The 288,358-nt window shown below is 38.1% G+C and overlaps 1 protein-coding gene and 1 pseudogene across 5 annotated transcripts; one reads left to right on the forward strand and one right to left on the reverse strand.

The window, feature by feature from the left end:
* Positions 1 to 7,976: 7,976 nt before the first annotated feature.
* On the reverse strand, positions 7,977 to 57,129 carry LOC131827931 (tigger transposable element-derived protein 1-like; annotated as a pseudogene).
* Positions 57,049 to 140,798, forward strand: LNPK (lunapark, ER junction formation factor). 5 transcript variants are annotated; one of them, XM_059166976.1, is made up of 14 exons: positions 57,517 to 57,662; positions 63,931 to 64,019; positions 65,576 to 65,617; positions 66,834 to 67,021; positions 86,847 to 86,905; positions 94,082 to 94,122; positions 100,540 to 100,623; positions 100,705 to 100,756; positions 119,570 to 119,782; positions 128,773 to 128,878; positions 130,393 to 130,463; positions 131,425 to 131,595; positions 133,216 to 133,298; positions 139,781 to 139,898. In XM_059166976.1, the coding sequence occupies exons 2-14, from the start codon at positions 63,993 to 63,995 to the stop codon at positions 139,787 to 139,789; spliced, it is 1,146 nt and encodes a 381-aa protein (XP_059022959.1). In that variant the 5' UTR covers positions 57,517 to 57,662; positions 63,931 to 63,992; the 3' UTR covers positions 139,790 to 139,898. The 5 variants fall into 5 exon arrangements, with proteins under 5 accessions (XP_059022958.1, XP_059022961.1, XP_059022959.1 ...); XM_059166975.1 differs by lacking the exons at positions 57,517 to 57,662; positions 133,216 to 133,298 and adding an exon at positions 57,049 to 57,323 and having other exon boundaries at positions 139,781 to 140,798; XM_059166978.1 differs by lacking the exon at positions 133,216 to 133,298 and having other exon boundaries at positions 57,497 to 57,662; positions 63,931 to 64,022; positions 65,574 to 65,617; positions 139,781 to 140,798.
* The last annotated feature ends 147,560 nt before the right edge of the window (positions 140,799 to 288,358 follow it).

Consider the following 288,358-nt stretch of genomic DNA (forward strand, 5'->3'; position numbering starts at 1 on the left):
GACTGCTGGGGCAACTGGCTGGCTCAGTCAGAGGAGTGTGTGATTCTTGATCTCAGGGTTGTGAGTTCGAACCCCACGTTGGGTATAGAAATTACCTAAACATAAAATCTTTAAAAAGAAAAAAAAAGAAGGCTGCCTTCTTCCAGTGTGGTGATAAAATTGATGGGTGATACAACTTTTATAGCTGGATGGACATTTAAAAAATTTCTCTATGCTTCAGTCCTCCATCCCAGTGGTTCCCAATCTTTGCTTTGTAGTGGAAAATATTGCAAGTTTCAAAAAAGTCCTGAGGACTGAATCTGACTCACAGAGATTCTGATGTAATTGGCCTGGGATGCAGCCTGGGTATCAGGATTTTAAGGATCATACCTTAGGCTGCTAATTCTGGTGTGCAACCAAAATATTCCCTTTTTGTGGATAAGGGAATTGACTTCCAGAGAGGTCATGTGTCTTGTCCACATGACATGGTGGGTGGAAGTGAGTAAAGAACTCGGGTCTCTTGTCATCTGTTATAACATACTGTTCATCATATACGATTAGTAGTATTCATATTTGCCTCAAAGAGAGACCCTCCTCTTCATTGGCGCATTGGGGAATAGCTCCTGGTTCATAGTCACAGTGAAGCCCACTAACCTTCCACTTTTAGGACAAAAGATTGAAAGCAGCTTTCACAGTTCTGAAATATTACCGAATAGTAATATTTTTGTGCAGAAAAACTATCAATTTCCTCATTGTTTTAGTAAAAGGAATAATCTTATAGTTTCTTACTTTTTATAATTCCTCCTGTGGGACTTTCATTTTGAAGGAAAACCAAATGCGGTCTGTAAACTTTTTAGTTCATGACTGAATTGGCTTTTGTCTGTAAAGGGTGTTTACTAGCAACCTAGGATCCAATGTTTAAGGCAGATCGCTGTTACATCTGTCCTAGGTGAGGGGGACCTGTGTTGGACCACCATCCAAATACTTGTCCAAAATTCCTAAAACTTGACTGAGTGGTGTTTTTTACTGATACTCTCTTATTTCCAACTTAGGAACTATCAGGTCAACCCACTTATAGACAGTAGAAGGATTATGTTCCAGTGTCTATTGCTGTGTGGCAGATTATTCTGAAACCTGGGATCCTAAAACATGTCTCTACTTTTAAGGAGCAGGACTCAGTACCCCACGACACAGGAATTGCTCTGCTGGGTATTTATCCCAAAGATACAAACGTCATGATCCAAAGGGACACGTGCACCCCAATGTTTATAGCAGCAATGTCCACAATAGCCAAACAATGGAAAAGAGCTTAGATGTACATCAACAGATGAATGGATAAAGAAGAAGTCACACACACACACACACACACACACACAGTGGAATACTATGCAGCCATCAAAAATGAAATCATGCCATCTGCAATGACCTAGATGGAACTAGAGGGTATTATGCTAAGTGAAATAAGTCAATCAGAGAAAGATAATTATCATAGGATCCCACTGATATGAGGAATTTGAGAAACAAGACAGAGGATCATAGAGAAAGGGAGGGAAAAATGAGACAAGATGAAACCAGAGATGGAGACAAAACACAAGAGACTCTAAATCTCTGGAAAAAACCTGAGGGTTGCTGGAGTGGAGGGGAATGGCAGGGATGGGGTAGCTGGGTGATGGACATTGCGAAGGGTATGTGCTATGGTGAGTGCTGTGAATTTTTTAAGACTGATAAATCACAGACCTGTACCCCTGAAACAAATAACACATTATATGTTAATTAAAAAAAAAAAGGAGCAGGGCTCAGATGGGTGATTCCTCAATTCCCAGTGACACAGCCTGAGGTCACTCGGAGGTAATCAGCTGGAGGTTAGGCTGCTCTGGAGGGCCCAAGACAGCTTCACTCACATGTTTGGCTCCTGCAGGATGGTTGGAAGGTTGGGACCATCTTGGTCTGTTACCAGAGTACCTACATGTGGCCTCTCCAGTGATGGTCTCATAGTATTAGGACTAGGATGATCTTCTTTCTCTTCTGCTTCTCCTCTTCCTCCTCCTTTTTTAAAAAGAATATATGGCATAAGTTGCCATTCTTTCCTTGTGGTGAAATGTACACAACATACAATTTACCATTTTAACCATGTTCAAGCTTCAGTCCAGTGGCATGAAGTCAATTCTCAGTGTAGTACAATCATCTGTCTAATTCCAAAATTTTTTCATTTACCCCAAGCAATGCTTTCAATACCTCTGGGTATATATGTAGGAGTAGAATTACTGGATGGTGTGGTCATTCTTTACTTAGCCTTTTGAGGAGCCAAACTGTGTTCCATAGCGGCTGCACTCATGCGTGAGTGTTCCAATCTGCACAGCTTTAGCAACAGATTTTGTTTTCTGTTTCTTAAAAAAATTTAAAGTCATCCTAATGGGCATGAAATGGTATCTTATGATGGTTTTGATGTGTATTTTCCTAATTACTGGTGATACTGAGTATCTTTTGATGCTTATGGGACATCTGTATGTTTTATTTGTAGAAACGTTTATTCAAATCCTCTGCCCATTTTTGAATTGGGTTATTCTGTTGTTAAGTTGTACATTTGGGAACTTTTACATAACAGCTCATGGGGTTCAGAGAGAAGATTCCAAGAGATCTAGGCAGAAGCTGCAAGGCTCCTTTTGCTTAGCTTCAGAAGTCCCACGACCTCACTTCTGCTGTATTTTATAGGTCATACAGGTTACTGAGGTCAGCCCAGATTCTAGGGCAGGGGTAGAAAAAAATATGAGGTTATCTTTAAACTACCAGAGTACAATATTAAAATTAACTAAAACATGGAACTCTTGGGGAGCTCGGTCAGTTGGGCAACTGATTGTTGACTTCCCTTCAGGCTGTGATCTCAGGGTCTTGAGATAGAGCCCCGTTGGGCGCCATGATCAGCAGGGAGTCTGCTTGAGATTCTCTCTCTTCCCCATCCTCTGCCTCTCCCTCAGCTTGCACACGATTGAGTGTGCTCTGTCTCCCAAAATAAATAAATGCATTTTTTTAAAAAAAGACTTCATTCATTTATTTGTCGGGGGTGGGGGAGAGAGAGAGAGAGGAAGCCAGGCATCCCTAAATAAATACATTAAAAAAAGTAATGAGGGGCGCCTGGGTGGCTCAGTTGGTAAAGTGTCTGCCTTTGGCTCAAGTCATGATTCCAGCATCCTGGGATTGAGCCCACCGTCAGACTCACTGCTTGTGGTGAAGCCTGCTTCTCCTTCTCCCTCTCCTCTGGCTTGTGTTTCCTCTCTTGCTGTCTTTCTCTGTGTCAAATACAAAAATAAAATCTTAAAAAAAAAAGAAAAAGAAAATTAACTAAATTCAATTGTTTGAATAACAGTAGTAATAATAATAATGGCTGCTGTTATAAACTTGGATTCATACAGCTTCTTTTCTTCCAAGGTCTTGAAGGGCTTTCTCCCATGAAATCCTTCACTGTGACAGGGTGCCTGGGTGGTCCAGTTGGTTAAGTGTCCAACTCTTGATCTCGGCTCAGGTCTTGATCTCAGGGTTGTAAGTTTAAGCCCCACATTGGGCACTATAGTGGGCATGGAACTTACTTAAAATTAAAAAAAAAAGTCTTCACTATGGCATTGTCCAATATTTTGTCCAATATTTTAGAAATCTTTAATTATGATATAGAGATGAGTACAGTTACTTGCTTTTTAAAATCCACATAGCTGAGGAACAGCTGGATAGCTCAGTAGGTTAAATATCTGCCTTTGGTTCAGGTCATGATCCCAGGGTTCTGGGGTTGAGCCCCATAGCAGGCTCCCTGCTCAGTGGGGGGTCTGCTTGTCTCTCTCCCTCTGACCCTCCCCCTGCTTGTTCTCTCTCTCTTTCTTTCTCAAAAATAAATAAAATCTAAAAAAAAAAACAAAAAAAAAAACAAACCCTACTTTGCAAGTCTGCTTTATAATAACAGCGTGAGGCAGGCAGGAGTCCTGGGTTTCAAGCTCAGCTTTGCCACTAACATGCTGACTGTCCCTTCTTGGAGGATGAGCTATGGTCCTCTAACTTCTCTTCTAGCTTGAACACAGTAATTGTTTTAAGAAGGAAGATGGATTGATCAAGAATTGGGATGTAAAAATGCCCAAGTAAAGAACAATTTGTTGCCTAGAAATATTCCCACGTGTCATTTATTCACTGGGACAGAGAAATGACTTCAGCTTAATGGTAATTATTATAATAAGATTAAAAAACAGCATCAGTAAACACACACACAGTCATGATGGGAGCTGAAGCAAGGCTGAGACAATGTCTTGGAGCATTGAGGAAGAAGGGAAAAAAGGTAAGAAACAGAAAAATTCGCAGGTCAGGCAGGGAACAAGGAATTCGATTTTTTGTATCAATATCTTAGTCTGAGAGTGGTATATGGGAAGAAGATCTGCAAACAGTGGCTAGATTCATAAAACAAAATATCCAACAAAAGGATGTTGGTAGGGTGAGGAGAGAGAGCCCTGAACATTTGTAGCATGTATCTTTCATATGCCAAGCAAAGGACCAGCTGTTTTCATACTGAGCTTATTTGATTTTCACAGGCAACTGGAAGAGTCAGGATTATTTTCCCTTTTCTCCTGTTTTGGAAATGAGGAAAGTGATGTGCGTGGTCCCACAGTTAGAGGCCTGGGAGCTACCAAAACTCGTTTTTCCGACCTCAAGCTGCCTTCCACAAAGCTGCCTTTCCTTTGGAAAGGATGCTTACTAGACATTATTCCTCTCAACCTTAAAACATAATCACTGCTATGGTTTGCTAAGTGATCCGCTAAGGTCCTCTTTGAAAATGAAGAGAATATATCCTTCCAAGCTTGGTTTGGGGGAATCACTTGCCAGCTGTTTCTGACTATTTGCAAAATTTTCCACCACTATCTGATTCCTTCATGGAGAGAAAAATGACCCTTAATGGAAGAGACAATTTTTGTGATTTAAGTAAGTTAATTCTTTAAAAAGTGTGCAAATTAGGAAGGCATCCCGAGAACATCTGTACTGAGTCTTGAACAGATGAAAGCGTCCTGTTTCTTCCCTATTTGCCCAGGACCCCTGCTTTGTAGTACAGCGGGACCGCAGGCCCAGTACCTTCTTTTTTTTTTTTTTTTTTTTTAAAGATTTTATTTATTTATCAGACAGAGAGAGAGGGAGAGAGCAAGCACAGGCAGACAGAATGGCAGGCAGAGGCAGAGGGAAAAGCAGGCTCCCTGCTGAGCAAGGAGCCCGATGTGGGACTCAATCCCAGGACGCTGGGATCATGACCTGAGCCAAAGGCAGCTGCTTAACCAACTGAGCCACCCAGGCGTCCTGGCCCAGTACCTTCTTTTAGCTCTCTCCTTGGACCAGGGGCTTTTGTCTCTACTCTTTCCATAGCAGAAGAAGTGGCTCTTTGCCTGGGTCCCTCAGTGGGAGGCTTTACTACTCTCTTCCTGCCCCTGAGCTGCTCAAAGCTTTTGCTTTCTATGAAGGAAGGTTTGCGGGAAGTGGGCTGTGTTTCCTACCTCTCTCCCAGGGGTAACTGATCATCACTATAAGCCTGAGCCCCCAAAGGGGACTCTCTCTTATTCCTCTCTCTTCCTCTAATGTTTCATGTGATCATCTGGTGGATAACAGCTCAGGAATAAATGCAATTGTTCCTTGCAGAAGTCTGTGATTCCCATTTTTTCCTAAACAGATACAATAGCCTACATTCAACTACTAAGAATTTGTTAAACGTGTAGCTATTTTCTCCTTATCTACCTTAACGGTGGCCAGTCCTTGCTTGCATGCTATGACTCAAACAATTCATGCATTCCCTTTGTTCTTGGAGGAGTTTGTCACTCTGTGGAATTTATATCATTTAGTTGCCTTGCGGACTCAGGTCTCTAATGGATTCAAGAAAAATTATGACTTTGTAGATTATCTGGCTTTCTTGTTATTAGGATGGGAACAATGTTCTCTCTCTCTTTTTTTGTTTTGTTTTGTTTCTTTTCAGTGTAACAGTATTCATTGTTTTTGCACCACACCCAGTGCTCCATGCAATCCGTGCCCTCTCTAATACCCACCACCTGGTACCCCAACCTCCCACCCCCTGCCCCTTCAAAACCCTCAGATTGTTTTTCAGAGTCCATAGTCTCTCATGGTTCACCTCCCCTTCCAATTTCCCTCAACTCCCTTCTCCTCTCCATCTCCTCATGTCCTCCATGCTATTTGTTATGCTCCACAAATCAGTGAAGCTATATGATAATTGGCTCTCTCTGCTTGACTTATTTCACTCAGCATAATCTCTTCCAGTCCCGTCCATGTTGCTACAAAAGTTGGGTATTCATCCTTTCTGATGGAGGCATAATACTCCATAGTGTATACGGACCACATCTTCCTTATCCATTCGTCCGTTGAAGGGCATCTTGGTTCTTTCCACAGTTTGGCGACCGTGGCCATTGCTGCTATAAACATTGGGGTAATGATGACCCTTCTTTTCACTACATCTGTATCTTTGGGGTAAATACCCAGTAGTGCAATTGCAGGGTCATAGGGAAGCTCTATTTTTAATTTCTTGAGGAATCTCCACACTGTTCTCCAAAGAGGCTGCACCAACTTGCATTCCCACCAACAGTGTAAGAGGGTTCCCCTTTCTCCACATCCCCTCCAACACATGTTGTTTCCTGTCTTGTTAATTTTGGCCATTCTAACTGGTGTAAGGTGGTATCTCAATGTGGTTTTAATTTGAATCTCCCTGATGGCTAGTGATAATGAACATTTTTTTCATGTGTCTGATAGCCATTTGTATGTCTTCATTGAAGAAGTGTCTGTTCATATCTTCTGCCCATTTTTTGATATGATTATCTGTTTTGTGTGTGTTGAGTTTGAGAAGTTCTTTATAGATCCTTTCTAGATCCTAAGCAGAAGTGGAACTCTAGGTGTCACAGGCATACCTTAAAGATATTGCGGGTTCAGTTCCAGACCACTGCCATAGAGGGAATATTGCAATAAAGTGAAATGAACTTTTTAGTTTTGCAGTGTATATGAAAGTTATCTTTCTTTTTTTTTTTTTTAAAGATTTTATTTATTTATTTGTCAGAGAGAGAGAGAGTGAGCACGGGCAAACAGAGTGGCAGGCAGAGTGGTAGGCAGAGGCAGAGGGAGAAGCAGGCTCCCTGCTGAGCAAGGAGCTTGATGTGGGACTCGATCCCAGGACAATGGGATCATGACCTGAGCAGAAGGCAGCCGCTCAACCAACTGAGCCACCCAGGCGTCCCAAAAGTTATCTTTATACCATACTGTAGTCTATTAAGTAGGCAATAGTCTATGTCTAAAAAATAATGTATGTACCTTAAATAAAATGCTTTTTACTTTTTAAAAAGACTTTATTTATTTTTTTATTTGTCAGAGAGATCACTAAACACATGAGTGAGGTGGGGATGTGGGGGGTGAGGCTACGAGAAGCAGAGTGTGGGGGAGGGGGAGGGAGAAGCAGACTCCCTGCTGAGTATGGAACTGGGCTCAGGGTTCAAATCTTACAACCCTGAGATCATGACCTGAGCTGTAATGAAGAGTCAGACACTTAACCAACTGAGCCACCCAGGCATCTCAATCAAAAACATTTTATATTAAAAAGTGCTAACAAGGGCACCTGGGTGGCACAGTTGGTTAAGTGTATGACTCTTCATTTCAGCTCAGGTCATGATCTCAGGATCGTGAAATTGAACCCTGAGTCCGGGCTGCCCTCAGTGGGGAGTCTGTTTCTCTCTCTCTCTCCCTTCCCTGCCCTCTGCTCCCCCCCACCATCTCCCTCCCCCACTGACACACATGCTCTCTCTCATAAAAATAAATACATCTTTAAAAAAATACTGTCCAGTGAACTTTCAGTGAACTGTAATGTTTTCACAGGTGGGGTAGTCTTGTCTCACTGTTGATGGCTGCAACCTGATCAGGGTGGTGGCCGCTGAAATCAGCCTGATAAGGGGGTGGCTGTGACAATAACAAAGAATAAGACCCAGTGAGGTTTACTCCATCAATTGACACTTCCTTTCATGAATAATTTCTCCATAGACTGCAATGCTATCTGATAGCATTTTTGCCCCTGGTAGAATTTCTTTCAAAATTTCAGTCAATCCTCTCAAATGCCACTGCTGCTTTATCAACTAGTTTAGGTAATCAACAAGTTTAGATAATATTCTAAATCTTTTGTTGTTATTTCCACGGTCTTCACAGCATCTTTACCAGAAGTAGTTTCCATCTCAAGAAACCACTTCCTTTCCTCATCTATAAGAAGCAATTCCCCATCTGTTCATGTTTTATCATGAGATTGTAACGATTCAGTCACATCTGCAGGCTCCCCTTTTTCTTCTTAAGATTTTGTTTTTAAGGAATCTCTACACTCAACATGGTACTTGAGATCAAGTACCATGAACCCTGAGATCAAGAGTCACATGCTCTACTGACTGAGTCAATCGGGTGCCCCAGGCTCTATTTTTTTTTTAAGATTTTATTTATTTATTAATGCATGAGTAGGGAGTTGTGGTAGAGGCAGAGGGAGAAGCAGACTCCCTACTCAGCGGGGAGCTCTACATGGGGCTCAGTCCCAGGACCCTGGGATCATGACCTGAGCCGAAGGCAGAGGCTTAACCCATTGAGCCCCTAGGCTCCACTTCTCATTCTGGTTTTCTTGTTATTTCTACCACATCTGCAGTTACTTCCTCCACTGAAGTCTTGATCTCTTCAAATTTACTCATGAAGGTTGGAATCACTTCTTCCAAACTCCTGTTAATATTGCTATTTTGGCCTCTTCCCATGAATCACAAATGTTCTTAATGGCATCTAGAATGATGAATCTTTTCCAGAAGGTTTTCAATTTACTTTGCCCAGATTCATCAGAGGAATCACTATCTGTGGCAGCTCTAGCCTATGAAATGTATTTCTTAAATAATAAGACTTGAAATTCAAAATGACTCCTTGATCCATGGGCTGCAGAAGGGATGCTGTGTTAGCTGGCATGAAAACATTCATCTCATTATACATCTCCATCAGAGCTCTTGGGTGACCAGGTGCATTGCCAATGTGCAGTCACACTTTGAAAGGAGTCTTTGTCTCTGAGCAGTAGGTCTCAGCAGTGGGCTTAAAATAATCAGTAAACCACATTGATGAAGAGATGTGTTGTCATTCACAGGCTTTGCCGTCCCATTAGAGCACAGGCAGAGTAGATTGAGCATAATTCTTAAGAGCTCTAGGATTTTCAGAATGGTAAATGAGCACTGGCTTCAATTTCAAGTCACCTGCTCCTTTAGCCCCTAACAAGAGAGACAGCCTGTCCTTTGAAGCTTTTAAGCCAGGGGTTGGCTTCTCCTCTCTAGCTATGAAAGTTCTAGATGGGATCTTCTTCCAGCAGAAGACTGTTTCATCTATTTTGGACATCTGCTGTGTAGTGTGGCCACTTTCATGGATGATCTGAGCTGGATCCTTCTGGCGAACTTGCTGCAGCTTCTACATCAGCATTTGCTACTTCCCTTGCATTTTTATGATGTGGAGATGGTTTTTTTTTTTTTCCTTAAACCTCATGAACCAACGCTGCTAGCTTCTAATTCTCCTGCAGCTTCCTCATCTCTCCCAAGCTTCAGAGACTTGAAGAAAGTTAGGACCTTGCTGTGGATTAGGCTTTGACTTAAGGGAAGGTTGTGGCTGGTTTGATCTTTTGTCCAGACCACTTGGACTTTGTCCATATCAGCAATAAAGTTGTTTCTCTTTATCATTCTTGTGTTCACTGGAGAAGCACTTCTAATTTCCTTCAACAACTTGTCCTTTACGTTCATAGCTTGGCTAACCGGTACAAGAGGTTTTCAGCCTATCTTAGCTTTTGGACATGCCTTCCTCTCTAAGCTTAATCATTTCTAGCTTTTGATTTAAAGTGAGAGATGTGTGACTCTTCTTTTCACTCGGACACTTAAAGGCCACTGTAGGGTTATTAATTGGTTTAATTTCAGTATTGTTGTGACTCAGGAAATAAGAAGGCCTGAGGAGAGGGAGAGAGAGTGAGGAATGGTGGGCTGGTGAAGCAGTTAAATACACAAAACATTTATTGATTTGGTTCGCTGTCTTCTACGGGTGTGGCTTGTGGCACCCCAAAGCATTTGCAATAGTAACATCAAGGATCCCTGATCACAGGTCACTATAATCAATATAATAATAATGAAAAAGTTAAAAATATTGTGAGAATTACCAAAATGGAACACAAAGACATGAAGTGAGCAAATGCTGTTGGAAAAATGACCCTGACAGACTTGTGCAACCTAAGGGGGTGCCAAACTTCAATTTGTAAAAAATACAATATCTGCTCAATGCAATAAAGCAAAGCATAATAAAATGAGCTATGATTATAGTTAAAAAACTCTGTCTTATGGAAATTTTCAGACATTCAGAAGTATTTCTTTGTATTCTAGTGTGAGTTTTTTTTTTTTTTAAATTTGGTATGCAGTCCTAGAAGATTCAATGGGTCAAAGGTTATGCATATTTTGGTAGATAATGTCAAATTGTCATTCAAAAAATCTGTATCAATTATATTCTCACCAAATACTGTGTGAGTGGTCCCAAAACCTTAAACTAACTTGAAATTTTGAGGTACTTACTTTAAAGAGAATGACAAAGCAATTAAGTTTCTAGTGTGATCCATGGAAAGACATTCTCACTGTGAAATTCTATTTGCCAATTCAAGAGAACATTTCATAAAAAGAATTAAGCATGGGTCTTTAGTTCTTTCAGTCCAGTATTTACAGCTGAGGCAATTTGCTATTTAAATGCAATTCACCAAAATTTAGTGCTTAACCACATGAACAACACTTCTGGTTTCTATTAGCTCCCTATCCTTGTACATCAGTGGCTTTAGTAATGGCTCTGATGATTTATGTCATAAGCAAAGAATGTGCTTAATTTTTGGTATTAAAGGAAATGTGGCTAAATGACTTTATATGGCTTCTAGTTAGACAAAACTAAAAAATAAAAGAAAGAAAGAAAAAAGGAAGGAAGAAATCAAACATTTGCTTAAATTCCCATACTTCTGATTATTTTAAATTCTATCATCTCATTTTTTTTTCATTCAAAAATATTTGTATTTAGGGGCTCCTGGGTGGCTCAGTCATTAAGTGTCTGCCTTTGGCTCTGGTCATGATTCCAGGGTTCTGGGATCGTGCCTCACATCGGTCTCCCTCCTCGACCGGAAGTCTGCTTCTTCCTCTCCCATTCCCCCTGCCTCTGTTCCCTCTCTCGCTGTGTCTCTGTCAAATAAATAAATAAAATCTTTTTTTTTAAAAGATTTTATTTATTGTTTATTTGACAGACAGAGATCACAATTAGGCAGAGAGAGGTGGAAGCAGGCTCCCTGCTGAGCAGAGAGCCTGATGTGGCACTAGATCCCAGGATCCTGAAATCGACCTAAGCTGAAGGCAGAGGCTTAAATCCACTGAGCCACCCGGTGCCCCAATAAATAAAATCTTTAAAAAATATTTATATTTAGTTTCTATATGTGTATTCTATATACTAACAGGATTAAAAAATTAGAGGTTCCTTTTTCTAAGAACTTCCATACATATAAAAGTATATATTTAAAAGAATCTTTCCATCTCTTCTTCCATCCATCTTTTTGGTCACTTATTCATTCAATAAGAATTTTTCTTTAGTATCTACTCTGTTGCAGGAATGTATGCATTTGGAACTCAAAGTTAATAAAAAGTGGTCCCTCTCTTTAAGGAAGGAGAGCCTAGTAAGAGAAATAGATAATGTTTATGTTCTATGAGACAATTAGAGAAAGCTTTCCAAGGAAGGTGGCATTAGAGATGACTGAAGGATATGTGGGATTTCAATAGATGGTGTAAGAGGAAGTTCATTCCAGGTCTAGGAAGTATGAAATATGCTGGGCGAAGGCATGTCCATGCAAAAGTGCCTTAGAGAACAGGTTGAGAGGGAGGTTGAGTGATACAGCAGATGCTGAAGTTAAAACTGGACAAAGTTGGCTATGATCAGGAAGAAGAAAGGGTAAATTCTTTTGAGTAAAAATGGTTAGAGACCTAGTGGAGAAGGAGGGGGTACTTAAACACAATTTTGAAGGATGGGTAGGATTTGATAGGTAGGCCGATTGTAGGTGTGAAAAGCACCAGAGGCAGAGAAAACAGTGTAAGCATAGATGTGTGTCGTTAAGGGGGAAGGAATGGATCTGTGCTGGAAGTAAGAAGTATCTAACATTGTATCACCTTCTTTCCAGCATTAGGGTTTTCATGTAGGCTATTTTCTGTGTCAAGAATTCCCTTTGCCTGTAGCAGAATGCTTTTGGTAGCCATTAACAAAAACCTAAATTGGATGGACCAGGCATTGGTTTATTCCGTAATTTAACATTCCACCAAGGCTTCATTTCACTGTGATTATCCTGGTTCTTCCCTCTCTTGTATATTGGCTTTATTTTCAAGCTGGCTTTTGTCCAGGTAGAGAGATGGAAGCTGCTAAGCAAAGAGGCTTTCCCTGATCTCCCAAACTATAAATTAGAGTCTTTCTCTTCTAGCTCAAGGTACCTACAGTTTTCTTTCGTAACACTTATTACCTTTAAATTATACACTTATTTGTGTGATTATTTGTTAAAGGCCTGACTCCTCCACTAGGGTCTAAGCTAGGTGAGAGCAGGGACCATGAAGTTTTCTCTTGCATGGGTCCCTAGCTGGCATATAATAGTCACTGTAAAAATGTGTGCAATGAATGGATGGATTCATCCCAACTCCTCTTCAGGAAGGAGAAATCTTACTTTGATCGGTTTCAAAATTGCTATTGTATCAGGGGAGAGGGAACATAAACGTGAATACTAAGCTCAGAGCTGTGCTGCGGTGTGACCCCAAACTGACCAGTGCCATTTGCCACAGACACTCCAGAATTACATGAATCAAAAGAGTAACTGCTACTGTAAATGACACTGTCAATGCTAGTTTCATGTAAAAAGTCTTGTCATTTGCAAAAACATTCATTCTCACCTTTTCAAATTATCAAGGTATATCAAAGTATATCTCAAGGTATCTATCAAGAACACATTTTCAATGCACTTACACAGACCGAGACTATCTTGTTTTTCTTATAATACATTTTCCGTATCAGAAACACACGATCGTGGAACTGAAGCTATAAAGAGGTCTCTATACAGCAGTAGAACTGCTGTCATACAAAATATACATTTTGATCCCTGGCTGTTTCAAAATTTATTTTCATATTAATTTTGGTGTAGTTTTCGATTAGAGGGCTTTAAGAAAAATCAAGCTTAACACTTTGAAATCTTCATATCATGAAATGTGCGTCTACCCTATCTCATCAAACCTCAGCATTCTGGTTGGAGATGTTTGGAAAATCCACCTAGAGAGCATTAATTAAATTTGGTTAAATTATTTGGATAGTCTTAAGGTAATTACTTTCTATGCTTTCAGCAGGAAACAATTCTCATTGCTGGATTGGCCTTGAAGTGTTTTAGTGACTACATTAACTGGTTATTGATTTTATCACTTAAAAAAAAAAGATTTATTTATTTATTTATTTGAGAGAGAGAGAGGGAGCAGGGGAGCAGAGGAGGAGGAAGAAGGGGGAGGGGAAAGAATCTTGAGCAGACTCCTCACTGAGTATGGAGCGTGAAATAGGGCTCAATCTCACGACCCTGAGACCATGACCAGAGCTGAAATCAAGAGCTGGATGCCCAACCGACTAAGCCACTGAGATGCTCCCAACACTTTTTTTTTTTTAAGATTTTATTTTTAAGTAATCTCTGCACCTAATGTGGGACTCAAACTTACAACCTCAAGATCAGAAGTCTCATGCTTCACTGATTGAGCCAGCCAGGTGCCCCTGATTTTATTACTCTTTAACATAAATATATTTTTGCATTGTTGTGCAGAAATAACCAAAGTATCATATGTTTAGTCTCCTACTAGAATATGTGAAGAACTTTAATCTGATTTGATTTCATTTTATAGTCTTTTATCCAGTATTACATTTTATACAGTATTACAAATTTACAGAGCCCAAAATTTTCAATTCAGTAGTAGTGATATGAAAATTAAAGGTTTAAGTCATATTTCTTCAGTAGGGAATCTAAAATTGGCATTTGGTAGGGTGGAGGTGAGTTAATGTATTTAATATAATAACTTCATTTTATTAGGCAATCTCTGGGGGTAAGCATTCACTTGGGAAAATCAATTCACAGAACACTTTCTTTTTCTTTTTCTTTTTTTAATTTCTTTTTTAAAGGTTTTATTTATTTATTTGTCAGAAAGTGAGATCACAAGTAGGCAGAAAGGCAGGCAGAGAGAGAGGAGGAAGCAGGCTCCCTGCTGAGCAGAGAGCCCGATGCAGGCTCGATCCCAGGACCCTGGGATCATGACCTGAGCCAAAGGCAGAGCCTTTATTTAACCCACTGAGCGACCGAGGCACCCACACAGGACACTTTCTTTTTCTGCCTTTCACCCACTGTTTGTCCTTATTGATTATTTTCCTTTATTTATTTAATTTAATTAATTAACACATAATGTATTACTTGTTTCAGAGGTATAGGCCTGTGAGTCATCAGTCTTATATAACACCCGGTGCTCATTATATCACAATCCCTCCTTAAGGTCCATCATCCAGTTACCCCATCCCCCACTCCCTGCCCCTCCAGCAACCCTCAGTTTGTTCCCTATGCTTAAGAGTCTCTTATGGTTTGTCTCCCTCTCTGGTTCATCTTGTTTCATTTTTCCCTCCCTTCCCCTATGATCCTCTGTCTTGTTTCTCAAATTCCTCATATCAGTGAGATCATATAATAATTGTCTTCCTCTGATTGACTTATTTTGCTTAGCATAATATCCTCTAGTTCCAAGCACGTCGTTGTATGGCAAGATTCTTATTGATAATTTGTATATTATAAATAGTACTGATTAAAATTTATAAGAATCTCATTATATGAAAAAATAAAGACAATATATACAATTAAAGAAATAAAAATCTTGGTCCTTCCTTCACAACAAGGCATATTTTCTAGAATTGCAAGATACAGGCAAAGCAGTGAGAAATATTTTTGTATAGCCAGAGGATCTGTTGGCATTTTATAATGGGTTGCTTTCATACCCCAGCTTATTTTGTTCTGCTCATGATAACTCCACAGACATGTTTGAAATCATTACACCCTGCCCAAAACAAAAATAAGAAATAAGTTTTTCATTAAAATGTTTCATTTTTAGAGAAGCTTCTGACTGTTTCCCAAATCTAGGTTGGGTTTTTAATATCCCATTAAGAGAGGCAGCTTAGCCTGGTGAGATAAAAACAGACATTAGGACAATCTGTGTCCCACTGTTATTTCGACAATAACTTTGGATAACTGCCCAAGATTTTTGTGCCACAGTTCTCCATCCATAAAATGCTTTGTTGTAGGTATTCAGTATTTGTTAAATGAATGAATGAAATAATAATAACCAACATTTACTTGGTGCTACCCACACGCTAGGTGCTTGACTCACATTATGGCACTAAAGCTCTATGAAGTGGATACGGTCATTAACTCTAGTTTATGGAGCAGAAAGTTAAGCTTAATTAACTTGCTCAGAATCATACAGCTGGAAATGTGTGAAATTTGAACCCAGACTACCTAAACTCAGTGCCTGTGTTCTTAAACATGTTACAACTGAGTCTTCCCCCTTGGCTCCAGGAGGAGAAAGTCAGCTGAAGGCAGCGAACAACACTGCAGCTATCCTCTGCCTGGTGATCTTGTGTCTGTGCTTTGTCTCGCTACACCATGTGAGGAAGGAATTCAGCAGGGCTGGGATCTCTCACTGTGTGGTGTCAGTGACTTTGGGCACAGGAAAACCCTTTTACCATTTGTGCCTTGAAGATTGTGCAACTAGGGTCCCTCTAAATCAGAGACAGAGTAATTGACCTCAAAATATGTCCTGCCCTTTGACCCCTTTGGGGGTAAGTCAGGGGCATCGAGCTAAGTATCACTGCCTTCTCCTCCAAAAATCTAAAAAGAACACCCTTGGAAAGAAATCTGATATCTGGTAGAACAAATAGCCAATAGATGCTTTAGACACAGATGGTAGTGGTGGAGGTTTGGAAGAGGAGTCCCCACCCCAGTTTATTGAAGCTTCAGAGTATCCTAATTCATATTTAGAAAGTGTACACATGGACAGTGAGGTTGAATTGATATGACTGTAAAAACCTTCATTTCATTTTGAAAACAGTCAGTGCCACACAGTGACCTGCCTATGTAAAGCTTGAGATGAGATTCTGTGTTCTTCCTGATGGTTTAGAAACACATTCCATATTTGGGAAACCTACTGAAATCTGATTTATATAGTGAACACATTCTAGGGCATAAACTGAATATTTTATAAAGCTGAAGTTAAGAGACAGGGACTCTAGTGACATCGTGGGTGTCAAGGATGTGCTAAGGCAGAGCGAACCCCGTGGGTCTTCAACAAAACTGGGGACGGCTGCATCCATGAAAGGTCAAGGGGGAGCTCACAACCTATTAGATCAGGCATGAGCGACCCATATCAGAATGAAACAGGTTTATGGCTTCCCTAATCTACTTTAAAAACATCTTTTTTTTTAAAAAAATGCAAGTTGGCTGAGAGGAAGAGAGCGGGGAGGCTACTCCAATCAACACGGAGAAATGATTAGGCCTGGAGCAGAGGTGAGAGCTGGGAAGAAAACAAACAAACAAAAATATGTGATTTCTGAGTGTTTTTTTTTTTTTAAACCAGAATCACATATCTGGAAGAGATTCACGCTTCATAAACTCCCAAAAGCACTTATCAAAACACAGAAGACATTTTAAGTGTTCCTTCTGCAAAAAACAAACAAACAAACAAACAAACAAAAAAACCCCTAAACAAACAACTTACACCCTTCCCAGCAGCTAGTAAGAGGGCCATACAAGCCTTCAGGCAGCAAAATACTCTGCTAATTCTGGAAGCCTACCATATGTCACTGTAACACGATGGAATGCTTTTTTAATGGCTCCCTTAACATACCTTGTGGTGTCTGAGTATTGGATGACACGGTGTCTTTCTGGTTTAATTGTGCATTTCCTTGCTTCCTTTGGTTTCTGTCTGTCAAGACAAATATTTCAATGTTGACGCATATAAATATTAAAAAATTGAAGTTAATAATGGAATAATATAGTATGCTTGAAACATTTTAAAAACTCAATGCAGGGGCGCCTGGGTGGCTCAGTGGGTTAAGCCGCTGCCTTCGGCTCAGGTCATGATCTCAGGGTCCTGGGATCGAGTCCCACATCGGGCTCTCTGCTCAGCAGGGAGCCTGCTTCCCCCTCTCTCTCTCTGCCTGCCTCTCCATCTACTTGTGATTTCTCTCTGTCAAATAAATTAAAAAAAAAAAAAGATTTTAATAAAAAAAAAAAAAACTCAATGCAAAGCCTACGTAAAACACTTTTTCTAAATTTTCAGTAGGAACCTCTACAACAGTGTTCTGTGTTAATAATTTACTTTCCAAATTAGATTCAGGGAGAGACATTTTAAGGCAGTTATTCAAACCAGGTACAATGCATAATTATTAAAATGGGTGTAAAAAGGGGAGGTAACTAGCTCTGAAGAAATTACGTAAAAAAAAAAAAACCAGTAAATGGTATTAAATTGTTAACTTATAAAACTGAGTGCCATAAATGCCCAATGTGCATTTATGATATCTTGACACAATTACTTGCGTTTACTTCAAGTATTTTTCCTTGTAGAAAATATCTTCATAGCTGTGCTTTAGTCACTTGAAACGTATTTGTATGCTTTTAAGATATTGTGTTTTTGGAATCAAAATCTATTAAGAAACATCTGACTGTCTGATAATATGAGTTATATTAATTAGGAACAACAAAAGAATAAAGTGGCTCAGTATACTAAGACAATATTAGTAATAATGCAGTCAAGAATGAGGAGAGACTGAGGTCTTAGTCATAGCTCCGTATAGGTAAAGATCGTCTTACCGTCTTGCTTCACGTTCTCTTAGTTCCATGTGAAATTTAAAGGAACTACTCTTTTTAAAGAAGTTGAGGAGAGTGAAATATTATGATTAATTTAATATTCTGGGTAACAGAACAATTGTCACACCTACAAAACCTTTCATTCTGAATCATACATTTCAAGGAAATCGGATACTATAAGGTGACTTTGATATCAAGATTAAGTCTAACAGTTGTATTGCTTTGTGCTTCCAAAGTAACTTGCGTCCTGTAGTGTCTTCGGTCCATTTACAGAAACATAAGTAATTTCTGTCTATGACGACAAAGAATTCTGGTTATTTGGGTCTGGCTGGGTAGGATCTCCCAGTATTTTCTTCAGTTCTCCTTCGACTTTATATAAATAGCACTCTTAGTGAAATGGTTTTCATAACTTTTCCTAATGGTCTTTTTAAAGCACAATGGAGACTTTTACGTTACATATTTTTTTCAAAACTCAAAGTCACAAACGACTTGCAGGAACTTATGTTCTATTTCTTAATTTACGTCTGATTTCATATGCTACATTATTAACTGGTAGTATAATATAAAATGCAATGTAGAATATAATATATACTACATTATTAAGTCAGAAGTAAATTCGATCTATCCATCGCCTGTTGTCTATACATCAGGTAAAATCACTGTAATATTAAATTTATCATCTGCGCTCCAAGTTTAATTTGGAGATCAGTGTGGGGAGCATATTCTTTTGAGCCTTAAAAATTTTGAAACTCTGTAGTACATGTCTTACTCTTCCCAAAAAACAAAAGTGAAATAGTTAACATTTTCCAAGGCTAAGATGGGAGGCAAGAACATTCTGTTCTTTTACCCCAGGTAAGATGATTTATTTTTTAAAAGTATCTTGCAGAGTCAGAATTACAGTTTTACTCAATTCTCTCATTCTCTCTCATTGTCTTTTTTTTTTTTTTTTTAAGATTTTATTTACTTATTTGACCGAGAGAGAGGTCACAAGTAGGCAGAGAGATAGGAGGCAGCAGGCTCCCCATGGAGCAGAGAGCTTCGGCAGAGGCTCCAACCTACTGAGCCATCCAGGCGCCCCTCTCTCATTGTCTTTTTATGGTAATACTGTTTGACTTCCAGCTATGATGGTACAGTTGTGTCTTAAAAAAATGAAAGTCATAAAAATCATCTACCTTATAAGAACATTATGACTAAAATGAGAGACTCCCTAAAAAGTCCTTTAATGTTTTGGGAAAACATGGATCATGTGAGAAAATGTATTATTATGTTGAGTTTAGGAAAATGTACTTACAGTCTAATTTCCCAGTGGTTCTTTAAAGGGGGTTGACATTTGCCATGTTAGAGCATGTACAAAACAGGTACACAGCTATGGGGAAGTTTATTTTCCCAACTGACCTAATCACACTCGATAGATCCACTTATATTGTATTTACAGGAAGACACAGGACATCAATATTATTTATTTATTTATTTTTAAACTCAGAAGCGTTTAGGTAGGAGAGTTAGGCAGGTAGGTAGGTAGGTAGATAGGTAGAGAGTTAGGTAGAACCCAATAGGTAGAACCCAGTAATCTGGCATTTCTGTGGAATTATGAAGGCAAATTAATATTAAATATTAGAGTTTTGTGCCAAAAGTTGAGATATTTGGAAACCAAGGACATGCCATCAGTGCATTGAACTGATTACCAAGCAGTCTGACTGATGACAGTCACATCATTCTCATTGATAATGTATCCCAATTTATAAGTGATTTTCTTTTTTTTTTTTTTTTTTATATAAGTGATTTTCAATGAAGATATTTTATGTTCTCCACTGGGATAGCATTTAAGGTAACTCCTTATCCTCCTAGAGCCTTTCTGGCTTCCAAATGTTTACTTGAGTCTCTATCACAGCAATAGTTCCTTTTTCTTGAGTGCTTACCATGTGCAAAACCTTTTATATGAGTCATTCCAATGAAACCTCAGAAAAATCCTTCTAACGTAGGCATTATTACTACTTGTACTTGACCAATAATAAAACTGAGGCTCAGAGAAGTTAAGAAACTCACACAAGCATCTGTTCCTAACATCAGAAATAGAATTAATTCCGGTCTGTAGAACTGTAAACTCTAAGCTCTTTCTACTACACCAGCATCAGACTCCAGATCTGAAATTCGTCAGCAGTGAGGCAGTATTTCTTAAAGACAAAACATCTCTAAATGCTTTGACAAATTGTCCTTAATTCATCACATTAACTAATGGGCCACTTATTTCTTTTGAGGGTTTGTTTTGTTCCTGCACATGATTTCAGTTTTATTATTGATCATTCTTTTTCTATTTTTATAGATTGGATTCTAATTTGCACTGTGAAGTTCCAGATCTTTAAAAGTCACTTACACAGTTAAGAATTTCACATTTCTAGTTTCTGCAGACTTTTGTGGAAGTCTGCACACCATCATGCAAGATCCCCAATTTTATTTTTATACCTTTCTGTAGGCAAAGAACTGAATGCCAGGAAATGCTTCTGTCTAGAAGATACCACTCATTTATTTTTTTATTTTTAATTTCTTAGATTTTGTTTTAGTTTATCTTATTTTTTAAAGTAATCTCTACACCCAATGTGGGGCTCGAACTTACAACCTCGAATTCAAGAATCACTTGCTCCGCTGACTGAACCTGCCAGACACCCTGATACACTCATTTGAGAAGACGTGTAATCTTGGGTTTGACAAGAAATGATCAGCAATGCAGAGAAACTGCTTCTGATGAAAAAAGGAAATAAAGACAATAAAAAAACCAGCCATGATAATTTGCTTTATTTTACATGCCATGGGCACTTCCCCTTATAATTTCTACTGCATTGTTTTGTACTTATTGATCTGTTTTGTCACTGTTCCATAGTTTCACGCTCCTCTTTCATCATTCAACTACTTTATGACTTCACCAGAACAGGACTCCACCTTCTGGTTTTTTGCTTTTATCTTTTTTTAAGATATGTTCTTGAAGATCTCAGTATTATCTTTTTTTAAGATATGTTCTTGAAGATCTCAGTATTATGAATAAATCAGCATTCAATAAATACCTACTGAAAGCAAGCTGAAATAATCATTTCATTGGGAAGGGAAGAATCAACACCATCAACTAAGAGACAAGCTTTATTTATTTGTTGGTTTTTAAAGATTTTATTTTTTAAGTAATTTCTACACCCAATGTGGGGCTTGAACTCACAACCCTGAGATTGAGAGTGGCATGTTCTACTGACTGAGCCAGGCAGGGGCTCCAAGTTTTATTTTTGAGTCAGAGGAACAAGACGGAATTAAATACCTTTTTATAATTCTAAAATCACTGTGTACCTTAAAATATGTGCCTCCCATGAGCAAACAGTGAAGGATTAAGCTCTCAACAAAATTAGCTTTTCATGGAAAAATCGCAAGGAAGAAAAATGTTTCTTAAATTTTATAAAGACAATATCTCAGGCGGTGGGTGGTGAGTATCTCACGGCTCTCAGCTGCAGGTTTTTAAAATGGAAATGGAAAGAGCAAAAGTCTTTTGGCACAAGAGCATCTCACTTTTCCTGAGAAGCTGCTATGATTTTGGATTGTGGTCATGTTACCCAGGCTCCTCGTCCTTCATTAACAACCCAAGAACATTAATTTACTATGTAGTTCGTCCTGCATTACATTTATTTGTAATTATTTGCCAGTTGGTATGGCCTCATATTGTCTGGATCTGGACAATCTGGATAAGCCTTGTCCAGGAGAGGAACCTAAGGCAAAAGAAAGAGTGGTGCACCCAGAGCTTTTTTTCTACTCCCATCCGATCTTTTCCCTTCTTCAGCCCTGTTTCAGGGTACAAAAAAACCTCAAATGCAGCATAGCAATACATCTTACCTCTGAAGACTCCAGAAAAGATTCATGGGTTCTCTTGGTACATGTTTGATTTACCATTTAGACCTAATTTTTGTTTGCTTGTTTGTCTTGGACAATGACTGAAGCAAGGTCTTGTGGAAAGGACCCAGGATATTCCTGACTCCATAGCTGTCCCTCTCCCACCCCACCAAAGTGCGTGCTGAATTTCTGGAAGCCGGGACAGCAATTAGACCCATAAAAATGAAGTTCGTTAATGAAAACTAATTGAAAATTAATTCACCATGACTCCAGGGAAGAGCTTGCATTTAAAATGTTGTGTTGTTAGCGAGTGAGACTCTAATCATCAGAGCATGGCAAAATACTTCAGAATGACACGTAGGTTAATGAGGTGGTGAAGCGTCAGAACCGTCTTGTAATGTTAAAATAGCCACCATACTTAAAAGGGCGGCCCCGCCCCTCCCTTCTGGCTTCCCTTTCCGCCTCATTCCGCCTCCTTGTCTCATTGTCACTAGGCTGAGCACAGGCCACATTGCTATCCACCCCCCCTCCCCCAAATCTTCCCTAGAGAAGAAATTCCACAATAACCTCCAAGTTTTGACTACTAAATAAGAATTTTGCACATGCTGATGTATCTGATCTCTAAAATTTAAGGAGCCCGCTTTTTCATTTTTTAAATGTTGATGACGGAAAAAATCAAACATCTACCAAAGAGAGAGAACGCTGTAATGAAATCCTCTCACCCAACTGCAGCAGTTACCTACCAGAAACCTGTTTTAAACGGTATTTTAGTAAACTCGAAAGAGCAAATATTTAGACAGAGTATTTTCTTTCTCGCAGAATATTGTGTCAGAATGGCCTTGCTTTTCTTCTTTCTTTCTCATTCGTCCAAAAAATGTTTATTAAAGGTATTGTATGTGCCAGATGAAACTAAGAGAGATGGGACATTTATTCTTTAAAAATTCTACCTTCGGGAGCCTGCGTGGCTCAGTCGTTAAGCATCTGTCTTGGGCTCAGGTCCCCATATCGGGCTCCCTGCTCAGCGGGAAGCCTGCTTCTCCCTCTCCCGCTCCCCCTGCTGTGTTCCCTCTCTCGCTGTCCCTTCTCTGTCAAATAAATAAATAAAATATTTTTAGAAAGTTCTACCTGCATCTCTTCTGAGAAGTCATCTAGAATCCTCTTGAAGCAGAGGAGGTAGATTCTGATTTTATGTTTATACTTACGGATTTTTCTTTCTCTGTTAGGTCTCCACTATAAATGACATTTTACTGTATCTTTTGGTCACTTCAAGTGGGATTGTTCTCCACAAAAACGTCTATCTTCATTTTACTTTTAACACAATTCATAGTTATGCTGGTATTAAAAATATTGGTAAAGTGGTATGTGAGGGGCGTCTGCCTGGCTCAGTCAGCAGAGCGTGCAACTCTTAATCTTGGGGTTGTAAGTTCAAGCCCCATGTTTAAGTAGAGATTACTTAAAAAAAAAAATCCTAAAAAAAAAAGTGGTTTGTGACAGAATCTGACGAATCACTGTCTTTCCTTTCTATAGTATTATTATTTTAGACAGGAAGGAATTAAGGGAAGAATTTCGAAGATGAATTCTTTTTCTTCATTCGGTTGTTCCCAGGATCCATTTGTATTTCCTTTATTGTCAGTCCTTTGAGCAAATCTCTCTCAACTTGTCCAAAATTTGTTATTCAAGTATTATAGCTTCAATCTCAATCCAAAGAAGATAATAAATACAATCTCTTTGTTATATCTTACAGAAAGTTATTAAGAAATCTATTCAAAACTATTGAACTATTCTGGAAATCTGTAGTACAGTCTTTCAAGGCATGCAATTTAGCCATAATTTCACTGTAGAGCAAGGTCCTCTTGAAATGCCATTTTTCTCCCACATAGTCCTGTGTATACGAGTTTAATTTCTCACATTTCACAAGTCATTTCAGAACAATTCTGCTGCAGTATCTTCTTTAAAATATATTTTTAAACAGATTTTCTTCCATATCATATTATTCTGATTTTTCAGAATATATTTTTAGCATATATTTATGCTATTGCCATACCGTTATGTTTTGAAATAGGAAATTTTAACATGGAAAAAAGGAAATCTGACAGAGTAAAAAGTTAAACAGCTTATGAAAATGCCAAGGACTGCTCCAGGTGGCGTAAGAGATTGGTGTTGGGCTCTAACTGTGATTTTGTTATTTATTTCATTGCTAAGAAAAATGCTTGTGTAATTCAATTTTTAAAAGAAAACTTGATATAATATTAGCACCCACAACCTTATTAGTAGTAGAGCCAATTTCAGTAGGGACATGGGAACAGGCAAAAGACTCATGAATTATCTTAATTTTGAATATGTCTATTACATTGATCTGCTATTTTTGGTCAGAGATTTTCCTCCTCTGACTCAGTTTCTTTTGCTTTTACAGTTATTAATTTGAAGAAATAGCACAGTCTATTTGGGGTTCCTTCTTTCCCCCGCTCTGGGACATACCAGTAAACTACACTTTGTAAGAAACAATGTGATGATAATGTGGTAATATGATGATCGCAGGATATCAGGACTTGGCGAATAGGAAAGAAGATAGACTTTAGCTGCAGAGATCAATTAGGAGAAGGGAGCCCAAGATTGGACACAAGAAGCAGCACATAAAGTTGTCTTCTTTTTCACAAAAATATGAGCTTATGGGCCGCACAAGTTCCAAATGAAATATACAGACACATTTCCTGAATTTCTGTACTGGTCTTTATTTTGAAAAGTCATACCCATTTTCTGTGTGTCAAGTTTCTTGGCAGTGATTGAGAGGTATTTTGGCACATGAGCAATGTATTTGAATGACAGTATCAATGAAAATATGGCTGTTTTCCTTTATTAACAACCAGTCAATTAAGTACCTCTAATTTTCCCAAGATAACTAACAATGGAACTTATAGCTGAGACTTGTAAAAATTTTTTAACTGTAAACACACACACACACACCACAACAACAACAACAGCAGCAGCAGAAAAAAAGAATCCTTGCCTTGAGTTGAGTTTGAGCATTTCAAAGCTAGTATTTGCAAACTCAGAAAAAAGAGCCTTTCATTAATCCACGATTTTGGAAACAGTTAGTCTAACCCACAACCACATACAAATACAAAAATCCTAATGGGACTATTTTCTTACTAAGCCTGTAACAGTTTACATTCACCTAATGGCCTGGGGTTATGAGCAAACTACTCAATTAGAGAATTTAGGCTGGTTGCCCACATATTTTAGAGCAAATTATCCTTTCACAAATGCAGAACCCCCTATATAAAACGCCTAACCAGTATTTCCTGTAAAAAAATACAATTCCCACCTTGAACCTACTAAGAATTTCTCTTTTTGCTAGGGCAAAGATTTTATGGAAATATTTGTTTTTATATCACATACCTTACTGTTGGTCTTCCTGTGGGCTTGTGTTTTGACCTTAAAGCAGCTAAGAAATTATAATCAAGACACCTCTAAATAAGATATTTCTTTTCTGGGTACTTTTGCTGAGTACTTGAGCTAAGAACCTTAAGTTGGAAGGCAAAGCTCCTGCCAATTCTTTGATAACAGATCTTCTGCTTGGGGGGTTAAATGAATTTCATGGTTATCCTTAACACTTACTATTTCTTCTTAGGCCTCTTTCATTTAAAAGGGGGTCGGTGCTTCCAATCTATAAACACCCATTAAAAGTTCTCCACCCTTTTTACTTGGCTGCTGTTCTTAATTGTCTGCAGATGGGTGGGTCACTGCATTTTTATTTCAAAGGTAGAGATTTGCAAAATGTAAACGAGCCTATTAAAAGTTCTAAATCAAAACTCTCCACATCCATTAAAGGGATCCACGTATGAATGGAGATAGAACTTCCGAAAATGTCTTTTTGTAACAAACATTTTCACCCATTTCTAGGTAAAATTGTATATCTCCACCGATGTTTTACACATGTATCCGACATAAATACTGTGTTGTTAGAGAGGTATTTAAAAATTTCAGGCAAAACTTGGAAATAACGTGTTTGTAGAAAATTATTTTTTCTTATATTATCGTTGATAGATAAGAGCTGCCACATAACTTATCCCACGTTATACCTTTTTACTGGGTTGAAAAGAAACAAAAGCACTTTTTATTATTTTAGACAACAAAATTGAAATTCAATACAATAGAGACCTGCGGTACTAACCAACCTATTTTTATTGCACTGAATATAAAATCTTAAAATGTGACAATTTTTGGTTCACCTACTAAATTACTCTTTTTCTATCCTGGTAAAATTCCTATTTAAAAAGTAAACCTCAATTCACAGTTGCTTGTGACTGAGAACTGAAACCTGAGCTAGTTGTTCTTGGCACTGGGGTGTTCTGGCTTATCTTGCCTAAGGGACTGACAGTTTATCTCAGATTCTACGGTTTCTTCCATTCTTCTTTCACTAGCATTTCCCCTAGTCTTGCTTTTCATTAGCCCACCCTGATGGCCAACCACTTCTAATCTATAAATTAAACAGAAGGAAAACACAAAACGGGGCTTCTTTTATCTCTGGAAGTCAACCCTGCTACAAACCCAATTGAGTTTGATTTCTCTGGGTCTAAAATAAAATAACCCAAGTAGCACAACGTATTTGCTAGAGGACCTGCACCAAAACCCAGCCTTAGATAGTCTTTTTCTTCATCTTGCCACAGAGGATGCAGTGGGATTGTTTTGGACTATTTTAGTCACTTTGGTTTTGATCCCCATAATCTGTACCCAGTAGTCAAATTAAGGTTTGACATCTGACAACTATATTTCCTTCATCCTTTCTCTAAATGCAATGAATAATTTATTTAATTTTAGGGGAACGGTGTTCTCTCTAAACTCCAGTTTTAATATACTGATTACAGCGACAATATTTAAAAGGTGGTCCAGTCTTTGAGACCCCATTTTCCTTTTTGGCTTAATTTTTCTTGTGACAAAAGGAAGCAAAAGTTGGGTATCTAAATAGAAACAAACAAAAAGACCCAATTTAGGCGACTCTCCTTTAGCTTGCAAAAATACATTTACAAGCTCTCAACAAAACTTTATTTTTAAAAGCCATTTTAGTATTTGTTATCTTTTTCTGAGTAAAATAAGCTGATGCTTTTACATGTGGATCTTATTATGTGAAAAGCTGTCTAAGCCTGCTATTGAACATAATCATATGAATTACGAACTGTGACTTTATTTCTTTTATAATCTTTGTAGTTCTTGCCATTACTTTTACATGTCTATGTCTGGCATTATGTAGCTTTGAAACTATGCCAAAAATATTTATTGTCGTATATCTGGCATTCTCCTACTACGTGGCTGAGTTTGGTTTCCAAGCTGGGCAAAACTTATTAGCAGATACAGTTCTTGGCATTTGTTCGGAAAAAAAAAAAAATCATAAGTAATTTTAGTACCCTCCTGAAACACAACCTTTTGCACTCTTTGAAACATGTATGGAGTTGAAATTCCAATGCTTGAACTATCTTCTTTTCCAATGTTGAGTAATTTTTCTGTTATGGGTCACATAAAATAGAACAAAAATAACCACAACAAAAGAAACAGAAAAGAATGACTTTGTGGTTACAGGAACCAATTATGATAAAAAACAAAATACATATGAATACTTCTTTTGCTAATTTCCTTGCAGCTTGACTGGTAGAATTCTGTGAGGAAGTGTTAGGAAGATAGTCAGTTCCCATACTTGTTTATTATGCTCAGCACAGCACAGCACTCTTCATGAAGCTTGTCCTCAGTATATTTTTGTGTAGATAGAGTGAACCATTAGCGCTATTAAGGTATTATTATTAAGATGTTGAGGGATATTTCTATTTCTTATAAAGATTATTTATTTTAGAGAGAGAGAAAGAGAACACACTTGAGCAGGAGGAGGGGCGGGGAGGGGGAAGAGGGAGAGAAGCAGACTCCCCACCCAGCCCAGAGCCCAATGTGGGGCTCTATCTGAGGAACTTGAAACCATGACCTGAGATCATGACCTGAGCTGAAACCAAGATTTAGACACTTAACCGACTGAGCTACCCAGGTGCTCCTAAAGGATATTTCTTTCTTTTCTTTCTTTTTTTTTTTTTTAAAGATTTTATTTATTTATTTGACAGACAGAGATCACAAGTAGGCAGAGAGGCAGGCAGAGAGAGAGGAGGAAGCAGGCTCCCCGCTGAGCAGAGAGCTCCATCCCAGGACCCTGAGACCATGACCTAGAGCCAAAGGCAGAGGCTTAACCCACTGAGCCACCCAGGCATCCCTAAAGGATATTTCTAAAAGAAGGTAAAACCAACTTATACAAATCTAAAATGAACCCATATCAAGTATTTTGCTTAATGCATTAATTAATGAGGGAACCAATAGAATGTTATAAGGAGAATTCAAAGAACTATATACACGTGGGCAATATGGAAAGCTATAACATTTATAAACAAAGGCAAGACTGATCTATATAGAGAGCAATAATCAATTGTATTCTACTAGATATACTTTGTTTGCCTTTTATTGGGACAAAAATATGAATTATCCATTTTCTATAACTTATAGAGTAATAAATAATAATACTCGTACCATGTGCTTTTAGTGGTAAAGGTTTTATTATTTTAAATTTAATATAAATTATATTATTATAAGTTGTTCTGTAAATATTCATTAATTTTGATTTTGATTTTGGTACTATAAATCAGAAACCTATTTTTAAAAATTCTATCTTATTGAGTCACTCATAACAAAACCTAGCAATTCTCTAATACACAAATACGTTTAATATTTACATACTTCAATATTATTGTAAAATTACTGTGTTACATAAACTTCTATGTTAATTTATTAATTAGGATCATAAAAGAGAATCGTTGATGGTTACAATTAGTAGAGTCGAAGCTAAATCAGTTGTTCCTTCTGAAGTCCTCTCTCCTATCCCACGGTACCCTTGTCCAAAACAATTATTTGTGATGTATCTGGCCCCCAGAAAGATGTTACTTTTCAGCATTTTAGTTAATTTAGAATCCATGGCCTCTTGTATTCTGAAATACTCTAAGTCTCTGATGGGTTTCCCAGGGCTCAGTATCACTGAGCACATTTGCTGCCTCTTCCCTCCATTCACCTAAGTGTATTCCTTTTATGTTCAAAGATACACTTAGAAGAGTGTTTTTATGAAGATTCCTTTGATAATGTAGAACAAGATATAAATGTGTTCACTTTTTGTTTGTTTGTTGTTGTTGTTGTTGTTGTTTTTTAAGTAGGATCCACAACCAGTGTGGAACCCAACACAGGGCTTGAACTCATGGCCCTGAAATTAAGACCTGAGTTGTTATCAAGATTTGGATGCTGAACAGACTGAGCCACCCAGGTGCCCCCAAATGCATGCACTTTTTGAAGTTTGTAGAAATCCACATCACAAAAGCTATATATGTATACATATATATGAATGTGACCCTAGCAAACAACAAAAATACACATTTTAGTTTGTTTTTTTTTCCATAGTAGTAATGATAGCTATGAGCTAAGTCATTCACACTTGACCAAATACTCCTTTTGATCTTAGGTGTGAAGCCACTAAAAATAATCCAGCACCTTTAACACTTTACCTTGTGTCTTAGATCAGGTTTCCTAGATGCAGGCCATTAGATGAGGATTCCTATGCAAGTGATTTACTAAGAAAGTACTCCTGGGGGAAAGCAGTAAAGGGAAGTGGAAAGCAGCACAGAAAAGATAGTCAAGCAAAAATGAGTCTCAGGCCAACTCCTGTAGAGGGTAGCTTCACCATGTGCCTGCACGGGAACTTTGGGAAGAAGTCATGCCTCAGAATTGTCCTGACTGGAGGGGTCTTTCATACTCCTGCCCCCATCAATCCCCCTTGGGTGAAGTAGAATGGTGGGGGGAGTAAATTCCTAGGCACTTTCCAGTGTTGGCATGGTGAGATCCTGTTCCCCTCGGGCATTTCCCCCCAAACAGCCCATTGTTTGCTGCTGGAAGCAGAAACACACAAAGAGGTAAAAAGGGATCTGAAGGGTGCCTGGGTGGCTCAGTCAGTTAAGCAGCTGCCTTTGGCTCAGGTCATGATCCTGGGGTCCTGGAATCGAGTCCTGCATTAGGCTACCTGCTCAACAGGGATTCTGCTTCTTTGTCTGCCCCTCATCCTGCTTGTGCTCTCTCTTTGAATAAATAAATAAAATCTGAAAAAAAATTAAAGGATCTGAAGATTTTGGGGAGAAACCCTGATAGTGTTTGCTCGTACTGTATCTGTCCCCTAACATCTATTTTCTTCTTCCTGGGTACATGGTTAGGCTACATTTCCCAGTGTCCTTTGTCAAGTGTGGTCCTGCAACTGTGCTCTCATTAACGCACAGAAGAGAAGTGATGGGTGCCACTTCTGGGCCCAAGATAGCTCCATCCATACTATCCTTCCCCTCCCTGTTGGTTGGAACTCAGCGTGACTCAGCTTTTATACTATAAAGATAAGGACATTGACCTAAGGTTTGATGATGCAACGTGATAGAAGGATTGGGGTCTCTCAATGACTTCACGGAGCAGAACTTCTTGATGATCCAAAGCAGTCACACTGGAATGTTAGGTAAGAAGTAAACCTCTTTTTCAAACCCACTTAGTTACTGTTGGGTCTCTAGCACGGCAGTCTGGTCTTTTTCTAATTACTACAAGATACTTTATTCTCATCATAAAGTTGTATTATAGATCCATTTTTTAATTATTCTTGATTTCTTTTATTAGAATGCATATTGTAACATTGTAAGAGAGCAGGAGATATGCTTATCTTTTTCTTGCTGACAAAAAATACTTAATAAATAATTATTTAGGGAATAAATGAAAGTGTGGTTACCTTGTATGTTACCTTGTATTACCTACAATAATTAAAATTTATAAAAGCACAGTTCAATTAAAGAGCTTGCTATAATACTGTTAGGAGTGTTATAGAATAAATGGAAAGGGTTTAATGAAAAGTAATCCAAATGATTAATGAGATAAAATATTGATATATTAAAGATGGATAGAAGATAAATGATATAACCTTGAAAAAACAAAGCTGAAGGGCACCTTGGAAAATGTCTTTTCGAACTGGAAAGGTGATTAGAAAGAGGTTGCCGACCAACTGTTTTCCATGTCTGCAGAGGAAAAACTAGCAGAGAAGAGCTTAAACTGACTTGACAGAAATAGTGATTAAACATTAGAAAAGGCTCCAGAGTAATATTGTAGAATCTCTGTCCCTGGTGAATTTTAAGGACAAACCATCTGTCTTAGACATTTCAGGCAGAGCCTTGCAGGAAGAGAGAGGTCTGGATTAAATGACTCCTTGATCTGGCTCCCTTTCAATTCCAGAAGTCTGTGCCACTCTACAGGGCATCAGGGGATCTGGCAGTGACATCTTTCACTCCAGTGACCGGCCAGACTGATGAATAGGCATTCCCATCTATAACTTGAGAGAGTTATTTCTCCGCATGAAGCTGATGGGGTGGGGTGGGTCATAGGGAGTAGAAAGACTAATTTTCTAAAATAATGATATTAAAAAGTTTATTTTGTACATAGAACTCTAAGATACTAAGTAATTTCCATATAACCAATACAAACTGGAAAAGTCCTAAGATTTTGACACATTTCAAGTGCATGGTTTTATTTAATAAAATTCACTTTTTAAAAAAAAGATTTTATTTATTTATTTGACAGACAGAGATCACAAGTAGGCAGAGAAGCAGGCAGAGAGAGAGAGGGAAGCAGGCTCCCCGCTGAACAGAGAGCCCGATGCGGGGCTCAATCCCAGGACCCTGGGATCATGACCTGAGCTGAAGGCAGAGGCTTTAACCCACTGAGCCACCCAGGTGCCCCAATAAAATTCACTTTTATAGCAATGATGGAAAGGCAATGATTTAATGTTGACTTTGAAATGACACAGAACAGAGAGTAACACTACTGTAATATCCATTTACAGTACTTATTTACATGGGTATTGTAACACTAGCAACAATTCTATTTGTGAATTCTGCATGAAAACTTATACTATATTTATATTACTCATCAATAATCATCTTAGAAAGTCCCTAAAGACAAACTTTCATTAGGAAAAATTTTCTTAGTCTTAGAAGTTTGCATTTTCATTACTGAATAATATGGAAGCTATTGTTTTAAAGGAAAACATTTTTCCAATAAGGTATATATTTTTTGCATTTCGACACTGAATCATAAAAAAGACAATCATAACGAATGATATAGGGGCACCCAGGTGGCTCAGTTGGTTAAGCATCTGTCTTCGGCTCAGGTCATGATACCAGGGACCTGAGATCCAGCCCTGCATCAAACTCTCTGCTCAGCAGGGAGTCTGCTTCTCCCTCTGCCCCTCCCCCCACTCATCCTTGCTTTCTCAGTCTCTGTCTCTCTGAAATGAATAAATAAAATCTTAAAAAAAGATGAGGGGTGCCTTGGTGGCTCAGTCGTTAAGTGTCTGTTTTCAGCTCAGGCTGAGATCCCAGGATACTGGGAGCGAGCCCCATTGGACTCTCTGCTCTGTGGAAGGCCTGCTTTTCCCTCTCCCACTCCCCCTGCTTGTATTCCCTCTTTTGCTGTATCTCTGTCAAATAAATAAATAAAATCTTAATAAATAAATAAATAAATAAGATGAAGGATGTATATATATATTGTGGGTATTTCAAACTTTACTAATAGATAATTCCAGCGAAACTTTCCATGTTTGTTATAAATCCAAACATAAACTTTTTTTTTTTTTTTAGGATTATTTATTTATTTATTTATTTGACAGAGATCACAAGTAGGCAGAGAGGCAGGCAGAGAAAGAGGGGGGAAGCAGCCTCCCTGCTGAGCAGAGAGCTCGATGTGGGGCTTGATCCCAGGAACCTGGGGTCATGACCTGAGCAGAAGGCAGAGGCTCTAACCCACTGAGCCACCCAGGTGCCCCCAAATATAAACTTTTGAATTCTTCCAGAAAAAGTGGAAAACCCTGCTTTTATATTCTAAGATGTTGTAGTGATTGATTGATTGACTTAGTTAGTTAGTTTAGTTAGTTAAATCGTAGACCATAATAAGTTATACCTCAATGGGAGGTTTTTTTCACTGAGGGGGGAAAATCTAATCAAATACTGACTCCTTTTTATGTAATGAATCTTGAAAGTAAATGTTGCTCTTAAACACATGAAGTGATGTTCAACCTACCTTATAATTAGAAAAATGCAAAACTACAATGAGATACCATTTTTAAAAACATCACACTGTCGAAAATAAAAATGTGACCATACATTGTGTTGTCTAGGGTGAGGAATGTGATTTAGTGCACTTTCCATGGAGGATAATGGGAAATAGCTATTGAAAGGATAAGTTACACATATCCTTTACAGATGTATACTGATACACAAAGATACGATGCATACACAAGGTTTTGGACTGCTGTGTTGTTTGTAGTGATACAAGATCAGAAACAACCTAAATGTCCCTTAATTGAAGAAAAGATGAAGAATGATACATTCTTTCAGTTGAATGCAGCCAATAAGACTGCTGAGAATTAATTCTTAAGATATATACAGTATCATGTATAGAATAAACTACTCTGTGTGCAAAAAATAAAAAAGAGAAATAAATATATCCATATATTCATAAAATATATCTGAAAAGCTACCCAAGAACTGCCAACAATGGTTGCCTCCAGGAAGGGGAATTCTGCATCCCAAGGCCAAGGTGAGAGAGAGAGACTTAATTTTTCTCTTTGCGCTTTTGCAACCTTTGAATTTTGTATCATATGCATGTATTATGCATTCAAAAATAAACAAAATGGGGTGCTGGCTGGCTCAGTCAGAGGAGTGTGTGACTTTATCTCAGGGTTGTGAGTTCGAGCCCCATATTGGGTGTAGAGATTACTTAAATAATTAAAACATTAAAAAAATAAACAAAATAATTAAGAAAGGGAAATACTGTGAATAGTATAACAATTCATTTATTCTTAATTTGAGGATTTATTACATTTAATACAAAATTATCTTCTATTTCAAAAATGTAGAATTAAGGCAATTCCAAAAATTTTTAGACTCTGTTCACACTTTTTGTGTGGGTTATAATGATGGATTATAATTAATATTTAAAATATGGAAACACACCTCACAACAATTTAAAAATATGCCCTATGTGCATATGTAAAATATGCCCTATGTATGCCCTTTTCTTCTTTACCCTTAAAGTATGAGGTCCTTGAAGCTAGGGACCCTGTACTCATTCACCTGGAAGAAGCTACTTCTTTAAAAAAATTTTAATTATAAAAGTAATATATATTATACATATTTCAAATTTGGTAGTTGTTTTCAAATTGACCTTAAGCAACTGCCAATTTATACTTCCACTAACAATGTACTAGTACAGATTACAGATCACACCTCAAGTAGAATATTTGAAGTATTTTACTCCACCATCTCAGAGGAATGGTCATAAACAAATTTGACCAAATGATTTAGATGGAAAATAAGAACGACTTATTGATATATAGGTAGAATTCCTAAAGGAAGCATAAAGTCTCCGAAGTGCTCTGAAAAAGCCATTCTGTCAGAGCTTGAGTGAGAAATTTAAATAGCTTCAGTATATGAAAAAAATGGAGTAGCTCATTCTCCAATGATGTCATCTCAACAGAAATTACTGAAAGATTTCCAAAACTGTAAGTTACTTCTCAATAGTATGAACAATATTTCTAAGATATGATGAAGGCACTTTGTTCATATTCACCTATTGTGGAAGGTCAAGCTTTAATGCTATAAAAATTAATATTAGGAGTGTTGAAAGATGGCATCTATAAAGACAACTGAATGTAATGAGAATAAATTTGCTATGAATCATTATAAAGAGAAATAATATTCCAAAGTGTTCCATCAAGTACTTTTTCCTTTCTTTGTTTACTTCAAGTTTTGATCACCAGTGAGCCATGCTGGAGCCTATGGCAAAGGGAAAAAATCAGTAATTCTGATCCTGTCCTTATTTACAATTTTGATATTTTATTCATCATGAATTCATTTGCACTGATTTTTTTTAAATATTGAATTAAATTATTATTTATATTGATTACTGAGTCCTTTGACACCTCTCTAAATTTTGGACGTGAGGCAAATACCTCAGTTACTTCATCGTACTTCCTGTCCTGATGTCCCCCAAATCACAAAGTGTTGTCAGAAGAGAAATAAGTAATTTAAACCTTCTCTTAAGCATCATTTTCCCCATGTTCCCAATATTGTATGAGAAGATATTAAAATAAGAAAGAAATTGGTAGAATTTTCTATCACTTGATAGAATTGATAAAATGCTAATTTAATTTTTTTTACAAAGTCAGCAAGGTATATTTTCTTATTTTAATATATATAATATATATATAATTATTAATATATATAATATATATATATTTTATAGATGAAGGAGAGGCTCAAAGGAGTCAGTAATTTGCTTGTGACACACAAACAACATGTGACCTAGCTAAGACTGAAAACTAGATCTGTCTTTTACCAGAGCCCCATTTCTTTTCAATGCACAAGGTTCTTTCTCAGGGAATTATTGACATTTGAATCAAGCCCTGAAAGAAGGATAGGGATTTGCCAGGAGCAGAAAAAGGGATAAGACAGCACAGGCAGTGGTGGAAATTGTGGTTAATGCCTGGAAGTAATGTCCATGGGCAGATTTACCATGAAGCTGGGGAGGCTGACGTGTCATGACTCCTTGAAAGAAACCGTTACAAAGCTTCTGGACAGGGACTGCAATGATGTGTTCACAAGATCATATGTTGTCTGCTAGATTTGCCCAAGTAAGATATTTAAGGTCAGTCAGCAAAGATTGCCGTATCTTTCTCTTCTGGCTTTCCCTCCAATGCATTTCCCCTTGTATTATGTGGCTTTGGAATTGCTCAGGCATTTTGGGGATGCAGGTCAGGGATAGTTGGAGGTATGATTTTTGGGGTTTAAAGGGATGTATTTACATGATTTATAGCCACTCCTGTGGCTAGACTTCTCAGGATAAGAATAACTTCTAGGCATACTAGAAGTTGCCCATTCTGATGCACTTGGCATGGTGGTATGAAGGTGCAAGGCCAAAGGCTATCACAAAATGAGTGGGATCTGGGTAGGGAATAAATTGTTAGTGCAGCAGACACAAAATTTGCAATATATGGAGCCAGAAGCTAGTCTGCGGAAAATTCTTTCAGTCATCACATGAGTAATGTGGAGGATTGAATTCTCATTAACATCTAGTGAAATTAAAAGTTCTTTCCTATAAAAAATATACTTGATAATGCGGCATATGCAATTATACATAATTCACACTTTTTTGATGGGAACTGTGCAAAATAGTTTACCAAAATTCCTCTGTTTTGGGGGTACATATCTGTACTAAAATAACAAGCATTCTGTGTATTTTCTGCATTCCGATGTATTATAAGTTCTCTTAGCCTAACTGGTTTATCTTAGCCTGACAAAGTCTTGTGTTTTAGGAGTGTAGGCATGCAAAGCTAACATTAATACAGTGAGACAGTCAGAGCACACAAGTGTTCCAGTGACAAAACTCCTGCACTGCACATACTATCAAGAAACCCATGTATGTAATAGGAGTGATAGCCTACACATTTTCCAGTTCATCACAATATAGTAACAAATTTAAAAATGCATTTGTATTGCTCCTTCCCATGTTTTAACTTCAGGGTTTTAACAAGTTTTTTTTTTTAAGAATTTATTAGTTATTCTAACATTCAAATTTATCTGGAAGAAAGTATTTTTTTGGAAGCCAAAGATTTAGATGGAAGTTTCGCAAAAGCCTCAAATCATCTAAAACTATCTTATTACATTGGGATTTATGAAAACGGTCTAAATTGTGCAGGAAAGAAAGCATTCATGAAGGCCAGGAAAATATAGATTATGAAAATTACAACAGAAGAGTTAAAGATTATGAGACTCAGCGCACTTCCAAAGAAGAAATGAAAAAAAAGCAGAAGAAATAGAAAATAGTAAAGCAAAAACAGAATTGTGTAGTCAACGAAGGTTGGCAGCAGCTTCAGACTGATGACTTTATTTACTTGCCCATATTTTGGAAGAAGTTTTCTTTTTTAAAGCTTTTATTTAAGCTCCAGTTAGTTAACATACAGTATAAGATTAGTTTTAGGTTTACAGTACAGTGATTCAACACCTCCACACAACAGCTGGGCCTCATCACAGCCACTGTTCTCCTGCATCCCATCGCATACTTCACCCATCCCCCACCTTCCCTTTGGTAACCGTCAATTTGTTCTGTACAGTTAAGAGTCTGTTTCTTGTTTTGCCTCTTTCTCTCTTTTTTCTCTCTTTTTCTGTTTCTTAAATTCCACATATGAATGAAATCATGTATTTGTCTTTCTCTGACTGACTTATTTTGCTTAGCATAATACTTTTTAGCTCTATCCATGTCATTGCAAATGACAAGATTTCATTCTTTTAAAATGTTATTTATTTTTTAAAGAGAAAGAGAGCATGTGTGTGAGTGTAGGGGTGTGGAGCAGAGGGAGAGGGAGAGAGAGAATTTATTTATTTATTGATTGATAATTACGTTCAATTAGCCAACATATAGTAAGTACATCATTAGTTTTTGACGTAGTGTTCAACGACTCACTAGTTGTGTATAACACTCAGTGCTCATCACAACACGTGCCCTCCTTAACACCCACCACGCGGTTACCCCATCCCCAACCCCTTCCCTTCTGTAACCCTCAGTTTGTTTCCCAGAGTCCAGAGTCTCTCATGTTTTGTCTCCCTCTCTGATTTCTTCTAATAGAGAATTTTCCCTCTCTTTTCCTGTGGTCCTTTGTGCTATTCCTTATGTTCCATATGAGTGAAATCATATGATAATTACCTTTCTCTGCTTGACTTATTTCACTTAGTATTTATCCCAAAGATACAGAGGTAGTGAAAAGAAAGGGCACATGCACCCCAATGTTCATAGCAGCAATGGCCACAATAGCCAAACTGTGGAAGAAGCTGAGATGAATGGATAAAGATGATGTGGTATATATATATATATATATATATATATATATATATATATATAATGGAATATTATTTAGCCATCGGGAAAGATGAATACCCATCATCTGCATCAATATGGATGGAACTAGAGAGAGAATTTTAAGCAGGTTCCACACCAAGCACGGAGCCCGCCCTGGGGCTCCATCCCATGACCCTGAGGATCATTATGTGAGCCCACAGCAAGAGTCAGACGTTTAACCTATTGAGACACCCAGGTGCTCAAGAGTTCATTTTTTTTTTTTTAATGTACATGTATACATTTTCTTTATCCATTCAACAGTCAATGGACACTTGGACCGTTCACATAGTTGGGCTATTATAGATAATGCTGCTGTAAATATGAGGGTGCATGTATCACTTTGAATTAGAACTTTTGTATTCTTTGGATAAATCATAGCAGTCCAATTTCTGGATCATAGGGTAATTCTATTTTTAACTTTTTGAGGACCTCCATACTGTTTTCCAGTGAATAGACATTTTTCTGAAGAAGACATACAAATGGCCAACAGATACATGAAAATATGGTCAACATCAGCCATCATCAAGGAAATACAAATCAGAACTACAATGAGATACCACTTCACACCTGTCAGAATGACCAAGTTCAAAAACGCTAAAAACAATAGTTGTTGGAGATGATGTAGAGAAAGGGAAACCTTCTTGCACTGCTGTTGGAATGCAAACTGGTGCAGCCACTATGGAAAACAGCATGGAGGTTCCTCAAAAAGTTAAAAATAGAGCTATCCTATGATTCATTGACTTTAATAAGGACTGTGGTCTTTCATTATGGCCTGTTACAAAAAGTAATGTCACCCAATACTTTACTTTTTTTTTTTTTAAGATTTTATTTATTCATTTGACAGAGATCACAAGTAGGCAGAGAGACAGGCAGAGAGAGAGGGAGGAAGCAGTTTCCTTGTTGAGCAGAGAGCCCGACGAGGGACTCAATCCCAGGACCAAGAGATCATGACCTGAGCTGAAGGCAGAAGCTTTAACCCACTGAGCCACCCAGGCATCCCCCCAATACTTTAATTAAAGACATTTTCCCTTCAAAATTGTGATTCTAATATTTATATAGAATCAAACAATATAAAACAGGCAAAGGAATGTTTCTCAAAAGGATATTTAAAAATATTTCAAATCGTTATATTCTTGAGAGTCTCTTCTAAGGCAGGAAAAGGTAATACATGTTGTTTTGTTTGTAAATTATTTTCAGCAAGCCAGACTTCGCTTACACTGGATGGGTTTTCAGACGCAATGAATATATTGAAAGTCCTCAAAACCTGTGGTTATTCTAGACAACACAAGATGACTAGAGTTAATAGGAGAATATACATATAATGAAAGTGTTAACAAATAAATAAACCAGACGCCAGATACTCTCCATTGATGTGGAGTCCGTTGATGTGTCCAACACTGATTAGTTTGCCATTATTGTTCTCTACTGCTGTGACTGAAAACTCAGTGTATGGCTTTAAACTTTTTTTTACCAACTGAAAACCTGCCTGTGGCTTATCCAACAATGGGAAATAACTTTTTGACAACAGTAACCTGCAGTTGAAAACACCCATGCCGTGTTGTCCAGCAACAGGGCTGCTGTGAAAGGTGAGGAAAAGGGCTCCTAGCGCTCTTTAAAGATATTAATAAGTGTGCAGGATGTTCACCATGTGTAGCTCATTCCTTTAATCTGTAAAAGAAAAATCTGCCTCCACAGTTGTTAACCACATTGGCATTTACAACAGCTATTTGCCTCTCAGTTTCCTCTCATCAATGAGGTATTTTACATACATATATCAACTTGGATTTAAAAAAAAAAAAAAAGGCTATGTAGGGGTGCCTGGGTGACTCAGTTGGTTAAGCGTCTGCCTTCGGCTTGGGTCATGATCCCTGGGTCCTGGGATGAAGCCCCACATCCAGGGTCCCTGCTCAGTGGTGAGCCTGCTTCTTCCTCTCCCTCTGTCTGCTGCTCTCCCTGCTTGTGCTCTGTCTCTCATTCTGTCAAATAAAATCTTAAAAAAAAAAAAAAGTCTAAGTATAATATAATGAGTGGTCCATTATAAAGCTTTTCAAGCCTTGCAACACAGGCCAAAGACATTTTATGCACTCTAAAACATATTTCTCAAAGATTGGGAAGAAAAACCGCAACAGAAAAAAAAAAAAGCAAAAAACTTACTCAAAAAGTTGAAAAAAATAAAATACCTAATTTTAATCGTAATTCAGAAGGACACTTTGAAATGTTTTCATGAGACATTTAAGAAATTGAGTCACCTGGGGCACCTGAGGGACTCAGTCCATTAAGCATGAGACTCTTGCTTTCAGCTCAGGTCATGATGTCAGGGTTGTGAGATGGAGTCCCACATCTGGCTCTGTGCTCAGTGCACCGTCTGCTTGTCCCTCTCTCTCTCCTCTTCCCCCGTTCATGCTCTTAAAAAAAAAATTCGTCATTTTAATAAAAGTTTATTTATTTTAGAGAGAGAGAGAGGGAGAGAGGGCGCACCTGGGGGAGAGGGCCAGAGGAAGAGAGAATCTTAAAAAGACTCAATGCTGAGTGTGGAGCCTGACAGAGGCTCAATCTCACAACCCTGAGATCATGACCTGAGCTGAAACCAAGAGTCAGTTTCTTAATCGACTGCACCATCCAGACATCCCAGAAGGGCACCGTATTTTCTTATCTTTAAATCTATTCATAAAGAACTAAAAATAATTTCAGATAAAAATTAGTGGAATATAAAATAGATGTAAAAAATGGTACACAATCAATAAAAATTATTCTGACAAATAACAAAAAAGATTTCAAGTCATCACCAAATGCAGGAATTCACTAGAAGGAAGAGATACATTTCAAAGATAAGTATTGAAAAGGCTCTAGGATTGTCTGATAATCCAACTAATGAGAGGAGGGAACTATATGAACATACTGAAAAAGGATTTAAAGTTCTTGATTTGACTCAAAATGGTTACTCTGAAAAAAATAATATAAAACTGGGTGTGATGCATAAACAATGAATCTTGGAACACTGAAAAAATAAAATAAAATAAAATAAAATAAAATGTAAAACTCATGCCATTAGAACAAGGACATCAAGGATGAGTAGTAAGTTTTATTGATTAAAAGAATATTTCAGATTAATTAGTACACAAGGACACTTCAAAGTCCCAGACATCTTATAGCACATTCCAAGAAAGCTAATAAATAGCTTTATTTAGATAGCACTCTCTCTACATTTGACAGCCATTCTAAAAATTTATGATATTAACCCAAAGCTGAAATATTTGCCTGAACTGTCTATAATGCAAAAAAGTTTTTAATCAACCAGAAGACTGAATCATCTTTCTACTTTTTATAGAAAATGATATTACAGGGGCATCTGAGTGGCTCAGTCAGTTAAACATCTGGCTTCAGCTCAGGTCATGATCCCAGTGTCCTGGGATCCAGCCCCATGGCAGGCTCTCTGCTCAGCGGGGAGTCTGCTTCTCCCTATCCCTCTGCCTGCTGCTCCCCCTGCCTGTGCTCCCTGCCTCTTTCTCTGTCAAATAAAATAAATAAAAGCTTTTTTTAAAAAGAAAATGATATTACAAAATCATTGTTACATGGAGAGACAATTAAAAAGTATGCAGGTTCAACTTTTATGGCCAAGATGGAGAAGGACTACTAGACCCTAGCCCTCTGATGATTACAGCTAAAATCTCTCTCTAGACAAAATACAAAACCCAACTATTTGAGGACTTTGAAAAGGAAAGGAAAGCAGACAGATTGGGGAAGAGAGTCAAAACCTGGAGAAGTGAGCTGTACGGGGGTGAGTTTCCCATTTTCCCCCTCTTTTTGCTCATGGTCTTAAGCCAAGGGTGGGCCCCTGGCAGAGCTGGGGCATTTATACAGCTAAACTCAGAGAAATTCTTCTTGTCCAGAAGACCAGGGAAGGGGATCCCTGTGGGCCAGAGAATGTGAGAGTAATACTTTTTCTTTCACATCCTCTTAGAACTAAGGAAAACAGTTTGCTTTCTTTCTTTCTTTCTTTCTTTTTTTTTTTTAAAGATTTTATTTATTCATTTGACGGAGATCACAAGTAGGCAGAGAATCAGGCAGAGAGAGAGGAGGAAGCAGGGTCCCCACTGAGCAGAAAGTCCGATGCTGGGCTCCATCCCAGGGTCCTGGGATCATGACCCGAGCCGAAGGCAGAGGCTTTAACCCACTGAGCCACCCAGGTGCCCCAACAGTTTGCTTTCTAATACTAGTTTATTATAAAGAATACAACTCAAAGCCAGCCCAATGGAGAGATGAGTAGGGAAAAGTATGGGGCAGACGGGATGGCACAGAACCACCATGCCCTCTCCATGCCCTCTCCAGGCTGGCCACACTCCCAGCACCTCCACTGTTCACCAATCTGGAATCTCTCTGAATCCTGCCATTTAGAGGTTTTTCTAGGGAGTTTTAAGTATTATATAAATCTCTATCAGGCTTCCTTCGACCCTCACTTTATAGTACATTCAAAAAGAACTCAGAATAGATCAAAGAACTGAAGGGTTAAAATGACGAAACTCTTAGAAGACCTATGGTCCAAACATAAAACTTTTGTGTGTCAAAGTACAATATCAAAGGAGTGGAAAAATAACCCATAGAATGGGAGAAAGTGTTTGTACATTATATATCTTTTAAGGGTTTAACACATGGAAAATATAAAGAAACTCTAAACTCAAGAAGGAGTACTCTTCAGGTTTAAAGATTTTGTTTATTTATTTGGAAGAGAGAGAGGAGCAATTCAGGAACCCTGGGGTCATGGCATGAGCCAAACGCAGACACTTAACCAACTGAGCCACCCAGGTGTCCCTCCTCAAACTTTTTAAGTTGTTCACAATTCAGCTGCATTCAGATCGGCATAGAATTTTATTTGTGTATTCTATCTGTTATAGGTGGAATAATACAGCTTGAACAAGAGGTTTGGTTTAGTATCTACTGGAAAATTAGCTCTTAAGTTTTATTTTTTTAAAAGATTTTATTTATGTATTTGACAGAGAGAAAGGTCACGAGTAGGCAGAGCGGCAGGCAGAGAGGCAGAGAGAGAGAGAGGCAGGAAGCAGGCTCCCTGTTGAGCAGAGCCCCAGCCTGATGCGGGGCTCCATCCCAGGACCCTGAGATCATGATCTGAGCTGAATGCAGAGGCTTAACCCACTGAAACACCCAGGCGCCCCAGCTCTGGGGGTTTAAGTGGGTAGGAGAAGAATAAATGAAACAAGATGGGATTGGGAGGGAGACAAACCATAAGTGACTCTTAATCTCACCAAACAAACTGAGGGTTGCTGGGGGGAGGGGGTTTGGGAGAAGGGGGTGGGATTATGGACATTGGGGAGGGTATGTGCTTTGGTGAGTGCTGTGAAGTGTGTAAACCTGGTGATTCACAGACCTGTACCCCTGGGGATAAAAATATATGTTTATAAAAAATAAAAAATTAAAACAACAATAACAACAACAAAAAACCGAATTGTATAGTTAGGATCTCCAGTTGTCTAACTTCAGAGATTTGTCAAGGAAATCAGTCCTACGTTCTTTCTCATGTATTGGTTCATGTCTTGCAGCTGCAGATCTTTTCTTCCATCTTCATTTTTTTCCCCTTTCCCCTCTTTCCTCATTTCTTAGAACTTTCTTTTTCATTTATCTCCTCTCTTTTTCATTCTTCCTTCAGCTTTTGCCATCTCCTCCACCACCCCCACCCCCACCCAGCCACCAAATCCCTGGCATTTTCCAATTCTCTCTTTTAATAAGACATTTTTTCTATATCCAGTTTTCCATTGGTGGTCACTTTGTAAATCATCATGACCTAAATCCTGTTAGCTACTGCCTACACATGTTTTACTAAGCTCCTGAGGGCAGAAAATTTGTCTTTCAATATTTTATGCTTTGTAAAACACCATGTACTCCTGTAACTCCTATTAACAATAAATCCCAGTATAAATTAGCAAACGTTACATCTTCTTTGTTTTATGTTTAAGCTTTAAATGCAGAAGAGTGAAGACTCAAGTTTCCCCAGGTACCTGATTTGTCACAGGTATCATTAAGTTTTAGGTAGCATTAGAATGCCACCTTTTGGAATTACTGGGCACCAAGACAAGAATTTATTTTAACTTAGTTTATATATAATTTGTTCCAGAATAAGCAAAAGAATTTTTTTTCCATTTTAAGAAGAAAATGCTGCTCTCTTTTTCAATAACTAGATTGAACTCACATAGCATTGTCTACATGCCAGGATACCTTGGGTTCTAGTTTTAAATCTTTCAGAACAAATGGCTCTAAGATTATGTATTAATGATGAGAGTAGGAATCTTTACTATTCGACTTGATAAGTGTCAATATCAAAATATACAAATATTTTCAGAGTTATTTCACACCAGTCTAGGCTCTATTTCCTCAGTTTTTTATTGGAACGTAGGAACCACACTTAGCACATATTTACTTTAGAAAGTTTGTGATGCACAGGTCCCACCTTGAAGTGAGTAAATGTTGAGGACCTGCACTGTTCATTCTGCGGTACCCCAAGTTCTTGGCTTTTGGTGCTGTGCTTTCCCCGACTTCTTGTCCCACTGCTCCAAGGTATTACTTATCTTGTCTCCCAAGCCCGCCTTCAGGAGGTAGCTTCCAGGACTGCCTCTCTCTTGGGCATTTTTAGTCTGGATTCTAAAAGGCACAACAGGGGCGCCTGGGTGGCTCAGTGGTTTAGGCCTCTGCCTTCGGCTCGGGTCATGATCTCGGGGTCCTGGGATCGAGCCCTGCGTCGGGCTCTCTGCTCGGTGGGGAGCCTGCTTCTTCCTCTCTCTCTGCCTGCCTCTCTGCCTACTTGTGATCTCTGTCTATCAAAGGAATAAATAAAAATCTTTAGAAAAAAAAATAATAAAAGGCACAACAATTGCCAGCCACAGGATTTGAAGAGTGCGACCTTTCTGGTATCATCAAGTCTTACTTGATGAACCACCGAAAATATTTTGCTTAATAAGAAAGGTGTGTATTGGCCACAGTGATTTTTTTTATTATATTGTTAGCCACCATACAGTACTTCATTAGTTTTTAACATAGTGTTCCATGATTCATTGTTTGTGTATAACACCCAGTGCTCATTGCAATACATGCCCTCCTTAATACCCATCGCTGGGCTCACCCATCACCCCCCTCCTTCCTCTCTGACACCCTCATTTTCTTTCCCAGAGTCCATAGCCTCTTATGGTTCATATCCCCCTCTGATTTCCCCTCCTTCAGTTTTCTCTTCCTTCTCCTAATGTCCTCCTTGCTTTTCCTTATGTTCCACATATGAGTGAAACAATATTATTGTCTTTCTCTGCTCGACTTATTTCACTAAACATAATCCCCTCCTGTTACATCCATGTTGATGTAAATGGTGGGTATTCATGCTTTCTGACGGCTGAGTAATATTACATTGTATATATGAACCACATGTTCTTTATCTATTCATCTGTTGAAGGACATCTCGGTTCCTTCCATAGTTTGGCTATCATGGCCATTGCTGCTCTGAACACTGGGGTGCCTGTGGCCCTTTTTTTCACTCCCCCTGTATCTTTGGGGTAAATACCTAGTAGTGCAATTGTTGGGTCCTAGAGTAGCTCTATTTTTAACATCTTGAGGAAACTCCATACTGTTTCCCAGAGTGGCTGTACCAGCTTGCACTCCCAGCAACAGTGTAAGAGGATTCCCCTTTCTCTGCATCCTCACCAGCATTTTTCGTTTTCTGTCTTGTTAATTTCAGCCATTCTAACTGCTGTGAGATGGTATATTATTGTGGTTTTGATTTCCCTGATACCAGGTGATGGGGAGCATTTTTTCTTGTGCCTTTTGGCCATTTGGATGTCTTCTTTGGAAAAATATCTGTCTGTTCATGTCTTCTGCCCATTTATTGACTGGATTATTTGCTTTTTGGGCGTTGAGTTTGAGAAGTTCTTTACAGATCTTGAATACCAGCCCTTTATCTGTACTGTCATTTGCAAATATCTTCTCCCATCTGTGGGTTGCCTTTTAGTTTTGTTGACTGTTTCCTTTGCTGTACAAAAGCTTTTTATCCTGATGAAGTCCCAGAAGTCCATTTTTGCTTGATTCTCTTGCTTCTTTCAAGACATGTCTCCAAAGGCTAATTGAACATAATAATAAAAAATTTAAAAAGAAAGGTATGAATTAGCTTTCTTTTGATGCCATAAAACATTAACACAACTCTAGAATCTAAACATTCATTTATTCTCTCACAGTTCTGTAAGTCAGAAGTCTAGTGACTCAGCTGGCTCTCTGCTTTGTGTTTTACCAGGTTGAAATCAAGGTATCAGCAAGTTGTGTACCTTTCGGGAGACTCAAGGGAGATTTGTTTCTAGGTTCATTTAGGTTGTTGACAGAATTCACTTCCATGCATGCAGTTGTACGACTGAGTTTCAGTTTGCTTGCCAGCTGTCAGCGAGGAGACATTCTCAGATGCTAGAACGTGCCTACATTCCTTGGTTTGTGCTCCCTTTCCTCCATTTTCAAAGTTAACCACAATGGGTCAAGTCCTTCTCTGAATCTCTGACCTCCTCTTCTACGTCATCTATCGACTTAGTTTTCCTCTTCTGCCAAAACTCACTGATTCCAGCTTGAGAAATTTCTCTTTGCAAGGGCTCAAGTGGTTAAATTAGGCCCACCTAGATTATTCAGGATAATTTTTTTTAAGTAATCTCTACACCCAATGTGGGGTTTGAACTTAAGACTCAGAGATCAAGAGTCAGATGCTCTACCAACTGAGGCAGCCAGGTGCCACTATTCAGGATAATTTATAACTTTAATTATATCCATAAATGTCTTTTACAGCAGTACCTGGATTAGTGTTTTACTGACTAACCAGGGGATGGCAATCTTGCAGGGATATCTGGAATTCTGCCTACTATAAAGTATGAGACCTATATGATGAAAATGACAATTTTTTTTGGAGAATGTATAAAGACACCTGAACAAATATAGAGTTATGCAATATTCCAGGAAGGAAAGGCTCACGTGGAAGGATATTATTACTCCTGAAATTAATACACACAACTAAAGAAAGTTTTATAAAAATCTAAATGAGATTGGGGGGTTCTTGATAATCTGATTCCAAAGATAAAAAGAATAAATTTAAAAAAATGACATTTGAAGGGAAAAAATCTATCTCCCAATTCATTTTATGAGGCTAATTAGTGTAACTTTTATGGTCAAACCCAAAGAAGGTCATTACCAGAATGAAAAATTACAGATCAACTTCATTCTTTCTCATCTATTGGTTTGTGTCTCACAGCAACAATTCTTTTTTTAAAATTTTTTATTTCTTTTCAGTGTAACAATATTCATTGTTTTTGCACCATACCCAGTGCTCCATGCAATCCGTGCCCTCTCTAATGCCCACCACCTGGTTCCCCCAACCTCCCACGCCCACCCCTTCAAAACCCTCAGATTGTTTTTCAGAGGCCATAGTCTCTCATTGTTCACCTCCCCTTCCAATTTCCCTCAACTCCCTTCTCCTCTCCATCTCCCCTTGTCCTCCATGCTATTTGTTATGCTCCACAAATAAGTGAAACCATATGATAATTGACTCTCTCTGCTTGACTTATTTCACTCAGCATAATCTCTTCCAGTCCTGTCCATGTTGCTACAAAAGTTGGGTATTCATCCTTTCTGATGGAGGCATAATACTCCATAGTGTATATGGACCACATCTTCCTTATCCATTCGTCCGTTGAAGGGCATCTTAGTTCTTTCCACAGTTTGGCAACCGTGGCCATTGCTGCTATAAACATTGGGGTACAGATGGCCCTTCTTTTCACTACATCTGTATCTTTGGGGTAAATACCCGGTAGTGCAATGGCAGGGTCATAGAGAAGCTCTATTTTTAATTTCTTGAGGAATTTCCACACTGTTTTCCAAATTGGCTGCACCAACTTGCATTCCCACCAACAGTGTAGGAGGATTCCCCTTTCTCCACACCCTCTCCAACACAAGTTGTTTCCTGTCTTGCTAATTTTGGCCATTCTAACTGGTGTAAGGTGGTATCTCAATGTGGTTTTAATTTGAATCTCCCTAATGGCTAATGATGATGAACATTTTTTCATGTGTCTGATAGCCATTGGTATGTCTTCATTGGAGAAGTGTGTGTTCTTATCTTCTCCCATTTTTTGATATGATTGTCTGTTTTGTGTGTGTTGAGTTTGAGGAGTTCTTTTTAGATTCTGGATATCAACCTTTTGTCTGTACTGTCATTTGCAAATATCTTCTCCCATTCTGTGGGTTGCCTCTTTGTTTTGTTGACTGTTTCCTTGGCTGTGCAGAAGCTTTTGATCTTGATGAAATCCAAAAAGTTCATCTTCGCTTTTGTTTGCCTTTGAAGACATATCTTGAAAGAAGTTGCTTGCTGTGACTGATATCGAAGAGGTTACTGCCTATGTTCTCCTCTAGAATTCTGATGGATTCCTGTCTCACGTTGAGGTCTTTTACCCATTTTGCGTTTATCTTTGTGTACGGTGTAAGAGAATGGTTGAGTTTCATTCTTCTGCATATAGCTGTCCAGTTTTTTTTCCACTGTATATTTTTTCCTGTTTTGTCGAAGATTATTTGCCCATAGAGTTGAGGGTCCATATCTGGGCTCTCTACTCTGTTCCTCTGGTCTATGTGTCTGTTTTTATGCCAGTGCCATGCTGTCTTGGTGATCACAGCTTTGTAGTAAAGCTTGAAATCAGGTAACGTGATGCCCCCAGTTTTATTTTTGTTTTTCAACATTTCCTTAGCAATTCAGGGTCTCTTCTGATTCCATACAAATTTTAGGATTATTTGCTCCAGCTCTTTGAAAAATACCAGTGGAATTTTGATCGGAATGGCATTAAAAGTGTAGATTGCTCTAGGCAGTATAGACATTTTAACAATGTTTATTCTTCCAATCCAAGAGCATGGAATGGTCTTCCATCTTTTTGTGTCTTCTTCAATTTCTTTCATGAGTATTCGGTAGTTCGAGTACAGATCCTTTACCTCTTTGGTTAGGTTTATTCCCAGGTATCTTATGGTATCTTTGGTTAGGTTTATTCCCAGGTATCTTGGTGCTATAGTAAATGGAATCGATTCTCTAATTTCCCTTTCTGTATTTTCATTGTTAGTGTATAGGAAAGCCATTGATTTTTGTACATTGACTTTGTATTCTGCCACATTAATGAATTGCTGTATGAGTTCTAGTAGTTTGGGGGTAGAGTCTTTTGGGTTTTCCATATAAAGAATCATGTCATCTGCGAAGAGAGAGAGTTTGACTTCTTCATTGCCAATTTGGATACATTTTATTTTTCTTTGTTGTCTGATTGCTGTTGCTAGGACTTCTAATACTATGTTCAACAAGAGTGGTGAGAGTGGGCATTCTTGTCATGTTCCTCACAGCAACAATTCTTTTGCTCTGTCTTTATCTTCAGTTTTTCCTCTTTCTTCAGTCCTTAGACAAAATATGAGAGTCTCCCAGATCTTAAACAAAATATTAGCACACCAAATCCAGGAATATATAAAAAGGAAAATACACCTCATGGAACAGAGTATCAAGGTCAGAAACAAATCCACACATATATATGATTACTTACTTGGTTTAGGACCAAGATAGCACTGCAGGATAAGATACAGAGGACAGCCTGTCAGTAAGTGGTGCTGGTTTAATTTTCCACATTGAGGTTGTGGGTAGGGGTAGGGAAACAAAAGGTGCTGTCCTTTCACCATTAATAAAAAAGTTAACTGCAGGCCTGCTTAGAACTAAATTTTAAAAGCAAAACAATACAATTTTAGAAGACAACAGAAGAGACTATCTTAATGATCTTAGAGTAGGAGAAGATCTCTTAAACAGGATACAGGCACCATTGCTCAAAGGAAAAGAGTGATAAATTTGATTCCACTAAGAATTTTTCATCAAAAGACATTATTAAGAGAATGAAAAGGTAAGTCAGAATGGGAAAAAAAATATTTGTAACACATGTAATCAACCAAAGACTTATTTCCATATTTTATAATCAATTAATAGAAATCAATAAGACAATCAACCCAATATAAAAATGGGAAAACACCTGAGACATGGGGCAGTGCTTATATAAAAAGAAGCTATTCTTCATTAAAGTAAGGGAAATGCAAACCAGTAGTTCAATAAGTAGGTATTACACATCCATTCGATTAGCAAAAATTAAAATGTTGGGACAATTCAAGTGTTGAGGAGAAGGAGCAAAAGAAATGTTTTAATGTCACTGTTGGTTATATAAACTGGTAAAATTTATTTAGCATAGCCTTTAAAAGCTGCCCTTGAATCAGGAATTCCATACCAGGGTAAAGATTCTATAGAAATCTGTGTTTTTGTGTTCCAGGATAAACACACACACACACACACACACACACCAGCATTGTTCATAATAGCCCAAAGCTGGAAATAGCCTAAACCCATCAAGAGTAGAATAGATGAGTAAATTATGATATTTCCATGTAATATAGTAACCTACAGCAACAAAAATGAATGAACTAATAGATACATGTACATGGGTGAAACTTAAAGACATAACCTTGACCAAAACAATTCAAGACATGAGAAATACTCTTTGATTCTATTTACACAGGAGTTCAAAAACAAGCATAAGCTATATTTTTAAGAATGAGTAATTAGGGGGGCACCTGGGTGGCTCAGTGGGTTAAGCCTCTGCCTTTAGCTCAGGTCATGATCTCAGGGTCCTGGGATAAGGCCCCAAATTGGGCTCTCTGCTCAGCGGGGAGCCTGCTCCCCCCCCCCCCGCCCCCTGCCTGCTTCTCTGCCTACTTGTGATCTCTCTGTCAAATAAATAAATAAATAAATTTTAAAAAATGAGTCATTAGGACGAAAGAATGTGAAGAAAAGCAGAAAGTAAATAGGCTAATAATCATGTGAGTGGTTATCTCTGGGCATTTGGGGGTTATAAGGGAAGAGGTACACTGGGTCCTTACGGGGTATTGGCAGTATTTTGCTTTTTGACCCTGCGGGGTCACATGAGTGTTTGGGTTATAGTTTTCAAGTAGTACACTTCTTTTTTATGAACTTTTCCTTGTTTGCCAAATTTCCATCACAAAAAATATCCAATCTTCTTTCTTCCCCATACTTCCTGATTCTTCTGGTTAGAAGCATCTACAGTGCCTCATAGAGACTTAGAGTTGTTATAGTAAGACTACAGAGAGTACAAACAATTTAGTCTTTAAAAACAGAAACACTTCTGAAGTAGGTTCTCAAGGATAAAAAAAGCTTTGACAAGAGTGAAACATAGCATTTGACCCTATTTTCCTTCTAGTTCTGTCCAGATTAGCTTAAAAAACTCCTGAATTGGGAGGAATATATGCATTGTAACTCTGAAGAAGATTGGGGATGGGGCAAGACAGGGAAGTATGAGGCTTGGTGGGAGTGGTGGAGAGAGCAGTGTGGCACCTGGCTTGCTCAGTTGGTTGAGCATCTGACTCTTGATTTTGACTCAAGTCATGATCTCTGGGTCGTGAGATGGAGACTTGCATCGGGCCCCCTGCTCAGCTCATAGTCTGAGATTCTCTCTCTCCCTCTGCCCTTCTCCCAACTTGCTCTCTCTCAAATAAATAATAACTATAAATTATCATAAATAAATAGGTTTCATTTATTTGAGAGAAAGAGAGAAGGCCTGTGTGGGGGTGAGGGGCAGAGGGAGAGGGACAAGCAGACTCTGCTGACTGGGAGCCTGACGTGGGGGGTTCCATCTCCATCCCAGGACCCTGGGATCATGACTTGAGCCGAAGCCAGATGCTTAATAGACTGAGCCTCCCAAGCACCTCTAAAATTTAAAATAAATAAATAGAGAGAGAGAGAGAGAGACAGCCTCAGAGTTAGTGGAATGCCATTTTTGGTAGACGCGGCCACAGCAGGAAGCCTGGGCTAAGAGCTTTCCTGCTGTGTCTTTCCTGTCTGCATATGTATCACCCAGTGAAGAATCCAGCTTGTCTCTGAACCACCTGGTGGAGATCCTAGGACACCTCTGTCAGAGACAGTGGGTGAGATCTTAGACCTCATGGTACTGTAGTTTATTTTCCCTCTTTCCTTCCTCTCATCCCTTCTACCTCAGGCCCAAGAGTCTTTTTAAATTTAATTTTATTATTATTTTAGATTTTATTTACTTATTTGACAGGAAGACATAGAGAGAGGGAACACAAGCAGGGGGAGAGTGAGAGGGAGAAGCCGAATCGCTGCTCAGCAGGAAGCCTGATGCGGAACTTGATCCTAGGACCCCGGGATCATGACCTGAGCTGAAGGCAGATGCTTAACTGACTGAGTCACCCAGGTGCCCCATGAGTGCCCACTTTATTAAGTGCCTTGATAACTCTTATGTAGGTGACCTCTGGCACTGACTACCATTCCCCAGAAAAACTTCCTGATAAGAAGAGTCACCAGAGACACTTGTTAAAAATCCAAATTTCTGGGCTCCATACCAGACATGTAGAATTAGAATCTCCAGGGAAGGGGCCTGAGAATTTGTTTTTTAAGCCAAGGCCCAGGTGACTCACAGAGAATTCTGGGAAATAGCTTTAAAGACTTCTACCTTTTATTTTGTTTTCCATAGTGTATTTACAAACAAAATATTTATTTATAAATAGTATTTTTTTTTTTTACATTTTGAAAAAATAAGTACCATGTTGAAAAGGAAAGATTCCAAACTGTAAAATATATATATTTTTCCTCTAGCCCAGACTTCTCAGTGCTGGACAATAGATCTATTTACACGTCATCTCTCTCCTTGAAGTCACAAAAACATCTTAAACTCAACAAGTTCAAAATAAGATCACCATCTTCCCTCAAACCCAACTCTCTTCCAGTGTTTCCATATCTCAGTGATAGCATTATTATCAACCCACCACGCCTAGCAGAGATCCCATAATCTCAGACTCCTTCCTCTTCTTTAACCCCCAGTCCATCTGAGTACTAACCAGGCTCAACCCCGCTTAGCTCCTGAGATCAGACGAGATCAGGCGCATTCAGTGTGGTATGGCTGTAGACATCAGGGAGATTCAAATTAAAACCACATTGAGATACCATTTTATACCAATTAGAATGGCTAAAATTAACAAAGGGTAACCCTCTTATACCGTTGGTGGAAATGTAAGTTGGTACAGCCACTTTAGAAAACAGTGTGGAGTTTCCTTAAAAAATTAAAAACAGAGCTACCCTACGACCCAACAATTGCTCTACTGGTATTTACCCCAAAGATAACAGATGTAGTGAAAAGAAGGGCCATATGTACCCCAATGTTCATAGCAGCAATATCCACAATAGCCATACTGTGGAAAGATCCAAGATGCCCTTCAACAGACAAATGGATAAAGAAGAAGTGGTCCATTCACACAATGGACCAGCCATCAGAAAGGATGTATCCAACTTTTGTATCAACATGGATGGGACTGGAGGAGATTATGCTGAGTGAAATAAGTCCAGCAGAGAAAGTAAATTACCATATAGTTTCACTTACTTGTGGAACATAAGGAATAGCATGGAGGACATTAGGAAAATGGAAAGGAAAAGTGAAAGGGGGGAAATCAGAAGGGGAAATGAAACCAGAAAAGACTGTGGACTCTGAGAAACTAAACTGAGGGTTTTAAAGGGGAGGGGATAAGGGGATGGGTTGGCCTGGGTATGGGTATTAAGGAGGGCACATATTGCATGGAGCACTGGGTATTATATGTAAACAATGAATCTGGGAAAAGTACATAAAAAACTAATGACATACTGTATGATGACTAATATAGCATAATAAAAAAATTTAAAATAAAAAAATAATCCCCAGTCCACTTCACTGATGTGGGTAACAAAAGCAGAAAGATTAAATTTCTGTACTACTTACAGCCCACTGACAAGTCCTTGAAACAGGCAGAGTAATCTTCCTCTAAGAGCTCACCTGCCTCAATGTTGACACTTTGCTAAGGGCAAAAGGCAATCTTAGCCTGACCCCGCAGGATCTTATGAGTATATATACTTTTAACATACAGAGATTCCTTTGGAAACATCCTTTATCTCTACCCCTCAACATATATATTAGCAATCATACTCCAAGCATAAGGCCCCACTGATACTCATCTGAAGGGTCTCATGACTGAGTTATAACAGTAATAAATGACCTTTTCCTACCAATAGATAGCCCCCTCAGGGTCCTGGAAACCTTATTTCCAAAATACCTTGACGGCTTGTACTGTCCCTAACTCCCTCCCAACTTGAAAGTTTGTAACCAGCTACCCCTCATGACCTCCCACCAACTCTTGCTGACCATGGGTCCTGTCCCTGTGCTTTAATAAAACCACCTTTTTGCACCAAAGATGTCTCAAGAATTCTTAAAAAAAAAATTTTTGATAGAGACACAGCAAGAACACAAGCAGGGGGACTGGGAGAGGCTGAAGCAGGCTTCCTGCCAAGCAGGGAGCCCAAAGCAGGGCTCAGTCCCAGGAACCTGGGATCACAACCCGAGCTGAAGGCAGACACTGAGCCACCCAGGCGCCCCTCAAGAATTTTCTTGACCATTTGCTCCTAACCCCAGTATTTCCACATCACCCACCATATTTAATTCCATCTTCAAATCTTCTATTTTACTTCCTAAATTGTTCCATTTTCTCTACTTGTCTTTATCTCCTTGTGCCCACCCCAATCCATTTGAAATACCACCAACACTAACTACCACCCATAGACCCTAATTGGCCCTGTTCATATTCCCCCATTGCAGTTGGAATGAGCTTTTCAAAACACAAATCTGTTCAGGTTAATTCCCTTCTCTGTTTCTCAAGAAAAAGACAAACTGTCTCAGTATGGTCGGCAAGATCTGGTATCTAGTTTCATACTGTAACACTCTCTGTGATTCTCTGTGCTAGCAGCATTGGGCTTTCAGTCTCTCAGGCTTGCAGTGTTCTTCCCTGACGAAAGGTCTTTAGACATGATGTTCTCTGTTTCCTTTTCTTCATTTTTTCAGTATCTCATCCTTCAGATCTCCAATCCAGTATGACTTCAAGGAATTTTTCCCTAATGTTTCTGACCAGTTTAATGAATGACCCTCTTATAAGCTCTCATAGCACATATGTCTTGCAATTTTCACTTATTCCTTTAAATAAGTGTGGTTTACTTATTTGTTGAATTAGACCTTTTAACATTCCTTTAACTAGAGTAGTTTGTTTCCTTTCTCATCTTCTCTGGTGTTTTCCTTTTTTAAAAATATTTTATTTATTATTTAACAGACAGAGACACAGCAAGAGTGGGAATACAAGCAGGCGGAATGGGAGAGGGAGAAGCAGGCTTCCCGCTGAGCAGGGAGCCTGATGCAGGGCTAGATCCTGGGACCCTGGGACCACGACCTGAATCCAAGGCAGACGCAGAAGTATAGTGTTACGACTAACGACTGAGCCACTGGGTGACCCTTCTGGTGTTTTCGTGATTTCACTTTCTTAGAATCTATCCCAGGACAGTTTTAGGATTAGTAGGGAATAATTCTTTAATATCTGGACTCAGCTGAAGCACCACCTTCATTGGTTTTCCATATCCTCTCTGGCTGCTGCTGCTTTCTCATTTTTCACTCTCTTGAACATTTGCCTCTATCATAGTACTTATTTACCCTGTATTTTTTGGTTTGTTTTCTTGAAGGTTTCTCTCGCTAGTGTTAGCTGCTTTAGGGCAGCTCTGTTATTTATCTCTGTATCCTTACACTTAACACAGGATTTTGTCCTCAATATTTGGTCTTCCCTCACTGCCTGACAAAGTGTTTAATATAAAGGAGGCAGACATATAGTGTTACTTTCAACAATATACATATTTCTATTCAATTTCCCCATCTGAAAAATGATACCTAAAAGGTTGTTTGATTTAAAGTGCTACTGATTCAATACATCTCACCCTCCCCTTCTCAGGCCTAGTCTCTCCTCTTCTGGAGCAATTAACTAGGAATTTTGTCTCAGGATTAGGTTTTTGGGATATCTGGCACCTGGCTAGTTCTTCTTTGTTTCCCCCACCCTGTTTCTTTCCCCCTTTACAACAGACCATGATGGCTCAGTTAAAACTAGAGAACAAATCACTAGCAAGTAGAAAATATTTCTTCCCTGTTCTCTTAGAAAAGGATACTCCTGAGGTGAGGAGATATATTTGCATTAACTGCACAGGCCTTTTAAAAATATGCTTTGAAATAGCAAAGGATGAAAAATGAATGGTTAAATTTTCATATTGAAATAGATGAAATGTTTTCCTATTTTCTTCTAGATTTGTAAAATACCTGACTCAGAGTGCACAAGCAGTAAACTTTGGCCCCCCCTCTTCCCTTCATCCTTTCAAGCTTACAAAGCTGTAACTAAAGATTTAACAGTGAGGATAAACAACTCCACAGTGAATTATCTGGTAGCTCCCAGTATATTATTCTTACCAATCAGATCCTATGCTCAATTTCTTAAATCTTTAAAAAAAAAAGGGGGGGGTGCCCGGGTGGCTCAGTGGGTTAAAGCCTCTGCCTTCGCCTGGGGTCATGATTTCAGGGTCCTGGGATGGAGCCCCACATGGGGCTCTCTGCTCGGCAGGGAGCCTGCCCCCCCCCCCCACCTCTCTGCCTACTTGTGATCTTTGTCTGTCAAATAAATAAAATCTTAAAAAAACAATCCTATGCTCAATTTCTTACTTCACCTTACCTGGTTGCTTTGCCAAAGTTTACATGTAGTACATGAAAACAATGCCACTCTTCAAAAACTATGGAAAATTTAAAAACATGTAGGTAAATAAACAAAATAGAAAAACCCCATGAAAAATGTTGACACAAAGGGTTAAAACATGTCCCAGAGGTAAACCATGACCAAAGCTTTTGCTTGCTTTTCAACCCTTCTTCACTGTTTACCTTGTATGGTTCAAGATCTTTTGTTATTTAGACTTTTCACTTCCAGGTGACTAGGAAATCGAAGGCTCTCTAGCCAATGTTTCAAATCTGGAGTGAATGCAGCCTGGGTGGTTTATTCGTGGGCCCACGTATCACGACCTCTTGAGTTCAGAGTTTTAAGATAGAAAACTCGGCTTATGTTATCTAAGGGTTTGATATCATCACCATCTGGCATTTGAAGCTTACCACACACGGGTGAGGTAAGCGTCCTGTCATCAAATGACCCTTTTTGACGTCCACGAGTGATGAAAGCCTCAAGCACTTCTGGAGTCTAGGCTGAATTTTCTCCATCGTTTTGTTTGGGAACTGGCCTCTTCTAAGCTGTGTGGTTTTATCAACTTGCTCTGCGGCCGGCTGCATGACCGCGGATCGTGGGATCCTTTAAGGAGGAGTCCTTGCCAGACGCACCCATCTCCACCCTCAACCCCACTCGTCTCTCTCCCCCGGTCTAGGACCACCAGGATCAGTTTCGGGGTTGTCTTTCTCCAGTGAGAGCTGGGAGAACAGGCTTGCAAAGAATAAGAGGAGGCAGAGGAAAAGAAGTAACAGTTGCGGTAAGACTCATAATAAATGGCAGTATACACCCCCGAGACACCGCGATGAGCACCCTACTTAGCCGCGGAAGCCAGAGGGACAAGCGCCCTCCGGCCAACCGCCCGACTAGCCCGCCCCAACTGCCCGCCCCGGTCACCGTCACGTGACCGGGGAGCGGCGCGCGCCGGCCGTGGCGCCGATTGGCCCGCTGCGGGAGCGCGGGGTTTGATGGGAAGGAGTTGGCCGGGCCCATCGCTCTGTCGGTGGCGGCTGCTGCCTGCTTTGGAGGCAGGCTGCGCGGTGGCCGCCGAAGCTGGCAGACGTGGACGCAAGCGCCGGGCTTTGCCCGCTTCTTGCAGGTAAAACGTTCAAAATGAGGGCAGTTGGGAGGGCTTGGCAGGGGGGAAGCGCGCTGGGCTCTTCTCGGGGAGATAGCTCCGGTGTCCCCTGCTTGCCTCTCCCGGGCGCCCCCGCCCCATCCCGAGTGGCCTGAGAGCTCTGCGGCGGCTGCTAGTGCGACTCCCGCCGGGCTGCGCGCTGACCAACGTCGCCTCCTGCTCCCCTTGATTTCCCAGCAAAGTGCCAGGGGTGACACTGGAGTAATAGAGAACCCGTTTGGCCACCACCCGCCCCCACCTCCCGCAACGGGAAGGTAGTTTCCCAGCCTTGTTGTCAGAGAGACCGCGGGGTGAATAGGTTGAGCTGAGCATCGGCTCTTTGGCCCACCTATGTCGAGACGAAGGGTCAGAAGGTTCAACGCTAAGCTGTCGCTTGGAGTATTTTGTCCATCTCTTTTTGTCTGAGTTGTGCGGAGGCGCCACGAATTGGACGGGTCGGGAGAGACGGAAAACTGTCAGTGTCATGCTGCTCGGCCCAGGCATGTGGGCGTGGACTACGTGGTGCTTAGAGAAGCCTGTCTGCGGCCGTTGTCCTTATTTGAGGGAAGGTGGGCGGTGTAAGGGGTGGAGGAAAGGGCGAGGTTGCGTAGGTGTCACAGGCACGTCCCAGGAGAAGAGCAGATCTGAACGACATCAGTCGTTGAATTGATGGCTGGCTCGGTTGGTGGAGTATGGGACTCTTAATGGGGGTGGGGGGGGTGGGGGGTTGTGAGTTCGGGCCGCATTGGATGTAGAGATTACTTAAAAATAAAAATCTTTAAAGAATAGTTTAATTCTTTAATATTGTGTATGACGATTGAGAGAGTTGGTATTAGTGAACTCTGTTTTGCTGATGGTGCCCTCATGGTAGTAAAACCCGTGACTCACGGAGTTTTCCATGTTCCGCTTTTCCCAGTTGGCGTCTGGTTTATGTCAATTGTTTTCTCCTATCTCTTTGGCCTGGGTGTCACCAGGAATATAACTGACCCTGTTCAACAGCAGTGTGTGTGCATGTGAGTAAGCTTGGCTTCAGGCATGTGTTCAAACTGGCAGGGAATGGCAGGGAGCGATAATCTCTTGTTCTCAGCAGCCCCCATAGTTCCATTTCAGGAGGAACTTGATTTTGAACACGTTTTTAAAATCAAGAGTGCATTTAAAATTAGAATGTTAAGTTTCTCTGTCACCTGTTAAGATTAGCTCACCGCTCTTAAAAAATTTACGGTGTTTATATATTTTCAACTTGATAGAGAATCTAAGAAGTTATATGACATGATTTAATATCCAGATCTTTCTACTTAAATAGGCATTTTTGGTAGTGTTTAGTTCAGAATGGACATCAACTTACCATGAAGACCATGGTAAATCAGCGGATAATAAAAGTGCTTTTAGAGGTGTACTTCTTTTCAGTAATTTTATTTTTGATCAATAAATATGGTGATTTAGGATATTTCAGGATTGCTTTTTCAGTTAGAATAATTGAAAGAGTTCTAGAACAAATCACTTTTAATCTTGAATAGTACAATAGAGAGGCACTGTTGATGGTGACTGAGTACTTTGCACTTAGGTTTGGAACTTGATAAACATAAAAGTTAACTTTCTTTGCTGTTTTAATGGAAGAATATGCAGAGTATATATATTTTTTATATACTAGAGCACATGAATACAATTTCCATTAAAATACAAACTAATTTATTTTTCCAATTTTAAAATTATGAAAATAGGTACCTTTTTTTTTTTTTTTTAAGATTTTATTTATTTGACAGAGAGAGAGGGAACGCAGGCAAGGGGAGTGAGAGAGGGAGAAGCAGGCTTCTGGCTGAGCAGGGAGCCAGACCTGGGGCTAGATCCCAGGCCTCTGGGATCATGACCTGAGCTGAAGGCAGACACTTAGACTGAGCCACCCAGGTGTCCCCCAAATAGGTACTTTATAAGAAGATAGAAAGGTTCTGTGTGAGGAGTATTGTCTGTACTACATGTGCTTCCTGATAAATAATGATAATAATGGCTAAGATTTATTATGTGCTCACTACTTGTTGGACACTGTGCCAAGTGATATTTAATTTCACTTTATTCACACAACAGTTCTGTGAAGTGTAGATATTTTCGCCACTATGTAAATGTAGAAACTGAGGTTAGAGAGTTTAATTTACGTCAGATCACATTGTTAGTATGCATCTGAGCCATATTTTGATTCAGACCTTTTTTACTCCATTATTTTATTTCTTATAAAGACTTATTTATTTTAGAGAGAGAGTGGGGTGTGGCGGGGGAGTTGAGGAGCAGAGGGAGAGAGAATCTTAAGCAGACTCTGCACCTTTCACAGAGCCCCACGACCTTGAGATCACAACCCCAGCCAAACCAAGAGTCAGACGCTCAACCAACTGTGCTATCCAGGTTCCCCTCCATTATTTTAATATGATTTGAAGTGAGCTGAAAATTTGAGAACAACATGACCCAAGGTTTTAAATTCTGATGCCCAAACCTGAGTGTGAATATCAGTTAGTAGGACACATTGAAATAATATAGTGGGTATTATTATTTATTGAAAAACACATTGGATGTATCCAGCTTTTAAGGTCATGTCAGATGCCATTGTGATATCAGAGTGAAAAGAGACTACATATTCGTGGAAGAGTTCTTGGGGATAAGCCATTTGAGACTGAGCAATCTGTCCACTCAAGGGCAAACATTGATTTATGCTTCAGAAAGAAATGCTAGTTATTTGCTTCTCATATATCTTGCGTGTGTTGGAAGAGATGGACTAGGAAAAGGCAATGACCACAGCAGTAAAAACAATTTGTTTTGAGAAATTAGTTATATGTTGGGCACTGTTGTAAATACTTTCAAATGCATTATGTCATCATTTCAGCCTTTCAAAATTTAAGAGTGTCCTTAACTATCCCTTTTTTCCTGAGATACTGAGTAACTGAGAGGTTAAGTAACTTATTTGCCCAAGGTTTCATAGTAAGTAATGGGCCATCTAAGATGTTCGTGTGGCAAGGAGGGAAAAAGTGTTTGAAAATAGAAGAGGTATGAAATTAAAGCTATATAGAAAGACTGAGTGTTATGTTTCATATCTGTTGGAAAGTACTACCATTACATGAGTATTATAGCAAATCAGCTTCTTTAATAAATACAGGAATTTGGAATTTTAGGAAAATTGCTGGAACAATGAGGGTTAACTCATTCTTTGATTATGATCCTGAAAGCATGGATAGGCATTTAATGACTATTTACCCTAATGTTGTTTTAGAGGACAAATCTTAAAGCATAATACTCTGCTTCAGGGATCTTAAAGACTAAGCCATAGTTTGAGTCATTAACTTCAAAACAATTCTCCAAGCAAATAATTGATGTCAAGGTTGGTATTAATTGCAATATTATGCAATATTTCATATTACACTTAAAAAGTGATGTGCAGTAAACAAGTAAAGGCAGTACTTGCAGACTTTCAATACCAGTTCTGCCCCTTGCAGGTGCTAGCTGCCAAAATGATTTGGCAAATCATTTAGCTTCTCTTCCATGCAGATTTAAGCATTCAGATTTAATCAAATGAGGAGTTGGGCCACATGATACACTGTACCAACACTGTCTCTTGTGTTTATAACTTACTTTTATAAGTTATAAACTTATAAAAGTTTACCAGTGCCATCTGGTAAACCAGTAGCTCTGTTTACCAGCGATTTGAGAATGTCAGAGGTGCTTTCATGTATTTGATATATAAATATTCCAATCTAATTTATACAAAGCAAACTTTAATTTTGATTTTATGTTATTGAGAATAACTGTTTGCTTCATAAAAAGCCACAACTAAAACCCTGTGTCTGGCTATGCTACTTAGTATTTTTGGAAGCAAATTTCTTCATTTCCCTAGCCTCAGTTTCTGACATTTATAAAATGGGATGATAATGGTATCTAAATAATAAAATTCATGTAAAGCATTTGTTTTAGGGCATACCAGAGATAAAGTATTTATCAAATATTTAACTGGTATCTTTACTGTTGTCATTACTTTTTATAAATGTTGTTTTAAAAAATTATTTATTTATTTATTTATTAGTGAACTATACCCCCAACATGGGGCTTGAACCCATGACCCCAAGATCAAGAGTCCCATGCTCTATTGACTAAACCAGCCAGGCACCCCTGTTATTACCTTTAAATATTAAAAATTCCAATTTTTAATATGTATACACTTAACTCGGAGGCATATAACTGTTACAAACCAAAATGTGTAGGTCAGTTATGTATAAAACACTGTGCTAGTTACCATACAATTAGTTCCCAAACACTATATACTTTTAAAGTACCAAGTTCAATGGTTCATATAAATCGCCTCCAAACCAGTCACCTTTCTTGGTGAGTATTTTTAGCATCTTAAGAAGGTTTTAAGATCTATTTAATGTTTCAACTGAGAGATTTATACTTCTATTCATTAAAGTTTCTGGATTTCCTACCACTGCATTTTAGAAATTTGAATACTGAGTTAATATTGAAGGATTAATAATTCTTAGGTTGCAATTTAAATGTGACTTGTAACATTCGTTTATAAACACCAAAACTTTTTAGGACAGTTCATAGCTATTTCTGGTCCTAGAAATCACTTTGTAAAGTGGAAGTATTTGTAATTAGGATCTTTGTTATTTCTCTAAACAAGAAAGTCCAAGATTGGTATGCCTTATGCTAATTCTAATCTGTAAAGAGTGTTGTGGAGTGAATGTATTTCCTTAGTACTGGCGTCATTTTTTATTACATTAATGGTCTTAAACAACCTGAGAATTATGGCGTAACTTCTTTTGTGTGTGGAATGAAGTAGTTTTATACACTGAGAGTATCTAACTATTTCTGGTAAAAATATGTAAATTTGAAAGTGTACTTTCACTATTTCTATATAAAAGAATAAAAAAGATCCATACTTTTGGGCTGCTAAGTTGATTTAGAATCTAAGATGGCTGATACATTTTCATCCACATGGTAATATTGTAATACATTTCAGAGTCATAGAAAAATGATTATAAGAAGGACATAGATACACAGCTAGCTCACATGAAGGTCAACTGGCTTTAGAGACTTAAACACAATTTTTTTTTTTAAGATTTTATTTATTTATTTGACACAGAGAGAGAGTACAAGTAGGGGGAGTGGCAGGGAGAGTGAGAAGCAGGGTTCCACAGAGCAGGAAGCCCAATGTGGGCCTCAATCCCAGGACTCTGGGATTATGACCTGAGCTGAAGGCAGACACCTAACCAACTGAACCACTCAGCTGCCCCAACTTAGACACAATTTCAAAGAGAAATGTTTGAGTATTGGATCAGTAGTGAACAGACTGGAAGTCTGAAGATAGGGTAGTTTGTGTGGTTTTTGTTTGTCTCTCTCTCTCTCTTTTTTTAATTAGAGAGAGAATGACAGAGGGAGAGGAAGAGACAGAATCCCAGGCAGGCTCCATAACCAGCACAGAGCCCAACTCAGAGCTCCCATCTCACACCCTGAGATCATGCCCCGGCTGAAACTGAGCCCCCCAGGTGTCCCTGAAGATAGTAGCTTTGAATCCTGTTACTTCTGAGCCAATCGCTGAATGTCTTTTCCCTTAATTTTCTTATCTGTAAAATGGTAATAATGAAGGCTATCCTGTGAGAAGTGCTGGTATATTAAGTCTAATTTACAGAAAAGAAAATTAAAACTCAAAAGCATTAAATGATTTGCTCAAGCTCACTAGTAGTCTTGTAACCTTTATTTTCTTAGTCAGAATCCATGGGCTTTCTGTTATTACTTGTAAAATAACATTATTCTAAACATTGTAAGATACCCCTAATTCTGAATAACTAGTTTAGTTGGGAGACAGCTGAATGATGGAAACGTTGTATCTAAGAATGTAGAATGAAAGTAGTATGGTAAAACTTTTCTTACAACATTAGGGGACCTATTTTATTTATTTTTCCCACTCACGAGGGGACTTACTTTAAAGAACAGCAAGTTGCAAAGTGGTATGAATATACACTCCTAAAATGCCTTGCCTTTTAAAAAGCCTTTTCAGCTATATTTTCACTTTTAAATGTGTCCTGGCATGGAAGAAGGGATTTCTTGAAGGGTAGATTTTATCCCAAGACTATCTGAACTAAACTTCCACATAAACGGAGTTCAAAGAAATTAATATTGTATAGTATTTTAGGCAGTATTGCAACATCTAAATTTTAGAGTGGGTATAGTGTGTGTTTAACTTACATTTTTTAAATACTTGCTTTATTTCTAGTTGTGAATTCCTTTGGACAATTGCTGATATTTATCACTGTGCTCATCTTCTACACATAAAAGATGGGTGGATTATTTTCTCGATGGAGGGTAAGTTTTCTTTACATCCAATTCTTAGTCTAATATAAAGTGTCATATAAACCTACTTGTAAAGTCTCCTTTGTGCTATAGCCTTGAGTAGAGCTTGATATTACCCCTAATTCTATTTAATTTTCTTCTCTGATGAATTAGTTGTATATTTGGACTTTAATAGTTCTACTTGCTATATAGGTATCTTAATGACTGTTTAACATGATTATGTCACTTTGACTTGTGGATTATTTTAATTTATTTATGCATTCACATGCAAATGGTTGTATTTTCTCGTTTTCTTTTTATATTGCTTACATTTCAATCTTATTTGAAAAATAGTTGAAATTACTGTTATTGTTGAACTATTTGAAATTATAGTTGTATGCTGTGTAACACTTAATGTTTTTATGGGCTATATCTTTTATTATGTATTTGCTGAAGTCATACTAAGTATACTTTTAGGAATTAAAGCTTAAAGAAAATTTGAAATGCAGTTTGATTTTATTGGTTAAGGCTTTAGAGGAAGTATCTCCTATTTAGTGCTATAAAATATAAAATATATTAATAAATGTTCTTTCTAATATGAGAGAGGATAGTGTAGTCTCAGAGAAATTACTTTGCTTATTTTTAAGTCCTTTTTACCATAAGGAGTCTTGCAATACTTGGTAGACTAATTTTTGGACTGTTATGGAAATGCTTTGTTTTGGATTGATATTCTATTGACTCTCTGCTCCTCCCTTTAAAACTCTATTACAGTTCTGCTTGAGGAGCAAATTTGTTTACCTTCCCTTTGTCTTTGTTAGGTTGAACCATATGAAATCGCCAATATTCAACTGTTTTGACTTACATAAAAAGCAATTTCATATGGTTCAACCTAATGTTAAAAACTCTTATGGGAACTATAATGAATTGATATATCCACTGCCCTCTTATGTTATTGAGTATATAATTGGTATTGTATGAGACATTTTGCATGAGATAATTTGGCTGGTTTTTATTGTGGGTGCATAAAAAATATTTTTAACAAACTGCTATAATGAAGTATTCTTAGATGTCTTTTACAAATCTGATCTTCAGAAAAATACTTTAGGAATTCAGAATGAAGGTAACCTGTTAATTTTGACTTTCAGAATCCTAAGTGAACTTTTAGCAATAGTAGATCAGACCATCTTTAGTCTTGAGCTTTTAAATATATGATTTCTTTTGAATAATCATATCTAAGAATAAATTTTTCTTGGAGGAAAACTTTCTCTATAAAAGCATGTTCTATTGGGATTAGGAATGGTAGAAATTAAAAAAAAAAATAAGAATGGTAGAAATTGAGCTGTTGGAGTTGAAAGCACCTTTAGGACTAAAAACCCAAGTAGGAAAATGCTTACTTCTGTAACCTTATGTAGTTCTGTTTATAATTATAATTTTATTTAAATCTAAATCTCATAAACAAGAATACATATTACTTCAGATTTGAAAAAACTTATTTTTGAATTAAAATGTTCTTTTATGATTTTATAAGTCAAAGTGTTTCTAAGTTTGCAGTAACAAATTTTAATGTCTTATATCTGTTTTTATAACAGACAAAACCTTCAACTGTAGAAGTTCTGGAAAATATAGATAAGGTATGATTTTTGGCTCTGGGGTGTTTTAATTCATCTTGGGTATTGCATAAATATTATTTTAGTATAAGTATATTATTTTGGAGACTGGATCTGGCTTGGGAATTTAGAGATGATATAGAGTAAGCCTGAGAACTTTAATGTTATATTATCTAAAAAAAAAAAAATCAGAAATCTCTCAGGGACTTAAGAAGTCTGTATCACTAGAACCTGTTAGTAAGAAATTAGATTAGATGTATAGAATGGTGTAAAACAATGTTGCAGATGGGATGAAGTAGATTATAAAATAGTCTGCAACAGTTTTATCAGTCCAAAAACTTCATAAACTTCATTATCAAAAGTGCCTATTGCTTAGGAATATCAAGAGTGGTGAATAGATTGAAAGAATCTAGTATGGGTCAGTGTTTTCATTTGTATTAACTCTTTCTTTTTGTAGCCAGATTTTTAAAATTAATTGATTAATTTCTAGCCATTTTTTTTTAGACCTTATACAGCGAGAATTATTATTTAGTTTAAGAAGTACTATTTATTGGTGTCAATTCCATGCTTGATCTTTGCTAATTTGGTAGGTCAAAAATAGTATCTTAATTTTTTTAAAATTTATTTTTAAAGATTTTATTTATTTGTCAAAGAGAGAGAAAATGAGAGAGTGAGCATAAGCAGGGTGGGTGGCAGCCTCCCTGCTGAACAATGATTCTGACATGGGGCTCGATCCCAGGACCCTAGGATTATGACCTGAGCTGAAGGCAGATGCTAACCTACTGAGCCACTCAGGCATCCCTTAATTTTGCATTTGAAATAGTGATTTGTTGGGGCGCCTGAGTGGCTCAGTCCTTAAGCATCTGCCTTCCGCTCAGGTCATGGTCCCAGGGATTGAGCCCCACATCAGGCTCCCTGCTTGGTGGGAAGCCTGCTTCTCCCTCCCCAACTCCCTCTGCTGTGTTCTCTCTCTCTCTGCCAAATAAATAAATAAAATCTTTTAAAAATAAAATAAAATAAAATAGTGACTTGTCAGAGTAAGCATTTTCATATGTTTTTAACTTTATTTCTAATTTTCTTTTTCATATTATGTTCTTTTTAAAAATATTAAGATATATTTCATTGACTTTTCAGAGTTCTTCATATATAATTGATCATTTAAAAATTTTTTGTTACTATTTTGATTTCTTTATGAAATTTGAGATTCAATTCAATAATATAGAACAATTTCTCTTAACAGGAAATTCAAGCATTGGAAGAATTTAGGGAAAAAAATCAGAGATTACAGAAATTATGGGTTGGAAGATTAATTCTCTACTCTTCAATTCTTTATCTGTTTACATGTTTAATTGTATATTTGTGGTATCTTCCTGATGAATTTACAGCAAGACTTGCCATGACACTTCCATTTTTTGCTTTTCCATTGATGTAAGTAAATTGTTCTTTCAGTTGACTTTCCTCTTTTTGACCGGTTAAAATGTATTCAGTATCTCTTTATTGTGAAATAGTAATGTTTCAGATTGAGTAAATTTGCTTTTTTTCCTTTTGCAAAGCATTTCTTTAAAAAAGTAAACCAACTTTGTGTGTTAAACTTTAATTTACAATTCAGCATACCTGAGGAATATGACTCAGTGACGTTAGTAATAATGGCTCTATATGGGAATCTTTTGTAATTCTCTAATAGATGGCCCCCCCCCTCCCCCGGCCAGGGATATAGGGCAAGGAGTGGGCATTTCAGATTGTGGGTAGTTGTAAGTGAGAGAAGGTTTGTAAAACAAAACAAACAAACAAAAAACTGCCCCAGTGATTCTGAATATATTCCAATCATCCATTCTCTTTTCCTCTCTTTTCAGTCACTGCTATAAAGCAACTGACCCTTATAGCAATATTTTATAATATAGCATTTTACCGAAGGTGTGTCATGTTTGAGACTGTGGAGAGACAGATGAATAAGAAATTGGTTCATTCACTCTATAAACATTTATAAGTAGCAGTTTTGTAGGTGTGGGAATATAATGGTTTATGGTATACAAAGATACAAAATCTCTGAATGTAGATCTTAGGCAGCATACATTAAGTAATAAGTATGATGCATATTATGAAAGAGAAGTGTCACATGCTATGGGAACATTTAACAGAGGCTCTAACACTATCTGTGGTGGAGGTGGGGGTCAGGGAAGTCTTTGTATTCATTTTCTATTGTTCCCACAAGTTTAGCAGCTTAGAGCACACCCATCTGTTGTATCACAGCTTGTGTAGATCAGAAGTCCAGGTGGCTTGACTAGGGTCTCTGCTAAAAGTCCTGCAGGCCTAAATCAAGATATTCAGTCAGTTGTACTGGGATCTTACGTGGAATCTTTTAGGGGGAGAATCTTCCAGGTTTAGTCAGGTTGCTTGCTGACTTGTGCTGCATCTCTCTGACTTCCAATTCTGCCCTCAGCCCAGACAAAGCTCTGTTTCAGGGTTTAACTGATTATATTAGACCCATCAGGATAATCCAGGATAATCTCTCTTGCTTAGAATCAGCTGAGTAATACTTAATTATATTTGGGAAGTCCTTTCACAGCAATACCTAGATTACTGTTTGATTGTATAACAGAGGATGGAAATCTTGGGGAGGAAGAGAGATAGCTTTAGATTTATGCCTACCATAGCCTCCCTGAGGAAATGGCCTTTGAGTTTGAGACCCAAAGGATGATTATGTGTTGCAAGGGTGGTGTGACTTGGTGGCTAATCCTTTAGGTGGAAGGAACAGCATATATGAAAGCCATGAGGGGAATAGAGAATGGTAGGTTTAAAGAATTGAAAGAAGGCCAAAGACTGGTTTATAGGGAAAGTCTGGGTGGTTAGGCAACGAGTATTTCTTGTGGGCCTTATAATGCATGGTAAGGATTTTAAGACTTAATCTAAGAGTAATGGGAAGCCATTGAAGTTTTTTTTTTTTTTTTTTTTTTTTTTAGGATTTTATTTATTTGTCAGAGAGAGAGAGGGAAAGAGAGCGAGCACAGGCAGACAGAATGGCAGGCAGAGGCAGAGGGAGAAGCAGGCTCCCTGCCCAATGAGGAGCCCGATGTGGGATTCCATCCCAGGATGCTGGGATCATACCTGAGCTGAAGGCAGCTGCTCAACCAACTGAGCCACCCAGGCGTCCTAACCATTGAAGTTTTTAATGAAGGAATATAATGTGATCATACTGTTATTTTGAAAATATTGAGGCTACACCATGGAGAATAAATTAGAGGGGAATAAGAATGGTTCTAAAGCAGCAAGTTCGGTTATTACAGTTGTCTGGGGAAAAATGAGTGACAGTGATTTGCTATTGAGTGGAGGCAGGAGAGTGGAAGAGAAGCAGATGGGCTGAATGAGACTTGAATGAGTATTGAAGTCTTAGGAGGTACAATTGAGATAGTATGGAGAGGTTCTTGGTGATTCAGTGGGTGTGAGGTGAGGGGGAATAATTGCATCAAGGATAGAATTTAAATGTATGGCTTGGGAAATTTGTTTGATGGTAGTGTCATTTGTCTAAATAGGGAATACCATCTAAATAGGGACTCCTATGATGAAGAACAGGTTTGCTCACTGAGACTAAAATACCTGTTTCTATTTAGACAAGTAGAATGATTAAGTATGAGTATGAAGCTCAGGAGATAAATTTGAATGGGAGATATTAATTTAGGATTTGGCAGCTTATTGTTAAACAGAGCTACCATCTGTTCATTCGGTAAATATTGGGCACCTGCAGTGTGTTCAGTCTTGGGCTAGACCTTCGTGATTGAGAAATTAGTGACAAGATCTCTGCCTTCATGGAGCTTACATTCTATGGGGGACTGAACAGATAAAAAATGAGAGACAAGTAAACAAAGAAGTGCAGTGAAGAAAATAAACAGGGTGATATAGAGAGGAACAGACCCTCTTTTGAGAAGGTGGTATTTGAGTTGAGAACTAATGTATGAGAAAGAACCAGCTTGGAAAGAGTTGGAATTTATGGAAGATTGATTATATATACAGTATATAATAGCATATGAATCCATAGAGAGATGTAAGAACAGATTATCCTCAAAGTATTAATGGAAATTCTCTTTGGGTAGTCATTCTTAGTAGTTGTTTAGTAGTTGTTTCTTTCCATATGGTTTTTTGGTATTGTTTGAATTTTTTACATCAATATGTTCTTCAAATCCTAAAAACAAAAACTAAAACAAAAATCCAAGAGTTGAGGGAAGGTCTTTATAGGAAGAGAAAACGAAAATACAAAGGCTCTGCATGAGGTAGGCGAGAGCATGACTAATCTGAGAGTCAGAAAGATCAGTGTATATGGAATGTGTGATGGAGAGAGAGTGAAAGGAGGTGTGCTTGCAGAATCAGAGTATCTGGATCATGGGAGAGTCATGGCCTAGGAGTTTGTATTTCATTTTGGGTGAAATGGGAAGCTTGAAATGGTTTTGGTGGAAGAATGGCATGATGAGATTTAAGTTAAGAGGATCATGTGTGCTGCCTGTGGAGACCGAGTAGAGGAGGACAGGGGCAGAAACAGGGAGATCAGCTAGGAGGCTGCTACAGGAGTTTAAAGGTAAAGATGGATTTAACATCCCAGTAGCAGTGGAGGTGAAAGAGATGCCAGTATTTCAGAAATACAAGTGAGACAACTTGGTATGAGGAAATGGAAGGTAAGGGAAAAGAAGGAATTGGGTGATATTCAGATTTTTTTGATTTGATATTTGGCAGGTGTCTGATCTTTCTTAGGGACTGCTGTAGTAAAAAAAAATTTCATTTGTTTAATCTTTAGTACAGGGCATATTTTCAAATTGGAACTGGAGATCACAAAATTTTAGCTTTGTATATAGATAAAAGAGCCAAAAATTGAGTGCATGCATATTACCAAATAAAATCTCTGCCGTTTGCTTTCTCTTTTGGAGTTTTTTGGAATGCACCTTATCCCAGGTGTAACAGTAGATTTTATAATGCTGAGCTCCTTTTCCTTGTTCATTTCTAGTGTTTTATAAAAAGAGGGGAGAAAAATTTAGAAAGGGAATAAATGTGATATTTACTTGACTGAAGCATCCTTAAAAACTTAGAAAAAACCTCAGCTGACCTCCATTTCCATATCAAAATTGACTTTTTAAAAAATATTTTATTTATTTGATAGACAGAGATTGTAAGTCGTCAGAGAGGCAGGCAGAGAGAGAGGAGGAAGCAGGTTCCCTGCTGAGCAGAGAGCTTGATGTGGGGCTCCATCCCAGGACCGGGAGACCATAACCTGAGCTGAAGGCAGAGGCTTTAACCCACTGAGTCACCCAGGTGACCCCAAAATTGATTTTTTGATTATGAAATATTTTTATCTAGTTGCAAAAGAATGTCTTACAGGGAACTTTACTGTGCTAATTCTAATGGCTTTTCACAAACTGATCTACTGGATCTGGTATGCTGCAGAAGACTTTTGGGCAAGTAAATCATATACTAATTGTTTTTAAAAGTAGAAAAACACAATTTCTTTCTTTCTTTTTTTTTTTTAAGGTAAGACATTGTTCTTTATTTTTTCTTTCTTTGCAAATATACATATATCAACATTCCCTTAGTAAAGGGAGTTTTTGGACCTAGAGTCCTTCCTACAAATAGCAAATATTTATATACACATACATACACATCAATTTCTTTAAAAATGTTTATTATTTCTTCAGGGGTACCTGGGTGGCTCAGTGGGTTAAGCCTCTCTGCCTTCGGCTCAGGTCATGATCTCGGGGTCCTGGGATCGAGCCCCGCATTGGGCTCTCTGCTCAGTGGGGAGCCTGCTTCCCTTCCTTTCCCTCTGCCTGCCTCTCCGCCTACTTGTGATCTCTCTCTGTCAAGTAAATAAATAAAAATCTTTAAAAAAATGTTTATTATTTCTTCAGTTGGATCTTTCTCCTATTTTGAGTATGAGGCTCTATTAGCCTTACTGTGTCCTCCCTGTTCTGCATCGCCTGCATCTAGTATTTCTTGATTTGTTAAGCTTCAGAGCCATTTCTCACTTTGTCTCATTCACATTTGTGACCTGGTTCTCAACTGCTGCAGCTTCTGTTTCACTGAGCTCTTCACTTTTGGAAGCACAGGCCAGTCCTCAAACAAAGAATAGAATTGTCCTCCTGATTGATGACAATCAAAATAGCATGAAATAAAATACAACAATGAGAAAGTAGATGTTGTGGTATGTAGAAAGAAGACTTACCACAGGACATTTTCTTTTCTGTGATCTGTAGCCTTAGCTTATTCCTGGACTTTTTTCTTTGGAAACAAAAATTTTGTGGTCTAGACTAGGGTTTACTTAAAGAAATGGAAGCGGAAAGAGCAGTAAAATGTAGTGTTTTACTTAACACTGTCAATGCTGATTAATAAAGCTTAGAAATCTACCTGATAACTGCAAAAAGTGACTGTTATTTCTGCATTCCAGATTTCCCAAATGCTTTTACTGGACAGAGAAGTCATAGATTCAGTACTGAGCGTATATTATGTAATCATAACTATCTTCAAGTTATCTTTTGTTATACAATATCAATATTCTGTATAAGGTACTTTGATTTTTACTATATCTTCTTTCCTTCATATGGAGGAACTTGGTATGATTCCAACCTATTATTTTTTTTTGCCTTTCAGATTCAATAATTAACTTATATCTCTGATCAACTATTTTAGTATATTTCAATATATTGAAATATATTTCAACTATTTCAATATATTTCAACTATTACTGAAATAAATTACAATCTAAACGCTGAACCTATTTCATAAGAGTCATTAAGGCTATGGCCCATGGTGAGGGAAGGTTTGGATCATAGTTTAAGTTTTGTATTTCTTGATTATGCTGGCAAGTATGCATTACTGTGGGAATTGGTTCATTTTCTAAGAGTGAACAGCCATTAAGCTTTGTCTCTTAACCTAACTCTACAAGCAGTCTTAGACTTTACTCCTGGATACTTTATTCTTTTTTTTTTTCCCCAATTATAGCAGGTTTTTTAAAAATTTTATTTTTTATTTTTTATTTCTATTCAGTGTAACAGTATTCATTGTTTTTGCACCACACCCAGTGCTCCATGTGATACTTTATTCTTACAGATTGTAACTTCCTAGAAATTTCATTCTCTATAAGATCATTATAGAGGCTTATTGGCATAAAACATTGACCTTCCCAGAGCATTTAACCATATTTTCCTTCTGTTTTGTTTGTTTGTTTTTCTAAATTCCTCTTTAAATGGAGTTAGGGAAAGAAAAAGTTCAACAAAGAAACTGAGGAAGGTTGTCTTATCCCTGTTTTTTATGTTTTCTTTTTGTTTGTTTGTTTTCCTACTTGAATTGAAGGCCATTTGAGGATAGGGCTTTGATCTTACACAGCTTTCAATGTCTCCTTTCTGCCCCCCTCAGAACTAACTGGCAAAATATATTTTCTCAATCCATCTAGAAGAGTTGACAGGTATAATTTGACAAACCTTTTGAGGAAAGTTAAACATTTCTTTCATGGCACTCTAATAAGAATACAAAGTATCTGTCATCAACCAAAGTTGGCTCTTAAAGGAGAAGGTATCTGTGAACATCTCTTTGTTATTTACTCAAAGAGAATATTTACTAAGAGGTTTTGGTAGGTAAGAAATCATTTTGCAAGCCATCACTTTTGCAATGTTGATAGATATTTGAATATTGATGGTTATTCACTTAATAGAATTCTATACTGAAAGAATTATGTACTGAGATATAATTAAGAGACAGATCCTATTCTTAGATGGGAAGATTTAGTATTATTTTGAGATCAGTTCTCCCTAGATTAATCTAAAAGTGTGTGTTCACATTAAAAATACCAACAGTACTTCAAAAATCTGGGCACACTTTTTCCATACTTTTTAAAAAAGATTTACTTAGTATTTGAGAGAGAAGGGGGGAGGGGCAGAGGGAGATGGGAGAGAGAGAGAATCTCAAGCAGACTCCCTGCTGAACATGGAACCCAATGAGGGGCTCAATCTCAGAACACTGAGATCCTGACCTGAGCTGAAATCCAAGAGTTGGACGCTCAACCGAGTAAGCCACCCAGGTGCCCTTCCATACTTTTTAATGAAAAATAAACACATAAAAATTGTTCTGAAAATTCTAAAAAAGGAGAGGAATAAGGAGCAGGGGTCTGCCAGGCATTAAATACATTATAAAACTTCATTAATTAAAAGTTTGCTATAGAATATAAATAGTGTATAAATTAAAAGTTTGGCACAGTGCATAAATAAATAGTGTATGAATTAATTAGAAGTTTTCCATAGACCAAAGAGACACAAGAATCCAGAAATAAAGTCTCAAAGGAATTTTTGTATATAATATGTATATAGTATGGTATGATCTATATGGTTTTTATATATGATAAAATGACATTTCAAATCATTGGGGGAAAATGGTGTTGGGTTATACATATATATGTGTAAATTAAAGTCAATTAAAGAAAAAAAGCTTGATTCCTGCCTTGTTCCTTATAAGGAATAAATTATTGTTACTAGTTTGTCTGAATGTGAAGGTAATTCTTCCTAAAGCTGACAAAGTAGTCAACATAGTTATAAATATTGACACATGTATATCTTTTAATTTTTAGCTTTATATATTGCTAAATCTCCTCTAAAAACAGTAAAATGGATGGGTGTGATGTGGTTGTTGAAAAAATAGCACCTGAGTTTGTCAGAAAGTGCTTCATATTTGAAGGTTGATGAAAAACCTTCATGTTTTGGGTGGAGGTTTATGGAATGTTAATCCTTTAGTAAAAGTGAGGAAGGTGTGATTATGTTGATTGAATTTTAGATTTTCTGCTATATTTTAACATCTACCATTTTTAATTTTAGTACAGTAAAACACTAAATATTAGGGATTTAAAATATTTACTATAATTAAAATGTAATTTTGTTATATTGAGGTTACAAGTATTCCCTGTTAGTATACCTTTGTAATTTTATGGTGTAAGTCACTAGATTATGTATAACAGAAATTCATGCTGTACTAATGTTTCAAATAGTATCAATTTCATTCAGAAAAGAAAACTGGGATGATTTGATGAAATAGGTTAAGGAAGAGTTTTTAGTATATTCTAGAACCGATTGTATATTTGAACTTACTAATTTTCCATACTAATTCTGTATTCAACTACAAGAATCATCTCGTTTTTTAAAATTTTGTTTTGTTTTGTATTTTTTTTTCAAGATTTTAGTTATTTATTTGATAGCAAAATCAGGGTTCCCACTGAGCTGGGAGCCCAATGTGGGGCTGGATCCCAGGACTCTGGGATCATGACCTGAGCCAAAGGCAGGTGCCCAACCAACTGAGCCATCCAGACACCCCCATCTTGTTTCTAATAAGTTTTTCAGTTGATTTTTTTGAGTTTATAGTTACTGGGGCACCCGGGGTGGCTCATTCAGTTAGGTGTCTGCCATTGGTTTAGTTCATGACGTCAGGGTCCTGGGATCAAGCATTGCGTTGGCTCCTTGCCCAGCTAGCTGGGAGTCTGCTTCTCCCTCTCCCTCTGCACATCACTTGTGCTTTCACTCTTGCACTCGCAAATAAATAAATAAATCTTAAAAAAAGTTTGAGTATTCAAACATTTGTTAACAGCAATAATTTTATCACCTTTCATATTTTTTATCTGATTTTTTTTTCTTTTGGCTTATTTTGTTGGCTCGTACCTTCAGGACAATGTTAAGTTATTGAGAAAATAGTGAACATTCTGAATTTGTTCCTTGGGAATGCTTCTGATGTTTCCCATTATCATGGGAATTATTTTGACTCTTGCATTGGAACATTTTATCATGTTAAGGAATTTTCCATTCAGATTTAGTTTTCTTTTACATCAAGAAAGATTGTTGAATTTTGTTAAATGTTATTTCATTGTCTATGGAAATAGTCATTTGATTTTTTTCATCTTATATCCCTTAATATGATAGATTATATTAAGTACTGAATTCAAAGATTGAAATCCTGAATTCCAGGAAAATTTCTACTTTCATAGTTGTAATCATTTTATATAAACATTAAGTTTTTATTTTTTTAATGCTTTAGATTAGTTTAAATAGTACTGGCATCTGTGCTTTGTAAGTTTGGTAGTATTCTGAGCTTGGGGTTTTTTATGGCGTGTAGGTCTTAACAACTTTTTAAATTCAATAGTAGTTAATATTTTTGGTTTTCTGCCTTGTCCAAGGTTTGTTTTGTTAAAAATATATGTAATTACTCATTCTACAGTTTTAAAGATTTATTTCTTGTGAGAGAGAGAGCGCGTGCGGGCACGCATGAGCAGGAGCAGCAGAGGGAGAATCTGAAGTAGATCCCATAACTGAGCCTGAAGCCTGATGTGGGGCTCATCCCACAGTCCTGAGATCATGAGCCTGAGATCACGACTGGAGCAGAAACCAAAAGTTGAATGGTCAACTGACTGTACCATCCGGGCACCCACTCATTCTAGTTTTGAAATGTATTTCTGTAGAGTGTTGTAATAGTAGTAGTCATTACTGTCAGTAATTTAATTTTTTTTTTTTAATAGGGCACCTGGGTGGCTCAGTTGGTTAGCTTCTGACTCTTGATCTTACCTCAGGTCTTGATCTCGGGATCATGAGTTCAAGCCCCGCATTGGCTTCTGTGCTGGGCATGGAGCCTACTTTAAAAAAAAAAAAAAGCTAAAAATTTGTTTTGTGTCTGTGATTATTGCTTCCTTATTGTTTGTTATTATGTATATTTGTACATTTTCCCTTTTGTGATTGTTTTCCTTAGTTGTATTTATATCTTTTTTCTCTCAAAGAACCAGCTTTTAAGAAATTACTTCTTTTTATTCTTTTTTTCCTCTTAGGCTTATTTCATTCCTAAACTTAAATTATGTACATCATACATTTATTTTTTTCTTTCTTATTTACTAACAATAAATAAATTATATGTGTATTTGAGGTCATGATAGTTTCTGATCACTGCTTAATTTTATTCCACATGTTTTGATATGTAGTGATTTACTTTGATTATATTCTAGATATCATGATTTTTAAAATTTAGTATTTAGAATTTAAGCATTTTTTTTAGGTGACAAATGTGTGTTTGTATGTTTGGCTTCTGGTTTAGTTACTGTTTCTAGTTTTGTTGTATTACTTTCAGAGCATATTGTTTAATAATATTTCTACTTCTTTGAATTGAATTTTTTTTGGTCGTGTGCTATTTGGTCAATTGTTGCCATTCACAAACACTTGAAGATACATATTTTTTTCCCCAGGTACATAGAGCTTAATAATACCAATGAACGCTACCTTATTATGTTGTATAGTTCTTTCGTATTCTAGTAATTTATTTCAACCTCTCTCTGTTTCGTTTTGCTTTATGAATTTTCCTTTAAAAGAAACCTTTTTATTTTGAAATAATTATAGATTCACATGAAGTTGCAAAAAAACCCCAAAAAATGTACAAGCATGTCCTTTGCATCCTTCACCCAGCCTGCCCCAGTGGTAAGATCTTATATGAGTAGTAAAATACCACTACTGGGTAACTGACGTTGGTTCAGTTCACAGAGTCTATCAGAGTTTACCAGTTTTACATGTACTTTGTGTGTGTGTGTGTGTTTTATTTCTATGTAATTTTATCACATCTATAACTTCATGTCACTACTCCACAATTCAGATTCAGAACTATTCTAAAACCACAGGACTTGAAGTGCCTGGCTGGCTCAGTTGGTGGAGCATGTGGCTCTTGATCTCAGGGTCATGAGTTCAAGCCCCACGTTGGGTGTAGAGATTACATAAATAAATGAATAACATACAAACATACATGCACACATACCACAGGGCTCCTTTTTGCTATCTCTTTGTAGTCATACCAACCCTCCTCCACCTGCCCCATTCTTAACCCTTCTACCCACAAATCTGTTTTATAATCTTTATAATTTTGTTTTTTCAAGAATTATAAAATGAGGTCACATTGCATATAATCTTTTGAAACTGGCTTTTTTCATTTGGCATATTCTTGAGATCCATTCAAAATGTTAAGTGTATTAATAGGTTCTTTTTATTGTTGAGTAGTATTCTGTGATAATGACATACCATGGTTTGTTTAACTGTATACTTGTTGAAGGACATTTGGATAGTTTCCAGTTTTTGGCTATTACCTAATAAAACTTCTGTGAACATTTGTATATAGGCATTTGAACATAAGTTTTCATTTCTTTGGGGTATATGTCCCAAGTATGTAATTTCTGGGGCGCATGTTAAGTACCTGTTTAGATTTTAAAGAAACTGCAAAACTTTTCTTCAGAGTAGATATACCATTTTACATTTCCACTGGTTGCATATAAATGATCTAGTGTCTCTGCATCTTTGTGAGCATTTAGTATTTCACTATTTACTATTTTGATCATTCTGATAGGTATGTAGTGATATTTCATTGTGGCTTTAATTTATATTTCCCTAAGGGCTAATGATGTTGAACCTCTTTTCATGTATATTTGCCATTTATATCTCCTCTTCAGTTCATGTCTTCTAATTTTCTAATTGGCTTTTAAGTCTTTTTGCTGTTGAGTTTAGAGAGTTCTTGATATATTATAGATACAAGTTATTTCTTGGGTATATAGTTTGCAAATATTTTTTCCCAGTCTGTAGTTTGTCTTTATTCTTTTAATAGGGCTTTTGTGAGCAAAATTTATTAATTTTCCCTTTTATGGGTTGTGCTTTTGTTGTCAAGAACTCTTCCCTAACTATAGGCTCTGAAGATTTTCTTCTTTGTTTTTTTCCCTATGCGTTTTTTCCTAACATTTTACATTTAAATTTGTAAGCCATTTTGAGTTCATTTTTATATAAGGTGTGAGGTTCATGTTGAGATTCTTTTATTTTCTTCTTTCATGGTTGCTCAGTTGCTCCAGCACCGTTTGTTGGAAAGGAAGCGCATCATTTTTTAGCACTATGAAATCACTTTCTTTTTCTAGGTTTAAAGCTTTCTTTTTTCAGCGAGGTGGGGGGAGGATCTTGAATTCAACCTTGTGAGGTATTAAGATACAACCCTTGTTTTGTTGGTATTTGCCTAGTATACTTTTGCCAATGGTTTTATTTTCTTCAACTTTCAAAAACTCTTGAGTTTTAGATGGGGTTTTATTTTTATGATCCAGTCTGAAAGTCTTTTGCTCTGCTGAGTTTAACTCATTTACATTTATTGAGAGCAAAGATGTTGCTCTAGGTTTTGGAACATAATTTTCTATTTTGCCTTTTTTTTAAACTTAAAAATAAATCTCTAACTATGTGGTATGTTTACTTTACTTTTGCCTAGTTATTTGTAGGAGGTTTTTGTGAGTATGGGAGTAGGTCTTTCCACGTTCCAGGCTATCTAGAATTTTCCTTATGATCCAAGATATAATGTGCTAGTTTATTCAGCTTTTATCTTTCCCCAGCCAATAGAGTTAGGCAACTGTATTTTTTTTCTTAATACAAAACTTCTTTTCTCTCCTGCTGCCATAGAAACAGTGTTCTTTGTAAACAGGGTATTTCTGAATGGTTTCTCTTTAAGCTCTGTCTTTTCTGTTTTGCTTCTGAGGACATTCTGTCTACAACACATATGTCTTATCCTTGTTATAAATATGGGCTTTAGACTTTATGCTTTGAGAAGTTTGTCTTGCTACCTCCTTGTGAGATAAGAAGTTTTCCTTCTCTGCTTGCACTCTTGATTTCCATGATCTCCATTACTTTTAGGATACTGTCCACATATTTTGAGAGTTGGGTTTTAGCTATATTGTATTTTACCAGGACAGGAATTTGTTTTTGTTTGATCTCCCTGTTGTTTAGAGTCTCTCTCCTTCCTTCCTTCCTTCCTTTCTTTCTTTCTTTCTTTCTTTCTTTCTTTCTTTCTTTCTTTCTTTCTTTCTTTTTACTAAGGAGATAGAGTCAGCAAGAGAGCACAAGCCAGTGGTAGGGGGAGAGGCAGAGGGAGAAGCAGACTTCCTGCTGAGCAGGGAGCCTGATTCAGGGCTCGATCCCAGGATCATGACCTGAGCTGAAGGCAAATGCTTAACCAACTGAGCAACCCGGGGTCCTCTGTTTAGAGTATTTCTTTCTCTTTTTTTTTCTTTTAAGATTTTATTTTATTTATTTGACAGACAGAGATTACAAGTAGGCAGAGAGGCAGGCAGAGAGAGAGAGAAAGAGAGCAGGCTTCCCTCTGAGCAGAGAGCCCGATGCGGGCTCAATCTCAGGACCCTGGGATCATGACACTGAGCCACCTAGGCGCCCCTAGAGGATTTCTAAGAAGAGAAGAGGGAAGTAGAAATTATACCACTGTCAAAGTAGGAGTCAGTAATAGTATCTTTAATATCTTCACAAAACATGCTGTTCTATTTTCATAAATTATATTTAACTATTAGGAAAGCAAAACCTTTATTGGAATAACTAAGACGGATTTCTGAAGTACCTTTCCCCCCCTAAATTTTGTTTTAAAAATACAAAAGGATTTCTTTTAATTTAGCCTTAAAGATGAATGCACTACATATGTTCTGCTGCTCAAGTCTTGAAAGAAGTGTGTGTTGTTTGATAGCTCATTTTCTCCAGCAGCAATTCTGATAAAAACCAAAAGGAGAACCTGTTGTCTGCAAAAGGGATTACTGCGTTTTATTTTGAAGTAAGGGAGTATATTTCAATTCTTGTAGTTTTCACACTTTGAAAAGTATATATGCTTCTAAAAAATATCAAAGAAAATTTCCTGATTTTCTACGGAATACTAGTCACTTTCTCTGCAATTCCTTCCCATGTTCTCTGTTTTCCTGTACATTTTTTTCCCCGTATATCATCTCTGTGCTGCCACTATTTCAGTGGGTTTGTAGTGGAGAAATAGTATGAGAGTTTCCTGTTGTAGCATCTTTCAGTGTTATGAGCAGTATGTCTAAACTCTTCTCTCCCTTCCCTTGATAAGGACAGTGCTCAGTGCCTTTTTTAATGCTTAGATAGTTGTCTGAGTCATAAAAACGAGTCACCACAACATAAAAAGCATATTTTGATTATCTATTGCTGTAATAAATTGTTCTAGAACTTAGTAACTTAAAACAACAAATGTTTATTATCTCTCACAGTTTCTGAGGGGCAGGAAGGAATGTGGGAGCAACTTAGGTGGTTCTAGCTTAGGGTCTTTATTTATATACAAATTTCAGTTAAGCTGTTGGCTGGAGCTACAGTTACCTGAAGGCTTAACTAAGGCTGGAGAATTTACTTCTAAGCTCATACATGTAGTTTTTGGCAGGCCTCATCTCTTCACTGGCTCTCTGCCACAGACTTCTGTTTTTTGCCACATGGGCCTTTCCATAGAGTTCCCTCATGTCCTCATGGCATACCAGCTGGCTTCTCTTAGAAGAGAAGAGAGAGAGAAAGATGGTGGGTGGAAGAAGAGGCCTAACATGGAAGCTGCAGTCCTTTATAACCTAATCTTGAAGTGACATACTATTACTTCTGCCATATTCTATTGGTTATACAGACCAACACTGGTAAGAGGACTACACAAAGGTGTAAATATCAGGAGACAGGGGTCACTGGTGACTTGCAAGCTAACTCCCAAGAATAGCAATGATGTATTTTAGAGTGAAGAAATAACATGAATTCAGATTCAATGTCTTCCTGCCTGCCTGCCTGCTTTCCTTCCTTCCTTCCTTCCTTCCTTTCTCCCTCCTCTCTAGAGAGGGAGAGAGCACAACTGCGGCAAAGGCAGGACTGGAGAGGCAGAACGAAAGAGAATCTTTTTTTTTTTTTTTTTTAATTTTAAAAATTCTTCATTTAAATTCAATTTAGTTAACATATAGTCTATTTTATTAGTTTCAAGGGTAGAATTTAGTGATTCATCAATTGCATATAATAGCCATTGCTCTTTTACATCAAGTGCCCTACTTAATACCCATCACCCAGTTACCCCATCCCTCCACCAGCCTCCCTTCCAGCAACCCTCAGTTTGTTTCCTAGAGTTAAGAGTCTCTTATGGTTTATCGTCTTCTCTGTTTTCATCTTATTTTATTTTCCCTTCTCTTCCCCTATGTTCATCTGCTTTATTTCTTAAATTGTACATATTAGTGAAGTCATATGGTATTTGTCTTTCTCGGACTGACTGACTTCTGTAAGCATAATACCCTCTAGTTCCATCGATATTGTAGCAAAAGGCAAGGTTTCATTCTTTTTTATGGCTGAGTGATATTGCATTATGTATAAATATATATTTATATGTAAATATATGAGTATTACAAATAAATATAAATCTATATAATATAATGTAATATTGCATTATATAAAAATATATTTCTCTTTCCATAGTTTTGCTCTTGTGGACATTGCTGCTATAAACATTGGGGTGCATGTCCCCTTTCTTATAACTATTTTTGTATCCTTTGGATAGATACCTAGTAGTGCAATTGCTGTTTGGTAGGGTAGATCTATTTTTAATTTTTTGAGAAACCTCCATACTGTTTTTCAGAGTGGCTGTTCTAGTTTGCATTCCTACCAGCAGTGTAAGAGGGTTCCCCTTTCTCCACATCCTTGCCAACATCTGTCATTTTCTGAGTTAATTTTAGCCATTCTAACCAGTGTCAGGTAGTAGCTCATTGTGGTTTTGACTTGTATGTCCCTGATGCTGAGATGTTGAGCATTTTTTCATGTGTCTATTTGTCATTTGTATGTCCTTAAAGAAGTGTCTGTTCATGTCTTCTGCCCATTTCTTTTTTTTTTAATTTATTTTTTATTTTCAGCATAACAGTATTCATTATTTTTGCACCACACCCAGTGCTCCATGCAATCCGTGCCCTCTATAATACCCACCACCTGGTACCCCGACCTCCCATCCCCCACCCCTTCAAAACCCTCAGATTGTTTTTCAGAGTCCATAGTCTCTCATGGTTCACCTCCCCTTCCAATTTCCCCCAACTCCCATCTCTATCTCTCCTTCTGCCCATTTCTTGACTGGGTTTTTTTGTTTGTTTGTTTGTTTTTGGGGTGTTGAGTTTGATAAATTCTTTATGTATTTTGGATACCAGCCCTTTATCTGATAAGACATTTGCAAATATCTTCTCCCATTCTCTTGGTTATCTTTTGGTTTTGTTGACTATTTCCTTTGCTGTGCAAAAGCTTTTTATTTTGTTGAAGTCCCAGTAGTTCTTGTTTGCCTTTGTTTCCGCTTGCCTTTAGAGACCTGTCCAGCAAGAAGTTGCTGTGGCTGAGAACGAAGAGGTTGCTACCTGTGTTCTCTTTTAGGATTTTGGTGGATTTCTGTCTTGTATTTAGGTCTTTCATCCATTTTGAGTTTATTTTTGTGTATGGTTTAAGAAAGTGGTCCAGTTTCATTCTTCTATATGTGGTTCTTCAATTTTCCAAATATCATTTGTTGAAGAGACTGTCCTTTTCGCATTGGATATTCTTACCTGTTTTGCTGAAGATTAGTTGACCATAGAGTTGAAGGTCCATTTCTGGGTTCTCTATTCTGTTCCATTGATCTATATGTCTGTTTTTGTGCCAATACCATAGTGTCTTTACTACAAATTTTTAATAGAGCTTGACATCTGGCACTGTTATGCCACAAGCTTTGGTTTTTCTCTTTCAACATTCCTTTGGCTATTTGAGGTCTTTTCTGGTTCCATACAAATTTTAGAATTATTTGTTCCAGGTCTGTGAAATATGTTAGTGTTATTTTGATAGGGATTGCATTGAATGTGTAGATTGCTTTGGGTAACATAGACATTTTAACAATATTTGTTCTTCCAATCCATGAACATGGAATGTCTTTCCATTTCTTTGTATCTTCCTCAATTTCTTTCATAAGTGTTCTATAGTTTTCAGAACACAGATCCTTTACCTCTTTGGCTAGGTTTATTCCTACGTATCTTACGGTTTTTGATACGATGTAAATGGGATCAATTCCTTGAGTTCTCTTTCTTCTGCTTTATTGCTATGTAGAGAAGTGCAACTGACTTCTGTGGATTGAGTTTATATCCTGCAACTTTGCTGAATTCCTGTATCGGTTCTAATAGTTTCTTGGTGGAGTTTTTTGGGTTTTCTACATAGAATATCATATCATCTGCAAAGAGTGAAAGTTTGCTTTGCCAATTTGGATGCCTTTTATTTCTTTTGGTTGTCTGATTGTTGAGGCTGGGGCTTCCAGTACTATGTTAAACAACAGTGGTGAGAGTGGGCATCCCTGTTGTATTCCTAACCTTAGGGGAAAAGCCCTCAGTTTTCCCTGTTCAGGATGATAATTGCTGGGGTCTTTTGTATATGGCTTTTATGATACTGAGGTATATTACCTCTATCCTTACATGGCAGAGAGTTTTTTTCATCAAGAAAAGATGCTTTTTCTGCATCTATTGAGAAGATCATATGGTTCTTGTCCTTTTATTAATGTAGTGTGCCACGTTGATTGATTTGAGGGTGATTTGAACCACCCCTGCAGCCCAGGAATAAGCTCCACTTGGTTGTGGTATATAATCATTTCAGTATACTGTTGGATCCTATTAGCTAGTATCTTGGTGAGAATTTTTACATCCATGTTCCTCAGGGATATTGGTTGTAATTCTCCTTTTTAGTGGGGTCTTTGTCTGGTTTTGGGATTAAGATAATGCTGGCCTCATAGAACGAGTTTGGAAGTTGTCGTTCTATTTCTATTTTTTGAAACAGTTTCTGAAGAGTAGGTATTAATTCTTCTTTAAATGTTTGGTAGAATTTCCCTGGGAAGCCACTTGGCCCTAGACTCTTGTTTGTTAGGGATTTGTTTGTTTGTTTGTTTTTTTAACTAGTTCAGTTTCCTGCTGGTTATGGATCTTTTCAGGTTTTCTATTTTTTTCTCCTCTCAGTTTTGGTAGTTTATATATTTCTAAGACTTTATCCATTTTTTTCCAAATTTAATTGCTAATTTATTGGCATATGATTGCACCTAATATTCTCTTGTAATTGTATTTCTTCAGTGTTTCTCTTTTCTTTTTGATGAGTCTGGCTTGTAATTTATCGATCTTACTAAATTCTCCAAAGATCCAGCTCTCTAGTTTCACTGATCTGTTCTTTTGTTTTTTATTTTTAAATTTCTGTATCATTGATTTCTGCTGTAATCTTTATTATTTCTCTTCTCCTGCTGGATTTAAGCTTTATTTGCTGCTCTTTTTTGAGTGTAAGGGTAAGTTGTGTATTTGAGATTTGTTTCTTAAGGAAAGCTTGTATTGCTATATACTTCCCTCTTAGGACTACCTTTGCTGCATCCCAGAAGTTTTGAACTGTTGTGTTTCATTTGTTTCCATGAATTTTATAAATTCTTCATTAATTTCCTGGTTGGCCCACTCATTCTTTAGTAGGATTTTATTTAACTTCCCTTTCAAATTTTTTCTTGTGGTTCAAGTTTTATAGCATTGTGGTCTGAAAATATGCATGACATATGATCTCAGTCTTTTTGTACTGGTTGAGACCCGATTTGTGATGTAGTGTGTGGTCTGTTTTGGAGACTGTTGCCTCTGCATTTGAGAAGAATGTGTATTCTGCTGCTTTAGGTTGTAATGTTCTGAATATATCTGTGAAGTCCTTCTGGTCCAGTGTGTCATTCAAAGCCCTTGTTTCCTTATTGATCTTCTGCTTAGATGATCTGTCCATTGCTGTGAGGGGGAAATTTAAAGTTCCCTACTATTATTGTATTATTATCAATGAGTTTCTTTAATTTTGTTATTAATTGCTTTATATTAATTGCATAAATATTTATAATTGTTAGATCTTCTTTTTGGATAGACCCATTTATTATGATATTATAAATATAATAATCTCTTTTGGTTTAAGATAATAGTTTGTGTGATACAAGGATGGCTACTCCAGCTTTCTTTTGATGTCCATTAACATGATAAATGGTTCTCTACACTGTCACTTTCAATCTGGAGGTGTGTGGGTCTAAAATGAGTTTCTTGTAAGCAGTATATTGATGGGTCTTATTTTTTTTTAATCCATTCTGATACCCTCTGTCTTTTGATTAGAGCATTAAGTCCATTTACATTTAGAGTAATTATTGAAAGATATGAATTTAATGCCACCCAGGCACCCCTAAAATGTATTGCTTTTATGAAATTATGAATGATGTTTATATATGTTCCACCATGTTCTTTGGAGAAAGAGGTATTTTGCTATAGTTACATTGAATTTAAGAGATGACCTTTGGGGCGCCTGGGTGGCTCAGTGGGTTAAGCCGCTGCCTTCGGCTCAGGTCATGATCTCAGGATCCTGGGATCGAGTCCCGCATCAGGCTCTCTGCTCAGCGGGGAGCCTGCTTCCTCCTCTCTCTCTCTGCCTGCCTCTCTGCCTACTTATGATCTCTCTCTGTCAAATAAATAAATAAAATCTTTAAAAAAAAAAAAAAAAAAAAAAAAAAAAGAGATGACCTTAACAAATTTGTGATTAGGATCATTCTTTAATTTACTTTTAATATCATTTGATGTTTTACTAATATAAGTCCCAGAGAATTCTTCTCATAAAATATTTAAAAGGTGGCATTTAGCTAAGTTTACTTATCAAGTACTTAGTTGAAGATAGGCTTTTTTTTCTTCTAGATAGCTTATTTTGTTTAGTAGGGAAGATCCTTCCAATGTTAAATAATAAGGAAGTAGTAGCAACTTGCATTTATTTATTTATTTTTTTAAAAGTTTTTTATTCATTTATTTGACAGACAGAGATCACAGGTAGGCAGAGAGGCAGGCAGAGAGAGAGGAGGAAGCAGGCTCCTTGCCAAGCAGAGAGCCGGATGTGGGGCTCAGTCCCTGGACCCTGGGATCATGACCTGAGCTGAAAGCAGAGGCTTTAACCCACTGAGCCACCCAGGTGTCCCGCAACTTACATTTATGCAATGTGCTGGATTTGTAAAATGCTTTTCCCTCAATGCGTGGGAATGGACAGATTTTTGGAGTTGATGCTTACTTAGTTAGAGGGGACTGTCTAATTTGTTTTTTGAGGGAGGGTTTCATAGACTCCTTACAGAGTGATGAACACAGTGGTCTCTCCAGAGAAATAAAGTTATGCACACAATGGCAATTTCATAATTCTGGGGAACCCTCAGAAAGTCTGTGGATTTTAGGTTGAGAACTTTTTTGAATGCAGATGTAGACCTCTGATGTTTCTGAAAGAAAGGAGTACTTTCTGATTTTCAAAATATAAAGGGAAGCACTGTACTGAATTCTAAGTGGAAATGTGTATTTGTTTTCATTTTATATGTCTTCTAATTCACTTATTTTAATAATGGTTTTTGTTTCTGAATTTTGCTTCCTCTGTAGCATCTGGAGCATAAGAACAGTGCTTATTTTCTTCTTTTCCAAGAGAACAGAAAGAAATAGTAAGTTTAATTTCTAAATTCTTATAAATACATTTAAAAAAACACCTTCTGATAGTGCATTGGTTTGTTACTGAATGGTAGGTTGTGAAACGGGATATTGAAATGAAAATCTTGTAAATATTGAAGGGTTGTTTACTATCAAGTATTTTGAATAATCAAGAGGATTCTCTTTTGTTATTTTTGTCTTGTTCCTTTAGATTTTTTTACACAAAATAACTAATTTCATTAATTCATCTCTTAAATTGAGAGAAATTATTTGTTAATCTTTATGCAAAACTTACATTATTATAGAGTAGAATATACTTAGACATCTTTTGATTTGTACTATTAATTGTACCATTCTCTTTAACCTCATAGCTCCTAGGCTTTTGTTTTTATGGAAATATGCAAATTGTGATAATATTTCCTTCTGTATTCTGTGTATGTATATATTTTAAAGATTTTCAGGTCTTAAAAGTATGAGTTATAATTTAACAAAGGTATATAAATTTTATTTAAATGAACTTTATATGTGACTTCTTTATTCTTTTCTTGTTTAACTTTTCACTGTGGAAAATTTCATATACAAAATTACATACACAAAAGCAGGGTGTAAATAGTGTAAGTCCTCATATGCCTATCACACAACATAAACAACCATCAACTCATGGTTAGTCTTATTTAATTTTTAACTCTATCTACTTATCTACCCACTCTATTATTTTGAAGTATATCCTAGTTATATCTATCCATGACAGATGTTTAAAAAAATAAATTATATAGTATATTATCATTAATGTAATACAATACATTATCCTATCTGAAAAGGAATTCTTAATATCATAAAATGTACGTATTTTGTTTGTTTAATTCAAGATCCAAATACGGTTCATACAGATACATGACTTTCAAACTGCCCCCCTGAGTTACGGCTTCTCTCCAACTTGGTTTAGGCTCACTGGGCTAGCCCAGTGACCATTCTTTGCAGATACCCTTGATTCCTTTGCCCCTCTTTTGCATCCTACTTGTCTGGCAAAAACTGTACCTTCTTTAAATACAATTATGTGCTTAATCTGTGACTGGCAAGACTCTATCCTGGTTAAAACTTTCATAAGCTTGATCTGTCCCTGCATCAGAAAAGCTAAATTTATTAGAGGAAAATCATACAGCATACTGACCAGACTTATTTTTTTTTAAAAGGTTATTTATTTATTTATTTGAGAGAGAGAACATGAGTTGGGCTGCCGAAGAGCAATGGGAGAGGGAGAAGCAGAGTCCCTGCTGATCAGGGATCCTGATGTGGGGCTTAATTCCAGGACCCTGGGATCATGACCAGAGCCAAAGGCAGATGCTTAACTGACTGAGCCATCTAGGTGCCCCTGACCAGACTTATTTTAAATCTATATTGTAAATATTAAAGGTATACTCAGTACTGTTGCACAGTCCTTTTTCATAGTTTCTTAGAAAATTTACTTTTTTCTCTTTAAGAGTATTTTTTGAGTTGGTATTTCTCTTCAAATAAATAATACCTGCCTTCCTGCAAATAAACAAAAACCAAACCAAAATAAAACCAACCAATCAACCAACCAAATAAAAATTCAAAATTCATAAAACAAGCAAAACCCCACAAAAATCTACCTGGTCACTCTCATGTGTGAGTCTCACTTTATGGAGAAAATAGATATAAACAGATGAGAACTACCTCCACCACCAAATATATCAAGTTAGCTCCATCTGTTACTCAGTGTGTTGGCATCCTTCTGTGGTAGTCTGGAAGACTGACCTTGATTCCATCTATGGCTAAGCTCTCCATTTATGCTTTGGATTTTGGATATTCTGGCCATTTCAAGAACATTGTTCTTGCAGTTATCTCTTCCTGCCATTATCCTCTTTTGTATTAGCTATTTCTATTTGATTGTCTCTATTGGTATATAATCTCCCTTCCATATAAACAGCTGGGGGGAAATCCCTGTCCTGACTCCATATTCCCTTTAATCTACCATGAGTTTCTCTCTCCCCTTCAAAGTCCTATCATCTCTACCTCCAACATTATTTCAGATCTGACCACTTCTAACCTGTTTTACTATTACTACTGTTCTAATTCAGGTGATCATCATCTCCTACTTATACTAGGAGTGGCTTCCTAAACAGTCTATTTTTGAGGTATATTTAGTCGTGTCTTTTCTGTTTCAGATTCTCTATTGATTTCCTGTGGCAACTAGAGTAAATCTGAATTATTTTATCCTACTTTCTGGCTTATGCCCATTCTCTAACTTCATCTCTTTCTACTCTACATTTTTTGCTTTTGCTCCAGCCACATTGGCTGTCTTTTTGTCCTACAGATAAGTTTTAATTCTCTGAACATCAGTTTCCTAATTTGTAAAGTGGAAACCTATATTATCATCATCATAAACATAAAATGTTTAGGATGGATTATTATGAGTATTAAGTGAAACTGTATGCCAAAATATATAAAAATTGCGAAGTATTAATATATATATGGGCTGATGGTGCTGATTTTTCTTTTCTGTTCCTTATTCTTTTTTATTTTTCTTGTTTTTTAAATTTTTCTTGTCTTATTTAATGGGTTAGGACTCAGTATAATAGTGAATTGAAGTGGGAATAGCAGACTCCTTGTCTAGTTTCCGATACTCAGTGAAAAAGCTTTTACTTTTTATTATTAAGTATTATGTTTGCTGTGGTTTTAAAAAATATTGATGCTAAATATCAATATTTTTCAAATATCAAATATCAAAAAGGAAAATAAACATATGATGTTGTTTCCCGTGATATTTGATAGTATGGTAAATACCAGGAGGACAGGAATAAGTTTAAAACAAATATGCTCTCTGACCTCATAGAACTAACAAAATAGTAGAAAATATAAGAAAACTTATTTTAAAAGAGTGCTTGGAAACACTTTTCTAAGGAAATTAAATGTATGAATATTTTAACTTAGAAATAGGCACATCAGGACATGGTTATTATATAAAGGGGTTGCGTTAAAAATTTACTTCAGGGATCCTTTTATTTTAAAAAAATCTAATTCATTTGAATAGGTATTATATGTACATTTAAAATAGACATCAGAAAAGATTATCTTACTGTCCTACAAATATATTTTTTTAGCATCAAGTCAGCCTGAAGCTATTGATTGTGTCTTTGTTTTTTGTTCTGTTTTAGTTTTATTTCCTTTGTTTTTTGCTTTGGACATAATATAGATTAAGGGTTCGCAAGCTATAGCCTGTGGGCCAAGTCTTGCCCACTACCTTGTACAGGTCATGATTTAAGAATGACTTTTAGGGATGCCTGGGTGGCTCAGTTGGTTAAGTGGCTGCCTTTGGTTCAGGGTCCTGGGATTGAACCCTGCGTCAGGCTTCCTCCTCCCCAATGAGCCTGCTTCTCTCTCTGCCCCTCCCCCTGCTTGTGCGCTTGTGCTCTCTTTCTCTCTCTGTCAAATAAATAAATAAAATCCTAAAGAAAAGAATGATTTTTACATTTTCAAATCATTGAATAAATTCAAAAGAATATTTTGTGACATTACATTTATATGAAATTCAAATTTCTGTTTTTACTGGATCAAAACACTGCCCATTAATTTAAATGTTGTCTGTAGCTGCATTCATCCTACAGTGGCAGAATTAAGTACTTGTAGCAAACTATATGTGGTGCTCTCATCTCAACACTTGAGACTGTTGGAGAATGTACGACAAATGATACAAATTTATAAGTTGACATTTCATGTGCCATGTGCCGTATGTATTGTGACAATTTTTTTTTTTAATTATCAATGCATACTCAACATATAAAAACAACAAAAGAAGAGAAGATTGGACTTTGAATGTTGCATTTTTAGGGCATAGTGGACTGTGCTAAAAGAATACAAATATACATTGACATTACCATTTTACCATGAGTACTTAACTCATGATACTCCCAACTCACAGAAAAGCAATGGTCAGAAAAAGTAAAACATTTAAAATGGAATATCTCATCATAGCTGAATTTCTTCATAAAAATTAAAAGTGAAAATGGAGCTTCAATGCAGTAAGTTTCTGGGTGGCTTATTAGTGAAGCAGGGAAAGCCATTTATTTACCAGTGGTGAATTAATTGAATTCTGTTTGATTGCAGCAGCTGAACAGAATTGTTCAGAGAAGCTATACTTGCTTAGTAAGTAGCCTTTTGGCATGAACAATTTGAAGAACTGAGAATATTGGAAGCAAGATAGTTAATTTTAAAACATGGTAAATGATTCCAAGTGATCTTCCTTGGCTCTGATACTCCTCAATTGTAGTTTATTTGAGGAATCAATTTTGAGCTTGCAGTTACTGAATTAACTTCCACATAAAATCTCTATAAAACAACTCTAGGACAGAATATCTTCAAAGTTGAAAAAACACCAGTTCAGTACAACCTGAAGTGGAATCTGCTAAGGTGTGTTATAAATATTGGTGGTAAAATATTTCCAAAGATACACATGGCCAACAGACACATGAAAAGGTACTCAATATCATCAATCATCAGGGAAGTACCAATCAAAACTACAATGAAATACCATCCCACACCTGTTAGAAAGGCTAAAATCGAAAAGATAAACAAGTTTCAGTGAGAAAGAAACCCTTGTGCACTGTTGGTGCAGAAGTAAATTGGTACAGCCGTTGTGGTACAGACGTTGTGGGGAATAGTTTGGAGGTTTCTCAAAAAATTAAAAAGAGAAATACCATATGATCCAATAATTCAACTAGTGGGTATTTACCCAGAAAAAATGAAAACAAAACAAAACAAAAAAACCAGACTCGAAAAGATGTATGCATCCCTATGTTTATTGCAGCATTGTTTACAATAATCACAGAAGTAACCAAAGTGCCTATCGATAGACAAATGGATAAGGAACATGTTCTGTGTATATAAATATATCATATACTATGGAATATTACGCAGCCATAAAAAAGATGAGACTGCCATTTGAGACAACATGGATAGACCTAGAAGGTATTATGTGAAGTGAAATAAGTCAGACTGAGAAAGACAACATATGATTCTACTCATAAATGGACTCTAAAAAAACAAAAACAAAAACAAAAAACAAAAAGCAGAATCAGACCTGTAAATAACAGAGAATAAACTGATGATTGACAGAGGAGAGGAGAGTGGGAGATTGAGCAAAATGGTAAAGGGGGGAGGGAGATATAGGCCTCAAGTTATGCAGTGAGTAGGTCATGGGAATAAAAGGCACAGCATAAGAAATACAGTCAGTGATACTGTAATAGTGATGTAACAGGACAGATGGTAGCTACACTTGTGAACATCGCATAATGTATAAACTTGTCAAATCACTAAGTTGTATATCTGAAACTCATGTAGCATTGTGTGTCAACTATATTAAAAAAGTGTGGGAAGCAGAAAAAGGCTTATTTGGATTAATGTACAAACTTGTGAAATTGTAAGGTGTTTAAATTTTGTGGTTACTCATTGTGTTATGTGACAGCGGGTACTTTGCCAAGCGTAATTGAACCTACCATGTGTTATTAAATTAGTAGTGTCAATGGGAACTTCATTTACACTCATGAACTTAACCATTGTCAATTATGTGAACTTTCATCAGAAATAGAAGCTGACTATCATAACCTGCCCAGCCCCACAGCAGTTTGATGGCTCAGCAGTGGTAAAGTTTTATTGTGATATTTTGAGCTCAGGGCCTAGAGTGTAATATTTCTGCATGCAACCACTGTGATTGAATGTTGACTGGCTTTGGAAAATTAGCTTTTGCTGCAGAGTTGATAATGGTTCTTAATGAATTCAGCCTAAGATTGCAAGACAAAACAGTCCTTATATGCAAAACCTATACGCTATAAAGTCATTTTGGAAACAAATATCATTGTAATAACACAAAGTAATTTTTTAAAAAGATTGTGAAAAGTTAAAACAAGAAGCACAATCTCCATTCCCCCAGAAATTTGTATCAAGTATATGATCTGAGCTCAAACAATTGTTCTAACAGTGTTTTTCACACTTGATCTTGGCCAAAAAAAAGCAATCCAGCAGTGATGTTCAGACTTCAAGAAGTGCAAATGAAGTTTCCATATTGCAGAATCCACTTAACTGTACAATTGAGGGGCTTCCACTTATTTTCAATTGGAAGTGTTTAATTTCCAATGTAATGATAAGAAAAGGCAAATGTCAATAGAAGAATTAAAGAATTCTATAAATGCTTTCCAAACAATGAATATCCTCAGTTAAAATCATGTGCTTGTCACTTGATTTCAGTATTTAGCTCTACCTATACATGTGAAAAAACATTTTCAAAAGTCAAATGTGTAAAATCTCATGACAGATCAACATTAAGGTATTAATATTTGCAGTCAGTTTTGATGATAGGGAACAGCAACTTTGAACCTCATTTAAGTGAAATGTTATCTATTCACCCAAAAGAAAATAATTTTATTCTTTTCAATGATAGACCTATGTTACAAAAAATTGAACTTAATTATTATTATATTTGAATTTTGTCAGTAAAGATTTATGGAAATTTGTTCATTCTTTTGCTTTAAAAGTACTTATTCAATTTTGCCTTTTGGCCAAAATTCCAGTATTTACTGTCTGGCCCTTTATGGAAAAAATTTTCTGACTTCTCGATTAAGGAATAAATATTTCATTGCTCTTCTCTAACTATAGATGACTACTCTCTTTTCACATGTTAGCAGACTTTTTTTCCTTTTAATAGTTAAGTTGCCTAACACATTAAAAACTAAAATACTGAAAAATTACAGTAAAATCTTTGTATAAGTTTGTCTTTGGATTTTTACATAAATAGTATACTTTGATTTGGGTATTCATATGTTTGCTATCCTTGAACTTTAATGAAGAAATAGTAATTTTATTTTTAAATTTAATTAAAAATTATTAATTACTTAAATTCTATTTGATAAAATGTTTAGATCTTTTTAAATTTTGAAAGGTGTTTTATTCTATGTAAAGTCAATTTTTTGCTACTTAGCTTTGTAATATATAGGCAACAGTATGAAATATATATGTGTGAAGATTGAGATAATTTTTATCTGTACACATCAGTGAGAAATTCTAAAATAAGACAGTTTCCTTGTGGTTGCTTAATATATATCTTTTGGCATACTGTTTTTAAGATATCTAAGTATCTTAATATCTGATTTAGCTTTGATTTAAATCTTGTTTTCTAGATGAAGCATTGGATGATTTAAAATCCCAGAAGAAAAAAATAGTAAGTTAACTTATTTAAAATTAATTTATGTAAAACAAATACATTAAGAACTGAATAAACAATGTTTATCTGTTATACGTTATGACCATCCAAGTAACAAGTATGGATAGCATTTTAATGATGAAGCTAAATTATGAATATTTTTGCTAATTAATTATGATTGACAGGAAAAAGTAGTTATGTGGACTTTTTTTTGAGTCTGGGAATCTATGCAGTTGTAAGCTGAGAAGCAAGTAAATGAATCATTGGAAGGTTAAATGAGGCAGAGGGGTAAAAAGGTGGGTATCCAAATTGATTGTTAGGGTTAAAAAAGGATCAAACATCTACATATGTCACTTCTCAGGTTTTCTGGACAGAATAAGGCTAGGTAAGGCTAGGAGAGAGGGGGATCAAGAAGATTGGTTGTAAAAGTCAAATTTAACATGAAAAGGCTGAAGAAAGGGGGAAAGAAAGAATTGTTTTTCTTTCATTTTCTATCAGCAGCTCTGATCACATGGGTATCTCTTGTGGGGCCAGTTAAATGTTTGGAAAGGGGGCCAAGCATAAGAGAAGAATGGCCCTAGCTATTTATAGGGCATTATCATACCCTCTAATAAGTGAATTGAACTTCGTGTTAGGCTTGAATTTACATATGCCTTTTTATATAATTATTTTTGAAGTATGAAAATGATAATTGGTAACAGTGGCTTGTTTTGTAGAAACTTAATGAAATTTAATCAGATGCATATGATCAGTGTATTTTAGTGTAACATGTAATAAGTAACGATTATGAAACTAATAAACATTATGAAAGTTAAGATTAGTGTAAAAATTGTTCTGTGAGGGCACAGGGCTGGCTGGCTTGGTTGATAGAGCATGCAACTCTTGATCTTGAGGCTGTGAGTTCAACCCCCACATTGGGCCTAGAGCTTACTTAAAAAAAATTGTTTTTGAATTGGTAATAAAAGACACTGGTCTTGAGAGTTTAAGTGCTTGAAAAATAAAAAAAACTTTAATTGTGAAAGGATTTCTTATTTGTTTGAGCTTCTTCAGTGTTCTGTGATTTACCAACATTGCATTGACATTTTTAATGGTCCTGAAACATAGAGATATTCCCTTATACCTTATTATATTTCTTTAATTCCATGCATTATATAACAGCCATAAATTCAAAGTGAGGAAATACTGATAGAAATTGTGATATGATTAGTTTGGTTTGCTTAAAAAGAAGGGCTGATAGAGGTGATCAGAGCTAAACGCTACTTGTATCAAAATGGAGAAATTTTTATTAATATAGAAAATATAAGAAGGAAGACAAAGAAAAAAAAAAAGAAGAAAATTTAAATAAAAAGAAATTTAAGTGAAGAGAATCTGATCCAATATCAGTGCTGTCACATGACCAGAAAGCAGAATCTTGGAAAACAGGTGATTGGGCAAAAAAGAGTAACAGAGCATACTTGGAAAACTGAAAAGACAAATTAAGCTATTTACTTCTTTAATAACCCTCAAAGGAAGGACAGCATAAAGCTGCTTCATCTAGGCCTCACAGTTGGAAAATTCACTTCAGGGCCAAGAGTTGTCTTTATCTGAATGGTTCAAGCGGTGTCAATATTACAGAATAGTTTAATATGCCATATTTCTTGCAGTATGATTTAAGAAAAATAAGTTGGCTGTTCCAACTCATTTTATTAATTAGGGAACAATTTGCATTGACTTGACTATTGTTGGTCATGATGGTTACTACTGGAAACTTCATCCCTGGACTTTATTACTCAAGCCCTTAACAGAGCTACTTTGTTTGAGTTGCTTTACATTTACTTTGTTTAGAACAATAGGTGTTAAGGGTGAGTTAGTAAAGGAGCACAGTGCTTGCTGATCATTTTGCTGGTAATGAGAGGAAAAAGAAGGGGCACTACTTTTGAACAAAAACTAAATGTAATAAAAATTGATCTTGCTCATGAATGTTTAAGTTTAAACTCTACATTAGCTTTGAAAATACTTTTATTATTAAATTGCCTGTAGGAATATAACTATCAGTCCAAAAATATTCAGCTCCTATCCTTCCTCTTTCAATAACAAAATGAAAACCAATTATATTTACTACTTGACATTTTATTAAAGGTGGTTTCTGTAGGGATGCATCTCTTTATTCTGAATAGATTTGTAAAATAATACATAATTCATATAAGTGTAATTTTAAGAAAGAACATGAACTATTAATTGATTAAAAAGTTAAATCACTTAGGAAAATTAATATTTTTTTTTAAAGATTTTTATTTATTTATTTAACAGACAGAGATCACAAGTAGGCAGAGAAGCAGGCAGAGAGAGAGGAGGAAGCAGGCTCCCAGCTGAGCAGAGAGCCTGATGCGGGCCTTGATCCCAGGACCCTGGGATCATGACCTGAGCCAAGGCAGAGGCTTTAACCCACTGAGCCACCCAGGCGCCCAGGAAAATTAGTATCTTGACAATGATTTAAATCTAAGAACTTAATGTAACTATTTACTTATTAAAATAAAACTAAAAATCTCTAATTATCTAAAAAACTCCCTAGTCTAGATGTGTACATTTTGCTACTCAAAAAAAATTCAGCTTTTGAAAAAAAATTAGCTTAATCGATAATCCCTTTGCATCCATGAGCATTCCATCAACACAGTTCAAAATCAAGATCCATCAGAACATGAGTCGAAATTTAAGTGTGTTCATGAAAATACCATACTTTTCCAAGAATAGTATTTCTTTTTTTCCTTTATTTTGAGATTTTATTTATTTATTTCAGAAAGAGAAAGCCTGGGCCTGCTCACAAGGGAGGTGGGGGGTGGGAGATGAGCAGAGGGAGAAGGAGAGGAAAGGGAAGGGGAGAGAATCTCTAAGCAGGCTCCAGAGGCAGGGCTGAATCTCATGACCCTGACATCATGACCTGAGTGAAAACCAAGAGTCGACCTACTGAGCTCAGCTGACTAAGTGAGGTACCCTGGTGCCCCTCAAGAATATTATTTCTATGTGGTAATTCCTTTCTGGCATTTCTCAGGAAATTTGTGTTTTTCTGAATTTTGAGAAAAATCAGTTGAGAAATTAGGAACATAGGGGGAAGTGTTATAATTCTCTGAGTAGTATAGCCTAACAACTAACTACAAATGTTACTGCTTCAAAGAAATCCGCTACTGCCAGTTGAAAGAAAGAGCAAGAAATGCTGACATGCTGAGCTATAGGTTAATATGGACATTTGTGGGAACAGGACAGGAGCATGCAGTAGAGAGGTCTTACAGTCTAATTAATCAGTCAGTCTTGCTTTTGTGGCCATATTTTATGGGTCCCATTTCTTGTCAATGGTGAATTATTCTTACAGGTAAGTAATAATAAGCTTATATACATGATAAATTTTATGTACAATTTATGAATGACATTCTATGAAATAAATTTTAGAAGCAAAAGAAGTACTTAAATTAGCAAGTTCAGCATGTAATTCTGTGTAGGGCTGTTGACCTCACTAGAAGTTTCAAATGCTATATTTATATTACCCAATAATTTTTGCTGCCATTTTCCAGTATTTGAATATTCACTGTAGGCTACAGATCTTTGTAAATACTTTAGTAGAAGAAATGCAGAGAGAAAAGATGTGACTATTATTGTGGAATACTATGTGAAATCAGAAAATGATGTAAAATCTGAACTAGTAAAAACTTTTGTATTGATTTCAGCAGTATAACCAAAATCAGGGTAAGCAGACAGTATTTTCATCATTGTAAAAAAGATGAGTTTATATAATGCAACATGTACCCTAATGCTGTGTGTTGAAGATGGTTTGGGGCACATTCCTAATAATTTGACGAGTACGTAACAAAAGATATTTTTCTATATCTAGAATATTTGGCACAAAGCAAAGATCAAGAATACTGGATAGAGCAATTGATGCTCTGTTTTAAAATTTTATTTCAAGAATGATAATTTACATATTAAATATTTGTAGGATTACCTTTTAAAATTAAAAATTATTTTCTGACATTTGTATTCATGTTCTCTTCTTTTAGTGTTATCTATGATGAAATGTCTGTATCAAGTAGAAATAATTTTTACATGTCATTGAAATACATAATCTTGTCAAAATATTGATTCATAATAAACTATGTTTATTATTTGCTTTTTTAAATAAAAAGCCCTGAAACTTTTAGTATAATTTATCATAGAACAATTTAAAAAATTAAAAAAAATTATGAAAAACACAGTGCAACTTATATTTTAGGGAGTTTTGAGAATCTAATTTTTCATTCCTGAATCCTGGGATGAATATGTTGCGTATTGGAAACACTGCTGTTTTCAGACCCATTCTGTATAATTGGGGTATCACTAACGATTTTGTGTTTTTGTGTTAGGTACTGTTAGAGACTCTTTCTCATATATTATTGTATTTAAAGTGCCTAACGGTGCTATGAAGAAAATATTAGTGTATCTGCCTTACAAAAAGAGAAACTGAGGCCAGTGGAATTGCTCAGTCTTTCTACATAATTAAGAATGGAGGTGTGCTTTGAACCCAGATTTTTTCTGACTTCGGAGTTTAAGGTTTATGTTTTTTGCACTTATCAGAATGTCTCTGTTTAAAACAAGTTATTCACCTAAAATGTTGTATGGATACATGTGTTAATTAAGCAATTATGTGAAAAATTTTTGCTAGAAGTACTAAGGAAAAGGAGAATAGATTTACATCTTTTAGTGCTTTAAAAAATGACTTTATTGAAGATACTTTACATGAACATAGACATAAAAATGAATACTTGCTGAACAGTTTACCAAGTGTTACAGTCATTTGTTGAAGTTGCATTTTGGTTTTGAGTTTCGTGTGTTGTTTTAAAAATCACAGTGTTACCTAATCTTTTTAAGCCTAGCAGTCATCTTCATCTAGATCTGTGTTGTCCACATTAGTGGCCAAAAGCCCCATGTATCTTTTAAATTTACATTGTTTAAAATGGAATAAAACTACAATTCCATTCCTCAGTTGCACAAGCAACATTTGTCACATATGGCTTAGTGGTTACTGCATTGTGAAGATATAAGCCATTTCCATCATTACATAAAGTTCTATTGCCACAGTGTTGGTCTAAAACATTAAAAATTATTGGATTTAATTCATTGATATTCCATGTAGATTCCTTATAGACTATGTAGATTTAGGGATATATGATATGTCCTTTTTTTAAAATCCTGATTACCAGTTTTTCTCAACTCTAAAGTTTTCTTTACATTTCCTTTACATTAGAACATTAAACTTGATTGTTTTGAGAATTTATCATAATTTTGAAATAATTAGGAAAATGTTTTATTTTCACTAAACCAAGGTTAAATTATTCATCTAAGCATGTAGCTTCTTAAATGCTGAATTGAATTTTTAATAAGGAGCCCATTAACTACTGTTGGGTAGCATATTTTTAACTGTATTTTAAACTTGGTAAATGTGCTCCATGTTGTATTCTAAAATAAATGACCTTTTGAATAAATGTGACATTTAATGAATCTAAGTGGCTGTCATTGGTCACTGAGAAGGAAAAGGTCCCATTCCAATTTTTACAAAGCATTTTCTTCTACACATTAGCTATTTGTCATAATACAACTGTCTTATACTAAAATTAAACTTTTTCTGATACTGGGCCATAACTGCTAAAATGATACTTTACTGGTTATTGCTTTTTAAATTAAACCCTGACTGACTTGAGTGTATTGTAAATAAAATGCTGTAATAATGAACTGTTTTAATTACAGCCCCTAGTGTGTGTATAGAACTCAGTAAAATTTTTACTTAAATTCTTACTGTGGTTTTTTTCCCCTGTAAAGTTGTTTGAATCTATGTAAAAAAGGGGGAGTTTCAGCTCTTAAAGTCATTTGAGCAAATTCCATGGCTGTTCTCCCAGTTAGTGAGTTTTCACTGCATTTGCAGCAAGCTAATTGCTTCTGCTAATAAATAATCTAAAATCGATGCTGACAGCAGTTAATTGGCACAGAGATTTTATTTTGTAAAGCTCTTGGCTAACGACCTTCTTTAAATTAATAGCATTAAGTGCTATGAGGAAATAAATCTGAGGAATTGCCTGTCATTTGCTTGTCATGTCTAATAACTTCCAATAATGATGGCTGATAGATTTTTGCACATTCCATTATTGAAGTTGGTGCATGTAATTATTCTCCTCATTATATGTAAACAATTAGCAGTATTTGGTATTTCCTTGCAGTAAAGCTGTTAAATACAAGTAACATATTAGAGGTTAGAAGCCATTTTAAAATGTAGATTTTAATTATTTGACTGTAGGAAGTCTTTGATGCTATCTGAATATATTGTATGCTGTTTATTTTAAGCATTGTACTTGATCACTTTTGGAATAGGACTTATAAAAGTAAGTCATGTATATGTTTTAAAGTGTGACAATTTACGGAAATTTTTGTTTGTAGCTTGAAGAAGTCATGGAAAAAGAAACTTATAAAACTGCTAAATTAATTCTTGAAAGGTTTGATCCAGACTCAAAGAAAGCAAAGGTAAGGTTGTTATATCATTCTAATTTATTGTAAATAGCGCATTGTAGTAGGTCACTGTAATAACATTATTGTAATTGACAGGAGCTTGAGCCGCCATCTGCTGGAGCAGCTGTAACTGCAAGACCTGGACAAGGTAAATAACTTTGTAGAAACTGCTGCTGCTGTTGGAAAGATCCATATTTATCCAAGTGAGTTCAAAAGTGTGATAGAGGTGTGTAGAAACTTATGTAGAATGCTTTTGTGTTAATTTATACTTGGTAATATGGGTTATGACTTGGAGTGGGTGGCAATAAGTTTATTTCATTTTGATCTTTCAGGAATATGTTGAGTAAAGATGTTATCTGTTGAGATAAATATGTAATTGGTTTTAAGCTTTTGAAATTTAAATAATTTCACCAGTATTTTGTAAGGTTTTTTTTCCCCCTTTCAAATGAGAATCTCTTAGCATACCTTATGAAAATCCTTACAGGGGCACCTTAGTGGCTTAGTTGGTTAAACATCTGACTCTTGGTTTTGGCTCAGGTCATGATCTCAGGGTTGTGTATTGAGCCCTGTATCAGGCTCTGCACTCAGCTTGGAGGCTGCTTAAGTTTCTCTCTCCCTATCTTTCTGCCCCTCCCCTCCATGCTCTTGCTTTCTCTTTCTCTCTCAAATAAATACATCTTAAAAAAAAAAATTCTTATATTTTTATGATTTATTTTTGATGAATTTAATGAAGATTTTTGTCAGGCTTGAAGTTTCTTCTAAACACTTTTATTAGGAAGATAGTAAAATAATTTAGAGATTTAGAATTTCTAATAATTTAGAAAGAATTGGAATTACTGCTATATAATAATATTAACTTGATTTTTGAAGCTAATCAGATTATTAGTGAAACCATCATTTTTATATCATTGAATATTATGTAAAAGTTAAAAAGTCATTATTTCAAGTGGCTACATGAAGTAATTCTAAGACTGACGTGAAAAGATATTTTTGAGTTTGCATTGGCTTTCCTCTTTGTTCTTTTCTCTATACTATAATAATATAGTTTATAAGGCTTTTGTTGCAATTTAGAATATATTATTTTTAAAAATGTAAACTTCTGTTCTTATAAATCATCAGAATGGTAGCTTGGTTTATAATGTTAGGATGACATTTAGAACTTGGAAAGTCAATTCTTTTATAAATGTCCACAAAGACCATGGATACTAAATGAGCCATAAGAGTTTTAGTTTTTCTAATTGGCTGAGCTATATGGGAAGAATCCCACCCACTCCAATTTTCTGTAAGTAGGATTTGGTTTATAGAAATTAAAATAAATTAGATACTTACACTGAAACTGCTGCCTTCATAATCCATTTAAATTTTTCTGTAATTTATACCACCTAGTAATTTCAAAAAGAGTGTTTAGTCTATAGGCCAGGTTTCTATAATTTTTTAAAGTATTTTGTATAACTGGCACCAACTTTTAAAAAATACTTTTTAAATAACTTTAGGAAATAGATTTTTTAAATGTGAGTTTTGCAGAAAGCTGTTGCTATTACTTAAAAAAATCTGTTTTCTCTCATTAAAAAAAGACATACGACCTCTTTACTGACATTCATAAGTATTTATTAATATTTAGGCAACATGATTTCCTTGAAGAATTAAATTCATTTTTCCTTAGAAGCTTTTGAAACCCAAATACATTTTTTCCTTCTGATGTCATATTATAGTTATTGAAAAACCATTGCTGGTCTCTCTGCTCTTGATTCTTGTGGCACTGCTTTTGGATATCCTTTTAGGGAGAATTAACCCTTAGCTATAATATAAATGAATTGTTTATTTAAAAGAACATTTTAAATAATCTTAAGTGAAAACACCATGGAGAATACAGAGAAGAATATAATATGGTTTTTGACCTTAAGCTTATAAGCTATTTTTTTTTTTACTTTAAAAAATATTTCTTCTAGAGTGTCCTATTCTAGTATGACTAGTAGTTCTTCCAGGTCTGAAGTAATTAATTGGTGTTCAGAATTTTTTCCTTATTTAAAAAATTTTAAATTCTATCTCAACTCATTCTACTTTTTGAGAATTATAATTGAGTTTTGTTGTTTTAATCTTTTCAGATCTCTTGTAGGTTCCTGTTATTTTGTAGGTGACAGTCATACCTTCTATTTATGTTTAAGTTCTGTGTTCCTGTGAATTTAGCCAAATATTTGTCTGTGCTTGAACCATTATTCACTCATTCATTCTTTTCCTTCCTTCCCCTCTTTCTCCTCTCTCCCTCTTTTACTCCGTTTCTTGTCTTTTACCTGTTTCTGAACTGGAATAAAAAGGGGGGAAAAGTACTAAATGTGAATGTTTGTGTATACATATCCATATAATACAAGAGAGCTAGTAAAATAAATACATATATATGTTTTGTTAGCTGTCTTGCGTGATTGCTGAATGAGAACTGTGATTCATGTGTATAAGGTGTCTTTCATTTTTTATTACTTAGTGCTAATGGTATATATTATACTGAGATTGATTATAATATTTGAGAATAGTATTCTTTGAGTTGCTTAGGTTTAGCACTGAAAGGAGTGTGATATTTACAGACAAAATACTAACCTGCCCATCTCCTCCTTTTTAATAAACTTAATCTTTTAGAATATTTTTAGATTTACAGAAAAATCACAAAGGTAGTACAAAGAAGTCCCATATACCCTTGTACCAAGTTTCCCCATTAACATCTTACATTAAAATAGTACATTTACTAAAATTAATGAACCAATATTGATTCACTATTATTAACTTAAAGTCCATAGTTTCTTCAGATTTCCTTAGTTTTTATCTCATGTCCTTTTTCTGTTTCAGGATCTCATCCAGGATACCACATTACATTTAGTTGACATGGCTTAGGCTTTTTTGGCTGTGCTGGTTTCTCAGACTCTCCTTGTTTTTCATGACCTTGACAGTATAGTCCCGACCCCTTTTTGTAAGGAATTTTTATTAGTGGGTGCTTAATCTTAGGAAATCAGTGTTATCATTTGATATGAAGGAATAAATGAACATAAAAGGTAGATATGTGTGTATATATACATATTTACATTTAATAGAATGATCTGGTACTTCAGTGTTTAGCATTTATTCTAGTTCTTTAGGAGTCATAGACTGAGAGTTGGGAAGGCTTTGTCCTTAGATTAAAAAGTGCCTTTGTCTGTTAAGTGTCCAGTTCCAGATCTCAGCTCAGGTCTTGATCTTAGGGTCATGTATTGGGTCATGTATAGGGTCATGGAGCCCTGTATTGGGCTCCATGCTGAAGTTTGGATTTAGTGAAAAAATGGAATTTGCCAGTATAATTTTCTGAATAGATTTCTGGTGAATAAAGAAATTGAGATATTTAGGATTGGTAAGAAATTACATTTCTTTTCAAAGTTTTAATTGGCCTGCAGGAATAAATTTGACTTCTATGTACTAATCTCTGGTTTTGTTTTGTTTTGTTTTGTTTTCCCAATAAATGTTTACTTGAGTGTGTGCTCTCTGCCAGGCATTGTTTTAGACACTGGGGACATATTAGGGAATAAAACAGACAAAAAACTGTGTGTGTGTGTGTGTGTGTGAGAGAGAGAGAGAGAGAGAAATAGCCATATATATATATGTTTATATATAAAATGTTAGATGGAGGAAAGTAAAGAAATAATGGTGAATAGGGAGTGCCTTGGGTAAGGTGGGTGGGTTGAAGTTTTAAATAAGGGTTGTCAGGGAAGGCCACATAAATAAATTTCATATCTAAAAAAGATATGAAAGGAGTGAGGAAATGATCAGAGATATGAAAAAAGTGAGGGAATGCTCCATGCAGATATCTGAAGGGAGAATATTGTAGACAAAGGAATTTTCAAGTGCATAGGGTAAATAGACAGGAGGCCCAGATTGCTCTGGAAATAAAATGACCAGTATGGCTGCACTGGATTGAATAATGGGGAGACTAGTAGGAGGGGCAGTAAGAGAGGAAAGAAAGGATCATACCATGTAGGGCCTTATGGAGTATAGATCGTTGTAAGAATTTCAGTTTTCAGTTACTTTAAAAAAATTTTTTTTTGTTGTTTTGAGCAGAGGATTGACATGGTCTAAATTATGTTTTAAAGGGAAGGTTATGCTGTTGAGGCTGTAAAGGGAGCAAAGGTAGCAGCTGGGAGACTACTTGGAAAGCTATTGTAGTAATCTAGGAAAGCATTGATGTTGGCTTGGGCCTTGGTTCAGTAATAGTGAAGGTGGTTTTAAGAATTAGTCAGATTGTGCGTATATTTTGAAGTTAGAACCCAAAAGAATTCTTGATAGATTGGATATGGCATGAGAGAAGGAGGAATCAGATAACTTAGAATTTTGACCTGAGTAACTGGGAAGATGGAGTTGTCAATTACCCATATGTTAGAAATTGCAAGAGGAGCACTTTTTGGGGAAGAGAGGAAGTTGGAGGTGATGTGGTGAAGAAAAGGGTTTGATTTGGGACATGTACATTTGAGATGCCAGACATTCAAGTAGATATTTTAAGGAAGCAATTGAATGTAAGTCTGGCAAACAGGAATTATCTGGGTTGGAGATAGAAATCTGGGTATCATCAAAATGTGGGTGATATTAAAACTGTGAGACTGAATGAGATTACCAAGGATGTAAATATGGAGAAAAAAGAGAAAAGAACCAAGGCTGCCCTGGAGCACTCCAACCTTAAGATGTTGGGAGTAATGTGGAAGAACCATAAAGAGAAACTGAGAAGTGGTCAGCAAGAGCAAATCCTAGAGAATGTTGGGTCCTGGATGCTGACTAAAGAGAGTGTTTCAAGGTAGTGATCACCTATGAGAAAAACTGCCAATTAGGTTAAAATCGAGAATTGAACATTGGTTTTTAACAGTGTTGAGGTCCATAGTCACCTTGAAAATAATGATTTTGGAGGAGGAATGAGGGCAAGAGCCTGATTAGAGTGGGCTTAAGAAAATAGGGGAGTAGAGAAGTTGGAGATGGAAGAGGCTCTTCTTTTGCATAAGAGGGAGTAGAAAAATGGATAGCTGGATGGGAAGCATTATGTGTATGTGGGTGAACATATGCTGCATGAAAGAAATAGCATGTTTGTGTGCTGCTAGGAATGGCCTAGAAGACACAGAATAATTGATGATGGAGAGAGTGGACACAGTTGATGGAAAACTGTCCAGGATGAGGCAAGAAGGGATGGGATTTGGTGTACAAGTGTGGGAGTTAGCTTTTTTAAATTTAATTTTTTAAAATTTATTATTATTTTTTTATAAACATATAATGTATTTTATCCCCAGGGGTACAGGTCTGTGAATCGCCAGGTTTATACACTTCACAGCATTCACCATAGCACATACCCTCCCCAATGTCGATAACCCCACCTCCCTCTCCCGACTCCCCTCCCCCCATCAATCCTCAGTTTGTTTTGTGAGATTAAGAGTCACTTATGGTTTGTCTCCCTCCCAATCCCATCTTGTTTCATTGATTCTTCTCCTACCTCCCAACCCCCCTGTGTTGCATCTCCATTTCCTCATATCAGGGAGATCATGTGATAGTTGTCTTTCTCTGGTTGACTTATTTCACTAATCATGATACCCTCTAGTTCCATCCACATCATCGCAAATGGCAAGATTTCATTTCTTTTGATGGCTGCATAGTATTCCATTGTGTATATATACCACATCTTCTTTATCCATTCATCTGTTAATGGACATCTAGATTCTTTTCATAGTTTGGCTATTGTAGACATTACTGCTATAAACATTCGGGTGCACGTGCCCCTCTGATCACTACATTTGTATGTTTAGGGTAGATACCCAGTAGTGCAATTGCTGGTTCATAGGGTAGTTCTATTTTCAACTTTTTGAGGAACCTCCATGCTGTTTTCCAGAGTGGTTGCCCCCTCTTGCATTCCCACCAACAGTGTAGGAGGGTTCTCCTTTCTCCGCATCCTCACCAGCATGTGTCATTTCCTGACTTGTTAATTTTAGCCATTCTGACTGGTGTGAGGTGATACCTCACTGTGGTTTTGATTTGTATTTCCCTGATGCCGAGTGATGTGGAGCACTTTTTCATGTGTCTGTTGACCATCTGGATGTCTTCTTTGCAGAAATGTCTGTTCATGTCTTCTGCCCATTTCTTGATTGGATTATTTGTTCTTTGGGTGTTGAGTTTGCTAAGTTCTTTATAGATTTTGGACACTAGCCCTTTATCTGATACGTTGTTTGCAGATATCTTCTCCCATTCTGTCGGTTGTCTTTTGGTTTTGTTAACTATTTCCTTTGCTGTGCAAAAGCTTTTGATCTTGATGAAATCCCAATAGTTCATTTTTGCCCTTGTTTCCCTTGCCTTTGGCAATGTTCCTAGGAAGATGTTACTGTGGCTGAGGTCAAAGAGGTTGCTGCCTGTGTTCTCCTCAAGGATTTTGGTAGATTCCTTTCTCACATTGAGGTCCTTCATCCATTTTGAGTCTATTTTCATGTGTGGTGTAAGGAAATGGTCCAATTTCATTTTTCTGCATGTGGCCATCCAATTTCCCCAACACCATTTATTGAAGAGGCTGTCTTTTTTTCCACTGGACATTCTTTCCTGCTTTGTCAAAGATAGTTGACCATAGAGTTGAGGGTCTATTTCTGGGCTCTCTATTCTGTTCCACTGATCTATGTGTCTGTTTTTGTGCCAGTACCATGCTGTCTTGATGATGACAGCTTTGTAATAGAGCTTGAAGCCTGGAATTGTGATGCCACCAACTTTGGCTTTCTTTTTCAATATTCCTTTGGCTATTTGAGGTCTTTTCTGGTTCCATATAAATTTTAGGATTATTTGTTCCATTTCTTTGAAAAAAAAATGGGTGGGATTTTGATAGGGATTGCATTAAATGTGTAGATTGCTTTGGGTAGCATAGAGGGAGTTAGCTTTTGATGGGAGCATGCGTAGTTTGTCAGTAGTAAGGAGTGAAGACAAAGGACATGCCTCCCCTCTAAAACCCTCATTTTGTTTTCAGGTAACTGGTGGGAATTGTCTTTTGATTGTATCTGTATTCTTAATGAGAGTGAGAATGGGGAAGATGATATTGGGGGCCTGAAGAGAATATATAAAATAAATCTCTAGTGGAGTGAGAGTAAATGGATTAGAACAATGTAGGAATGCCAGGGGACACTAATATCCACTTAAAGTTAATAGTTGTGAATCTGGGGCATCTGGGTGGCACAGTTTTTTGGTTAAGCATCCGGCTCGGTCTCAGCTTAGGTGTTGATCTCAAGGTCATGAGTTCAAACCCCACAGTGGGCTCCCACTACTTATAAAGAAGGAAAAGAAGGAAAAGGAAGGAAGGAAAAGAAAGGAAAGAAAGAGTAAATTAGGTAACAGTCATGAATTTAAAGCATGCTTGTACATGTTTTCCAGTTGTGTTTAGTTCTGTGGATACATGTGTGAAGTAGGAAGAGAGTCGGTCTTAACCAGGGTTGGGGTTTTACTTAATGGATTAAATAAAGTGATAAAGGGGCAGAGGAGGTGAAATTGTTACAAGGGAGTGACTATAACTGTGTTATGGGATCTAAGATGATCATGAAGGAAATAAGGACATGAGGGGAGGATGATGGACAGTCAAAGGTGTTGGGAATGTTAATAGAGGGGTCTGCAAACTACAAGATATGTTTGATATGGCTCTTGACCTTAGAATTGGTTTTACATTTTTAAAGTGTTCTTTTTAAAAAAAATTAATTTAATTTTTTCAGTGTTCCAATACTCATTGTTTATGCGCCACACCCAGTGCTCCATGCAATACATGCTGTCCTTAATACCCACCACCACTCTCACCCATCCCCCCACCTGCCTCCCCTCTAAAACCCTCATTTTGTTTTTCAGAATCCATAGTCTCTTATGGTTCCTCTCCCCCTCTGTTTTCCCCCAATTCATTTTTTCCTTTCCTTCTCCTAATGTCCTCCATGTCCTCCATGTGTTCCTTATGTTCCACAAGTAAGTGAAACCATATGATAATTGACTTTCTCTGCTTGACTTAATTTCACTCAGCATAATCTCCTCCAGTCCCATCCATGCTGATACAAAAGTTGGGTATTCATCTTTTCTGATGACTGAGTAATATTTCATTGTATATATGGACCACATCTTCTTTATCCATTCATCTTTTGAAGGACATCTAGGCTCTTTCCACAGTTTGGCGACCATGGCCATTGCTGCTATTGGGGTACATATGGCCCTTCTTTTCACTACATCTGTATCTTTGGCATAAATATCCAGTAGTGCAATGGCAGGGTCATAGGTAGCTCTATTTTTAATTTTTTGAGGAATCTCCACACTGTTTCCCAAGAGGCTGCACCAACTTGCATTCCCACCAACAGTGTAAGAGGGTTCCCCTTTCTCCACATCCTCTCCAACATTTCTTGTTTACTCTCTTATTAATCTTTGCCATTCTAACTGGTATAAGATGGTATCTCAGTGTGGTTTTCATTAGAATTTCCCTGATGGCTAATGATGATGAACATTTTTTCATGTGTCTGCTAGCCATTTGTAGGTTTTCATTGGAGAAGTGTCTGTTCATGTCTTCTGTCCATTTTTGACGTGATTATCTGTATTTTGAGTGTTGAGTTTGAGGAGTTCTTTATAGAACTTGGATATCAGCCCTTGTCCGCAGTATCCAAAAAAATAAAAAAAGAAGAAAAAGAATATGCAAGAGTAACTGTATGGTTCACAAAGCCTAAAATATTTACTATCTAACACTTCACAAAAAAAGTTTGCTGACCCCTTTAATAACTAATGGGTCATAGATCCTCTTGGAGTTGAAAGAATAACATGGGAATTAATCTGGAAAAGTGTGGTTTCAGAGAGGGGTGCTTGAACTTGAAAAGGCTGCAGTTATCCCTACTGGCAAGGTTCTAGGATTGGTTATGATTAGAAATCCTTAACAGACTTTCCTATATTTGTTTCAAAAGGAAGCTACATAGGCATTCTTTTTTACCTTTGAACATAACCCTGCATCTCTACTAATGAAATGTTTTTTCTACTAATGAAATTAACAAAAGAAAAGTCAATTGTATTCCCCCACAGCTAAATTTGAAATCAGAGTAAGTATTGTAGAAAAATTTAATGGCTTGAGAAAATGGATTATAATTTCCTTAAGTAGGTTTTTAGAGTTTACTTACTTGTGTTCCATGGCAGATATGGAAGATTAAAGTAGAATCACTAATCTTTATAATCTTGACAGTAAAGGGAGTAATACTTCATATTTTGATGTTTGGGGGGATGTATGTCTGATTAAGAAAATCTGGAAAACACTGGTAAAACAGTAAATTTACTTTTTTTCGGGTTTCTTAAGTATCATATCTATACCATTACGGTTATCTGTTGTATATAAAACACCCCAAAACTTAGTGGCTTAGAACAACCTTAATTTGTTTTGCTCATGAATTTGTAGTGTTGGTAAGGTTTGGCTGAGATTGTTCATCTCTGCCTCATATCTCTTGGAGCTACCTGATTGGGCGCGGAAGATATACTACCAAGATGGCTTATATACGTGGCTGACAAATTGGTGCTGGCACTTAGTTCCTCTCCACATAGACTTCTCTCATGGGGTCACTTGGAGTTGCTCCAACATGGTGGCTGGGTTCTAAGAACAAGCAGCCCAAGAGACAGAAAGTAGTCCAGAAAGCTGGAGCCCCTATATTCTCTTGGTCAAACAGTAACAGAACACAGATTCAAGGGAGGAGACATAGACATCCTCCCTCCTTTATAGGATGGCAAATCAAAGAATTTTGAACCTGTATTTTAAAACTCTACATGTACCTTAGTACAGGTAACAGAGGCATTTAGCTTCCCATCCATATTTCAGTGTTCTTAAATGCCACCATTACCATGAACCCTTCCTGCATCCCATCACTGAATTTAATCTCCCCATTCTTGGACCCTCCATGGTGCTTTGTTGGTTCCTTTTTCTATGGCATTTACCTGGTGTTTCATGATTTTGTGTTATCTTTGCTTGTCACCTCTGTATGCAACTCTGCATTCCATTTGATAGTGCCTTACTCATAGTGGTTGCTTAATAAATGAGTTGAAGGAAATGAAAGAAAAAAAATTTTTTTTTAGAATTAACGAATTTTGTTTAAATGTTGTAAAGTAGTAATTTGCCAAATGGAACCTTGATGAACTGCAAGGTGCAGGTTGTTTAAAGTTGAAAGAGGTAGGAGACAAATTAAAGTGGAAATAGATAGTCAAGGTAATGAAAAAAGTAAGTGTTGAGATAAAGAACTATAAAGCAAAACATAATCTGTTTTTAATAGAAATATAATTGGTATACAACATTAAATTAGTTTTAGGTGTACAACATAGTTATTTGATAATTGTGTGCATTTTAAAAGACTCTCCAAGTCACATGTAGTTACCATCTGTCACCAAAGTTAATGCAATATTGTTGACTATATTCCCTATAGTGTACTTTTTGTCCCAATGATGTCTTTTATAATTGTAAATTTGTGTCTCTTAATCCCCTTCATCTATTTTGTCCCCCCACCATCATTCTCTGATAACCACCAGTTTGTTCTCTGTATTTATGAGTTTGTTTTTCATTTTATTTGTTCATTTGTTTTTGTTTTTTTTTAAAGATTCTACATATAAGTGAAATCATATGGTAACTTGTCTTTTTCTGTCTAACTTATTTCACTTAGTATAATACCATCTAGTCCCATGCATATTGTTGCAAGTGGCAAGATTTCATCCTTTTTGATGGTTGGGTAATATTCTGCTGTATGCATATGTGTGTGTGTGTGTGTGTGTGTGTGTGTGTGTTTGTATGTGTGTATCTGTTTATCTATATCATATCTTCTTGATCATTTGTCTGTTGATGGGTACTTAGGTTACTTGTATATCTTAGCTATTATAAATAATGATACACTGAACATAAGGGTGCATGTAACTTTTCAGAATATTTAGTGTTTTTGTTTTTTTCTGGTAAATACTCAGAAGTGGAAGTTGTATGGTATTTCTACTTTTAATTTTTAATTTTTTTGAGGAAACTCCATATTGTTTTCCACAGTGACTGCACCAATTTACATTCCTACCAATAGTTTACAAGGGTTCCCTTTCTTCCACATCCTTGCCAACACTTGTTATTTCTTGTCTTTTTGATACTAGCCAATCTAACTAGTGTGAGGTGATATCTCATTGTAGTGTTGATACTTATTTCTTTGATGATTAGTGATGTTGAGTTTCTTTTCATGTGTCTGTTAGACATCTGTATGTCTTTGGAAAAATGTCTACTCAAGTCCTCTGCTCATTTTTAAATTGTACTATTTGTTTATAAATAATATAAGCAAAATGTATTCTTAATTTAAAAAGCAGAAGAACGAAATAGTAAACTAAAGGCTAGCAAGTGGTATATATGATTAGCATATTTTTTTGCTTGAAGGTAGCTTATTTGTATGCTCTCAAGTTAGGCTGAAATTCTCAATGTAGCAGGCAACATTTATTCACCTGATTAACAATTTTAATTCTGTTTGCTGTCTTAATTCCCCTCGCATGTGGCATAATATTTATAGGTTCTGAGGATGAGGATGTGGACATGGTTGGGAGGCCATTATTGTGCCTACTACACCATCTAAGTTGGGTGATAGGCAGTTGGAAATTTGATATTAAAATGCAAGCGGAAAGTAAATTTATTTCATAGATGTTTATTAAGCTAATACTCTTGCTAGTTACTTGCCAAATCCTGGGGCTGCAAGGACGTATTTTTTTTTTTTTAAATCTGGGAGCTCTTGGTTCAAAAGAGTGTGCACACCTACATAATCTTAACATACTAAGGACCAAAATGAAGGTAGGTACAAATTTAGTAACAATTTGCTTTGAGAATGCATTGGGAAAGGACTCTTAAGGTCTACTTCACATGCAAAGATAAGAGAAACAAGTTGTTACCTTGAGGGACTGCAAATAGTGCTATATGCCTGAAAAAGGGAGGTGCCTGGTGTTTATGTGAGGGAGGGATAATTATGAAGTATTTTGTATGCAACATTATGGGGTTTGGGACTTTATCTTATATGCAACATGGGAAGCCTCTGCAGGCTTTGCATTTTAGAACATTTTCTTTCTTTATTTTTGTTTTTTTTTGTAATAAGGAGAATGGAAGGCTGAAGACATGGAGATAAGATTAAGATATTATCTAATATAGGAAAGAAAAAAGGTCTGTACTACATAAAGTTGTGGCAAAGGATTTGCAAAAGAAGAGATTTAGAAGATAATTAAGATTTAAGAGTAGTTTGACAAGATTTGATGATACTAGATTTGGATAGTGGGGACTGGGAGGAGGGGACAGATATCACCTAGGTTGGTTTTTTTTTTTTTTTAATTTTTTAAATTTTTTTTTTTTTTTATTTTCAGCATAACAGTATTCATTATTTTTGCACCACACCCAGTGCTCCATGCAATCCGTGCCCTCTCCAATACCCTCCACCTGGTACCCCGACCTCCCACCCCCCACCACTTCAAAACCCTCAGATTGTTTTTCAGAGTCCTTAGTCTCTCATGATTCACCTCCCCTTCCAATTTACCCCAACTCCCGTCTCCTCTCTAACTCCCCATGTCCTCCATGCTGTTTGTTATGCTCCACAAATAAGTGAAACCATACGATAATTGACTCTCTCTGCTTGACTTATTTCACTCAGCATAATCTCTTCCAGTCCCGTCCATGTTGTGAGAAAAGTTGGGTATTCATGCTTTCTGATGGAGGCATAATACTCCATAGTGTATATGGACCACATCTTCCTTATCCATTCGTCCATTGAAGGGCATCTTCGTTCTTTCCACAGTTTGGTGACCGTGGCCATTGCTGCTATAAACATTGGGGTACAGATGGCCCTTCTTTTCACTACATCTGTATCTTTGGGGTAAATACGCAGTAGTGCAATGGCAGGGTCATAGGGAAGTTCTATTTTTAATTTTTTGAGGAATCTCCACACTGTTCTCCAAAGTGGCCACACCAACTTGCATTCCCACCAACAGTGTAAGTGTTCCCCTTTCTCCACGTCCTCTCCAACACATGTTGTTTCCTGTCTTGCTAATTTTGGCCATTCTAACTGGTGTAAGGTGATATTTCAATGTGGTTTTAATTTGAATCTCCCTGAGGACTAGAGATGATGAACATTTTTTCATGTGTCTGATAGCCATTTGTATGTCTTCATAGGAGAAGTGTCTGTTCAAATCTTCTGCCCATTTTTTGATATGATTATCTGTTTTGTGTATGTTGAGTTTGAGGAGTTCTTTATAGATCCTGGATATCAACCTTTTGTCTGTACTGTCATTTGCAAATATCTTCTCCCATTTCGTGGGTTGCCTCTTTGTTTTGTTGACTGTTTCCTTGGCTGTGCAGAAGCTTTTGATTTTGATGAAGTCCCAAAAGTTTATTTTGGCTTTTGTTTCCTTTGCCTTTGGAGACATATCTTGAAAGAAGTTGCTGTGGCTGATATCAAAGAGATTATTGCCTATGTTCTCCTCTAGGATTCTGATGGATTCTTGTCTCACATTGAGGTCTTTTATCCATTTTGAGATCACCTAGGTTTTTGGCAGCTGGATATATGTTAGTGTTTGAATCAAGATAAGAAACATAGAATTGGAGTAGTAGGTTTATTTAGAAGATAATGGATTTGCTTTTGGCTTTGTTGAATCAAGTGACATCCAGGTGGTATGGTTTATAGGTAATTGATTATTTTATATGGAGCTCAGGAAAAAAATTAAGGTTATAGGTACAGAGTAGGAACGATTGGAATAATAGAGGATAGTTCTTTAAACCGTGGGATTGACTGAAATTGCTCAGGGTGAGAAAATAGAGTAAGAAGGCTATGGCAGAACTCCAGGGGACATTAACACTTAAGAGTAGAAGGAGAAAGGAGGAACTCAGGAAAAAGACAGAAGAATGATTAGAGTTAAAATCAGAATTAACTGGTGTCTAGAAAGTTGAAGTGTAGTAGGGATGGCATCTGCTGTCATCGTCTGCAAAGGTTCAGGTTAAGTAGAAGACAAACGAAGTCATCGAATCTGATAGGTTGCAGAGTTGAGGCACTGTTGTAATAAAACCTGGGATTTGTATCCTGCCTCCATCTCTTACTTACTTTGAGACTTTTGGAAAGTTCCTTAGCATCTGAGCTTTGGTTTCTTCTTTTGAAAACTGAGGGTTGGAATTATCTCAAAGAGTTGGTCTAAATATTAGGTGGCATGAGTAAACTCACATTAAGCACCTATTATAGTTCCTGGCAGATAACAGGGATTTGATAAAGAATAGCTGTAACAGTAATGGTAATAAGTTTGTTGGTAACCAAACCAGTGGTGCCTTAAGTGGTAAGTGATAGTGTGGTATCTAAGAAGGAGGACAAAAAACAGATTGTGTTAGGTCCAGGAATGAAATGTTGGGAAGTTTTCTCTCTCTCTCTTTCCTTTCCTTTGCCTCTATGGGAGGGAAGTAGGTATGGAGTCATTTTGTTATTAAAAAGTCATCCACCTATTGAAAAAACAATTTAAGTAGAGAAGTAGGGCAGAGGCTGAATTTAAAGTAGCTTATTATGAGTAGGTTATATAGAAGATGATACAGTCAACATAGACCTTAGAAAAAATTTTGAAAGCAAAAGGAAGAGATGCCAGGTGCATGGTCTTTATTATTTTGATTATTTAAAGGAATCATATAAATTTAAACAATAGAGACCAGAATTTTCATAAATTTCAAAATAGAAACTCTCCTGAAGCTATATCCCCACATCTCACTTAACTACATTTAATAATCACTTACAAAGAGCCAAATTCACCCTAAATTTAAGAATCTCCACTTTTGCAAATGTGAATCATTCAAAGACTTTTTCTTGATGCTTTTTCTTACAAGGCTTAGCACTGGACATAATGTTGAAAAAAACCTTTGACCAGTGCTAGGGAAAATACAAGGATTGTCTTTGTAGTTTTGCCACCGCTCTATAAAGAAATTTGAAACCCAGAGTGGATAGGGAACTATCCACCATAATACTATGGTATTAGCTAGGATGAAAATCCAGGTCTCCTAACTGTAGTGTGGTATTCTTCCTACTATAGCTTAATATCAAAACGAAGCTAAAACCCTCTACAAGTATGTAAACAATCAGTATTTAAAAATCTGATAAATCAAGAGAATTATTTGTGTTATAGAATATTTATTTCAAGAATTATTTGAGAGCAAGCTAGAGTTAAGCTAGATTTAAGTTTTTGCATAAATTGTGAATTTATACATTTAAATACATTCACAAGTTTAGGAAAATATTTAATTTGTACATTAATATTTACATTTTATATAAATTCTAGATTGGTTAGCTTTTGATTTATTGTGATCTCTGTGATCACAGTCTCTATTGTGATCTCAACCTTTAGATGAATACTACTTCTTATAGTTTTTGTTTATTAAGTACTTATGAAGTACCTATGCTTTGGTTAAGCCCTTCGCTTTGCTTACCTCATTTAATCTTTGTAACAACTATTAAGTGGTAAGTATTGCTATTACAAGGAATCTGAACTGAGTTTTGTCAGCAACTTGGAAAAGGCTGCATGTATATCTAATAAAAAGGATAGAGCTGAAATTTAAATCAACACACCTTGATCCCAGAGTCTGCTTTTTTTTTTCTTTGTAGTTTCAAGTTTTTATTTAAATTCCAGTTAACATACAGTGGAATATTAGTTTCAGGTGTAGAATTTGGTGATTCATCACTTACAGTACAACATCCCAGGCTCATCACAAGTGCTCTCCTTAATCCGTATCACCCATTTAACCCATCTCCACCCCCTCCCACCCACCTCTCCTACAGTAACCCTTAGTTCTCTGTAGTTAAGAGTCTGTTTTATGGATTGCCTCTTTTTTCTCCCTTTATGTTCATCTGTTTTGTTTCTTAAATTCCACATGTGAGTCAAATCATATGGTATTTGTCTTTAATTTATTTCAGGCAGAGTCTATGCTTTTTAACAACTATCTTGTTTTATCATTATTTTAACTGACTGAGCCACTTAGGTGCCGTTTTATCATTATTTTACATTTTGTTTTCTTTTGTTTATTGTAATATAGAAGTTTTAAATCTCATTTAGATTCTATTTGCTTGTTTTGAATTTAAAAATACAGACACTAATAAGGATGTTGAAACATCCTCTAGTCAAGAATTGAACTTATGCAACATTCCTTATGATACTTTACCAGATTGATGTGAAATGCTTCGTAAATCTTTTTTGTGGAATGGTATTTTACATTTAAATGCAGGAAACGTTAACTATAACCAATATAATACTTTGTTGAATACCAGGAAATTTTTAGAGTAGTAATATTACAAAGCATTTGTGAATGGCAAATAACTAAAAGTAAATAAATCTTAGATGTTTTAAATTGAGACTACCAGATTCTATTTCATAACACCTTACCAAATATAGATTTGGTGTTGTATTGCTAGCTATTTTCTCTTATTGATATGTAACTCTTTGTTATGTGCTTTTCCTTTGAAAACAATGGAACTATGTTTTCTCTCTTTCCTGACTCTTTTATATCATTTTTCTCCTTTTTCTGTCTAAATTTAGGTTCGGAAATTGTTAAGCCATGTCTCTTTGGTAGAATGCTAGACATGGTGTCCTTTGTTAACCTAGCTAGTTATAAACCTTAACTTTCAGTAGTTCATGAGTGATATGAGTGATGTATGGTAAAAGGGTACTTTAATTAATATTCCCAGGGTAGGTTCACAACCAGAGAAAGCAGTTTCAAGTCTTTGTTCAAGAAGTAAAAGAATAAATTAGTTTTAATATAGTTTGGTACATGTTAAAGTTTTACTTATCTGGATGAAAAATGTCATTTTTTGGGAGTAATCTTACCTGAAAATTGGCTAAAAAGTGATTTATAGTATTTGATACCTCGTTTTTAAAAGATTAATTTAAATGACCCAACCTTAATATAATTTCATTGATCTTAGTATCTTTTGCAACTTTTTTTTTTAAAGTAAGCACCACTGTGGGGCTTCAACTCACAACTCTGAAACTGAGTTGTCTGCTTTACCAACAGAGCCAGCCAGGTGCCCCTCGCTACCTTTTGCAGCATTTCATAGCTTTCCCAATGTGTATCCACCTTTTAAGAGTTCCTTTGAGTAAAGATAATTAAGTAACCAGCTAATTTGCAGGAGCTATTAGGATACAATTAGGTAAAATCTGAAAATTTCTAAATAAACTGCATGAAAAATAGCCAGATATAGAGGTAGTTCCATTTATATAAAGATGATCTGCTTGTAATTTATTATTTTAGTGGCTAGGTTAGCGACTAAATTAAGAGCCAGAGGAAGATTAGTTGGTCTTGGTAATTACAGCCTACTAACTGGTCATTTGAAAATACTTTGCGTGAAAACACCATCATCTGAGATATTATGTATTTGATAAATGTGAACTATCAATACAGACATCATTTAACCCTTGTAACAGTTCTATTAGTTAATATTATTATCCTTAATTTACAGATAGATGTTAATGACGTTAGCCCATCTGAAGTCTTATAATGCTGTAAGCTACAGCCAGATTCTAACCAAACTTTTCTGCCAAGTTGTAGTAAACTAAAGCCTGATGCTAGAGCTGTACTTTTAGTTGCAGTGAACTTTTCATGAAAATCTTTAACTGTCAAATAGAGTCCAAATTTAAAATATTTTGCTTCTGGATGTATGCAGTTTTACCATTCATGCCAATTAAAATTTAACTTGTTTAGTATCAGCCTACTGTTTCAGGATTTGTGATAATTTTAGTTAATATGTAGAATTAAAAAGTAATAAGCAGGGCGCCTGGGTGGCTCAGTGGGTTAAACCGCTGCCTTCGGCTCGGGTCATGATCTCGGGGTCCTGGGATCGAGTCCCGCATCGGGCTCTCTGCTCAGCAGGGAGCCTGCTTCCCTCTCTCTCTTTCTGCCTGCCTCTCCATCTACTTGTGATTTCTCTCTGTCAAATTAAAAAAAAAAAATTAAAAAAACAAAACAAAAAAAAGTAATAAGCACTTCTTGAGATCTTACCATCAACATTCAAATAAGGTATTGGTGGGAAGGGGAAATGATAGAATTGAATTTTGTTTTATGGAGTAGGGGATCATGAAACTTTTTATAAAGGGTCAGACAGTAAATACAGTAAATGACTCTGACAGCCATATGATTTCTTGTAAAGAAATCTTCTTACAGCTCTTCTCCAGCAGCTATAGACAATATATAAACAAAAAAGCATTGTCGTGTTTTAATAAAACTAAAAAAAAGGGGTGGGGGCCTGGATTTGGCACATTTACCAGCCCCTGTTACAGAAAATCTTGTAATTTCTGCAACTAAAAGATAAGATTTATTTATGATGATACTGTTTATGCAGAGTGGAAGTTTTCCTTTACTGAATGTATTGGCAAAAAAAAATTACCAAAAAGACAGTAAGAGTATAAAGGAGATTGGGAATAGTACCTAATAGTAAAGACTACTTTTTCAGCATTTCCATGACTGCTTAAATTAAGTACCTCATAAATTATTTCATAATTCCAGAATATACTTATTCACTCATATCTTAGAGTTAACATTTTTCTTATCTTGAAGAAAGCTGCCATTTTCATCAGAGTTTTCACAAATTCTGATAAACTTACTTTTCTTTATCATAAATTATGAAAGTTTACCATAAAAAGGCATCACACATAATTGGGTGATGATTTTATTTTATTTGAATTTATTTTGAAAAGTGGTATTTGTAGATAGACTTAGATCAAGACTTTTGTTATATGTAGTTGGAAGTGTAGGATCAGAAACAGAGTAATCCATTATAGTCAGTTTTCAATGTCACATCTTACAAACTTTTTATTATCAGAAGTTTTGACCCTACAGATGATTTCTGGTGCTACAGAACTTTATTAAACATGAATCATTTTGTGGTATTGGCCCTTACGGATATGAAATCAAAATGCACTTTTTAATTCTTATTCTCAGAGATTCGTCAGCGGACTGCAGCTCAGAGAAACCTTTCTCCAACACCACCAAGCTCTAGCCAGGGCCCTCCTCCACAAGTTCCAGTATCTCCCGGACCACCAAAGGATAGTTCAGCCCCTGGTGGACCCCCAGAAAGAACTGTTACTCCAGTCCTATCATCAAATGTGTTACCAAGACGTCTTGGATCCCCTGCTACTTCAGTGCCTGGAATGGGTAAACAGAGCACTTAATGTTATTTACAGTTTATATTGTTTTCTCTGGTTACCAATAAAATGGGCCATTTTCAGGCAGTATGGAAATGGCATTTCATTTGGAAATAGCAGAGCAGTTATCTGATTAAGCAGGAGTTCCATATTCAATTAGCCATAACTCTTTACAGCTGGCACCTTGTGATACTGAAACCTATTTCTTGAGCTCATTTAACTGTTATGGCTTCTTTGTTTAAATGGCAATAAAACTTTGTAGTATTCTGTAGTCAACGGTATAGCATATCTTTTTATATTCTGCTTTAGAATGGCTCCAGATTTATATAAAATGGGAATAGAAGAGAACACTTCTGGAATATATTCATGCTTTTTGCTAAGCTCTTCACATATATTTTTAAGCATGACAACATATTCCAGGAAGACTATTTCTGTATTGTGGTATACAATACTATTGTTGTTAATATTGGCTGGTAGATTTTTCTTTTTCTTTTCTTTTCTTTTTTTTTTTTTTAAGATTTTATTTATTTATTTGACAGAGAGTGAGAGAGAGAGAGATCATAAGTAGGCAGACAGGCAGGCAGGCAGAGAGAGAAGGGGAAGCAGGCTCCCCGCTGAGCAGAGAGCCTGATGTGGGCTCAATCCCAGGACCCTGAGATCATGACCTGAGCCGAAGGCAGCGGCTTAACCCACTGGGCCACCCAGGCATCCCTCGATTTTTCTCTTATTAAGCTGTCAGACCTTAGTATTTTCTGACAGCTACTTTAGCATAAAGTTCTATTAAATTAACAACTGCCTTTTCTATTTCATTTCTTTGGATTCTCTTTTTTCAATGTAGATCTCTTTTTTCAAGGTAATCTCTAGGGGAAGATCACATTTTGGGAGTGTAATTGATTATATTACCCTGCCACTTTATTTTGGAGTGTAATGGGACATGGAAGTCTAATACTTCAGCAGATTACATTATTTTGTATAAATTTCCATGTCAGTTCTTGAATATGATAGTAAATTTATATTTACTTATTTTAGGATATTTAATTCTAATTTAAATTACCTTATTATTTCATGACTAATTACTAACATAATTTATAATGATTTTGAGGCTAGTCAGTAGTTGATATCAGGTATTCAGGGCACTTATAATAAAAACAATCTAAATGTTACTGTAAGAGTGTTTTTTTCCCCCTGCTTTTCCTTTAAAGAAAAGGAGCATAAGATTTTAGAAAACTAAAAAACTATTAATTTATAAACAAATTAAATCTGGCTACAAATGAAATGTACATAACTTTTAAAGTAGTTATTGAAAAAAGTGCTTGTAAACTTGGCATATAATGATGTCACTTAAGGCAGCCATATATTTTGTGAAATTGAGAAAAATTAAGTTGATTGAAAATTATTTATCTTTCTCTTGTTATTTGATATACCCATAATTTGTGAAGTTCTTAGTGGTTTAATGGAAGAACTTTTTTTGTGTGAGAATGCGTGAATTATGTACATTTGTGTATCTGAGTTTTAAGGAAATCAAAGTTTAGCAACTTGTATAAAGTAATAAAAACTGTATTGCACATAAAGAATAGGGCTGTAGAGGGAAAAATGGCCTAAATTTCATGATCATGTAAATAAAACATATTTTACTAAAGTTTTTAATTCATTTTCCATGTAAAAGACCTAAGTTGTGCATTGCCAAAAATATGAATGAGTTAAATGATTTCTTATAGAGAAGATTAATAATTCATTTTTTCATTATGCCATATTTGTGGAAGAGAATCAATTTAATGTGTATTACCACAGGGCTCCCATATGTTTGAAAATTAATAACCAGCAGGTACTTGATAATTTGCCAAGCTGTGTAAAAATGACCAGTATTCCTACAATGATTGTTCTTGATGTTTGTATTAATTACTGTTATCTGTAATGGCATAGATAATGAGGATATGTTATTTTAAAAGTTATTAGTATGCACAGCATTTAAGATATTTTTATGAAATCTGTTGTTTTATGTATCCAGATTCCTTTATGGACATTTTCATTTTAAACATTCAGAAGTTAAATATTCCAGCAAAAGTGAAATTGACTTAAATGCTTTCAAAATATCATTTGGCTTACTTATTCAAGTTGAAAATTTGATAATGGGGGATGACACTTAATGTCTGCATTCAAATTTATTTTTTGATTGTAAATGATTGAATGTTGTTAATACAAGTAAACTCACAACTTATCTGATGAAATCTGAAAAATGTTCTTGATTTGTTATACAAAGAACTTATTCTAAAACCTAAATTTCATTTGTTAATTGTTAAAATTTTGACATCATTTGCCCTTTTTTAGATGGCAACAACTTTTAGGTTTGTGATTATTTACAAGGCACATCTCTTTTTATTAGCCTTTAAAATATTAATACAGCATTGCTACTCTGAAACTATTCTTGAGTACTTTAAAGTTTTGTCACAGGTTTTTTGAAAACCTTGTATCCTTATACTGTAAGGCTTAATCCTATAAGGGCTCTTTTTGTTGCAAAGTCTTTCTATGAGGTCTCTGTGTAAACCTTTATTGCTGCCTCTCTTATTGTTTATCCTGCCTTGCTTTATAGAGGCAAACATCACTTACTTATTTTATTCTCTCACTTTCTTCTCAGTGCTGTCTTCTGTGTTGACACTTAGTTCAGAGTATCTCCTACAAACAGTTCTTTCTCAGTTTTCAAAGATTGTGGAGTTACAATTTATAACTCTTTATTTTTGTTAATATTTTTATATGATGTAAATCATTAATTAAAACTAGATTATTCTTCCTCTCTCCATTTGTCTCTTCTGATATTGCCTAGTTTATGACATGAAGACAGTATATCTTTTTAGTTAGATCTTCAGTTTTTCTTAGCAGTGTTTTGTAGTGTGCAGTATATAGATTTTACACATTTTCTTGGTTATATGTGTATATAATTATTTACACTTCTTGAGCCTATTGCAAATGGCTTTGTTTTACTATCTCCAGTTATTCATTGCTAATATACTTAGAAATACAATTGATTTTTGTATATTAGTCTTATATAATCTTTCTAAACTTATTAGTTTTTTATTAGTTTTTTAGTAGATTTTATAGTATTTTCCATAGACTATCACATTGTGAATAAAGATAATTTTTCTAATCTGGGCTCCTTTATTTCTCATTCTTGCTGATTACACAAGCTAGAACCTTTGGTAAAATGTTGAATAGAGGTGGCAAAAATAGGGGAGCCTTTCGGGCTCAGTTGGAGCTTGTCATGCTTCATCTTGGGGTTATGAGTTTAAGCCCAACTTTGGGTGTAGGGATTACTTAAAAATAAAATCTTTAAGGGACGCCTGGGTGGCTCAGTGGGTTAAGGCCTCTGCCTTTGGCTCAGGTCATGGTCCCAGGTCCTGGGATCCAGCCCCGCATCAGGCTCTCTGCTCAGCGGGGAGCCTGCTTCCTCCTCTCTCTGCCTGCCGCTGCCTACTTATGATCTCTGTCTGTCAAATAAATAAAATTTAAAAAATAAATAAAATCTTAAAAAAAAAAAAGAAGAAGTGGAAAAGCAGACCTTCTTCCTTATTGCTGATCTTAGGAGGAAAGTGGTTACCTTTTCACCATTCAGCCTGGTGTTAGCTGTAGGGTTTGTTGTTATTTTGTTTTACATAGATAGCTTTTATCAGGTTGAGGAAGTACCCTTCAATTTCTAATTAGCTGAAAATTTTTTTCAGTAAGGGAGGGTGGATTTTATCAAACATTTTTAATGTATTTATTGAGATGCTCATATAGGGTTTTAGTTTATTTTTTGTTTTAACATCTATTAATATAGTGAAATACATTGATTTAGTCATGACTAAATGACTTAGTCATGGTGTTTTAATTTTTGTATATATTGTTGGGTTTGATTTACTAAAAGTTAGTAAATGTTTACATCAAGTTAAAAATGTTTACATTTTTAATGTATTTATTGAGATGCTCATATAGGGTTTTAGTTTATTTTTTGTTTTAACATCTATTAATATAGTGAAATACATTGATTTAGTCATGACTACATGACTTAGTCATGGTGTTTTAATTTTTGTATATATTGTTGGGTTTGATTTACTAAAAGTTAGTAAATGTTTACATCAAGTTAAAAATGTTTACATCAATATTCCTTAAGGATATTGGTCTGTAGTTTTTTTGTTTTTGTTTTTTTGTTTTTTTTTTTCTCTTGCAGTGTCTTTTTTCTGGTTTGGGTATCAAAGGTATAAGAAGGTAGTCTCTCATCTTCAATTTTACAGAAAGTTTTGTGTAGAATTTATATTATTTTTTCCTTAAATGTTTGGTAGAATTTGCAGGTGGAAGCATCTGGGTCTGGTGTTTTCTTTGTGGAAGGTTGTATTATTTTTTTATTTGTTTTTAACTAAAAATTCAATAGAACAAAATCTACAGACTATTATCTCTTAGGAATATAGATAATAAAAAGTTCTTTATAAATTTTAGCATGTTGAATAATTATTTCTTGTTGAGTAACCTGTGGTAATTTGCTAGTCTTTCAAAGGATTTCTCTATTTCATGCAACTTTTGAGTATATTGGCATAAAATTACTTATAATATACTTGTAAACAATTTAGATTTATGCCATTTCTCTCATTCCTGATATTAGTATTTTTTATCTTCCCTTTTTTTCCTCCTGTTTAATCTGACTAGAGGTTTATCAGTTTTGATATTCTCAAAAGAACCAGATTTTCTCTATTTTTGTATTTTATATTTTATTTTTACTCTTTATTATTCTTTAATCCTGTTTATCTTGGGTTTCATTTGCTCTTCCTTTTTAATTTCTTAAGGTGGAAGCTGAATTCATAAATTTTAGATTTATCCTCTTTTATAGATGTTTTAGTGTTATAAATTTCCCTTTACCTACTGCTTTAGCTGTGTATCATAAGTTTGGTATATTGTTTTTTCATTAAATACTTTCTGACTTCCATTTTAATTTTTCTTTGCATCCTTGGTTATTTAAATGGATGTCAGTTAGTCTCCAAATATTTAGAGATTTTCTTAATGTCTTTCTGTTGCTAATTTCTAATTCAATTCTGTCATGGTCAGAAAACATAACTATGTATTGTTTAAATCTTCTTAAGTGTACTGAGGCTTGTTTTATGTCTCAGAATATCATCCGTCTTGTTAAATGTTTTATATTTACTTGAATATTTATATTCTGTTCCTGTTGGGATAGAGTGGCTATAAATGTCAGGATAAGGTGGTAGCACATAGTGTTGTTCAGGTCTTCTATATCATTACTGATTTCTGTGTTTATTCCTTTAGTTATTAAGAGGAAGCTGTTGAAATCTCCAACTGTACTATTGTGTGTGCATATATATAAATATGTCTGTAGTCTTGTATATATATACACAAGTATATATATATATATAACATATATACAACATATATACACACACAGTGTAGATATGTGTCTATGTTTGTAGTTTCTGTTAATTTTTTGCTTTATGTGTTTTGATGCTCTCCTATGACACATATATATATTTAGAATTATTATGCTCGCTTGATGAATTGACTCCTTTGTCATTATAAAATTATTGTTTTTATCTCTGATAGTATTGTTTGCTCTGAAGTCTGTTAATACAGATACTCCAGATTTCTTTTGATTAGTGTTAGTATATTTATTTATATATAGTTTATATCATTTGTTTATTATTACTTTTAAATAATTTATTTATTTTAGAGGGAGTGGGAGAACACGAGTAGGGGGAGGGACAGAGGGAGAGAGAGTGCCAAGGGGACTCTACACTGAGTGTGGAGCCTACCATGGGTCTCAAGCCCACAACCCTGAGATCGCAATCTGAGCTGAATCCAAGTGTTGGAAGCCCAGTCAGCTGAGCCACCCAGATGCCCCTTTGTCATTTATTTTCAACGTATTTGTGTCTTTGTATTGAATTTTTTTCTTGTAAGCAACATATATCAGATCTTGTTTTTTTATTCTGACAGTTTGTGGCTCAATAATGAGGATGTTCAGACTATGTACGTTTAACAGGATTGGTATATTTGAGTCTGAGTTTAAATCTTGTATTTTATCTTTTTTCATTGCCTAACTAGCTATATTGCTTTTTCATATTAGTGGGTCTTTTGGGGTTTGCAGTGTATTTCTTTAACTTACGACAGTTTATCTTCAAGTAATATAACACCAGCTCACAAACAGTTTGAGAATCTGACAACAGTATATTTACATTTCTCCTCTCTTGGCCTTTGTGCATGTTGCCTTACATTTTACTTCAATATACTTAATAAACCCTACAACAATGATTATTTTTCCTTTAAGCTATCAATTATTTTTTAAGAGTTTTGGATATTTACCCACATGGTAACCATTTCAGTTGTTTCCTTTGTACTACCTCTTTCTGTGTGGTGTCATTTTTCTGTCTTTTAACATTTTTATAGTGCAGTTCTGCTAATGATGAATTCTTTCAGTTTTGTATGCTGAAAAGCCTTCATTTTTCTTTTCTTTTTAAAAAAGATTTTATTTATTTATTTGACCGGCAGAGATCACAAGTAGGCAGGCAGAGAGATAGGCAGAAAGAGGGGGGAAGCAGGCTCCCTGCGGAACAGAGAGCCCTATGCAGGTCTTGATCCCAGGACCCTGAGATCATGACCTGAGCTGAAGGCAGAGGCTTTAACCCATTGAACCACCGAGGCACCCTTGCTTTCATTTTTAAAAGATATTTTTATTAATACAGAACTCTAAGTGATAGTGTTCTTTGCTTCACTCTCTTTTGGTTTGCTTATTTTCTGGTGAGAAATCTGTCATTCTTACCTCTGTTTCTCTGTATAAAATATATCTTTTTCTGACTATGCTATGATTTTCTCTTGATCACTGGTTTTAAGTAATTTGATTGTCTGTGCCTTGGTGCAAAATTATGTTTCTTGTGCTTAGGGTTTGTTGATATTCTTGGATTTGTGGGTTTATAGATTTCATCAAATTTGGAAAATTTTTGTGCATAATTTCCTCAAGTATTGTTTTCTTTTCCCCCTTTATAGACTCCAGTTATATCTATATTAGGCTGCTTATTGTTGTTCCACGGCTTGCTGATAATTTATTTAAAAATTTTTTAGGCTTTCCTTTGTGTTTCATTATGTATGGTTTCTATTACTGTCTCTTCAAGTTTACTTCCGCACACCCTATAATGTCCAAACAGCTATTCATCTCATCTGCAGATTTTTCACTCTAGACATTGTAGTATTCATCTATAGAAGTTAGGTCTGGGTCTTTTGAATTTTTTTCCATGTCTTGACTACCACAGTGAATCTTTCCTCTAGATTCTCAATCATATCGAATGTGGTCATAATAAATGTTTTAATATATTTGTATATTAATTCTATAAACTGTCATTTCTAGGTCATTTTTGGTTGATTTTTCTTGTGGGTTTTATTTTCCTGCTTATTTGCATGTCTAATAATTTTTCATCTGATATCAGGCATTACAAATTTTATCTTATTGAATGCTGGATGTTTTTATGTCCTTATACAAAGGTCCTCTGACTACATAATCCAGTAACCTGTGAGTTATGATGTTTTCCACTTTGGCTGGTGAGAACATGCAGCACTTGGGCTCCATGTGAACACTATTACCTCTAATATTTGGGGGCAGTTTTTTCTGTGTACTCAGACGGTTTCAATATACACGTGCACTAGCCAGTAAGATGTTGAACAGTCTTGGGGCTCCTCTGTAGATCTTTGGTGTTCTTGCACTCTGCATTCTCTTTCTATGAACCTGACTTGGTCTCCCCAGAGTTTTAGCTTTATCTCCTCAAACTCAGGGATGCTTATACATCTGAGCTGACTTACCTTTCCTGAGCTTTTGCCTGGAAATTTTCTCCAGGCAACAGGCTGGAGCAGTTACAGGACTCCTCTTATTCTCTTTTGGTCTCTTGGGGATCTTTATCCTACATTGTTTGATACCCAGTGTCTTAAAAAATGTTTCATGATATATTTTGCACAGTATTTTAGTTAATTTAGGTGGGAAGGTAAATTTGACCCCGTGACTCTATTATTGCCCCAAATAGAAGTCCCCTAATTTTCTAATTTGTTATTACATAAGATTTTAAGAGTCTGAACATTTTATTTATTTATTTATTTATATGTCCTTTAAAATGTCCTATTACTTGTATAATCCTACAAAAATATATTTAGTTTTATCTATCCATACATGTATATACATATTTTTAAATTTTAAAATTATTTTTAAATTATTTTTTAAGTTTTAGTTAACATGCAGTGCAATTCAGTAGAATTCAGGAATTGAATTCAGTGATTTGTCACTTATATACAACACCCAGTTCTCTTCACGACAAATGCCCTCTTAATAAGAGTGTGGGCACTTAAAAATATTAGTTTGGGAGGCGGGTGGGTGAGCCTGGTGGTGGGTATTATGGAGGGCACATATTGCATGGAGCACTGGGCGTGGTGCATAAACAATGAATTCTGGAACACTGAAAAGAAATAAAATAAAATGAAAAAAAATTAGTTTGTACAGAGCCCAACATAGTTTCATTTCTTAATAGTTTATGTTGATGGTTTTGATCTAGAACTTAATTTAACATTTTTTTGTAGTATAATATTTTTTTTTTTTTATATTTGAAGGAGATGAGAGTGTTTTTTTTTTTTTTTTAAGATTTATTTATTTATTTATTTGACAGAGAGAGAGATCACAAGTTAGGCAGAGAGGCAGGCAGAGAGAGAGGAGGAAGCAAGCTCCCCGCTGAGCAGAGAGCCCGATGTGGGACTCGATCCCAGGACTCTGAGACCATGACCTGAGCCGAAGGCAGCGGCCTAACCCACTGAGCCACCCAGGCGCCCCATGTAGTATAATATTTTTAATGAAAACTTGAATGCTTTAAAGAGATGTATTTTTCTTTTGTTAAAATCTTTCAAAAGTTCTGACAAGCATGGGTAGTACTTGGTAACTGAATTAAAATTTAAATTTATTTTATACAAATGCATAAATATTTCTTTATTTACTAGGTCTTCATCCTCCGGGTCCACCTTTAGCAAGGCCCATTCTCCCGCGAGAACGAGGTGCTCTGGATAGAATTGTTGAATATTTAGTTGGTGATGGTCCACAGAACAGGTATGCTTATTACAGTGGTAGATAAAAAAAATGAGGAAAAAGTTTATTGGTCAGGGCGCATGTGTGTGTGTATGCAGTAGATGTTCTACAGTTCTGTGGCTCCTATTTCCTGATTTTAGAACATAATAGAATATTTTATAGCCCTGCAAAGAGTAATATTCAGTTGTTTTTCAGTAAGAATTTAGATAAAGTATCTAGATTAAAATATAGCAAAATATATAGAGAAAACAAAATAATATTGTATGACATTTTAAAAATTATTTATTTTTAATAATTTATTTATTTAAATAAATTTATTTAAATAATTTATTTAAAAAATTATTTATTTAAAAATTATTTATTTTTAAAATTTTATTTTATTTTTTCAGTGTGTATGACATTATTTTTAGAGAAACTGTGTCATTTCATGAAACTTAAGCTTGAAGAGCAAACAAATAGTAAAAACTTGGTAGTCTGTAAGAAATGGAGTTTTATAGATGTCAGTACTGGAATTGGTGATGGTGATTATTTTAATAACGATGAAGACAATTTACATATGTTTTGACATTTTTAGTTCTCAAAATGCTTTTCCACTTATTGTCTTATTTAATTTTTATAATAACCTGAAGAAGATAGGGATAATGTGAGCAGAGCAACTGTGATAGTGTAGACTTCTAAAAAATACTTAGGATAGTTGAGTAGATATTGACAAGGTTATGGTGAATATTATCATTTTAATAAAAGGACTGAATTTAATGTTAGTATTATAAATTATATGTATATATTAGATATATTTAATGTTAGTATTATAAATTATATATAGTATATATAATTATATATACATATATAATTATAAATTATATATTTGCCCCATATATATATTATATATATAATTATAAATTATATATGTATATATAATATACAGTTATAAATTGTATATTATTCAAAACAGACAAGTTGTTTCATAGGGCCAAGTATTTTTAAGCGTGTACACAGAGAACAGAGAGAGTATATAAATAGAAAATGAGGAAGATGTATAACTGGGATAGGTATAGAAATCATGATATATGTGAAGTTAACCTTTGGATTGGACTAAGCAAATTAAATTCATTTCTTTATACAGACTTCTCAGAGGTTTTAGTAACATTCATTGTGAATCTCTAAGGAGTTCTATCTTTTCCAGTCGTATCTAGCCACAGATTTGGGGTCTGTCATCCCCAGAAATACATGTCAGGAAGTAACTCAAATTTAAGTGTTCTGTCATCGGATATGTTTCTTTTAACTTAGTAAGGACATATTCTTTTAACTTTGCTTAGTTTGTTTTTAATTTGATGTATAAATTATATTTTAAAAGGGCTGAAATTTTGACTGTTATATTTAAAGAGTATTGTTCATTGTTTAGTAAGGAACATCTAAACTGTTACAACATATTCTGCTATGCTAAAAATATAAGTTAGCTGAGATGGCTAAAGTAACCTTTCCATGGGATTTGTCTGCATTTGTAACTGACATGTTCATTTTTCCTTTTCGTATAGGTATGCCCTTATATGTCAGCAGTGTTTTTCTCATAATGGCATGGCTTTGAAAGAAGAATTTGAATACATTGGTAAGAATTATTGGGCAGTTAGATTTAAATATGTTACTCTTAAATATTTCATTCTGTGCCAGTTCCTATATAATGTCACATTGTTTTAGGTGCTATCCCTGTATGTATTTTTCAGGCATATTGTTCTTATTTTAGAACACAGAGCCAAGCAGGAAAAACAATGCAGTTGTTTTTCTCATACAGTGTACAACTTCTAGGTCAGTTTTCTCAAACTTCACTGTGTATCAGAATCACCTGAAGCACTTTTAAAGATTATCATGTCTAGGGGTGCTTGGGTGGCTCAGTGGGTTAAGCCTCTGCCTTTGGCTCAGGTCATGATCTCAGGGTCCTGGGATCGAGCCGCTCATTAGACTCTCTGCTCAGTGGGGAGCCTGCTTCCCCCTTTCTCTCTGTCTGCCTACTTGTGAACTCACTCTCTCTCTGTCAAATTTAAAAAAAATAATAATATTATCATGCCTACGAAGAGTCTGTTTTTCTGTTTTAATTAGTCTGAGGGGAGGGGGACAGGCTTTTTTTTGAAGTACCTCAGATGATTCTCATGTGCAGCTACTATTAAAAAAATATTGCACTTAATTAATTATGCTACATTTTCTCAGGCAAGTGAGCAGGGTTCTGGATTTTAAAATACCTAATGATTGTAGTGACTAGAAGTGAAATTTCTGTAATACATTTTAGATTAGTATAGATTGTTTTGCTATTAGATAACCTGCCGTGTAACTTAGGATCTTTTCTGTTTTAAAATTAATATTCTAATTCTAATAGTAATTAGAAAAGGTGCTTGAAAATTAGCTTTTGGAGAGCACCTGCCATATTATTAAAACCAGAAGTAATTTCTCAAGGGATAAGTAATTTTTGAAGGGTTCTTTGACTACTTTGCAAAAGTAATATTGAAAATTATCTCATTAATCCTTGAATTTATTTTGGTTTGTGTGTGTGTGTGTGTGTGTTTAATTCTCTGCAGCTTTTAGATGTGCCTACTGTTTTTTCTTGAATCCTGCAAGAAAAACTAGACCTCAGGCTCCAAGACTTCCAGAGTTTAGTTTTGAGAAGAGGCAGGCAGTGGAAAGCTCAAGTTCAGTTGATCCTTTGCCCTCAAGAAGTGTGATTTCATCAGAGAACCAGATCAGTGAAGGTATGAATATGTTAATTAAAAAGTTATGCCTCTTAATAATGTTTGCTATTTAATAATAAAAGCATAATGCTTTTAGGTAAGAATGGATTAATTTATGCATAAATTATGCATAATTTATTATGCACGTATCAGCTATGGCTCTGAAACTCTAGCCTCCTGTGTGATTGATCTAATGTGCTTCAGTTTTAAAATGTTGGTTATACTGTGCTAAGCAGCATCTAGCAACAGCTAGGTAAACATTGTTTTTGTAGTGACATCTTCATGTAACTGTTGGGAGATTGGACTAGTAGTGTTTTCATGGAATCATTTTTTCAATTTATTTAAGTGAAGCAGATTATAAGAATTATGCAACTACTTATAAGACTAAAATTCTGATAAGATTTATAATTAACATTGGTGAAATAGGTTTGTGCCTACCACTGGAATTGGTAAGGTTACTGGAAGCAGGAAACTTTGGAATCAGAAAGTCATCCTTGTATTGATGGGATAACTATGTTGATAGGACTGGTAGTCCTTTGAAACAGTTTTTTGGGGTCTGCAAGATTAATGTTGATAATGGATGCCTTTGATGTAAAACAACCTTATTTTAGAGAAATAAAATTTATCAGAATTCATTGGTTTTTGGAACTCGTCTTCTAATTCTGTTTTATGACTTGAGGAAGAATCATGAAAAAATGGGGAAGAGTTGGAAGATCTGACTATTAATTGCCAACTATTTCTGTTAATCTTAGGTGGGGTGATGTTTGTTGAGCAGCTCTGAAGGATGAAGATGCTAAAATTATGGCTCAGGCCATGATATTTTGGTGCTATGCCTGATATAGAAAAAAAATCCATATTAGAAGTTTAGTTCACATAGTTTATCATCCTTTTAATTTCTAGGAATTCTCATTTATATATATTTGAGTTCTTTATACAAGTGCTGAGTAGTGAAAAAATTGCTTTAACTGAGAATGACATGAGACAGTGAATTTTTAGATATGAGAAGTTTAGTATGAAAATTTGAGAACCTTTTTTCTTTTTTTAACTTGAAGAGTGAACCTAAAATGTGTGTGTTGATTTGGGCTTGGCTTTTGGCTTACTAACATTTATCAAAATGAATTTGAACACAGATAGTCATGACAGAAAGCCCTTGTTCTTTCAACATGGAATCAATACCTTTACCTTCTCCAAGTCTGCGACATCAACTCCAAACATAATCACAAGTTTTCTTCTGCTTAAGTCATGCTCTGAGCTGCATGCTGTCACATGCAAACCACCTGCCTTGCTATTGCTGCCTTTTGGGACAGAAAACGAAAGAATTTCATAGTGAAGATTCCTAGAAGAAAAATTGAAGTCCTTTCCATGAGTAAACTTGCTTATTAAAAGCTAAAGTGAATATTTGAAAGCTAATAAGAAGGAAGGAAGAAAGGAAAGGAAAGGGGAAAGGGAGAAGGAAAGGGGATGGGAAAAGAAAAGGGAAGAAAAAACAGGGAAGGAGGCGGGGAGGGAGGGAGGGAGGAAAACAGCCAACAAAATAAAAGTCTTGGTAAAGAGTCCCATGCTTTAGTGTCTTCTGCTAAGATTGAGATGAATAGTTAGCAAACAGCACCTAGCGATACCTTTCCTTCTCATCAAATCTAGGAGGAACAATACCCCCGATGTCACATTTTCTATCTGAAATCTCCAGAACGAAGTCTAACTGGCTCAAACTCAGCCCTAATAAGGTAATATTAATAGGTGAAGACAAAATCAGAGGCAGGGTCTAACAACTCTGTAGGGCAAGGAACGGAAGAAACAATTACATTGGCTAAAATAGTCTTTGGAGTAGTAACTTTTTCATAGTTCTCCTTGGATTCATCAAAAAGGCTGAGAACCTTTTACTTTAGCTTTCAGAAGATTGAAACTTTTCTCCAAGACTACTGTCTCACCACTATGATATAGTTACCATTTCCAAGTAATAAGCAAGTATTCTCGTGAAAGATGAAGCTGCATTTGTTTTGAACACTGGTGGCATACCTTTATGATTATTATACTGAACTATTAAGTAAGACCGTATCATCTTAGTCATCTCTCTATACTGACAGCCAGTGTAAGCAAGGTCTTAGATTTCTGATTTCTGCGTTCGTGATACATATATATAACATAATATATAATAAATAAATTTATTTTTTATAAATAATAAAATATATAAATATATAAATGCTGGGAAGTTTTTATATATGTATTATATATCAATTATATATTTTGTATATAATACATTATTATATATTATATATTTAATATATAAAAATTTATATAATTTATATAATATAATAAAAAAAATAAATAAATAAAATATAAATATAAATTTACATAATAAAATTAAAGATTTTATTTATTTTTGAAAGAGAGAGAGAGAAAGCAAACACAAGTGGCGGGTGGGGCAGAGGGAAAAGCAGATCCCTGCTGGGCAGGGAGCCCGATGTGGGACTCGATCCCAGGATCCTGCGATCATGATCTGAGCCGAAGGCAGATACTTAGCTGACTGAGCCACCAAGGCATCCAATTTTTATATTTTTTAAAGTAGTGAAATAGCTCCTTGATAGTGGCAGAAACTGTAGAGATTAGGTTATTGAAGTCACAGAGGAAACAAAAAGATAGCTCTCTTCCATCTGAATTTTCCTTTCAACAAATATTCTGTATCTGCTTATATGAATAATCTTGAATCATTAGAAGCAACCTTTTTAAAAAAGAACTATGATGCAAGACTTTGAGTTTTGTCTTGATTCTGCTAGTGTAAGATTTTGCATTTAGGATGAGACACAAGGCTTTTGGATCACTCTTTAGAACAACTTAAGAGATATTGGAGTTTTCATCAAAGAGGGAGACCTAGAAAATTTCTCCTATTAATTACTCATTTGGATTCCTGTAATTTTCTTCTAGAACTGTGTATCCAGATGCTTTGGTAATACTGTATAAAAGAAATACAAGGGACACTTGGGTGGTTTAATTAGTTAAGCATCTGCCTTCGGCTCAGGTCATGATCCCAGGGTCCTGGGATTGACCCCCATATCGGGCTCCCTGCTCAGCAGAGAGCCTGCTTCTCCCTCTCCCTCTGCCTGTCACTCTGCCTACTTGTGCTCTCTATCTCTCTGTCAAATAAATAAATGAGATCCAAAAAAAAAAAAAAAAAAAAGAAACACAAGAAATTAGGATTATGGATTCTCTTTTTATGTAAGAGCATACTAGATATGGTATGCCAAAGTAATGAACTACTTTTAAGTTATTTGGTTTTTTTATGGCTGAGTAGTGAATCTCTGCTAAGCCACATTAAAGTGCTTTATCAGTTTTGCTTTCCTAATATATGCTTTCCAAAATAATTGATATGTAGCATTCTTTTTTGTTAACTATGATAAATACTTAGAATAGGAGGTTTCTACATTGTTAGCATACCTATAGAGTGATTTTAGGCTACCATGTTTGAAAAATGTTAGTATTGTTTTAATTATTCAGTTGTATTTGTCTAGATCTTATATAATTATTTTTAAAAAAGATAGCTTTTATTCAACTGGAAATAATTTTCTAATAATAAAACCTATGGCATTTAATCAATACTATCAAAAATATGGGGTAATTAAGTGATGGGCATTGCATTAAGGAGTGCATGTGCTCTTATGAGCATTGGGTGTTATATGCAACAGATGAGTTATTGAACTAGTGATGAAACTAATGCTGTACTATATCTGAAACTCATGATGTACTATATGTTGGCTAATTAAATATAAATAAAAAAGGAAAAAAATAAAAAATACCAAAAATAGCAAGTAAAATTTATATAAGGTGAAATTTATTTTTGTAATCTGATTTTTGCTTTTTTCTTTCTTTTAAGCAACATATTGTTCCTGTTAGGTTATGTTGAACTAGAGAAAATTCTGTTTTTACTATTGTTTGTTATGATGCTCTAGGAAATTGAACTATTTGATAATGTAAATTTTGTTGAATTATGTATTTACCAGATCCAAAAAGCTTACACCTTTATTGATATTTAATTATGTATAGCTTCATCAGGATACAAACATGCCTATAGTATCTTTTTGTTTGTTTGTTTTAGACCTAGAGATCTTTTGGCCTTTTGATTCGCTTTGCTGAAGCACCTTCACTTAATAGTTTTACATTATTGCCTGATAATGACATTTCTTTCTTATCTAATGCATTTGTTCTCCAGTGGTAAATAACAGTATCACTATTAAACAGTATTCTGTGTGCTTAGTATGAGTTATTCTCTAATAGGTGGTTTTTATTTAATTAATTTTATTCATTGAGCCATAATGGGTTAAATTTTGAGATGAGATTCATGTCTTTGTTCCTTAATGTAAGTTGGCCATTTTCCTTAAGCCAGAAAGTCACATAAAAACTGCTTTGCTTAAGACCTGTGAGTTCAAAGACAGACTGTCCATTTTAATTGAACAAATTCTCCTTTGGGTAAGTTTTATAATCTACACATATAGTGGGTACTGATGTGTTAGCAAGGCAAAAGTTTGATGCATAAGCAAGACAAATTTTTGTTATTGTAAAACGGAATAAAAAGTAAGAATCTAAATGAATTCACCAAAATATGAAGGATTTTCAAAGGCATAAACTAAATAGAATAGTTCCCCCCCCCTTGGAAATTATGTATTTCTAAAGGAAATACATGAATTTGTTTTGCTAGACCGTTCTCGAATTTTCAAAGAAAATTATTTTTTTAAGAGAGAGAATAAAACCTAAAAGGTAAGGTGATGTTCATACATGTTTTTGCATGTGTGTGGTTTATAGATGAGGCAGTGGTATTCATTATACAGTTAATACTCAGTTTTATGAGTTTCAGTTCCAAACAACTGTAAGCCAGTTGTTTACAATTTGGTAGAAAAAGCTTTCTCTCTAAAGAACATTGGGGAGAGGGGCAGGGGGCAGCAGTGGGAAAAGGAACAAATTCCATAGGTCATTTTTGTTTTTTAACATTGTGATATATTGTTTTCTTGACATTATAGATGCCAAAGTTGATTTAAAAAATTTTCTTACTGATGGTATTACGTTGGTTAACTTTGTTTTAATTTTAGTCTTAAACTGATGTTGCATGGGGGAGAAGAGGCCTCTTTAATTAGTGTGAACACAAGTGCTGGTTTCTTTCTTATGACTTTATGTCCAAATATTGACATCTTCTATTATATTATCTTATACCATCAAGCTATTTTAAACTATAACTTCACAGAAAAAATTAGCTGTTTTTATTAGAATAGGCAAATGATATTCTCCCATAGAAAAGTAAATACTTTTGGAATACATTTAATAATCTTATTATAAAGCTCTGTATTTTAGTTCTTAGACATGTAATTCTCTGTTAATCTTGCACACCTAATTCACTTAAATCTTATTTGGATGACTTGAACAAAATGGGTTTGGCATCCAAAAATCGAATATCTGTGTCATTTAGACTGATGTCTGCTTCATAGGCATCATAACACATACCAGTTTTTCTGTAGTATTACAGTTTTTAAAATGACTTTTCTGCAGATTAATCTGGGGGTAGAAAAGTAGTCATTAATAGGCTTTTTCATTATATTCAAGCCTTATGCATCATTTCACCAGTTTTTAGTCTTCTGTATTTTCTTTGACATAAAATAAATTATTGACAAGCAAGCATAATTTTCTAATTATGATAGCCCATAGTATTTCTTAGAATTCATCTTTATGCATTTAAAAATGTAACTATCATAGTACTTCTTTTTGTATTATCTGCCTCAAGACACCAGAGTTTTTTAATTTAATTGGATTTGACCGATGATGTGTCTGTTTCTGAAAATAGTTACATCACAGAGCTTTATTGTGATAATCTATGAACTTGAGTATTTCTCCTGTTCAGTACTGAGGCATTTGGTCAGACAGACTATAACTAATTATCTGAGTCTCTATTCACCTAAACACATTTATTGGTGAGTTGAGTCCCAGATTCTGAGCTTTTTGTCTTTTCATTTCGTAGGACTTTATTGGTTTGTCTCAGAAGGCTTTCTAAAATATAACAAATTGTAAAGTTCTGGGCAAGTCAGTATTGCCCAATGGCCAGAGAGTTGTGGAAAACTTTGACTCTTACCATTCTACCCTGCATAAATTTTGGGAGGGTAGAATTACAAATGGTTGGCGACTCCTGAAGCTTTCCACTGAAGAATTTGCTTGCCCTTGTGGCAGAAATGATCCGTACATGTCCAGAGAATTTCATTTGTACTTTCTGCTTTTCCTTTGTGCACTGGAACATTCAAATAACAAAACTCAAATGACCTACTGCTTTTCTACCTTGATTTTTATAAGATTCCAAGTGGTACTGTGATGCCATTACTGCAGTGTATTTTCAGTTCAACTTAAAAATAGCATTTTTGTGACATTTGACACAAGTAGGATTTGTGAACATTCCTCACTACATTTTGTGATCCTATGAATTTTCATACAGTAAGACCTCACTAAATTGGATGTCCCTGACTGGAATTTTGGCTTTTCATTTTATATATGAAAGAGGGAAGGAGGTTGTAATTAATTCTGTAAACTAGAGTCTAAGATGTCTGTTTAAAGTAATAATGATTTTTTAGTATTTTAATTTTTTTTAATTTTAATTTTTTAAGAGCTACTTCACTCTCCAATTGTCTTTTCTTTTACACTTTTTTTTAAAAAAGATTTTATTTATTTATATATTTGACAGATAGAGATCACAAGTAGGCAGAGAGGCAGGCAGAGAAAGAGAGAGAGAAAGGAGAAAGCAGGCTCCCCGCCAAGCAGAGAGCCTGATGTGGGGCTCAATCCCAGGACTCTGGGATCATGACCTGAGCCAAAGGCAGAGGCTTTAACCCACTGAGCCACCCAGGCGCCCTGATTTTTTAGTATTTTTAAAGTCTTGGCGTGAGTGTGTGAGATTTAGATAATTTGTATTTATTTAAACTGATAATGGTAAAACCATGAATTTGTAAGATGTCTACTTCCTTGTGTGCATATAGCACATAATTTCTTTGCAAATCTGTTTTTATTTAGCAAGACTCTGACCTGTACTGTAAATGAACTAAACTTGAACTTTTTACTAGTGTAGATTGGCTTTTTCCTTCAGATTTTTTGAAGTAATAACATTTGTAGTATATCATAAGGGATCTTCTAGGAGCATAGTAAAATTTGCTTATTTGTTTGGCTGATGTGGTTTAACCATATTTCTCCTAGCAAGGATGTTTTTTACTATTTATTATAAAAACAAAAGATAGATTTTTATTTTTGACTTGGAAATTGGGAGGCCCAAAGATTTCTGCTTCTGACATTCCTTCCCTCATTTTATTCTTTAAACTTAAAAAAACTAAAGGGACTTTACTGAGTAAGGTTATTATTATTAAGGGATTTGAATTTAATGAAACTCAAAGGAAAATTTAAAAGGAGTAAATTTTTAGATAGGAACCGAGACCCTCACTTAGCTTCCACTATGGAGGCGGGCAAAAGACCCTTCCCTTTCTCTTCCTTGTATTGTAGGTATATTATATTAATATAATATAATCTATGAGCTAATACATTGGCTTTGTTTACTGGTCTTATAAATCTGCATATGACCCAGAGATTCAAATCCTGAGAACTTGTGTTGTAGAGGGATGGGGGGAAACTTGTCATGCCTTTGGAAAAGGTGGATTCAGACCATCCCAGTCTTTGGATAATAGAGAGGTAAATCAGTGTGAGAGATGGCACTGCCTGTACATGCACACACACATGCATACACACACAGGCGTATACATTTATTGTTTACAGAGTTGTCTGTGTGCAAGGGAGACAACTCCTTCAGGAAACGTAATCTGGGAGTTAATACATTGGCTTTGTTTACTGGGCTGTTGTCTTATAAATCTGTTGGGACTTCGTTTGATATATTTGGACATTTAACTTTTAAATGCATCTTTAGGAAGGTTCCTAAATTCTGTGAAAATTCCTAAATTTTAGAGAAATATAGGGCTTTAGATAAAAGTATGTTTATAGGTTTGTTTTCTCCAAGTTGTTTTTTCCTTCATTCCACCAATTCTTGTATGTAATAGGGAGTTAAGTACGTATTTTAAAAGATTTTAAGGATTATATTAGACCATTCTCCTGTTTCTTTGTCCGTGTGTGTGCATATCTTTTATCTCATTTAGCATTTTAACTTTGGAAATCCTAAAGTCTTGACTCTTTATCTTTTCAGAATCTGTAGAAGAACAAGATGTTCTTGATAACAGTACAGAGCAGACAGATGAGAAAATATCAGATACAGAGGAGACAGACCAAGGGACTGAAAAAGTATCTGGCACAGAGGAACCAGAGGAGAAACAAGAGGCTGAAAATGAGGACACCTCAATGAATGAAGCCAAATCAGCAGTCCCTAGAGCTGATTCTACTCCTAATCCTGAACTCAGTGGAGAATCTTTGATGGCCATGTAGTAAATGCTTCCACGTGCCTTCAACTGGATATTTATAGTCTTGTTGATGTCAGTTATCGCTTTCTAGGTGGTGCTTTCTTTTTTCCCTCATAAGGATATATGCTTGATATCATTTGAATTTAGATTGCTTGGCTATTTCAATATGTCAGAGTTGTAGCTCCTGGATGTTAAATTAAAGGCAAGTGATATCAGTAAAGTAAGAACCTTTGGAATGTATAAAGACCCACACTGTTTAGCCAGGTATTAGATGTTTTCTTCCATTCTAAAAGTAAACAGAATAGCATTCTTGTTTTCTCTGTGTGTGACCTATAAATAATACCATTTTGACATAGGAAGAACTTTGGTTATGAATAAGTTCTAATGGTGTTTATTTTAAGGAATGAAATGCAATTAAGATTTTTAATCATTCATCATCAAAAATGGATGGAATTTTAATTCTTGAGGTATTTGCAGGGGTGATGTCTACTTAGGCATTTACATTAAGTGGTAGGAAAGTTATAACTGTATCTATATAGGCATTGGTACGAATTCTCAGTAAGAATGCAGTTGAACAGTCAAGTGCAGTGTTTCTTCTTTGATGTTTCTTATTTTGCAGCTGGGCCAAAGGCACATGATGTATATAATTAGCTTATGTTTACATATTAACATATAGGAAATACCTCTGCACTTGACTGTACTTGAATTCTGAGCATTATTTATACTTGTAAAATAATGGTGATATATAAGTGAATTTTGTGCTCTTGTGTGTATTTTGTTAAGGAAAATAAAGATGATCTGGCAGCAGTTTCTTTTTGTTAAATATTTAGACTTCTTCAGACAGTGTCTTGGTGGATGGCTTGGCTACCTAAAAAAATCTTAGTAGGAGCAGTTCACAATACAATTAATCTATAGACTCTCCTGAGAGTAAATTATGATGCTTCAGTTCAGACTAATTGCTTTTCAAATTCAGAGAAATAGGAGCATTTAGAGGTTCTAATCAGAGATTAGGGTTTTCTGATTCAGGGAAACCTGAAGCCATTTTTAATTTCTAATTTTGAGAAATACATAAGTATTGAGAATAAGCAATTAATTACTAATAATTCATTGGAGTTAATCTATGTATTATTAACTGTGAAAAAAAGTCACCCAGAATGGTAATTTTTGGACCTTAAATACAGTGTGGTTATCTTTTTTATCTTCCTTTTATCTTTCTTCTCCATTATTAAGAAAATTGAAATCGAGGTTCATAGGCATATATATATATATATATATATATATATATATATATGGCAAATATTTCTAAGTTTAGTAAACTAAATACAGTTTATTAAACATTTAATAAAATAACATTTATTATTTTAGTCTTGGGCAAGTCACCCAGCCTCTCTGAGATTTTTTTTCAACTGTAAAATGGGAGGTATAATATCTACTTTTTGGGGTATATGGATGATTAAAAATAATTTATATAATATGCCTAGCTCACTGCCTGACAATTAATAATTAAGTAAATGACAGCATTTTATATTATTGATATCCTTGTGAAATACGGAAGGGCTATAAATTCTTCCTCTTGTAAATAAGGAAATGAAAAAATAATATGGACATATAATTTAGCTGCTCAGAATCAAGCCAGTTTTCTGCATCAACTTTTCTCTGTCATATACATGTATATAAATAAATACATAGATGACAGAAATAGGAACCTGAGACTGGAATATAATCTCTGAATATAATCTTTTTTGGGGAAGGTGGATCTCAGGTTTTGTACATTATTGACCTATAAATGTTTTAGTGACATCATGCTGAGTTGTCTTGTTTTTTTATTTATGTATTTATGTATTTATTTTTGGAGTGGGTAGAAGGACAGAGGAAGAGAGAGGATCTCAAGCAGATTCCCTGATGAGCACGGAGCCTGATGGGAGGCTCAATCTCACCACCCTGAGATCATGATCTGAGTCGAAATCTGGATTCAGATGCTTAATTAGCAGGGTGAGCCACCCACATGCCCCGAATCTTCTTGTTTTAAAACATTCAAATTCTGGTGTGCATTGCTTGAAAATGAGGGGTACTTCAGAGAAATATAATTGAATGATAGAATCAAGCAAATATGAGAAACATCTTTGAAAGGAAAATGGAAGCAGGTTAAAAGGGGATTAGTGAGGTCACTGCAACAGGTAACAGGCTATAATTGTATAGCACCCTTTAAAATAGAAAAGGTTATTCTGATATTGTAATAAATAGTGGTTTTGAAGAATGGTTAAATGTTCTATTTCTGATTATTAGGACTAGTGTAAATAAGGAAAAATAAACTGTTAAGTGCTATTAGCTAGAGTGATCTAAACTTCCCTACTTAGAAATGCTCCACAGATATTTTCAAACTCTTCTCACTGTGTTCTGAGCGTGATCTACAAACACGGTCTGACTTCTTTGTCTCTATCCCTCCTCCACTGCGATGCTGTACCTTCCAGGGCTCTCTCAGTTCTGTGATCATGTTAAACCCAGTCCTTCAGTAAGTCTACACTTAAAAGTTTTCTGCTCAGAGAGGGATGCTCTTGAATTCCCTGTCTAAAGCTGGCCTCTGCCTAGTACTCTCTGTCATGTCACTTTATCTCTACTAATGGTCCTTGTCACAATATTAGTATTTTATTTGTTTACTAGTTTACTATCTTCACAACACACAGTGTGTGTGCAAGGCTCTTTTTTTGTCTTGTTTACTTGTATCTGCAGGTCTAGCTTGACGCATATTTTTAGGCAAATGAATAATTTAGTTGCTAAATCCAGTGAAAACTCTCAGTTCTTAGCTTATTTCACTGCTTGGAAGTATTGACACTGTTGAGCACTCCCTTTGGTTCGAAACACATTTTTTTTTCTTCTGGCTTTGGAGCTCTCACACTCTGGCACCCGCCTCTCAGTGTCCTTTGCAGGCTTCTCTTCCCCTTCCCACCCATTAAATACTAGTGTTCCAGAGCTTCTTCATGGTGCCAGCATTTTTTCATTTGCATATTCTCTTTCTGGAGGATCTCATCAACCCCATGGATTTTTTTTTTTTTATAGATTTTATTTATTTATTTGACAGAAATCACAATTAGATGGAGAGGCGGGCAGAGAGAAAGAGAGGGAAGCAGGCTCCCTGCTGAGCAGAGAGCCCGATGTGGGACTTGATCCCAGGACCCTGAGATCATGACCCGAGCCAAAGGCAGCGGCTCAACCCACTGAGCCACCCTGGTGCCCCAACCCCATGGATTTAATTAACACCCGTCTCTCTGATTCTCAAATTTCCAGTCTTGATCCGTTTGCTTTCCTTCGGACAGATACAATTCCCTGCCTTCTAAATGTCTTTCACAATCAGTATATTCAAAAATGAACACTATTTTCTCCTTCAAACCTTCAAAACTTAAAAATATGATGTATTTGAACTATACTGACCCCTCTTCCCCTTTCCCCTTTTTCCTACATCTTCACTGTCAATTTCTGTTTTTTCATTTCTCCATCCCATTAACATTAATAATGATAATAAACATTTGCATTCTTACTCTGTGCCAGGCAATGTGCTAACTGTCATATGTGCCTTATTTGCTCTGGCATAACCCTGTGAGGATTTTTATTTCTGGATTATAGATGAGAAAACTGAGCTGTAGAGAGAATAAGCAGTTTGGTCAGTGGAAATTCTGTGATTTGAATGCAGACAAATAACTTTAGAAGTTTTACTTTTAATTACTGACCTGCTTCTTCTCATTGAGGCATCCAGTATCTCCGCACTGTCTCTTCACTGGTTTCTGTCTCCAGTCTTGCTCACTTGCTATCTATTTTGTGCGCTATAGCGTGAGCCTTTCCCAGTTCTAAAATTTGGGAAAGGAATCCTGCTACACCGTTTCTTAAACCCTTCAGTGATTCCTCATTGTTCTTGGGATGAGGTCCAAACTGACTGGTAGGGCCTACGGAGCCTGTGTAATTCTGCTTCTAGTTACCTCTGGCATTTCTGACCACAACTATTGCCACCATTCCCGCCCCACTTTTAATGTAGCTATCTTAATGTGTTCTGTGGTTTGTATATGCAAAGTTTTTTTCTAATCCCCCAGCTTGCACTTCCTCTGCCTGGGATATTGTCCCACTCACAAAGACATGGGGACCTGCAATAAATAGTTGCCGGATTGCATTCAAATAAGAGTAGTTAGAAGCCAAGTTTGGAAATGTTGCTAATTGTTGTTAACCTATACCTTTTATTCTTGAAATTTATCTTTTTTTGTTTTATGCATTAGGTACGCAGTATTGTTATGGAGAACCTGAATGAGTTAGGAGAGTTATAGCTTATAGTTATAGTGTATGTGCGTGTGTGAGAGAGAAAAGGTGAATGGGAGAGATACTCTAATTTTATATTGTATGCTGCATGTCAGAAAGCTGAATGACTTACACAGGTCATAGGGATAGCTAGCATCTGAACCAAGCCAAAACTCAGATCTCAGCTCTTAATGCAGATGCTTTATATTGAACCACCAACTTTACACTGCCAATCGATATTGGTGTTGGAGTTTGGTTACTGTAAAAATGTGATATGTTTTCTTTTTTTTTCATGCAAATCAGTCAAAGCAAAGAATGGGGATAATTGACACAATTATGAATAGCTATTTTGAAACAATCATGGAGAACAGAGCTGTTTTAAAAAATCAGAAGAAAATAATGGAGGTCACTATATAGTATAACCTCAATTCATTGGAAAAAAATTGTAGAAGAGACTTAGATATAGTTTATGGACTCCCAAAGAGCTATTATAAATAATTCACATACTTACATAAAGATGAATCAAGATAAAGATGATTGTGAATTGATGGTCTGCTAAATCTTACCGTTTGTAATTTGACTTGTTTCAGAGTTATTGAAGATCTAAATATATTAACTCCACCTAGCTAATAAGTAAATGTATTCAGGCTCTGAATTTAGAAAAAAAAAAAAAGAAAAATACAGGCATTAGAATATAGACATAAGAATAAAAATTTAAAAATACAGGATAGAAGCCTCATTAAATTGTATTGGTCCATAAACTATTAATTTGCCTCAACCTAATTTCTTTCCTTCTCAGAAACAAATGTGTATTTTCTTCAATATTATTTAAAAATGTCTTTTTAAAAATTGTTAAATTTATTTGAAAGTAAATGTCCCCCCAAGTAACCTTTGGTTTGCCTTATTCTGTTTACTTTTCCATTCTCTCGCCTCCAGAGGTCCTGTTATGTGGCTTAACTTACACTACTTGTGGACTTCAGAAGAAAACACTGTCCACTTACATAGCTCTATATTCTTTGATGTCTTTTACAACCTAGATTTTCTGCTTTATGCATTTTTCTCCAGTTTTTTTTTTCTTTTCTAATATTTATACCTTCCTCTTTCTTTGGCAGCAGTAACGGTAGAAGTTGGAAGCAGTTGGAGGAGATTAAAAAGTGTTCTCAAAAATCTCCTTCATAAATTAGATTTTTAAAGTTCTTATTCCAGGATTATATGAGAACAGGCCAAATTTTCAGCTGCCAAAGACTTTTACCAGATCCCTGGCATTTGACTTAGGAAAACTGGGGAAAATCATTCATTTTTGTGAAAATAAATATTTTTATCTTCATCTGATTTTGAAAGGTGAAGAAAGTAAGGAATTAAATGAACATTGTTTGAATACCTGCTCCTGGTCAGCCACTGCGCTCTAGATACTTTCACATATGTTCTCTTACAACCATGTAAGGAGGTGGAATCCTGGCAAGTGGGAATTAATTCCCCAAGACCACTTAGTTTATTTATGAATGTTGTAAAATGGAATCAGAACCTAGGGTCATTAAGTCCCTGTCCTATTCGCTATCTGTGAGCCCTCTCCTCTTTTGGTAGCTGGAAGAACAGAATAATCCTCTTTTGGATTTCTCATATTTTTGTGATAATGCCAAGTATTGCTGAAGGGCAGTCTTCTCAGCTGAATGCTTGTCAGACTCTCTACTCACCTGCCCCTTGAAATTCTTTGATAATTTATCTCCTACACTACACTATGAACTCCTTGAAGGCAGGGCCATATCTGTTTTTACTTATCAATGTATTCCTAGTGTCTGGCATGTAGAAGACACAATAAATTAGCTGTTGAATAGTTATGTGCACACACACACCCCCAAAATGGAAAACACTGCTGTAGTCTTAGTGCAGATTTTGTAGTGTGAGCAGTTTTGTAAATCTAAAATTTGAATTACTGAGTAGGGAGAGGGCCAGATAATTTGATCCTCACAATTTAGGCAAACTCCAATTGCTTCCTTTGTCTTTTTTTTAAAAATCCAGCATCAATTTTGCTGTAGGAGCTTTCTAAAACAAGCTGGAGGGGAGGAGGGTGAGGGAAGGGGTAAGTGGGTGATGGGCATTAGGAGCGCACCTGATGTAAAGGGCAGTGGTTATATGCAACTGATGAATCACTAAATTCTACCTCTGAAACTAATAATGCAACGTATGTTAATTAATTCAATTTAAATAAAGAGAAAAAGAAAACACAAGTTAAAAAAAATATTCTAAGGTTCATTTGTATATGGCTGACTCATTAGGGGGCTTGCAAGGATCCCCTTTTCTAGCTTTTTCTTCCGCTACTCTCCCTCACATTGTGACCAGAGGAGTATTTGATGCTTTTGAGAGATGCCCTATGCCGAGTTTACGTGGTGCTCTTCTTGTTAAAATCTTGTTTCTTTAAGACCCAGCTTTATCTATCATCTCAGTGACCTCTTCCTCAGCTTTCCCAAGCAGTTACTTGCTTTTTGTTCTCCTTGTCCTTTATACATATGTAGCTTGTCTCCTGGTCTCTTGGAACTCTCTGCCTCCCTCGCTGATTGTGAATGCTAAGACTGGCTGGGTTTCTCAATTTGAATTTTCTCCGTCTTGCTCTCCTCTAATAAAACAACACAAAACAAAACTCACACCTGGTACGGTGTCTACTACATGTATGTTTAGAGAGTGGGTTTGTAGAAATAAGTGATAGACCGGACTCGGTCAGCCCTATGTCTCCGTGCTACTTCTCTCTGACACGCCTATCAGTAAAGGAATTATGGCTAGAACGTGAGAAGGACTAGCTCAAGATTTGAGCATATGGAAATACAGTGAGCACACAGCGTGGGGAGGATTCATTTGTATCCTTAGTCCCCAGCATAGATGTTTAGTAACTGGATGAGCTGAGCTGGAATGACCGAAGGGCTGATGCACTACGCGGGATTACAGGCGGGAAGCTCTTCTCTCTTCTCTCTCGAGAGAAGAGCTTCCCGCCTGTAATAGATTCACAGGAATCTATTATTTGGGCAAGGTTTCTAAATTGTATATGAAATAATTTGGTTTAATAAACTCTACCATTCTTGATGATCTCTGCATTCCACACCCTCTGACCTCATATTTTTACTCACCCATAGAATGGGGTATTTTAAAATATTTTTGTTTTTCTGTATATTTTTATTATTTCATTTCTGACCCACTTAATGTTATATCTGATGTTAACATAGGAATTTTCTGGATTAAGTAGGTGCTTTTTTGACATTGTATCTGGTGGAGCCTGGATACACACACACATGAAATACAATTTAGGAATATTTCCTCTTTCAGTATATAGGCCATTGGAATTCAGACCTTAAAGTTGAGTACTTGCCTCAAAAAATATGAAAAGGTATTGTATACTGCACATGGCAGGTGTAATTAAAATGTGCACTAATACATATTTTGTGAATTATAGTCAGCTAAGTTATTTCTTTTTTCTAAAAATGAAATGGGCATTTTGTGCCTTGTCTACAGCAAGAATGCTAAAGGGTTTGCTTATCTGTCAAGAGTTAACACATTTTAGTAAATTATGGTGGTTTGCTTCTTTAAAGATATTTTTTTCCTAGGACCAAAATGATTCAAATTTTGGAATGAACTTGAATTTTTGATTATGAGTGTTCACACAACCAAATAATACATGGGTGTTTCAAACAGGATGCTGTGAATTTTATAAACTGAGTACAGGCTGAAATAAAATTGATATGCTTGAAACATGTTTTGGGTAGATGATGTGGTTTCATTTCAGAACATTTTTTTTTCTTTTGGTTTTTGAAAACATGGATTCTTTTTATGTGTTTGTGTGATTGTTCTTCTTTTCAATAGGCAATCTCCCATAATTAGGCTTGATGAAATTAAATAGTATTTTTTAAATTTAAAGACAGCCACAATCATTACTGAAGATTGGGCATACTCTCTTTCCTGCTGTTCTCCACCTCTCCCCACCTTTCCACTCTCCCAACCACAAAGGAGAGAGCAGCAAGTTTTAGTAGATTCAGATACAAGCAGTTTATCCTCCCAGCAAATAACGGTCAGCAGTAGTTTGAAGCAACTGTGAATGTCCAGCACTACTTTCAGGACAGGAAGGCACGAAACTACTAAATTGTGTGTTGGAACAGGAGCTCTATGTATTTGGAGTTGGAAGAGGAGAAGCAGGGAGCAGATGACTTGTCTTAACGAGGAAGCTGAATTCAGGGCTGCTGTGTTCCAGATGAGTAACAAGAGGTACGGCGGTTGACACTTAACCGTTTTTAGCAGTGCTCCAATACACATGTAAACAATTCAATTTGTGCATTATAGGTTTTATTGTCTCTGAAGACTGATTTATGTCCTTATTTCTGCACTATCGTCCACAAGGTACTGCCCTCTGTCAGAGGGCCTGTGCTATCTAATTTTTTAGACCTTTGTCTTCATTAGTACAGCAATTTTAGCTTGTGATCATTGTACTAGACCTCATTGATAAGCTAAGACAGTATGAGATTCATAGTGCTGACATCTAACCTTGCCACTGGCTTCTTGACCCCTCTGCTTCCGAAACATGGGTTCATTTAAAAAAAAAAAACCACAAAAACCCAAGGTAGATCTCCATCTATTTTTCACATACATTGTGGGCAGTTTAAAGGTTGGTCAGAATCAAATACTGCGCTTTCAAATTTGATAATGTATGAGTACAGAAGGATGACCTTTGATACATAGTCATAAATCAACATGACATGAGCAGTAAATGCTGCAATTACCTTTACTACATTGAAATGGGGCTTTTAGTTTTCACCCTTAGAGAAAGTATTGCAAAAACAAAAAAAATGCATTGGAGTTCTTATTATGAATTTTGTAAAATTAAGTGTCTTTAGAAGTAGTCCTAATTTACGCACTTATTTTCAGCAGGAGTTTGATTTTTATACGATGCAGTAGTTCACTACCAGAAGATCTTAATTGCTGACCTGATCATTTTAGGCAGGTTGTGGTAAAGCTATTTTGTGTTTTAGAGGTAGGTTATTTTTCAAAAGGATTAAATGCTGCTCCTTTACAAAAGTTTCACCATGTGTGTTTTTAAGCTATTAAAGTCTGCTCCCAGTGGTCGTCTAGAGGAATATTTAGTGATGACAGGGACCTTCATGTTTTTGCAACATACAGCTGCATATGGCTTCTTCTGGTCTTCACAGGACTTTTGCTCCAGCATGCTAATGTATACATCCATTTCTCCTTTCAAGAGTGTCTTCTATGGACCAGGCACAGGAGATCGAAAATGAATGAGATGCGGTCCCTACTCTCAGGGAGTTCCCAGTCTAGCAGATGTGATTAGACCAATAGCTCAGTTCTCTCTTGAGAAGTCCTAAGGCGGGAAAGCAGTACATTGACCCAGTAATTGCTCCGTGAAATATATGCTGGACTTACTAAGGCAGGAGACCAGGCTAGCATTTGTATTCTGCCACTTTCAGCACTATGACCTTGGGGGAAGTTCCATAACCTCTTTGAACCTCAGTTTCCTTGGCTATAGAAAAATCATATCTAGTGCACAGAGCTGCTGTGAAAACTTAAGAACAGGAAGTCTAGGCCAAGTGTGGCCCAGAACAGAATCTTCCTTTTCTACTTCCCGCTCTTTCATCACCCTCCTAAACATTTCAATCAGCTGGTTTACTGTTTCTTTATACATTTGTATTCTTCTGTGCAAAGGTGGATAACAGGGTCCATGGGCCTCCAGAAATTGCCTACACCATTTTGTATGTATGCACGCACAGTTTTCCAGGGAGAGAATCCATAGACCTTATCTCATTTTCAAAGTTGGACCATGAGCCAACAGAGCAGGCAGGCTGCCACTCTCTTCTAGAGGAACAGCGAACTAATCAAAGAGATTACTTATCATTACTGCAATATTTGGATTAATGATGTAAAAAAGCCAATTGAATCTCAAGTATCTTTTCTCTGAGCATTAAAGAACCTTTCAAATGATCCCCACGGCCAGAAGCTACATGCCAGCTACCAGACAGCCATGCCATGTCAGTGGCAAAATGAGTGTAAAAATGGAACTCTTGCGTGCTTTTAGACTGCTGAGAGCTTTATCAGGGATCACATATAGACATGAGAACTGCTTAAAACTTGCCAGTTGGTGACATCGAATTTTGAAAATAAGATGGGGATATTGTAAGGGGTCACAAGGTAACCTACTGGGTTTTGATATTATAAATGTCACAGTTCCACCCCTCTAATTGTTCTTTAATTGTCCCTAGCCCCCGCCCCAAACCGCCTGCTCTTGCAGTGATGTCATAAAGTGAGAGTTTTCCTACCAAAACCTGATTATTTTTTTCTGTCGTGTTTAAAAAAAAATTTTTTTTTTTAAAAGACACTTATTTTAGAGAGAGAAAGTGGGTGGGGATGGGGAGAGGCAGAGGGAAAGGGTCTTAAGCAGGCTCTGTGCTAAGCTCAGAGCCCCAGGTGGACTCCATCCCACAACCCTGAGATCACAAGTTGAGCTGAAACCAAGACCTGGCTGCTTAACTGACTGCACCCCACCAGGCGCCCCCCTTGGTTTTTAGTATAAGAAATCTAAAGCACAGTGGTAAATTTAAAAAGCTGTTTATTACATCGTATCGTAATGCATCAACTGTTTTTCTTCCTTAGGTTTCCTTTTAGTCTTTAGTCCTTTTAGCTTATAACGCTTTATAAATTGAGACATGCACAGTTGTATTACACCAAACTGAGTGAGGTGCTCCATGTGGCTTCCCACTGGCCTCTTGTAACTTCCTTCCCATGGGCTGTTGTCAGACTGGAGTCAGTCATCCATTCTGAAGCACCCGAAGGCACAGACATCTGATAACTAAGAGGCTCGAACCTTGCACTGTCTACAGACCACAGCAAAGCTCTTCAGTGGTGAGTTTTTTCCTCTGTACTGAGGCAAACACGGAGTGAGGGCTCATATGTCTGGCCTTACTCTTTCCCATATTATCTCCTCTTCCATTTCCCCTTCGGAATAGTGTTCACGTTTGTGCATTTGCTTTGTAGGACTAAACATACTGCATTGTAAAATGAGGTTCATCACAGAATTATTTTTGATTGTGGAAAAAAAAAGGTGATCAAAACGTGCTGGATGGGAGAGTGTTTAATGCACTTAAATATTTTTTGAAGTATTTTTATTTTATTTATTTTATTTTTAAAAATTTTTAAATTTTATTTATTTATTTGACAGACAGAGATCACAAGTAGGCAGAGAGGCAGGCAGAGAGAGATGAAGGGAAGCAGACTCCCCACTGAGCAGAGAGACTGATGCGGGGCTCGATCCCAGGGCCCTGAGATCATGACATGAGCCAAAGACAGAGGCCCAACCCACTGAGCCACCCAGATGCTCCTGAAGTATTTTTAATAATGTGAGAAAATATTCATGATTTGAGAAAAAAGAAAAAAAAAATACAGTTTGCACAGTATTGTAGTCTGATACTGTATGCAAGGATATGCCAGAGCAAAGAGACGAAAGAAAACACATTTTCATTGTTTGAGTTATAATATCTGGCTTGCTTTTCCTTTTTTAATCTTCTTTTCTTATATTTTCCAAATTGAATATAAAGAATGTGTATTACTTTTAATATTTCTGGTTTTTCAAGTAAAAAAATTTTTAAAAATCTGAATCATCTACAACAAAGCACTGTATTACACAAAGATGTTTAAATTTAAGTTGATAATTCAGTTATTCCCAAACTCAGAACATTTTCACATGTGAAAGTCATAGGAAAGAGTTGATAGTTTAACTTGCAAAGGAAGAGAAAAAAATGAGATTTTTGAGCAGTAAAAATACAGAGACCTTGATTACCTTGGAATAAAGGAGAGAAATGAATGCTTTATGAATGATACAGACTTAAAAATGAGGAAAGAATCTGAGAAGCTTGAATAATTTTCTTTTTCTTCTAGCAGCTTCAATAAAACATGCTAAGCTGGTAGAGTGGCATGAAAGCCACCCCCCCACATTTATATATTTCCTCCACCTACCTTTACATGCACATATATAGACATACACAGCTCATTAATTCCTTTAATTAAGAGGAATGAATCAAAGGTTTTGTCTTCTAACAAGTAGGCACTTTGTTAAATGCAACATGGAACTGTAATCTTTGATCTTCCCTTAAAATATTTCTTTGAAAATCTTACAACTATCAAGACTGCTTTATGGATATTCAAATAATTTATCATTTATTCAATATTCAAATCAAATAAGAATGAATTTCCTGATTTTGAAGATTAAATAGGTAAATTTATAATATATGTAAGATTTTGTATTTTAAATGTCTCATTATGTATAGCAGTGAACCTGGAAGACACTCTGATGTGTTGGTTTCCTACTCGGGAAATCATAATTGACTTAATGCTTGATATATACCCAAGCTGCTATGAGATATCTTAGATACACAGTGTCATTTGATTCTTAGAAGCATTCTTTGAGGGGTGCCTGGGTGGCTCAGAGGGTTAAGCTCAGGTCATGATCCCAGGGTCCTGGGATCAAGCCCCGCATCAGGCTCTCTGCTCAGCAGGGAATCTGCTTCCCCCTCTCTCTGCCTGCTGCTCTGCCTACTTGTGATCTCTGTCTGTCAAATAAATAAATAAAATCTTTAAAAAAAAAAAAGAAGCACTCTTTGAAATAGCTAATTTTGATCTCCATCTTACAGATAAGCAAATGGAAATGCAAAGCAATTGAGTCATTCACCTAAAGTCACAGAGTTAGCAAGTGGGAAAGGCAGGGTTTGAAGCTAGGTTTATCCATACGTGATTCACTGTATCACATTCCCTTCCATTCTATCCATTTGTTAAAGATGGCTTTTTACCAGCCCCACTTTCTTTACCTTCTATACGTTAAAGTGATTAAAAATATCCCGTAAAAAATTTCCATAGTTTTGTTTACTATTCTGAGGAAGGTCTTCAAGAATCCCTTTGAGTAAGATGACCACTCCTTAGGGTGCCCTAACTTTGCAAAAACACTACTGGAGATGTTAATTCTTATTTTAGAAGCTGGAAAGGGATATTAGAGTGCTTACTGGCTTCTCCTCCCCTTTATAAGAAACGATGTACATTCTTTCCTCTTTTATCATTGGCTATGTCTCTTCTGTGAGGTCATGCAGAGTTGATTTGTGACAACAGAAAAAATGATTATAAGTTGCTTGGTATATACATTACAATTCTAGTCTTGGTACTAACTGAACTACTAAAACCAACATCTAAATTCTTTGATTCTATGTTGCTTTAAAAATTGTCTTTCCAATGAGATTTTTTACTGAAAGCCCTCTAATACTTTTTGTCTATTGAAAGGTTTTTCTGAGCACACGTCAAATACTGGTTTGGTTTGTACAAAGGATGCAGACTTCTTCTTGGAGTTCAAAGTCACTAAGGGATTAATTCTCCTAGGTACCTTCAACCATCTGCAGAGAATGGTTCTTGGCAAACAGTATGTTCTCCTTGCATGTGTGTTAAATAGTTTCTCAGCAGACACTGCGCCCCAATACAGATGCTTATCCCTAAAATTGGGACTCTTGACTGGACTGAAGAAGTCTTAATTTTGGATTTCCTTATATTCAGTATTCAGTATTCTACTGAAGCCGGGAGGAAGGGTATGGACTGCTGCTGCCCACCGCTCCCATCCCCGTGGGCTTTACCTAGAGGTTCAGGCATTGATGACTGGCTGCCTTTTCCCACCTAACCTTTGGCTAGAGGTGCTGGCCCTAGAAGGGCCCAGACTCGTCAGCTGCCTTGTCTGGACCCTTTCCCCTCCTCTCACATTCTTCCTCTGCAGTCACCCTGTGCTCACCCACCACCAGCCATTGAATTTGGGGTCGATATCAACCTTTACCTTAGTCCTTGGGGGCTTTTCCATGTATTTTTCATGACTCCTGTTTGTTACATGTAACTCATGTGTCATGCTGGCGCTATTCAAAGAGTATGCTTTCTACGAACTTCTAACACATTTTGCTGTCATACATTATTTCCGGTTGTTTCGTAAGGCAGGGAGGGAAATCATTCAGGGCCATAAGCCTCAGGCCCTCCGAGGACAGGGAGGTGCCATGGGCTGCCTTATTGCTTCCAATCCCATCAACAGCCTCCACCTCTCCTGACACCTCCCGAGAGCAGTCTGGGGCCACCTGCTTCAGTCTTCACAGGGTATGGCATCTTTCCCAGCAGCCCAGGGAGCTCTAGTTTTCACTCTGTGTTCCACAGAACCCTGAGATGCTATGAGGGTCCTTCTGTCATTCCTCAAACATTTGACTTCGTTTTACATACGAATGTGTAGAAACTTTAAAGGATGCATACGTCAATCTGTTTTATAACATATTTCAACACCAGAGGCAACTAATTTGGGTTCTTTCTGATGGATTGGTTTCATAATAAATAAATGCTATGAATTAGAATTTGTAAATAGGTTCATCTGTAGCCTAGATATTGGCTGTCTCTGTAGGCAGCCTCTGTTCTCACTCCACACTCCATGCTGTCCAGACACGGACCCCACTCTCAGCTCCCAGCCCCTCAGCTCTCCTCTGAGCTCTCGTAGCAGGTGCTCCTCTGCTTTCCTTACAACCCATTCCCAGCAGAAGCCAGAGCGAGCCTGCTCCCTGGGTGCGACCACATATACCTCTGTGTAAGTTTAGAGCATACAACCCGTTGATTTGATACATTTATAAACTGCAACATGATTATGACTGTAGAATTAGCTGCCACCTCCTTCCTGTGGCGACAATGTAAAGATCTACTCTCTGAACAATGTTCAAGTATATGACACAGTATTTATTTTTATTTTTTAAAAAGATTTAAAAAATATTTTATTTGTTTATTTGAGAGAGAGAGAGAGAGAGAGAGAGAGACCATGAGTATGGGGTAGGTGCAAGGGAGAGGGAGAAGTAGACTCCCCGCTGAGCTGAGAGCCAGATGTGGGGCTTGATCCCAGAACCCTGAGATCATGACTTGAGCTGAAGGCAGCCATTTGAACTAAGCCACACAGGCGTCCCTGTGATACAGTGTTATTGGCAATAATCACCATGCTGTATATTAGATCCAAACTTGTTAATCTTATAACTGCAAATTTGTACCCTTTGACCAGTATTTCCCCTTTCCCCCCACTTCCCACCCTACTCTGTTTCCCTGAGTTTGTCTTTTTATGTAAAGACATACACTATATGTAAATGTATATCTTTACATAAAAATATATTGTCTTTTACATACATTATATGTAAATGGTATCATACAGTATTTGTCTTTCTCTGAAATTTCACTTAGCATAAGGCCCTTGAGGTTCGTCCAGGTTGTTGCAAATGGCAGGATTTCCTTCCTCCTCATTGCTGAATAATATTCCACTGCATGTGCGTATGTGTGTTTGTATGTATACACACACATATATATGATATCTTCTTTATCTATTCATTGGCTAACTGGCACTTATGTTCACAGTTGAGATCCATAGTTCCCCATCTTATTTAGAGTAAAAGCCCAAGTCATTTCAATGGTCTACAAAGTCCTATACTAGCCACCCTCACCCTTTCCTTGCTTGATGCTTCTGTTCTTATAATCTCAACTCTCTTTGGCCTCACTGGCTTCCTTTGCATTCCTCCATCATGCCAACTATACTGCTGCTTCAGAGCCCTTTCTCTTGATGAGCCAACATCTAGGTAACAGAAGAATGACCCTAATACTTTTGTTTGGCTTGACCCCCCCCCCCACTAGGTTTTTACTGAAATATGGGCTTGTCTCCCCTGACCTAACAACACCCTCCTAAAATATCCCTCCATTTTCCTTTCTTGCTTTTTTCCTCCACTAAGATTTTCTATAAGTTCTCTATTATCACCAATATTCAATGGCAATGTTATCACTAACATTGTATATTTTGTATCATTTATTATACTTTAAAAAAAATTTTTAATTTTTTATAAACATATAATATATTTTTATCCCCAGGGGTACAGGTCTGTGAATCACCAGGTTTACACACTTCACAGCACTCACCATAGCACATACCCTTCCCAATGTTCATAACCCCACCTCCCTTCTCCCAACCCCCCTCCCCCCAGCAACCCTCAGTTTGTTTTGTAAGATTAAGAGTCACTTATGGTTTGTCTCCCTCCTGATCCCATCTTGTTTCATTTATTCTTCTCCTACCTCTCCAAACCCCCCATGCTGCCTCTCCACTTCCTCATATCAGGGAGATCATGTGATAGTTGTCTTTCTCTGATTGACTTATTTCACTAAGCATGATACCCTTTAGTTCCATCCACATCGTCACAAATGGCAAGATTTCATTTCTTTTGATGGCTGCATAGTATTCCATTGTGTATATATACCACATCTCTTTTTTATCCGTTCATTTGTTGATGGACATCTAGGTTCTTTCTTTCCATAGTTTGGCTATTGTAGACATTACTGCTATAAACATCCGGGTGCACATGCCCCTTCAGATCACTAGATTTGTATCTTTAGGGTAAATACCCAGTAGTGCAATTGCTGGTTCATAGGGTAGTTCTATTTTCAACTTTTTGAGGAACCTCCATGCTGTTTTCCAGAGTGGTTGCACCAGCTTGCATTCCCACCAACAGTGTAGGAGAGTTACCCTTTCTCGGCATCCTCACCAGCATGTGTCATTTCCTGACTTGTTAATTTTAGCCATTCTGACTGGTGTGAGGTGATACCTCACTGTGGTTTGGATTTGTATTTCTCTGATGCCGAGTGATGTGGAGCACTTTTTCATGTGTCTGTTGACCATCTGGATGTCTTCTTTGCAGAAATGTCTGTTCATGTCTTCTGCCCATTTCTTGATTGGATTATTTGTTCTTTGGGTGTTGAGTTTGCTAAGTTCTTTATAGATTTTGGACACTAGCCCTTTATCTGATATGTCATTTGCAAATATCTTCTCCCATTCTGTCAGTTGTCTTTTGGTTTTGTTAATTATTTCTTTTGCTGTGCAAAAGCTTTTGATCTTGATGAAATCCCAATAGTTCATTTTTTCCCTTGCTTCCCTTGCCTTTGGCGATGTTCCTAGGAAGATGTTGCTGCAGCTGAGGTCAAAGAGGTTGCTGCCTGTGTTCTCCTCAAGGATTTTAATAGATTCCTTTCTCACATTGAGGTCCTTCATCCATTTTGAGTCTATTTTCATGTGTGGTGTAAGGAAATGGTCCAATTTCATTTTTCTGCATGTGGCCATCCAATTTTCCCAACACCATTTATTGAAAAGGCTGTCTTTTTTCCATTGGACATTCTTTCCTGCTTTGTCTAAGATTAGTTGATCATAGAGTTGAGGGTCTATTTCTGGGCTCTCTATTCTGTTCCATTGATCTATGTGTCTGTTTTTGTGCCAGTACCATGCTGTCTTGATGATGACAGCTTTGTAATAGAGCTTGAAGTCTGGAATTGTGATGCCACCAACTTTGGCTTTCTTTTTCAATATTCCTTTGGCTATTTGAGGTCTTTTCTGGTTCCATATAAATTTTAGGATTATTTGTCCCATTTCTTTGAAAAAAAAAAAGGATGGTATTTTGATAAGAATTGCATTAAATGTGTAGATTGCTTTAGGTAGCATAGACATTTTCACAATATTTGTTCTTCCAATCCAGGAGCATGGAACATTTTCCAATTTCTTTGTGTCTTCCTCATTTCTTTCATGAGTACTTTATAGTTTTCTGAGTATAGATTCTTAGCCTCTTTGGTTAGGTTTATTCCCAGGTATCTTATAGTTTTGGGTGCAAATGTAAATTGTCTTGTTGTCTTGTTATTTTTGTGCGTTGATTTTATATCCTGACACTTTATTGAATTCCTGTACATGTTCTAGCAGTTTTGGAGTGGAGTCTTTTGGGTTTTCCACATATAGTATCATATCATCTGCAAAGAGTGATAGTTTGATTTCTTCTTTGCTGATTTGGATGATTTTAATTTCCTTTTGTTGTCTGATTGCTGAGGCTAGAACTTCTAGTACTATGTTGAATAGCAGTGGTGATAATGGACATCCCTGCCATGTTCCTGATCTTAGAGGAAAAGCTTTCAGTTTTTCTCCATTGAGAATGATATTTGTGGTGGCGTTTTCATAGATGGCATTGATAATATTGAGGTATGTTCCCTTTATCCCTACACTTTGAAGAGTTTTGATCAGAAAGGGATGCTGTACTTTGTCAAATGCTTTTCAGCATCTATTGAGAGTATCATATGGTTCTTGTTCTTTCTTTTATTAATGTGCTATATCACATTGATTGATTTGCGGCTGTTGAACCAAACTTACAGCCCTGGAATAAATCCCACTTGGTCATGGTGAATAATCCTTTTAATGTACTGTTGAATCATATTGGCTAATATTTTGGTGAGAATTTTTGCATCTGTGTTCATCAAGGATATTGGTCTGTAGTTCTCTTTTTTGATGGGATCCTTGTCTGGCTTTGGGATCAAGGTGATGTTGGCCTCACAATGAGTTTGGAAGTTTTCCTTCCATTTCTATTTTTTGGAACAGTTTCAGGAGAATAGGAATTAGTTCTTCTTTAAATGTTTGGTAGAATTCCCCCGGGAAGCCATCTGGCCCTGGGCTTTTGTTTGTTTGGAGATTTTTGATGACTGTTTCAATTTTGAACCGTTGTGTTTTCATTATCATTTGTTTCCATGAATTTTTTCAATTCTTCTTTAATTTCCTGGTTGGCCCATTCATTCTTTAGAAAGATGCTGTTTAGTCTCCATGTATTTGGGTTCTTTCCAAATTTCCTCTTGTGATTGAGTTCTAGCTTCAGAGCATTGTGGTCTGAAAATATGCAGGGAATGATCCCAATCTTTTGATACCGGTTGAGACCTGATTTAGGACCGAGGATGTGATCTATTTTGGAGAATGTTCCATGTGCAGTAGAGAAGAATGTGTATTCTGTTGCTTTGGGATGAAATGTTCTAAATATATCTGTGATGTCCATCTGGTCCAGTGTGTCATTTAAGGCCTTTATTTCCTTGTTGATCTTTTGCTTGGATGATCTGTCCATTTTAGTGAGGGGAGTGTTAAAGTCCCCTACTATTATTCTATTATTGTTGATGTGTTTCTTTGATTTTGTTATTAACTGGTTTATATAGTTGGCTGCTCCCACGTTAGGGGCATAGATATTTAAAATTGTTAGAGAACAAGAAGTTGTTGGACAGATCCTTTGAGTATGATATAGTGTCCTTCCTCATCTCTTATTATAGTCTTTGGCTTAAAATCTAATTGATCTGATATAAGGATTGCCACTCCTGCTTTCTTCTGATGTCCATTAGCATGGTAAATTGTTTTCCACCCCCTCATATTAAATCTGGAGGTGTCTTTGGGTTTAAAATGAGTTTATTGTAGGCAACATATTGATGGCTTTTGTTTTTTTATCCATTCTGATACCCTTTTTTATTTTCAGCATAACAGTATTCATTATTTTTGCACCACACCCAGTGCTCCATTCAATCCGTGTCCTCTCTAATACCCACCACCTAGTTCCCCCAACCTCCCACCCCCCATGGCTTCAAACCCCTCAGATTGTTTTTCAGAGTCCATAGTGTCTCATGGTTCACCTCCCCTTCCAAGAGCCTCCAGTTTTGATTGCACCTCATTAATAGCTTTTTTTATTTCAACTTGGTTAGATTTTAGTTCTTTTATTTCTCCAGAAAGGGCTTTTATATATACTGAGAGGTTTCTCTAATATTTTCCATGCCTTTTCCGAGCCCAGCTAGAACCTTGAGAATCGTCATTCTGAACTCTAGATCTGACATATTACCAATGTCTGTATTGATTAGGTCCCTAGCTTTCAGTACTGCCTCTTGTTCTTTTTGTTTGTGGTGAATTTTTCCGCCTTGTCATTTTGTCCAGATAAGAATATATGAAGGAGCAAGTAAAATACTAAAAGGGTGGCAAAGACCCCAGGAAAATATGCTTTAACCAAATCAGAAGAGATCCCAAATCGTGGTGGGGGGAAGGGGATAAAAAGAGGTTCAGAAAAAAAAAAAAAGAAACAATTAAAAAAAAAAGAAAACAAATAAAGAAAAAAATATAAAAAAGAAAAAAATATATATATTTTAGATAAACTAGTTAAAAAACATTTAAAAAGAAAAGGGTAAAAGTTAAAAAAAATTAGCAGCAGAATAAAAAAATTGAAAAATAAATTTGAACAACAACAACAACAACAAAACAAATTAAATTAACTGCAAGACTAATGAATCATGGGGAGAAAGCCATGAGTTCCATGCTTTGCTTTCTCCTCCTCTGGAATTCTGCTGCTCTCCTTGGTATTAAAACCGCACTCCTTGGTAGGTGAACTTGGTCTTGGCTGGATTTCTTGTCAATCTTCTGGGGGAGGGGCCTGTTGTAGTGATTCTCAAGTGTCCTTGCCCCAGGTGGAATTGCACCGCCCTTACAATGGGCCGGGTTGAGTAATCCGCTCGGGTTTGCTTTCAGGAGTTTTTGTTCCCTGAGCGCTTTCCGTAGAGTTCCAGAGGATGAGAATGAAAATGGCGGCCTCCTGGTCTCCGTCCTGGAGGCGCTGAGAGCTCGTCGCCCCACTCCTCAGTGCGCCCTCAGAGAACCGCGCCCAATTACTCCCGTCTCTGTGGTCTCTGGCCGCGCTCCGAGCTCACCGAGCCTGCAACCGGTTCAAGGTAATCCTGAGCTGAGAGCTCACTCCTTGGCTCTGTCTCTGTAACTGGCTTCCCCGTTCTAATACCTGTAAGCTCTGCGACACTCAGACACCCCCGATCCTTCTGTGACCCTGCGGGACCTGAGGCCACGCTGACCCCATGTGGGCTTCACCCCGGTTTAGCCTATGGAGCGATGTCCCTCAGTGGAACAGACTTTTAAAAGTCCTGATTTTGTGCTCTGTTGCTCCACCGCTTGCTGGGAGCTGGCCCCTCCCCCCGGGGTCTATCTTCCCGTCGCTTTGGATTCACTTCTCCGCCGGTCCTACCTTTCAGGAAGTGGTCCTTTTTCTGTTTCTAGAATTGCTGTTCTTCTTCTCTTTGATCTCCTGTTGGATTTGTAGGTGTTTGCAATCTTTAGATAAGCTATTTTGCTGATCTCCTGCTAGCTGAAGTAGTCTCAGCCTGCTTCTTCTCTGCCATCTTGACTCCTCCCCCAAAACTGTTTATTATACTCTTAACTCCAGTAGAAAGCAACCATGTTGCCAGAAATTTCTGAATACTTTGTTCCCTGCTCTATTCTCAATATGTAACAGCTGGTCAGTAAATATTTGATTTCTCAGTAAGATTGTCAGTAAATTTTTGAATTCTCTTGAAATAATCCATGAGCCCCAGAATGTTAGTAAATAGGCTAGATTTTCCTGGGACTTTTGCAGGAGGGATGGACAAGAAGGTTTTTGTTCAAGAGGTGATTCTCCTTTCAACTACTTTCTCCTGTCAATTACTCCTGTCCTGAGAATAGAGACCGAATTATTTTGACTTAAGAGAGCTGCTTTCCTAGTGCCTTGGATACCTCTGATAAGCAGGTCCTTTTTAGGTTAGTACAACATGTAATCAAACAAACTAGGTAATAATGTTCATGAGAACCTCAGAGTGAGATATATCATAATGCAAAAGGATTTTGGTTGACAAAAGATTTATGAAAATTCCTTTTAATATTACCTTTAAATGCAATGACCTGTATAAGCATAAACAAGTAACTTAAAATTTTTTCCCTATTGTTCCTGACTTTCAACCACTGACCACCTCCCCCCTCCACCTCTACCACTACCCCCTGGTAAGGTAAAGTCAAATTTATTATCCAAATGAAATTATTCAAGCCATTTATTTGCTTTTCCCTTGTTCTTATTTTATTTCTAGACTTTTGGCCATTTCTCTGTTTTGTTTCCTACCTGGGGTGACAATATAAGAAGATGCAATTAAGGGGTAAAAACATGGGTTTTCCTTTATTGGGTATAAAGGAAATTTAAAGGGTCTATATGGATTGGACCTCCATGTATTTCATGAGGACACATAATTGATAGCAATACCAATGCATTAGAAATGATGTTCTCTACTTCCCAGTTTGCACTATTACCACACATGTATTTCGTTAACACACATAAGCAAGAGCAATACACATGTGGTAACAAATGATTTTTCTTGAGTAGCCATTTTGCAAAGGTAGTGAGTGCCTTTTTTTTTAATCTGCCAGTATATGTAAATGCAAACACCCTTCTGTGCGCGATGGTGACATCTTTAAGTAATTGAAAGCTCAGCATGAAAGTTGTGTCCAGCCTTAAGACCACTCTCAGTTAAAAGGTTAATCCTTCTAACAGTTGAGTAGGTTGCCCTCTCAGACAGATCTCCGAGAAGAGAATTTATTATAAAAGGTACAATCTCATTGGGTATGCGAGGTAAATAACCTCATTAAGAATGGAAGATGAAGGAGATGCAGGACTATTCAAATAGGGCAAAGGGGGGCCAACAAGGTAAAACAAAAGGCAGTTATGGAAGTCAACCACTGCTTTTATTTTGTATTTCATATTTTTTGCTGAATAAAGCAGATTACAAGGGCAAGCTGCTTAGCACTGAGGAGGGCCCAAAGGAAAGAGAGCTGGGTCAATCCTTTTGGTGAAAAGCTTCTTGGTCATTGATTAACTGAAGAATCCCAAAGGGTGGAAAATGTTGACAAAATGATGGAAAATGGTGGAAATTGTGAGGGGTATAAATAAGAGAATCTTCTGTATCTAAAAAGCATGATAGACCTTGGGCACTAGTTTCCCAAAGGCATGGGTGTCTTCTGATTGATGGCTAGATTAACTCTCCTCTTGTTTGACTGAACTCTCTTATAATGCTGGAATGTCAAAATAATTACCTGTCTCTGAAAAATTCCTCTTGTACTTGAGGTCCTGAGCTATGGTCTCCTGACATTTAGTGTCTACACTTATTGTCATCTACATCTATATCATCTACAGATATGTGGGGCTCGATCCCAGAACCCTGAACCTCTTATTGGCTCTTTATAAATAGTCCTACTCCAACCTGAGCTTACCTTCCTAGGACAAGCCTTGAAGATGATCAGTTACATCAGCCATATAATATGCATTAATAAAATGCAATAGAGGGGCACCTGGGTGGCTCAGTCGTTAAGCGTCTGCCTTCAGGTCAGGTCATGATCTCACGGTCCTGGGATTGAGCCCCACATTAGGCTCCTTGCTCAGCAGGAAGCCTGCTTCATCCTCTCCCACTCCCCCTGCTTGTGTTCCCTCTCTCACTGTGTCTCTCCATCAAATAAATAAATAAAATCTTAACCAAAAAAAAAAAAAAAAAAGAAAAGAAAAAGAAAGAAAAGAAAAGAAAATGCAATAAAGGCTCTTCTGCTCTAAGAGATATAACTATTTCAAAAAATACTTGCATTCTGCAAAATCACAGGTTTTAAAGGAAAAATAGAGTTAGAAGCAGACCACTCAGAACTTAAGCAACTTTGTAACAAAAACACCAACAAAAGAATCACAAATCTAATAAAAATATTCTCACAGTTTAAAAAAAAAAAAGTCAAGTTAACTTCCTGACTGGAAAGAACTACTATTTACACAGGAATTTTTACCTTTAAAAAAATGTACTTTTTATCACAATTTAAAAAAAAAAAAAGGAGATCTGGAGACTTGTTGAAATTTTTTGGGCTCATTAGTGTCAAAGTTCAGAAATCTGACAATCTATCAGTCTTACTGCAATGTTCTTTTTCCTTAAGCTTCTTCTACTTTCAGTGAGTGCGAACATATAAAATGCTGCCTATCCTAGTGACTTCTCTGAACTTTCTGGTAACCACTAGAAACAATTCTTGGGGTCAAGAATATAGTTTGCTCAGCACACAATGAAATCCCTTTCTAAACCTTTTTTAGTTACATCAGAGTTCTGAATTTTCAGATGGGGTATTTATTTTCTGCTCTCTCCTCTGCCCCTCACCCAACACTCAGAACTCTTGTTCTGTCCGCAGATGCTTCTGCTTATTCTAACTGGACAAATCACATGATCTTAAGGGTGCTATTTCAATTCAGTAAGTATGTATGGAACGCCTGCTCTATGTGGGGGAAGTGCTAATAAGTTTCTGTTAACTCTCCAGATCAGAAATCGGTGTCTTACCAGAGAACTTCTAGGGACACTGTCTTCACCCAAGACAGCAGCCAGAATGGAATAAGGACTCAAGTATTCTTTAAGTGTCTCTTAAGTCCCTTAAGGAACTAATACCGATAATTTGCTGGATGACTTTTGGCTCCAGCAGGCGAGCTGGGTGCCAAGAGAAGGAAATTCGGAGGTTGATGGGCATTTATGCCTCAGAAGCTACCCTTTTTTTTTTTTTTTAAGATTTTATTTATTTATTTGATAGACAGAGATCACAGAGAGGCAGGCAGAGAGAGAGGAGGAAGCAGGTTCCCTGCTGAGCAGAGAGCCCGATGCGGGGCTCAATCCCAGGACTGATCCCAGGACTGATCCCAGGACCCTGGGATCATGACCTGAGCCAAAGGCAGAGGCTTTAACCCACTAAGCCACCCAGGCGCCCCAGAAGCTACCTTATTTTGTAACAGGTTTCATCCATTGCATTCACTTAATGACATGTGTATGGGTGTGTACATGTGTGTGTTCAAATTACTCCACAAAAGATCTTGAAACCTTAAATGTCTCCACAATTCAGTTTCTCAAGGCCATGTCACAACGCCATGAAGCTTGCCTGGAATAGTGAAATTCCCATGAAATTGAATTGATCCTCAAATTATTGCTTAAATGATAGAACAGTAGAAACTTAAGAGCATATTAATGCTAATGGGAATTGCCCTGCTGACGTTGTGCAAGGCCAGCTGAGAAGTGCACTAGACACGCTACAAAAAAAGCCATTATGCTCATCTTTTCATAGATGCATGATTTGTTTTATTCTTAAAACATTTGAGGTTTAAAGTTTTTATACCGTGCTTTATGAATAGAAGTGTAATGAGGTTGAAAACCAAAATAGTGCTCACCACTGTGCCTGGAAATGGAAAAAAGAGAAGCGTTAGCTGAATGCTGCCCATTTGAATCCCTATTTCTAAAAATCCAATTTAATTTTTTATTACTTGTCTCATTAACCCTCAGATTTAGAAAATTGAGTGCTATCTGAGTCAAATAAGAGTGACAATGCAAAATACTTGGAAAAGACTTGTTTTTTCTATTGATCTTCTCATGCCCATCTTACAATTAAAATGTTCTTATGTTATAAAACTATTTTACAATATGTCTGTGATTTATCCCTGACTTGGAATCTACCTGTCTTAAATGTATACTGAGACTTTATTTATGCTTTGAAAATATACTAGATAAAAAGCATAAGTGTTTCTGATATTATGTTTTGTCATCTCCAGCTAAGAAGATTGAAATCCTGAGAAACAATTTTCTGAAGAAATGAAATTGTGTGCCCTCCTGAACCCTTGGGGGAAAATAGCCTCTCTGTTTGCTCAGAATATGAAACAGTAAAACAGTACAAGTAAAGGAGACAGCCATGCCAGGCATGTCACTTTTCTCTTTGTATCGTTTGAAATGATGTTTGAAGATTTTCCTGGGGTTTTATTTATTTATTTAGGACATAGCTGGAACAAATAATATTTGCACAATCTCACTGATGTAAGAGTTTCCAAAGCAGATGTATTTATTTTCTGGGAAATGTGAAAGATTGCTTGATAACTCTTGTGTCCTATAACTTTACAGAACATATGTAAAATGGAGAATATTTGGGAAGTTCTCTATAATGATGACATTTCTGAAAATGTGAAAGGAATCTTTGATGTCTCTGTCTCTTGAGTCCTCAGTAGTCTCATTGGCTTCATAGGCTAAGTAGAAGAATACCTTACAGAGGAAGAAAACTTTCTAAAAGGAAATAAATGCAAAACATTGTTTATGTTTGAACGGCTGTATTTTTCAAAGGAAGATGATCACATTTAAAGTAAATGTTTCTGGATATTGTCACTTCTTATCCCTCAGGGTAATAAATATCCCTCCTGTGTTAGACGATAGTCCAGATAATTCAGCCCTGTTGAAGTTGGAATGTAAGATTCTGTAAAATCCAAAGTAACCTTTTGTTTTTACAAGTTGACATAACACAGTGAAGCACGTTTGGTGGCACATCTCTTGCTCTTTTTGTAAGACTATGGACTTCAGGAGAAGAGATTTTTCTTCTCCTCATTCATGAAGCTGATTAAATCATATAAACAAGATTTAAAAATTTTCCTTTGCAGGTAAGCTATGTTATAAAATTGTAACAGTACATAACTGCGCAAAAATCACCTGTCAGAGGCAGTTTGTAAATAATGAAATAAAAATTATCTTCATATTTATATTCAAATGTTATTTCTGATGCCAAGTGGTTTTCTAAGTTTGATTACTCACCTTAATCAACAACTTTGGCTCCAAACAGTTTGGCTCACTCCAAAAGTCTAGACTTGTCTCCAATGATAAAGATAGGTATCACTAAGAATATTCGGAGGCTGTGAAGGCACCCCCCAAAATGGAGTTCCAATGCTACCTGACACATTGGCAGTCCTGGGCTAATGACTTTTAAGGAAAAGCACGTATCTGGCATATTTATTTTAAAATAAGTTACTTTACTGTGGAGTCCTATCTTGTTTACCATTCAGCTTAGGTACATCTCTTCCAGATTCCTTAAGAATGCAGGGCACCGTTGGGAGCTTCTGTGTTTGAAAGCACTCAGGATCACTTAGCCCTCAAAGTTTGGGGATTAGAGAAGAGGGATGGTCTCAAGAACTGTAGGTGAAGCTGAGTCACTTGGCGATGTTAACTCAGCTGTTGGTTACTGATCATTCCTTCTAGGAAGGGGTTACCTGACCTCTATGTATATGTATGTACTATTTAAAAAATATATGTATTTGTTTATTTAGAAAACACAGCAAAGTATAAAATAATTAGAATATGTATTTTAAAGTATTTATTTGAGTAGAGTTGACACCCAAGTTGCATTAGTTTCAGATATAGAACAATAGTGACTCACCAACTCTACATGCTATATTATATTTTCCACGGGTGTAGCTACCATCTGTCACCATACTACATGATTACGATATCATTGACTATATTCCCTATGCTGTGCCTTCTATCCCCATGACTTACACATTCCATAACTGCAAGCCTGTATCTCCTACGCCCCTTCACCTATTTGCCTACCCCTTCACTGCCCCCCTTCCCTCTGGAAACCACCAATTATTCTCTGTATTTATAGGTCTGATTTTTTTTTTTTTTAAGGAATCATATGGTATTTGTCTCTCTCAGTCTGACTTATTTCATTCAGCATTATTCCCACTAGGTGTGTCTATGTTGCCACAAATAGCAAGATCTCACCCTTTTGGATGGCTATGTAATTATTTATGTGCTCATATAGGGATACAGCAGCCCTTATTTTCAAGTTCTCTGAGAGTTTGGGGGGGGTATTTTTAGTGCATTCATTCTTTATGCTCATGTTAGTGAGATCATTTTTGACTGCATGTGGCAGAACTCCAACTAGTTTAAGCAAGAGGGGAGTATTTTAGATGTTTACAGGTTTATCTTATACAACCTAAATGCAGGCAAAGGAGGCATGTGCCTGGACCTTAGGGGCAACAGGCTCTAGACATTCAAATGCCCTGGGAACTCCTGCTCTATCTCATCCTCAAATGTATTTCACTCAGTTCATTTTTTTCACCCTCAACCATTGTACAACAATGTTCTCTATAGGGCAGAAAACGCACAGCCAATGATGGCCACTAGGTTTGCCAGCTGTCATTTTCCAGATCTAGCTCAATCAAGCCCAGATAGGCATACCTCTGGGGCCAACAACCATGGCCAAGGAGTTCATGCAGTCCCCACTGAGATCCCATGGTTGAAGAGAAGGGGAGTGGGGTGAGAAGTTCTCAAGAGAAGGAAGGATTGGAGCAGAAAACATGACAGCAACAGTCCACTACAACTTCCAACTAGAAAGGTAAGTATGCCAGGAACAGAGGGGTAGCATGTAAAGTAGAAAGACTCGAATATTCAATACTTATTTAAGATGGACTGCCTTCCAGATAAGTTGTAGGGCCTGAGTAATAAAACCCTTCTCCAACTCTAGAACTGGTGAGATGAAATGTCATGTTTCCTTGACCTTACCACGTAGGTTACCTGGGGTGAAACGGCCTTGAAGGAAGGGGGCTCTGGAGCCAGACTCCCTGATCTCAAATCCACCCAGCTGGCTGCGTGACTTTCGGCAAGTCCCTTAGCTCCCTGGGTCTCAACTTGCTCATCTGTGAAATGGAGACAGTACCTATTTCAGAGGGATATCTGAGGATTTGGTGAGGTTTCAGTACCTGCGCCTGACAAATAGCTAAGAACTTAATAAATGTTAGCCACGTGACTATTATTCTTTTTCTCATAGTTACATAATAAGAAAAAAGAAACTCTACAGGAAAAATATCTCGGTGACTTTGCACATGCTGCTGATTCTGCTGGGACGGCCTGCTTCCTGTCCTCTCAACATGCGAAACCCCACCAGCGCCACAAACCCAGCTTTCCTCCTCTGGCTGCTCAGAGCATCCTACAGGCAGAAAATGCAGACACACTCTGGCTGGGTTGTCCTGTGGGAACTTTGAGAGTATGGGCCATGTTGGGTTCGTTTCTCTGTTTCCAGAATTTGACAGAGGACAGGAGACCAGTTTTTGGTGGTCTAAAAGCTTGCACTTTTTAATTTTCTCTTGTTATCCCTTGTCTCTGCCATTTTGCCCAGCATTTCTTCCTTCAGTCCCTGCCTCACTGAAATCCTACCAGCCGTTCAAAGCCCAATTCAAACGCTGTCTTTTTTGGCCCAGCGTTCCCTGACCAACCAGCCAAGTTTCTGCAATCTCTCAGCATGCTTTCCTTCCTAGGCACATGGCCCTGCCAGGGAAGTACATACTGGCTTACCTAAAAATAGATGGGAGGTAGAGGTCTTGTTTTCATAGCTGCATAAAGAAACTATGTAGTCAAATAAATGTACTTCTTTGCTTAGAGGTAGAGTATATGTAACTAACCTTGGCTTTAAAAATATTAGCTTAATGTTTTTGTAAACATGGTTCTGTTTGTTCTACAGCCAGCAAAAGGCCCATTCATTTCCTGAATTCTTCTACTTAATTTTCAAACTTGTTATCATATTCTTGGTAAAAAAGATTGCACCTATTAAAAGAGTCTGTTATAAGATAAATTGGGAATTCTGCTTCCTGACTCTATTAGATTTTAATTTAATTCAAATTGTTAAGCACAGAGAAGCCAAATAATCTTAAGAAGCCAGAAGAAAATTTGCAGAAAGGGAAGAAGAAGAAACAGGTGGGATTTATGCTATTTCCTAGTAGGTTTTCAGGGATCAGATTAAAAAGTAGTGAGCGGTCTATGGTGAATGACTAGCTGCCAATTTAAAAAATGTGAATTTCAACCGAAGATAACTAATGTCTTAGGCACCCTAAATCGTGAAAGATTGTGCTATTCCCAACCTCAAGTTACATAAAAGTGCTTTTTTCCCTGCACTTTTTGTGGTTCAAGTGGTCATTTTTTTGGTTCCCCAACAGGAAGTGCCATAGTAGATGGAGATGGAAACAATTTGGGTTTGGTTCTAGCTTTGGTTTGAAACTCTTTTTTTTTTTTTTTTAAAGATTTAATTTATTTATTTGACAGATCACAAGTAGGCAGAGAGGCAGGCAGAGAGAGGGAGGGGAAAGCAGGCTCCCTGCTGAGCAGAGAGCCCGATATGGGGCTTAATCCCAGGACCCTGGGATCATGACCTGAGCTGAAGGCAGCAGCTTTAACCCATTGAGCCACCCAGGCACCCCTGGTTTGAAACTCTTATCTATCTAGACAGAGGACATGATACCTGTGTTGGTGATCCAAAGGCATGACATCTGGGAGCATGTGTCCATGAGCCACAATGTCCTTCCTGTTTCACCCTTTATTTTCCCATTTCCACAAATAGCAAGCATCCATTCATGAGATATTTTATCTAAGTATTCATCAGTATTAAAATATGATTTTAATATTTCCATGGCTACATAAAAACTGTTAAATTTTTTTAAAAAGGCAGTGATGGTGGGGAATGGGAGAGCTTTCCTAAGCATGGCCAAAATTTTCTGGGTGCTTTATTTACACACACACACAAAATATTTTAAATCGTGATTTCTGTGACCAGTTTCTACATAGGTCACCATGGCTCTGTCCTCAAAAGCCAAACAGAAGAGGCAAAAATATTTTAAGAATGTAGGCATGCTATGTCAAGTAATTTGCTTAGACTGGTCTTGTTCCCCAGTGACTTGATGTATTTCCAGAACTGATCCTTTCTTCTGATGAGGTCTCCCACCCAGCTTCCATCTCAAGACCTTGTATCATCTACTTTTCTCTTCCCAGTTCCCTCCCCAGTCTTGCCTCCCTTCTACCATCACCTCTTCATTGGCACTTCCCTATCAGCCTAGGCACTCAAGCTTTTGACACCTCTGAGGAATCTTCCCTGTATCCTGCCTCTCTGACACTTAACCTGTTCCCTCCTCTTTCCAACGAAGTATCTGAAAGTGAAGTCTATTCCTGCTGCCTCCACTTCAACTCCAGAAATCTAGCTTCTGCTTTCAGTGTTGACTGCAGCTATTTTGCAAACATCACCAATGTCCAGCTAATGACTCACTCAATGGATTTTCTTGGTAGGCACTGCTGACAACTCCATCTGCTCCATCTGCAACTTCAGTTTCCTTATTAAAGATCATGGCTAGTTCTGGCCTCCTTTCTTGGTTTCCTTTAGTGTCTTCTTGCCTTCCTCTGCCTACCCTGCCATTAGTGGTCGACATTTTTTTGAGATCTCTTCTCACCACTTTGTACTTTTTTACTGGTGAAGCCATTCATTCCCATGGTTCTAACTATAGCATGGGTGCCCACATGCTGATAATTCCAAATTTGACATTTTCAGAGCTGAGATGTTCATAAATGACATCTGAATCCATAACCCATAACTGTATCACCATCAGTTATCTTTTAAAAAAATACAATTCTGATTATGTCACTTCTTTGCTTAATTCCACACTGGCTCCTTGCTATGTGTAGCATAAAGGCCAAAGCCCTAAATTTGACATGGGCATGGAACGAGCTTCCCAAGTTGTTCCTAAGCTTCAGTCAAGGTTGTATACTTGTTTCATACTGTGAAAGATGTAATATTAGAATTATTAGTGTGTCTGTATCCTGCTAAAATGTGGGGGTCCTAAGAATCGGGATCATATCTCATTTATCTGTCCACCTCATATCCTTGGTTCTAACATATCTGGCATGTGTAAACGCTCAAGAAATTGGGTTGGTTGATGGGTGACTAAATTGACTAAATCAATTGATGGTTTGGGGGAAGTGTAGTCCCCACCCATAATTACATCATATATCAAGGAGCCCAAATAAGGGACGCCTGGGTGGCTCAGTTGGTTGGGCAGCTGCCTTCAGCTCAGGTCATGATCCCAGCGTCCTGGGATCGAGTCCCACATCGGGCTCCTTGCTCTGCAGGGAGCCTGCTTCTCCCTCTGACTCTTCCTTCCACTCTGTCTACCCGTGCTCGCTCTCACTCACTCTCTCTCTGACAAATAAATAAATAAAATCTTAAAAAAAAAAAAAAAAAAAAAAAGGAGCCCAAATAAGAAGAAAACTTCCAAAAAATTATAATCACCCTAGTATTTTCATAGTATATAATCTCAGTGTTCTTGGGATTGTTATCAGCAATGATGCATCTATAAATATTGTTCATTTTGATGATGATGAGTCTTTTTCTTTTTTGAATCTTAAGAGTGTTCATTTTGTTCTAGAATTCCTGGTACCACTCCCTATCTTTTTCTCCACCAAAGTTAGTTTTTGTTACCTCTGGCCACGTGGCTTTGTTTGTATCAGCTGACAGTGTTGCCTATGAGAACAGGTCCCACAATTAATACCATCACCTAGGAAATCAATAACCAAAATGCTGAGCTGCCAGTAACAGAACAGGGGGGCTAGCACTTGACCTGAAGAGCATTGGGCCATTAGTCTGGCTCTAGTTTTTCTTGCAAAAATCCATTGGAGTTGTGAAGATCGTCTTGTTTCTAGAACCTTCCAGGAAAAAAATGTCATTTCCTCTGCCCATACTGTTCACTTTTTTATTTCCCCACTCCCTTCTCTCTCTCTCTTCTGCCACCTTGTTCCATAAAGGATTCAAGGTACCTTATTTGGTCCATAAATACATCATGATAACATACATTAGAAGCAACTTTTTAAATGTCAGAGAAATGATAGAGAAGTAAAATGGAGCCAGGGATGAAGCTAATTCCAAAATGCTTATTACAAATGTCTCAGTGTTTGCTAGAGGAAGAATTTAGTATTTCCAATTTGACTCTGAGCTTTTCTGCAGCTGGTAAGAAGAGAAAAAATCTGATAAGTGATGTAATTCATGATATCTGTAAGTAAAAGCAAAATCAATTTCCCCACACAGCTATTCCTTCTGCTAAGACCTGAAAACCATCTCATGAAGAGAATCTTGCGTAACATGCTGACTGATATTCTCAACTACATTTTTATTTTTTAAAGATTTTTATTTATTTATTTGACAGAGAGAGATAACAAGTAGGCAGAGAGAGAGAGAGAGAGAGAGAGAGAGATAGATATGCAGGATCCCTGCTGAGGAGAGAGCCCAATGTGGGACTTGATCCCAGGACCCTGAGATCATGACCTGAGGTGAAGGCAGCGGCTTAACCCACTGAGCCACCCAGGTGCCCTTTCAACTACATTTTTAAAAAAAGATTTTATTTATTTATTTGACAGAGAGAGAGAGATCACAAGTAGGCAGAGCAGCTGGCAGAGAGAGAGGGGGAAGCAGGCTCCCTGCTGAGCAGAGAGCCCGATGCAGGGCTCGATCCCAGGACTGTGAGATCATCACTTGAGCGGAAGGCAGAGGCTTAACCCACTGAGTCACCCAGGTGCCCTTCAAGTACATCTTTATCATGGTGAATATTTGTCTTTTTTTTTTTTTTTTAATGGCATTTGCAGGATGGAGGATGATAGGATCATTCAGCTGAGCATCATTTCAGGCCATGCTACTGAAGTGAATTAGTCATATTTTTATTTGGAGTCACTGTAATTTGGACCTTTCTTCATCAATCTCTAGTGAGTTTTCCTGAAGTAGGCTCTATTTGAGGCAGTTTCAGGAAACTATATGAAGAGGTACAGAGCAGAGTTTGCCAACTTCAGAATTTGTTCACTATGGGTAGGATAACTTGGTACAACAAATACTGCACACACTCAGTGAGGTTGGTTGCCTACTTTAGATGAAATGGCTTATGCTTCTGCCCTAGGAAACGTGGATGGCAAAGCAGGGAGTGATAAAAGGCAGGGAGTGTGTGGGGGAGGTATCACACACTCTCATTTTCATTACAGAATGGGATTATACGTTCCTGCTGTACCGGTCCTCAGCTCAGAAGGGCACCATACCTTCCTGTTGGCGGATACCAGAAGAACTCTTCTGAGCCTCGTTCCACTGCCTCCTCTGCCTTCTGTCATTCATAAGCAAGATGACAACAAGCAGCTCTAGGTTGTTGTTGGGTCCCTCAACACACTGAGTCCCTCTTGTGTTTCTTGCCCTCACTTCCCTCACCCAGTGACTGGTCTTGTCCCAACAGTGGTCTCTGGTTTTCTCCAACAGCAACTGGGGGCATTGGCTGGTACGGACCTCTAGCTGTCCAGTCTCCCTCATCTATGTGCGTTCAGGCACACCTGGCTGGCTGATATGGCTTGGCCCAGTTTTTATTCTGTGACCTCTCCTGGCTCGGTTCATGGATATCAGGAGCTGAACCAAGTATTCCCATATAGGCAAATGATATGTTTGATGGAAAAATAATTATACAATGAGAAATATATAGATTTAAAACCACAGGTCAAATACATTGATATCTATTTACCGGAGAGGAGGGATTGAGGATCTAAGCAGCCCAATATTATCTCCCACAAAACAGAGATTCCAAATTTTGACTGGTTCTGATTTCATCCTTGGCATATAAACTGCATGTCGTCTTTCAGATTCCCGTAGAGCATCTAATTGGCAGACTCTTTGGGCAAGAGACCACGAGCTTTAGGGTTTCCAAGGCACCTATGCTAAGATCCAGGCTCTGCTTCATAGAGTTGAAACGTTTCTCTCCGTACAGTGCCATGATTGCCAACAGTCATCTAGAAATGACCTTTCTCAGCAACTGTGATCTCGAGCTTCCTCATGTTTATCATTTTCTCAGGAGCGCTGCACTCCCACCTCCTTGGGGAACTTACTGTCTTATGCACAGGCAACACATTTTTCTCTTGAATGTTATTATTATCACTTGCTACTCATTAGAGCCGTGATAGATATTTCTAATCCTGATGTTCTCTTCCTGGGACCTGCCAGTTTGCTGACCGGATTCCAACACGTAACTGAATCTCTTCCACCAGTTGTGGAAACTTAATCCGAAGACAGAGGATCTTTGTGGGGCTGGGCCTCACTCTTTCGAAATAGAATTTCTTGGTCACGCCAAATGTCCTGTGAGGCTTTGATGAAATGAAAAACAAAAAAGCATCCACAATGAGAAGCCCTTGATTCATCATGGCTGGAGCCTCACCGTGGCTTTGACAAAGCTCCCGAAACAGCGCTTGTCCTTGAGTTCATTTCCTCGTAATGTTGTTTATAGCCTCTTCGGATAACTGCCACCAGTGACCCCAACCCCAAGGTCAGCCAGCCTTTTCCACCTAAAAGGACTCCAACCTTCCTGACCTTTATGGCACAGAGACGGTCTGCTTCGGGCTTTTGGGGGAGATGATCCTGGGATGCTTACCTCGACCAGGTTTGGGGACCATGTATGGGTGCCACTTCCCCAAACTGGGTACTGACCTCCTGCTCCCATTTTCTCTGGCTCCTAAAGCCCAGGTGGTTTACGTCCTCACCTCTCCTCTGGGTGTTGGCCAGAAATGTGATCACCGTCAAGTGAAGCCTTCTCATTTGCTCCTGAAGCAAATAATCCTTGTGGTTTAGATAAGTAAACAACAAATAAGCCACCGTGGAACTCCTTTGACTTTCAGGAAAGGTGAGATGTTATGGGTTCATTAATATGTAAACTGTAGTATGTAGATCTCAATGAAAATGACAAACAAGTGCCTCACTGGATATTGCTGAACACAGGAAATGGTTGGTTTGAGCTAATATATACTTTTGGCACCACTTCATCTTAAAATCATACATAGCATCCAACACCAGCAGGCCGGCTTTATAGCTTCATCTATTACTACCCTGTCACTGTTAATTGTCTTCTTTTACCTCTGCAGTATTCTACAAATTGGGCCTATCCAAAGTGACAGGAGGAAGAACATTAAGCATCTGACAAGATGATATCTAAGTTCAATTTCCTACTCTTTACCTGATTTATACCTGCAGAAGATAATTTTCCTTTCTGTCATAAACAGCCCTATAAATCAGCAGTGCTTACGGCGCGGCCGTATCCACAGCCCCCAGCTTTGCAGCCTCTGGGTTTCCTATTAGGAAGCCATTACTGCAGAATTTTCCTCCTTCAAACAAAAATGATGAAATTTAATACCACTGAGATTACAAAGATTAAGAGCTGAAGCCCTGCTGGGGCTTTTCAATTGAAGCCGCTATCTGAGCAATCTTTGCAAAACTCAATAAAAACAGGGGTTCTGCCTTTGACATCATTATCCATCTGTTTGGATGAAATTGCTGTATCATGGTATAAATCTGTGATACAAGTGACATAACCTCGGAAATAAAAGGGAACATTAACTGCTCTATCTTCTGGAGGCCCTGGGACTGGCTGGCTATAAGCTCACTCAAGTGTGATGGCAGTTATTCTGTGTTTTACTAGACTGGAGACAATTATCCTTTGCTCTCCTCCCCTCTTATGACAAACTGCCAGAGCTTCTGCTGAAATGATCTCAAATAGATTTTCTAAAATGCTTAGTACTAGATTGCCTCCATACATTATTTCTTTTCAATGGGCTGAAAATAAAAACCTAATCCACAAATCAATTGCTACATCTATCAGATGCACATTGGTGCACATTTTATTTTGTTCTATCAAGATTTTATACTGCTTATATCCTCTTCGCAGCGTTTACATAGATGGGTGTGCTGCAGGAAGGCGGCTTACCCGGGGTTCAATGGGAGTCAAGAGACATTTAGCCTTATGAGAGGGGAATCTTGTGAGTGGAGCGCTGATGATAATGGCAAGTGTGAAGAGGGCTCTTCCAGATCTTGCTGCTCTGGCTGTGGCACCCTGCCAAGCCCCCTGAATTGTCGGCCAAACCGAAAGGGGGGGGGGGATGCAGTCTGGGAAGAAGAGGAGGAACGTGACCATTAGGATGCTGTCTTGGATGAACTCCCTTCCCACCTGATTCTTTTTACTCTGGAGCTGTTCCATACAATTGAGACTTTCTCTACCCAAGAAATTGGCGCCATCTTGTCTGCCAGCCTCGTTCCCTTGAGTAAAGTCTTGAGGTTAATGTAGCGAAGACATCAACTCATTCAGAGAGATGGTTGTGGCGCCTTTGTGGGTACAAAACATTCATGGACTGAGATTCGTTGTTTAATTGTGCTTCATGGGTCTTTGTGTGGTGCTAAGCCCTCTGAGGAGCTGCTTACTTATTTATTTACTTAGCTTGGGAGACAAGTCAACAACAGTCATGAGTTCCTAAATCTGCAGTATGAGGTACAAATGGTCTGTGTGCTCTCATCTCCTAGACTAAATCTTCAGTCTCTGGTAGCATTTACTTCCCTCGTGTTTACAGGTTCGAGCTGAAGCTCGAATTAATGGTGCAATTCCATTTTCCCAATATGAGAGCTGGTACAAGATCAGGACTGCTGGCTCCCTTTCCAGAGGGCGATTGAATCCCCCGTGCCTCTCCCCCAACTCTCCTCCTTTGCTGGCATGTGTATGCATGTTCTCCTGGGACTTCATTTTGTTTGTTTGCAAATGAGGGAAAGAAATGGAAAGAACGAAAAAATGTCTTCATAGACTCTTCTGTTTTGGTCAGACAGCCAGAAAAACAAGTCAATTAATAAGCAATCGAATTTCCTTAATATTATAAATTGCTCAGGGAATCCTTATAATCACTGGTATTAGTTGCTTTAAAGGTTGAACCAGGAAAGGGTGAAACAGCAGTGTTTTCCCGGGATGATGCTGACAGGGTATCTAGGACACCCTCATCAAAACCCATGTTTTGTAGAAAAAGTTTGAAGCAGCTGAGACATCTGGGCAATTATACCTATACAAGTTTTATAAAATGTCAGAGGCAAAATCTCTCATACATTTTCTCATTCATTGAAAGCACTATGAACTGGAAAATCATAATTTGGAGAAAACCAATCTTTATGAAATTAAAAAGGAAATAAAAAAGGAGCTGAGTAGGCACAGACTAGCTGACGATCCTTTCCATACATCTCCTGCCACAGAGTTTTAAGGGAGGGGGACGTGGAGCTGGAGAAGCTGTACTTTCAGAAGTTCCCCCAGGTGGTTCGGATGGGCAGCCATGGTTAGCTGGGAACCAGGGATCCACAGCCTACCAGCTGCTCTTCAACTCCATGGCAACAGAGGCAGAAGAAGCAAGCATTAACTGTGGCGTAAAGTATTTAAGCTAATGTAAGTTTGCTTTTAATTACCGGATTTGCATTTGTCATTATAACCCTTCAGTGGATATCTTTTCCTTGGCCCCATGCCTAAGATTTGGGTCTCTGCCACCAGGTGAACACTCATACCTTTGGCAATAGATTTTTTTTTTTAACCAAGGCTTTTACCAATTACGTCTAAAAGACAAACATATTAGAACCCAAGTCAGTTAAACTTTGTCTCTAGAGACGCATGCCATCAAAAATAATGGTATACAAAAAAATGCATCTAATTTTAAGTCTAAACAATGGAATAAGATATAGAACCAGATATAAAGAAATAGAAAGGCCCAGGTACACATTTAAGAACTTTATTTACTAAGCCTCAACTGTTACATGCAGTTTTTAATTTAATTCTGGTTTTCCTTTCTGAGACTAAATAGGAAAACTAGTATATCTGATTTTACTTCTAGAGCCAGAACTTTTTATGGCTATACTGGTTCCCAAAGTCCTTCTTTCTTTGAAGCTTTGGAAAGAAGTATATTTTTCCTGCAACCTAAGGCATCAAAAGCTATTTTGCAATATTGTGGCCTTTTATGAAGAAATAGTAGTAATAATAATATATGCAGTTTCTTCTACCTATTTCCTGTTCTAATTGCCTTCTCTCCTGCTCTTTTTTTTTTTTTTTAATAGAAACATCTATTTCTTCATAGAATTTTTTCAGTGTCTTCTAGTTTTCTTTTTTCATGCCAGGAAAAGCCTCTTGCCTGAATTGACCTTTGTTTCCAAACTTTCCGTGTTTGAGGCTTTGTAAAATTCTGTGATGCTCTCTTATGTTATTCATATCATTAATGATGACGATGACAATAATAAATACCTCAATACATTCTTCAGATGTTGTTTAATTTTATTTGTTCAAATCAGGAAGGGTTCCCATGACAACCAAGCTATGTCCTTCTCCTTGGGTGGCATGATTCTGGTGTGAAAGTTATATGATACAAACTAGCCACAGATTATTTTTAATTTAAAGTATCATTTCCAAGTAATTTACAACCTACTCCAGGGCTCTATATTTCCGTAAGAAAGAAGCCAAGCATTTTTGCTACCTAAGCATTTAATAACCAAAATGAAAACAAAATGAAAAATTTTAGTTGTGATGGGAAGAAAGTAGTTGTGAACACGTAGTCCTCATTTTGGAGGGGGCACGAGGAACTGCCTATTTATCTGACTTACAATCTTGTCAATGTTTCTCTGAGATTTCACTTTCTCATTTCAGGGGAGGGGGAGTCAAATACACTGAGTGTTAAATGAGTGTGTGTGTGTGTGTGTGTGTGTGTATACCCAGGTGTATCTCGCAGAAAGAGAGCTTTGGTGTTTGGTAGCTGTAAGGGATTGAATGCTTGTTTTCTCTACCAATTTCTGATGTTGAAACCCTGCCTCCCAAGGTGATGGTATTAGGAGAGGGACTTTGGGAGATCATTAAGATTAGATAAAATCATGCGGGTGGAGCCCTTATGAATGGGATTAGTGCCCTTATAAATGTCAGGAGAGAGCTTGCTTCCTCTCTCTACTCCCCACTATGTGATAACATGGTGAGAAATCAGCAGTCTACCTCCATAAAGAGGGCTCTCCCCAGAACCTAACCATATTGGCGCCCTGACCTGGGACTTCCAGTTTCCCAGACTGTCAGAAAAACACGTCTGTTAAAAAAAAAAAGAAAGAAAGAAAGAAAGAAGGAAAGAAAGAAAGAAAGACTAAAAGAAATACATGCCTGTTGTTTAAAAGCTTCCCGAATAATGGCATTCTATTAGAGAAGACTGAACTGACTAAGATACTAGCCTTAAATTCTCTCAAATCATACGGGTGGTACTAAAGATGTCATTCCATATTTTTATAAATAACTTCAAGTTTCCTTTGCTTGAATCCAATTACACTATTCACAAAGAATTTTCTGGAAAAAAAAATGTAAGTCTAGAATTCAACCTTCTTTCTCAGCTGCAGGGTTGAATAAAGCATGAGGATGAATTAAAAAAATGTTCACAGTCTACAGTGGCTTGTTCTAGAAATGTAAAAGAGAAGAGCAGACATTCTTTAAAAAAAACTTTTATGCTGTTTTATGAAACATTATAAAAGCGATATTACACATATTAAAGAAAATTTGGCAAACTGCGATAAAATGAAAAGTCAGAAAAAAATTTCAAGTTCCATTTCCTAAAGACAAGCACAGTTAACATTTCGAAATATTTCCTTTTTCTTTTTCTACGAATAGGATTCTTTTAAAAAATCAATTTTATAACTCAAAAAGGCCTTATAAGAATTAAGAGCTATAAAAGTCATTTCCTTGCTAATATATTAATATTTAGTAATGTATATGTAAAGGTAAAATATAACAAAGGATTGCTGTTACACTGTCCTTTAACTAACTGGACACAGAATTTACTCCTCGCCAGTGATACCAGGGCTAACTGAGCTGTCTTCAAGGGTGAAATCTGAAATAGACAAAGTGACTCAAAGCTGTTTATCACAGAATCTTATTAGGAAATTGTTAGCTAATGATGCCATATTTATATGATTGAACACTGCACAGACACTAAAATTATATTTATAAGGATTTTTAAAAATAATGCAAAACCTTTATGAACTGAAGTTAAGCCCCAAAAAAGGGCAGTATTCCAAGTTTTATGTAAAATGTGATCTCAGGTATGTTTTTATAAAGTAGAAAGTTACCAAAATAAATTATAAAACACCAAAAGAGTTGTTATCCCTGAGTGCTGGGATTATGAGTGAGTTTGATTTTTTTCTCTCTATAATTTTCTACATCATCGAACATTTTCTACAATGTATATGATTTCTTTTATAAATGTCTAATAGTAAAAATAAAACCAAGAACACAAACTATTACCTTACTCCATATTCTGGGAGCCATGCTTGGAACACAAAGGAAGAAATTAATAGCACCAAGCATCCCTTCCTCAAAACATTTCCTGTGTTTCTAATCACATGGCAGCTGTTTGCTCTCTAATAGTCTGCTCTGAGTTTTATAGAAGCCACATTTTTTAATTGAGTTCTTTGAAGAGACTTAAGAACAACATAGAAAGCAAAGTAGGGGCCCTCTCTCTGGCGGGGCTAGCTTGTAACACAGTTTGAAATGTTTTTCAGGGATGGTTACAGCACTCCCTGTTAGTGCCCACCTTTCTCGGGAGCCAGTGGCCCAGACACAGGGCTCCTGCAAGCCTGGGCATAAAATCTCGCTTACGGGGTAGAAGCCTCATGGGACCAGCACATGGCGCTTCATCACAGCTGGGGCTCTTCCTAAGCTTCCAGCAGCAGAAGGACTCCAGAAAAGTGGTTCTTGGCTTTCCTCCAAGGGAGGTGGAGCTTGAAAACAGCATCCATTTTTGATTGTGCCAACGATAGGATTTGGTAAAGCCTCATCTCTGAGCTAGGTCTGCCTACTCTTTTACGGCTCACCTCAATGGCTCCCAAAGGCCTTTCCTTCCATTACCAAAGCCATAAGGAGGAATCTCGGGTCTTCCCAAGCTTTGGTGGGAACAGGAGGTCAAACAGAAGGAGGGACTTACATAACAAAGCAGGAGTGTGATTAGTGTCATGACAAAGCGAATTCTTGCTTTATCTCCCTGTACCTGCAGAGAAGGAGGAGATGAGTGGAATTAGGCAAGCAAAGGAGCATGGGGCTTTTTAAGAAGCCATTCAAGGACCTTGGCAGGCGAGGCAGGTCAGTTCTGTGACTCCTTCCATCAGGTGGAAATCGTGATCAATTTGGCAAAGTTTCTCCAAAATAGGGTAAATCCCATAGATTAGAAGAGATGCTGGGTGTTCTCCGAGTCGGCTCCATTACAATAGGAAACAAACAAATCATAAAACCAACACGTATACGAACAAGGTGCTTCTATGTGTACACAGGAAGCTTCTCTGTCTATCTGTGGTCAAGCTGTGGGGCAGATGCGTTGCTCTGGCCATGCTCCAGCAGCGTTGCTGTTGAGGAATCGGATTCCTCATGGGTTGGAGTGGAGCTGGAGGCTGGATCCCTGCCCTCCCCATTTCCCTCTCCCGCTTGCCCAGCCCTGCCCTTCTGGAATCTACTTTCTTCCAGCACTCCCCACTGCACCTTCCATGTCCAGCAAGTCCTCCAGCCCCAGGAACTTACTTTTCTGTCTTCTGGGACAGACTTGTGTGATACCAACCGCCTGATCTCCATCTTTACCCAGTCCCTGCCTCTTTGCTCTTCCGGTCTGTCTTCAAGACCGGCGCCAGCTCAGTCCCTGCTCTACTACCAGAAGGGACTTTCTAGATGAATCAGCATCCCCCCTGTACTTCCTTTCTCCTCATTAAAGCACAGATGTTCTTTAATGCCAGGCTTTCTTTTCAACAACGTGTCTTTGCTTTCTGTTTGTGTTGGTAAATACAGAACCACTTCATTATTTTTGTGTGTAGTGTTTACATAGTACGTTATGCTGTAACTTACTCAAAAACACTCTTGACAGAGATTTCATTTGTTTTCAATTTATTTTATTAGTAATACTCTATTTTTTATTAGTAGTAGCCATAGAATAAAATATGAGGAAGAAACTCATAGACTTCTAAAAATAGCTCTTTTACATATGTTTTTAGAAATAGAATCCCCGGGTCTGAAAGACACACATTTAATATTTCAATTGTATAGTTTAACTGCCTTCCATCAAATTACTTTTTTTTAAAAAAACTCCAAAAATGAGAAAAGTTTTTTTCACCACACAGCTATCCTCTTGTGATATGTTTCAGAGTGTACGAGGTTTGTTTGTCATTTTCCTCCGAAAGACATAGGTAGATAGCTGCTTTGCGCGTAGTATTTGTAAGGAAATTTGGTACAAGCTCACGAATGCATTGATTCACCTTTTTGGAGCTCTGTTTCTTATCTGTGTAACTCGGTCTTGAGTTCCCTTATATATAGAGTTAAGATCACTTACAAATCTAAGATTTTAAGGCTTTCTGAACCAGGGGCTAAAAGCAGAGGGCAAAAGCAGCAGCCAAATATCTTACTATATCCTGTCTTACTTAAAAAAAATCGTATCTATTTTCTGAGTTTTGCAATTTTTTTTTTTTTTTTTTTACTATGGAGATATGATTGACATATAACATTATACTAGTTTCATTGCTTTACTTTTTTTTTTTTTAAAGATTTTTTTCTTTATTTATCTGACAGAGATCACAAGTAGGCAGAGAGGCAGGCAGAGAGAGAGGAGGAAGCAGGCTCCCTGCAGAGCAGAGAGCCCGATGTGGGGCTTGATCCCAGGACCCTGGGATCATGACCTGAGCCAAAGGCAGAGGCTTAACCCACTGAGCCACCCAGGTGCCCCCATTGCTTTACTTTTTATATTTTATTTGTATCCTACTTTTCTCAGGGTTGTATATTAATTTGTGAAAGGTTAACAGCTACACAGTGTTAAGCTTTCTCATCCTATCATGACATTGTATTTGGATGTTATTTCTTCTGGAAAAAGGTACATCTGAAGGGGATTTTATCCTTCCCTTTCACGTACTATCTACACTACTCCCTCAGCCCCTAATCCAGGGCTCTTTGCCTCCAAAGTGCCTGCTAACTTCTAATAGTATACATATACTTTGATATATGTGACCATAAGCAAAAATGAGTATGTGTCTATATAATATACACGTATGTATGTTTGTGTACGTGCGTGTGTGTGTGTGCATGCAGTCTGCCCATTGTATCTTACTGGCAGCCCGCACCATGAGAATGCTGGGCCATTTTGTTAGACCTTGGTGCAATGGCTTGGTTCAAAGGAATTCCACTGGTTATTCCTGTTTCACTCAAGCAACCTCTCCCCTCAACTCATCCTCCATCTTGCCCAGTTTCTCATTTTCCCTATCCTGAGGCCATCTCAAATTTGGCTTGTCTAAAACAGAGCTACTTATGTCTCCCACACTTTGCCCTTCCAATGGTATCCCCCATTTTTATAAATGGCAACTCTGTTCTCCCAGTTAACACCTTCTGTCTGTCCTGACCGCAGACACGTCTGGTGTCTGATCACATCCCACCACCTTCACTGCTACCATCATGGCCCCCATCCCCATCGACTCTCACCTGTGTCATTACATGAGACTTTGAAGCAGTTGCCCTCGTTTCACCTCTGATCCCCTCTAATCTATTTTCCATAAAACAGCCAGAATAATCCCTCTAAAAAATGGCTTTATTGAGGTATAATTCACATACCATAAAATCTACTTGTTTTCAGTATATAAAGTAATGTTTTGAGTGCATTTACTAAGACCACTAAACCATCACCAACATCCAGTTCTAGAACATCTCCACCGCTCCCCAGAGATCCCTCAAGTGTATTTGCAGTCAATCCCCATTCTTAACCAAGGCCCAGGCAAACCGCTAATCTGCTTTCTGTCTCTGTATGTTCGCATATGGAACTCAGAAGGGCAGGGTCCCATGTAGGTAACCAGCAATATCATTTGGGAGGGGGACACTAAGCTTGGACCTTTGTCTTGGCGAGCCTTATTCTACTCAGGCTAAGGTGGCAATGCTGCAAGGAGACTTAGCCACAGGGAGGCAAGAGAGACTAGATCAGGGTTTTAAAAAGATACACAGCACACATGCATCCACAGGCAAACTGTTCATAACCTCCTTTTCTCTCTAGTCAGTGAACATGAGCATTCGACAGGTTGACTCAAGGACCCGCAGGACCCAGGGAGGTAGGTAGGTGAGCTAAGCCTGCTGGTGTATGAGACACCAGAGAGGGAGTCAGAGAGCCTAGGCCCTCTTCCACCGGAGCTCTGGGTGGATGTGGGCTCAGACTTTTGTCAGATCTTCTGACTTCAAAATAAGTCTGAAATGTGCATATGATGCAAAATCTTGCTTACAAAATATTGACAGCAAATTAAAGCATTTCTTAAAGACACTGAATCTGACACAACAATGCAGATGAACAGAATAGACCTGAGGCTGAGTAAGGGTCCTATAGCAGGGTGGGAATCTCTCAGAAGCAAGCTGCTCAGTTGTCATGTATCCGACGGAGGCCCCCACGCTAGGCTACACATCTTCCTGTGACTTTTCCCTCCAACACTTTGCTCTGCATCCACTTCCTTTGTTGCTGCGTTCCTAGACATGCTAGTTTGAGTTGGCAGGCAGCAACTTAGTTCTACTCAACTGCTCCTTTGAAACAACTTTTGAATTAAAAAGTTAGGTCCCCCTCAAGATGCACTGAATACCCAGTTAGCCTGCAGTTCCATTACAAGCCCAGAGAAAAATGCCCTCACTGCTTGGTTTGCTTTCTTACTTCGTTGTAAGGCCAGACAAACACAAGTAACCAACACGGGCTGAAATGAACAGTGATGGGCGGAGGTGTTTCAGGTGAAATATGTCTGAGCCTGAAGACTGCAGGGGCCTCGGGCTGCAAATGGGCCTGAAGCGGGGATGGCCAGTCACCCAGCTGGTCAGATGTGGACCAAGAAGGGACAGGTCATCCCAACAGTCATTGGAGCCATGGGATGGGGTGGGTATCTGAAAGGAAGACTCATGTTGTCCTTTGTGTGGTAAACGAGGTGACTGGATGGCCACAAAACCAGAACCAAAGTCCTTAATTTCTCGGAAGAGATGGAAAATAATGATTTAATTTTTTTTCTGATAGGCACTTTATCCCTTTTAGGACTCTTTTCTGGGGTGGAGGGGTGCATTATTAACCTCTTAAAGAGAAGGTTAAAGAAGATATCTGCTTTGTCTCCATGTTTCATTTCCTTTAACCACCATAATAGATATATTTTAAGGGGACAGTTATTGGCAGAGTGGTTAAGGGTGTGGATTCAGGACTTGGTCAGCCTTTCCTCCAGATCACAACTCTACTACTTATGAGCTCTGCAATCTGAGGCAAGTTGTTTCATCTCTTCTCAGTTTATGCATCTGCCTGCCAACTCAAACTAGGGTCTCTCTGCCAGGTGGAATGCTGGTATGGAGTTCCCTGCAGAGTTTAAAGGGAAAGAAAGAAGAGTTTACAAGCCCCTCAGAGCCAGGGACCATGTCTGTCTTGGTCTCCTCAATAGAGTGCTTGCTACCATGTCTAGCATTTAGTGATACAATATTTAATAAACCTACGTGCATTGCTCAGCAAGGAGATGACTACAAACACATCGCAGGGTAAACTTGGCACCAGTGAGTACTGGCTTCTCCCTTGGGAGTTGTTTCTGGGCACATTTTCTTATGTCTGTCCTGTGTTCCTTGTTGAACAAGGATTAAGACAATTTACATGAAGGGCCATGGTGGTCCACCCTCACATCCATCCCTCTTTCCTTCTTCTCCCACTCCCTCTCTCCTTTTCTTCCCTTCTTTCTCTTTCTCTCTCCCTTCTTCTCTGCTCCCTGCTCTTTACCTCTCTCCCATTGAGCCAGGATGGGGAGGTTGTGCTGTGGTGATAAACAACCTCTAAACGTCAGTGGCCTAACGTAGAAAGTTGATTTCTCACTTAAGCAGAATTGTCTGGAACTCTGGGTGCCACTGGAGGACAAATGTCTTCCTTTCATGTTCTGGTCAGCATTCCAGGCTTCTCCAGGCTATGGCATGGTCCATAGTGACAAGAGCTGCCACTCTCCCAGGGGGGCTGAGCACTGAACCCCCAAGGGACTCATGATGGTATTGAACGCTCCTACAGTGTCACTTCCACCTGCTCTGGCGTGGACTAGTCACAGGGATGAGAGCTGGGAAGGGTCATCCCTCCATGGGTCTGAAAGGTCCCAGAAGGCAAGGAGGACAGGATTTGGTGTGCATGAGAGGTTTCTACCACAATTCTTTCACAGAATTCAGCCCTTGTCCTCATCTGCTCTCCTGTTTCACTGCTATTCTCTTCTTTCCTCTTCTCTCACCCCCCGCCTTCATGCCCCTCCGTGCCTCCCATGTCCTTCCCTCTGGCCTCCCTCCAGCTGCTGTGCAGTGTCCTCCCACTCCACACAGAGCAGCTGCTGTCCAAGGATGGTGCTGTGACTGTCTGGTCTGCTTGACCTTGAACTTCTTGTCTGGAGGGAGACAAAGGCAACAGTTTCCCCTCTTCTTCTGGGTTCACTAGGGATTTAGGACAAAATCCTCCTGTTGTCCTGGACACTTTTTCCAGAGGCTGAAAGGACTGGTGAAAGGTCAAGCCAGGAGTCTTTCACTTGGGAGACACTAGGCAGCCCCAGAAACATCCCCTTTTCCTTTCAGAAGTTAGTGCTTTCCAAGGCCCTGACACCCCAACCCCCCGTCCCAGCTCAAAGCTCAGAGGAGCTGGGCATGCATTTGGAAGGATGTGTTTTCAACTCTCTTCATGGGATCTAGGCACTGAACCCTGGCTTTAATCGTAAGGAGTGATCAGTTTAACTTCTTGACAGTATCAAGAAGGGCCCCCAGTGAGTATTCCAGATGACCATAAAAACCTCAAAGTGTTGTGAGCTAGAAAGGAGCTTGATTTTTCACATTTACCTCAGATGGAGAGAGCATATGTGGCAGACAGGTGGGAAGAACATGGCACTTGGAGCCTGACTCGGCCATCAATTCATGGTGTCTGTCCATAGGGTCTCTCTCCCTCCGGGTCTCGGGGCCTTCTCCTGCAAAGAGAGTGGTTGGACAAGACGAACTTTGAAGCATTTAGGGACTATGATTCTCTGAGTCTTGTCTATCTTGCCTGCCATGGAGGATAATGACTATGGCCAACAGCAGTATGTGTCGTCTGAGGTCATAAAAGGGTCTCAGTATCTCATGGTTCATGGAAAAAAAAGAACAGAAAGATGGTGAAGAGTGGATGAGGGTGTGTGGAAAAACGAAATGTGAACAGGCAGCATCAAGGGCAGGGTTTGAATATACATATTAATTGCTTATTTTCCTCAAAAAGCATCTCAGATTATATAGTCAATTGTATTCTTTGTAGTCTCTCCTCTTATTTTTTCCCCTTATAAAAATTTGAGTGTCATAAAATGCTGAGGATGAAAATATTAGGAGACTTAGAATCAGCTTGTTGAGATATTTGGTATAGACACATCAGCTTTTGGTGATTTCCCCCAAAGTTGAAGGTTATAATTTTTCTACTCTTCCTCAGAAATAATGGTTTCTTGGAATGTGCAAGTAAATTAGTCATACTGTGTCCTCAGAATTGGTCTCTGTAATACGTCCTCGTCTCTGGAAAAGAGCTGCAGTTGTATAATGGATTTTAGAAGTCTCCAAAGCTGGTTCAACTAACATATTTGTTAGTCTAATAAATGATATTGCTTTTGTCAAGATTTTTCCATATAGCACAATTTAATAGAGGAATCAATAGTTTCTCAGACATGACAAAAGGACCTGGGTGTACTTTGATGGGAGTCACAAAGTCTCTTGTTGTTCTAATAAAGCCAAAATGGAAAAAAAAGGTTTTTTTTCCTCTTTCAAGTGTATTTTTATGAAGCTAAAATATACACACTGCTTTCTCTAGGAAAATATTTGTTTATCAACATTTTTTTCCTACAGCATAGTCTTACTCTGTTATTACACATGAATATGCATTTTGCTTTCATCTTACTCCTTCTCCTTGTTTGAAGAGCTGTCACTAGTACACACTTCTTCAGGGAAAAACTCAAGTCTGAAGATACTTTGATCCATTGGGTCCATGGGATATTTCTTTAGACAGCATTTTCAAACTGTTTTGGGCAAATGTTGACATCTACCCATGCTTCTTCTCATTATAACGTTTTAAAAGTCTACAAAGTAGTCTCGTACAGTGAGAGGCCATCTCCTCTAACAGCTCCTACCTTAACTGGCATAATAAAGTTTTAAGGTTGTGTGCATTATCCTCTGACCCCTGCCGCCATATTGACACTTTTGCTGACTTTAGTTAACGGGTTAAACAAATCTCTTTTGGAGTTGTTGAAGCTGCTTGGAAGGAAATTGCTTTGGTGTTGAGAATATTAGAACATCTGTGTGTCTCTCCCTCAGCCAAAACATTCAGTTTTTTGCCATGGAATGTGTTATTTGGAGGGTGTCTGACTTTGCCGGCTGTGGGTTCTACCTACTGGCAGAAACAATTTGCTGACATTGTCCCTTAGCAGTTATCCCCAAATAACACCATCTTCAAATATGAACCCAAGCATGGGTCAGAAAATGACTTTTGGGGACAATTTCTACCAAACTGATGACAGGCTGTTTTTTTAAAAGCTGAGATTATTGGCCATGGCTGTCTTTCGAGACAGAAATAGTCTCAGAACATTTCCAGAGAGAAGATAAATGAGTACATCAATGTGATGGGGAGCTAAAATTGACTGTAGAGACTAGCTGTGTTGAGAGAAGTGCTTTTCAACTTGACTACATTTTTAAAAGATACCAGCGTCTTGGTCTTTCTTCTAGAGAAGTCTGATTCAGCTGGTCTGGGTTAAAGCAATAGTCTTCTTGTTTTTTCTCCTTTTCAGGTGATTGTAATGGTGAGTCAGGGTTCAGAACCATGAGTCTAAAGCAGCATTACTCAAAGTGTGGGTCCTTAGCCAGCAGCAACAGAATCACATTGGAATTTGTCAGAAATGCATTTGGGAGTGGAGCCCAGCTGTTTTCAGCTCTCCGGAAGGTTCTTACTCAGGCTGCTCAAATGCTAGCCCACATCAGAATCACCTGAAGGGCTTGTTAAACTACAGACTGCTAGACTCCACCCCCTGAGTTTCTGATTGAGTAGGCCTGGAATGGGACCTGAGAACTTGCATTTTGAAACAGCTTTCAGATGAGGCTGATGTTGCTACTTTGTGGTCCATACTTAGAGGAGCATTAGCCCAGAGGAGTCATGGGGACTTGAATTGTTTCTGAGTTGGTCGCAAAGGTGACTATTTAAGACATTAGGGTCTCAGAGCTCATATAGAAGGACTCATAGAACCCATTGCTCTGTCTAGGAAGATCCTTCCTAAAAAGATTTTTCTGGCAAGGCTGCAGAGCATGGGATCAAACCACAATGTCAAGCTTTATCATAGATGATGGCTGTTGCTTTGGCTATTTTTCTAAGACACTTTGCTAGTTTTATCACGGTGAAAGGAATTAACCTGAAAGATTTTTCTTTTCCTTTTCTGTATTGATTGGTGGTCTGAATGTATTAGGCAAATTGATGGAAGGCTTGATTGTCAGACACACTCTATGGTAGAATCTGTTTTTGCCTGAGTGATAGAAGTAGAACATAAATGAGTATCTTTAGATAAAGAGAGGTAACATGTTTTTTCTATCTCACTGAGGGGCTGGATGATATTTAAAGTAATGGTTCTCCACATGTGTTTGGGATGTAGTCAGGGGAGAATGAAGAGTCTTCTCTGGGTGAGTCTGATTAGCTCTAAGGTGAGAACTGTTGCTTTGGAATAAGGATCACAATCTCAAATGTTTCCAAGGATCGGGAGGGGTGGGGCCCGGTGGTGAGGGCAGTGGCAGCCCGGTATCCTTTGGCTGTCCGCAGGAAGCAGCCCTTCTCACTCCAGCTGCTTCTGGGCATGTGGGAATACTACACAGCATCGCCAGAACTTCTGTTTTTAAAAGGTAAGACAAAGATCCTCCATTTCTTCTGAGAAATTTCCTCATCTTTAAATGTTGGCAACACAGTTTGAAAAATGTAAAATCCTTGTGCTGACCAAACAAAACACCTTCGTGGACAGTTTCTGATCTCAGGGTGCCTTCTCTAAGTCAAAGATTCCATTAAGGGTCATTCAAAATGAGTCCTATTCAAAGTAACCTAAGAAATACACCCAATATCCTGGGCTTGCTTTCTTTCCTTGTGATTCCGTGGGATAGCAGGGAACAGGGAAAATGTTCCTTCTAGAAAGGATAATTTAAATATCTCCGACTCTAGTTTATGTGCGTCCAGATTTTAATATAATAATCCTTCTCAGTACAACATATTTCTTTGGAAATGAACTTTGGATGCATTTCAGCTTTTAATGCATGGAATTAGCAAGATAGGGGTTGGAAAAGTTTCAAATGCCATAGAAGAGCGGCCACAAAAGAACACTCAGCCCAATAACTGAAAATCTCAGTGGTATATGCTTCAATTATTGGGTCTTGGGTATTCAGGGCTGACTACATTTCCTGCATATTGAATTATTGTGGCATTAAGTTCCTGTAACATTTAGGGAATAGATGGGTGAGAAGTGACGGAGAAGAGAAATTTAAAAAGCAGGCATGACATTCCTTTTTATTATGTTTATCTGTCCTCTCAAGGACAAAAGAGGTGCCTTCCATCTGTTTAAATCTTGGACTGGCATTTCCAGCCCTGAGGTGCCTGGAGGAGGGTTTGTGGGTCTTACTCGTATACCCGACTTTGCAATTCAGCCCCCAGACTTCCATTTCATCAGGGGGAATCTGCTATTATGCTTGTGCATACCTCTCTCGCGGTGTAAGTTTGCTCTGCCCTCCACCGAGTTTGTTGATGGCTTTCGTACACTGTCTGTCTTAGGCTGCCGACAGGATAGAGAGGCTTGTTCAGAGCATACCTGTAGCTCTGTGGTAACCCCATTTTGTTCCCTTTATATGTTGCATTTCAGTTTTTGTGGCCTCTGAAGATATGATTTGGTATGTGTTGGCAGGTCAACAGAGGGAAAAATTCCAGGGATGAAATCCAAGGTTGTCACTATTACTTCTGGAATATAAATATAGAATAATGGTCGGTGGGATTTCCCCATAGTCCACACCAGTGTATGGGAAATAGGATTGATCTACGATATTCACATCTGGCTAATAAGAAAGTGGTATTTTGTTTCACTCTTACGATTTCTCCTTGTGTGTTTTCTGTCTTGGGGTCCCAGTGGAGGAGATGGAATTTGTATGTTTTTGGATCTCTAGCCAAATAGCATCTAATCTCTCCTTAAGCATGAATAAAGTCTTTACAAGCACAGACACAGTTGAGAAAACTGCAGTTGGGTGGGGATGTGAGCGTACTGCCGTTTGGAGAACAAGCGCAGAAATGTTTGCCTGATGCAGTTTTTGTACTTTGGAAAGTAACTGAGAAAGGGATAGGAACAACAGGCAGATCTTTAATTAAAGGAGCCATTTTAGAAAGGAGAAAAACATTATGGAAATTGAAAAGAAATATTTTGGATTCTGACTCAAGTCCTGGTATGAGTTTGGAATGTTCTAATCTGTTCAGCATGAGCCAGAAATAGTTTCCTAAGGAGACAGACATAGGCTCTTCCCAGCGGACCTTGGCCTCCTGGTTTTGGTGCCGTAGGTAGACGTTGTTCTGTTGGCTCTTCTGCTGAGTGGCCACTTAGTGATGTTGATGAAAATTCTCACTCTGGTCCGTGCGGTGGTGTGGGGCGTCCCAGAGTTCATTTCCCATCAGTTCCTGCTATGACGCTGTTCACTATTTCCCGACCCAGTGAACGTAGTCAGTTCTTAACCTCTCTGGTCATGAATTTCATCCACTATTTCCTGGCCCAATGAAAGTAGTAGGTTCTTAACCTCTCTGGTCATGAATTTCTTTCTAAAATCGAGAGCGATAGTATTTGCTTTGCTGCCTCATGAAATTTGATAGACAACTGAGATAAAAAAATTACAAGTGCTTCTCAAATTGCTAAGTGATTCAGAGATGTACGGAATTATTAGTAAGTCTACTACTGGGAGGACAGGAGGAACTAGGCAACTTCCCGGCCCACATAAAAAGGCTGTAAGTGGGATCAAATGTTCTTGAGTAAGTCATTTAGGAGGACGGGGCCATTGCAATCAACCTCAGTGGTCAGTCAGATTTGAATTCAAATCTTTGCTTCACTAACTGTATACAGCACAGTGTGTTGAGTCTTACTTCATCTATAAAAACAACTACAAACCCCACAACACAGAGTGATTGTGTACTTTAAATGAGATGATATATAGGAAAGTACTTATATAGCTTGGTTCCTATTAGAGGCTCAATAAAAGTTTTTGTTTGTTTTGTTGTTGTTTTAAAATTTTTATTTATTTATTTAACAGAGAGGGAGAGAGAGAGAGAGAGAGAGATCACAGGTAGGCAGAGAAGCAGGCAGAGAGAGGGGGAAGCAGGCTCCCCACTGAGCAGAGAGCCCGATGAGGGCCTCAATCCCAGGACCCTGAGATCATGACCTGAGCTGAAGGCAGAGGCTTAACCCACTGAGCCACCCAGGTGCCCCAATAAGTTTTGATTGGATTCACTGAGTCATACGCTGACAGAGATATTCTGAAACCATATGCAATCTACTAAGGGTATCCAAGATACTGTGAACCACTTTGTTGGACCAGCCTAGCTCCTTTTAATAAATCTGAAGAAGCCTGAATTCAAGTTTCACTGTACCAGTAGGAGACTAGCCAAAAGACCTCTCCTTAATAAATATTGTACGTGCAATGGTGTTATTCCTTCTGGGTAAAGCATTGCTTCTCCAGATGTCCTCTTTCCCAATGCAAGTACCTCTGCACAGAGAACATATGAGGAGATGATTGCCTATTAGCTCTTCAGCCATTAGTTGGTTGAGCTTGAGTTAGAGGAACATCAGAGGGGCAGGGTTAGGTCTGAAGGTCAATGGGTAAGGGGAATATTCGGTGTGGTCAAAATCACCATCAAATTGCTTATAACTCCACTATGTCTGATTTTTGTGCATATATAATGAACTTACACAGTTTTACTCCAGAGCTGGAATAGAAGGTTGTTTTCAGGTGCGTGCCAACTGAAATATTTGACGTGTGTTTAGGATTCAGTTTATATGAAAAATATTCTTTTATTTTTTTTAATTTATTTTTTATTTTCAGCATAGCAGTATTCATTATTTTTGCACCACACCCAGCGCTCCATGCAATCCATGTCCTCTATAATACCCACACCTGGTACCCCAACCTCCCATCCCTGCCCCTTCAAAACCCTCAGATGGTTTTTCAGAGTCCATAGTCTCTCATGGTTCACCTCCCATTCCAATTTCCCCCAACTCCCTTCTCCTCTCTATCTCCCCATGTCCTCCATGCTATTTGTTATGCTCCATAAATAAGTGAAACCATATGATAATTGACTTTCTCTGCTTGACTTATTTCACTCAGCATAATCTCTTCCAGTCCTGTCCCTGTTGCTACAAAAGTTGGGTATTTGTCCTTTCTGATGGAGGCATAATACTCCATAGTGTATATGGACCACATCTTCCTTATCCATTCGTCTGTTGAAGGGCATCTTGGTTCTTTCCACAGTTTGGCGACCGTGGCCATTGCTGCTATAAACATTGGGGTACTGATGGCCCTTCTTTTCACGACATCTGTATCTTTGGGGTAAATACCCAGGAGTGCAATGGCAGGGTCATAGGGAAGTTCTATTTTTAATTTCTTGAGGAATCTCCACACTGTTCTCCAAAGAGGCTGCACCAACTTGCATTCCCACCAACAGTGTAGGAGGGTTCCCCTTTCTCCACATCCCCTCCAACACATGTTGTTTCCTGTCTTGCTAATTTTGGCCATTCCAACTGGTGTAAGGTGATATCTCAATGAGGTTTTAATTTGAATCTCCCTGATGGCTAGTGATGATGAACATTTTTTCATGTGTCTGATAGCCATTTGTATGTCTTCATTGGAGAAGTGTCTGTCCATATCTTCTGCCCATTTTTTGATATGTTTGCTTGTTTTGTGTGTGTTGAGTTTGAGGAGTTCATTATAGATTTTGGATATCAACCTTTTGTCTGTACTGTCATTTGCAAATATCTTCTCCCATTCCGTGGATTGCCTCTTTGTTTTGTTGACTGTTTCCTTGGCTGTGCAGAAGCTTTTGATTTTGATGAAGTCCCAAAAGTTCATTTTCACTTTTGTTTCCTTTGCCTTTGGAAACATATCTTGAAAGAAGTTGCTGTGGCTGATATCGAAGAGATTACTGCCTATGTTCTCCTCTAGGATTCTGATGGATTCCTGTCTCATATTGAGATCTTTTATCCATTTTGAGTTTATCTTTGTGTACGGTATAAGAGAATGGTCGAGTTTCATTCTTCTACATATTGCTGCCCAGTGTTCCCAGACCATTTATTGAAGAGACTGTCTTTTGATATGGACCCTCAACTCTATGGTCAAATAATCTTTGACAAAAGAGGAAAAATATTCATTTTTGTTCTTATAGTTGAATTTACTTAATTTAAATCTATTTTGATGTCACTCACTGTACTTAACTAAGTGGAGTTTGCTGAATATAGTGTCCTGGTAGAATGGGACACCAAATAGGCTTGTTTGTAATGGAAACAGCTGAAGGGAGACGTCTGCATCCTGGACCATTATGTAGAGAGGGTGATCAGGGTGGAGCATCAGTGATGAGATGCTCTGGGAGGCCAGAGGGCAGCGAGGGAAAATTGGGTAAAAGGAGGATGAACAAAAGGCAAGATATTTTTATATTTATTTAAAATTTTTATTTATTTTATTTATTAACATATAATGTATTATTTGCCCCAGGGATACAGGTCTGTGAATCATCAGGCTTACACATTTCACAGCACTCACCATAGCACATACCCTCCCCAGTGTCCATAACCCAGCCACCCTATCCCTCCCCCCAGCCCCAGCAACCCTCATTTTGTTTCGTGAGATTAAGAGTCTCTTATGGTTTGTCTCCCTCCTGATCCCACCTTGTTTCATCTTTTCCCTCCCATCCCCCACAAACTCCTGCCCTGCCTCTCAAATTCCTCATATCAGAGAGATCATATGATTATTGACTTTCTCTGATTGACTTACTTTGCTCAGCATAATACCCTTTAGTTCCAACCACATCATTGAAAATGGCAAGATACCATTTTTTTGATGGCTGCACAGTATTCCATTCTATATATATACCACATCTTCTTTATCCATTCATCTGTTAATGGACATCTAGGCTCTTTCCATAGTTTGGCTGTTGTGGACATTGCTGTTATAAACATTGCGGGGCATGTGCCCCTTTGGATCATTACATTTGTATCTTTAGGGTAAATACCCAGTAGTGTAATTGCAGGGTCAGAAGGTAGCTCTATTTTCAACTTTTTGAGGAAACTTCATGCTGTTTTCCAGAGTGGTTGCATCAGCTTACATTCCCACCAACAGTGCAGGAGGGTCCCCCATTTTCCACATCCTCCCCAACATCTGTCCTTTCCTGACTTGTTAATTTTAGCCACTCTGATTGGTGTGAGGTGGTATCTCACTGTGGTTTTGATTTATATTTCCCTGATGTCGAGTGATGTTGAACACTTTTTCATGTGTCTGTTGGCCATCTGGATGTCTTCTTTGCAGAAATGTCTGTTCAAGATTTCTGCCTATTTCTTGATTGGATTATTTGTTCTTTGGGTGTTGAGTTTGATAAGTTCTTTATCAATTTTGGATACAAGCCCTTTATGTGAATATCTTCTCCCATTCTGTCTGTTGTCCTTTGGTTTTGTTCATTGTTTCCTTTGCTGTGCATCATTTATTTTGATGAAGTCCCAATATTTCATTTTTGGGCCCTTGCTTCCCTTGCCTTTGGCAATGTTTCTAGGAAGAAGTTGCTGCAGCTGAGGTTGAAGAAGTTGCTGCCTGTGTTCTCAAGGATTTTGACAGATTCCTGTCTTACATTGAGGTCTTTCATCCATTTTGAGTCTATTTTTTATGTTGTGTAAGGAAATGGGTTCAGTTTCATTTTCCTGCATATGGCCATCCAATTTTCCCAACACCATTTGTTGAAGACACTGTCTTTTTTCCTTTGGACATTCTTTCCTGCTTTGTCTAAGATAGGTTGATCATAGAGTTGAGGGTCTAATTTTGGGCTCTCTATGCTATTCCATTGATCTGTCTGTTTTTGTGCCAGTATCATACTGTCTTGATTACAGCTTTGTAATAGAGCTTGAAGTCTGGAATTGTGATGCCACCAACTTTGGCTTTCTTTTTCAACATTCCTCTGGCTATTCAGGGTCTTTTCTGGTTCCATATAAATTTTAGTATTATTTGTTCCATTTTGTTGAAAAAAATTGATGATATTTTGATAGGGAGTTTATTACATGTGTAGATTGTTTAGTTACCATAGACATTTTTACAATATTTGTTCTTCCAACCCATGAGCATGGAAGGCTTTCCTATTTCTTTGTCTTCCTCCATTTCCTTCATGAGTACCTTATAGTTTTCTGAGTACAGATTATTTGCCTCTTTGGTTAGGTCTATTCCTAGGTATCTTAGCTTTTGGGTACAGCTGTAAGTGAAATTGACTCCTCAATTTCTCTTTCTTCTGTCTTATTGTTGATGTATAGAAATGCAACTGATTTCTGTGCATTGATTTTATATCCTGACACTTGACTGAATTCTTGTATGAGTTGTAGCCATTTTGGAGTGGAGTCTTTTGGGTTTTCCACATAAAGTATCATATCATCTGCAAAGAGTGAGAGTTTGACTTCTTCTTTGCTGATTCATATGCTCTTTATTTCTTTTTGTTGTCTGATTGCTGAGGCTAGGACTTCTAGTGCTATGTTGAGTAGCAGTGGTGATAGTGGACATCCCTGCCATGTTCCTGACCTTAGGGGAGAAGTTCTCAATTTTTCCATTGAGAATGATATTTTCTGTGGGTTTTTAATAGATGGCTTTGGTGATATTGAGGTATGTACCCTCTATCCCTACACTTTGAAGAGTTTTGATCAAGAAAGAATGCTCAACTTTGTCAAATGCTTTTTGAGTATCTGTTGAGGGTATCATATGGTTCTTGTTCTTTCTTTTATTAATGTATTGTATCACATTGATTTGTGGATGTTGAACCAACCTTGGACCTTGGAATAAATCCCACTTGGTCATGGTGAATAACCCTTTTAATGTACTGTTGGATCCTACTGGCTAGTATTTTGGTGATAATTTTCATATCTGTGTTCATCAAGGATATTGGTCTGTAATTCTCTCTCTCTCTCTCTTTTTTTTTTTTTTTCTTAGAGAGAGAGATTACAAGTAGGCAGAGAGGCAGGCAGAGAGAGAGGGGGAAGCAGGCTCCCTGCTGAGCAGAGAGCCCAATGCGGGGCTCGATCCCAGGACCTTGAGATCATGACCTGGGCTGAAGGCAGAGACTTAACCCACTGAGCCACCCAGGGGTCCCTGTAATTCTCTTTTTTGATAGGGTCTTTCTCTGGTTTTGGGATTAAGATAATGCTGGTTTCATAAAATGAGTTTGGAAAATTTCCTTCTATTTCTATTTTTTGGAACAGTTTCAAGAATTAGGTATTAACTCTTATTTATTTAAATGTCGGGTAGAATTCACCTGGGAAACCGTCTGGCCCTGGGCTCTTGTTTGTTGCGAGACTTGTGATGACTGCTTCAATCTCCTTACTGGTTATGGGTCTGTTCAGGTTTTCTATTTTTTCCTGGTTCAGTTGTGGTACTTTATATGTTTCTAGGAATGCATCCATTTCTTCCAGGTTGTCAAATTTGCTGGGGTATAGTTGGTCATAATATGTTCTTCTAATTGTTTGCATTTCTTGGGTGTTGGTCGTGATCTCTACTCTTTCATTCATGAGTTTATTAATTTGGGTCCTTTCACTTTTCTTTTTCATATGTCTGGCCAGGGGTTTATCAATCTTATTAATTCTTCCAAAGAACAAGCTCCTAGTTTCGTTGATTTGTTCGATTGTTCTTTTGGCTTCTATTTCATTGATTTCTGCTCTGATCTTTATTATTTCTCTTTTTCCTGCTGGGTTTAGGCTTTCTTTGATGTTCTTTCTCCAGTTCCTTTGGGTGTAGGGTTAGGTTGTGTACTTGAGACCTTTCTTGTTTCTTGAGAAAGGCTTGTATTGCGTATACTTTCCTCTCAGGACCACCTTTGCTGTGTCCCAAAGATTTGAACAATTGTGTTTTCATTTTCATTTGTTTCCATGAATTTTTTAGTTCTTTTTAAAATTCCCTGGTTGACCCATTCATTCTTTAGTAGAATGCTGTTTAGCCTCCATGTATTTGAATTCTTTCCAACTTTCTTCTTGTGATTGAGTTCTAGTTTCAAAACATTGTGGTCTGGAAATATGCAAAGAGTGATCTCAGTCTTTTGGTACCAGTTGAGACCTGATTTGTGACCCAAGATGTGATCTATTCTGGAGAATGTTCCATGTGCAGTAGAGAAGAATGTGTATTCTGTTGTTTTGGGATGGAATGTTCTAAATATATATGTGAAGTCCATCTGGTCCAGTGTGTCATTTAAAGCCCTTATTTCTTTGTTAATCTTTTGTTTGGATGATCTGTCCATTTCAGTGAGGGGGTGTTAAAGTCACCTACTGTTGTTGTATTATTGTTGATGTGTTTGTTTGATTTGTTACTAATTGATTTATATAATTGGCTGCTCCTATGTTGGGGCATAGATATTTAAAATTGTTAGATATATTTGTTGGACATACCCTTTAAGTATGATATAGTGTCCTTCCTCATCTCTTATTACAGTCTTTGCTTTATATCTAATTTATCTGATATGAAAATTGCCACCCCAACTTTCTTTTGATATCCATTAGCATGGTAAATTTTTTTTCACTCCATCACTTTAAATCTGGAACTGTTTTGGGGTCAAAAATGAGTTTCTTGTAGACAGCATATTAATGGGTCTTTTTTTTTTTTAAATATCCATTTTGATACCCTGTGTCTTTTGATTGGGGTATTTAACCCATTTACATTCAGGGTAACTATTGAAAGATGTGAATTCAGGGGCACCTGGGTGACTCAGTGGGTTAAAGCCTCTACCTTCAGCTCAGGTCGTGGTCTCAGGAATCTGGGATCGAGCCTCACATTGGGCTGTCTGCTTGGCAGGGAGCCTTCTTCCTTCTCTCTCTCTCTGCCTGCCTCTCCACCTACTTGTGATCTCCTTCTGTCAAATAAATAAAAAAATCTTAAAAAAAAAAAGAAAGATATAAATTTAGTGTCATTGTATTGCCTATAAGGTGACTGTTATTGTATACTGTCTCTGTTCCTTTCTGGTCTGCTACTTTTAGGCTCTGTCTTTGCTTAGGGGACCTGTAGGACTGGTTTGGTGTTTACAAGTTCTTTCAGTTTTTGTTTATCCTGGAAGCTTTTTATCTCTACTTCTATTTTCAATGACAGCCTAGCTGGATATAGTATTCTTGGCTGCATATTTTTCTCATTTACTCATTTACTCATTTACTCAATTTACTGAATATATCATGCCAGTCCTTTCTGGTCTGCCAGGTCTCTGTGGATAGGTCTGCTGCCAAATTAATATTTCTACCATTGAAAATGTTACAGACCTCTTGTCCCTATATGCTTTCAGGATTTTCTCTTTGTCACTGAGACTTGTAAGTTTTACTATTAGATGAGGGGGTGTGGACCTATTTTTGTTGATTTTTGAGGGGGGTTCTCTGTGCCTTCTGGATTTTGATGCTCGCTCCCTTCACCAAATTAAGAAAATTCTCTACTATAATTTGCTCCACTATACCTCCTGCCCCTCTCTCTGTCGTCTTCTTCTGGGATCCCAATTATTCTAATATTGTTTCATCTTATGGTATCACTTATCTCTTGACTTTTCCCTTCATGGTCCAGTAGTTGTTTGTCTCTCTTTTGTTTAGCTTCTTTATTCTCCATCATTTGATCTTATATATCACTAATTCTCTCTTCTGCCTCATTTATTCTGGCAGTAAGAGCCTCCATTTTTTATTATATCTCACTAATAGCTTTTTTTTTATTCCAACTTGGTTAGATTTTAGTTTATTTCTCCAGAAAGGGATTCTGTAGTATCTTCCATGTCTTTTTAAAGAGCAGCTAGAACCTTGATAATCTTTATTCTGAACTCTAATTCTGACATATTACTAATGTCCGTATTGATTAGATCCCTAGGCATTGGTAGTGCCTCTTTTTTTTTTTCTTTTTTTTGTGGTGAGTTTTCTGCCTTGTCATTTTATCCAGATGAGAATAGATGAATAAGAGAACAAAATACTAAAAGGTTAGCAATGATCCCAGAAAAATACACACTAACCAAATCAAAAGAGACCCGAAAACGGGGAGAAGAAAGGGGGAGAAAAAGGAAAAAAAGGAGAGGAAAGAATGTGATCAGGTTGGAAACTAGAAGAAAGCCATGCACTAGATTTAGGGTATATTTTGATCTTTTAGAAGAAGCTGTATCCCAAATTTTTAAAGAAAAATTGTATGTATATAAAAAATATGTATATGTATATAAAAATATGTATATATGTATTATATACATATATATGTATATGTATATTAAAAATAAGGTTAAATACAATGAAGGATAAAATATGACTATAACAATGAAAATTTAAAAATTTTTAAAAAGGTATTGATAAGATAAAATATTTAAAAACATTAAAATAGGAAAGAGGAAAAATTTAAAAAATAGAATAAGAAAAAAATTTAAGAAACTTAACTTTGAAGGACTAAAGGATCATGGGGGAAAAGCCATGAATTCTATATGTTGCTTTCCCCTAGCTCTGGAGCTCTGAAGTTCTCATTGATCAGTGAACTTGGTCTTGGCTGGATGTTCTTGCTGATCTTCTGGGGGAGGTACCTGTTGCAGTGATTCTTAAATGTCTTTGCCTGAAGCAGAATTGCACCACCCTTGTTAGGGGCCAGGCTAGGTAATCTACTCAGGTTCACTCTTGGGAGCTTTTGTTCCCTGAACACTTTCCGTACAGCTTTGGAGGATGAGAATGAAAATGGCGGCCTCCCAATCTCCAGCCTGGAGGAGGTGAGAGCTCAGGGCCCCACTCCTCAATGTGCCCTCAGAGAAAAGCACTCAATCCCTGCCATCTCCCTGTTCTCTGGACGTGCTCTTTGATCACCCAGCCTGCGACCAAGCATTTCTATCTCTGGCACACAGCCCTGTTTGGAGTCTCCTGCCACAAGCTCCTGTGCTGCTCTTCCCAGAGGAGGAAAGAGGGAGCCTCTACCACTTATGGGGTCCCTGGTTGAAGAACAGTGCCCTGACTATGCCTCGGATCATGGTTTAAGGTAACCCCGAGCTGAGAGCCCACTGCTCAGCTCCATCTCTGCATCCAGCTTCCCTGCTCTGATACCTGGGAGTTCTGCCACACTCAGGCACCCCTAGTCTTTCTGTGACCCTGCAGGTCCTGAGACCAAATTGTCCCCGCAAGGGCTCCACTCCCTGCTTAGTCTCTGGAGCAATGTCTTCCAGTGGACCAGACTTCTAAAAGTTCTGATTTTGTGCTCTTTCTCACGTGCTGGGAGCCAGCTCCCCCACACCCCACCGTGGTCGATCTTCCCAAATGTTGCCTCAGATTCACTTCTCTGCATGCCCTACCTTCCAGAAAATGGTAAATTTTCTATTCCTAGAATTGCTGCTCTTCTCCTCTTCTATCTCTGTTGAGTTTATAGGTGTTCAGAATAGTTTGATAACTATCTAGCTGAACTCCTGGGACCTGATGATATTTAAGTCTCCTATTCCTCTGCCATCTTGCTCAGATCCTGGGGCAAGATATTCTTAAATGTGTGCTCTCAGTGAATATATAGGTACTCAACCAACAATTAAGTAAATGAATGAATTATGATTGCAGGAAGTTTGTTCCATTTGTGTCCCTGTCAGTGAATAGAAGAATTTCTGTTTTATAATACCCTTAGCAGCATTAACTATTTTACAAATTTTTGTGCCAATCTGACAGAAAAACATTATTTCACTTTTTGTTTTAATATACATTTGAAAACATTAGAGTCAATCTCTTCCTTCCACAGAGTAGAAGGACAGGAACAGCTAGCTGATTGCTTGATCCTTGGTCTGAGTTTAGCTACCTTGATCAATGTTACTTTGATGCCCATGACTTTCTATGACAGTCACTTGCCTTAGTGGGATTTGTTTGATATGGGGTGCCCCTTTGAAGAACTGTTCACTTAGAAGTGGTCTGGTGCTAAGCCAGTTTCCATTCCTGATCTGTCCAGGACCGGGAGCTCACTGACCTCTCCCTTACATCAGACCTCAGCTGAGGACAGGTGGTATCCACACACCATTGTGCACCTCAGGACCCTCTCGACTCTTCTTTCCTTCTCTGTGCCTGTCCCACCTCCACCCATCCTGCTGCTGTTAGCTCATGCCCCTATCCTTCCAGGAATGATTTCTTTCTTTGCTGAATCCATCACACAATTGACCAAACCACTCGTTGAACCAGAATAAGTGTCAAGTAAATGGCTCAGACAAAAAATTGGCATTTTTTGTAATACCTAGGTTTGCCTGTGGTGGGTGAGTAATAAGAACAATGCTCACTGGAGACAATGGGGTTCACCATAATGGCATCGTGTCTGAGATGGAAAAGAATCCTGAGCTCCTGATTCAATAAGCAGCACCTGTGTGGTGTACTAACTCTGATTTCCAGTTTTCCCAGCTAGGGACTCACCATTTAGCCAATGGCAAACAGCTTAATCTCCATGTCTGGGTTTTCTCATCTGTGAGGCCAAGATGCTGTGTGGTAACCTTGCAGAGCAGGGTTGCCTGGATTACATAGCCAGAGGTCCAGCCAATGGCTAAATGAAAGGACTGATTTAAAGGAAGTTAAAAAGCAGATAAAAGTGACACCAACCCAGAGATCCCATTACTCAACTCAAGTTGCTGTGTTCTGAGAAATTAGAAGCCATGATCTAGGATTTGAGTATAACTCAGGGAACAATTTTGGTCTAACAGCTTCAAATATATTTACAACAGCCGATTCCCCCATTTCAACCCTGTTTTTTAACTCTATAAACGTCCTTCTCTATGTCTAAAGAAATTCTGCTTAAATTCCTTGAGGGTCTGACCCTTTTTGAGCCTTAGTTTATGTTCTTTTGTTTTTGTACTTGACATTACCTCAAATAGTCTTGTAAAATCTTGCTTCTGTTCCCTTCAGAATTTTATATTCCTCAGAGAGGCACTTCCCCCACTTCCTTCAGAAAAATAGCTGCATTGCTTTTGTACCTTTTTTTTTCCTATTAATATAGGCAAAAATTTCAAGTTTCATGAATGATACAGATTGTCCTTCCTGGCACTATTACCATGTAGAGAATAACCTAGAACAAAGTAATCTAAGCAAAATTAACATTTGACAAATCCATTTTCAACTTGGTCATAGCTGTTGAGAGGCCTTCTAGAGGACTGCCTAAATGGAAGCTGATAATCCAGTCTTGGAGAGACAGAATTGCCCAGAATGGCCAGTAGGCTGGGCAGCACAGTGTTATTGTTCTCTGGTATGGTTCATGAGTGAAGGTACCATGATCCAATGGCCTTTTTTTATTTGTTTATTCATTGAATAGTTGTTTATCATCTCAGGTGAAAATAGTTATCATTTGTTTTCAGGAGAAGGTAGACTGCTCAAAACTTTTGAAATAGCAATTATTCATTTAAGATATATTTTTTGAGGGTCTGTGCTATGCTGAGAGCAGGGGATTAAAAAAAAAATGACCAAGACCCAGTTCTTATTCTACAGAAGTTCATTGCCTGGTGGGGGAGATAGACAAACCAACAGTTACAATCAGTGTGACAAATGCCCTGATAGATAGAGGTCAGAACTGAGAGAGGCATTGTGCCTCCTCTGAGGCATAAGAGTGGGAGTCAGAGAGGAAGATATCCTGGAAAAACTGCTGCTTCCAGCATCCATCAGGGCATGTCACAATGTTCATGTGGAGTGCACATGGGATGTGACATGGGAAGGAAGATAATGCATGAATATGTTTGTTTCCTATTGCTGTTGTTACAGATTGTCACAGAGTAGGTGGCTTAAAACAAAAACTCCAGAGGTCTGAAGTCTGCTGTGGGTCTTCTTGGGCTGAAATGAAGGTGTTGGCAAGGCCATGTTCCTTCTGGAAGCTCTAGGGAAGAATTTATTTTCAATTCCTAGAATCTCCCCTCATTCCTTGCTTTGTGGCCCCTTCCTCCATGTTCAATACTAGCAATTACTGCCTCCCACCCCACCTCCACCTTGCATTATCACTTCTTTCATTCCCTTTCTGACTTTGACTTTCCTGCCTTCTTTTCTGACTTATGAGGGCCCTTATGATTATATTGGGCCCTCCTGGATGATGCAGGATAATTTCTCCATCTTCAAACACTAATTTAATCACAACAGCAAAGTTCCTCTTGTCATGTAAAGGTCATATTTGCAGGTTCTAAGGAATAAGACCTAGGCTTTGTGGGAGGGGGCACTATTTTGTCTACCACAATGGGCAAAGGGCACTTTGGGGGGAAGGAGAAGGAACTCCAACCTGAAGTTACTTGAATATACTTTGAGTGGTTCAGTGTTTGGTTTGAAAGATAGCTGTAGAACAAATCAAGTATAAACCATTTGCTCTTTTATACATAATCTGAGTCTCACGTTATGCCCCGAAACTTCATGAATGGTCCTGTTCAAGTGAAGAAATGAGCTACAATTTGACAGTTCTTCTTAGGAAAGAAAAATACAGATTAGGACAGTGTTCTTTCTTACAATGAAGGTATATGAAATTCTACCTTAAGAAATACTGTGGATTCAGAGTCAGTTAATAAATTGTGAGTCATCTTGACAGGAAGGACCATTGCTGGACTCACTTTACCTTGCTTAAGAACTGGCTTATTTCCATTCACTTCTCTTCCTTCTATTCTCTGTATTTCAGAGTAGTAACCTGCAGGTGTGCCTCTTTCTCACCTTCCCTGTCCCTGAGCCCAAACTGGGGGGACTCGTACCACCCCTGATTCAGCACTGGCCTCCCCAGCTGGTGTCCGCTGAGCCTGGTCCAGCTGCTCTGCTAGCTTCTGTTGTGGCAACTAACAGGACATTCCAGGTCCCATTGATGTCTCTGCAGTGGTGGAGGCTGGGGTAGAAAGGATGGTGCATGCTTGCTCCACTGCAGGGGCACATGGACAAAGGACATCCCAGATCTGTTATGCTGTCTGTTCTTGGTGGCCGAAGAGGAGGGTTCAGCTGTTGCAGAGGATGGAAGGGTGTACCTTTCTTATATCTCAGATTAAACTTAGAGAGTTGATGATAAGACTTTGATAGAAAAATGACAAACTGAAAAAAAAAAAAAAAGAAAAATGACAAACTGACCTCAAAGCTTCCTAATGCATTTGTCTTAGGAGTGTTTTAAGATGTATTACAAAATATTTAAATATTTATCACATTTGCAAACTGATTAAAAAAGAAACTGCAAAACAAAGGAAGTTTCAGACATCAGGCAGGCTTGAAATAGTCTTCAAGATGGGTTCAGCAGTGTTCCACTAGGCAGATGTATTTCCCTGTCAGCCTTGCCCACCCTGATGTCATGCCCCCCCACCCGACCCCCCTGCCGGGAGATGGCTAAGTAGGATGCTGGGGCATGGTAGCCTTCTGTGTAAGTGTGAGGCCAGGGTTTCCCTTGGTAACTGTGCACTTCTCCTGTTAGCACCCCAGATTTATTCCTAAGCTGGCTTGTCTTTGGGTCTGAGCCCTTTTTCTACCTTCTCTTTGGGGGTCTGGAGTTGCTGTGTTGGGGCAAGAAAGGCATGGACTCTCACCTCAAGGACCTGGGGCGGAAACTGGCCTCTGCCACTTGCTCGTTGTGCAAATGTGAGCTAGTCACATGGCTGTCATTCGCTGAGCACTGTTTGTTGTAGGTAGAAGTAGAAAGACCTGAAATCCTCATGGTTCATGAGCAGCAGGGCTAGGATTCAAAGGTTGGTGTGTCTGACTCTGAATCCAGGGTTTCTTCAGAGTGAGAGGTTCTTCAGGGGAAGGTGGGTCAGGGCTGGATGGTGCACAGTTGGGGTAGTTATGGAACCCCAGTCTTTCCTTTGGGAAAAATTTTTCTGTCACCTGTTTGATAATTAAGAATTTGTTAGGAAAATTTTGGAGCAATAAAGGTATAAAAAACAATTATATTTTTACTTCATTATGCCTTTCTAAGTGATGTAATCTCTTGGAGACTCTTCACTGTAATCTTGAGGTGATGATAACATAATCCTTATAGGATTGTAGAAAAGATCAAAGGAAACAAAACAAGTAAACCATCAGATATAGGGTAGGACCTCCCATACCAGTTAGTTTCCTTCTTCTCTATCATACAAAGTCTTTGCATTTAAGGTAGGACTCAACTGTGCCCAGGGCAAAACCAAACCATTTATTTGGATACTTTCACATTATTTATGATAATGGTTAATTAATTCAACAAATATTTGTTTAGAACTAATTGTGAGCCTAGAAATGTGTTAGGTCTATGGCCGGGGACAGCCTGGGGGGAGGCGGGTTGGGCAGCCCTCTAATATGGCAGCTGTGAGAGAGATCTCCCCCTGTCCCCTCCTACCCTGAAGGGAGCTTGATGTCTGAAAACCTCCATGGGGAATTCTTTTTTTTTTTTTTTTAAAGATTTTATTTATTTATTTGTCAGAGAGAGAGTGAGCGAGAGCGAGCATAGGCAGACAGAGTGGCAGGCAGAGTCAGAGGGAGAAGCAGGCTCCCGGCAGAGCAAGGAGCCAGATGTGGGACTCGATCCCAGGACGCTGGGATCATGACCTGAGCTGAAGGCAGCTGCTTAACCAACTGAGCCACCCAGGCGTCCCTCCATGGGGAATTCTTATCTTTGATTCTCTCTTCAAAATTTCTCGCCAACATTCAAAGCCATCAAGAGAGGCAACTTCTCGGTTTTTGTGAGTTTGTTCCCTAGGAGGGGTGGGTTGGATGGTAGATTTGGATGGAAACCTGAGATGAAGGAGAGGGATCGGTGGGATGTAGGGGGCAGCTACAAGGTCAAAATGTAATTCCTCCTGACTCAGAGCCAGAGCCTGTGCCATTGTCAAGGGACAATGATGGCACTCATGTTCTTTTGGTCTTGGGCCTACGGTGCTGGCCTAGGGATGCCTCTTGGAGTCTGTCCACTGATCATTGATGCAGGGAGATTTTGTCTAAGAATGAGGATACCTCAGGCCAATGAAATTTGAGGAGACCAACTGGTAAAACCACCAGACCCATGCTGGGGGAGTGGGGCTGAGTGGATTAAGAAGCAGTGAGTCAAGGACCCAGAGTGGCACATTTGAACTTTCACAGATATGAAGCTTGGTGGAGGGTTGTTGGGGGGGCGGTGGCAAAGGCCAATTTCAACCAATTCAGAGAAAGATGGACTTAGTTGAAAAAAACCTTGAGAGTTTTTCTAAATTTGGTAATAGTAAGGAGTTACACCAGCTCTGGGCCTGGCAAAAATAAATTGTTCCACAAGGTGAAAAAGGCCAGATAAGAAAATGAAGGGAAGAGATCATTAAGGACAAGACATCTCTTCGGTGATGTCCTGAGAAAAGAGAGGGTCCGGCCTATACCAAGAGACTGGTCTGGTCAAGAAAAGATACTAAGAAATGTTCACAAGAGACTAACAGTAAAATAATGAATTGCAATCACAAATGTTAACTTGTGCCAGGCACTCCTCTAAGTCCTATGTATGAGCTCCCTCAAGCCTACTGACATTCTTAAGAATTAGGTACTTTCATTATCCCCATTTTACAGACCAGGAAACTGAAGCACAGTTAGGCTAAGGTGCTTGCCTAAGGTCAGTGGTGAGGCCAGAGTTCCACTGAGATCCTGATCCTAGAACCATGCTCGCAAAGTACTTGCTTCCTCTGGGCAAATATCACCGGGTACTCAGGAAAGGTCTTATGGGAAGCTAAGGCTGGAGCAGTGATTTTTTAACAGGGACCAAACATCCTGGAGTAGCAAGCAAGTTAGTGTGCCTGCTAGTGTATGGTTCCCCGCTTCCCTGCCCCCGATGAATGGGAAAACACAATATGGGTCCCTTGTCCAGAGATGTCCAAGACCCCAAAGAGGTAAGAATCCCGAGGCTGGGCTTTTAAGCGGCCCATTGAACCATAGGGCTGAGGCTGATCAGTGTCCTCAGGGTGGACTGCTTGGTCCCTCAAGTTGGGTCTCCCCCAGAATTTTCTAGGGTTCACTGTCCTCATTGGAAATTTGCTGGGGAAGATTATCCCTTTATGAGCATTTCATTTGCCAAGATTGGCTCAGTGTATATTTACCAGAAGATGAAGCCTGTTCAAACAGAAAAATGGTCCCTCCTTTGGAACATTTTTCTCTAAATGCCATTATCCATGACTTCTACTGAGGGGAGAGAGACGCAAAATCCTTATATTCTGGGCAAATGCTTCTACAATGTTCCGGTGACATTGATTATAGCTTATCTAACTTCATAATGGATCTGTCTTATCCAAAGATACAATGTACTGAAAATCAGAAGAAATGCTGGGGTTTTGAGAAGGGGACATCGCTTTTTTTTCAGATAGGATTTTGTATTACGGAAGTAGCTTTTCCCAGACAACTGAGACTAAGCAGAGGTTCTTTCTGCGAAGATCAATATTGTCACTGGTCCTGAGCAGCAAAGAAATATGTCCCCCCACACCATCGACACCTAACAATGAAGAAAAGCAGGGAAACAGGAACAGCTGATGATTAGAGTCATCTGAGAAACATTAGCATAACTTTCAATACTCTTAGATTTCAGTGAGAGAAATGTGAAAATATTTTTCCCACCAAAAAGACACATTTTACAATCAAAGTCTGATACCAGTATCACAGTTATTGATATTTATATATTGATATATTTTTGGTTGTTCTTTTTTTGTGGCTCTGACAATTTTGGCCAAATGTATTTTGAGACTATGAGTGTGTTCAAATTTAGAATCGCTACATCTTCCTGGTGAGCTGAACATATCATCACTTTGTACTGCATCCTTTACTTCTAGTAATTCTATTTGCCTTGAAATCTATTTTGTCTGGTATAGAGACACCCAAGCTTTTTGTTGTTGGTTGGTCTAGTATTTGCCTTGCCCTTTTCCATTCTTTTACGTTTATCCTTTCATATCTTTGTTTTAGTGTGTCTCTTGTGATTAGTAAGTAGCTGTTTCTTTCTTTTCTTTTTAAGATTTATTTATTTGACAGTGACAGAGAGAGAGAGACAGTGAGAGAGGAACACAAGCAGGGGGAGCGAAGAGGGAGAAGCTAGGGAGCCCTATGTGGGGCTCCATCCCAGGACCCTGCGTTCATGGCCCAAGCTGAAGGCAGACACTTAAAGACTGACCCAGGCACCCCAGTAAATAGCTGCTTCTTTAAAAAAGTTTAGTCTTGTCACAGTCAAAAGTTTATCAACATCTCTACTCTTGTCCCAAACACAAGAACCTTTCGAAGGTTCTAACTTCCATCATTTTTCATGATTTATATGCTCTTTGATCATATGTTTTATTGCCATCATTTTGTTTTGAGTGTTGTAATGCGTGCTGTATACACTGGCTTGGTTCCCCTTTAGGAAAGAGCTGCTCCTTCTGCCAGAGGCTGGGAGTGTTGATGCTGATGACTTTCAACTGAATCCCTCACTGGAAATTGTTATCAGTGGAAGAGGATGGTCTTGCTTGAAGCAGTGCCCCCACCTTCCCTCTAACCACCCCCACCTTCCCTCTAACCACCCCCACCTTCCCTCTAACCACCCCCACCTTCCCTCTAACCACCCCCACCTTCCCTCTAACCATCCCACCTTCCCTCTAACCATCCCACCTTCCCTCTAACCACCTCCACCTTCCCTCTAACCACCTCCACCTTCCCTCTAACCACCTCCACCTTCCCTCTACCACCCCACCTACGCTCTAACCACCCCACCTTCCCTCTAACCACCCCACCTTCGCTCTAACCACCCCACCTTCGCTCTAACCACCCCACCTTTGCTCTAACCACCCCACCTACGCTCTAACCACCCCACCTACGCTCTAACCACCCCACCTACGCTCTAACCACCCCACCTACGCTCTAACCACCCCACCTTTGCTCTAACCACCCCACCTAGGCTCTAACCACCCCACCTAGGCTCTAACCACCCCACCTTCGCTCTAACCACCCCACCTTCCCTCTAACCACCTCACCTTCCCTCTAACCACCTCACCTTCCCTCTAACCACCTCACCTTCCCTCTAACCACCTCCACCTATCCTCTAACCACCTCCACCTTCCCTCTAACCACCTCCACCTTCCCTCTAACCACCCCACCTTCCCTCTAACCACCCCCACCTTCCCTCTAACCACCCCCACCTTCCCTTTAACCACCCTCACCTTCCCTCTAACCACCCCCCACCCCAACCGCAACTAATAACTAAGCCTGGTTGCTGTGGGTATATGTGGAGGATAAAGCCCCCTTCCCTAAACGTGGGACAACTCTGATGGCCAACTGTGCGATCAGATGATGTTTTGTGACTACATCCCAATTCAACTCCTTTTTCTGCCAGTTCTACTTCCTCAAGGAACAGGCATTCCTCTCTAGAGAACTCCCTCAAAAATATTCTGCTGCAACTCTCAGATTCACAACCATTTCCCAGGGAATCCCATTTAGGTTAAGGGGCCATGGTGAATGTTTGTTTAGACTTACTCATGTATTTTCCATTTGACCTCCTAAAAATCTCTTTTTGTGTCTGGGATCAATTTTCTTCTGCCTTATATCATTTAAATCCCTTTGGGTAGAGTCTGTTGAATGGATGTCTTCATTTTGCTTTGTTCTAAAAGATAATTTTAATGAGTATGGAACAGGTCATTTTTTTTCTTGCAGCTCATTGAAGATTTTCTACTATTTTCTGATTTCCTTTGCTGCTATGGCAAATTTGCTGTCAAATGACCAGTCACTTACTTGAAGGTAGTCTGTCTTTTCTCTTGGTCTACTTTCAGATCTTTCTTTTGTCTTTGATTTATAGTTTCACCATAGTATGTCTATGGGGGGTTTTATTTTTCCTTAACTTCCTTGGGTTCACTGAGATTTCATTTCTAGACTGCTAGAGATTGAAGTCTCTTGAGCCTTAGTTTTCACTTCTATAAAATGGCAATGCTGGTAACTTCTGTTTCAGTGGGTTTGCTGAAAGGATGATGTGAGAAAATGCATGCTACAAGGCAGGATTTCTCTAGTTTTTCACTGAATTAGGTATCTTTCTGTTTAGGCTTCCTCAAAAGGTCCTGTGACCAAACATTTGGGAAGTGCTGGTCACTGCAAACTCTCTTGGAGGCTGGCAAACTCCTCAGCGTCACAAAAGCCCTGACAAGTCCTGCAGTGTTCTCCATATTCACATATCCTCGGAACAGCCTTTGTCATGAACATCTGTTCACAGCTCCTATTTTGTGGAACACAGTTTGGAGGAATATTGTATAAAATACTGCATGTATAAAATATTGAATGAAATGTTTTATTTAGTGAAAGAGGATTATTTCCCCTCCACTGTCGAGGGTTTTCGATTGAGACAAAAATAAGAAACGGCTATATCACAAGAAGACTGTGGCTCATGAACACCTTGCTGCGGCCCGCCAGATTCCAAACCTGCCGATAGGGATGGCACCACCCCCCCTTGTGGCAAAGTCACAAGGAGAGAAGGGCACATTGAGTATATGGAATCTGAATCACACACACACAAGTGTCCTTCTGCATGTTCTGCTTTCTCCCCCAAAGGAGCACTGTTTGGACTCAAGGGCTAATTTTCAAGAAGTTTATAGTTTAAGAAGGTTACAGTTGTCAATTCTGAAGGAAAGTTTTGATGTCATGCTGAGCTTGAATTTCGAAGCCTTCACTCAGCAAGAGCCTTTCTCCTGAAAGAGGTGGGAGGGAGCACAACATCTGTGACCCCTTGAAATTGAGGCTGAGACCCCAAATGGTCAGATTTCAAAAAGGAACCTATCTAATGTCACCATAGAGCCTCTGTGTTGTGTTGTCCCTCTATTTTTTTGAGAGAAAGGAGAGGGGAGGGACAGAAAGTGTTATGTGTCTGGAGGAATGAGGCTGCAGGACAATTTGCCTACCAGAGGGAGGGGAACATGTGTATCTACATATTTGCCAAATTGCTCCAGAATTCCTAGGGGTTTCTGGAGCGCAGTCTGGATTTCCTTGATCAGGGCCATGAAGGACATTCCAAAAGCACTGTTTCCCGTGCAGCTGAGATGCACACAGCTTCTTGAGTCCGGTCTGATCTTCCTGAAGACTAAGACTAAAGCTCCTTCTTGTTGCCCCTGGTTCTTGGGAGGACTTTTCCTGGTTCAGGTATGTTTACAACCATCCCAGGGAACTGACAAAAAGTGGTTGTCAGGGTGGGCTCTGCTCCATGGGTTAAAGTGGGGCCCCTCATTTGATATCGTGCACTACCTGCTTCAGAAGGACTCGAGCTCCTGGTTAAAAGTGCAGGCTTCTAGATGCCATGCCAGAACTCTCCAGAGTCTCAGTGCTGTCTGTTTACCCATGTGTTTATTAGGACATTAAAGTTTGAGTTCGCTGGAGGGGCAACCTTGTGTGTGATCACTAGAAATGGCTGTGTCTCCAGTGTTCTTGCCTGATTTTTCACATAACAAAACACCAGTCCTTTTCGTGGCTTTGGAGGCCTCTCAGGGTCCACTCACTCTTGACTTCTCAAATTTAGGATTTGCTGGATATGTACCCTTCTATGGCCTTCAGAAACTGCCCGGTCAGTTCATTTGTGGGAACTGGGTTGACATGGGCAAGGAGCAAAAGAATATAATTGTTAGGGATCTAACATTTCTAGATAACAGTCTCTGTAGTTTTCAGAGTGCTTCCCAAACTGAAGTCACAAATACATTATTAATTGGCTCCTCCCTATGAATCTGCAAGAAAAACAGAATAAGCATTAGTACTCTCCTTTACTCAACTTGACTGAGTGATTTGTTCAGGCTCTTGAATGTGAATGTACAGTGGTGGAGTCAGATTCAGAGCCCGAGTTTTCCTGCCACCCACCCTCCCTTTTTCCTCTCTCCCCTGCTTTGATTGTCTCCTACCTCCTTCAGTTCTCCCGTCCGGTTCTCACTGCTGTTTTCACGAATTCCATGTCAACCAAGTGGACTCTATGTGGGGTTCTGTCAGGCCATTGTGGACACTGTTCCCTTTGCTATCCTAAGACACTGTAGCAATTTACTACTTTATTGGCCTGAGTTCTGGCCCTCCCTTCCTGACTGTGCATGTGGGCATCTGTATCTCTAGAGAAGGAGAAATGTGGTGGCAACTCAGAGGGATGTTTTGCCTAACCAGGCTGTTTTGTGATCATATCCTTCACTTGACCGACATTTCTAATTCTTGATTTTATAAAGCTAAAAATAACATACAGCAATAATTGTGCCATCTGGAGGTGGGGTATACTGTTCTTCCTCTCTTCTCCTTCCCACCCCCCTCTCTGGACACAGGTACCTACCGACAAAAAGGGAGATGTGTTCTGTGCAGTTTGGCAGAATGGTAAGGGATGATAGTTGCATAATTTGAACCCGCAAACATTTTTAAGTGAGATAATGAGAAAGTTGCTGTTCTGATATACCCAGCACAAAGAGAGTAGTTTTCCAATTCTACAGTTAATTTGAGCCATGCAGACAGCTTATTCTCCAGAATGCATCCAGCACTAAATCTGAAATGATTGTCTAAACTACAGAATTCTGAGTAACAACTTAGCGAGCTCTTTACCTTCTGAAACCTGTAGGCACAGTAAGGAGGAAAAAAAGAATTTTCCCCTTCTATTAGTCTTTTCACTTTTAAAAATCTTTGTGATGCTTTCTCATCCATCCATATTTACTGGGCACCTATAGGGCTTTGGGTGTGGAGATTGGGTAGAATTCAGAGCACATATGTAGGAGGTTTGTTCTGCTTTCAAAGAGTTGCAGAGCATTACTCTGCTAAAGTGTGTTTATTTTTCAAATCTACTGTTTTTTCTTCCCCCAGCAGTGGGCAAGAAGACATTTCTTACTCTCTCCTCTTTGTCTCTGATCAGAAGGTCTTCAAGGTGAACGATGATGTATTCCTTTCTGACTACAAGTACATGTGAGCAGTCCAGCCCGCCAGCTGCCTGCTCAAGTAGTTTAGCTCTTGTGTGCCTGCACCCAGGGCTCAGAACGGGTGCTGGGCAATGGCTGAGTCTAAAAAGAAACCAGGGGCCCTGTTCCCCCTGCCATGCTGTGGCAGCATCTCCCCCACAGCGCTTCAGCAGCAACATGGCGGCCATGTGGGACCATGTCCTGGACCTTCAGGCCTCCAAGCAGAGTCCTCTCTTCGTCACACCCAGACTCTTGTATGAGTCATGGTGCACAGAAAACATTTGTTGGGATATTGGGGTTGGTTTGGTGGAGAACTGACCAGAGGCTGTGCTGTGTTTGTCAGTCCTTAGGCAGGAGAGGGAGGAAGCCAGGCTTTTCTTTGATTATCTGAATAGACTGATTCCCTCGAAGCTTCCGAGGCTAATTGTGGTGAAAATGTGCCAGGTAGACCCCTTGCATGCCAACCGTAATTAATAGTGGTACAGTCTTCAAGGCCATAATGCTCATCAGTTATTAATTAGCAATTCATTTTGTTGAATAAATAATATTTATGATGGATGATAGAACTTGTAATTGGGCACGAGAAGGGGCCCTCCTGGGACTGGCTTCCCAGCCAATACTAACTATGACACAGGAATGAAAAACACAGAGGATCATATGGGAAAATCCACGTTAAACAATGGTGACACAGTCAAGGTGTTCCTCTCCACAGGAGAAAAGCCCATCCTGAGTGCTGGGTGCATATCCCAGGCCTGAGGGTGGTAACGGTTTCTGGCCAGGCGTCATCAAGCCAGGCAGTTTTCCATTTCCTCTTCAGCTTGTAATCAGCCACCCTATTTTGTTTCCTTTTTTTTTTTTTTTTTTTTTAAGCAAACTGTTCTTTGCCAGACAATTCTATTGACTTTGAATTACTCCTGTGATAGAGCCTTTCAAGGGATTGTCATGACTCGTGCCCACAGACTTGAGGGGGGCAAAAAGTGCTTTTCTGAAAAGTTAATGATTGAAATTTTTATTTTAAGTGATTCCTTAGATTGAATTCACTTTAGATTAACAGATTTTCCTGCCCAATTGATTTTATGGCATCCATTCAGTGATCCAGCAGAGATAAAATGGGGGTTCATTGAGTCCATGACTCGGAGGAGACGAGATCCTGGCCAATAGAACCAGCAGAGCTTCTTCCTTGCCTGCTCAGTTGGAGCGGGACAACCGGAGCTGGTCAGCTGCTGACCAGATGCTGCCTTCAATTACTATTCCAACCCTCAAAGACATTTATCGCTCACTCTCAAAAGCAGAGCAGCTGAATAATAAAGGGAAGCACTAAAGCCATTTTTTTTTTTCTTTTCGGAGAGCATGTATAATGGCCAAATTGCTTGAAATAAATTAGCACGATAAATAAGCATAGTTTGTACAGTATCTGTAAAACAAATTCCTAGTCTTGGGAAAATAGAGAGACAAAGTGAGAGCTTACATTTAACAAGCACAGGCAATATGCTTCATTAAGACAGGACTTTTTTTTTTTTTTTCCAATTTAAAAAGGGTTAATAAACTCCAAGATACCATTGCCAGTTAAACAGGTCCTGTACCATTTTAAGAGAAGTAAGCGCCTACAAAGGAGACAGTTAAAAAGAAACCGAGAGCTGTGTTGTAATGCTAACAGGCAATTAACAAACTCATGGGTGTTAATTATCTTCATACTGTATCATGTTCAATTAGCTTAGTCCCTGCAACAAAGGCAACGATGAACAATTGCTTTGATAGGCGTACAGTACTTCATTTGTAGTTAATCGGTTTAAGCCCTGCGGTTGCTAGGTTACCTTGGTCTCCAGAGGTAAAAAGCTGTACAGATGCACTATGTTTAAATGACTACAGAGAACTGTTTAAACTCAAACCATGTATAACTCTTTATTGATTTTTCACAGAAGATCTCAGCTCTGATGATAAGGTTTTGATATATTTTCCTTCTACAGCCGGTTCCTTGGAGTATTGCAGAAAAAAATCTGTCAATATGCTTCTATTATGATCTCTTGATCTGTGCCTATAAAAACCTTTAGCCACAGCCCTTATTATAAATAATGGAAGAAGCAATATCTGATTTTTTTTTCCACACTGTACTACACGAAGAATTTTTTTTTTTCTTCATTGCCTTTGGATCCAAATTACAGGACTTCTTTCTGTACCTGTGCTCTAAAATAATAAAGAAGAATTTTGAGCTCTAATTAATTTGATTGACTCTCAGCAGGATGGGATCAGCTGTAGCATCATGAACTTTAACAATAACTACCAACTGATGGGCAGTTCACATCAATAAGACCATCACTAGCCTCTCTCTCACCTGTCACCAGGCGGGGAGTGAGCAATAACCAGCCCCCCACAGATGCTCCCTGCTTAGCGCTTTCTGCCCTATTAGCAATTTATAATGGTGATCAAGAAACAGTCAGCGGCAAATCAAGACAACTGTCTGGCTGCCTGTTTAATTGGCCTTGTTTGCTTTTTGATAAATGGCTCGTGACTACTATAGGCCTCTGTATTTTGACTTTTAATAGGCCACAGTGATTAGACTACCAACAGATACTAGGTCAAAACCGAGGAAAGGTGCGAAAAATGTTAATTAATATCAATAATAGGCAATTATTAGCCAGACAGAAGGACCTACTAGCTGCGTGCTCTAATGGCTCAGAGCTAACTGGAAGAGAAGCTCTGCAAATTAGCATAACTGTACACAGACTGCACGGTGGATCCTAGCAAACATCTGTTATGTTAGTAATTCAAATAGAATTCCTGCCTTTGGAGTGATATTCGCAGAGTCAGCAATCCCTCTTGGCCATTTCAAGGCACTAACAATACCCTAGTGACCGGTGTCCTTCCAAATGGGCTGTGTTTCAGGCTAAGAATTAAATTGCACCTTTTCTTTGGAGTTGTGCAATCGAGAGCTTAAGGGGGTCCCTGTCCTCTGGCCAGCAGAAGGTGGAAGAGAAGGCGTTTGCATGGAAGCCACGCTGACCTTCGAGGGAAGTGGGATGTGGGCCCAGCAGACTGAGAGAGGGGATCCCGACTCTCTGCGTTTACTCTTTCGAATTAGCACCAAAAATATGGTCGTGTCCAATGCCTTGCATGGAATGCTATATATAATTCTCACAGCATGATTCTTTGTTATTCATTCCCTGAAGTGTGTGTGTTTGGGAGCACAATGATAAAAGGCTGACAGCATGTTTGGATACGTACAAAGCAGGGAGATGGAGTAGCAATTAAGACAAGGAAATAACAGGAGGTATAAATGCTATTCCCTACACTTGTTATTGACAGTAAGGTCACCTTGGGCAAGATCCAAATGATCGGCAAAGAATGTTAGAATTGGAAATGACTTAGAGATTCCCCACATTGAGAAATCAAGATCCAAAGAGGTCAAGAGACTTGGTTCGTTCAGGTCAGCCAACTGGGAGGAGACGCAGGTTTTCCCCGATTTTCCCACCCTGCGCCCTTCACCTGACCTTGCTGCTTTCCCAAGAAGCTATGGCTTTCTATCGGTAATTAGTGTCTGGTAGATATTTCCAAAAGGCAACGTAAACATGGAATATGTGCAAAGAAGTAATTCCGCCATGTGAATGTATGACACTTAGGAAATAGCGTAATCAAACGTGCTTTATTTTTAGGATTTAAAAAAAATTTGTTTATAAAATTCTGAAATATACAACTGCCTCTTGAGTTGTTTCACATTTTAATGTCAGGCACAGATTGATTTTTTTTTTCTTTTTTTGAGAAGGTGGTTTATAATTATGTTATCCCTTGTTTTATTTTGAGTTTGTTTTCTTATACATCTTGCTTGAACCAAACAGGGCAAGGATCTGTGCGTCGTGCCCTTTTCCTTCCCCATCAGAGGACTGACATTTAAGACCCATTTGACTAAACAGTTTCAAGATCTTTAAAAAAAAAAAAAAAAAAGTGTGTGTGTGTTTAGGGGGACGGAATCCTCTTCAAAGATTAAAATTGAATTATGGATTATAACTACCTGTAATTTTCTCCCTCTTCTCCCTACCCTCTGACACCCTCAGCCCTAACCACCCCGTCTCCTGCCCTGATACTAAGAAAATCTCTGCAGGCTGCAACTTTTCCCCCAATAGTACGGAACCATTAATCCTTTTTAGTACCATAGTGTCAAAGAAAATGGAGTTACTTTTTCATCTCTATTCCTGCAAAAATACTTTGGAAATCATCTGGTTTTGCGTCTATGAGGAAACTATTATGTAAGCGTAAAAACAACATTTTCAAATAATTCATTTCTGGGAATAAAATCTTTTAAAATGATGGAAATATGACACTTCAATTTTTCATTTCTTACCCTTTTACTTAACAAAAGTGCTTGTTGAGCCCTAGGCCAAGATGTAAAAGAATCCTAAAGATGATGCTCAGAGGAGTATATTTATAAATTATTTAGCTTCTACAGTGTGGATCTCTTTATTAAATATTTTGAAGGTGCGAGCCACTTACTTCTTCTCACAACCCAATGAAATAGCTGCTAAATTCCCATTTTATGAATGAAGAAACTGAGGCTTACAGATTCGCTGTTTAAGTTTAAATGCCGAAGACTTTGTAATATAAATCATTTTCTTTTTTGGAGGATTTTAGGGATTTCTTTAATTCCTCTGTATTAAAAATACACTAGATAATTTTTTTTAAAAAGTTTGAGAAGCAACAAGATGGTTCACTTTCTAGTTTTTTTTTCTCAGATGTTACCTTTTTCAGATAGAATGTATATTAACCATAAATGTTACTGTAACATTTTAAACTTTGTTATTCTAGAGTGAGAGAAGTTATATTTATTTTCTTTTATTTATCAGGGTTTTGGTTATTTTATTCCTGTAAATCCTTGCATTGTAGTAGATTTGCTGTTTAATTTGATTAATTATTCTGTCAACTCTAAGATGTTACTGGTAACAAGATATACCATTATTTCATTCATCACAAAGAAAAAAATGCTGCCAGTCATCTGGGTGGCTCAGTAAGTTAAGTGGTCACTCTTGTTTTGGCTCAGGTCATGATCTCAGGGTCGTGAGTTGAGCCCTGTATCAGGCTCTACACCCCATGGGGAGTCTGCCTGAGGCTGTTCTTTCTCCCTCTGCCCCTCCCCCACTGCTCATGCTCTGACAATACATAAACAAATCTTTATTATTTTATTTATTTATTTATTCATAAACAAATCTTTACAAGGAAAAAAAAGTGCTGCCAGGATTTTTTCTGGCCCATCAAGGGCATTGGTGATACAGTAATTTTTTTAAAATTTTGTTTTTCAGTGTTCCAAGATTCATTGTTTATGCACCGCATCCAGTGCTCCATGCAATACATACCATCCTTATTACCCACCACCAGGCTCACCCAGCTCCCTACCCCACTCTCCTCCAAACCCTTCAGTTTGTTTCTCAGAGTCCACAGTCTCTCATAGTTCATCTCCCTCTCCGATTTCCCCCAATCCACTTTTCCTTTCATTTTTTAAAAATGTGCTCCACTGTTACCTCTGGAATTTTTTCCCATGTCAATAATAATCATCCTGCAGGTTTTTACATTGGTGCTTTTAGTGTTCTCACATGAACAGAGCATGATAATTCTGTCAAGACCATAGCTGAGCTGAAGCTGCTGGTAAAACACATCTGCATTTCAGAGTTGGTAAAATGTGCCAAAATAAGAGTAAATTTTAGAATCCATGAGCTATGTTAGTACACCCACCAGTTATCTGTCAGAATCCAAATACTGATAGAGTTATGTAATTTTCAGATAAGTAAATCCAGCAATTAATTCCAGCCTATTAAGAGGACGTGTGGTCACAAATGTTTTTCTCATAGCAGTGTTTACCAGACAAGCTGTCGGTGGTGTTCTCATCAAAACAAAGCAAATAGGAGAAATCCTGAAAATTCTCTCCTCTGTACATAGCTGGCTATGAGACTAGTACATAGTTTTGGGTTTCTTTTATGTATTCGTTACTAAGATTGACTTATGTGATTTTTAAGAGTCAAACTCCATGTGTGGCCAATTATACCTTTTGTGCTTTAGTTGTATCAAGAGCACCACCATGGCCCATGAATGGAAGGAGTTTTCTGTCTAGCTTGTTGAAGCCAGGACCACCTGGAAAAATATCCTTAGAAGTCTAGAAAACTGGAGTCTTGGACTTCATTGGGTGTCAGAATATCTGTCTATAAGGGAGAAACCCCTAATTCTGAGTGACACCTATGGGCCTGATGTGGGCATCAGCCTCTGCTTTTGGTGATATGCTGCAATGTGCAGAACCTACTATTCCAGAATTTTCTGCTTTGTAGTATGCCTAGGCCTTATCCTAGGCCACATTATCCTATTTTTTTCTTCATGGTGAATTTTAGTACTTGGATAGAGGTTGGCATTTACTGAACCCATTCCTATTCAGGTCTAACATGGCCATCACAGCTAATAAGGGGCTAGCAGTGTTCCTCATAGGAAGTGAGACAGTAGTTAAGAGCCAGGGTTTTGCAGTCATGTAGGCCTGGGTTGGAATCCTAATGCAGCCATTTACCCACTAGCTGTGTGATGATCTTGGGCTACAGTTTTCTCATCAGTAAGATGGGGGGGGGCATCATACCTACTCTACATCTGTTTGTAGGTATCTGAGAAAACCTGTGACCTATGTTGTCTGGTTCCTAGATGTAGTGAGTGCTCATTGGCTGGATGGCACTCATTGACATGCATATTACCATTATTCATAGTTTCTGTCATGCTCTGGGGGCACTTGGACCATCAGAGGTGATTGCTTCTCCAAAACTTTTCTCTATGAAAAGATAACATCTTTGAGTACCATTCCTAACCAGAGCCCACAGATTTCCCAATCTCCTCCCCTTGTTTGGAGTCTGCTTTTCTAAATGGTCATGTATCTTCTGCCCCTACACCTGAATTGCATCCATTCCTGATGTTCCAAGTGTATTGATCTGTTGCCATTCCCCTGTCTGGGATATGTCCTCTTAAATACAACATGGCGAAGTGAGCATTAGGATCAGAAGTTGGTCAGCTTAGATCCTCATCATGACCATATTGTTAACTAGCCATGTGATTTCCCTCAGTAAAATGCTTTCTCTGTGAGCTATTTCATAAGGTTAATCTCTCATTCTAGCTACCATGTAGTGAGCATCTCTTAAGTGCCATTCTGCTGTGAGTGACGTTCCGTGATTAGTCTTGAATCCCTGTAAAAATCTTGCAAAGCAGTTATTATTCTGTTTTAGGAATGAAGAAGATCAAGCTTAAGAACCTACTACCTATATCCTACTGTCTGTGTGATTTGGGGCAATGTAATGAACCCTTCTGAGTCTCAGGCTCCTCATTTGGACATTCGAGGAGCTCTCGGTGGCTGCCTCACGGGCTTGTGAAGATGGGAGGAGATGACGTGTATAGGGCTCTTGACATGGTCACAATGCAGTAGGTACTCTAGGAATGTCTGGAGATAGGACTTTTGTCAAAAGTCACCTCGCTAGAAGGAATGAGCCAGATTTTAGTCCAGGTCTGTCTAGCACTTTGGTCATATGTGAGAAATTACTCCCTGAAGACCTTTCTGCCTGGCATACCCCTGGAAGAGGGAGCAGCCTCCTCCTCCTCCCCGCTCACTCTTGGGGGTTCCTCTTTCTCCTCTTCTCCCTTCTGGACTGTTAACTGCACCTCATACCCCATTGGCCACATGGGGGTACCATATGCACTGGAGAGAATTATTCTTCTCTTAAAGGCTGCAGGCATGTCCTTAAAAAAAAAATTGTGGTAAAATCTCCCTAACATAAAGCCTACTGTTAGCGACAGTCAGTACATTCATATTGTTGTACCTCACTCTCTAGTTCCAGAAAATTTTCATCATCCCCAAAGGACAGCCCTTACAATGAGCAGTTCCTTTCCATCCTCCTGCCACCCTCATCCCCATCCTTTGACAACTACTCATCTGCTCTCTGTCTCTACTGATTTGTCTATTCTGAATATTTTGTATAAATGGAATCACAGGATAGGTGGCATTTTGTGCCCGGATGCTCCCACTTTGTGTCAGACTTGTCTCTATCTCCTCCCTTCTCCACGCCAGCTTCAGACAGACAGCGAGGGGAGATGGCCAAGTGTTTATTTTCAGCACCTCTTCTTGCCTCCTGACTCTCACCACCTCAGTAGCTAATCAGCTTCATCCTGACAAAGTTGGCTCTTTGGTGGGTGGGGGGAACCTTCCTGCCAGGTGCTGGATAGTAAGCCTATCAAACATGGCAGAATCTGCTCTTCCACCAGGATGGTCTGTAGGCCTTGCTTCTGTAGACTGTCCTCTCCCAGGACCAGTTTGCTGTCCCTTTCAGAAAGATGAGATTTAAGATGTCTCACACAGGGCAGGGCCTCACAGTTTATGTAGGAACCTGGGCTCCTCTGTACTACTTAATAATTTCATCTGGAAATGAAGAACTTAGATGCTATCCCTGGAGAGGAGGGCTAGGAGAAAAAATAGACAATCCACAGGGTTTTCCAAGTCTAAAATGGTACTTAATCGAATATTTATTTTTCTAATAAGGAACAATGGACACTGAACCGCAGCATATTACAGGGTGCAGAAAATGAACAGTTTACGGCGTGTTACACAGAGAATGGGGTGGCGACCAGAATTGAAGTCTCTGGTTCCTTTGCTAATTGTATTTCTCACTACAAGTGATTACACTGGCATTTTGGTTTTATTAAAACCACAGCAATATACCCAATATACCAAAAGAGCAAGAGGAATTGATGTTGTAGGTAATGGCAGAAGGTGGGACTGCATGATCTCCTGAGGTCACCTCCAGTCTCAGAATTCTGTGCATCCAAGTTGTCTTTTAATTTCTTGGGGTTTTGAGGGAGAAGAAAGAGGAGAGCTCAGATGACAGGAGTCAGGGCAGCTTGTCATCTCTTTACCCATCTTGGCTCATGCATATTTTGCCTAGTGATTTCTGTTCAGAAATTGATTTGCGGCGATTGCAGGGGGCAGAGAGACATGTTTCAAGGCAGGATTTGAAGTGGAAGAGAAAGGACCTTGTCCAAAGCTTTCTTCAAGCAGGTCATGCTGACGGAAGGTTCCTCTTGGGAGAGAGGAATTCCCCACGGACCTGTCTTCTCACTTGGGCTGGCAGCTCTATTGCAGGGATGGTGCCTTCCTTGCTGTCAGTCAGGGGAGGGGAACCTCTGACTTCAAGACCTCTCTGGGTTATTAAGGGGGACTGCATACATGTGTCAGACTGATGACGGTGTATGTGACATAGAAACTGTCACAGAGCCAGGATGGAAGAAGTCGAGCGCCTGCCTCCCCAAAGTGGTCACCATGTCATGCCTGGCATCAGTGTTCCATTAGAGGGCATCCTGCCTGAGAGTCATATGGTGTGTGTGTGTGTGTGTGTGTGTGTGTGTGTGTGTGTAGAAGGAAGGGGTAGGAGAGAATATCTTAATAAGATTTTTAGCTTTTTTTATTTCACCCACAGTTCTGAATGAACACCTCCATTCACATGCTTGATGTTACTGCTGAATAACTATTTAGAAGCGTTTGACATCTGGAACCCCAAAGTCACTTTCTGCTGCCTATAAAACCACAGCAGTTGGTGAGCTGTTCATTAGTGAGCATGAAAAATGCCCAAATTACACTGCAGGACTGGTGCATATCTATAATTTAAAAACAGATATATGTGTTTCTACAAGTAGGCATAGACATAGGTTTTAATCTCATTTATTGCATAAATATGAAACCAAATTTAAAATGTATCAGGAATATGTGCTCAACACATTTAAATGGTCACCAGCAGACACCCCAAGTTCTGTAATGATCTATTCTTTTTTCAGTTTCCCACACTGAAGAACTCTACTCATTCCTTTTGAGTTTCTTACCGAGTAACTGTACGTTGGAGAGATTCAGAGTTTTCTTGTTGTGCTGTGCCCTCCAGCTGTAACTTATCCTAAAGCTGGATCTGTTCCAGGGTACAAATATTTGTTAATGAGTTTAGAAAGCTGAAAAACAAATGATGCTTAGGACTCTTTTATAACCGGCCCAGTATAGATTTTTAAAGTGATTGGAAGTAGATTTTCAATACAAGTGTACACATATGTAGTTCTTGTGAAAAGTTCTTTCTTTTGTTCAATAAATAAGTATGCAAAATAGAAGATTTTGGGGGCATGATTACCTTGAAAGACTATCCTTCAAATTTAACTAAAAAGATGGGTGTTTTAAACCTTGTGACTGACATGGGGCTTTGGATTGCATAGAACTCTCTGACATGATGTGCTAGAAGGCAATGACGGAATCCCTCAGGGTTCTGGGAAGTACCTGAGCTTTTTTTCTCAATGGCTTGTGGATAGAGAAGTTCTGGGAAGAATTTCTGGGAAGTTTTAGGTTTACATATTTTGAGGAAATAGTGTTCAAAAAATAGGGGCTTCATTTTAAGATCTCTTCTAGGACTGATAGTGGCAAGGACTGGGGACACAACATTTATTGTGAAAAGATGGATAAAGGGGTATGATTCTTTAAAAACCTTGTGTATTTCTGAACTCAATACCTTATTAATACAACGAGCCATTTTAATTTTCTAATGTTCAAAAATGCTTTTTAGAAAATTTCTGTTTAATCTTTGCTAAAAGAAAATGTGTACTCAGGTTAGATTAGAAATATATCACCTAGTAGCACTGATTAAAATTAAGTTTATTCCTGAAAGCTCCCAACTATCAATTGTTAGCTTGGGTATGACTCTTAATAAATTAGATATATTAATCCAGTAAGTGGGACAATTCTTTGTTTGTCCCATGATACATTTGACTTTAAGACCCCTGGTACCAAGCATCTGTGCTCAGGGAATCAGAGTTGCTATGAATAACATGGAGAAAAAGAATTTATTATAGAGATTAGACCTGACACAAGTATGAGAACAGATGAAGATGTCTGTTTTATCCAACAAAGATAAATTCCTGGATGGCATTATGTAAGCTGACTTAGTTTTATGTTTGCCTTATTTTTCTGGATTGTTTTTCAAGAAAAATATACTTGACTTTTTGAAGCTTTTGGTTATTTGAAGAAGTAAAGGTCTAATTTCCCTAGTTAGTTTTGTTAATCTTTTTTTATATTTATTTTTACTTGTTTGCAAGAAATTTGTGAAATAGTTGATGTGTACCTGTCACAGATGATATACTCTATAATGATTAATGTCCACAATACTTTATTATCTTTTAGTTTATATCTCCGTTCTTGTTTTTTTTGGCTTATATCTCAATTCTTAATGCTAGTGCTTTGCCTAAGGATTTATTTATAGACCAGGACATGTTGTGTGAGGGACATTTATGTTCAAAATTGAGAACTGGTGGTCTAGATACACATTTGATATAAATGCCATTATTTACTTTGTCAGAGACAAAGCCTCTTTCTTGAACAATTATTAATAAAACCCCCAAAATGTTTTATGTTATTGCTATTCTTTGCTATTGTGTTTTATGTTATTGCTATTTCTATTATTTTATCCCTACTATGACTCTCATTCTAGATTTGGTTTTCAACTAGGTAACCAAGACAGTCTGTTATAATTCACTGAAATGTAGTAAATGTTTATAATGTACAAAGACACTGTGTTGGGTGCTGGGTCGTAGTGGTGAGTCCTAATGGTTATGATACATCCTTAAATGTTCTAATCTACCTTTGTTTTTTTCTTCCATTTTAAGGATAGACTTCTTTGTTCAGATGAACTAAAATTAAAATTTATTCATTGTGTATGCTCCGGTAATTGACCTGACCAAACTGTACCGGTCAGAGTGATTGTGGTTTTAGATCATGTTGTTTGGCTAAAGTAGAACTACATTTCCCAGAATCCCCTTCCCTGTATGGTTCTGGGGCAGGCCTGGCCACAAGAGAAATTCACCCGAGATTTGGGAGGCAGAAGTGGAGCAGCAACCATTCTCTGAAAGTCATCGTGGGTCTTCCTTACCTCTCATGAATGTTATCACTGGTCTCCACGTTGGCTCACCTGATTGGTATTAAGACTGAGGTCTTGCTGGATCTCTTCCTTCAGCTCGTCTGAGTCCTGGCCAGGCATATGTGAAGGACATCAGCTTCTTTTTCAGTTTTCTGGCTTCATTGAGGTTGGAGGTGAAGAGAGGCATGGAGGTTCCAGGGTTTTTGTTTTTTCTTTTTCTTTTTTCTTTCTTTCTTTTTTTTTTTTTTTGTTTCCTGCTTCATGTGTAACTTTTCTTCCCAATTCCTGCCCCTACAGACTATAGCAGTTGGTTTTAGGACCACTGCCAGATTTGTGTAAACTTCTTTCCCAGCTCCCTCAACTGTATAATAAACCCCCCTCTTCCACGTCACTCACAGTGGTCCTGCTTCCTTGACCAAACTCTCACGGAAACAGATACTCTGTACTGGGGGTCTAAAAATCAAATGTCCCAGTGGCCACATAAGTAATGCAAACAAGGACAGCAGATTTGTCATAAGAAAATTCATGCAGCCTTTTCAATCTGCTTTTCTTTTTCCACTCTTGGTAGAAATGTAGAATCAAAGAAATATACCACAGAGTATGGAAAATAACAGCATGAACACATTGGTAAGTGGCCACTGACCCTTGGCTGAGAATCAAGGAGACAATAGGGAGACCTGGGGATTGCCAAGCTGGAGAGACTATATACTTCAAGGAGAAGATGCAATGTGGTTCCAGCGTATTGTTACCACATTTCAACAGCAATCCAAAATGGAATTTTTATGTGACTTCTGATTTTCAATGTGTTGATTAATTACACACACAATCCATAAGCCAACTACACACGTAGGCTGTATTTGGCAAAGACTTCTCCTCTGAATAGGCAGACTGTTGGCCAAGACCCTGGGAGGTGGATGGTGGGGTATATAAAGCAAAAGATTGTTGAGAGAATAATGATGAAGGCATTAGGGAGGAAGGATCCTCAGTGGAGTCTATAGATGGATAGACAAGTCCATGGGAAAAATAATGAATTTTTTTTTGTTCTGTATGTGTGCATTTGTGCATGTGTGAAATCATCTAATAAGAACTGTCACTTCCACAGTATTTGCATTATACATAGGGATTTCACATATGCTATTTCATTTATTTTCATTTCTATCTTACCTACTACATTGGGTGTGAGTGAGATTAAGGATAAATCATTCTTGTTCTTGCCCTCAAGACTGCAATCCATGGGGGATACTAATATGTTTATATCCAACCATAAAACAAGAATGAATGGGACTAAGTGTCATAGTGTGTGTGGGGGGGATTTTTGACAAATGGAAATGGGGAATGAGAAGGTTCTGGGTGGCACAAATTTTGACTGGAGGTACCATGGAAAATTTAAATTTGACAATAAAATCTATGATGAGGAAATCAGTAGAAAATGTTCTAAAGTTCAAGTTCACTCGTGAATTCCTGAAGCTGGGAGGAATCTTTAACCTGCCTTAATCAGTGATCAAACTGTGATCAGTCAATGGCCTGCATTCAAGCAGCCTTAGTTTGAGGGGAAGGAAAGTCAAATGACACCTGTTATCTCTGGTAAGCAAAGGAGTACTATACTTGGTCTGGAATTCAAGATCCAGTAATAAATGGTGAGATTTGTCTAGAGGGAAGACCAAGGTGCTCTTCTGTTTCCTGATGTCCTACAAAAGACCTTACAAGAGATAGGAGAAGGCTGACACCCAGGGCTGTCGGTTGCCAGAAAGGACCACAAACATATTTTAAAGAGTTTGAAATATATAATTAAGTGGACTTTATGTATATAATCTAGAAAATTTGAATCAAATCTGCATCTCCTTTCTGCTTAGAACTCTTTCTCTCTTTCTGGTGTCTTAAAGTTCACCCTTGTCTTTGGCATTTTCCTGTTCTTACCTGGCTCTGGCTTCCTTCTCCAGACTGGTTTCTATCCCATGTGCCCACCCCCAGTCTCCCCTTACTTTTATACCCATGAGGCATGACTTACAGTTGTCACGATATTTCACACGTCTGTGGGCGCATTTGGTTGCTTTTTTGTAGGTATGTCCGTCCTTCTCTTAATGACTCTAAAAATCCACTCAAAGTGTTCTGTGGCTCCCTGCCTCCCCAAGAAATCTTTCTCTGCTGACTCTGTACTGTATATAGTTGAATCTTTGTACTCATTGTACTATGATGTAATTATTTATGTAACATGTCAGTTATTCACGCACAGTACTATATGCACTGACACATTCATTCATCAGTTCTTTACTGAGTGGCTATTCTGTGTAAGACCCTGTAAGAGTGTGCTAGGGATACAGCAGTAAATCGGATGGATCATATTCCTGGATTCAGGAGACTTCCATTACAAAATGTGCATTGAACCGAAATGAATTCATAGGACAATTTTAACTTTATGTTCAAATTTATGCATTGACAAAACATTTACTTTGCTAAGTCATAATGGATTTACTGTTTTGTGATCATGTGCTTCCCCTGTGTTGTTGAATTCCTGAGTAATGTTCTCACAGAGCCTATCCCTCCTGCCTTCATGTGGTAAGGATGGTTGGATGTTGAGGGGCTTTGTGATTTTGTAGATCTTGGGTATTTGGAATGTCTTTCTACAAAGGCTTGAATAGAAGAGGAATCTATTTTCAGCCTTGAGTACCGAGGTTCTACTTTTCTAAGTCTCACCTGTCTTATTTTGACCCTTTTGTATGTGCTATTTAACCCCTTATCTCCAGGGTGCATCCGGTTTGGGTTATATTTTATCTTATGTCTAGCATGAGTTGTAAAGCCATAACCCATCCCCCACCCCCAAATATCCTGAAACCTATTCAATTCGGTTCTGGTGCTTCTTTTAGCTGTTGGCCATCAACTCTATGATTCGTTCTGGAGAAAGGAGGCAGCTTTTCTCTGACTCTGCCTCCCTACAAAGTGTTGGTTCTGTCTGAGTCTATTAATTTGGAGTAGGGGACTTCTTACATTTAATGCTGATATTGATATTCACACAATGTCTCTTTCTTTTTCCTTTCTTTGTTTTTTTTTCTTTTTCTCTTTTTCTCTCTTCCCTTCCCTTTCTTTTCTTCTTCCTTTCTAATATTACTTGCTTGGCTACATTCTGGAATAGTATTTTTCAAACTGCAGGTCATAAAACTGACCATAACATGCATTTAATGTCATAACCAGCATTAGAGAATATGAATTGAATAAAACAGAAAACATCAGAATGTGTCATGGTAGTAAGGATAAGTTTTTAAATTGTACAGAGATATGCATGTAAGTACTGGATCTCTTTGCATAAAAACTGGTAAGAAAGTTTGGAAACCATGGCTCTGGAACAATCCATTTACTTTTTTTTCTGCTTGCTGTTTCAACTCTGGGTCTATAAAGGTATCTTTTTGCTATGCATTGAAATTATTTTATTTGACTGCCTACACTAATTAAACTGAGTAAATGAGTAGGTCCCCATTTTTCTTTTTATTGTGTATTCACCTCTAAACTTGAATCTTTTAAGCTCTTAAAGACCGTACTTAGCGGAATATGTTTATTTTGATAAAGCCTTTAAATTATACTCCTTGCAACATTTTGGCAGTCTTCCCACTCTTCAGAAAGCTCTAGTTCCTTAGCTTTTCTCTTGACTGGAAATCTTTTTCAAGTTCAACTTTAGAGGAAGATCCAGGCAAATATCATTTAAAAATAAAAGCAAGAACCAAAGCTAATCCTTTATCCAGCTTAATTGCTTCAGTTAGTAATCAAATTATTTCACACCATATTCAAAATTATGTAGCAGAAAGATCGTGTTATTTAGTTGCTAATGACTTAAATAACATTTATTCATAAATGAACTTTCACTCTAGACTAACAGTGAATAAACTGCTTTGATGCTCTTTAGAATAAACAATAACTCTAAAAGGACAAACTGCTAAGGCAAACATGGTAATAGGGGAGGCTCGGTTCTTTTATCGCATTTTGTTATTATGAAAAATAAACTTGCCTCTTTAAAAGGTTCTTTAAAGGGAACTAACAAAACAGAAGGTCCCAGAAGAGCTGAACGTAGTGCAAATTTCTGAATGAATCTCTTAGGATTTGTTTTTAATCTGAATATTTAATAGCGTTGCATTGCAAAATTTGAATTATGCTACTCAATTTTAATGGTTAATCTGCTTTAGAAAATACACAAGCTTAATTGTGACATACGAAAGTTCTTATTTAGGGTAGATTTCTAATTTGAGTGCTGTCGGCCCTGCTGTGTAAAGAGCCTCTTGGGTGCAGATTTTTAAGAGTGTGTGTGCGCCTTTACATCTCGCGGTGTAACCACTCCTCGGTGCCGAGTCCGCCCGGGCTCCTCCCCAAGCCAGGAGCAGACAATAGATCCATCCTAATGGAGTTGTGTACTTGCCATCTGTAGGAGCAGCTGCTGGCCCGCATCTGCACAATATGCTGGGACGGGGAGCTCCGCTAATCTGCATAATAAGGAGGAGGCTCATTCCACTCCAGCTAATAATCACGAGCAATCGATGCACTTCATTCCCTCACTGCCAAGCACAGCGGAGCGGGTTTCCTACTCTGGGTAGACAGAGGTCAAGTGAGCCGCGTTGGCTTGGGGCTGAGGAGCGTTCTGTTTACAATCTAAGGTTGCTGTCTGCTTGTGGGGACTTACCTGGGTCTTTCTCTTGAGTCATGCTGACACATAATGCAAAATCTTGGGAACTGGGATGAAAAGGCACTGGCACGTTAAGATTGCTAATCAGAAATGTTTTTGGAGCAATTAGAGTATTGACCAATTTGCATTTCAAAATGCTCCTTTTGTGGGAAGAGGGCACAAGCAAATTTTTGGCTTAATGGTGAGCTACTTTGAGTCATTTGGCTTTCACCGATTTTTTTTTTTTAATAGCACATGATGCTAAGATCTGACTTTTAAGCTGTTAATATACACACACCCCAACTGTGAAACAGGCCAACTATATGAATTAATAATCAAATTATGTTTATTTTCATTTATGATGTGAGGTTGAGATGACTTTCTTGGAGGCAGAAGCACCAGTGGTAGAAAGGAAGATGACTATTGAAATCCTGTATTTCTAGAATGGCTTAAAATCACTTCCTTACTAAAGGAAATGCTAACATGGCTGCATTTCTCTAAAAAGATCATGTGTTTACAAATATAATTTGATAGAGTTGGTTAAGGGTTAAAACATTTGAACTTAGGTGACCTAGATTGAGGACAGTATTTTAAATCAAACTGTAACTTGCCATTACTTATAATGTCTTGTTATAAGAAGTGGTGAGACTATATCTAATTTCTTGCAGGAAAAATATTTGCATAATTCACCACCCGTCAATGAAGCATAGGGAAAAGAGCATTAATTTATGGAGATGGAACACTGGGGCTGAAGAAATAATTGCTTTCAACAGTAAACAAAGCAGCTCACTTAGCATTCATTTCAACCTTTTAATCAACACCATTTGGTTAAATAAGATAGCATCTTCTCCTGTGGTTTAGAAGAAAACTTTATTAAAAGTAATTCCCTTTAGATAGAATCAATATCAGTGTATGGTGGTAGTAAGAAAGGGATCTGACATCTCAGGGAAATACCGGTCAAGTATTTGCAGTCATGGTGCTAGAAGGCTAAAACGGCACACGGGTTCTGCCTGGCCACCTGAGCACCCTTCCCAGCATTGTGATTAAGTGAAGAGCAAGGTACCAGGTGAGCTGAAAGCATTCTTCCTTAGTTTCCTCATTTTAAAGCCTCTATACTATGATGGATCAAGATATGTCTCGATGGGTGGAAGATAGGTCTGTATCTTCTTGAAACAGAAATGGCCCACTGCTCCAGAATCCCTCTAGAAGTTTTGCGAGCCATCAAATGGCACCCACAAAAAAGACAAATGATAGTCTGAATTGGCTGCAAATGTGGGGTCCCTTTGTAAAAATTTTTAGTAACTTCCCCAGATATTAGAAAACAAAGGCAATGTGAGGGGTGGGTTTGGGGTGGGAAGCACTAATTACAGGCACAAACTTGAAGATCAGTCAGGGAAGGAAACATGCTGCTAAATTAAATCTCCAGCTAGATTTCATGACCCTATTAGTGTCCACACAGTATGTATCACTCTCTGTACATATTTGGTTCATTTATTTAGTCGCTTGAGGATTGTCTAGTCGTTCATACTTGAATGGAAGCCCTAGGAGAGTAGGAACATTTCTTGCTGTATTCCCAATATCTATTAAGAAATAAATCCTCCATAACTATTTTGCTGAAAAACTGGTGAAAGTTGTTGAAACACCTTCCTTGCTGCTCCCCAAAATGAAAATATGATTCCTATATTGTAGGGTATTTTTGTGCCAGATTATAAAATATCCTACTTGAACTTGGGCAACTGCAAGCTCGAAGTCATGCCAATGAAAATTCATGAATCCACTGATAAAGTATAGGTCTTTTCTTTCGGCTTCAGTATATTGTAATACATGAATCTCTATGCAATAAGAAAAAAAAAAAAAGCTTTACTTCCATTCATCTCTTGTCAGGAGGGACTATATTGATCCTAGAAGTGCTCTTGTATCATGGACACAATGGAACAGTCAGTTCTGAGGGGCTTTTTCTGGGCCCGAAGATCCACAACATTTGCTTTCAACCCAGGCCAGTTCTAGGGGAGATGGGCATAGTTGGGGGATAAATAGTTCTTTCATTCATTCCATCCGTCAGTATTATTTCGGTACTTTATGTCAGGAAACTTTCTGGGTGCTAAATGCACAAATGAATGGGTTCTTCTTTTCTATCTTTCTTTGACTCCTAGGAATGCATTCTGGAGAAACTACATGCAGGGAGGGAGATGAGGGAGTTTTGAGACTCCATGATATTATTTTATTTTTTAAAGATTTTTTTTTCTTTTTTTCTATTTTTTTATATAATTTTTTTATTTTTTATAAACATATATTTTTATCCCCAGGGGTACAGGTCTGTGAATCACCAGGTTTACACACTTCACAGCACTCACCAAAGCACATACCCTCCCCAATGTCCATAATCCCACCCCCTTCTCCCAAACCCCCTCCCCCCAGCAACCCTCAGTTTGTTTTGTGAGATTAAGAGTCACTTATGGTGTGCTCCATATCACTCGGCATCAGGGAAATACAAATCAAAACCACAATGAGATATCACCTCACACCAGTCAGAATGGCTAAAATCAACAAGTCAGGAAATGACAGATGCTGGCGAGGATGCGGAGAAAGGGGAACCCTCCTACACTGTTGGTGGGAATGCAAGCTGGTGCAGCCACTCTGGAAAACAGCATGGAGGTTCCTCAAAATGTTGAAAATAGAACTGCCCTATGACCCAGCAATTGCACTATTGGGTATTTACCCTAAAGATACAAATGTAGTGATCCAAAGGGGCACATGCACCCGAATGTTTATAGCAGCAATGTCCACAATAGCCAAACTATGGAAAGAACCTAGATGTCCATCAACAGATGAATGGATCAAGAAGATGTGGTATACATACACAATGGAATACTATGCAGCCATCAAAAGAAATGAAATCTTGCCATTTGCAACAACATGGATGGAACTAGAGCGTATCATGCTTAGCGAAATAAGTCAAGCAGAGAAAGACAACTATCATATGATCTCCCTGATATGAGGAAGTGGTGATGCAACATGGAGGCTTAAGTGGGTAGAAGAAGAATAAATGAAACAAGATGGGATTGGGAGGGAGACAAACCATAAGTGACTCTTAATCTCACAAAACAAACTGAGGGTTGCCGGGGGGAGGGGGTTTGGGAGAAGGGGTTGGGATTATGGACATTGGGAAGGGCATGTGATTTGGTGAGTGCTGTGAAGTGTGTAAACCTCGTGATTCACAGACCTGTACCCCTGGGGATAAAAATATATGTTTATAAAAAATAAAAAAATTATATTAAAAAAAAAAGTCACTTATGGTTTGTCTCCCTCCCAATCCCATTTTCTTTCATTTATTCTTCTCGTACCCACTTAAGCCCCCATGTTGCATCACCACTTCCTCATATCAGGGAGATCATATGATAGTTGTCTTTCTCTGCTTGACTTATTTCGCTAAGCATGATACGCTCTAGTTCCATCCATGTTGTCGCAAATGGCAAGATTTCATTTCTTTTGATGGCTGCATAGTATTCCATTGTGTATGTATACCACATCTTCTTGATCCATTCATCCGTTGATGGACATCTCGGTTCTTTCCATAGTTTGGCTATTGTGGACGTTGCTGCTATAAACATTCGGGTACACGTACCCCTTTGGATCACTACGTTTGTATCTTTAGGGTAAATACCCAATAGTGCAATTGCTGGGTCATAGGACAGTTCTATTTTCAACATTTTGAGGAACCTCCATGCTGTTTTCCAGAGAGGTTGCACCAGCTTGCATTCCCACCAACAGTGTAGGAGGGTTCCCCTTTCTCCGCATCCTCGCCAGCATCTGTCATTTCCTGACTTGTTGATTTTAGCCATTCTGACTGGTGTGAGGTGATATCGCATTGTCGTTTTGATTTGTATTTCCCTGATGCCGAGTGATATGGAGCACTTTTTCATGTGTCTGTTGGCCATCTGGATGTCTTCTTTGCAGAAATGTCTGTTCATGTCCTCTGCCCATTTCTTTATTGGATTGTTTGTTCTTTTGGTGTTGAGTTTGCTAAGCTCTTTATAGATTTGGGATACTAGCCCTTTATCTGATATGTCATTTGCAAATATCTTCTCCCATTCTGTCAGTTGTCTTTTGATTTTGTTAACTGTTTCCTTTGCTGTGCAAAAGCTTTTGATCTTGATGAAATCCCAATAATTCATTTTTGCCCTTGCTTCCCTTGCCTTTGGCGTTGTTCCTAGGAAGATGTTGCTGCGGCTGACGTCGAAGAGGTTGCTGCCTGTGTTCTCCTCAAGGATTTTGATGGATTCCTTTCGCACATTGAGGTCCTTCATCCATTTTGAGTCTATTTTTGTGTGTGGTGTAAGGAAATGGTCCAATTTCATTTTTCTGCATGTGGCTGTCCAATTTTCCCAGCACCATTTATTGAAGAGGCTGTCTTTTTTCCATTGGACATTCTTTCCTGCTTTGTCGAAGATGAGTTGACCATAGAGTTGAGGGTCTATTTCTGGGCTCTCTATTCTGTTCAATTGATCTATGTGTCTGTTTTTGTGCTAGTACCATGCTGTCATGATGATGACAGCTCTGTAATAGAGTTTGAAGTCTGGAATTGTGATGCCACCAACGTTGGCTTTCTTTTTCAATATCCCTTTGGCTATTCGAGGTCTTTTCTGGTTCCATATAAATTTTAGAATTATTTGTTCCATTTCTTTGAAAAAGATGGATGGTACTTTGATAGGAATTGCGTTAAATGTGTAGATTGCTTTAGGTAGCATAGACATTTTCACAATATTTATTCTTCCAATCCAGGAGCATGGAACATTTTTCCATTTCTTTGTGTCTTCCTCAATTTCTTTCATGAGTACTTTATAGTTTTCTGAGTATAGATTCTGTGCCTCTTTGATTAGGTTTATTCCTAGGTATCTTATGGTTTTGGGTGCAATTGTAAATGGGATTGACTCCTTAATTTCCCTTTCTTCTGTCTTGCTGTTGGTGTAGAGAAATGCATTGATTTTATATCCTGACACTTTACTGAATTCCTGTATAAGTTCTAGCAGTTTTGGAGTGGAGTCTTTTGGGTTTTCCACATATAGTATCATATCATCTGTGAAGAGTGATAATTTGACTTCTTCTTTGCTGATTTGGATGCCTTTAATTTCCTTTTGTTGTCTGATTGCTGAGGCTAGGACCTCTAGTACTATGTTGAATAGCAGTGGTGATAATGGACATCCCTGCCGTGTTCCTGACCTTAGCGGAAAAGCTTTCAGTTTTTCTCCATTGAGAATGATATTTGCGGTGGGTTTTTCATAGATGGCTTTGATGATATTGAGGTATGTGCCCTCTATCCCTATACTCTGAAGAGTTTTGGTCAGGAAGGGATGCTGTACTTTGTCAAATGCTTTTTCAGCATCTATTGAGAGTATCATATGGTTCTTGTTCTTTCTTTTATTGATGTGTTGTATCACATTGACTGATTTGCGGATGTTGAACCAACCTTGCAGCCCTGGAATAAATCCCACTTGGTCGTGGTGAATAATCTTTTTAATGTACTGTTGAATCCTATTGGCTAGTATTTTGTTGAGTATTTTCGCATCTGTGTTAATCAAGGATATTGGTCTATAGCTCTCTTTTTTGGTGGGATCCTTGCCTGGTTTTGGGATCAAGGTGATGCTGGCCTCATAAAATGAGTTTGGAAGTTTTCCTTCCATTTCTATTTTTTGGAACAGTTTTAGGAGCATAGGAATTAGTTCTTCTTTAAATGTTTGGTAGAATTCCCCCGGGAAGCCGTCTGGCCCTGGGCTTTTGTTTGTTTGGAGATTTTTAATGACTGTTTCAATCTCCTTACTGGTTATGGGTCTGTTCAGGCTTTCTATTTCTTCCTGGTTCAGTTGTGGTAGTTTATATGTTTCTAGGAATGCATCCATTTCTTCCAGATTGTCAAATTTATTGCCGTAGAGTTGCTCATAGTATGTTCTTATAATAGTTTGTATTTCTTTGGTGTTAGTTGTGATCTCTCCTCTTTCATTCATGATTTTATTTATTTGAGTCCTTTCTCTTTTCTTTTTGATAAGTCGGGCCAGGGGTTTATCAATCTTATTAATTCTTTCAAAGAACCAGCTCCTACTTTCGTTGATTTGTTCTATTGTTTTTTTTAGTTTCTATTTCATTGATTTCTGCTCTGATCTTTATGATTTCTCTTCTCCTGCTGGGCTTAGGGTTTCTTTCTTGTTCTTTTTCCAGCTCCTTTAGGTGTAGGGTTAGGTTGTGTACCTGAGACCTTTCTTGTTTCTTGAGAAAGGCTTGTACCGCTATATATTTTCCTCTCAGGACTGCCTTTGTTGTGTCCCACAGATTTTGAACCGTTTTATTTTCATTATCATTTGTTTCCATGATTTTTTTCAATTCTTCTTTAATTTCCCGGTTGACCCATTCATTCTTTAGAAGGATACTGTTTAGTCTCCATGTATTTGGGTTCTTTCCAAACTTCCTTTTGTGGTTGAGTTCTAGCTTTAGAGCATTGTGGTCTGAAAATATGCAGGGAATGATCCCAATCTTTTGATACTGTTTAAGTCCTGATTTAGGACCGAGGATGTGATCTATTCTGGAGAATGTTCCATGTGCACTAGAGAAGAATGTGTATTCTGTTGCTTTGGGATGAAATGTTCTGAATATATCTGTGATGTCCATCTGGTCCAGTGTGTCGTTTAAGGCCTTTATTTCCTTGCTGATCTTTTGCTTGGATGATCCATTTCAGTGAGGGGAGTGTTAAAGTCCCCTACTATTATTGTATTATTGTTGATGTGTTTCTTTGATTTTGTTATTAATTGGTTTATATCGTTGGCTGCTCCCACGTTGGGGGCATAGATATTTAAAATTGTTAAATCTTCTTGTTGGACAGACCCTTTGAGTATGATATAGTGTCCTTCCTCATCTCTTATTATAGTCTTTGGCTTAAAATCTAATTGATCTGATATAAGGATTGCCACTCCTGCTTTCTTCTGATGTCCATTAGCATGGTAAATTCTTTTCCACCCCCTCACTTTAAATCTGGAGGTGTCTTCGGGCTTAAAATGAGTTTCTTGGAGGCAACATATAGATGGGTTTTGTTTTTTTATCCATTCTGATACCCTGTGTCTTTTGACAGGGGCATTTAGCCCATTAACATTCAGGGTAACTATTGAGAGATATGAATTTAGGGCCATTGTATTGCCTGTAAGGTGACTGTTACTGTATATGGTCTCTGTTCCTTTCTGATCTACCACTTGTAGGCTCTCTCTTTGCTTAGAGGACCCCTTTCAATATTTCCTGTAGAGCTGGTTTGGTGTTTGCAAATTCTTTCAGTTGTTGTTTGTCCTGGAAGCTTTTAATCTCTCCTTCTATTTTCAATGATAGCCTAGCTGGATATAGTATTCTGGGCTGCATGTTTTTATCATTTAGTGCTCTGAAAATATCATGCCAGCTCTTTCTGGCCTGCCAGGTCTCTGTGGATAAGTCACCTGCCAATCTAATATTTTTACCATTGTATGTTACAGACTTCTTTTCCCGGGCTGCTTTCAGGATTTTCTCTTTGTCACTGAGACTTGTAAATTTTACTATCAGGTGATGGGGTGTGGGCCTATTCTTATTGATTTTGAGGGGCGTTCTCTGAACCTCCTGAATTTTGATGCTCATTCCCTTTGCCATATTGGGGAAATTCTCCCCAATAATTCTCTCCAGTATACCTTCTGCTCCCCTCTCTCTTTCTTCTTCTACTGGAATCCCAATTATTCTAATGTTGTTTTGTCTTATGGTGTCACTTATCTCTCGAATTCTCCCCTTGTGGTCCAGTAGCTGTTTGTCCCTCTTTTGCTTAGCTTCTTTATTCTCTGTCATTTGGTCTTCTATATCACTAATTCTTTCTTCTGCCTCATTTATCCTAGCAGTGAGAGCCTCCATTTTTGATTGCACCTCATTAATAGCTTTTTTGATTTCAACTTGGTTAGATTTTAGTTCTTTTATTTCTCCAGAAAGGGCTTTTATATCTCTCGAGAGGGTTTCTCTAATATCTTCCATGCCTTTTTCGAGCCCGGCTAGAATCTTGAGAATTGTCGTTCTGAACTCTAGATCTGACATATTACCAATGTCTGTATTGATTAGGTCCCTAGCCTTCGGTACTGCCTCTTGTTCTTTTTTTTTGTGTTGAATTTTTCCGTCTTGTCATTTTGTCCAGATAAGAGTATATGAAGGGGCAAGTAAAATACTAAAAGGATGTCAACAACCCCAGGAAAATATGCTTTAACCAAATTAGAAGTGATCCAAAATCGTGAGGGGGGAGAAAGGGGATAAAAAGAGGTTCAAAAAGGAAGAAAGAAAAAAAAAAGAAAAAAGAGAAAAAAAAAAAAAAAAGAAAAGAATTAAAAAAAAAAAGAAAACACCTTTCAGAAAGTGGTTGTTTTTCTGTTTCCAGAATTGCTGTTCTTCTTCTCTTCGATCTGCCAATGGATTTTCCGGTGTTTGCAATCTTTAGATAAGCTATCTAGCTGATCTCCGGCTAGCTGAAGTAGTCTCAGCCTGCTACTTCTCTGCCATCTTGACTCCTCCCCAATTTTTAAAAGATTTTTTATTATTTATTTGAGAAATTGAGAGAGAGAGAGAGCGAGCAAGCGAGTATGAACAGTGGGGAGGTACAGAGAGAGAGAGAAAGAGAAGCAGACTCCCGACTGAGTAAGGAGCCCCATGTGGGGCTCAATCCCAGGACCCCAAGATCATGCCCTGAGCGAAAAGCAGAGGCTTAACTGACCAAGCCATCCAGGTGCTCCTCCATGATCTTATAAAGACTCAGGGCCCAGACTTGAGTCAGGTTTGTAGGGATAGATGAAGTTTCATCACTGTAATTAAGAGTGTCAATTGTCACTTAAAACCAAGCAAAATGGTTCTCAGCAAAGATTTTTATTTTTATTATAAAAGGCTCTAAGATTTTTCCTGGGAATTTAAAATTCTTTTGTTGTTTTTATCATTAGGATTTTCTTTTTATTTATATTTTGTAATTGATTATTGATAATATACCTGACAGTTGTTGAAATGATTGTTTTCGAATAGTCTCCTTCATTGGACCCTATTATTATTCTAACACTTGTAAGTTTTGTTTCGTTCTTTGGTTTCTAAGCACACAATCATATCAATAGTTAAGACATTCTATTTTTTTTTCTACTAATATTTTGGATAGAAATTTCAGAATATTGTTAGATAATAGTGGGATGATAAGCATGCCTGTCTTGAATCTTATGTTTTAAGAATGAGAGTGATGAGTGATGACAGTGATAATGATAATAATAGTGTCCATGTGCTGAGTATGGAACATGTACTATAATTGTGGATTTGTCTGGTTCTTCTTTCATTCCAATCTTTTTTGTTTTATGTATTTTGAAGCTCTTTTAGTAGGTGGTACACTTTTAGGATTGTTACGTGAACTTGGTGTTTTGACCCTTTCATGTTATGAAATCTACCTCTTTCTCTGCTACTATTCCTTGTTCTGAAGTCTATTTTGTTTATATTAATATAGCCACTTCAATTGATTAATATGAGCTTGATACATATTTTCTACTCTTATATTTCTAACATTTGTGTCTTTATATTAAAAATTGGTTTCTTTAGATAGCATAAAGCTGAGTCTTCCTTTTTATTTACTCTGACAAACTCTGTTTTTAATAGGCGTGTCTATAGATCATTTGCACTTAATGTAATAATTGATATAGTTAGAGACAAAGCTACCATCTTGCTATTGTTTTTTATTTTCCTGTTTGTTCTCTTTTTTCTCTTTTCCTGCCTTCCTTAAGATTAATTAGATACTTTTTATTATTTTATCTCCATGATTGACATATTGACTTTATCTTTTCATTTTATATTTGTAGTGGTTGCTCTAGGGTTTACAATATACACCTTTAACTTACCACAATACATGTGCAAATAATATTATACCACTTCACATGTAGTATATGTGAAGTTCCTACAACAATAAACTTCCATTTCCTCTTCCCTGTTTTGTTGTTGTTGTTGTTGTTTTGTTTGTTTGTTTGGTGCTATTAGTGTCATATACTTTAATTCTATGTTTTTTAAGATTTTTTTTTTTAATTTGTCTGAGAGGGGCAGAGAGAGAGAGCACAAGCATAGGAAGTGGCAGCCAGAGGGAGAGGGAGAAGTAGGCTCTCTACTGAGCTGGGAGCCAATGTGGGGCTCAATGCTAGGACCCTGGGATCATGACCTGAGCTGAAAGCAGATGCTTACCTGACTGAGCCACCCAGGCATCCCACTTTAATTCTATTTTAAACTTCAGAATAAAATCTTATTTTTGCTTTAAACAGTTTATTACCTTTTAAAGACATTAAAATTTAGAAAAAAATTAGAAACGTCTTTTATATTTATTCACATATTTGCTGTTCTAACATTCTTATCCTTTGTAGATCAACATTTCCATTTGTGTCATTTTCTTTGTACCTGAAAAACATTTCTTGTTAAAGGAATTTCATTGGACATTACCAACCTAGCAATACATTTTATCAGTTTTGTTGGCCTGAAAAAGTCAATGTTTCACCTTCATTTTTGAAAGATATTTTTGCTGGTTATAGAATTCAAGGTTGACAGGGCATACTTTCCCCTATCACTTTAAAGGTGTTCTATTGTATTCTGCATACATAGTTTCTTTCTTTTTTCTTTCTTTCTTTCTTTCTTGGTAATATGACATCTTATTTATTTATTTATTTATTATGCTATGTTAGTCACCATACCATATATTATTAATTTTTTATGTAGTGTTCCAAGACTCATAGTTTCCTTCTTTCTTTTTTTTTTTTTTTTAATTAACATATAATGTATTATTAGCTCCAGGGGTACAGGTCTGTGAATCTACAGGTTTACACACTTCACAGCACTCACCATAGCAAATACCCTCCCCAATGTCCATAACTTGACCACCATCTCCCTACCTCCCCTCCCCCCGGCAACCCTCAGTTTGTTTTGTGACATTAAGAGTCTCTTATGGTTTGTCTCCCTCCTGATCCCATCTTGTTTCATTTATTCTTTTCCTACCCCCAAACCCTCAACATTCATCTCCCCTTCCTCATATCAGAGAGGTCATATGATAGTTGTCTTTCTCCGATTGACTTATTTCGCTAAGCATAATACCCTCTAGTTCCATCCATGTCATCGCAGATGGCAAGATTTCATTTTTGTTGGCTGCATAGTATTCCATTGTATATATATACCCCACATCTTCTTTATCCGTTCATCTGTTGATGGACATCTAGGTTCTTTCCATAGTTTGGCTATTGTGGACATTGCTGCTATAAACATTTGGGTGCACAGGTCCTTTTCAATCACTATGCTTGTATCTTTAGGGTAAATACCCAGTAGTGCAATTGCTGGGCCATAGGGTAGCTCTATTTTCAACTTTTTGTGGAACCTTCAAGCTGTTTTCCAGAGTGGCTGAACTAACTTGCATTCCCACCAACAGTTTAGGACAGTTCCCCTTTCTCTGCATCCTCGCAAGCATCTGTCATTTCCTGACTTGTTGATTTTAGCCATTCTGACTGGTGTGAGGTGGTATCTCACTGTGGTTTTGATTTGTATTTCCCAGATGCTGAGTGATGTGGAGCACTTTTTCATGTGCAAGACTCATTGTTTCTGACAAGAAGTGTGCTATAGTTCTTATTTCTGTTCCTCTGAACTGTTTTTGTTTTTTGTGGGTTTTTGGGCTACTGTTAAGATTTTCTCCTATTAGCAGTTTTCAATAATTTGATTTTTGAGGAATTTTTGTATAACATTGTATCATATAAATATTAGAGGTTATTTTCATATAGTCCTCTAAATTAATCTCTTCTGGGTTAACTATGAGTAGAGAGGAAAAAAATCTACACTGTGGTGGGGGGTGATAGTATAGAATGAAGGAAAATTCTCTGTTATAAGCTTTAATATATTAACTTACTAATCCTCACCAAGAGATACACACTATTATTTTCTTAATACATATGAAGCACAGAAATGGTAAATGACTTTTGCCAGGACACACAGCTAGTAAGTGGTGGAGTCAAGGATATAAATCAGGTGGCTTCAACCATTGCTTCATTATCAGTGTGGTATTGGTCATATCCACCCCTCAAACCCATATCTTGGAGTCCAGGAACACCGTAATCCTCATGTTGAATTTCTAGTTTCTTCCTACTTCTGCCTTTATGTACATAGTGGCCTCTTGATAACATGTACCAGTCCCAGTGCTTACTCCTAAGTTGTTATTTTTTGAGAGATGCAGTGTCTGACTGGCAATAAGGAGAGGGAATACCACTCTGGCTGTGGAGTAGTAGTTCACAAAAGAGCAAAGAAGTAGATGCCTAGTTTTCCTGTTTGCCAAGACATGACCAGGAGATAATGTGGTTGAGAAGATCTTTCCACTTATTTTGAGATGTCCTTACCACAGAAGGGCCCATAATTTCATTGACTAACCCAGTTCCCTTGATCATGTGGAAAATCCATTTGGAATCTGACCTGGATGCTGGTAGTTCTTCTCCTATGTAATTTGGGGAGTTTTATAATTTTTCTCTGTTTTCAGATGTAGTTTAGAGTGAATCTGGGAGAGGTTCTATCAGGGGCTGCCACTCATGTTCTTTCAAACCAGAAACCTCTCGTTACACAGGAAGCTGTCCTGAGATAGCTCAGGCCATGAAGTTAATTTGTGTAAAACCAGATAAATCCATCTTCATTATTTAATTTTTTAAATCTAAAAATTATCATACAATAAAATGGGGTTTCTCCCCCTTTTGGTATACAGTTCTATATCAATTTTAATATGTGAATAGGCCTGTGTTACCACTACCTCAATTAATTACAAAATGGTTCCCTCATACCAAAAAAACTCCCTCAGATCCCATCCCTGTCATCTCACAATAACTGAGCTGTTCATCACCATGGTTTTTTCTTTTCAAGAAAGTCATACACAGTATCGTATAATATATAACCTTTAAGTACTGGATTCTTTCACACGGTAAAATGCCTTTGAAATTCATCCAAGGTGTTGCATGTGTTTTTAAGATTTTGTTTTTTAAATTGGTGAGGAATATTCCATTGGTTGGATGTACTGCAGTTTATTTAACAAGTCCTCTGTTGAAGGATACTTGAGTTTTTTCCAGTTTGGAGCAATTATGAATGATTACATTTGTGTGCAGGTTTTTATGTGACCATGAGTCTTCATTTTTCTAGAGTAAATAAGAGTGGGATTGTTGGGTCACATTAAGTATATACTTAGCTTTGTGAGAAGCTGCCTAACTATTTTTCAAAGTGGCTGTACCACTTTGCATTCCCACCAGCAATATATGAGTGTTCCAATTGCTCTGTATCCTGACCAGCACTTGGTATTGTCAGTAGTTTTTATTTTAGCCATTCAAGTAAGTGTGTAGTGGTGTATCATCATGGTTTTCATTTGTGTTTTCCTAATGGTTGATGATGTGGAACATTGTTTCCTGTCCTTATATCTTTGATGAAGTGTCTGCTCAAATCCGTTGCCCACTTTTTAATTGGTTTGTTTTCATACTATTGAATTTGAGAGTTCTTTACATATTCCGAATACAAGTCCTTTGTCAGATATGTTTTATGAATATTCCCTCCCAGTCTGTCACTTGTATTTTACTTATTTTAACAGCGACTTTCAGTGAACAAAAGTTTTTTAATTTCAATGAAGTCCTATTTATCTGTTTTCTTCTTTTATAGATCATGCTTTTGTCATCATGTCTAAGAATTCTGCCATTAACTCCAGGTCACAGAGATTTTCTCTCCTAATCTCTTTGAATTGTTTTCTAGTTTTATGCTTTATCTTTGTGTCTATGACATGTTTTTAGTTAATGTTTGTATAAGGTTTGGCTTGAGGTTCATTTCTTTGTATATAGATAACCATTGTTCTAGTAGCACTTTGTTGAAACCTGTGTTTATTGATCAGTTACTGAATACATCTATATTTTGAAAACAGTGACAGTATATAAGACTAACACCTTTGACTTTTCAGACAATGTCATTCAGTAGTCAGTCATTAAGTCTGGAAATCAGTCAGTTAGGCATTCAATCATTTAGTTACTCCACAAACACATGGAGGGCCTGTGCTGTGCCTGGTGTTACAAAATGCCAACATTTCAAAAATGTCTGGGATGTGATTTGTTTTCCTCCAGGATCCCAGGATCTCATGGTCTGTGCAGGGAAACAAAGCAGGGCAAATTTCTCAATCTGTGCACAAAAGAAGATTTCCTTTGATTGATATTATGACTTTAGAGAGTCTTTAATAGTGAATTCTTTCTTATGTGAGCTCTAATTCTTTAACTTTGGCTTCTTCCCTCAAGTCATTGATCTACTCTCCAAACACATAAATGGTTAGAGGAGTGTTCTCTTTGAAGGAACCTGAAGGTGGACCCTTTTGCTAAGGGAAATAAATATGTGTTTATTTCATATGCAAACACACTTGGTCTCTCAGATTTAAAGTCTGGATATTTGTGTAGTAGCTTTTCTTAAAATGTGGCACACTGGCACCAAACCCACCAATCTTTCCCCATGAAGAGGCTGGAGCAGCAAACCAGATCTACATGCACTATAGATAAAGGCAGTGTTGAGGTCCAGAGGTCATGTAATTCTGGTTCTTTTCAATAAACTTATGATCAGTATGTTGAAAAATAGAAAGTTGATGATGTTCGCTAAAGGTTAGACTTAGTATATAGGATGGCTTTTGAGAGAGTAGATAAGGGATCAGATTTAAGTTATGAGGCTCTAATGATCTCTCCTATCTTAACCAGAAAGTCCCTTTTTTTCTTTCTCATGTTAGTTGACATTACAGTATTGTTAGTTTGGTAATGGGGTGGAGGCAACTGGATTCCGGTTCGGGTAGATTAATGCTAGCCAGCTTGGTCTGCCATGCCTTGCTACCTTTCCTACTCTGTTTATTCTGATGCGTGCAGAAAACCAATAGAAAGCTAAAAAAGCATGACTTATAGCACATAATAATAAAATTATAAAATTAAAAAATATATAAAAGGAATGACAATGATAGCTAGTATTTAACATTTACTATGTGTCAGGCATTTTTTGAAGCTCCTTATATGAATAACACATTTAATTCTTTCAACAATCTGATAAAGTAGGGGTCATTATCATTCCTATTTTATAGATAAGAAACCTGAAGTACAGAGATGTGATGAACAGATTCTAAGACATCCCTCAGTGATCTCTTCTTCCTAATATTTATGCCCTGTGTGATCCCTCCCTTTGAGTGTGGGAGGTCTGGTGACATGCTTCTAATCAACGGAATATGGCAAAGGTGATGGGATGTGACTTCTCCAATTCGGCTACATAAGATAGTGACTTCTGTCCTGCCAACAGTTTCTCTCCTTTGCTGGCTTTGGTGAGGCAAGTTGCCATGTAGGGGAGGAATGGAATTGTGTTGTATTGTATCAAGGAATACAATTATTTTTCCACAAGGAAGGACATTTTAGAGAATTCAGACCTTTGCAATCTCAATAATATCCCTGCAAGCACAAAATCTATAAGTGGTTTTTGTTGTTGTTGTTTGTAAGATCTATTTATTTTAGAGAGAATGAAAGAAAGTTCATGGGGTGTAGGAACAGAAGGAGAGAGAGAAAGAGCATCCCAAGCAGACTCTGTGCTTAGTATGGAGCCAGATGCGGGGCTCAATCTCACAACCTCAAGACTGTAACCTGAGCTGAAACCAATAGTCAGATGCTCAACTGACTGAGCCACCCAGATGCCCCAGAAAGTCTATGGGCTTTAACCTGCCAGTGGCTGCTTAGGAACTGAGATCCTCCATCTAAAATCCCTTGAAAAACCACAATTTTGCCAACAACCTGAGCTTGGAAGCAAACACTTCCCTATATGATCCTTCCGATGAGACTCCAGCCCTAGCTGATAACTCAATGGCAGTCTTGTGAGAGATACCAAGCAGAAGATCCAGCTAAGCTGGTCCAGATTCCTGACTTACAGAAACTGTAAGAAAATAAAAATGTGTGGTTTTTAAGCTGCTAAATTTGTGAGAATTTGTTATGCAGCCATAGATAACTAGGCAAGACATAAGGAATTTGCCCAAAGTCTTACATCAATCTGGCTACAGGCTCCACATTCCCTCTCAATGATCATCTCATATGGAAATAACCTCAAGGAGTTTGCCGCATGGAACTGGATTTCCCATTTAGAACATTAAAAGTTTTCCCTGACATTCTTAAATAGTTTTTTTGAAAGAGAAATTGTATTTTTAAAATTCAGAAGTCTGAAGGAAAAAGAGCCTCAGGAATTTTGTTTGTAGGATGAAGTAAAGCATCAGTCTGGACTTTTCCTTACTATTTTTATTTTGCCACTGACTTTTTGGGTTTAGCATTAGTCTGTTTTCATTATAAAATGATTCTAAAGGAAAGTAAGGCCAGACAGAGAGGAGTTTGTGCTAGACAATCAGCTGGGAACCATTTTTAACATCCAAATACCAGCCAGTTTCAAAGGAAGTTGTATGTAGTGGATGAATGTGGTGGGAGAGTTCTTTCTCAGAGGTGGCTTGCCTTTTTTTTTTTTTTTTTTTTTCATTTAAAGATTTTAATGAGCTATAACTTCATGTCTTTTTAAATTTCAGTGGGAAAACAACCAAGTAAACATGCAAATCAACAACTCATTAGCATTCCTGATGGCACCTAGGTTCTCTCCCTCTCTGTGGCTAGCATTGTTTTAATGGCACATTATGTGCTGGGAAGATTGTCCTGCTCCCCCCACCCCTTCACCCCTTCCCCCAACCAGAGGCCCTTCTTCTTGCCATACTCACCACCCAAGTTAAAAAAAAAAAAAAATCCAACCTTCTCAGGAAGTCTTCAACTCTGGAGAACCCCTTTTGTGATGGAAATACACAGAATGGTTTTTCCACACTGAAGGCCATGTTAAAGATTTTTTCACTGCAGTCATCCATAGAGAGAACCTAAATGGATTTCTGCAGCCATGAAACCCCCTGGTTTTAAGTTGTTTTAGCCTTATGGCATCATGATGGCTTTCTCAGGCACCTTTTGTTTCTTCTGTTATCCTTAGGAGCAAGTGTCCAACAACCGGGGTTTTCTGAATACAGCAAATAAAGCAATGAACGCAGTATTATGTTCCTGCGGGGTTGGGGGTGTTTGTAGCTGGTAGTCATGAGAAAGTGTGGTAGAGTTGTCTTCACATGCTCTTCATTTTCTAGCCCTATCTTCCCATGGTAATCACACTTCTCTTTCTTGTCTTTCTCAATATAGGAGGAATAGCTATATATGTGTGTGTATATATATATATATTTTCAAATTACTTTGGATTTGAAGATGAAAATCCTGACATAAATATCAAATGGTCATTACTTTTATATGATGTGAAGTAGTCCTGATATTTTCTTCGAGAAAAAAACCTCTAACCTGAGCTATAAATTGAGGTTTTCAGACAAGTCCTTTCTGAGTTTGAACTATAATAAAGGCTTGCTTGCTGGTGAAATTTCTGAGGCTCTTAGACTTGCAGTTTTGAAAGTGGCCCTTGTAGAGCTGAGAATGTCTTCTTGGCCGTATTTCTGGCCTCCTTAGACATTTTGGTTTCTACATTTACAATTTTAAGATGATGTAGTTCCATTTATTCTTGGCATAACTTGAAGAAAGACTAAGGTAAAGGCTCTTAGAAAGCTTTTACAAGTCATTTTGTATGACAGTCTCATCAGACAAAGACTGAAGTGAGTTAAGTGTAAATGAATCAGAAACATGTGGATGACATTTCCCTTAGCAAGCAACTGTGCTTTTAATGTGGGACCAAATGCAGTAAGTCACAGGGAATTTCATCTGGGTTAAGCTCACATGGCAAGATTGAACTTCAAGCCCAACTTGCTACTGTCCTTTGGCTTTCTGGTATGACATGTCATGGTGTACCCAATACAGCCAAGTTCCTGTGGGCAGGAGCTCTGTACCTGTGGCCTCAAACTGTATCCACAGGTGTTCACCAGATTGGTTGGGGACCTTTCTGTGAATGTTTAAATCCCAGATTCTATTACCTTTTACCAGTGACATGGAGGTTTAGTGTGTGAGCTCTGGAGTTCAAATCCTTCCTCCTCCATTTACTAACCATGGGTAACAGTGACACAACTTCTTAATCCTTAGTTTTTTCTTCTGTGAAATGGAGACAATAATAAAATAGGAGCTGTGACCTGGGATTGCTCCAAGGATGAACTAAGATTGAATGTGGAGCAACATTTAGTACAATTTCTGGTAGAAAGCAATTATTCAGTAAATGTTAGGTATTACTGCTGATTTAAACATTGCTATAGTTTATACATGAATAATAGACATTGTAATGATTCCTACAATGGACCTAAATGGATGATGCTGTCATCATCAGAACATTTTAACACCTGATTTGGAAGTAGTCTGAGAGTCCTTGCCAACGGGATTATTATCCAGTGTGGTACCATTGGCACATGAGCCCTGGCTGGCTGGCCTAGAGACTGACTTCAAAGCCTGGCACCACCCACCTGCCTCTGCCTGGCTTTAGAACATTGTAGAATAACCTCAGATCTGGAAATTTCAGTTAGAGTTGATGACACCAGGCTTCAGCTCCACTTACCGTGAAAGCCCCACGACAAGACAACAGTGTCCATCAGCGTTCTTCAGTGAGCCTCTTTTTGCAAATGTGCACAGATGGGTGGTTCTCTTGTTGACCAGTTTTGATTCAGATGTTCCATTTAGATGTGCATTTTGTTGCAAGGCAGCCGCCAGGGCTGTCAACTCAGGGCTGTTCTCGTGCTGGGCGCTTCCTTGATCTCTTATGTTTCACAACATAAACACATTCTCACTGCCGGGGGTTTGACAAAGCCAGAAAATGCTAGACAAAGGAAAATGTGGTGATTCAAGAAAGCCTCGAACCAGTAAGGAAGCATTCATTGCTTCTTGCTGTCATCACCTCTGGCTTACCTGCTAGCTCTCTCTTTCTTGTTCTCTGGGACTGGGCTGCGTGCCTGCCTTCCAAAAGCTCTTGGGTTCTGATAATCCTGGTGTCGACAACACCCTTTCTGATCTGTAAATTAATGGAGCAGATGGGGCAAACCATTCGGAAGGTGCTTTTAGAATCTGTGTGTGTTTGTGTGCGTGTGCGTGCGTGCGTGCGTGTGTGTGTGTGTGTGTCACACCCAAAACTAGAGGCTACTCTTGATGTTGCAACATGGTGGCAGTTGGTGGTCATTCAGAGCCATTGTCTGTGAAAATGTCTGTTTTCCAGAAAAATCTATTCTGCAGTTCATGCTCTCTTCCCCACTAATTAAGGATGTTTACTTACTGCTCTTAAGAACCCAGAATGCTTTTTGTACTCTGGCTGTTTAGGAATTACTTGCCCATATTCTACTAGTTTTAGTTAACAGTCCAAGCAGACTTTTCTTTTAGATGTTGAACTCTGAATCTGGTTCATCTTAGATGACTCCCATTTGGTAAAGGGTGTCAGATGAATCAAGCAAGACAAGTTCTCCTTGTCCCCATCCTCTGGTCCCATGGGATCTGACCAGGGGACTCACATTAATCAATCACAACTCTTCTTGCCATCTCCAGATTCCTCTATATTGAGCATTCATTCACAAGTTAATTTTTTTCACTCAACAGATATTTATTAATTTTGTGGTAACTGCAGTGCAAGACACTGGAGATCAAAGGAGGAAACAAAGAGTCTCTTGTGAGCCAAGTGTGTTATAAATAAGGCAGGAATACAAACAAATTGGACTATGCTATTTGTTCAGGGGTAATAGAAGTGGGCAACAATCCTGAGGGGAAAACAGAACTGATGACCCGGATGAGGTTCCATCCCCTGAGGGAGATTTTACAGGGAAGATGATGTTTGAGCTGAAGTTTGGAGGATGAGCTGGAGTTCTGAGGACTTGCAGAAATTTAAGGAGATGTGAATATGATTGACAGGAGTTTCGAATTTTGTCCTGGCCCTTAGAGACATGAGTTTCATGGGTATTCTGAAACTCTGAGGAGCAGTAGGAGATGCTCTGGTCTGTATAAGGAAGGGCAGAGGGGCCCAAAGGGAGTGTGCAGGTTGGCTTTCAAGGAGTTAGAAATTCACTGAAGCAGGAATAAGCATCTCAGACAAATGGTGACCAGCAGAATGTTTAAGTGGTTTGTTGATCTGTGCTGACCTATGTTATCTCCTTCTCTTATTCCAGAATCTCAGTAAAAGTCAGGCCTGTGTGACTGGTGATCTGGGGAATGAAATGGTGAACAGTGTGTGTGCCTGGGTGGGGAATAAGAGGGTTATCAAGCTTCTCTGGGCCAGCATGAAGGCACCGTGGAAGGGGCAAGTTCTGCGAATCCAGGCAGAAAGCAAGAGCAGAGGTCCTGGGTAGACACAGGAGCTGTGTTAGGAGTCAGGCAATAGATGAGAATTGGGCAGCAGGGTGGATGGACTCAAAAGCAAATCTAAAAATCCCCATCTTCCCTGAAATACACCAGAGGAAAAGGACCTCTGAGGGATGGGACAAGCTAGGTCTTGCTGTTACATTGCTAGGAGTTTCAGAAGCCAACCACTTGGGATTTAAAAGCTACATAGGGTTAGAGTCCCTCAAAGGTAGTGACAGAATGAACAGAAGAGGAAGGGATCCAAGATAGCAAAGGAATGCCAGCTATGCTATTAACTGAGCTCGGGAATTCAGGAGGGGGTGAGAGGAGTTCTTCTCTTTGAGAGGGGATCTGGGGAATGGGAATGGAAGATGAAGTGTTATAAGATAGCCATGTGGAGAGGTCCTGCTGGCGTCTGGAAATATAAATGGGGGAGCAGGATGGAGGGCCATGAGAAAGCTCTAGATTGTACAGAGGAGGCCAAGTGCCTAGAGAAAACGACAGAGAGGGTCCAAAGGAGAAGCTAGGAGATGATGGCAGAGACCTAGATGGACCAACATTCAAGAGACCCTTCTAGACGGGACAATTCTGGGTCTCCTTTCTTTAAAACTTTGCTCTGTTTACTTGGACACCCCTTCTTTCCTCTATTACTCTGCAGTGCTTTCAGGTAAAAGGATTGCAGATAGGAATTATTCCTTGACCCAAGAGACACTGAACTGATTTTTACAGTGCCTATTCATCTTTTGTGAATCAAGAACTTTTCATTAAGGAAAAGGTGCTTCAGTCACTGAGATTTTAGCAATGTGTTTTCAATATTAGCTCTCTCTAAAAATGCTCACTGTAAGTGTACTTCCTGTACTGATGCTCTTTGATGAACCCTGCATAGGTCACTGATGATGTACAGACTGGAGTCACTTCCTATGCTGCCCTGTCCTGTGCTTTCCTGTCCCTTCCTCCTCCATTCCATCCTACACCCTTCTATTCTACTTCTATACAAGCAGCCTAAATGAGCAGGTTGTGTTCCAGAAGTAAATCTGAAAGTCAGTTGTTTAAATTGGAATATTTTCTCAAACAGTTAATGTTTTAAAACCATGGTGGGACAGGGATTCCTATACATGTGGCTAGAAGAGAAACCCAGGGATGAGGGCCAATGGTTTCCTATTCAAGGCTCTGGGAGAAGCCATCACTCTATCTACTCTATCCTCAAGCTCCCAAATGCCGGCTGTCTTTAGAAACCAGCCATTTGGATGAACTGATTAAATAAATCAGTTGGCTGGAACTCAAGGAATGAACCAATGAATTAATCTCTTAGTTCACTCCCAGCTACAAAATCTGGTCTTAATTCTTTATACCTCTTTCCAGAAAGAGCTGTGAACAGGAAGAATATTCCAATTTGGAGGCATCTAGGAGATAAACCAATTCACAGGTTTAATATTAAGTAGGGCTGGAAGTGGAAGGGAGAAGAGCAGATTACAGAAGTACAGGGATTGCAACCATCAGTGTAAACTGATCGAAGGAGTTGACAAAACTATACCAGGTAAGGCGGTGGGTATGTATGGAAGTCACAGGCCATGGGCAGTGTTTAGATCAGAGCTGAAAGGCTCTGGCAGAAGGACCACTACACTGCAAGTTAATGGGAAAGACATTAGTTAATTAATCAACTGTTTGTTGAATATTGTCCAAGTGACAGGAAAACAATAGTGAACACAGTGGGCACAGACTTCATCCTCTGGAGAGATTACAGTCTAACCCAAGATGGGGGTAGATTTTTGGTTGGGGAAAGACAGGGTGTTTTGGGAACCCCCAGAAGGGAGCCTCTCTCATAAGCGAGAGGCAAAAGTGTATAGGAAAGGCTTCCTGGAAGAATATGAATTATCCAGATGAAGAGAGCTGGAAGAAAGTTCCAAGATTGGGGACCAGAGGAAAAGGCACAGCTAACGTGTGGCTCCGACAACTGGAAAGGACTTCGTTTTGCTGGGAACTGGAATGTAGAGAGGATGGAAGAATAAGCATTTGGCATTTTAGAATTTTTGGAATTTCGTTTCCTCAAGTGAACTTTCACGTAGAATAATTTACTCAATCCCTGTGATAATGGAGGCTACTTAACCAAACAGTATTTTAATACCAAACTAATATTAAAACTAGTTCTACGAAAAGAAACCTATTTACTTAACTGCCGCTGATTGTATTTTCTCTAATGTGAACCTTGTATTGGAGCTGGGAAGTTTTTTTGTTGTTGAAATTATGTAATTATTAACCTTTAGTAAGCATGCTAAGAGAATTAACTTTTGATATTAAAGGGATCCTAAAACCAGAGACAAAAATTATAAGAAGCCAAAGAGGATATTTTTATGCTTTCTTCATTATTCGTTTAAAAGTAGCAAAATGGTATTTTTTTCCTCCTTAAATGATCAGGCAAACATTATCTCTAGGGAAATCCTTGAGCCAAACAGGGTTGTTTCACTTTCCTTTACCTCTGTCTTAAACATCCAATCCTTTCTCTCCCCTCACCTGCTTTGGCATGGTTCTAAAGACTGCGGTCCCGGCGGGTAACAGACACAGAAATGAACTGAACCCTCCAGAGACCATTTCACTACCACTTGGCTCTTAAGTATGTCAGGGCGGAAGGTGGTTGTCAGCACATTCCCATTTAGTTGAGGATCAAAATGCAACTTCTGTTAACGTTTCAGAGGATTCTTTGTTGCTAATCACTTATATTTCTAAGTTGAGGTAATATTCTCGATCAGAAATGGCTACATTTCCATGTAACGTGTAAGGGCCATTTTCTCTCTATTAGGAAGAGGATAGAGCGTTTTAGAAGGGGAAACTGGTGCCAAGAAGGACTTCTCTAACAGAGGTAATTTCATGGTCTAACGTTTAGGTATTACACCAGAATTTGTTTTTCACTCAAGTTGTATATGCAGGCCTGAAGCCAATTTAATAGTCATTTCTAAAAGATTTTTAAAAACAGGAATTGGAATTTTTGAATGATAGAACTTTAAAGGAAAAGTGCAGAGTTTTAAGATCTAGTCCATTTATTAAAATGATTCATAATGAGTCACATACTGTTTTGTCTCTCCATTTTCTTTTGTAGCTAAGTAGCCATAATGCCACCTGTTCTTTTTGCCATGGCTTCAAAGGGCTATAAAGTACTCTAAGCCCCTTGGGAATTGCAGCTAACCTTTACTGAGGATGTGCCATGTGCCCAGCACTGTAAATGTTGAGACTGACCCATAATTATGTAAGGCAGAAATATACCAATATGTCCATTTTACACAGGTGGGAAACTGAGGCTTAGAGAGTTTGCATGAAGAGCTTACAGTTGGATCATTAGTAAGAAGAGAAGCCTAGATCTGAATGAACCTAGACCAGAATTAACTGATTAAAAAAAAAACTGATAAAAAAAATTTAAAAAATGAACCTAGACCAGAATGAATTGATTTAAAAAAAAAAAAAAAAGCTGATTAAGAACATCAGAGTTTCTGGGACTGTGCTCTTAACTTTTGCATACTGCCTTTCTCAACAACCCTGATAATGCAGCATTTCATCTGCTGGTCTGGGAATGTGTGTATTATGATTTAAAGATAGAGTCTCCCTAAAGTGAACTTGATCAAGTAACTAAGGAATCCACCCTGATTAAATATCGATGAGGCAGCTTATTGACTTTTTGGTTGCGATTTCCTAGAGAAATGGATTCCTGAATGGAATCACTCATGTAGATGGATACACTTGTCAGTTATGCTGAATACAATAGCACTGCCTTAATTATTACCCCACTTAACTCATGTTCCTATAAAATAGAAGCCTCCCTTTCCAACTACCCTTTAGAGAAGTCTTTATGAAACATTAGGCTCATATTCATGATAATTATTCAACATTACATTGTCAAAGAAGCTTTGTTTTGAAGCTGATGAGTAGGAAATGAATCATTAAGAACACAAGACAAGGGGCGCCTGGGTGGATCAGTGGGTTAAAGCCTCTGCCTTCGGCTCAGGTCATGGTCTCAGGGTCCTGGGATTGAGCCCCGCATTGGGTTCTCTGCTCAGCAGGGAGCCTGCTTCCTCCCCTCTCTCTGCCTGCCTCTCTGCCTACTTGTGACCTCTCTCTCTGTGTCAAATAAATAAATAAAATCTTAAAAAAAAAAAAAACACAAGACAAATTTATTTATTTTTTATTTTTTCAGCGTAACAGTATTCATTATTTTTGCACCACACCCAGTACTCCATGCAATGCGTGCTCTCTCCAATACCCACTACCTGGTTCCCCCAACCTCCCACACCCCTGCCCCTTCGAACCCCTCAGATTGTTTTTCAGAGTCCATAGTCTCTCGTGGTTCATCTCCCCCTCCAATTTCCCTCAACTCCCTTCTTCTCTCCATCTCCCCATGTTCTCCATGTTATTTGTTATGCTCCACAAATAAGTGAAACCATATGATAATTGACTTTCTCTGCTTGACTTATTTCACTCAGCATTATCTCTTCCAGTCCTGTCCATGTTGCTACAAAAGTTGGGTATTCATCCTTTCTGATGGAGGCATAATACTCCATAGTGCATATGGACCACATCTTCCTTATCCATTTGTCTGTTGAAGGGCATATTGGTTCTTTCCACAGTTTGGCGACCGTGGCCATTGCTGCTATAAACATTGGGGTACAGATGGCCCTTCTTTTCACTACATCTGTATCTTTGGGGTAAATACGCAGTAGTGCAATGGCAGGGTCATAGGGAAGTTCTATTTTTAATTTTTTGAGGAATCTCCACACTGTTCTCCAAAGTGGCCGCACCAACTTGCATTCCCACCAACAGTGTAAGAGTGTTCCCCTTTCTCCACGTCCTCTCCAACACATGTTGTTTCCTGTCTTGCTAATTTTGGCCATTCTAACTTGTGTAAGGTGATATCTCAATGTGGTTTTAATTTGAATCTCCCTGATGGCTAGTGATGATGAACATTTTTTCATGTGTCTGATAGCCATTTGTATGTCTTCATTGGAGAAGTGTCTGTTCATATCTTCTGCCCCTTTTTTGATATGATTGTCTGTTTCGTGTGTGTTGAGTTTCAGGAGTTCTTTATAGATCCTAGATATCAACCTTTTGTCTGTACTGTCATTTGCAAATATCTTCTCCCATTCTGTGGGTTGCCTCTTTGTTTTTTTGACTGTTTCCTTTGCTGTGCAGAAGCTTTTGATCTTGATGAAGTCCCAAAAGTTCATCTTCGCTTTTGTTTCCTTTGCCTTTGGAGACATATCTTGAAAGAAGTTGCTGTGGCTGATATCGATGAGATTACTGCCTATGTTCTCCTCTAGGATTCTGATGGATTCCTGTCTCACATTGAGATCTTTTATCCATTTTGAGTTTATTTTTGTGTACGGTGTAAGAGAATGGTCGAGTTTCATTCTTCTACATATAGCTGTCCAGTTTTCCCAGCACCATTTATTGAAGAGACTGTCTTTTTTCCACTATATATTTTTTTCCTGTTTTGTCAAAGATTAATTGACCATAGAGTTGAGGGTCCATATCTGGGCTCTCTACTCTGTTCCATGGGTCTATGTGTCTGTTTTTATGCCAGTACCATGCTGTCTTGGTGATCATGGCTTTGTAGTAAAGCTTGAAGTCAGGTAACGTGATGCTGCCAGTTTTATTTTTGTTTTTCAACATTTCCTTAGTGATTCAGGGTCTCTTCTGATTCCATACAAATTTTAGGATTATTTGTTCCAGCTCTTTGAAAAATACCAGTGGAATTTTGATCGGAATGACATTAAAAGTATAGATTGCTCTAGGTAGTATAGACATTTTAACAATATTTATTCTTCCAATCCAAGAGCATGGAATGGTCTTCCATCTTTTTGTGTCTTCTTCAATTTCTTTCATGAGTGGTCTGTAGTTCCTCGAGTACAGTTCCTTTACCTCTTTGGTTAGGTTTATTCCCAGGTATCTTATGATTCTTGGTGCTATAGTAAATGGAATCGATTCTCTAATTTCGCTTTCTGTATTTTCATTGTTAGTGTATAAGAAAGCCACTAATTTTTGTACATTGACTTTGTATCCTGCCACGTTACTGAATTGCTGTATGAGTTCTAGTAGTTTGGGGGTGGAGTCTTTTGTGTTTTCCATATGAAGAATCATGTCATCGGTGAAGAGAGAGAGTTTGACTTACAAGACAAATTTCTATAATAAATGAGAGTTCTCAGCCTTTGTTTTTTCAGTTAAAAAAACTGTTCCAGGATTCAAGCTAAATTGAAAACTAGAAGTCCTTTTAAAATGAAAAAATGTTCATCATCCCTAGCCATCAGGGAGATACAAATTAAAACCACATTGAGATACCACCTTACACCAGTTAGAATGGCCAAAATTAGCAAGACAGAAAACGTGTGTTGGAGAGGATGTGTAGAAAGGAGAACCCTCTTACACTGTTGGTGGGAATGCAAGTTGGTGCAGCCACTTTGGAAAACAGTGTGGGGATTCCTTAAGAAATTAAAAATAGAGCTTCCCTATGACCCTGTCATTGCACTCCTGGGTATTTACCCCAAAGATACAGATGTAGTGAAAAGAAGGGCCATCTGTACCCCAATGTTTATAGCAGCAATGGCCACTGTCGCCAAACTGTGGAAAGAACCAAGATGCCCTTCAATGGATGAATGGATAAGGAAGATGTGGTCCATATACATTATGGAGTATTACGCTTCTATCAGAAAGGATGAATACCCAACTTTTGTAGCAATATGGACGGGACTGGAAGAGATAATGCTGAGTGAAATAAGTCAAGCAGAGAAAGTCAATTATCATATGGTTTCACTTATTTGTGGAGCATAACAAATAACATGGAGAACATGGGGAGATGGAGAGAAGAAGGGAGTTGAGGGAAATTGGAGGGGGAGATGAACCACGAGAGACTATGGACTCTGAAAAACAATCTGAGGGGTTCGAAGGAGCAGGGGGTGGGAGGTTGGGGGATCCTGGTGGTGGGTGTTATGGAGGGTACGTATTGCATGGAGCACTGGGTGTGGTGCATAAACAATGAAATCTGTTACACTGAGAAGAAATTTAAAAAAAATAAAGGGAACAATTTTGGCATACTGAACAGTCAATGTTTAGTGTTGTTTTTCATGCTGCATTTCTATTTTCTTTTATATTATTAGCTCTTTCAGGCCCCTTTGATTCATAGGAATCAATGGATTCTGATTACTTGTTTTTTCTTAATAAAAATTTTTAAATAAGTATTTATTGAACTACAAAAAAAAGTACCTAAAACCACTCTTTGAAATAAATAAACATTATCGAGGCATACTGGACATATAATAAAATACACCCAACTTAATTGAGTTTTTGCAAATGTGTACAATGGTGTGACCACCACTATAATTAAGATGAAGTATTTTCATTGTCTCCTTCCCCAACAATACCCTGTCCTGGCCCTATGCAATCACTGATTTGCTTTTTGTCATTACAGATTAATTTTCCTTTTCCAGACTTTTCTATAAATAGAATCATACAATTGGTACTAAATTGTGTCTGAGGCTAATCTTTCACTCATCGTATTTTCAAAATTCATCCATCTTGTTGTACATTTGAGTAGTTTGTCCCTTTTTACTGCTGAGTAGTACTCCATTGTAGAGATGTATGTACCACAATTTATATATCAATTCACCTGTCAATGAACATTTGGATTATTTTTAGTTTAGCATTTATGACTTAAGCCAGCATGAACATTCATGTACACGTCCTTGTTTTCTCTTCTCTTAGTTAAATGTTGAGGAGTGGGTCTGTTGGTCATTTATGTTTAACTTTATATGCTATGCTTAACTTTATTATATGCTTTCCTAAATCGTTATACCATTTTTGCATTCCTACTTGCAATGTGTAGGAATTCCAGTTGCTCTGTATCCTCGCTAACATTTGATATTGTCAAAATCACTGTCTTTTAAAAATGTATGTTTTTCAAAATCTTGCCATTTGTAATGATGTGGATGGAACTAGAGGGTATTATGCTAAGTGAAATAAATCAACCAGAGAAAGATAATTATCATAGTATCTCACGGGTATGAGGAATTTGAGAAACAAGACAGAGGATCATAGGGAAGGGAGGGGGAAAAATGAAATAAGACAAAACCAGAGAGGAAGATAAACCATAAGAGACTCTTAATCTCAGGAACCAGACTAAGGTTTGCTGGAGTGGAAGGGGGCAGGAGGGATGGGGTGGGTAAGTGATGGGCATTGGGGAGGGTATGTGCTATGGTGAATATGGTGAATAGTGTAAGACTGATGAATCACAGACCTGTACCTCTGAAACAAATAAACATTATATGTTAATTTTTTAAAATGTTTTTATTTCTTAAAAGCAGGTAAATCACAGCCTCTTCAGAAAGCTAACTTTAAAAAACCAAATATTGTTTATATTGGAAAGGTCAAAAAATTCATTCTGTGGAAGTCAGGGCTTAGAGGAAAATACTTGTGTCTGATTTTCTGGACCTAAGCTATTGGCAGCATTTACTGGAGTTCCCTGGCTTAAAATGTCTGTAAAAATCTGCCTACTGGTAGAGGGAAGGTGGTTTCTTGTCCCCTCCGAGGCACTGCAGTGACATACTAATGACTTGAAGGATGGTTGTTTCCTCATACCCAAGACTTGTGTTTCCGAGAGTCACTGGGGGTTAGCCCTGTCCCCCAAACTTAAAACTTCTATTTCACCTATCCTCCCCATCTACCTATTCTCTAAAAACCACCAGTCTGTTCTCTGTATTTAAGAGTCTGTTTGTTTATTCTTTTGTTTTGTATTTTAGATTTCACATATAAGTGAAATTGTATGGTATTTGTCTTTCTCTGTCTGAGTTATTGGTGTTTTTTAGCGTGACCACTTAAAAAAACCTAGATTTTTTTGCATGTATGGTAAGCCTTTTTCATAACAAAACATAAGCAAATAAACATTGTGGGTGTGTGTGTGTGTGATATACAAATGATTATTTTCTGTTGGTCCTGTGTGTGTTTGTTACAATGTATGTTTATACTGTTAATATGTTTTTTAAAAAAATAAAAAAAATTTTATTATGTTCATTTAGCCACTGTGTAATACATCATTAGTTTTTGATATAGTGTTCAATGATTCATTAGTTGTATATAACATCCACTGCTCATCATGACCCATGCCCTTCTTAATACCCACCACCCATACTGTTAGTGATTTGATCCTTAAAAGGCACAAAATTTTAACCTTCCTGTAGCAATGCTCCTGGGTGTCTTGAACCTGTGGTATTGGTGGTGTGACCAGAGATTTGTTCTGTTGGCTGCCCAGCAGAATACATACACACAAATATTGTGAGCAGATCTTCGGCGAACTGGGTTGCCTCCTGAACAATTTTGGTTGCTTACATGAAGATCTTGAAAGGGGCCCCCAAACCCACATGTAATCCATGCACACAGGTGGGGAGTTGTGAATAGTGAGGGCCCTGGGGTAACTTTCTATTTTAATGAAACATTTTTATTACTAGGTGTGAAAGTCACATTGTTCTGGTTCACGAAGGAGTGTTCTTGCTGTCAACTTGTGTTGTAGCAAATTAAAACATTAAAAGAATATTGAAAAAAAAAAACTTGTCTTGGGGAGACCGTCTGTTTATTCTTCTGGGTATAGATGATGTGGGCACAGAGTAAATGTCCAACAAATCCTTCTTGTTGTTTATGCACTTTTCATGAGAGTTTTGGATGAGTAAAGAATCAAACACAGTGGCAGTGGCAGGTCTCCCAGTCACCATAATACATGTGACATGACTGGAATCCCATCATTTCTTCTCATTAGGGTAGTATTAACCACAGTTTGAGTCCTTTGCTATGAAGAAAAATGGTGCCAACTTTTGGAATGTTAAGGGTAAAACGTAGAGGTGTTTATGTTTGACCAGCTTCATCTGACAGAAAACTTGATAGTTAAGCTGATAGTGCTTATGATAGGCACAGAATGAATTATGGTTTTTACTAAGTAATTTTGGCCTCAGAATCTACTCTCTTGACCACTGGGCCAGGTAATGGGGATACAATGGTGAAAGTACTTCTGTCTCTCATGGAGAAGATAAACAGACCAACTATACAATCAAGGGTGCATACACACAATAGGGCTAAGTACAGAGTTTCCTGAGATACAAAGCAAGTTCACCTATCACAAGTTCAAATCCATTCCACAAATATTTGTGTAGCTGGTATAGACCAGGTTCTGAACTTGTTGGAGCCACTGACCTTCATAGAGCTTCTAGTCTAGTGGGAAGTTGGATGGAAAACTAACTGAAACAAATGAAGCAACTGAAGAGTGTCTCAGAGAAGGGAGGGAGCACGTGGTAAAGGAATTTGTTCTGGTGTGGAGGGATAGGAAGGATTTGAAGTATGATGGGGCTCAGGCACAGCTCTGACAGGAGGGAAGTGATGGGAGATGGGTCCCAGGTGAAAGCAGAAGCAATGCATGCAGGATCCAGCTGGAAAGTAGGGTATACCAGGAATGGAAGGGCATACGGGACCAGAGCTCAAAGGTGCTTATCATCACACATGAGCAGTTCTTTGTTGTGGAGGAGCAGGGGCCAAACCAAAGGCAGTGGAGAGGTAGGGGGTGCATCGATGCAAGCTTGTCATGCAGCGTTTTCAACTAGGGCTTTTAAAGAGGGGGAGGGGCGTCTGGGTGGCTCAGTCAGTTAAGCATTGACCTTTGGCTATAGTACTGGAATAGAGCCCCCGTGTTGGGCTCCCTGCTCAGGTGGGAGTCTGCTTCTCCCTCTCCCTGTGCCCGCCTTCTTCCTTGTATGCACGTGTTCTCTCTCAAAGTCTTAAAAAAAAAAAAATAAAGAAGGGGAGCTATGTATATACTTAGGTCTGGAACTGAGTTTGAGTCAACTGAAAATAACAGTTCTACCAGCACAGTTCAAACTTAAATACATCTAAAATACATCTAAACCTGTTAATACTCACACTTTTTAGCCAGTAAACTTATCATTTTACTTGGAGTCTTTAAGTAAAACCTCTCTTCGCCCATATCACATAAGTTAACGTTTCCCCGAACACTATTTTCCATGAATAGAACTAGCCAGCACTACCCATGATCTTCAAATGCCAGCTTGAGTATCCGGGAGAGATTGTAAGAAGAGATTCTCCTTTACAGAAAAGACCCCAAAGAGCTTGACCAAGATGGCCTTAAACCTAGAGATCTGGTCATTCTTCTCCTAACATCTTTCATCGGCAATTTTTCTTCAGTGGAATTCCTATTCAAATAGCTCAGAATCTAGATTTTTTTTTTTAATTGTAGTTGGTTTTACTCTCTTATTTTGTACTAGGCTGTGTTTTGCACAACTGGATAACTTTTCAGAACTCCTCCTATTTCCAGAACTCCAGGTATTTTGTCTATTTTCTTTCCCAGGACATACAATGGTGCCTGGAACACAGTGGGCACATAAGGATTATATCTTAGGTGAATGGATGAGAACATTGACAGTGAACAGATATTGCAAAATTTGGTCTGATTTTGCTTTCTTATTGACCCACGCCATCACCTTTACTCCCATCTGCCTTTCCTCCCAATTTGAACTCTAGACTGCAGTAAAACAACCCTTGAAAATTCAGTTATTGATTCTGAAATCTGTTAGTCCTTGCCCCTCTTGGCTGCTTTTTCAGAAAGAATGGACTATTTGAAGGGAAACTCTCCCTGCTTTTTAAGACTGATATTTGATTGGCTTTGGGGCAGAATAAAAATTCTTCCGGTGCTTTCTCTTCCAATTTTTAACCCATATGATGAGAATAAATAAGTGTTGGCTTTATTTATAATGTGCTACTAATCTTGTATCACTTTATAGCTACCCCTCCTGGTGGATGATGCAGTGTAGGTTTCTCTAACCCACTGGCAGACAGGTGAAACTTTCCCATATGCCTGAGCGAGGAGATTTGCTCTCTGGAAGAGAGTCTGTTAATGAAAGAAAGGTTACATTTTCTATATCAAAAGTGTCATTGTCCTTACTCAAAGAAGCTGCTGCAGCCACTGGCTAGAGAGTGGCATTGGGAACAACTGTGCCTAGAACGGCTGGAGGGCAAAGAACCCATGCTTTACATGTTCCTTTAGCCTGTTTGGAAATCAAATTGGAGAGGACAGGCTTTGTACCATTTTCCTCCAAACATCAGGCAAAAGTCTCAAGTGGGCCCTTGAGAAGGTGCTGGCAAGCTCGTTGGTTCTCTCAGGCTTCTGACTAGCACAGTTATGAATGTGGGATGGTGACTGACAACCACTCCGAGGCTGGCAGTGTGGGAAGAAGAGGCTTAGACTGGGACCAGGTTGGGGTGGTTTGGGTTCCTGGTTTAAGCAGTTCTGTGACCTTGGGGAAACCACTTGACACTCTTGCATCTAGCTTCCTCTTGGCCAAAATGGATGGGTCAGGGCTGCATCTTCCTGACCTGTGTCGGAGAGCTATCATGAAGATGGGAGGGAATGTGTAATGGGCCTTTGATGGAACAAGGCATTATATAAATGCAGAACAGTGTTTTGGAATGTGGGGAAGTTTTGGTGCACAAGGCAAATTAAGGTGATAATTCTGAGAACAACTCTATCTGGGGCCCTATTCCACAGGTGTCTGATTAGGTCCCAAACTAGTGACTGGGGAGGAAGATCAAGTTTCTCAGGTGGAAACGAGATAGTCTTAACCTTTCTGGTCCAAAAATCACCAGCTAAATCACTTCATCTGGATGCAATCTCTACCTCTTTTAGGGTGACCACACACCCAGTTTATATCCTCCATATCTCTTTTATTCTTTTCTTTTTAAATTGAATTTTATTTTTTTCAGTATTACAAGATTTATTGTTTATGCACCACACCCAGTGCTCCATGCAGTATGTGCCCTCCTTAATACCCACCACCAGGCTCACCCATCCCCACACTCCCTTCTCCTCCAAAATCCTCGGTTTGTTTCTCAGAGTCCACAGTCTTTCATGGTTCGTCTCTGCGTCCAATTTCCCCCAATCCACTTTTCCTTTCCTTCTCCTAATGCCCTCCATGTTATTCTTTATGCTCTACAAGTAAGTGAAACCATATGATAATTGGCTCTCTCTGCTTGACTTATTTCACTCAGCATAATCTCCTCCAGTCCCATCCATATTGATACAAAAGTTGCATATTCATCCTTTCTGATGGAGGCACAATACTCCATTGTATATGTGGACCTTATCTTTTTTATCGATTCGCCTGTTGAAGGGCATCTTGGCTCCTTCCACAGTTTGGCTATTGTGGCCATTGCTGCTATGAACATTGGGGTACAGTTGGCCCTTCTTTTCACTACATCTGTATCTTTGGGGTAAATACCCAGTAGTGCAATTGCAGGGTCATGGGGTAGCTTTATTTTTAATTTCTTTTTTTTTTTATTTTATTTTTATTTATTTATTTTTTTTAATTTCTTAAGGAATCTCGACACTGTTTTCCCAAGAGGCTGCACCAACTTGCATTCCCACCAATAGTGTAAGAGTGTTCCCCTTTCTCCACATCCTCTCCAACACTTGTTGTTTCCTGTCGTGTTAATTCTGGCTATTCTAATTTGTGTAAGTTGGTATCTCAATGTGGTTTTGATTTGAATATCCCTGAGGGCTAGTGATGATGAACATTTTTTCATGTGTCTGTTAGCCATTTGTATGTCTTCTTTGGAGAAGTATCTGTTCATGATTTCTGTCCATTTTTTTGACGTGATTGTTTTTTGAGTGTTGAATTTGAGGAGTTCTTTATAGATCTTGCATATCAGCCCTTTTTCTGCAGTGTAATCCTATTCCATGGGTTGCCTCTTTGTTTTGTTGACTGTTTCCTTTGCTGTGCAGAAGCTTTTGATCTTGATGAAGTCCCAAAAGTTCATTTTCACTTTTATTTCCTTCATCTTTGGAGTCATGTCTTGAAAGAAGCTGCTGTGGCCAATGTCGAAAAGATTATTGCCTATGTTCTCCTCTAGGATTTTGAATGATTCCTGCCTCACATTGAGGTCTTTTATCCATTTTGAGTTTATCTTTGTGTATGGTGTAAGCAAATGGTCGTTTCATTCTTCTATACATAGCTGCCCAATTTTCCCAGCACCATTTATTGAAGAGACTGTCTTTTTTCCACTGTATATTTTTTCCTGCTTTGTCCAAGATTATTTGGCCATAGAGTTGCAGGTCCATATCTGGACTCTCTACTCTGTTCCACTGGTCTATGAGTATGTTTTTATGCTAGTACCATGGTGTCTTGGTGATCATAGCCTTGTAGTAAAGTTTGAAATCAGGCAACGTGTTGCCCCAGTTTGGTTTTTCAACATTTCCTTAGCTATTCAGGGTCTTTTCTGGTTCCATACAAATTATAGGATTTTTTGTTCCAGAACTTTGAAAAATGCTAGTGGAATTTTGATTGGGGTGGCATTAAAAGTATAGGTTGCTCTGGGTAGTATAGATATTTTAACAATGTTTATTCGTCTGATCCATGAGCATGGGATTCTTTTTCATATTTTTGTGTTTTCTTTAATTTCTTTCATGAATGTTCTGTAGTTCCTTGAGTACAGATCTTTTACCTCTTTGGTTAGGTTTATTCCCAGGTATCTTATGATTCTTGGTGCTATAGTAAATGGAATCAATTCTCTCATTTCCCTTTCTATATTTTCTATATTTTCATTGTTAGTGTATAAGAAAGCATTGATTTTGTATCCTGCAACATTACTGAATTGCTGTATGAGTTCTAGTAGTTTATGTTCTTCTTTGATTTCCTGGCTGATCCAAACATTCTTGAGCAGGATGGTCTTTAGCTTCCAAGTGTTTGAATTCCTTCCAAACCACAAGAAAAAATTTGGAAGGAATTCAGACACTTGGAAGCTAAACACCATCCTGATCAAGAATGTTTGGATCAACCAGGAAATCAAAGAAGAACTTAAACAATTCATGGAAACCAATGAGAATGAAGACACATTGGTTCAAAACCTATGGGATATGGCAAAGGCGGTCCTAAGGGAGAAATACATGGCCATCCAAGCCTCACTCAAAAAAATTGAAAAATCCCAAATACACCAGCTCTCTTTACACCTTAAAGAACTAGAAAATCAACAACAAATTAAGCCAACCTCATGCACAAGAAGGGATATTAATCAAGATTAGAGCAGAGATCAATGAGTCAGAAACTAGAGATACAGTAGAACACATCAACAAAACTAGAAGCTGGTTCTTTGAAAGAATCAATAAGATCAATAAACCACCCGCCAAACTAATCCAAAAGAAAAGAGAGAAGACCCAAATTAATAAAATTATAAATGAAAGGGGAGAGATCACAACTAACACCAAGGAAATAGAAACAATCATCAGAAATTATTATCAACAGTTACATGCCAATAAGTTAAGCAACCTAGAAAAAATGGATGTACTCTTGGAAACCTATAAACTTCCAAGACTGAAATAGGAAGAAATTGACAATCTGAATAAACCAATATCTAGTAATGAGATTGAAGCAGTGATCAAAAAACAAGAATCCAAAAAACAAGAGCCCAGGACCTGATGGATACCCTGGGATGTTCTACCAAACATTCAAAGAAGAAGTAATACCAATTCTCCTGAAGCTGTTTCAAAAAAAAGAAACAGAAGGAAAACTTCCAGACTCTTTCCATGAAGCCAGCATTACTCTGATCCCTTTTATTCTTAATGGCATCCCAATTCAGATGATAAATGATATGATCAGTCTACTTGCCAGGCATTTGATTAGGCAGTTATATGGTAAATATTGAAGAAGCTTGAATGTTACAGGGTTTCCAAAATGTTACAGGCCTATCAGACACCCCTCTTCTGGACTGGTAACCAGCTTTTAGCACTTGCCTTTTCTCTGCTGTTTGGTGACTCATTGTTATTAATCAATAGTTCTTCATTCTTTTGTTTTGTAATCTTGCTCAGGGAAACAGGAAGGAAAATTTATTTTCTGAGAGCCTCTGTTCAAGGGCAATCATATTGGCCATGTAATTTAATAAAGTATACACAAATTGAGAGCAGGCAAGATATGTAGCTCTTCATCCCCAAAGATGTCCACATCTGAATCCCTGGAGCCTATGAACATGGTACCTTACTTGGCAAAAAGAATTGAGGTTGTAGGCAGAACTAAAGTTGATAATCAGCTGACCTTAAAATAGAGGCTTTATCTTGGATTATCTGAGTAGATGTCACATCATTGCAAGGGTCCATAAAAGTGGAAGTGGAAGGCAGGACAGGTCTCCAGAGTGATGTGATGTCAGGAATCATCTTGCCGTTACTGCCTTTGAAGATAGAGAAAGGGGCATGAGCCAAAGGATGTAGGAAGTCTCTAGAAGCTGGAAAAGGCAAGGGAATGGGTCATCCCCTAGAACCTCCAGAAAGAAATGAAGCCTGCTGACACATTGATTTTAGCCCAGGGAGATCCATGTGGGTCTTCTAACCTATTAACTATAAGATACTCAATCTGTGTTATTTTTAATTCACTAAGTTTGTGGCTTAATAGAAATACTAGAAAGCTAAAAATAATAATGAAAAAAAAACACAATAGAAAACTAACACAGCACTCATCAATCACTAAGCACCTATTGAATATTTGTCATGGGTCCAGTACTAATGTTGTGGGGAAGTTCCAAGGAAATAGAATACGCAAAGCCTGCCCTCAAGGAGCACACTGAGAATAATGTATGTGGAAAGTTCAGAGAATAGTTCATGAAGGTGCTAATTAAGCACTGACGATACTGAGCAAAAGAATTTGGAGAATAATATTGCAGGAGAGTCTACATGAGCAAGAAGATAATGGATGAGAATGATAAATGAATGGGAAACTCTGAGGATTTCTAACTGATAATGATCTCAGACTCCCAAGGAACTTATTAATCAATGGACTTAATTGCTGTGTATGGAATTCTACATAGCACACAGTAAGTATTGGAATTCTTCTAGGCATAGACCCTTTTCTCACTCTATGTTGTCTTCTTGGGTGATTTTATCTATATAACACACACATGCTGTAATGGGTTGAATTGTGGCCCCCAAATACATATGTCTACATCCTCATCCTTGGAACCTGTGGATGTGAACCCAGTTGGAAGAATGGTCTTTGTGGATGAAATTAAATTAAGGATCTTGTCATGAGACCATCCAGATTGTCTAGATGGTCTCTAAATATAATAATAAGAAACACAGACAGAAGAGAAAACACACAGAAGAGGAGAAGGTGATGTGAAGACAGGCAGAGATTGGAGTGATATTGCCACAAGCTAAGGAACACCAGGCAACCACCAGAAGCAGGAGAGGCAAGTAAGGATTCTTTCCAGAGCCTTCCAAGGGAGCATGGCCTGGCTGGCACCTTCATTTCAGACTTCTGGCTTTAAAAACTGTCTAGAGAGAATATACTTCTTTTGTTTTAAGCACCACATTTGTGATAGTTTTTTATGGTAGTGCTAGGAAACTAATACACAGGGCTTCAGTGGCCAACCCCACATAGATGTCTCAGAGATGGTCTCTCTAGTCCAGAGAGCCCTGCGAGCTCCAGCTTGTTTATTCAGCTGCCTACCTGACATCTTCAGATGTTTTAGAGCTACTTTATTATTTTTTAATTTGAATTCAATTAGCTAACATATAGTACATCATTAGTTTCAGAAACAGAGTTCAATGATTTATCAGTTGCATATAACACCCCATGCTCATCACATCACATGCCCTCCTTAAAGTCCATTATCCTGTTACCCCATCCCCCACCCTCTTCCCTTTTCACAACCCTCAGTTTGTTTTCCTAAGTCAAGTGTCTCTCATGGTTTGTCTCCCTCTCTGATTTCTTCCCATTCAGATTTCCCTTCCTTCCCCTAGGAACCTCTATACTACTACTTATGTTCCACATATGAGTGAAACTCTATGATAATTGTCTTTCTCTGATTGACCTATTTCATGTAGCATAATCGACATGGATGGTTCCATCCATGTCGATATAGTGGTAAGTATTCATTCCTTCTGGTGGTTGAATAATATTCCATTGTGTATATAAAACACATCTTCTTTATCCATTCATCTGTAGATGTGAACTATCCATTCACCTGTTGAAGGACATTTTGGTTCCTTCCACAGTTTGGCTGTTTAAGTCCATTATGTCCCAAACTCTTACCTGTGCCCAAGCCTTGTCCTTTTCCAGTTTCCCTGGAAACACTATTATTTAGTGTCCCTAGGACACTAAATAATACCACCATCCATTCAGTTGGTCACCCCAGAAGCTTGGAAATAATTTTCAATACCACTCCTTCCAACATCTTAAATGGCCAATCACTGTTGAATTTACCTCTCAAATATTTCTCTATTCCATCTACTTCCTCCTGAATTTCCACCATCACCATCTTTATTCTTGCTTTCACCACCTTTTGCCTAAATCACTGCAACTGATTTGAACTCAACTGCCTGCAGAGGTGGGTTTGGCCATCCCCAATCTCTTTTCTATCCTGAGGCCATTGTGATATTTTCAGAATGCAGCTTTGATTGTGTTAGCCCCAACTTAGAATCCTTCAGTGATTCCCAATGCTCATATGACAAACACAAAACCCATATGGACTGACGATGATTGCAAGTTCCACCCCGATCCTGCATGAGGTCTCTCTTAGGGGCCTGCCCCATCAGTCAGCCCGCCCTGCCCTACTTACCTCTGCCCACAGCACATTTGCACATGCTGTTCTGCCTGTTAGGAACCTTCTTTCCTTCTATCCTGGTTAACTCTGACTTAGGCTTCTGAGCCTTTTCTCACAGAAGTTGCCTCTGACTTCCCAAACCAGGCAGAAGACTTCTGCTTCTCAGACTTTCATAGTATTCTGTCTCTCTCCCTCAAAGATCTTGCCTATTTTGCAATTTTTAATTTTTGTTATTTTATTAATGGATGTACTCCCTTGGTAGACTATAGGCTCCACTGAGAATAGGGAAATTGTGTCCCAGAGCCTAACACTGTGCCCAGTAGATGCCTCATAATATTTCTTGCATGAATGGATCTATGAAATAAGTAATGTATTTATGTTATCCGTATTCTGAGAAGGCTCTTGACATTGGAGGCTTGTAGTGAAGGGGGGCTAAAAATGTGGTCACTGGGCACACAGGGGAAGAGGGAAGGTGCTCCCCCTACTTTTTCTGGGAGAAGGTTTTCAACCATTCAGGGTCTCACCAGCATCATCCGTCTTCTAATTTGCTTGAATATTACAAACTGTCTCTCAACCTGGTTTTGGAAGAATAAGTGTATATAGTCTATTTTCAGGAAGCGTATGAGTCAGTTAAGTTTTTATTTCCCAAGTGCTGTGCCAGCTTGTTGTGATTTCAGCAGGATGCAACAGGTGCACATATTTTTAGCTTTTATGACAAGTATTGTATACTTATCCTCAGGAGTCCTCGGCTTGAATGATGCCAGGCGGGGAAGAGCTTACCCATAACAGTGTGCTAGTTGGAGAACAGTAAAACTAGCAGCAAAACCCACCCCCAACCCCAACCCCATGCCAAAACAAAGACCAAAAAAACCTCTTTACCCTTAACAGAAACAAAGGCAGAAAGGTTAAGCTTTGGTTCATGAAAAAAGGTCTCGATTTTAGGAAAAAGAGCCTGCCTTTCAAAACCCAGACCATGATAACGGTGAAATTAGTATGGAAACAATGGATCATTGCCTGAAAATAAGACACCAGCCCCTTAAACATGCTTTGCTTCTCCTCCAACTCTCTAGGGAACTTTTCCCTAGTCAAGTGAAGGTTTTGAAGAGTACTTTAATTAACTTGTATCAAGGAGACTGTATATAAGAAAGAACTGTGTAAAGATTTCTTTAATTAGTGAATTTTATCAGGTCTTTCCCAATGTCTATCAGTAAAGTAGTTGGTGGGCTGCCTAGGTCCTTGGTGGTCTGTTCCGTCAATAAGCTATTCATGACTCTAGCAAGTAGCTAGGTTTTTAAACCAATGGGAATTTGGTGGACAATTTCCCTTTGCTACCTTTAGCTACAAAGCTGGAATCCATAAACTGTTCTCTTTCCGGGAAACAAAGTGCTGAGGTGAGCAAGCAGCCTGCACAGTCTGTAGCAGACACTTTAATTGAAGAAGCACTGCGCATATTGACTCTTAAATGTAACTAAAGAGGGGTTTCATGTTATATTTGGCAGGGTCAGGGGTGGAGGGAAGGGGTAGAATACCACAGTGCCTAACGTGTAACAGTTGTTAATTAAAAAGCTTTTTTGGGGGGGGGCGGATATAATTTTGAAGAGTCACATGCATTTCATTGTCTTTTCAGAATGGCAATAAAGTCTGGAGAAAGAACTCTCTCCCTCAGTAAATCAAAAGTTAGCAGACAAAAGGTCAAAATGCCCAAAGCCACAAGAACATTAACACTTTAGATAGAAAGATTCCCTAAGAAACAAATGCTCCCTGCTCACTTTGGAGAAAGCAGACGCCTTATCTTTGCGAGTTTACAAAATGGAGCCAAACCATACCCGTAGCCATTTTAACTAAACGGGGGCCTGGATCTTTGAGCAGCCCACAGTCATTAAAGCTCTCAGAAAGCCTCCCAGGAGCCAATGTGCTTGCTTAAGTATATGCTGTAAAAGGTCCCAGAGATTTACAAGGGACCGCTCTACGCTAAACCAGGCACCATCTGATAAACAAGCAATTTTAGCTGCAGGCTAAATGATGCTCTTTGAGGCTTTGATTTATAATGCTGAAGATGATATATTTGTAGTTTGGGGATAGGTTCTGCTAGGGGCTTGCTGTGATTACTCACCCATGAGCAGACTTCAGGGCTCAACTTGGAGGTCAGAAAATCACCAGTGGAATGAAAGAGGGTTGATAAGTTTTATTGAGATGCTAACTAGATATATATTATTTTTAAAAAAAAGCTTAATAAGTCAGTGGTTTTAAACACATCTTAAGCTTTCTGGGGACCACAGGTTTTCTTCGTTTGGCTTAAGACCCAAAGAAATGAAAATAATCTGTGAAATTGATCTGGTGGTCTAATTTGACTTTCATTACATTTAAAAAGCAAATACAGGCTCAGTTTATTATTGCTGACATTTAAAAATGAGAAAAAAGTGTCCAATTTAGCATTTATATAATTGCTGGAAAGCTAAGGAATCTGAAGGCAGCTCTGAAGCAAATCAAATCACCTTCAAGAGCACCGAGCAATCGACTGAGAGCACGGGAACCTGAATTTAAGAACTGAGAGAATGTTTTTCAAAATTCAGGTGCCACAAAATGACTTGGGAAACTCTTTTTGCCCAGAAGTTTTGTATTTAGTAAAAAATCTGTGTCCACTGATGCAGGCACTGTCCTAGTACAAAGATAAATAAAATATTGTCTTGGTGGGGAAAACCATAGATGATATCAGTAAAATGAAAAAAGGAGAGCTGCAGGGTGCTGAGTGGGTACAGAAGAGAGGAACTAACCTGAGCGATGCAAAGGGCTTTTAACAGACAGATGGACCCACAACCAAGCATACAGAGAGAGGAGACGATGGCAGGAGGCATTTCTGGCACCACTGGTATTCTCGCCTGCACCACATTCAGCTACGCAGTTATGGCCAAATATTCTTGACTGAGAGGACCTCAGAGCCCTGGAGTTTGAGTTCAGGCAAAACCAGGCAGATTCAAAAATTGCGAACACAACTTACAAGTAGAGGTGTCTGTGTGGCACTGTTACCCATAAGGCGGTAGGATACAGCTCTGAGGTCACAGCCGGCTGTAGGCTAGGATGCTGGCGCCAACTTGGCTTTTTGATCTGTCCTTTCCTCAGTGGGGGCAGGGAACACAACCTCTCTCTTGCCTCTCTGGAAACAACCTGATGGAGTTATGTGGACTGTGGCATGCATGCAGACTTCTGGAATGGTATGTTTTTTTCCCCAGGCAACTTGTATTTTTAGAAAGGCCAAAGCCCTAAGTCATGGGATTCTGACGATGCAGTAAAGTATGATAGAGCAGCCTTATTGGGGAGACGGGAAAGAACTGGGTTAAGTCTCTCTGCCAATCACTGACACTGTTTCCCTACAAGATAACACACCCTGGGCTTAAAGGCTAGTAATAATGACTAACATTTATTGAGTACTTACTATGTGCTAGGCACTATCAAAAGTTTTGATGTATATTAGGCACACATCAAAAGGTTTGATGTATATTAAGTCATTTAATCTTCAGAACAGCTCCCTGAGGTAGGTACTTTGTAAACTGGATTTTACCTATAAGGAAATTGTTAAACTTGCTCATGGTCATACGGTTGATGAGGTCACACTCAGCTGCTCCCAGGACCGTGAATGCAACAGCAAATTTTGCAGGCAAGGACCTCTAGATTGGAAATCAAGGACATCCCTGCCCCTGACTCCCCAGCAACTGAATCCTTTACCTTGGTGTTTCACATCGGCACGCTGAAACCCTTCCTTTGCAGCCATCTCTCACCATGACGACCGCATTACTTCTCTAAACCTCAGTTTCACCATCTGGGAAAAAAAATGCCCTCCTCCTTCTCCTTCTAAAATAATTGGAACATCAGCTATATAATGCCTGTAAAACACTTAAGGCTATGCAAATTAAGCATATTACAGAAATACAAGGTGATGGTATTTTATAGTGAACCATTAAGACATATCATTGTAAAGATAGTGGGTTACACTGAGTCCGATCCTTTTACCAACTCCTTCCCTGAATTTCAGTGTGGAATTGTATATGCTTTTAAAATCTACCCAGGCTAATTGTCTTTATGAACACAGACCTCTGCACAAGCTTGACTGGATCTAATAAATTCCCCTGGCCAAAATATTTTTCAAGTATTATAGCGTAGTTCACTTTATCATGTCCAGTCTCGGCCTAATAATGCACAACTCCCAGGAGCCAAGTATATTTCATGAAGCTTACAATTACTTTTATAAAAGTTGCAGTAAAGTATAATGATTTTTAATGGCATCAATGATACCATTGTATATATCGGTTTCAGTTTTGAAGTAGACTTAAGTTCAAAGACCCAAGGGGACCATTCTCCTCTCGATGCACTTGTGTTACTCCCATTAATGCTAATGGGACAGACAAATGCTGCTCTGGAGGAGAATATATCTACCCTTAGGAAGGTAACAGGTTTTAATTAGTAATGCTTTGAATCACACAAAAGCAGCTCGCCCTCTGTAAACAGCAAGAGCTCTCAGGGATGTGAGCAGGGATCACAGCCTGCGTTACTCATATGGAATCTTCACATCTAAGGTTTTTTTTTTTTTTTTTTTTTTCCCTTAAAGATTTTATTTATTTATTTAACAGAGAGAGACACAGGGAGAGAAGGAACACAAGCAAGGGGAGTGGGAGAGGGAGAAGCAGGCTTCCTGCCAATCAGAGAGCTCCATGCAAGGCTCTATCCCAGGACCCTGGGATCATGACCAGAGCGGAAGGGCAGACACTTAATTACTGAGCCACCCAGGCGCCCCCACATCTAAGTTGTGTCAATGGTGAAGACATAAGGCTCTCGTCAATTGTGAATGAGAGAAAAATCCTGAATCTGGGGGAGATTTGTGGTAACAAATTCACAGACCTAAAGCAGTATTTATGAATTATCTGAATGCCCGAACGTCAGGTAGATCCCTGCAGTGGGGTTCTAACGATGGCTGTAGATTTGAAAAGGAAGCTCCGTTAACTGGATACCCTGGAAGCCAAGCCCTGATAGAGTGGGGTCTGCCTTTATCTGATCACAAGATTTTAACATCAAAAGCGCAGGTCTAGGGAGGCTCACCCAGCCGGAGAGCCCCGTGGTTGTTTCAGGCTGGAGCTCGGGCGGCAAAGCACTTTCTCAGGACATGGTTCTCAGGCGGAAAGGACAGGCACTGGGTGGACGAAGGGAAATGGAAAGGACTTGGCACGTTGGCACATCGGCTGCTGCACACCACTGTCTAGACAGGTGTCTCAAACATGGCCTTCAGAGGGAGGAGGGCAGGAGGTCAGTTTCTCTCTCCTCTGTACTCATCTCCAGCTTGCTTTCAAGAAACCTGCACAGTTTAAAAAAAGGTTAAATGAAGGGGTGCCTGGGTGGTCAGTTGAGTGTCTGACTCTTGATCTCCACTCAGGTGTTGATCTCAGGGTTGTGAGTTTAAACCCCACATTGGGCTCCATGCTGGCATGGAGCTTACTTGAAAAAAAATTATTTTTTAATTAAAATATATCTGACATATAGCGTTGTATAAATTTAAGATGTACAATATATTGGTTAGATATTTATATATTGCGTTTGCCATTGTAACAATCATTAATGCTTCTATCACGTCATATAATTATCATTTCTATTTAGTGGTTGGAATAATTAAGATTGAAAAACAAATAAATTGAAACACATGAAGTTTAAAGAAAGAAGGCTTTGTATGAAGATATAGTTTTTAGGTGTGGCTATTCACCCTAGATATTATACCCCAGGCTTTAGTTAGAATGTTTAAAATCTAGTATGTCAACCCAGAACTTTTGGACATAAATCTGTCAGGAACTGAGATAAATTTATATTCATCATCTGTCTTTGGTTGTCTAAGGTGAGGCCCAAATGATCATAGATTTTGTGTTAACATGGATCAATCTGGTTTTATCTCTGAACAAGCAGACTGAATTAGGATAATGATAATAGAGGAGAAGTTTTGTGTTTTTTCTTTTTCTTAAAATGTTTAGATACAGTGTGGGTAACCAAAAACAGTAGTCACTCTAATGACTAGAACAAGAAACAGTGTTGGAAAGACTTAGTATTTGGAGAAAACTGATTGGAATAACATTCCATGTGTTATAAGCACAATTTTTTTTCCATACAAATATTTGGGGAATACTTTGCTTTAAGAAGACTGAAAAAATTCAATTATGGACGAGGATACTTTCTGGCATTTTGCAAAGGAAAATATAAATATGTAGGGAAAGAGAGTGTTTCTATTTGCTCCTGCTGCTCTGTCTTCCCCTCCTGTGACTCTGAAAAAAAAAAATCCCATTTATAGACGTATTAAGCTTATCGTAGAAGAATTGTCATCAGCACAGTCTCAAGTTCATGAATTCATTATCACACATGTTCAGGCTGGAGATGTGAGGTGTAATGTCCTTTTCTCCGAGGTGGCCCCAAAAGATGCACTCTGCTGTCAGGATGATTTCATTTAGACCCAATTTCCCCAGATCTTTGAATGTTGCCAACGACTACCTCTGTTCTCTCGTGGTTTCCCCTCCTGACTTACTAGAGACTGTAAATGTTATTAACTTTGAAGTGTCTATTTATGTTGTTTTACAAATAGTCACCCTCCCTTCCCCATGAAATCCAGCAAAAGTTGGGGTTTTATGTTTGCACATTGGAGACAGCCTGTTAAAGTCTTTTTAAGCTTGCAACAATCCCACCACACAACACAGCAGGAAGGCCCAAATGCAAACATCAATCTTCTTCCTGCCCAAACAGTAGCAAACCTCTTAATGCAAACTTCTTGGCTGCATTTTGGTCTGGTTATATCTTTCACTCTACTTTTGATTCCCAGCCCCCACCCCCCCACCCCCTACCCCATTTTGCTATCCTGAAGTCTGAGGTTTTTTCCATCCTAAATGTCCTTCAGTAGCAGCATAACAAATTCTCAAAGCAGCTTGGGAACAGATCCTATGAAAACATTCTGGATTACAGAATTACAGAATTCATTTGAGAAGTGCAGGGAGAGGCTTGAGTTTGGATATTTAAACAAATTCAAGGGCCTTGTAATTCCCTCACCTAAACACTAGAACCTTCAAAATTCTGGCACCCAAATTATTCTTCCATTACCATGGATTGCTCCCTGTTTGTAGCAATGTGTAACACTCCGTCAGCTCTCTGGGATCCAGAAATGGAAGCCAGGTGTAGAGTACAATAAAACTATCTTATCCGCCTCTGGACAGTTGTTACGTTAGAAATAAATAAACTTCCAGTTTAGACAATTCACTCTCATTTTGGGGATTCTGATACAGCACCTGCAAACTCACTAATACAATTCATGAAAAAGCAGGACAGGGAAAACCCTCTTACAGATTGTGCTCAGAGTATGAGTGAAGGCAGGTGTTGGATGGACATATGGGTATCCGAGCCTGGGGAAGGGGGTTCAGGACGTTAGACCCAACCAGTGAGAGTGTCTTCTCACATGGCAGACTCAGGGTTTGGAAAGGTTGAGCAGTTTGGGGTGTTCTGCTAAACATGCAGCTAGGCATTTGGGGACTGACAGCGGTGACATCTTGCACACTGTGTTATGATGCCATATAACTTCATGTCGTGGTCCCATCTTCTCAACTAAGTTGGGAGCTTCTGGAGGGTAACTTCTGTGTCGGCTGCCAAGCACGTGTCTTCTACTTGGTAGGGGCTCGATAAGTACTGGTTTGTCGAGTCACATAAATGGGTCACACACATAAGAGCAAGAGTTAGAGATACCCAAGTACAATGTCTTTTTTATCCATTGAACTGGAAAGAAACAACTAGCAAGTTCCTCTACTCCAGGCTTAATGTTACAGATGAGGTGTAAAGAGGTGAAGGGACTTGCCCAAGGTCAGCCAGCTCAGGAGCAAACCTAGCATTATTCCCCACACTTTCTGCTTTATAAGAATCACTATTGGCTCTAACTGCATTTCTTCACAATCTGTCCATGGGTTAGCTGGCACATACATACTGGCCTACTCTGCCCTTTACGTTTAAAGGGTCACAAAAATAATAAAAACACATTTAAAGGGAGTCTCCTTTTTAATTTCTTAAGCAGGGGAAAGTGATTTTTTTCAGAGTAGCTGAAATTTGACAAAATTAGGATTCTTCAGAAAATACATTTTTCCTTTTGAAGAGCAAATGGGCTCTTGCTTTATTTCTACTCAGCTGAAACCTTGGGAAGAGAATCCAGGACTCTTAAGAAGAATCCTTAAAGGAAAGGGTTCCACAAATAAGTGAAACCATATGATTATTGACTCTCTCTGCTTGACTTATTTCACTCAACATAATCTCTTCCAGTCCCGTCCATGTTGATACAAAAGTTGGGTATTCATCCTTTCTGATGGAGGCATAATACTCCATAGTGTATACGGACCACATCTTCCTTATCCATTCGTCCGTTGAAGGGCATCTTGGTTCTTTACACAGTTTGACGACCGTGGCCATTGCTGCTATAAACATTGGGATACAGATGGCCCTTCTTTTCACTACATCTATATCTTTGGGGTAAATGCCCAGTAGTGCAATTGCAGGGTCATAGGGAAGTTCTATTTTTAATTTTTTGAGGAATCTCCACACTGTTCTCCAAAGTGGCCGCACCAACTTGCATTCCCACCAACAGTGTAAGAGTGTTCCCCTTTCTCCACGTCCTCTCCAACACATGTTGTTTCCTGTCTTGCTAATTTTGGCCATTCTAACTTGTATAAGGTGATATCTCAATGTGGTTTTAATTTGAATCTCCCTGATGGCTAGTGATGATGAACATTTTTTCATGTGTCTGATAGCCATTTGTATGTCTTCATTGGAGAAGTGTCTGTTCATATCTTCTGCACCTTTTTTGATATGATTGTCTGTTTTTGTGTGTGTTGAGTTTCAGGAGTTCTTTATAGATCCTGGATATCAACCTTTTGTCTGTACTGTCATTTGCAAATATCTTCTCCCATTCTGTGGGTTGCCTCTTTGTTTTGTTGACTGTTTACTTTGCTGTGCAGAAGCTTTTGATTTGATGAAGTCCCAAAAGTTTATTTTTGCTTTTGTTTCCTTTGCTTTTGGAGGACAAGGGGAGTTAGAGAGGAGAAGGGAGTTGGGGGAATTTGGAAGGGGAGGTGAACCATGAGAAGACTATGGACTCTGAAAAACAATCTGAGGGGTTTGAAGCGGTGGGGGGTGGAAGGTTGGGGGAACCAGGTGGTGGGTATTAGAGAGGGCATGGATTGCATGGAGCACTGGGTGTGGTGCAAAAACAAGCAATACTGTCACGCTGAAAATATAAATAAATAAATAAATAAATAAATAAATAAATAAATAAATAAATAAAATGTATCTTTGGGAAAAAAAACAAAAAACAAAACAAAACAAAACAAATAAAGGAAAGGGTTCTTCTGTAGCTCTTAACATTAAAAGCCCATGTGGGAACTTTCGTGAGGGAGTGTCAGCTGCTATCAAACTATACAAGATAACATTTAGTAATAGTCTAGGGCCAGAGGGCCAGACTATATGACCTCAACTCCTTGGGAGTTCTAGATAGTATCATGCCCAATCTTACTGCAAGGCTTCCACTTCCTGTGAAACTATGACGTAGATCTCTGTATTTCACAGGGCATACTGCAGTCTTTTTAGTGGATTTTATCTCATGGAGGATATCACAGTGCATTGAGGAAACAATGAACTGTTACTTGGATACATTACCTCTGATGGGCTCTTCAAAAATCCCCACTGGGCCTCTATTTCTCAGAGACTAACTTTGCTCATCTGCACACTTAAATGGGTCCCAAAGCTTGATAGGGAAGGATGTGGTTTACAATAAAAGATGAAAGAAAGAAAGAAAGAAAGAAAGAAAGAAATAAAGAAAGAAAGAAAGAGAGAAAGAAAGAGAGAAAGAAAGAAAGTTTCCTGACAAAGGGGTAGGTGGGGTGGCAGCGGCAGTGGGGCAGTGACGAGGAGAGCTAGCTGGTGGGCACTCAAACTTCAACCACCCAGTCAGGAAAAGTATATTCTGTCAGTCAAGTTTCAGGAAAATGAGGTGTCCTCTGACAATGGTTTTCACACATATAAGCATGTCTAAATGAAATCTAATTAGGGGTAAATGGTAAAGATTTTTCTAATTTGCTTTCTCATTCTATCAGTAAACCTTGACTTATTTTTTTTATTGCTTTTGGCCAAAGGCCATTACAAGACTTTCTGAGCATCGAGCAGGTTCAATGCGATCTTCAGAATAAATTAATTACTGCTATAAATTAATTTCAAAAACTAAACTAGCTAATGGGTTAAACAGGGTACCGGTTTTGATTTTAACTAGTAGGCTTATCCCTTAGGTTGGCCCAACACTTAGCAAACATGGGTTAACAGAGACCCAGGAGCTCCCATGGCAGAGGGATCGCTTACAGCAGGGAGGGAGATTTGCTTTTCTTTCTCTTCCTGTGGACTGATCCTGTCCTGGCTGCCAGTGTATGTCAGCAAGTTCACAGGCTTTAATTCATTGTAAGCTCCAAGTTATTGCACACCAGCATACTTCCAAGAAAAGAGATGTCATAGAAATCCAAGTTACATAATGGGACCCCAGTACTAATCAAATTTTGTTGTAGCAGCGCTGTCCCATAGAAATTACAACAATGTTACGAAGGCTCTTGGCATTTCTGTGTGACATTTCCTGAATTATTTGACATACTCTGTAGGAGGACACCCTTCTTCACAAAGGTTTATTTTAGGCTCTGTGTGAAATACAGATATCTGGTAAAAAGGACCAAATTTGGTCTGTCACTGGGGCCTTCTAAACACTGGCCTTCCCCCCTCCCCACCCAGATAAAATAAGCATAATGGTGTTTATTCTGAGTGTCATTACAGTTGAGTTGTCCTGCCCCTTAGTGTTGTGCCTTATGGTGTTCCAGGTCTGGAGTGGCTCACAGGACCCGACCCTTTCCCATGGGCACAAACCAGTGAACACTTTGGGGTTGTTATTACCTTAAGAAGAAGGTCATGTTGGAAACATCTTATTTGCCTCCTCATGATGGATCCCAATGACTAGATTTTGGTGGTTGGGAGGACAGTGAATTTTTATGCCTTGTCATCAGCTACTCCTCTCTTTCATTCTTAGGGAGAGAGGGGTAACTAAACTCAAAACTTAATGGCATAATATAACAACTATTTTATTATGTTCATGGATTGTATGGGTCAGGAATTGAGAAAGGCCAAAGGGTTCTTCTCTGTTTCATAAGTCTGAGATGTCTAAAAGAACTAGGAATGTCTTAAATGGTTAGGCTGGAATTGCTGGTGTTGGGGGTCCATTTCCAAGATGGCTTTTTCACTCATGGGTCTGGCACATAGCTAATATGGCTGAGTGATCCCTCATTTGAGACTATTGACCTGAATATCTCTATGTTGCCTCTCCAATATGGTGGTCTCAGGTGGTTAGACTTCTACCATGGTGGCTCAGGGCTCTATCATGAATATCCATCATGAATATTCCATCAAACAGCATGGAAGCTGTATGGCCTTTTATGACCCAGTCTCTAAGGTCCCTAGCATCACTTCTGCCATTCTTTATGAATCCAAACAGACATAAGCCTTTCCCAATTCAAGGAAAGAAGACATAGATCCCATCTTTTTTTTTTTCTTTCAGTGATTCATTGGTGTTATATAATACCCAGTGCTCATTATATCACATTCCTTCTTTAATGTCCATCACCCAATTTCCCCAACCCCCACCTCCCTCCCCTCTAGCAACCCTCAGTTTCATTTCTATGATTAAGACTCTCTTATGGTTTGTGTCCCTCTCTAGTTTCATCTTGTTTTACTTTTTCCTCTCTTCCCCTATGATTCTGTTTTGTTTCTTATATTCACCTATCAGTGAGATCATATGATAATTGTCTTTCTCTGATTGACTTATTTCCCTTAGCATAATACTCTCTAGTTCCATCCATGTTGTTACAAAGGGCAAGATTTCTTCCTTTTTTTTTTTTTTTGGTGGCTGCTTAGTATTCCATTGTATATATATACCATGTCGTCTTCTTCTTCTTCTTCTTCTTTTTCTTCTTAAGATTTTACTTATTTATTTGACAGACAGAGATCACAAGTAGGCAGAGAGTCAGGCAGAGAGAGAGAGGGGGAAGCAGGCTCCCCACCAAGCAGAGAGCCTGATGCGGGGCTCGATCCCAGGACCCTGAGACCATGACCTGTGCTAAAGGCAGAGGCTTTAACCCACTGAGCCACACAGGTGCCCCCCCCATGTCTTCTTCTTCTTCTTTTTTTTTTTTTTAAGATTTTATTATTTATTTGACAGACAGAGATCACAAGTAGGCAGAGGCAGAGAGAGAGAGGAAGAAGCAGGCTCCCTGCTGAGCAGAGATTCCCAATGTGGGGCTCGATTCCAGGATCCTGGGATCATGACCTGAGCCGAAGGCAGAGGCTTTAGCCCACTGAGCCACCTAGCCCCCCCACCCTAACCGCATGTCTTCCTTATCCATTCATCTTTTGATGGACATATGGGCTCTTTCCATAGTTTGGCTATTGTGTACATTGCTGCTATGAACATTCAGGTACATGTGCCCTTTCAGATCACTACATTTGTATCTTTAGGGTGAATACCCAGAAGTGCAATTGCTGGGTCATAGGGTAGCTCTATTTTCAACTTTTGAGGGAAGTCCATACTGTTTTCCAGAGTGGCTGCACCAGCTTGCATTCCTACCAACAGTGTAAGAGGGTTCCCCTTTCTCCACAGCCTCACCCATATCTGTTATTTCCTGACTTGTTAATTTTATCCATTTTTACTGGTGTGAGGTGGTATCTCACTGTGATTTTGATTTGTATTTCTCTGATGCCAAGTTACATTGAGCATTTTTTTCATGTATGTGTTGTCTATTTGTATGTCTTCTTTGGAGAAATGTCTATTCATGTCTTCCGCTCAATTCTTGATTGAGACCCACTTTTAATAGAAGGAATGTCATAGAATTTGCAGCCATGTTTTTGAATATCCATGTGAGCTTTCAAGTTGGTTTAGGAAAGCTCCCAGCGCCTATGGTGACTATGGACAAAAGCAGCCCATTTACGAACTAATCCGTTTCTTTTCCAATCCGACACTAAGGTGGGACTGTCTCCTTGTACTAGTTAGGGTAAAGCCTCAACTTTTGATACAGAGACATCCCAGAATATAGTGACTCAGATAAGGCAGAAGTTTATTCTTCTCTAATATATCCAGATGTACATAGTGAGATCAAGCGTAGTTAGGCAGCTCTGCTATACATGGTCATTCAGAGATCCAGACCTTTTCTCCTCTCATTTTGTTGTTTCATTGTTCTTCAGAGTGTTCTCCCCTTCCATATTGTCAAAGGTAGCTTATCATCACCAGGTTTGCATTCTATCACAAGGGAAAGAGAAAATGAAGGGTAAACAGCTTCCTTTTTTTTTTTTTTAATTTTATTTATTTGACAGGGAGAGAGAGAGAGTGCACAAGCAGGGGGAGGAGTAGAGACAGAGGGAGAAGCAGACTCCCCACTGAGCAGGAATCTAGATGCAGGGCTCCATTGCAGGACCTGGAAATCATGACCTGAGCCAAACTTAGACACTTAACCGACTGACCACCCAGGCACTCCATACAACTTCTTCAAGAAAGTGACATAGAAATTGCACAAATCACTTCTATTCATAGTAGTTTTGTAGCATGAATAGCCCTACCTGCAAAAGAGGCTGGGAAATATAGTCTCTAGTTGGGTGTCCATGTGCCCTAATAAAAGTTGTGTGTGCGTAGGATTCTACCACTAAAAAGAAGAAAAGGACACTGGGTGATGGGGGGGACAATTAGTAGTTTCTGCCACCAGCATTTGAGACATCCCTGGAATATTTGCCAAGCATATTCAAGAACAGACGTTGGCAAACTTATTCTGTAAAGGGGCAAAGAGTAAATGTTTTAGAGCTTGGGGACCATATGGTCTCTGTCTATATTAGTTTTCTATTGTTGCTGTAAAACAACAAATTTTTCTTACAGTTCAGTAGGTTGGAAGTCTCACACATGTCTCACTGGGTTAAGACCAAGGCTGCATTCCTTTCTGGAAGCTCTAGGAAAGGATGCATTTCCTAGCTCACTGGAGTGGCTTGCAGAATTTCTTGCACACAGCCTCCTACATTTCAGAATGAGCCCTGGGGGCATCCAATCCTTTTCATGCAGCCATCTCTCTCATTGGTCACAGCTGGGGAAGGAGTCGCCACTTTTAGGGACTCATGCAATTAGTTTCAGTCATGTAAAGTAATAGTCACAAGTTGTGGGTAATAGGACACAGGCACTTTGGGGGCACTCATTCATCTTAGCCATTGTAGGTCAAAGGTAGCCAGAGACAACATGTAAGCAAATGGGCGTGGTTGTGTTCTAATTAAAACTTTATTGACAAAAACATATCATGGGTTGAATTTGGCCTGTGGGTTATCTTTTGCCAACCCTCCTTCATTTCATGAACATGAAAATGAATTGTTGACTGAAGGCTCTTAGGCAGACAGATATCTACTACCTCTACCATCCTGACAGGTGTGCCCATTCTTCAAACGGAATCTGGCATGAAATGTGTTCTCAGGGCAGCAATTAACTACTTCTTTACACTGAATTAAAATTACTTTTCTCAGTGCCTGGTTTTTGTCTCCAGATGATGAGCACAAGAAGCTTGTCTAATTCATCTTTGTACCTTCCCTAATGCTTAACGGCATTGAGCCCTTAGTAGGTGTTCTGTAAATGTTCATTAAATAAAGGAAACCTCATGTAATGGTTAAATGAGGGAGGCATGTGTTGAAATACACACACACAAGTATTATTTATGTGTTGGGTGAATAAATTTTTTTCTGGGCAGATATTCCCTTCTGATTAGATTTGATTGTTTTTGTTTTATTCTACAGGTTAAGCCTGACACTGTGATTTTCCATAAGGGTTCCTGAAGATAGATCTTAAAAAAATTTTTTTAAACCAATTTTTATTGCCCTAATGAAAATGAAAGGGCAAGGCCAGAATTTTACATTAGCTGGTGAAGCCAGTAATATGCATTTGACAGGCATTTAATTTTTGCCTGCTTTTGCCAAAATAACAATGTGAGCATAAGGAAATTTGCAAATGGAAACAATATTTTCCTGAGTGTTATCCCAGACATTGGACTTCAGTGTGGGTTGAAAAGTGCACAGAAAGGTTTTTGACCTGCCAAGCCATGAGTTCAGCTGTTGTAGGATAAACACAGAACTCTGATGACATTAACAACATCTGAGCCTGAAGTGGCCCAGGAATCCATCCCTACCTTATTTATGTGAAGTGTTCTCACACTTACAGCTTATAGCCAAAATAATAACTTTATAGGTGTGTAAGTATCAGGGGTCTTAACTGAAGCCATTTTATATGTGAAGTCTTATAGCAATAATTCCTTTCATCCCAGATGTTCAATGAAATTAAGATACACAGAGGGCACTTCATCCAAAAAGCAAGGACCAGTCTTAGGTTGGGACATGGCATGGATGTTTATTAAGTTATATAACCATGTAAGACATGGCCATAAAGCCACTCCACCCAGTTGAAATTGGAAGAAAGAAAAGCCTCAATTCTTAGTACAAATGTCATGCATTTAAAGAGCTCACTTATGCTTATGTTTCCAGTCCAAGGTGTTAGGTATAGTATTCCCTAAGCTCTCTCCCAATCTAAGAGAACCTTATGAATACTCTGCTTCCATACTCTCTGCTTCCCTAACTCCTATGAAATAAACTCTTTTGCTCAAAATTATTGTCAGTGGCACAGCCAGTATGTCCACTGAATCATTGTACTTGCTAATAAAAAATGTTAAGGTGTCAGACCAAAGTCTAGCTTTCTGGGAATGCCCTTACACTGACAACAAAGCACTAGAATTATGTTTTGGAGCACAGCCCTACAAGCAACAGTAGGATCCTTCCCATGTCATTAAAATATTTTTCTTAAAGATTTTTAAAATGTATTTGACAGAGCTCACGCACAGAAGGAGAGGGAGAAGTGGGCTCCCTGCTCAGGGACTCAGATGTGGGGCTCAATCCCAGGACCCTGAGATCATGACCTGAGCTGAAGGCAGATGCTTAACCCACTGAGCCACCCAGGCGCTCCGCATATCATAAAAGCCTTTATGCTAAAATTGTCAGCCTCACTAAAGTCTACATTTACTGTTTCTATTCCTCTTTTGGCTTTTCTCCCTAACTTGTTATGAAAGTCAGTGCTCTTAAAAAAAGCCAAAGCCCCATCTAATATGATTTACCCTTTATTAGCTACTAGCCAGCCCCTTACTCCTTCTGGGAATTTGGCATGAAATCAGTATTTTCTCTGGTATATCTCAGCCCTGTGATTTGTAAGGCATGCTAGGCAACCCTACCAACCTCTCTCCTCTCATCTCCTATCAACTAAAAATTCTCAAAGTATTACCTATTTGACCTGGACATTATGGATGGTAATTCTCTGAAGACCTGTGCCGGGTGTGGGCAGCCATGTTGATGTGAAAGCACCGGGCTTTCTGACCAATTTTGATTTGATGCTTTGCCTTCCTGTGGTGGGCTTCACACGTTTATTATTTATGAGCTTGGGTGATTTTTTTAATAAAGTAAATACAAGTTAAAGAAGAGACTTATTAAGTTTTTGCTTTTGTAAGGTCCTTTACTGTTCTGGGCTGAATTGTGTTCCCCCCAAATTCCTGTATTGAAATCCTAACTCCCAGGACTTCAGAATGTGATGGCATTTGGAGATAGGGCCCTTTTAGAGGTAGTAAAGGCAAAATAAAGTCATCAGGGTGGGTCTCAATCCAATATGACTTGTGTCCACAAAAGAAGAGATTAGGGTACAGACATACCCACAGAGAGAAGACCAGGTGAAGATCCAAGCAGAAAATGATCATGTGCAAGCCTAGGAAAGACCTCAGAAAAACACCAGCCCTGTGAAAACCTTGATGTTGGACTCTAGCCTTTAGAACTTGGAAGAAATAGGGTCTTCTGGGTGGCTCAGCTGGTTAAGGGCTCGACTGCTGATTTCAGCTCAGGTCATCATGATCTCAGGATCTTGAGATTGAGCCCTGGGTCAGGGTCCCTGCTCAGTGTGGAGTCTGCTTGGGATTCTTTCCTCTCCTCCCTCTCCCTACCCCTCCCTCCATCTCTACTCCCCCCAATACCCCAAAAAGGACCCCAATAAATAAATAAATAAATAAAATCTTAGAAATACATTTCTGTTGTTGAAGCCACCCAGTCTGTGGTATTTGCTATGGCAGCCCAAGCAAACCAAGATATTTAGTATTATTTTCCTTTTTCCCCAGCAAACATTGATTGTGCTTTTCATCTTCATAAATTACATTGTAAGAGGACAGTGTGTTGTGGGTCACAAGTAAGGGAGATGATTTCATGTAGGTGAGCTAAAGACTTGATTTTTAAGAGCATCCAGCAGCATGACCAGAAACTTCTAGCATTACCAGGACCATTACAATAACAATGACCTGAAATCATAATCTGAAAGATAATGGAGGATAGGCATGACTTCTCTGGGCCAAAAGTTTTATAGAATGGGTTACAAAGTACAGTCCTAGGGCTACAAGTACAAATCAGGAAGCTCAGGGACCATGTTTGTAGCAGGTATGTCTGGCCCAGAAAGTGTTTTAAGATGAATTCTGCCACACACACACACACATAATTCCTGTTCTTCTTAGTAGTTTTTGTGGACCAGACTGAAGAAAAGCTGCCCACTTAGTTGGATGGTGAACTCTAGAGTGCCCTACCCCTTTCCCTGTTGTCATGTAATTCTGTCTGTTTTGTTTGTAACTGGACCCGCCTTGTCCAGGTAACGGAAACACACACACTGTCAGCTCCTAGATGATCAATTCTGAAAAGGGCTCATTGAAAAAGGTGAAAGGTCATTTCAGAGGTGAAAAGTATTTGGGAAACTCAACAGCCTTCAGATACACTTCCTTGGAGATTTTCAATGTACATGAACACACTGAAAGACCTGGGAAGTTTTGTTAATAGAGAAATCTGTTTAACTTTGTTCCCCAGCATTTCCCATTCCCATTTGACTAACGGATATCTGAGTAACGTTATATTTCTTTGAGTAACGTATATCTGACATCCAGTGGAAGTAGTGTTCTGTGGATCATGCTTTGGGAAACGCTGAAGCGGATTCTTACAGTCCGGGCCCAACTGAGGATGGAAGAATGAATGAGAGAATTCGAAATCTGTACATTACTAAATAATATGCATATTCATAAAGAACCCTTGAGTCAATGTAAAAAAAGCTGAAAAAAGTAAAAGTACAGT

This window comes from Mustela lutreola, chromosome 3 (genome assembly GCF_030435805.1).
Source record: "Mustela lutreola isolate mMusLut2 chromosome 3, mMusLut2.pri, whole genome shotgun sequence".
NCBI classification, from domain to species: domain Eukaryota; kingdom Metazoa; phylum Chordata; class Mammalia; order Carnivora; family Mustelidae; genus Mustela; species Mustela lutreola.

Bases quoted from the DNA above. Each gene is read 5' to 3' on its own strand.
- LNPK (XM_059166978.1), top strand. From the start codon at position 57,532: ATGGGAAGGAGTTGGCCGGGCCCATCGCTCTGTCGGTGGCGGCTGCTG. The intron at 100,624-100,704 runs GTAAGGTTGTTA...TGTAATTGACAG, and splicing joins CAGACTCAAAGAAAGCAAAG to GAGCTTGAGCCGCCATCTGC. The intron at 119,783-128,772 runs GTAAACAGAGCA...TTTATTTACTAG, and splicing joins TACTTCAGTGCCTGGAATGG to GTCTTCATCCTCCGGGTCCA.